General features: G+C 46.2%; 12 protein-coding genes and 1 non-coding gene across 18 annotated transcripts in view; 6 read left to right on the forward strand and 7 right to left on the reverse strand.

Annotated features, from left to right (window-relative positions):
• LOC8030634 (lys-63-specific deubiquitinase BRCC36) overlaps positions 1 to 1651 on the reverse strand; it is a 12270-nt gene extending 10619 nt beyond the window's left edge. The window contains exon 1 of the mRNA XM_029971444.2: positions 1264 to 1651. Within this exon, the coding sequence (XP_029827304.2) occupies positions 1264 to 1368 (105 nt within the window). The 5' untranslated portion in view covers positions 1369 to 1651. The remainder of the gene's footprint in view (positions 1 to 1263) is intronic.
• Positions 1652 to 8362: 6711 nt separating this feature from the next.
• On the forward strand, positions 8363 to 9797 carry LOC8030633 (small integral membrane protein 12). Its single transcript, XM_040214404.2, has one exon. The coding sequence runs from the start codon at positions 8373 to 8375 to the stop codon at positions 8664 to 8666; it is 294 nt and encodes a 97-aa protein (XP_040070338.1). The 5' UTR covers positions 8363 to 8372; the 3' UTR covers positions 8667 to 9797.
• Positions 9798 to 11539: 1742 nt separating this feature from the next.
• On the reverse strand, positions 11540 to 22160 carry LOC8030632 (intraflagellar transport protein 43 homolog A). 2 transcript variants are annotated; one of them, XM_042287714.1, is made up of 8 exons: positions 22000 to 22160; positions 20728 to 20807; positions 17365 to 17406; positions 16202 to 16260; positions 16063 to 16135; positions 15068 to 15143; positions 11804 to 11863; positions 11540 to 11732 (listed from the first exon to the last, which is right to left on the reverse strand). In XM_042287714.1, exons 1-8 carry the CDS (start codon positions 22120 to 22122, stop codon positions 11643 to 11645), a joined length of 603 nt encoding a protein of 200 aa, XP_042143648.1. In that variant the 5' UTR covers positions 22123 to 22160; the 3' UTR covers positions 11540 to 11642. The 2 variants fall into 2 exon arrangements, with proteins under 2 accessions (XP_042143648.1, XP_040070337.1); XM_040214403.3 differs by lacking the exon at positions 20728 to 20807 and having other exon boundaries at positions 22000 to 22091.
• Positions 22161 to 22480: 320 nt separating this feature from the next.
• Positions 22481 to 62098, forward strand: LOC8030631 (conserved oligomeric Golgi complex subunit 2). The gene is made up of 17 exons (XM_029971441.3): positions 22481 to 22669; positions 25295 to 25456; positions 25993 to 26058; positions 26151 to 26231; positions 29057 to 29139; positions 30108 to 30210; positions 33390 to 33569; positions 36732 to 36847; positions 39596 to 39859; positions 42613 to 42674; positions 43985 to 44143; positions 45627 to 45778; positions 47463 to 47538; positions 51012 to 51157; positions 56515 to 56651; positions 60226 to 60394; positions 61838 to 62098. Exons 1-17 carry the CDS (start codon positions 22592 to 22594, stop codon positions 61928 to 61930), a joined length of 2127 nt encoding a protein of 708 aa, XP_029827301.2. The 5' UTR covers positions 22481 to 22591; the 3' UTR covers positions 61931 to 62098.
• On the reverse strand, positions 61795 to 63436 carry LOC8030636 (SAYSvFN domain-containing protein 1). Its single transcript, XM_002402086.5, has one exon. The coding sequence runs from the start codon at positions 63292 to 63294 to the stop codon at positions 62791 to 62793; it is 504 nt and encodes a 167-aa protein (XP_002402130.1). The 5' UTR covers positions 63295 to 63436; the 3' UTR covers positions 61795 to 62790.
• Positions 63437 to 63790: 354 nt separating this feature from the next.
• On the forward strand, positions 63791 to 83063 carry LOC8030629 (protein-L-isoaspartate(D-aspartate) O-methyltransferase). Of its 3 annotated transcripts, XM_029971433.4 has the most exons (9): positions 63801 to 63926; positions 64099 to 64230; positions 70112 to 70248; positions 71303 to 71407; positions 72270 to 72390; positions 73470 to 73555; positions 76037 to 76209; positions 80550 to 80596; positions 82499 to 82631. In XM_029971433.4, exons 2-8 carry the CDS (start codon positions 64116 to 64118, stop codon positions 80569 to 80571), a joined length of 759 nt encoding a protein of 252 aa, XP_029827293.2. In that variant the 5' UTR covers positions 63801 to 63926; positions 64099 to 64115; the 3' UTR covers positions 80572 to 80596; positions 82499 to 82631. The 3 variants fall into 3 exon arrangements, with proteins under 3 accessions (XP_002402129.3, XP_029827291.2, XP_029827293.2); XM_002402085.5 differs by lacking the exon at positions 80550 to 80596 and having other exon boundaries at positions 63791 to 63926; positions 76037 to 76214; positions 82499 to 83063; XM_029971431.4 differs by lacking the exon at positions 80550 to 80596 and having other exon boundaries at positions 63791 to 63926; positions 82499 to 83063.
• Positions 83064 to 89901: 6838 nt separating this feature from the next.
• LOC8030628 (basic salivary proline-rich protein 1) lies at positions 89902 to 106997 on the reverse strand. The gene is made up of 8 exons (XM_029971482.4): positions 106668 to 106997; positions 103864 to 104149; positions 101226 to 101354; positions 99306 to 99476; positions 96889 to 97101; positions 95314 to 95509; positions 91219 to 91448; positions 89902 to 90011 (listed from the first exon to the last, which is right to left on the reverse strand). The coding sequence occupies exons 1-8, from the start codon at positions 106995 to 106997 to the stop codon at positions 89902 to 89904; spliced, it is 1665 nt and encodes a 554-aa protein (XP_029827342.2).
• Positions 106903 to 153020, forward strand: LOC8030627 (protein phosphatase 1 regulatory subunit 14B). Of its 2 annotated transcripts, none has more exons than XM_040502408.2 (5): positions 106903 to 107025; positions 125536 to 125771; positions 145101 to 145181; positions 147832 to 147873; positions 148176 to 153020. In XM_040502408.2, exons 2-5 carry the CDS (start codon positions 125544 to 125546, stop codon positions 148215 to 148217), a joined length of 393 nt encoding a protein of 130 aa, XP_040358342.1. In that variant the 5' UTR covers positions 106903 to 107025; positions 125536 to 125543; the 3' UTR covers positions 148218 to 153020. The 2 variants fall into 2 exon arrangements, with proteins under 2 accessions (XP_040358342.1, XP_029827344.2); XM_029971484.4 differs by lacking the exon at positions 106903 to 107025 and adding an exon at positions 107738 to 108038.
• On the reverse strand, positions 152891 to 168505 carry LOC8030626 (39S ribosomal protein S18a, mitochondrial). Its single transcript, XM_002402082.5, has 4 exons — positions 168345 to 168505; positions 168129 to 168271; positions 155073 to 155196; positions 152891 to 153187 (listed from the first exon to the last, which is right to left on the reverse strand). The coding sequence occupies exons 1-4, from the start codon at positions 168448 to 168450 to the stop codon at positions 153045 to 153047; spliced, it is 516 nt and encodes a 171-aa protein (XP_002402126.3). The 5' UTR covers positions 168451 to 168505; the 3' UTR covers positions 152891 to 153044.
• Positions 168506 to 168832: 327 nt separating this feature from the next.
• LOC8030625 (TATA-box-binding protein) lies at positions 168833 to 182333 on the forward strand. Of its 2 annotated transcripts, XM_029971483.4 has the most exons (7): positions 168833 to 169386; positions 170135 to 170262; positions 172793 to 172972; positions 175653 to 175716; positions 177912 to 178015; positions 180062 to 180156; positions 182157 to 182333. In XM_029971483.4, the coding sequence occupies exons 1-7, from the start codon at positions 169123 to 169125 to the stop codon at positions 182231 to 182233; spliced, it is 912 nt and encodes a 303-aa protein (XP_029827343.1). In that variant the 5' UTR covers positions 168833 to 169122; the 3' UTR covers positions 182234 to 182333. The 2 variants fall into 2 exon arrangements, with proteins under 2 accessions (XP_029827343.1, XP_042143686.1); XM_042287752.1 differs by lacking the exon at positions 177912 to 178015 and having other exon boundaries at positions 168884 to 169386.
• Positions 182334 to 184038: 1705 nt separating this feature from the next.
• LOC8030624 (nicotinamide riboside kinase 1) lies at positions 184039 to 191010 on the reverse strand. The gene has a single exon (XM_040502407.1). It carries the CDS (start codon positions 190857 to 190859, stop codon positions 190251 to 190253), a length of 609 nt encoding a protein of 202 aa, XP_040358341.1. The 5' UTR covers positions 190860 to 191010; the 3' UTR covers positions 184039 to 190250.
• Positions 191011 to 195628: 4618 nt separating this feature from the next.
• LOC8030623 (U4/U6.U5 tri-snRNP-associated protein 1) lies at positions 195629 to 234727 on the reverse strand. The gene is made up of 21 exons (XM_029971562.3): positions 234126 to 234727; positions 229896 to 229947; positions 229750 to 229808; positions 227560 to 227722; positions 227090 to 227189; positions 224831 to 224905; positions 223656 to 223752; positions 221608 to 221747; positions 218231 to 218303; positions 218023 to 218096; positions 217851 to 217910; positions 217650 to 217774; positions 216195 to 216295; positions 215029 to 215156; positions 209891 to 210049; positions 207564 to 207659; positions 203152 to 203236; positions 201043 to 201133; positions 197604 to 197826; positions 195810 to 195931; positions 195629 to 195741 (listed from the first exon to the last, which is right to left on the reverse strand). The coding sequence occupies exons 1-21, from the start codon at positions 234367 to 234369 to the stop codon at positions 195717 to 195719; spliced, it is 2292 nt and encodes a 763-aa protein (XP_029827422.2). The 5' UTR covers positions 234370 to 234727; the 3' UTR covers positions 195629 to 195716.
• LOC115312666 lies at positions 199520 to 199642 on the forward strand. Its single transcript, XR_003917246.1, has one exon. It is a non-coding gene; the product is annotated as a U6atac minor spliceosomal RNA (small nuclear RNA).
• Positions 234728 to 241535: the final 6808 nt, after the last annotated feature.

Genomic DNA, 241535 nt, shown 5'->3' on the forward strand with positions numbered 1-241535 from the left:
CTCAAGAATATCAAGCATTTCGCATGAAATTGATGTGAAGTACGCACAGTGTGAAGAGACCGTCTGTTTAATTAATACCACTCAATGAACTTCGTCAGATTCGGCTCACTGGGTTTGCCAGTCCTGCCAAACCCGGGAAAGACCGCGAATGTCAAAGAACAGGTGGATGATCTCAAAGCATCTCGGACATTTTTGCACCGCTAATAAAGAAAGTTATCCCCAGCCATCGTGTTTATATGCGGTGCTTGCAGTTGTCGCGACTGTTGATGAATCCGCACCGCGCCACCAACCCGTACTGCACGCCGCTCACACACCTGCAACCGAGTAAGACCAAGACTCATCGCCCGTACACACCGCTTCTCCGCTTGTCGCTCGCCATGTTTGTTTTTTTTTTTTTTGGGCTGTGGCTCGGATACAGGATCGGCGAAAAATCAGGTCCCTCCAAAAGCTCGTTCCTCCTCGAAGGTCAGACATCATAGCGAAGTTGAGCGGCCATTGGCAGCGTCCGCGTTTCTTCTTCGGGTGATTGACAGGCCTCGGTAAGCTTTCAGCGAAAAATTGCTCCAAAAGCGAGGAACACGCGCCACTTTTTCGGTTGCTATCAGATGGGAAATCTGTTTCACGAAACCTAGTTTCGCGACACAAGATTCGCCAACAAGATGCATCGTGTGAATAGACCATTAGGGGCAAGGTAAAAAGTGGAGAGGATATAAGGGGGAAGGAGGCAAAAGTGGTAAGTCGGCCTCTAAGAACACAGCGACTCGTAGCCTCCACCGCGTGTTTTTACACATATTATCGAAATTGTTGTTCGCATCCGATATAATACTGGTCCTGACGTCACGGCTAAAGTCCATAAAAGGGCAGCACCTAAGCATCCGACGTCTATGCAACTCAAAACGACAACTGAAGCCTCTGAACGGCACCCAAGTAAAACGTTGACTGTCGTTCAAAGGCAGGTTTCCTTTTCAAGCTCTTGCTACCGTATACTGCATGCTGTCTACGTACATTGTATGAATATTCATTGGAGGCACACATGCAATAAAAGGCTCGTCTCTATTTAGGATTTGTGTACGTGGGTCCAGTGATGTTGACATCAGTGCAACCGTCATACCCATTTCCCCTTCACCTTTGCGCGGTCGCAAAACGCTTAGGTGGGCCTGCTTTTTCGTCACCATGTTAGCAAAAGGCTGACATACCGCACAAGAAGAGCGGAATCCAGAGAAGTGATTGCCAAAACAACCGGGGGTCACCCGCGCTGCCTACCTCTCCGATCAGCAAGCCCATGACTTCCTCCTTTTCCGTGGACAGTGCGTGGCTCAGGCAGACCATGTACACGTCCGCGGACAGGTTCACTCGGATGGTGCCCATGATGACTCCAGAACCTCAGGATACACTGTACTCCACGGCTTCAGAGTAGCGGCTGGCTGCGGTAGCTCGGCGGGACACCTCCCCAAAAAGCAATCACTCTCCCAGCGACAGTTTTCGTTGGAAGCGTCGGCTGAGTGTCCAGGCTAAAAGGTCCGCGCTAGCGCAGCAGTACGGGTCGGCGTCTAGCAGTTGTATTCAATATGGGACCGTGCTTACTGTGATGTTGACTGTGGCGCAGGCGAAACTCTACAAGAATCTTTCGGCTCCGTTTTTCGGCTGCCGCCATTAGCCATTAGTTTACGAAATGTCAAGTAGAACACTTCCTTAGCTCCAGAGCTGCTTAGCTCCCGTCGTTGGCTCCCGTAGAAGCAAATTGAAGCTGGTGTATAACTTGCGCCATCTTTAGATTACTGTAGAAACCAAATTATGCTCATTTAGGTGCAAATGTGTGACAATTTGTTGGTTATCATTCATCCTACAGTTTATTTTTATTATTATTGTACGTTTTAATGCACTGCATACTTAGAAATGCATGAATGAACGGGGAAAAAGCAGTGGGAAAAAGCGTGGCTATGGAGTGTAGGGACAGTATGGATGTGGGAGGAACCGAAACCGACAGAGCTCTGGAACCGACTCCGGAAACGACCAGAGCCGCAACCGACGAACCGACGAACGACGAATCAACCAAATCAACCTCCAAGGACATTGAATGTGGAATCAAAGGAGTGCTCATTAGATTGTCCGGGTGATTGCCACCACGCAGAGCTCTGCCACCACGCATGCACACTTTATAAAGTTTATAAAGAACTTGAGTTTTTTTCTGCTCGCCGTTAACCGAGGTAAGCACGTGTGATTTTGACGCGCCGACATCCCCGCCGGCAGGCCCCCGTTTGTTTACTGTCTTGCTTTCTGATTTCATTTATGGGGAGCTAAAGTTCTTGTGCCACGAGTAGGAAGTAGCGTACAGTAGTACCGGTCATGTGATGCAGTGAATGTTATACGTTTATTGCTTGTTTTGAAGCAACAGACACAAAGAAGCGACGCCCTTGTGATTAACCCGGATCGTGTTTCAGCTGTTCAAATGGATGTCTAGAAATACTGAAGCACCAAAAAAAACTACATATTCCGTAATGCGCTAAAGGAGTCGAGGGCACCGGTGTGGCAGGCTTACGTGAGGTACGGGAGACGTGTGGCGTAGAGCTTTAAGAGCCAACTCGTCGAACGAGAGTTCGTTGAAGACCAGTTCGTCGGAGACCAATTCGTTGCAGGTCAACGTTTTTGATAGGCCAGCTCGTCACAGGCCAATTTGTAAAAAAGGTAACTCGTCGAGGGGGCAACCTGTCGACGAGCAGTTTGTCAAATTAGGTATTATTATTATTGTTCCTCACTTTACATCTTTTGACCTCAAACTTCTTTTGCTTCCTGTTCACAAAGTGTCTGTCCACACAGGACACAGCTCGCTTTGACTTGTGTAGCGCACAAATTTTTGCTGGGCGGAAGTGTAAGATCCCCTCTACTTCCAGTCCGCTTTGCAAGAGCTTTTTTCTGAGGGGATGCGTCCGCTTGTGTCCTTGGAAGCTCATGATGTAGGCTTTAAGGCGCTGGCCATCACCACCTCTTGTGGGTATCAAGGCCTCTGTGGCTATTGTCCTCTTCGACAACTTCCCGGAAACATGAAAGGAGAAGACCATGGGGATGACACGCCTTCCCTGACAGTGAGCTGACGGCAAGCTGAAGTTCCTAGGAAATTGCGGTGTTCCGCACGTGGAAGCATGTTTGATGTTCTCACTGAAATCATAAGCGCCCCAAAGCAGATACTGTTTTTGAAAATTGGTCACCATCTTTTTGCCATGCATAACTCAAATCATGTTTAGTGAGGACTACCCAGTCTAGTACACAAAAATCAATGCAAAGAGCTTTGACCTGACATTGTCAGAGTCCAACAGGTTGCTTCTCCACAAGTCAAATAATCTAAGGTCGATCTGGTTCTTGTTCAGTCGCCCTGCTATGGAGTCTCTAAAGATGAAGGGTGAAGCGAATATGTTGCTCCACCCTTCGTCACGAAATTACGAAATTGCAGAGGGTAAGCAAATTGGCGAAGGAAAGAAGTCTTACGATGGTTCTTAATTGCTAGGCTAGGTGGCACAAGCTACCGCCCGATTTATAGGGTACAGGCGTAAGCGGCCATCCATCCGGCTCGAAGAGTTCCAAAGCTACACCTGAAGTTAGAAGATAGGATCCTGTGTCTGCAGGGTTTGCAAAAGGTCTGAGGTATGTAAAGCCACTAAGCCAGGCATTGAGATGGGAGGAACTTGGAATAACCTTGAGATAAGAGAAACACTGCTTGGACCAGGAGAGCACACCAATTCTGGAGACCCCGTAGAACAGCAAGCCTAAGGGTGACCACCCGTCCCGCGACTGGCAGGACTGTCCCGTATTTAATGCTCGTGTCTCGCTTCCCGCAAGAAATTCCCGAATCTTCAAAATGTCCCGCATTTCACACTGTAGTAAAATTCACTCTGCAACTCGTGGTGCTGCCGAACAGCGGGGCACGGGGAAGCGCGGAGGTCGCTGGCAATTGTGTGAATTGCAATGGTACGGCATTTTTTATACAAGAATTGCGGCAAGCGACCGTCGTTTTTGCAGGAGAACCGACGCACATGCGCCTTTGTGCCTCTTCCCTTGGTGGCAAAGTATTGTAAGAGAAAATTGTTGGCCAAAAGTTTAAATATAAATTATTGTAATTATTTTCAAATCGCTGTGTCAATGCGAAAGGGTTGCTGTGGCAATTTTTTTAGTGAAGAGAGCCACACAAAGTAACAAGCCTGCAACTTACAAAGGTCGAAAAGAACATAAGAACACAATTTGTATAGGATCAAATTGATAAAAGTAAGCGTTGACAGGAGACAATAACCTGAAAAAGATTTAATGTTTCTTATTTCCACTTTATGCATTGAGTTCTGCTGCTGTTGATTTTTATGTTTTCAATTTTGACACATTTGATAACATATTTAGCATTAAAAATACATCAGTGGGAGTGAGAATTAGAACTTAATTGCTGCGATACAATTTGCAGGTGTATAAACAGTACAGGAAAATAAATGTGTTAACAGAGCCTTGGTGCGTGGTGTGCGTGTTAATAAATCCCCCTTCGCTCTGCTCTGCGTGTCCCGCATTTCGCTAGCAGGAAGGTGGTCACCCTAGCAAGCATGCAGTAAGGAACAGCAAAAAAAACTGTTTTAACTCGGTGGTGGAAGTTCTGCGCCATTTGTGCCAAGTTGCACCATAAATGGAGATTTCCTACCTCTTGCCCCGGAATGCCATTTTCGCTAAGAATTGCGCCACACCTGTGCTGAGATGGGCTTAAAGCAAAAATATTTAAAAAAAAAACTGAAAAGGAAAAAAACAAATTTTAAACAGTCTGATTGGGACATTCGTGTCAAAAAATAAATATTATGCAGAAAAAAAAAAATTCTTTAGAGCAATATTGACAGCGAGAGATTTATTTTAAATTCTGCGCGCAAAGTCCATGACGTCACGGAATGGTCATTCGCTCCTTTGACCTCAATGAGATGGTCTCTCGCTCTCTCCACCTCAACGTGATGGCCAAGCCAGTCCACCTCTTTTCCACGTGCCCGAAATGCCAAGAGGGAAAACAAGTGGAAAGGATGTGACTACCAACTAAATCGCGTCTCGCGCCGTAAATATTCTTCTAAAGAAATTTTTTTTTTTTTTTCGCGTAAAATTAATTTTTTGACACGCACCTCCCAAAAACTCTTCAAAAAAAAGCTTTGTTTGTTTGTTTTCTTTTAAGGGGCCTTTTATTATTTCATTATTGGTCGACCCTAAAGCGCCATTCACACTCTTGCGACCGAGTAAGACTGAGAGAGACCAGACCGGTTTTTAAGCCTTTTGTGACTTCTTGGGACCGGATGCGCTGCAGCGGAGGAGGTCCTAAGAAATCGCAAGAGGCTTAAAAACCGGTCTGGTCTCTCTCGGTCTTACTTGGTCACAAGAGTGTGAATGGGCCTTAATATTCAAAGAAGTAGAAAAAAAGAAAAATTGTACAAATATAATTTTGTAGCATCTCTACTCAACATATTGTTTGTTTTGTTTTAAAGCACAGCCAAAGGCTCGAACACATACAATCAAACATGCATACTAAAAGCGCAAGTCATGGGACATTTGCTGCATTCTATTGGTGAAATTAATCCCCGGAGAAGGGGAGCAAAGGACAACACAAATCTCCAAACACAGCTAGGTGTTTATTTGTGTGTGTTTGGAGATTTGTGTTTGTCCTTTGTCCCTCTTGTTACCCCTCTCCAGGGATTATTTTCATCATTGTTGTCCAGCTCGCTTGCACCTTGGCATCTAATTGCATTACTCTATTGGTTCAGCCAATTGGTTGATTGGTTTAGAATACATACAAGGAGATTACGGATGTCGTGCTTTGATGCTGCAAGTCGACCGGCCAGAGCCATTGATGTTGGGCATCAGCCGCCCTGGCCGGCAGATGCACTGGTCGAGTGCTGTCATCGTCTAAATTTCCAGACGATGTCGTCGATGTCAGGAACTGCGGGTCCCGAGAAAACTTCACAAAATAGTAGGGTTGCCAATATAACCGTGATAAGACGGAACCAGAGTCTTGTACTCCTGATAAGATCACTCTATTATTATGTGTCACATGCCTTCATTGCTTGACTGCAGAGTACCGTGGCACTTGCGCCGCTCGCGTCAGACTTTACCGCCTTTCACCAGCGTGCACACGTCGAGCTTCGCCGCTTTGCATTGGAGTGCTAGGAGCAGTGGCTGACATGGGGGGAGTGCCTGGCTTGGCGTGATAGACATGCAAATTATGCTCAGGATTATTACGGGTCGACCTTCTTTTTCGTTACACTAAAATAATATCTACCTCTAAGAAAAAAATTCTGGGCAGACAAAAAGAGAGAAAACACGGGTTTTTATATATTTGAATAAATACAGCAGTCACAGTAGTTCCCGTGCAGCTGTCGATCGAAAGAGCGGCAAACTTTGACGTGACTTTGGTTCCTATACCGCTAAGAAGTATCACCTTTAAAGCACGAGTGTATAGCTTTTATAATATTTGTGGGGGGTTGTTTTTGCAGTTTATGATATTTGAGTCTCGAGTTTGGTAGGTTCCCTGAACTTGTGGGACACATTTTTATTGGTAGATGTGTTAGTGGATATGCTGGTTCTTGCTAGCGTTTTACAGAAATTATATTTACGGGCTAAACAAACTACCAAGTGTAAAATGGGGAGGGGAGAGAGGATTTGTCCCGATGAAGTGTTGTTGCGCTACGATTCACTTTTCAACCATTTTTAATACCCATTGTAAATGAAAGCTACGGTACTCTGACAAGAGCCTTATTTAGGACTGTTCCTTTTATGTCTTATCTATTCTTATCACAAACGGAAATAAGTGATATGCTCGGGTATCAAAGAGGGACCCTTGATCACTACCACAAATGAACTCATTTAGAGATGCGATTCCTTCTTCATTCTCGTGGTGTGCTAACGTATGTTGGCATCTGTTGCAAGAGAGTCAGTGGCTGCTCAGAACCAATATTTTACCTGCTACAGAACCTGTTACAAGAGGTCAAATTCCACTTCCATCACTGTTAACAGCAGGGAACCAGAAACTCTAATCTTTTTCCCCTGCATCTTGAAAACTAGTAGTCATTAATAATGCTTTCAAGTTTCATATTCTCTATAACCTGATTTATTTGGGGTCTTTTAGAAAAAAATAATACTGTATCAAAGAATAATGTTACATGTAGATGATATAAAGATTTAGCTTTGTGTTACTGTCACCGTTATGTTGCCAGCGGGTGCTGGCAGGAGCTCGTACCATCACTTTGAAGCACGAATTCAGCTGAGAGTGCACTCTCAGCATGATGGAGCATCCACAACATGCTACCTTTTGGGTGACTGCAGAAAAGTTGGGTAGATACTGAAGTAGAGCACTGCCAATTGCGAGCACTGACGTCAGTGGTTCCCGCAGAAAGAAGGCAGACGCAGGGGCGGACTTACCAATAGGCAGAGTAGGCAGCTGCCTAGGGCAAGAATATTTTGGGGGCACCCCAAAATTAATTGGATCTTTTATTTTTTTAATCTAGCTTCAAATTTAGTTATTCGTGAAAATTCCAGCTCCAAATCTTGCTGCTTTTGAAAATCGTAACTCCAAACATAGCTACTTCTCCCCTCCCCCCAAATTTGGGTTGCAAAATGCTAAGTCTGCCTCTGGGCAGACGTGCACAGTTTGTTGGAACATTACACAAAAGTGTAACATTATAAATTCAGTGGACTTACGTCCCCACGTTAAATTGAGCAGGGCGCCCGAGTTGTCCTGCTAAACTTTGTAGGATTAAGCAAAGTCAGTGTGGCTCCCAAGCTCAAAAAAGCCATAACACCCAGTGCAGCTTAAAATGCACTGCACATTCTGCGCAGTGTGCATCTTCTTGCACATAAGGGGAGTCGCTTAAGTGGAGGTGTGGTGAGAGTGTGGGATCACATGTGCAACAGAGCTTCAAACTTGCACCTATTTGTCCTTGATGGTGGGGTTGCAGACGACATCTCGGCTGTGCGTTCCTCATTCTTTGCAGTGCGTCTGGTCATTGCTTCCTCTGCACAAAAAGCAGACGACGATGTAGCTCGCTTCGATTGGTGGGGTAAAGCTAGCCTTTGTGTCTACCTACTATTCTTTCAGTTGGAGCTCAGTACTGTGACGTCATTGTACCCGCTGCGCAAAAAGCGGACGAACCTGCTCGCCGTACTCCATGCCTGCCATCAATGCCTTCTTGCATAAGAGGTCAATGACCCTGCAAGTAGTTTGTTTTGCTCGTATAAATCTTCTAGACCCACCAAGACTACCGGTGGCACACTCTGTGGCCCGTCGTTCTGAGGCGGTCAAAATGCACGGGAAGACGGCGGATGGTCTTTTTCTCCAGATTTATTATGTGCACTCTGTTCGCAGGACAGCCGGGATGGTGCTACCGGCATTGCTGGCGGCCCTGCGGGTATATGCCCCTTACGTCACGTTCCCGGTGGCCCTTGTGGTGGGCATCATCGGCTACAACCTGGAGAGCATCGTCTCCGACCGGCACACACCCCACAAGAAGCAGAGCGTCGGCGAGGAGCGCAGCGAGAGGCTACTCCGGGAGCTGGACGGACGGGACGACGTGACACGGGTGGAGAGGCTTGGCGACAAGAAATGGGTGCCCAACACCGTGCTCGAACGCAACGTGTCGCCTTCGCTCAAGACGCTCGACACTCGCTGAACCTTAGGGTGGTTAAGCGACGTGGCACGGTCGGTCCACTGTTGAAACGTGACGGGAAGATGGTAGTGCTACGGTCGTCCCGGGCTTAAAAGTCCAAAGTGAATAGCGTTATCGAGGGTTCCTTCTTTGATTGATGTGCGGGGTGTGGCGCTATGAGCCAACCCTCAGGTGGTTGGAGGCGATGCGGAGTGATGCGACACTTTTGGTCCAATCCTGAAATGCGACGGGAAGAAAGTAGTACTACCGTCGTAGTGTCAATATTGTTATTGCTGGTCCATTTTTTTTTTATTGATGTGCAGGGTGCGGCACTGTAAGCTAGCTCAATGAAATGCCAGAAAGAGTTAAAAATCCGCCAGGCAGGATAAGTTGCTGGGAGCGAGGTTAGCCCTGACCACCAGCATTCTGTAGAGCTAGTTCGTAGCGCCGCACCTTATATGCTGTGCGACATTATTGGCATGAACACAACATGCACATTATTTTGAGCTTTACTGTCGTGGGGTATTGCCGAGCATTAAATTTTACTGCCTGGCTTGGTGCCCCAAATGGCCACTTTCTATCTCAGAAGTAGCTTTGATGACAGCATTTCAAGACTAATTTCTATTCTTAGAGAAAAACTGGAAAAAAAAAAAACTGATTCCCTGTGTCCGCAAACTGTCGCGCGCTTTGTGCATTCGCCATCCTGTGCTAGTGTAGAACAGATGGGAACTGTAGCGTTTGCTTGTTGGAGGCGCAGGCACATTGTACTTATACACCAGTCCCACATTTCCTGCATTGGTGTGGGCTGGTGTAGCTAAGTCAAACAGGCTGCTTGGCACCTAAGTGTGGTTGAAGATAGATTGAGTAGGCAGGCAAGCTGGTTGATGCAATAGTTTGGAAAAACCGGAGACGACAGACGAAAAAGGGTGTTGTCCCCCTTTTCGTCCGTCATCTTCGATTTTTCGAAAATAAGTGTGGCTATTTGTTGTCACAACTAACACATTCGAGCACATAGATAAGATTGAGTCGTGCACTTTATCAGTGCGGCTTGAAGTCATTCCCTTACTTGTGTTCGTAAAAGCTACCTGGCAGAAGTTTACCTTAGCTCACATGCAGGTTGACACGGCCAGGCAATAAGAGTGTGTTCTGGACTAATGGTTGTGCCAGGGTTCTCCCTACAATAGGCAGCAATTGTTTTGCCACCCACCAGTGTGGCTTATCGCCCATCTCTAATGCATCCAGCCCGGCTCTATATTTTGCCTCCTCTGGACAAGAGGATGCTAATTTTGAAAATGCACGATACCCTGGGTTGTTGTGTTTGGTAAACTTGTGTGTCAATATGCAATGCGACCAATTCTTTTGAACAGAAGCACTGCTGTGCGGTAGAAGGCGGCAGAAAAAGTGCCAAGAACACCAAAAGTTGCAGCAATGGCCCCCTCCTCCTCCCTCCCAAAACACCCTGGAAATTGTCAGATATCCACATCCCAAAAATTTCTGGGCAGAAACCTGTTATGTTGTGTGCCCCGCAAGAAATGAATAGTCTTGCGGAACAAGCATTTCTGTAGAGCGTGCTGTCGGGTCAACTGGTTTGTCTCGAATTACAGTTGAATCTCATTCATTCGAACTCGAAGGAGACCGAACATTTGTTTGAATAAAGCAGAGTTTGAATTACCGGGAGTTTCCTCCCATAGAGACGCATAGGAGGGGACCTGCATATTAGTTTGAATTATCTCCGCAAGTTTGAATTAAGAGAGCTTGAATTAAGGGGGGACATGGGCCTGAGCCTCAAAATTTTTTGAAAAAATTCATTTTTCAATTTTGAGGTTTTCAGTTTTAGAAGCTAATTATACACCCTTACACTAAATTTCATAACCATGCGCCAAATAGTTCCGTTGATATAAAGTATTTTCAGCATATTGTGAGGCAGTAACAAAGTAAAGGAGTTCACTGTTTGAATGCATTTTTCTCAGTTCCACTTTTTGCTGCAAATTTCATACGAAGGAATCTTTTGTTTGAAGGTAAAATTATTCTGATACCACAATCAAGATGTTTCTGAACTGAAATTTACTGGGGAATTGGGCTATCTACTTTATTTTGTTTTACATTAAAGTCCTCATTGAGAAAAAACTATGTTTTCAAAAATTGACAAAGGACAGATATGCATCTTATATTTTGAGGTAATCACTCTTCCTGAAATATTTACATTTAAGTTATAAAAAACAGATAGCCCGAAGTCCCATATCCCCCACTTTATACTCAAGCACTTAAAATGGTGCATAATAGCTTCCTTTGCATATCATAGATTTCTTAACGAAGAGTGACACATCATCTTATGCAGGTATGTAAAGTTGCCCTAGAGAGCTGAAAGTTTGCACAGCACACCTACATCTGAAGTTAAATCTCCCCTGCTAGTTTCATTCCGATCACTTGAATAGTTCAAAAGTTCAACCTCTAGCCAGTGTCCCCCCTTAACGAGATTCAACTGGAGTATGCTGGAAAAGTTTAGGAAAAATGGGCAGTTTAGAAAAGCGAGGCAAATGTAAAGAAAGAAAGGAACTGACGTCCGGATGGCTGAGCGGGATCTTGCCATTGACGCCTTTTTTCTGTCTTGTAGCTTAGTAAAGGACTATACTCCGTCTCACCTTATGGCAGACCGACGCGGACCTTGCATGCCGTACCTGCCAAGCCAGCTCTGCGACCATATCCCATGACTGTGCGTCCTGCGCATCGCCGCTGTCCTCCCAAAGGTCGCACGAAATTGGCTTCAACGGCTCGAGACGTTCCCCGTGGTCTATCGCGAAGTGAACTGGACTATAGGTTACAGCCGAGGCTGCACCTCTCGTCCTAGTTGTGTTTCACCACAACCAGTGTGCACCAGCTCGCATGTGTAGTCAATGTTACATCCATTTGCTTCTTTATTATTGGTCCGTGCCGCAGCACAGTCCATCCTTCTGGTCTCGAGACGCGAGCAGGTATTCTGGGAATAAAGTGGGAGCGAGCTCAGTGGTCTTCGCTCTCCGACTCGTTGCCCTTGTTGATTTCGGCGGCGACCTCCGTGAACAGGACGTCCCAGGTCCAAGCCACGTCCGGCTGCAGAACAAAACGCCCAAAGTTGCACGGCCAAATGAGGACCGTTTGATCGCACGGTTTCCACTCCATACCTCTCGGAGGTCTTCTTCGGGAGACAAATGCTTGGCGAGGAGCCGCAGATCGCAGCCGTCCTGCATGGAGACGGACGGTTAAAATCGCTCGCGCGGCTCTCGCAATGTCCACTTCAGACGTCCTTTTAAGGCGGGTTCATGCACTTGCGTCCGAGTGCGTGGCAACCGCTTGGGAACGCCGAACCCACTAGCGCGGTCTATCGGGTAACCCTGGAACACTTATGATTTGCATACATATTTTATGCATCATTCTTTCATTGTAGGCTCGATTCCGACAATGTTAAGAAGCAAGCATTTGTTGCGGATAGTGCTTGGATTTGATTTCGTAAATACTGAAAAACTTTCCATCTAATTATATGCAGATCCTTTTAGGGCTATTGGACACTAGACGGCATTGGCGTGTTCTCTCGTTGGAAGCAGTTACAACCGTTGCAATACAGTCGGTCACACTGAAACGCAAGTGTGGGAACCAGCCTTTACAATTTTTACAGCGGAGCTGTTAAGAGCTAGTTTCCCCAGGATCGTGTCCATTAGCAAACAAATGATGACACAGAACTCTGGACAGCTACCGCCATCTATAAGCGACGGCGGCAACCATACAATCGGCTTGCCGGTTGTCTGGTTGCCTGTAGATGGCGGCAACCTTTCGAGGCCTTTCCACCCTGGCTTGCCGACTTGCAGCCAACCATTACTTCATTCCCACCATAGTACAGCTACGCTGGTCTTTCTTCTTCACCAGAGGGGGAAGGCTGAAAGTTTTTTCTCATAACAACCCCTTCCATATGTCCTGAAAACGTGGATTCATTACCACGCTCCAACTGCCCAGAGTATGAGTTCGTAAGTTCCCCATCTCACATCAGTTTTAGGAATGGCACTACCAATTCGCCCAAATGCCTTCGTCCGATTTGGTCCTTATATTGCCGTGAGTACAAGGTCCCTTGTTTGAGAGCATCTTTTGTTGACGGTTCGAATAACGACGACCGGCGCGCTGCCAACTTCACCTACTTGGCCGTGGAAGGTGTTTCGAACGTGAGCAATAGCTGTCTCCTGCGGAATGTTAGACATCGCGCACATGTCCAGAGCCCGATGGCTCTGCATCTATGTTTTGTGGGGGCTTTGCGGATGTTTTAAAAACATTGTGAAGGCTACACTAATGCAGTCTGTGCTGGTGAGTTTTTCAGTCGGGGGGACATAATACAGGGGTCTAATCGTCGCATTAAGGGGGGACACTACCCGGAGAAAAAAAGATTCTTCAAAAAACATTGATTTTGAAATATTACATATTTACATCCATCTACATCCAGAGAGTATTCCCAGAAATTTTCACTAGTTTACACTGCATAGTTAATTTTTTATAAATTATTTTCTGTCCACCAAAGCTAAAGGAAAGGTAGGGTATGGAGCACTTTGAACACATTTTTCTCCGTTCCACTTTTTTGTATAAATTCCATTTTAGTCAATCTATCGTTTGAGAATGGAAATACGGGCAAGGCTCGTTCTTCACTTTTCCTGACTGAAATTTAATAAGGAATGCGCCTATGGAGTTTGTTTGTCACTTTACGGATGTCTTTTATAAAAAATGTTGACATTTTGTCGGAGACACAGAAGACCAAAAAGTTGACCAATTTCGCAGAAGAGAAAATTGATAGAAATCAATTACTTTTTACAAAAGCCTTTCCATAGGCGCACCTCCTAGGCATTCTGCTACATATCTAGCGAATAAAAATCTTTAATATTGTGATAGTTTTCTAACGATAGATTAACTAAACAGTGTAGGGGTGTTGCTGATAGAAGCTGTTCTAATTTCCTTCCCACATAACCAACAGACCTAAAATTTTGTTATGCACCCTCTAGTGTGACCACCAGCCTACCCTGTAAATTTCATTAATTTTAAGCCAAGGGTTCAAAAGTTGACCCTCCCAGGGGGTGTCTCCCCTTAAGTCAGCTAATGAACCAGGATACGTTACTTACCCTTTTCTTAGTAAAAATAAACGTGGCCACAATTAGGATCTTGCAAAGCGTCGTCAGGAACCACCAAGTTGGTCGATTTTGGAAAGACTCTGAGCATCTGGGAGAGGTGCAGTAGATAGCTGAAATTGCCACCCGTGCGGCAGGCACAGGGCTACCGGTGCAATAATGCACTCGAGCAGTTTCTCCATTTTTTTTCGTCTGCGTTCTCACATTGCCAGTTTTGTGCCTGTCACACGAGTGATACCTTTAGCGCACCACTGCGCTTCCCACGCGCTCGGTCTTTCTAAAAATTATTGATTCACTGGTTTTCAATGAGGCTCAATAAGCTTCCATTTGGAACCATATGTTTATTTTCAGTAATGAGAACGTTAGTTAAAACTGTTTGACTTGTTTTGACGATTAGCCCCTTATGGTATGACCCCTTGCCTGTACCGCTCCCCTGCAAAGAATGCGTAGCGTAGCTTTTGCAGCTTTTTTTAAGAAGTGTAAAGCTTAAAATAAACACCCTATATAGACTGTCTGGGACTCTGCAATGAGCAATTAAAATCTCGGGACAGCACTTGCACCATAATCTATATGAACACGCGACAATTAGCATTTTTTTTTCTCCAAATTTTTGTTTGTACATCTTGCGCAACAGTGCAACTCGTACACTTTTTATTTTTTTCTCTACAAGCAGAACCTTAACAGCGCGAATTTGCCACGGGGAGCATATTTCTCATTCGAATCATTGGCAACAATATCGGGACTGGCTCCTGCTCTCGCATTAATTGCAATTGCAGTACACACGTGCGGGTTCGTCGGCACCGCTTCTATGCACCGACCGTGCTAACATATAAGTGCGACTTATACGAAGCTGCAACTCATGTACCGACTTTATTGCGGAAACGGGCAACTCGTATATTGGAAAACACGGTCATATTTTTTAGCTGAAGCCACTAGACAAGCTATGCCTCAGAGTATCGTCACTTCACTCTCCGACTGTCTCGTAGGTGCCACCATTTTGTTGCCTAGCGCAGAGCGAGCAAAATCGGCAACAGTTACGTCTAGGGAGCACGACTTCCTGAGCTCGGGATACGGCGTCGGGAAACTCGGACGAGATCGTTGTGCTCCGTCGCAGACTTTTAACGTCTCATGGAGGACAGAAAGACGTTCACCATGATTTGGATAAAGCTCGAGGCAACCGGCAACGGTGATTTTAAGCAACAAGGTGGCTCGAGTGTCATCATTCTGAGGGGTAGCTTATTTAACGGCCGAAGAGACCATACTAATGGGTGTGTGACAAGGGCTCACGAGCGTCGCGAAGGCTGCCTGCTTGAGGAGCTCGCTGTCAAGGTGCCGGAAGGCATCCATCTGGCCTATGGGTGCACTGCATGAACCAAGAGCCTCCTTTAGTCGCTCGCAGAGTAGGTACGGCAGGAAGGAGCTTGAGTTGTCCCGCCTCCAGTGCAAGCTTCCAACCTTCAACAATGCTCGAGTGTCTTGTGCACCAGAGCCGTACATGTGGAGAGTTTGGTGATTAGATGGTAAGAATAGGGAGAAAATAAGAATGTGTCATTGGCCGAACTTGTTTCAATGAGCTTGGGCGCATTGATTGACAGCTCTTGTGGTTGACCACTAGTCACGAATATTCCCCTAGCGGAGGCAATGAGCTTAACTTGCATCCTCCAATCACAATTTGTAGGTAAGGACGTATTAAAATATTTCATTTCAGCACGCTAGACTCTGAGTCTGCGGCTCGGAATGCGCCTCAATTTTTCTTTCAATTGCGGCGAGCAGATGACGAAAACCGTGTACGCGGCTTCGTGGGAATTTTGATTTGAACCGCGGACGCGCACTCCACGTTCGCAGTTTCGCGTCGCGTTTCGGGGAACTTTTCTCGTCAGTGTCACCTTTTCTGGCTCACTAAACGCACTCGGCACCTTGGAACTCCCCATTTCCATCAATCTCTTACAATTATCCATTCATGTACTTTCAGCCTCATCGGGAAACAAAAAATACCTGCGCCACGGTAGGCGTCTTCTTCAAGGTCATTTCGGGTTCTGTTTGCCTCACAGGACCATCACGGGGGAACATGTGGCGCTGGCGGCAGCGCCGCTTTTGCATCTCCGCCCCGACTCCCACCGGCTCCTCCCATTGACCAAACTCTCTTTGTTTACGGCTCTGTCGTGGACCTCAAGTGCGTGCGCTGGAGGCCGGGCGTTTAGTAGACGTGACCCATTGTTCTTATTCTGTCGGCGACTATACTAGACACATTGCGGTCGAGTGCCTTGGGTCGAAGTGCTCACCTGGGTGCCTGAGCAATCTGATCGGTGAGATCCTCATGATCCACCTCGCCTAGGTCGGGGATGGTCGGCATGTCTGTCGGGCAAAAAGCGCAAGTCACTGCCTCACCTTGCTCCGCCTAGGCTCCGTGCTTCGGCTTACCTGAGTCGGAATCGTCTCGTTCTAGGACTGTCTCGTTGCTGGCCACTTTGGGAGTTTCTCTGAAAAGTGCCGAAGGACGAGGAGATAGTGGGAACGGTAATTATGTCAGTTACAAGTGCTAGCTTGGCACAGATGAATATTTGACTGTTTTAAAGGCATCGAGGATTGGAATGTAATTTCAGTTTGGTCTTGGACAGTTTCGAAAGTATGGTAACTCTCGTTTGTCTTGCTGCTTGTGCCATCACATTCTCTGTTTGTGACCCCTATGATTTAACAATGAGATTTGTGATAGATGAGATTAAGCCAGTAACAAGGTCACACATAAAAGTAAAACAAATGAAAGAAATGGGCTTTCAGCTTGTGTTGCAAAGTGGTTGCCATAACTTGGTCTCACTTGCAATACTATTCAAACATACTGGTTTTTGTGGAAGTTTTCACAAAGATTGTGTCTGTGCTCGAAAATGGTTCAATAATAGAGCAGCATGCTGAAGTGAGCTCTTTGTGAGAACAACCATCTGCAAAGAGAACTTGCAAGCACATTACTTCTGTCTACTGTGAGTGGTGGTTGTTGCATAGGGTGATTCTGAGCTGGGTTTAGAAATTCTCATGAGGTCACTACACTCAAAGGTGCAGTGGGGTGCAGTGGTGAAAGACGGCAAACGAAGTGAGGGTACATTTAAAATAGTGTTGCGGGGGATCGCCTCGAAATGCAAACGGTGTTTCGATGTTGACTTCTTGCTGCTTCACAGACACTTCAGATTTAGTGGAAGTGCAAATTAATTGAAGCAGAACTTTCACCATCTTACTGAGCTTTCTAATCATTTACAGTATCGTGAACTTTCTTCAGGGTGTGTTGTAGGAGTCGTGCCGTGACTGACTGGTATGACAACTAACAACACCTGGATAAGGCCATAGTGCCGAGTTTTCTGCTTCGCCTACCGGAGGCCAGCACGGACGCAGATTGGTCATGAGTGCTGCATCGGTGTTAGCTGGGGTGCTTCTCACTGACTGACCACCAATCCCTGCTGAACACTGACACAGCACTCAATTTGCCCCATGCTGGCCTCCGATAGGTGAAGCGAAAAACCCGGCACTATGGCCTTGATATGTAGGAGGTGTGGCAACCAGAGTCATGCTTTGGGTGAGGAGGTGGGAGGACTCACGTCTTGAGAGTGCTCTGGGGTTGTGCGGAGGGCCGTCGAGAGCTGAGTGGGAGAGAAGGATGGCCGACCAGTTAGCCCCCTCTCTCCCTGCCGTGCGACAAGTGCGCCCAGTGTGGTGCTTGCCCCTGGGACTGCTCCTGGAGGCACTGGCAAGGGTGACCTTGTACATTTGAAGGGGGGATTGTTCTGTTTTCGGTAGTGCTTGTTGTGCAGAAACCCTAGAGGTACATTCCCCTCATGGGGTATGTAAATCGACGGTAACTCGTAAAAAGAAGGAGGTGGGGGGCCAAGTGAGCACTTTACTGCTTACTATTATAGTTTGCCTAAACTATCAATGAAAGATTGTTTCAGTCAGTTTTTCTACAAAATAAGTGTCTACCAAAATCTGTTGCACACTAAGCAACTCTTGGCGAAGCTTGGTTCACAACACATGATCTGGCCCACAAAATCGTGTGCACTTGTGATTCACCCAAAGCGCATGCAGGCCCTACTAATGGTAAACTCTGGTCTCTACATATGCACACGTTTTTTGCCACTCATGCCAACTGCTGCTCCTTTTCAGGTTATGACGCGTTTAAGACGTGCCTCACGCGTTCGTACAGAAAGAAGTGTGAGACATGAATATTATGAAGAGGAGCGAGTGTCATCGTCATATACACCAGATTCGGCCATATCCTTTCACTCATCTAAGGCAAAGGCACATGTTAGTTTCTTTTGCCCGCAACTTTATATTTGCTATTTGTTTGGAAGGTTTCTTCCAACTCTGAAGGTGGCAGCTCTCATATTCATGTGAGTTTGTAGGAGTACGAGTTTGTGTGACTTTGTTTGAGCTCATGGGAATGTGAGTTTGGGCAACTTCATGTCAGTTCATGGAAGTGCGAGTTTGGGTGACTTCATATGGGAATGAAAGTTTGTGACTTCATATGTGTTCATAGGAGTATGAGTTTGCGTGAATTTATGGGAATGCGAGTTTACTTCATAGGAGTGTGAGTTTACTTTATGTGAGTTTTTGGGAGTGTGAGTTAGTGTGACTTGATGTGAGTCCATGGAAGTGTGAGTTTGACTTAGGGCACAGGGTAAGGTAAAATTAGAAAAAAATTCGATTTTAGTTTTTTTCGATATTTGAAAAGTTTAGTTCTTTCTGCACATTTTCCATTGTCCCAGTGTTTTTAGAAAGCTATATTTCGGGCTGAAAATCACTTCTTCCGAAAGCAAGTAGCAGGTGACCACGCCTCCTTTTGGGATACACTCCCTGTTTATCGATGAATTCTCCAACAAAACAAAATCAACACAAGACCTAAAAGCTTGTCCAGTAACAGATAATCTCAAAAAAATATTTCGCAACTATTGCATAGCTTTTTTTCAACCAAGACAATGACGAGACGCTGTGCACGTTTTTCCCAGGTGTGTACCGTGTGTACATTCAAGCGTTTGTGTTTTCGTAACGACAAAATGGCGCCATTGAATGCTGTTCCTTTATTCAATGGTGGCAGCATTGCACAAGCCAATGTTTTGAAGTTTTGTGGATGGAACCCTGTTTGGAAAGCCATCAAGTGGCTGAGGGAAGTTGACGTCACTCTAATATACTTTACGGACCAAGCGACATGGCAGGTCACAAAAGAGGCCCGGCAAGCAAGGCGATAAGCCTAAAGGCGAAGACATGACATTAGCAATGCCTTTCAAGCTGACGGCTATTGAAAAAATGACTCTGAGGCTGTTGGTGCCAATAGAAATTCGTTATTCACCAGTTTTTTTACTTTAAACTCAATTATCTCAAAACAGTGTTTTTTAGTACATAGGTACCATTTTTTCCTTAACCTGACATTATAGAGGGTTGATTTTTTATTCCTACCACATACATGGGTGTTCAAAAATACTGAACTAAAATTAAAAACGTGCACCTAGCAGTTTTTGAGTTACGAAGTTTTGAATAGATGAAAACGACTAAAATTTCAGTACTAGAATAAAAATATATAAAAAAAAACTTATTTTAGATTGGTTCAAATAATTCTAGTTCAGTGGATAAAACACAATATTTCGAACAAAATGATATTTACATGACAGGAATACTCCTAATAGTCACCGAGAAAAATGTTCCTCAACATGGCCTCAAATGCATGGGGAGTATAGGACTTACCCTGTGCCCTTAAAGGGGCCCTGCAAGGACTTTTTTACTGGTTTTTAATTTGCACCAAACCTGAGCGCACTGAACATAGTACTTTAATGAAACTTTTCCTTTCTCGAATTCCGCTTTATTTTAAAAGTTATAGGCAAATTAAAATTACAAAAAATAAGCAAAAAATAACCTCCTTCATGATGTCCTTGGTTGCTTGAGTGGCCGTGAACTAGAGGAGGGATAGTGAGCTCAGCGAGCGGTCATGGTTGCCACGCTCCGTGCCAATGGCTCGAAAGAGCGCCACTGAAGCATGTTCCGGTTAGGCTGTATGAAGCAGGCAGCCAGGGTGGCTCGCATTGCATTTGCTGCGTGATTAAACACTAATTCGGCATGACACTTCATTTGGCCACAAACGACGGAAAACAAGGGGTAAAGATCACTTTAGAACGGAAGCCACTCGCGCTGCCATACTGCCAAAAGGCCAAACTGCAAGCCAAAGCTGCTCGCCGAAGGCCTTGGGAAAGCTCGGAACTGGTCGGATCCTCCACTCCACACGGCCGCAGCGCCACCGCGTACATCCAGGACTTCTCTACGCTCGCCGCTCGTTGGTGCCTGATCCCACTACACCTTTCTAGTATGCGCCGCCTTTTCCACCGCTTGGTGGTGGGTATGTCGACGGGTCAGTTCTTGTTTCCATACTTTTTAAACTGCAATTGTTTCTTTTCTGATCTAAAATACTGAACAAACTTCTTTTATAAATAATTGAAATGGCTCGCGCCACTTACATTTTGTATTTCGACTAAAAAGAAGCTTTTAGCGGCTCTGACCAGTAGTAAGGCCAGGACCAATGACGTCACATATCGCACGCTTTTGGCCACCGCGGGTCGCCCCCGTAAGTAGAGGAGGTTTTCGTGTTGTCCGGTTAAAATATGACGCACTGATATTTAGTAACTCTCTCCGTACCCGCTGGCTTGCCCGAACCCCAAGAGACATAGAAACCGCAAAAAAGGTAGACGCTTAAATATGATTGCTGGGCCCCTTTAATGTTAGTTTATATGAGTAGGAGGTTGTGTGAGTTCACAAAAGTGCGAGTTTGTGTGACTTCATGGGAGTGCGAGTTTGTGTGACTTCATGGGAGTGCAAGTTTGTGTTTGGCTTCATGGTAGTGCGAGTTAGTGTGAGTGCATGGCTGAGTGATCAACTTCATGTGTGGGTATGCTGATCAAAGCACAGGGAAAGAAACAAACCGGAAGAATCCAGAGGAGCTCTCATCGGCCCAGCCACTCATTCTCCTGGGCCTCAGTGGTGGCTTAGAAAGGTCTCCATCCTGCCATAATTCACAGGAATGTGATTTGCATCGTGGTCTTTCAGCAAATAAAAAAATGTGGTGGTAATTGTACCTTTATTCATTAATTATCTGAGGCATAATAATTGATGGGCTTGCATGCAAAAAAACAGTCAAGTGAATGGAAAGTTATGAGTGTAAAATGTTTAAGTAAACCAGAAAAATCGTGGATTTCGAGGATAGACACTACTTGTACAGCAGTTTGGTATCCCTTAATTATTTCAACAATTTCATCCTTGTGAAGTAGTTTGGGAGCTAAATCCCACACAGAAGCTTACCATGGTGTTAAAACATCGGAACATATTCATAGTTAACATCTTGGAATTAAGGCGTGTTGGGATCCAGAAGTCCAACCAGAAATATATCAGATATTGCACCTACAGTTTAATTCAGCACAGCACAATGGTGGCTGCTGAATGTTGTTGAGTCAGCTTCATTCATATTTTTCTCTTTGTAACATGTTTACTAGCTTAAACTAAGGGAGGGGGGAACAAGGAGTTTTACATTTTATTGTGATCAATTTATATTTGCACAAATAATTCTTCCAAAAGTCATCAATGTTGAATTAATCAGTAAAACATCAAAGTTGTTATCACTGCATTCCCTTTGGAAGGGCTGAACTCCCCCTAGATAAATTCTGTGCCATCTCATTTTGCAACCCAAGATACCTCGAACCATGTATTCCAATGATGTCAAGGCGAGGCCAGCTCCTTTTCTTCGTTAAGGGTCTTTCTGATGAATGACAAGCAGAATAATAATAATGACTGAGGACATATATATTTTTATATTATGTTAGCCCTCTGCAGTTATTCATCCAGTGAATTTTTGTCTGGGACTGTAAGAAAACCTCTCTTTGGTCAGGTAAGGAACATTACATTTGGTAATGCTTTTGCCTTCCCTTGAGAGCTATTCGAAGCAGGGTATAAGTGCTTTTCAATTAGCCAATCAATATGTAACAGATGAACCAACTTGCCTGTATTACATCACAGAATTTGTATGAACTACTCATTTGACTGAACTGCTGACTTAATGACCGATTATAAGACTTGTATGTTTTTGAACAGAAAAAATGGTGGGCGATCTCTCGGGAGTTTAAAAATTAAGCAGCAGCTACTTGTAATAAAAAAAAATTATAGGACAACATTTTGAATATGATATTTGGTTTTCCACATACCCTGGTAGTTGCGTTGCTTGGCGCATCGCTGGAACTACTGCTGAACAAATTCGACCTCCGCGACCGTGTGGGAATGATGGGCTGCGAGGAACGGCATATGTGTATCATAAATTTCCTAGCCATAACACGAGTAGCTTTGGTACCTTCTTCACGGGGGAATCTAGCCTGAGGTCCTCAGCGTCCATTCTACCGGTGGCGCGTGAGATTTTATGTGGAGCGTAAAAGAAAATTACTTGGTGCGACAACGAAACTCGAGTGAAACCGATTTGAGCGATTGTTTACGTTTTCGTTGCTAGGCGATGCTCAGGTTGCCAGAGCTTACAAGAATCGGAAGTGTATGGTTCAAACATTTTAACAATACGTACACACTACAAATAAAATGTCTTTTATTAAAGTCTTAAATATTTAGAAATATATCATTTTATTTTTAAAATTATATAATAGCGTGCTATGCAGTTCATCCATTCGGCTCGGCCATATCACTTCTGAGCTGGCAAGATGGCGGCGCCCATATCGAAGATGTCGAACGCAGTGGTGCTCGGCCCAGTGTCGAGCCAATTTTAGTCTTTCTCGCCTTGTTTTAAGGAGAAAAATGGGTGACGCTCTCCCCGACAAGATCCTCAAGGACCCAGGCCCCAATCTTTGCTTCCGCAAGGATGAGTTCATGCGGGTAGGCTTCCGTTTACACTTCAACCAGCTACGTGTGGCACCGTAACCGATCAAACGGTTCGACGCTAAAACCCACGATTTCAGGTATTTTAGGTGGTCGATCATGATCTAACGCGCCACAGGAAAGTGCTGGCTAAAGGCACAATTTCGCAATCTTGTCTTTTAGTTGAGAAAAGCAATGCACAAATTAAGGGATGGACGGGAGCTCGCTGTCGTTGCGTTGAACCGTAACCTGTCCTTGACCGGTAAATCTGGTGCTCTACAGTCACCACCTACAGACATCTTTGTAGCAAATGACAGAGTCACTCCTTGACCTAAATTACTGTTGTCTGTAGGAGTATTCACTTAACGTCATATTTGAGTGCGCCGTCCAGAGCGCATGCTCAGAACAAGCTTACATTAATAACTTGCTAAGACCGGCAATCTTGACATCAGGTAAGGTTGAAGCTTGGGCTAGTTGGTGTGGCATTTTTAAAAGGTTAAAACAGCGCAAACGAAGCGGGACAAGAAGCAGGACACATACACAGCGCTGTGTATGTGTCCTTCTGCGCAATTTAACCTTTTAAGATTGACATCAGGGTCAGTTCAATGTAGTCGTATATTCAAAAAAAGTTAAAGATGGCAAAACGGTGAGCTCACAAAAAGCAGAAAGCACAAGGCTTCCCTAGAAGATCACTAGGGTGTCGCTGGGAGTCGGCCACTTTGCAACGCAACACACCACTGCTGCTTTTTTTTTTTTTTTTTTTTTTCCCCTCAAAATAACAAAATATTGTTTTTTTTTGGGACCCCGCTCCACCCCCCGGCCCCCAGTTTGCTCTTGACCTTTCGGGGGTGGGCTAACTGGCCGTTACACTCGAATGAGTTTGAGACCGCTGCCCTTTAGGGAGTATTCACCGGTGGCCATGCATTTCGTTTCGGTGCATTAATAAGACAGGAAACACCAGAAAGACAAGGCAGAGTTGAGTAGTGGTTAGCATACCCGACTGGATAATCGGAGACCCGGAGTTCAAACCTGGGCTCCGCCAAAGATTTGTTTCAATCCATCAAGCACAGTTCATCTATTCTGCATATTTTCGATTATTTCCTCTTTGGGGACCACATACAATGATTGAAAGTGCCCATGTTATATTAAAGCGTTGCCCTTGATTCTCTCAGATGATAATACCTTGTCTCTAAAGCTCATAAACAAGGAATAATGCATGTACACTCGACGAGACAAACAGTGAGAGGAATTCTGGAGCACAAAGAACACGTATTACGCTGCGGCGTGTTTTATTGGAATATCTTTGATTGGATACATTTCGTTTCATTGCATTAATAAGATGGATAGGAAACGCCAGGACCACAAGGCGGTGTGTTGTAATGGTTAGCATACCCGACCAAATTTGGGAGACCTGGAATTTAAATCCCGGCTCCGCAAAAACTTTTGTCTTTCGTCAGCTCCATAGATTGTGTTTCATTTGATCGAGTATGGTTCATTTCTTTGCATATTCTCGACTACTCCCTACGGAGTATTCACTAGCTGCCATAGCTGAGTGCACGCCTGCTTGGCGCGTGCTGATGGCGAGCTTTCACGGTTCTTTTGCAACTTGCGTTCAAGACCATCAACATTTCAGGTCTCTGCAGCCTATCAATGTGAGCTCGTTCAGGGCATCCACCTAAAATTGGTGCACTCAAATATGGCATCCAGTGATTACCCCCTATAGTCTGTTGCAAGTTAAGAAAAGCAAGGCAAGTTTCTCCCACAAGAGCCTTAGATGAGGCAGGTGGACTCTCCTCTCTTACCTTCTCTTCAGCGTTCCAAAACTGAAATGGAAAAAGGGGAGGGCTTTGCAGGTGCAGCTTGTCCTGCTTTCCTTAACCCGCAACAGACTAGTGCCTGATAAGAAAGAGTAACTCGCTCAGAATCTTTTGTAGGCATTACAATACTTTCACCATACAGAGAGTGAGTGTTTCAGTAAGAGTCTCTGGCATGTCAAAGCACAGCAAGGGGCACGCTAATCAAAGGGAAACATAAAAAACGGTCGTTGGTCGAGGTTGGGGGGAAACGAAAGTGCGTGCACGAACCTGGGGTAAACAGAGGCACGAGGTGTGCAAAGAGCAGACGAACTTGCGAGTCGTATGCTGCCTTTCGCCTTTGGATGTGCTGCAGCGGACGCTACAAGCCGTTGTTGCCATTCCAATGCCGCGTGAGTGTTGAGTGACCTGCAGGAGGGGCACAGCGATGCTCAGGGCACACGATCACTCGATAGGCTCATGTACCTCATTCACCAATAAGCTTGCAATGTGGTGGGAGCTACACGCTCGCCAGACGAACCGACTACCTCCCTTTAACCACGCGACCTCTCTCTCTGTGCATGGGGATCGGTGGAAAATGCGTGATCGTGCGGCAACGAAATATTTGTACGACCAGTTTGACAAGCACATAGCTTCCACCGTACTGTCAGCTTAGGGACGAATAGGGTACAATGCCCACTGCAGTCCATCATAAGGTGATATCGAGCATGGGGACTAGGAAGAGTCGCGTCCATTCCGGCACGTCAAAGCTTGCGCGATATTGTTTGTGTCATTGGTGAGTGTACTTCTGGTTGTTTTGCTCATCGATTTGATTGTAAAATTTCTTCAGAGCAACTTCTGCGTGGATACATTCGTCAGCGAACACCGTAAGCATGCCGGTTTGGAGAAACTGCGTGACGATCTTGGCGTGCACCTCAAGTTCCTCAAGTCGTCGATGATAGAACTCATCAACAAGGACTATGCAGACTTCGTGAACTTGTCGGCGAATCTGGTGAGTCTAGCTCGCTCTTCCATAAAAGTCAGGAACGCTCTGACATTTTAATGCGGGATGCATTTTATTAAAAGCAAAGTTGGGGTTTGTGTCGCATCATTGTAGCCATAGCCATGCTGTGCCCTTGTCACCTAAATTTAGTGGGCTAACATCCTGTTCAGTGATAGCATCTGACATCAAACTGTCACGTGTTGTCAAGGCATCACGTGACGTCATGATGTCACGTGACATCACAGCATCATGTGACTCCCGGTGTCACGTGACATAACACTGCCATCTGACATGCTGTCACATGATGTCATGCTATCAAGTGACTACTCTAGTAGCCCCATGATATCATTATTCTAGAGAGTTTTAAAGTTGTAGATGAGTGTGTCACTCTTTGAGCAGACATTGGTGATGGTTCCTCCACGTAATGAGGATGCAAGAAGTGCACGACACATAAGGATGCGTTATGGCTCGGCAAGATTTCCCGGCTATCGCTCCGACTGCACTGTGGATTCATGCGGGAGTGCTAATTTTCTTATAACTTCTAGGTTGGCCTGGACAAGTTCATCAGGAACATCTCCAAACCTCTGGAAGAACTCAGGGACCAAGTCACTGTGAGTGCTTTTCCCTCCTGTTTGTCTTGCTCATTTGGCTCTTGGAAAAGTGCATCTGCTTATCATTCCTGCATCTTGAATTACCTGTGAAGGATGTGAAAGCAGAAGTCGAGACGTCGCTGAACAGAGCACGGACGGAGCTGGAGGCAAGGAGGGGCATTCAGGAGAAGAAGGTATATTTAAAGCCCATTCCTCTATATGCCTCAGACTGCATTGATGAGGCACCTTTACTGCATTAAGAGGATGTTCCATTGTGCTTTGTATTGGCAAACACTAAGCTTTACTGCCCATTACTAGTAGTTCCGATGACAGCTACTCATTTGCAGGAGAAGAGGGGAAGAAGCCAGCAATCACTTGTACTGTGTCCTCTCTGCACAGTGGGGTTAATCTTGTTGCTCTGTCGGCAGAGAAGTCAGCAGAAATCACTTCCTTGACCGAGCCAACTCTCATCCTCTTCTACGAGTCCTTATTTAGGTGGTACACACATGTATGTTTTCTAAACTCTCCACACATGGGATTATTAATAAGTACCAATAGTAACATTATTGTTTTACGTTTACATGCCCCCAAGCCTGTTTTCTGCAAGACAAACAAATGCCTCTGTGTAAACACCTAACAGTGCACCTTTTTCTTCTGCCATCATTTCATCTAGATACCTAGATGCCAAACAAGCTTTAATTGCTGTTTGCTTTATTTTGAAAAGAAAGAATTGTCTGTAGGAGAGTAGCAAACTCCTCACTCACGATCACAGACCTTCTAATTTCAAAAACACGTGCCCACCCTCTAGTTGCATGTCTACCGTAAAATACCGGGCAAGCGCCCACTCAAACTTTGGAGATAATCGCAAAAAAATGGGGGATGGGCGCTTGTCCGGTCATCAATTTTACATATAAATATATTTGCTCAGATCTTACAAATTCGGTAATGGGCGCGTAATGTGAAATGGGCGGATGCTCGGTATTCTACGGTAGTTGCATCTTTGGAAAATTACTGCACATGTGGCGAAGGAACTGATTTATGCTGTCTATAAATTGACGAATTAACGAAATTAAATTTCCCTTTATTTTACTTTAACCTTGGCAACTCTTTCTGGTGCGGTGTCCTGCAGAAAGCCAGTTAAAAGGTCTTTAATAATTACCATAAAATCCCCTCGAGAGATCGCCCATCCTCTTTTTCTGGCTAAATATCCATAACCTAAACACTACGAAACATTGCCCACCCCCCCATTTCTTTCTGACATCACGCGATGTCCGATAGGAATCGCACGTACCGCGGGATCTGTGGTACCGGTACGTGTGACAAGCGAGTTTGTACCGGGTTCACACACTTTTGTCCGCGATCTGCGTGTGCAATATCGGTTCCCGTGACACTCAGCTTTGTACTAGGTTACCATGTGTTCATTACACCATGAAGCGCAGATCTGCAGCATCCGCAATATGCGGTGTCCTTTCCCGTGACGCAGGAATTCTTAGTGAATTCTCGTGTGTATCGTGTCGTGAAACGTGAGAATTCATAGTGAATTCTCGTGTGTATCGTGTCGTGAAACGTGAGAATTCATAGCGAATTCTCGTGTTTATCACGTCGCTAAACGCAAATATTTTTTGCATTACTTTTGATAATTATTTAATTATTAATTTTTCATAAAGCTTTGCTGTCTCATTTCCAAAGATAGCCCCCCTGATGTTTTTCACCGTTTATCCCTTCATTTTGGATGGGCGTCTTTACAGGATTTTACGATAGTTGTCTCCAGCCATTGTTAAAAAAACAAAAGATTGATTTCTGAAAGGGAAGCTGAAACACTTCTTTTAAAAAAATGAGGTGGAGGTTGATCCTAGCATAGTTTTATCCTGTCAATCTGAATATCACGTTTGTTTTCCCTGAAGATGTAATTAAATGCTAGAAAATGCGAAAAACCTCCAACCAGTTGTTACATCGTAAAAGGATTTTTCGGCCGCCAAGCGCGCGTCGCTCGAGGGCTGCGCGTGCAATCTCAAGCTTGGCAGGCATATTCCGCCACACTGGCACCAGTCGTGACGTCTTTTTCAGCCCTTTTTAAAATTAGCAAGAGCGAGCGTGCCGAGCTTTGATTGGCGCCGAAGATGGGCGAAAGCGGATATTCCGAAAACTCCTTTTGTGACGTCACACTCTGCGAAAGAGGTCCTTCAGCGGTACTGTGAAAATTATTTTCTGCATCCTCCCTACACCAAATTAAAAAATAATTTCGATGTTCAAGATCCTGGAGGTCAGATAAAGATGATTTATGTGCATGTCTGCAAATAAAAAAACGCTTCAGCCTCCCTTTAAACAAAGGCTATCATGTTACCAGACTTCTGCCAGAACTCCTTGTTTACAATGTGAAAGTAGGAAATTTCTATGCGTAAAATAGACAGCATAAAATGCCAAAGAAATGCCCACAGGAATTTCGTTGTGAGTTGGGTGAAACAATGGGATGAGTCCTTGTTCGGTCTGAACAGCAAAAAGCATGGTGGTGGACGGTAGAATAGATTACAAACAGAAAGGATATGTGATCATCGTAACAACAAAAAAGTGGAGAGGCAAGAATTGCTGCGTATTTGCAGTGTTCCCTGGTTCACTTATAGTAGTTGAATCTCCCAAAATCATGGTCAACTTGAAAGTCTATTGCATCATTGATGGAATCGCTCCAGGATACATGGATTTATCGTAGCAGACCGTTGAGCATCACCAAATTTGCTTTAAAACTTAAAAAAAAAAAAAAAAAAAAAAAATAGGCTGAGCATAAAACACTAGGGTATAGGAGAGCTTTCAGCAGATTGAAATGGCAAAATGATTCGACCGAAGAAAATGAGATTCATCAGGCATTTCCCCTTGACCGAAGGGATTGCAAATAGGCCTGATTGTAGTTAATTGTTGATAGCAGCGATTTTCTCTCAGTCGATGGGTTGCAGCTTAGTTAGTGACGTTGTCTCGGGTGCCGCCTGAGAAAACTCTCCTTGACTCATGGCTTTGTTTTGTTCAGGCCCTTCTGCAACAAGCTGTGGCTGTCTGCAAGAGTGTGGAGAAGATTGAGCGACTCATGCCTTCGGCACAGCAGGGAAACAGGTCAGTGATGTTACCTAGTCCGAGGATTAAGTTGCATCCTACCGTCTGCTATCGGGTACAAATGAAATGCCAACAGCGGAGCTTTTGATACATGCTGTGCAATTTAGAGGCAACTCAGAATTGATAAATCTGCAGAGTGGAAAGAGGGGCTACGAGGGTATGCACATCAGAGTAGGTGCGTACGCTTGAAGTCCCCTTTCCTCCCCGTAGTTTTGTCAGTTCCTAGTTGCCTGTAAATTGCGCAGCACGTGTCAAAAGCCACGCGCTCCGCTATTCACATTTCGTTTCTACTCATCATCACTAAATAGGGTTCCATGTTTTCGGTACAACATACCGCTCAAACCCGAAAATGTGTCGCCGAGCCCGTTTTATTATAATCTGGGAAAATGAAAAAACCCTAAAACCATCCTTGAATTAAAAAAAAAAACAAAAAAAACGCCTCACGGAGAAGAGGTCTTTATCTGCTGCCTTATTTTGTGTTGACGGGAACCACACCCCTTATCTCGCTTCCTTTTCATATCGGGACGTTTTCCCAGTGTTTGAGTCACGGGCATGTTTCCTGGAGGCTGGAAAACCTCACGGCCGTGTCCCGATTGCTGCAACAGATGCCCCAATGTGCCAATTTTTCGTCTGACGCCGAAAACAGACACCTAACATGTGGGGAAAAGATACCGTAAAATACCGGGGGAGTGCCTGCCCCATTTTCACTGAGAACTGGGTTAATCTAGACATAGGTGCTTGTCTCGACAAATCAGGTGGTTATCGTATAATTTGAAAAATTCCCAAGTTTGGGAAATGTTAATAGTAGTGGGCACTTGAGCGAAGTGGGCGCTTCTGTGGTTTTTACGGTAAGCACTGAAACCACGCACTATGAACACGAGAGGTTATGTTGAGGCTGTGTTGAAATGCATTGAGAAAAGAGTTTTTTTTATGGTGCCGTTGAAGAGACGGAATTTCTCTTTTCACAGGTGGACCAATGAGCAAGTGGAGCAGGTGGCCATGGAGGTGAACCAGGTGCTTTTCTACCTGAGCAAGTGCAAGCACCTCAAGTTGGCCGGAGCGGTAACACAGGTGGGATCACCGTCCCACACCGTTGAAATGCCCTTCGTCACCGTATTTTACCATGCCTATACTTGGCATTAACTTCTTCGTAAAACATTGCCAAAAGGTAGCGTAGCTTCCACAGTGCTGTGGGACCTCTCTGCAGGTGGTTTTGTACGCGCTCTTGTGCGAAGAAGGTGCCAAACAAAGACGCAAGCTTGTGCAAGCACCTCTAACATCATTGAAGCGCCGCGAAAACTGGGAATGCTTGCCTTGACGACGTAGCACAAATATGTTGATGCCGAGTGGAGAGGTCGACTTGCTCGGGTGCAGAGTGCGATCTGCTTGCCATGCCACGTTAATTGGCCAGTGCTGCACTTTCATTGCACTGACTGGATATCGCTGCACAATACCCAATTAGTACAATGAAAATTCGGTGCCTCGCTTATCTTGAAACTCCGCTAATCTCGAGTTTCTTTTCTAGTTTTTATGACTTGGAGTTACGGAGTGTTTTTAAGTTATTCTCCGGTAGTTTCCATTTCTCGCTAAAAATAATAACAAAAAATACTTTTTGTATCGCGAAAGAGTGTCACTAGACATAATGGGGGTTATTCACTGGTGGCCATAGTTGAGTGCGCAACTGATGAGCGCATGCTGACATCGAGCTTCCACAGTTCTTTTGCAATGTTTATTCCGCACGATCAAAGTTGCCAGTCTTAGCAGCCTATTAATGTGAGCTCGTTCTGAGCATCTGCTCTTAACATCACCCTCAAATATTGTGTCCAGTGAATACCCTCTATAGTATTATTCAAGTGTATTTGTTTGTGCAAGTTTTAAGGCAACCTTACAGTTTTTAGCCCAACAATCTTTGTGCTTAATATTGTTCGATCACGCCAAAATTTGGCATATATATGCTTTAGGATACAGTCGAGCCCGGTTATGTCACACCCGGGTATTTCGACTTATTGTTTTAAATCAAACAGTTCAAACATCCCCTTGAAAATCACATGTAATTGTATACACTCCGTGCGACGCGACTGGCGCGCCGCCGCGCGGCCGGTGCCGAAGGTAGGCAGTGAGAACCCGAGAGAAAACGAAACCGAAACCACACCGCGTACGTTGGTACGCATTAAAGTCGGAGTGGTGCGGTTGCGCTGGGTTCACAGCATGAAGTGCTGCCTGTGCTGCGTCATTAAGTGCTTCAATAGTTATGCGTCGTATCTCGTGGAGACAAAGTTTCACAGTTTTTCATCTCGCCGATGTTTTGTGGGACGGCGACAACGATGGAGCCGTGCCGTACACGCGAGATATTTGGTCTCCCGATCATGTCTGCCACTGTGTCGGCACGGCTGACATATTCTACACTGCCGCTTTGCGCTCTGCGTTTGTTTTCGTACCAGTAACGCCTACATCTGTCAGCGCCGATGGAACGAACTGAAATGCCATCCCACACTCGCGGGTATGCAGTGCCAATTTCGTTGGAGGAATGCCCTCCAAAGAAGTTTCGTCCCCATCGTACGTGTCGATGATATTTCCGGACAAGTATGGCACGGAATCTGTACTTCATGAAGAAAGATTCGAACGGTAAAAAAAGTGACAAATATAAATCTAAAGAAAACAACAATGAAACTCGGAATCACTGGAGACTCGGCGTTTGAGTATGGAAGTTTATGTGGTGTGCTTTCTTTCTTGATCAGCCTCCTTTTGGATGTGGAAACGCTGACACCCCGAGTTCTGTAGACAACCATTTTTTTTTCTCGGCTTTAGAGCCACCTATCGCAAAGTGGTTCGAACTGGAAGTACCGTCCACTGGTCCCTTCCTACCTCTAAACTGTGCACCTCCCACGATGAGTGGTATTATCCGACAGCCTTTGACGGTCAAAGCCAGTTCCCATTTAGTTACGCCGCCCAAACAAAATTCCACCTGGTTTCGCTTTGCCAACTCTTTTTGCTATAATAAGTGTTGTGCCAAGTGACGGTCATGTCAAAGTACCTGTGCGCCGAAAATCAGCACCTCGCACAACAGGTTATTACACAACAGCTGACCGCAAAAGCCCTTGGCGGCCAAACCGTGTGTTGGCCGACAACTTTGTTTTCTCGGCTTTGGAACCACCTTTCGTAAAGTTGTTTCAATTGGAAGTACAGTCCACTAGTCCCTTTCTACCTCTAAAGTCTCCACCTCCCCCAACCAGTGGTATTCTCTTGACAGCATTTTCTTGGTCAAAACCGGTTTCCATTGAGTTACGCCGCCCAAACCAAATTTTCTCGTGGTTTCCCTATGCCATTTTTTTTTGTATAATAAGTGCTGTGTCATGTTACTGTCAAGTCCAAGCACCTGTGTGCCCAAATCTGCACTTTGCACAGCCCGCTATATTCTTTAGAAACATAACTTTCACATCTGCTGTCTTAAAGAAACTTGGCACTCTTCGTGCACAAACTTAGTGAACATCTCACTCGCTTCCAAATATTATCGTTCCAGCAGTCCTAGGTTTACAGCGACGAGCGAAATAAATTTCCCACTCAGAGCAATTATGGTGGCGGCTGTCTTGTTTTTCGGAAAATTGCTCCAACTCCTTTTTCGGCCGCAACTAGAGAAATTACCCCTAATAACGACTCAAACTCAATATATAAGAAGTGGAGAAAAGCTAAATGCCCTTCTGCCCCAACACTCATGCAACGTCACCCTCAACTTATCGGCTCAAAAAGCAAAAGTTTCGTCCGTTTGCGCTTCCGCCGCCACAGCTTGGCATGCGAAAAGGCGCCGCAGGCTGCTGAACGCGCCTCACAGTCAAACGCCAGCTCCTCCGCTAGCGGCGCTGCGCGCGTCTTTCAAAGCGCCCCCTATAGTTCCCGCACGGAGTGTATAGGAGCGTTGTTTTTCTGTATCAAACTCCCATGGCGGGGACACTCGATATAGCGAACAAAGCACGGCGGCACAGCGCTTGTCCCACGGTGCCCTCTGCTTATTATCTCACATGGTCTCACCTAGACTCACAGCGCCGCCCGGTGAGTGGCAGAGGCACTCAACACGCATGAATGAAATGCCTTTCGCTGCCCACCCCCCCCCGCACACCGAGCGACGCTGTGTACTACAAAGTGCAATAAAATACTATCACTATCGTAACAGCTATTGCTCTAAAATAACCCCGGAAAGCCACCCCCACATTCCAAAAAAAATAGACCCCAAAGTCACGGTCCTTTCGCCGCAGAGAGTGGATGCAGTGACATGGCAGCTCCAGCGCCACCTGGAGGAGACGTTCCTGAGCAGCCTGCGGAGGGACAGCCGAGGGGAGCTGGGGGCGGTGCTGCGCATCTGCGCCACCCTCGACCGCGTCGGGCCCATGGAGGAGCTCTTCCGGAAGAAGGTGGTCGCACCGGCACTGGACGAGGTGACCAAACATTTCTCTGTGTCGGAACTTGCGGTACCAGAGCACTAGAGGGTTAGAGGTAGTTTTGGTGACGGTTGTGACGCAACACAAAACACCCAGAATTCAGGATTGTGAGACGCCGGCCACCACTGTTGTTGAGTTGTTTTACTACTTCTCTTTCGTTGGAACTATTTTTTGCCAAAGCCTTTGGCATCTGACAAAATGGGGAGAAGCTGGTTTTGAGGAACGCCAGACAGGTGACTGTATTTATGAAAAGCCGGTTTGAAAGCCAAGAACAGGAGCATTCACGTCTTCAGCTCGACGCTCGCCCTCCCGCGGCATGAACGGGAAGCGCTCTAGTGAGTGTCTTCAGATCCTCCTGCTCAGCGGCCACAGCGGAACTGCTCACGATCATGGCTCGTGATATGTACTTTCCGAATGCAAACAACACTCTTCACTGTCCCAGTGTAGTGCTGCAGCCGATATGGCATTGTACCTTACTGGAGATTTTGAGTATTGCGCGTAGAAGCAAACGCAAGCGGCGTGCGTTTGTGTTAGAGTTGCGTGTCCCACGTTGTGCGTGTGCCTCATCGCCATGCACCATCCAATACCGCAATTTTAAGCTCCACGCACACACAGTGTGGATTGAAGCATAGCTAACGCAAACACACAGCGCTTGCGTTCGCTCGTATACACAATACTAAAACACACTACTGTTTCACCGGCTTCCAACGCCAACGAAACACGTGTTGCAGTGAAGAGAGGTGCAAGCAGGTAGGCGTTCCTTCGAACTGGAAAGGCTGAAATTGGCGAAACGACGGAGCGTAAAAATAAAAGTAAATAAATGTTATAAAAAAAATTAAAAAAAAAAAAAAAAGTTTTTTTTTTGTTTTTTTACTTTTGGGCATTTGGTCTGGAAGGATATTGGCGGCACTTTTGGACGTTTTGCCGATTGTCAAAAGTCGCGACTTTCATAGCAAAATATACTTCACGTACAATAAATGTAATTTTATATGGATTTCTCACAGTAGCTATAATGTTTTCATTGATTTTAGACTATATTTTGATTTTATTACTTGGTAATTAAAAATACTGCAATTGGCACCAGTGATGATAATTAGCACACTTTTAATTGTCAAATGTGTTTGCACGTTTGAAATTAGATCATAAGCAACAAATTATATTAGAGCTTGAAAAATTATGTATTAAAATATCTGAATTTAAATATTATTATTATTAATACAAATCGCGGCAGTGTATGCCCCCAAGTAACGCCATGATGAAATAAATACGCCATTTAACCATAATAGTCTTTCAGAAAGATATTACTTAGTTTTCTTTTTAGCATATGAAACACTCTGACATTGTTATCAAGATAGACAAACAGTCAAACACTGGATGTAATATAAAGTCCTATGCGTCGCGTGTTACTCTAAAAACACACACACACTTCAGCTGTCTGACTCGGATTCTGTCTTGGGGTTTTATTTTATTAATTATACATTTTGTGGAAAATTGGAATTATTCTCTTATTTTTGTGCGGGGAATAATGTTAAACCAATTAATCATCTAAATACCTAAAAACCCATTAAAAGGCCCGCAGTTCATTATTTCACATGACGATTACCTGAGCGAGAAAAGGCAGCGAGAATGCACAAATATCAGCCTGGATCGAACATTTATGTCACAAAATAAAGTTTCCGCGAACAACTTCTCTAACTAAGTAATTACGATGTGAGACACATCTTGAGTTATCAAAGAATACAAAATTAAGACCTATATAGAAAAATTAAATCCGAAATTCAGTTTAGTTCCGGTTTTGCTCCAGAATTAAAACGCGCATTCTTGCATAAATATGACGCTAAACACCGTTTTTGTTTCAGGGTAAAGGGGTGACCTGCGCCCCTAACACTTTAGCTTCCTCGTATTACCAGAAATTATTTGTGTCGCTCAGTGAAGCCAGCTCACTAGACAGGCTCAACAGCGGCACGCATCTCCGACCCTCACTATAACCGCCATTTTGGAAAATGAGTGGCGCCACCTATAGTTAGTTGGAGTCGCGAATAGAAAGAAGGATAAAGGTATTGACAGCAAGTGCTGCCTTAAAGGAAAAAAGGAAAAAATTCTGGATTTGCGCGTGAAAGTTTTTGTACCAAAGAAGTGACAAAATGTTTTTAAAGAGTAAGCTAACTTTTGTTTCGAAGATTTTGCTACAAAATATGTAACAACGTATCAAACACTTTCTAGCGCGCATCGACCATAAAGAGAAAGTCGGCATTTCGTCTTGTAGCACGAAAATGTTTCGTAATTCTAATGCGAAAGCATTAACTGTCTCATGGAGCGAGCTGACGTCATCAGTCTGAAGCGCGAAAACGGCTCCTAGTTTCTGCGATCCCAATAGGAGCAATTCGCCTTCGGTTCCATTGGCTGGCGCGCGTCGACGGGGCTCCCATTGACCGCTGCGTTATGTCCTCCGAGATCCCGAAACGTGCGCGCGCTAGTAGGCAGCAGACAAAAAAGGGAGCGGACGAGCGGCTTGCATGCTTTCGCATTCACAACTCATAAGAAATGCTTAGGTGTACCTAGAGCTTTTTTACTTTCCACCACCTCGTTGAATTGAAATCACCTTCCCACTTCAGTGTCTGAAATTGTTGGTATGGACAGTCTTAGAAAGGCTGAGATTAACCTTTACATATTGTTGTAAAGAGTCCTAATAACAGTTAAAGAGTTTGTTCATGCTCTGTGTTCATTGCTCCGTATAGTTTTTGTAGCCCACTCCCATTTGTGATGCATCTGGCACGGAGGGTAGTGAGATAGATATATGTCAGACGCGCAACGTTTGTTGAAAATTCAGTCGAGACTTCAGCTCAAGAAACTAACACGTTTTCTGGCGCATATGTTGCGCTTTTTGTCACAAATTTCCATTGGTATGTTTTATAGAACGGTGCAACTTAATGAGCTTTTTTTAAAGTATTGACGTCTATGACAAGGGAGGAACGGCAGAGCATCTGCCAATGGCCTGCTTTTCTGGTGGTTTGTGCACAGGTCTGTGGTTGCAGTGGTTCACTGACAATACAGGGAGGTTATACAATGGTGCGACTCACAGACTTTAAAATATGGCAGACTCGAGCTAGGCTGTCGGTATGCTTGCCAGGCGTGAACCCGAGGTGGCTGCTGTTGCAGATGGTGCAGGAGCGAGTGCTTCAGGAGGTGGGACTGGAGGGCATCTACGACCAGGTGGTGATGTTTGCAAGCACCCGCTGCCAGACTCTGCTGGACCTCACCTCTGGTGGTGGCAGGTGAGCCCTTCACCGTCTCCCTCGGGCTAGAGTCGTTACGTAAGCTACGCCTTAAAGTAACGACTCTTTGGACATCTTGTCGCTTAAAATGACAGTTCGTCTCAAATCGCAGAAAATGGTTTTGTGCCCCCCGTCGAAGCGGTCTGCGACAAAGGAAAGTAATTTTGCCCAAGTTTTCCCCGACACGGTACCGGGTACCTCGGGAAGCCACACTAGGCATCAAAATGGCTGCGCCGAAGGGACGGTCGGCGAGTGTCGACACTCTAAACGCAAATCCCACTGGTCATTTTAGAGCGCGCCGGGAGTAGACCAGATCTGAGATGGAGCACGCAATCTGAACAGAGTCGCTTTGCCTCCAGATCCCCGTAAAACATGACCGCTCCTCCGGGATCAGCGGATGCCTTCCCGCCATTCACCTTACCCTTCCCGAAGTTACAGATCTCGAAGCGAGATGCCCGGTAAGCAGGGAAGTCACATGTGCGCGCCGAGGGCTGGCCAGGCTGGCTCCCGGTCAAATCTGCCGAAATCGGCGGAGTGACTTTTCACGGATCCGGATCGGGGAGATCCGAAGTGGGAGCTGACCCAAAACGACGAGTGGAACATGACCGTCTCAAATCCGATCGCCCAGTGAAATAGGCGCGCTCCCGAAAATTCGATCCCGGCGCACTCCAAAATGACCAGTCGAATTCGCAATTAGAGGCACAAACTTGCAACTGCTGACGACCGAGTGCCTTAAAACATCTTTGGATCTCTCGCGATGAGAGCAGGACGAGAGGACTCGCGGGCGCCATCTTGTCACGACCAGACAGTCGTGACAAAGGCAGAAGTTGTTGTTCGCCTTGTACAGATTGTTGGCTTCAGGATGAAGGAGCAGGCAGTGTGCCTACTCCTTGTTTGCTGTGTAGATGCTCCGTCGCTCGGTGAACCCCCAAGACCTGATGCGTAGCCAGTTCGAATACACTTCGTCTAAATCGACCCTGCATTAATGCATTGGTTACGGCGCTATTTTGGGCTTCACTTTTGCCGGTTAGACCCGGTGAGGCGACTCCTGTCACCTTTTTGTCCTGGCCTCGAGACTAATTTTTTCTTAATAAAAGTTGGTTGGCTGATGGATTGATTCTTGAAACATCTTGCTTAAATAAAAGTTAATTGATTGATTGGCAGATGGGTTAGATCAATCAAGAAAGTCATCTTTGAGTAAATCAATTGCTAAAAAAGTTAATTGTTAAATTATTGATAGAATTATCGGAGTTGTAAATCAATTTTTTTTAAAGTTGTTCGATTGATAGGTCAATTGATTAATGGGATTATCTATGAGTGACTCAATTCCTCAAAGAGTTGATTGTCATTTAATCGATTGACAGGTAGGTCAATCGTTCAATATAATTATATAAGTCAATTTCTTAAAATGTTGCTTAATTGATGATTGATTGTCAGACGGGTATTGTGATCACAAGAAGATAAAAAGAAGAAACACATCACATGCACAGCATCAAATGTACAAATTAATCAGGCTACAAATAGTGGGCACACTTCACAGAAAATTTATGTACAGAGTTTCAACATTCAACTAGACTCTCCAAGTCCCGGCGAAAGCTGAGGGATCCATAAAAATGTCCAAGCGGGAGGATGAGATTTTTTTAAATGAAATTTGCATACAGGACAGCAGTTAGAGCTTAAACATGAATTGAATGTAAAAAAGACAGTAAAATTTCTGGTAACGCAACAAGGAACATGGAAGCTGACAGGACTCAAAAACAGGTTAGCATCAATCCAACCATTACCACCCTGTGTAAAAAAAATCAAATCACGCTTGTATCTTCTTTTTGACAATGGCCTAAGTAAAACACTATTAAGAAATTCATAATCATAATAAAATTGACACTGAAAGTGTCTGTCACATACAATGCATATTATTCTTTTGCACCGATCTGATGCTTAGGGACTGCGTACGTGTTAAAGAATTCCAAACCATTGAGGGAAATTCAGGCCATGGACGAACTAAAGCACAAAATAAACAAATCATACAAGCAGGGTGTCTGAACTTTTGAGTTATACGAGATACTATAATACCAGGAGCTTTTATCTCACGGCCAACAGTAAAAGACACGTGAGCATTGAATGATGGCGCACTATCAAGACGCACATCGAGATCTTTCGTTACAGTCACGCGTTCGATAGGAGCTCCTCCCAAAGAGTAAGTGAAGTGCTCAACAGCAAGTTGTCTGCTCAAAGAGAGGACCCTAGTTATTCCCCAAAGACCTTTGCAGTATGTTATTCATATTGTGCTGAAGAGCATTGCAATCAAGAGGAGTATCAACAGCGCAAAAACCTTAATATCATCCGCAGACAGTAAGAGCTCAGCCTTTTTGACACACGACGCTATATCATTAAAGAATATCGGAAACAGAAGAGCCCCAAGAGTAGACCGCTGGGGACACGTGAAGTTGTAGAAAATAGTTTAGAACGGACACTAGAAATTCAAACATGATTCATACAACACGGCGATTCGTACATGTAAAACTGGGCACTCCTTAGGTCAACAATATGTAAAGATACGTCGTATGTGTATTTTCCGAATGTTACAAAATTAAGGGGCAGGCACTTATCGTGGCATGGGCGGATGCTCGGTATTTTACGGTAGGTCAACTCCTCAAAACGTTGCTCGGTTGACAACCGGTTGGCAGACGGTTCTTTTGATCAACAGAACTGTCTCTACATGAATGGATGGCTCCCATTCTCTCGCAGCATGTCGGCGGAATGCCCCGGCTACGCCTTTGTGGGGCGTGGCCTGTGGCCCGAGCTGTGCGAGCAGCTGGAGCGCCGCCTGCCCTTGGTGTTTGCAGCGGGCAACCCGGGCGTGTTTCAGTCTCGCTTCTCGGCCACCCTGGCCTTCTTGGCCCGGCTGGAGCGCCTATGCGGCTCCATCGAGGCGGTCGGCCAGTTTCGCCAGCAGGAGTCCTACAGGCGCTTCCTTGCCAAGTGGAATCTCGCCATCTATTTCCAGCTCAGGTCTGTGACTCTGATATTTCTGCCCGAAGGGAACTCGTGGTGTTGTACGACACAATTCTGTTAAGGAAGGGTCGGCTTTCGAACCCCTAGCTTAATATGAATGGAACTGACAGTTTAAATGAAACTGATAGCCATGATAAAGGGAGCAGAAAAATGCAGCAGAACCGAGTATGCGGTTGTCTAATTAAGCGATTAGCTTCAGAGATAATGAAAGAGCCTTGGCCGGCTAGTGTAAATTTTCCCGCTAAATTTAGCGGGGAACTTAATCGGTATTGAGGTCACGTGACATCAAGTCATGTGACATTATTTTTCCCGCTAAATTTAGTGGGGAAACTGAATTGGTGTTGAATTCACGTGACGTATAATTTCCTACTAAATCTAGCAAGGAAACTGAATTTGTGTATAGGTCACGTGGCATCCAGTCATGCGACATCCTTTTCCCCGCTAAATTTAGCGGGAAAAATAAACAGCCAGAAACATACCTCAAATGGGCCTGAAGATCCTAAGAAAGCTAACTGCTTTAAAAGGTTTCAGCTCTGTACATTAATTGGGAAGCAAACTAAGATAGTTACCATCAGGGATAGACCAGCATTGTTCAGTTATTGTTTGAAAACTAGTGCTATACCCTGCTGTTTTGTTTGCTAGGTGCAAAACAGAATGCTTAAGAGTGCATCCATAGAAAAAATTTTGCCAAAATTAATTTATTTCTCTACAAATATTGTTTTATAAAATCGAGCAACTTTTTGACCCGTATCTCCAACAAAAAGCTAAAATTTTATCAAAAAACATTTAGAAGGTAAAAACCGTTGTCAATTGCATTTCTCATTAAATTTCACTCAGTAAAAACAAAGAATGAGTCTGTTTCAGTTCCATTACAGGGGTGGAACGGCTGCGCCATTTGCGCCATTTTGCGCCAGACGCATTTGTCTGCGCCATCCTGCGCCATTTTGCGGAAACTGCGCCACAGCCAATACATCGCGCCATTGTGCTCCAAATTGCTGAACGTGCGCCCAATTTTTTTTTTTTCATTTTGTCTTGGTTTCGGTTTTTATCGACTCGATTGGCAACAATGAGCGCGTTTAGCTTGGTCGGCCTTGCAATCCTTTGTTCTGTTTATTCTTCCTTTGTATCCCAATTCCCGAGTCGGAAGCGCGCGAAAAAACTCGGGGTTCCAATTCCAAGTGCTACACCACCTGCGACTGGATTGTTGTTCTTCAACCATAAGCGGCTAAGCAAGTCGGCCGAGAAGAGGTAGAGCCGTTAAGCGTCAGATTACCTGAGGCTCTGCGGCCCGGGTTCCGGAAGTCAGCCAGTTGAAAACACATTAGCAAACGATTCCTTTTAGTACTTCTTCGTTAGAAGTTGGAACCGCATTCCTGCAAGATAAATCGTGATTTAATAGAACTGAAACGCAGTCCGATCCGAAACCTTGCCGGCCAGCAGCTCTCACGCGAGCGATAGATCTTGCTTGATAAACCTTGCTCCTGCTTATCGCTAAGAACACGATAACTCCATTAATCGTAGTCTGCTGCTTCAATATTGAGTTATACAATAGTATAAACTCGGAATTTGTTGCCCTGTTCCTCCGCGCAACTGCAAGTCCGTTTCTCACGCACGTCACGTGGTTCGCACATATAATTACCATCTCGAACAGGTGTGAGTTGTGCCATAAGCAGTGCTGGTTTGCATTTTGAGCAGTTGAAAGCCACTCAGAAAATATCAAGGACACTATCTGCAGAAACATATGGTACTTGCTTTTTGGTTCTCATTAAGGCTCACAAAGTTTCAAGTTTTCGCATCTGTTACACTGTTATCCCACCTACATAGGTCCCTAACCACTATCTGTGTTGTTCTTTTGTGCTGCTAAGCACAACTGAAATTGCTCCCGTGCTTGTCTAAAACACAAGCTGAAGTGCAATGAAAACTGATCTGAGCTGCTCCTAGCCTGCTCCAGAACATCGTTTTAGCTGCTCCCAACCTGCTCCAAAACAGCTGTTTCAGCTGCTCCCGTGGCTGCTCCCAAGTACATTTCATGAGTTCCACCCCTGCATTATCGAGCGATAGATTAACTGAAGTAAAATTTATATATATAAAAATGGAATGGATTAAAATGCTTTCGAAGTGTCTGGGTTCCCATCTTTCGTACAGCACCGAGGCACTGAGTATAATTTATAGCAAGTTAACTATGTGGCAAAAATGAACGCAATGGAAGCCCCGTCGACGCGCGCCAGCCAATGTAATTGAAGGCGAATCATTCCTACTGGGATCGCGGCGGGAACTAGGAGCTGTTTCTGTGCTTCAAACTGATGACATCAGCTCGCTCCATGAGACAGTTAATGCTTTTGCATTAAAATGTAATCAAGCACGCGCCGCTCAATCATATGCTCAAGGACTTTGGCGTCGTCCATCCTAGAGGTCGTCCTAGGCGTCGTCCGAGAGGTTTTCCTAGAAGTCGTGTTTAAGGTTGTCCTTGAGGTCATCCTAGACATGGTTCTCTAGGCATCGTCCTAGACGTCATAAAAATAACAGCCTCCCTGGTCCTCTATCATAAAATAACAGCTCCCTGGTCTTCCATCTTTACATGAAGTGGAAGTGCTCTACAATTTTTTTTATCACGGAACTTTTTTTCATTGAAATGTTGTCAGCATAGAAGAGAAGGTTCATCTTAGAGCCCCCCTTAGTCTCAAGGCCGAAGGAACGGCCTTTGAACATTTGGTGCCGTGTTCCAAGCAAGATGTGTTTTACTTATGCAGGTTCCAGGAGATTGCGTCTCAGCTTGAAGTGGCCCTCAGCGAGCCTGGGAAGCTGAGCTCAGGTGCACTTTTTTCTGCTTCTCGGTCCACTGTCAGGTTACAAGGTACACTGCTGCCAGCAGCAACATCACCATGATTTAGCTTCTTTCCCTGTGACAGGGAATCATGTCACTTCGCCTCCGCGTAAAGGCTTTGAAAATGTTGTTCAAGTAAGAATCGGCGGGAAAACTTAAGTTGCAAAATATCCTCCGACCGATTTAAGGAGAAGTTGTGTACCGTACCACATACCGCTTCACCTAACCTCTGGCCGCAGCAGAATGCCCAGAGCCATCTTAGCTAGTCCAGCCCTGTGAATGTAGCACGTGTCTACGCTTTCTGCGCATCTCAGCGCTTCCTTTCGAATGTCATGAAAAACTTTTGCGGACATGTATTGGCTCCGACGGCTCGTAGCGTCTGCCGTGGTCTCACGTAAGATGAGATGGAGTATAGACTCACTGCCTCACAAAGAAAATCTAGCTTTGTGCGTAGTGAATGCACATCACAAAGGTAGTCCTTGCGAGATTTGGTTCTTGGAAAAAGAAACTATATGCTTTTCTCCTTCAAAAAATGCATGCTTCGATAAAAATTCTTGTAAACTCGCCTCTATCCTTTGCATAAAGCCAAGCAACACAGGACCTGCTGTGTGTTGGTGTCTATCTATTTCAACCTGTTTAGCCTGTTTCGTTTGTTTCGTTTTTGGGGTAACTTGTTAGGGATGCCTACCCACGTGAAAATCGGTTCGCTCGCAGCTGGATCGTAAAACTGGTGCCAGCGGAATCTATCTGGGGCCAGTTCCACGATCTGGCTCCGAGCAGATCGATTTGCACCCAGGCGCACAAACGTTTGACGCATTTCGTATCAGTTCGACATGAAGCGCGAAGGTAAGTTAAAATTGGGGGAGAATCGCATTTTAGTAACATTACGGTACCTTCAACGCGTCTTTGACTGGCGCGTTTGCGTCCTGTCCCGCCCGTGCATCAAAAGTGAAGGGGCAACAAGTGACGTTACAGAAGCCGGAGTGTCGTGATGTCGGATGTCGCTGCAGTCAGTGCTAGAAGTCCCGGTAAAAAGTAAAAACAAAGGCAAGTGGCGTTCCTACTACTGATATCCGAGGCTTCCGACGACCGTCAAACTGTAGAGCGACTTGTAGCAGAACATGCATCTGCCACATCCACCCGGTGACATGACACTTTTTTGATGTCGTCAGGCTGAAATTGAGGGACCGCCTTTTAGGACGCGACAAGCGCACACACCGGTCGAAGACGCGTTCCGGGTGCCGTCGTAACGTGCCATGACCGGGCAAGACCCGTGCGGCCACCTCCGTTGTTCGCAGAGGGTCCGTTCCGGCTCTCCTGCCACCAGTGCCTGTGGGCCCAGCTGGAGCGGTGCTGGCACCCCGAGGTGTTTGTGGCCCCCCTGGCACACCGCTTCTGGAAGCTCACCCTGCAACTCCTCGCCAGGCACCGCCACTGGCTGCACCAGCAGGCCCAAGGCGAGGACCGCACCTGGCGGCGCAGTATGCGTGTCGCGTGAATCCCTAGTTTCTCGTATCTATGCGATTGCTTCGGTGCACGATTCACTGGCAACGTGTAGACTGGCGCTTCCCAAAGTTTGCGTCGCTGCAGACCCCCCGAATGTCGCAGGGGCCATTCTGTTTATGTGACGCGTTGCATACGTCGAGTAACTGATGTTTCCCGATGTACGTGAGATGAGAAACCACGTTTATTACCTCTGGCATCCTGAAAACAGGTCTAGGGAGAGCGGTCCTGTGGTTGAAATGCGAAAACGGCAATACATGCCTGGACGCTTGCTCCTAGAACACCAGTAGTAAAGATGCACTCGTAAGTAGAAGCCAGCAAGAGCACACTGTAACTCACAAGAACTCCACCGTAGCTGCAAATGCGTTTGTTGCGATGATTGTAACTGTCTTCAGTGCCTTTTCTGTCCCCGGTCTTCCGCACTGTGGTGTTAACTTCGATAGCAAGACCAGAGGGGGTGGCTGTCAGTGAGGAGAGGTTGGCATTCTTTGAGATCAAGACCTTTCAGAACCCCTGCTCTAAGCAGTGACTATTGAGTGGCTTCATCTGTTGATAGAGCTGCTAAATAAGCTACGCTTCAGAGTATCGACACTCCAGCCATCTTGGTGCTTGAAATTATAGTTGCCCGTCACCCAAAACTATTTCTGAAATCCTAAGAAATGCTTTGCAGTCCTCCAGAAACATTAAAATGGTCCACGACGGAGAGGAACAACATCACCTCTTCTTGATGCCATATACATAGAACTCGGGAGGTCGTGTTTTCGAATCGTAACGATCTCCAATTTTCCCTGCTCTGCTCTAAGGACCAAAATGGCGGCTTTCACGAGATAATCGACTGAATGCCGTACCGACACGAAGTATAGCCTATATAGCTACACTTAATAAGCTACCAGAGTCCTTAATGTGCCTAAGCTCCTTAAAAAATGCTCAAAAAAAACAACAACAAAAGAAATGCTGCCAACCATACATTCTTTAAAATTGTTTGATAGGAATTTATTGCAAATTTTGCGGTTTTTGTATTTTAGTTTTTGATTGACTATTTTTCTGCCTTGCGTGCTATATGCCCAAGCATCTGCTTAATTCATATTTGCCTCAATTTTTGTTTTTTTCTGGTTGTAGAATTTTTTTTTTTTTTTACGTTTTAGTTTTTTGGTGTGTGTTATACCTATTTGTTGTATTATTTTTTTGCTTAAATCAAGCATACATTCATTCTGTTTTGTTTGTTTACATCGAGCACATTTGTATGTGTATTTTTGCCAATTGCCCAACGCTACACGCAAGCAGGACGCTGCCTTTGTGGGCCAGCACTATTATCTTCGTAATTCGTTATTTTAATAAAGTATTGTTATTAGGGTTTGGCCCTAGCTGTAGATATTGACTTGCCTCTGCGTTCAATGCCACGAGCTAACGCGCCGTGCAAACCCGTCCTCTTCACAGGGACCCAGGAGTTGGTGCCTGTGCCCCCACCTGGGCTCCAGGGGGACAGGCAGGGGGCAGCCGTCCCGGCGGGGTCCTCTGGGGATGCCCCACCCTGCTCCGACTTGGTGCTGGTGCTGCTGCACTGGGACACACAGCAGCTGGCTGCCAAGGCAAGTCTTGGGGTGGGGGAAGGGGGCATGGAAACACTTTGTTGGTGCCATCCCTTGGCTGGGGTGTGCCTGGCTTCCCCTGGTGCTTGACGAACCCGGACCTCTTAGCACTTAAAAATGCTTTGAAATTCCCAGGAAAAATATTTTTTAGGCGCCCGTATACCTAGTATATGTATGTCCCAAAATAAGCTTTCTGGGAATAAAAATAGATTCTAGCGCAATATGGTACGTTGCGAGGACACATTTAGAGCTATCAAAGTAATTCCAAAACATGCTTCTATTTCGGGGTTGATGTCTCAAAGTAGCAGCATTCCAATCCAAATTAATCTTGCAACGTAAATATGTTAAATTTTTTTTTTTTTTTTTTCAAAGAAAAAAAAAAAAAAAGGTGGGAGTTTGGCGTTTATTTTTTACGCCCCTGTCAGACAATGCCGTAGAGGGCGTTGCCCGAGGATGATCTGAGGCAGGGTTAGTTTGGATAAGGGTGGGTTAAATCGCGTTGGACAACATTAAAGTGTAGGCTTTGTTATCCTTGTTTCTAATTAAGAATTGCCTTTTTTTCTTCTAGAACAAATTGAATTGCATGTTAGACTAATCTCTTTCTAGAAAGCAAGAAAAAATGGCCAAACAGCGAGGGCCATAAGATAGCAAGCAGTGGTGGGAGATTGAGCATTCCCACGCTAAGTGGTAGTAGTATGGGAATGGTTGAGTACAGTATTTTCCGGTCAACGAGTCACACTTTTGTATAAGTCACTTTCCCCATAAACTGCTGTTTTCAGAAAAAAAAAATTATATAAGTCGCACTTATATAAATTGTATGGTTGGCACAGCAAAACTGCATTGAAAAGTTTGCACATCTGTATTTTAATAGACGTGCTGCGCTGCATAGTTCTACAGAACAAACGCGTGACTAAAATTGAAAGGAAAAGGATGAGTTTACATTGAGATGAGGTGTCTGCGCCCATTCGTGTTCGTTGTGTTTCTCCTCATCTCAATGTAAACTCATCCTTTTCCTTTCAATTTTAGTCACGCGTTTGTTCTGTAGAACTTCGCAGCGCAGCACGTCTATCAATGTTCAACCAACTAGCCCAAACCCAAGTCCAAGCTTTATTAAGCACATCTGTATTTCAATTGCAGCATATACCGTAATATTCCGCGGAAGCACCCACTTCGTTCAAGTGCCCACTATTAACATTTCCCAAGCTTTGGAATTCTGCAAATTATATGTTAAGCGCCGGACGTGACTGGACAAGTGCCCCTTGTCTCGATTAACCAAGTTTTCAGTGGGCGCTCCCCCGGTATTTTACGGCACTCAAGCGAGAGCAAGTTTCAATATTCTTGTCAGGGATTCAAACGAAAAATATAACCCTTGCAACAAATTTCCACACTTAGAGTTCATACTTATAGAAAAAAAAAAAAATTCATATAAGTCGCACCTATGAATAAAACACGACAATAGAAATTTTGGAAAAAGAAATGTGACATAGACCGGAACATAGTGTAAACCCTTTCACTTGTGTTTTGCACGCACAAGAAAAAACAATGTAAAGATGCTACACAATTTGAGATATTCCTTTCCATGTTTGAGTCGTGCGACAGTAGTATGTGAGCCAGTAGATCGGTCGGTGATTGCTGGAAAAACTGTAGCCAGCGTTAACACCAGCAGGGATGTGCCCCTTTGCAGCTGGACAGATTGCTGGAAGACACGGTGAGACCTCAGCTGGAGCAGGCCGGTTTCACCGACATAGCTCTGCTGAAAGGTAAGCTTACTTAGCAGCAAACGTGGACCTTTCAGTGCTGAGCCGCTTTGGCAACAACTTTGAGCCACATGGCCGGAAACATTCTTATGCGGAGAGCAAGTCGTCCTACTTTTTGCGCAGGAGTTGCTGTGACGTCAGAACGACGCCAAGCTCTGAGTGGCTTTGATTGAAAGGATAGTGGGTAGACCTCGATGCTAGATGCCTTGAGGTCTACCCACTATTTTTTTCCAGTCAACCAAAGAGGGCTCGGCGTTCTGACATTATTGCAACCCCTGTGCAAGAAGCAGACGAACTTGCACTCCGCATTCAGTTAGAGTGGTGTCGTGGGCTAGTTCACGATGATAGAAGGGGATACGTCGCACAAAAAGGAGGAACAATGTAAAAGAACTACACCTGTGTGCGCTGCTTTTACTTTATCCCTCTTTTATTGCACGCTGTTTGCCCTTATGTCATTCTTATTCAGCTTTGTCTCGGCATCGTGCTGTCACATCTAGGGCTCGCAGAAAGCGCAAACACTGTGTGAATATAGCGCTAGCAGTGGTGATACAATGCGAAAGTTTGACAACACGACATTGACTCGATCGAAAGACGAAGGAGAAAAACTAAATTTCCTTACGATCCGACGTCCACCTAGGCCTAATATTCGTCGAACCAAAGAACGATGTTGTGGACGCCAATGGCATTTGTTTCAGTGAATAAAACTTGTCAGCAAGAAAAAAAAGACCCGATTCACTTTCTTGCCGGCAGGCTTTTTCAACGAATTAATACCTCACGGTTATCTGCAATGCCACTCTTTAGTCCTTGGTTGGACATTGGGTCACAGAGAAATTTCTTTCTTCATTTCATCTTTTGGCATATGTATGGGGCCTGAAGTGCATCTTTCATGGGTGCGTTTGTCATCCTCTCCTGGAAGTCGGTTTTAGACGTCCTGGCAGATGATACAAGGGAGTGCGAGCATTGCTCCCGTCGCGGAGTCTGAACTCCTGGCTGCCCTAGCTTCTGTGGACTGCCAAGTTGGCGAGTGACCTGCAGCAAAACTGGGGTCCTGTTCTACATGGCGGGATCAAGGGACTGGGACCACGTCGTCTGCTACGATTGATCAGCGCTGTGCCGCTGACAAATTGCAGCAGACGGCGTTGTCCCGGTCCCTTGATTCCGCTTAATCCCGTCGTGTAGCATAGGCTTGAGGTGTCTGTTATGTCCACCAGCGCCGCCGTATCGCTGCCTGGATCACGACTGGCTACAGCATGACGCTTTCATGACATCATTAGTGGGAAATCGAGGGATCTGTTTCTAAGACATGGTAAATACACCAGTCGGAGATGCGTTCCAGGCATTGTAGAGAAGGTAATGTCATGTTGTCAAACTTTCGCGTTGTATTACTATCGCTAGCGTTGCATTCACACGGAGTTTCGGTTTGCTGCCACACATACATCATAAACTCGTTACAACAGACATTTGGATATGACATACTGCTTTCTGAAGCTCGGTTAGTTTTCCTATGTGTACCGTTGGTTTGACTTTTTATCTGCATACAGCATACTCCCTTTACAACAGACTAAAATCTTAGTCATTATCAAGGTCTGCTGTAACCAATTTAGACTGTGGTTGGTTTATACGGGCCGAAACACAGCTCCATTTTCCCTCTCGGACCCTGTAGGACCGACCGATATACTGTGCATAAGATTAGCATCGCTGAGGACACGGAAGGATGGATTGATAGACAGCTTGCACAACTTAGCCCACAATTCTAGGAGTGTTTTAAATAGTGAGTTGTTCAAATTTACTATTGCCGCGTTATTCATAGCTTTCACGGTGCAAGGGAAAAGCTCGACGTGTCAGTTCTTTTCACGGTGTTCAAGCTGGCAATGACATTGCAACATTTGATTCAAACCACTATTCGCACAGCCTTATACAGTTCTTGCAATCCCCTCCCAACCACATTAGCAGCTTCTTTCTCTTCCTTGCAATCATAACCTGTACACTTGTCGTCCGCCTCCACTGACTACTTTGGAAGATGCTGGAGGCACTTTTGATCCTGCCTCCTGTTCAGATGAGCCAGGACGGAACCAAGCATCAGATCTCAATACAGTCGTGTTTCAGGGTTCTGTCTGCCACCAACAGTGCTTACAAGTAGAGTTCCAGGTTTTTTTTTTTTGTTTTTTTTTTAATCTGAGTCACAGATTTAGTTTTTTGGTGTCGGACAAACAATTGCTGTTTATCGAAGGAAGCAGGGCACGGAAATTGGACGCCCCGACCTCCAGGAAGCATGGGCGTGACCCAAATACTTTACAAACATCCCGGCAGTAATAAGAGAACATGTGGTAAGGGATCTGGGTTACAAGAAAAGAAGTGGCCTCGTGGGCAGTTTAACGGGGGCTGTGCGCTGGGTCTACGCAAAATAAAGTTGTAGATGAACATTTTCTTCCGCGAAGCTTGACCTTTTCTTTTTCCGAAACAGCTCCGATTTGGGGTCTTTCTTTTCTTTTATCCGATTTCAATGAAACTGGCTCGGGGATTACTTGTCGGAGTATATCGGTGTTTACCGAAAACACGGAACCCCAATTACGAATAATTTTCGATATTGACCAAAAAAAAAAAACATGAAAATTAGCTTCCGGGTTGGTTTTATCGGAATCAGGGAAAACCGAAAAGCCCCGAATCGGAGGCATCCTTGAGCGAGAGAAACCCAGTCTTCGCGGAAGGAAATCTTTAGCTATACCTTTTTGTTGACCCTGAACAAGACCCACGCTGAGTCGTCCTCCTCGAAGCCGTTTCTTTCCTCAGACACCCCTCATCCCGTTTCCTTCCCTTGTCGGTACCGAGAAGATTTGCAAGTGCTCGGGTCATGCCCTGTCCATTCTAGTAAGCTTTATTTCCTCTACAACGGGCTATTTCCTACGTCAGAGTGCCTTGTCGTGTGTGTATTTCTCCCCTCTGTGTCCTTGTGTTTCGCGCCGTTTTTCATCATGGGCACATGTTCCCTGAAGGTTGGACAGTCCTACGCCCATGTCTAAATTAGGTTGACATGGGCCTCGATAAACATAGATTCTTCTTGCTAATTGACTGTAAAATACCTCAAGTTCCTGAGAAAAAAAAAAAAAAAAAAGAACCCCGAAAACACAGAACCTAATTTATGTGTGTGCAATGTTGTGCAGCATGCAAATACGCAAGTGCACAAATGTGCAAATGTGCAGTGTCGTGCAGCGTACAAATGAAAACACAGAACCTCATTTATGAGCCAGCAAATGTCGTGCAACAAATTTATGAGTCAGAAATTGTTGTGCAACGCGAACAAAGTAATGTGATTGCCGGGCCCACACCCTGAGTGTAGTCGCATAGTTCTCCAGCGGGTGCCTGGTCACGCTGCCTCAATTGCGAGCATTCGCTCGAGTGAACATTCACTCAAACGAGCATTTCCTCGGTCCTCGAGCGAGCGTACGAGGGATGCGCCGACAAATGGGCGGTTGCAGGGGCCCTCGAGGAGTGCCGGCATTCCCTGGAGGCCACCTGCCCCACGCTGTCCGGGCGCCTCGTGGAGAATGTGGCAGCCGCCTGCTGCCTGCACCTCAAGGCAGTGGCCGACATACCCCGCCTCTACCGCAGGACCAATAGAGAGGTCAGTCCTTCTCCCTCTTAGTCAAAGGGACTGTGAAGCAATTTTTGAACTTTTCCGGAGGCAGCGTTTACCGGCAACCATAGTCGAGCTTGTTGTTGCCAAGCTCAAGCTTCCGCGACAGGCATTCCATGCCACCAAGTCTGTTGCTCTTCTCGGAAGATCAGTGGGGCCTCATTCCGTGAACGCCGCACTCAAATATGGTGCCCACTTAATACCGCAAAACTCCCCAAACAACTTTTGTTGTGTTTTTTTCCAGTGCTTAGGTAGGACTCGTATTTCACACGAAACTTTTTCTCCAAAAAAGAAAATATTTTAGTGCTAAATTTATGCCGTGAGACTTATTTTAAGCTATTCCAATACACGCTTCTCGTTTGGGATCGACGTCTGAATGCCTCCAACCAAACGAGCACTTTGTATTCGTCTTCCTGCATTCTACAGCTGTCAGTTTCCACATGGAGCAAAACACTGATTAAGATTTTCCTGAAAAAAACTTTGAATACTGACCTTTCGTTTTTACACACTGGGGCATTGATGGAATGCCTGCCAGAGACACGCAAGACCAGCTGCCGTTTTCAAAAGTGCTGTCCTCTAAGCAGCCAATTGGTCCTTAGAAAGAGTCCCTTTCTCGAGATCACTTGGGGACAGAGAGCATAAGCACCATTTCTCCTCAAGTTGGAGAGTCTTTTCTGTCAATTGCTGGAAAGCTTTCAGGACGCTTGCTACTGACCCCAACGCTTGCAGTATAACCTTGTTGTAACAGCTCTAGTTACAGCAGACGTTCGATTATACCACACCGATTTGTAAAGTTTGTTGATCCTTCTTATCTGTGCCATCGAGCCAACTTCACTTAATTACAGATTCCGTCATAACATATACATTCAGGGTAAGGGACCATATTAGGCGGTTTGTAAGTTTTTACCATTCCATTATAGCAGAGCATTCATTATTTCGGACATTACACAGCCCTGGTCTAGTAGCAAGGGCATCCATTTAATGAACGGCTGTCGTCGTGCTTGCTGCCTTGTGAGTCTCATACGACTCAAAGCACACACTGATGACAATCGTCGGTACAGCTCAATGAAAAATCACTTTCTTTAAAAGTTGAGAAGTTTCAGTTCACCAGTTATCTTTCAATATCCGTTCGCATTTCATCAGCTTCACTGGTTAGAACGGACTCCAGTCGTAATCCAAGGCCAAATTCCCTGGTGAGAGTATCTGCGTTCTGCCTACTCCTTTTGCAACAGACCAAAATCTTAATCGCTGTCAAGGTCTGTCACAATGAGTTTATACTGTATTAGGCACCGGATTGGCGCCATGCTGTACTCTATGAAAAATGAACCTTGACCTTCATCCCACAAGCTGGGTTGAGAGAGAAAGTGGTTCTTAGTTAGTACCTTGAATTTTTGCACGGAGTGGGACACAAAAGGCTTACATCCATCCCGTATTTAGTAAATGTACGGACTCAAATTTTTCCCCAGACCCTTAGCCGAAGTCCCAACCTTACCTCATCAACCTACCGGGTGTATTGGAGGAAAAATACCGCAAAATACCGAAGCCTGAAAAAAAATTCATCATCCGATTTGGAGGAAAGCAGCCATATTGATCCCAACCAGCTCGACCAAGCATGAGCAGTGGTGCAGGTCAGCAAATAAAGCAACTAAAATTAGATACAGTCACCTGGAAAGCATATTGACTTCAGAACATGATCCCTCTGAACACTAAAACTTGTCTTATTTCATTTTAGTAGTACAAAAGACACAGCATATGAGTTTTGCATTGAATGTTTCGGGCGCGGCTGCAGTGCACTGCACCACATCTTGAAGTGTCAGTGTCCCTGCAAAAACTTTTGAATTTGGCCATCAACCTTTTCATAGGAAAATGAACCTCGTTGTTGGCTAGAACCGCTTCATTTCGTCTATTCCTTTGCAGGAAAGATTTTTTGTCCATGAGAAATTTATGCGGCAGCATATTTCTTTATTATTGTACACCCGTCGAGCGAGGATGCCTTATCTGTTATCAGATGATGTAATAGCTTCGTTTACATTTGTTTACATACCACTTATGCTAGTAGGAGCGTAACAAGCAGATGGCACAGCGCATAAATGAGACAATTAAATTAGAGGTAGTCTTTTAGTTTGCCTCACCTCAGCTAGGGGTTCATCAAGACGCTCAACCGGGGGTTTTGCAGTATATTTACTGCGTGCATGATACACTCCTGGCATGAAATCTCATGACTATCCATGCTTGCAAACCATCGCATTCTCTATGCATAGAGTCAGTGTTTTCCAACACAGTCAAGTTAATTCACGATGTGATCGGCCTTGCCAGTTTGCAATAGAAGTAGGTATGGTTGGTACTCAATTTTTATAACTACCAACCATCATTCGAAACCAAGATGAACCAGCAGTCGACTAAGGCTTGTCAGTTGCAGTAATTTCCCTGAGGAAGCAAAGTAAGCTAGTGTTACAGTTCACAAGACGATAACAGACGATCGAACGAAACAACCTTTGTTTCGTCTGTGTCGTTTTCCACGTTATTATCTTTCGAATTGTAGCATATAACTATACGCTCATAAAGTACCAAGCTAGGTTTTGCGCAACCTAAATATGTTCCTTATCGGGGTTCTTGCACTTCCTAGAGTCACTGAATGTTCTGGGGTGCCGAATTCCATTCAATCCACTCACCGGAGGTCAGTCCCGCAGAATCCAGTTTTGATTGGCTGGCTTTGCCCGTGGTGGAAGTTATCAGTCGGTCATATTGTGGATATTAACAAAACAACAAAAAATGTATGTAGTGTAGACCGCATATAACGTATGTCGCGGGAGTCGCGAAAATCCGCACTATAAGCGGTACCGCGCTATAACCAAAACATCAATTTTTCAGGCCAAAATACATGCCATCAGACAACTTACCTTTGTAAACGAATTTATTTCTATGTTAGATGAAAAATAAAGCTTAGTTTGAGGAAAGTCTTTATTTCACCAGACTAGTAAATTTCTCTCTCAAGTGTGCCATACATTTTGAAAGAAATCAGGGACTTTTGCCTAGCGCAGCCTTTTAACGGCGTTGCGGGCTGCGGACGGACGTTGCGAGCGTTCGGGAATGCTAACCCTAATCACTTTTCTCCGGCGATGAAAACGCGTGAAAATTCGCATCCTTTATATGGTACGCGCCAGTAATACCTTCAACTTGAGCACAAGCTCGAAATGCTCCAAATAAGAAATCCGGGCGATGGTCGAAAACACAAATGTTTAGAAAGCACCACTGTAGTCGAAAAACAAACACGACGACACGGGCGTTTCTGCCGTCTTGAGAGTGCCGCCACAACATCGCCGCACGAGTAGGTGGATCTTTTCTTTCTAGTACGTGCTGGGTTATCATAGCGACACACAACGAAAATTCACAGTCAAGGATAGCGCTTTTACACGGAACGATGAACTTCCACCATGCCGTCTACGATGACGATCACAACCGACGCCATGTTCGCGGATAGAAGACTGCCCGCGGCCGGAGGAGGAGAAGCGTTGTAATAGAGGTTGGGGGGAAAGGAGAGAGCCAATAGTGTGTACGCACTGGGCGCTTGGTCGGCATGCAACGCGCGCGAACACTTCTCCTCGACCTGCGATTGGTCTGTCATTGCGGTTGTTTCCAACACAGCGGAGGGACGCACGCACGCACGCACATGAACGACACGTGCATGCGTCCCTCCGTCACCACCGTCGCTATGGCAACTGAAGCCTCCCTCTTCGCTTTTCACCGCTTCTTCGGGCAACCTCCTTGCCCCGCGAGTGCCGCTCGCGGTTAGCCAGGTTAGCGCGGTTATCTAGTGTCGGCGCAGTCGGCGGGCTGTTCGAAAAACCGCACTATAACCGGTATTTCCCTTCGCGCGCCTGCATTTTAAGTGGTATGTAATTACATGGAGTTCTATGGGAGGCAAACCGGTGGTTTAAAAAAGCCGCGTTATACCCGGTCCTGCACTATAAGCGGTTACGTTGTAAGTGGTCTATACTGTATCAAAGGCTTCCGCGTTACCACAGCTACGCGCGGGCGGGAGCTCTGGGCATCAATGAGTTAGGACCGAATAGAAGTTGCGTTGATTTTCTCTACATTTTTTAATATCAAGTAGCCGCTACTCTGGTTCGCCAAAGAAGATTGCCAGCTCGTCTGTTCGCTTCGGTTGAGCTTGTGCTGCGTTTCAAACTCTATGCCTCTGACACTAAGCTTAACACTCGACTTCGATGTGTTTCGAAGCGAGATATAGAGAGAAAGAGACAAGACAGCAGGGAAGCAAATCACGCACGGCTCAGAACGAAGGGAAAAACTTTAATAAAATTGTAGAGCCCTTCCACATCATGTGAAAATGGAGGACCAGCGAAGCTGTTATCTTTACGAAGTCTAGAACGACCTCAAGAACGACCTCTTGGACGACCTCAAAGACAATGTCTAGGACGACCTTAAGGACGACTTCCAGGACGGCTTCAAGAACAACGTCTAGCACGACCTCAAGGACGACCTTGAGGACTACGTCTAGGACAACCTCAAGGACAACTTCTAGGATGACATCGAGGACGACTTCTAGGACGATGCCTGGAGAAATTCAGCCTTTCCACTCTGGTAAAAACCAGAGTGGAAAGGCTGGGAAGGTTGCCGCTGTCGTTCATAGATGGCGATAGCTGTCCAGAGTTTTGTGTCAACATTTGTTTGCCCGCGGACGTGATACTGGGGAAACTATACCTTTAACAACTCCGCCTTAAAAACAAACTAGTGTTGCCGCAGGCCAGGAACATGGATTGAAGAGCTCACACGAGGGTGTGTTTCGCTTGGACTGCACAAGGCAGCGCCATGTTGGGGATCGTGACTGCTGTGCCACAACTCGGTTCTGAAGCGGAGCTTCGGAGTTTCGGTACTCTGGGAAGATTTAGTGACTGTAGCGCTTCCTACTTCCAAGACTTACCAAAAGCAAAAACGGTGCTAGGGAACAATATTCCGCGTGGAAACCAATGCTGAGCACAAGTTTGTCTGCTTCTTTTGCAGAGGGTTGTGGTGATGTCAGAAAGATGCCGAGGTCTGATTGGCTCTGATTGAAGAATAGTAGGTAGACCTCGAAGCAAGCTGCCTTGAGGTCTACCCACTATCCTTCAGTCAGAGCCAATGAGAGCTCACCACAGTCCATGCAAAAGAAGCAAACGAATTTGCACTCCACATAGAAAGGATGGTAGACATTTACCAGCACTGTGGTAGACGGCTTTCTACATTTACAGTGTGGGTTTGCAGAATTGTCACTTCATCCTCTGAACAGAACCAAGAGTGCTGTCATTGCTAACGGTAGGCTGTCTGGCTGGGTGTGGGGTGCGCAGGTTCCTTCCAAGCCATCCAATTACGTAGCCCAAGTGCTTGTCCCCCTGGCGACGCTCAAGAGCAAAACCACCCAGGATTTTGGCGTGGCATGGCAGCCGGAGTGGACCGGCGCAGCTCTCGAACAAGTCACCAAGCAGTAAGCTGCCTCTTGTCTTGACCAAAAGGAAAAAAGGGGGCTTTGTTACTACGATGCTCTGCTGCAGACTATTTTGAAATTGGGTCGCATCGCTTGTCCTCTATGAAGGCTATATTTCGGCGATTAAGATTTGACAAACCCTGTAGTGAGTAATCGAGTATGATCTTTTGTCGGCTCCTCCTTTTTCACGTGACCTTCCACCGTAGCAGAACGAAACTGCTTAGCTTCTCTAACCTTTGCTGGACGTCGCTCTCTCCTGTCCAGCATCTGATTGGCACGTCGAGCACGGTCATTCTCAGCATGTTAACCCTTCTGTCCAGCTACCTCCTCTTTGGTCCACTTTTAACACAAAATGTGTTTTATCAGCCAATTTTTACGGAGTTCTGTAACGTTTGGCTGTAACAGCTAATTGTAGTGGTCGGTCGTAACGATAAACCGACACCAAAAAAAAAATCCGAGGACACCTAAGCTCTTCTTATGAGTTGTGAATGCAAAAGCAGGAATGTCGTTCTTTTTTTCCCTTAGTTTGTCTGCAACGTAGTGACGTGGATAGCCACGTTTCGCCGGTGGACAGCCGAGCACGCGCTTTTGTGAAGTGGCCGTGCCACGCCGAGCTCAGCCGTGCACCCTCCCCAGAGTTTGCCCGGATGGGCTCTGTTTGCTCTGCTGCCACCGCTTCATCTTCTTACCGGCGGGCGTGCTGCTGCATTCTCTGGTGTTTTTTTTTTATTAAATGATGCCGCATGGGAGCCTCATTCCTTGATGACGCGCGCCAGCCAATGAGAACATAATCCATCAAAAATCATCCTCATCTGAGAAAAGGGACTTTAGATACCGTTTGACCAATGTTTGGCGTGGTTTCAAAGCTGATGACGTCGGTTCGCTCCATGGGACAGTTAATGCTTTTGCATTAAAAGCATTATGCCCATAGGGAACCAAATAAAGACTTCAGTCCCCCCAGGATTTGAACTCACCACCTTGAGGTTGTGCACCAAGTGCTTTTCCAACTGAGCTATCCAGGGGCGGTGGTTGGATCATGCCAAAACAGTCTTTGGCCTTTTTGCCGAAAGGCTGCAAAGCAACCGTGCGGTTCGCGGCCTTTTCCCGTCGTGCTGCGCCATCTCACGGCGTGTGTCAGAAATAAGAGAGAATCTTGGGTGGGCGGTGCCGTTGAGACGCCCTTCTCTTTCCCGGAAGGCCTATTACACATTCCATGCTTGCCAGTTTTTTGTCAGCACGATCGAGCTTGTTTTTCTTCTTGCAAGACATTGCGAAGACTGTGGCATGTCCAGTGAGCTCCTCATCTCACAACCCGCTCACGTGTACGAAAACGAGAACAGGACGGCACATTTGCATTGCCTTTATGCAAAAGGATAGTGCTTGAGCCTGTCTAGTAAAGGAATGTGTCTGTTTCTGAAAACGAGTCATTTAATGTATTTCCAGGAAAGGTGTGTTTCGAAAGACTAGTTTCGGCTCCTCGCAGCGAACAATGAACGAGCTTTACCTTACGAGTAGCATTACCTCGCACGCTTGGTGGAAGGGTCGCAAGTGAATTGTTTAGCAGAAATGAGTACACCCAGCTAGAAAGAGCCGTGCCAAGCTGATCCCCACTTTTTTCCTTTCAACCAATGCTTTCAGTGTATACCGACAAATCCCTAAAATTGATCCCTGACCTGGTCTTTCGTCAAAATCAAGGAAAACCGCAAGACCCAGAGTTGGAGTTGTCCTTGAGCAAGAAAGTGGCAGGCTTTACGGAATAAAGAAATCTTTATGTGCAGTAGTATTTTGCGTTGACCCGAACTACACCCCTTGTACTTCTTCCTTCCCGTGTCGGTACCTGTATATTTGCCAAACATTTGGTTCACGCGCACACTCTCTGGAGGGTGGGGAATTCCATGGCCGTGTCTCGTTTTCTTCGACGTAGGCCACGATAGACGTGAATTTTTTGTCCGACACCACAAATAGGCACCGAGAAACACTGAATCTGCGGGAAATAAAGAGACCCACATACAAATACCCCAAGAGTCCTAAAATGGGGCTGTTAACGAAATTGTCACTTGGACTGCTCAGAAATTAACTTTTTCTTCCAACAGTTCGCTCTTTTTTTTTTAAATGCTCTTATCAGCTTCTAAAATTTTGGAAATATTGTGTGAAAAAAATTTATTCCCGTAAAAAAAGTATTTACTCCGAAAAAAATTTTTTTTTCAAAGTGCCGGCACTTGCACGCACTTGCCAGAAATGTGTACTGTTGTGGAAACTTGCCATTTTTAGAGAGCCTAGTGCCAATAGGCTCCCCTCACTGGAAAGAGTGTTTCGTCTTCTTTCATTTTGCGCGAAGCTCCTTATGGAACCCCAATACGTCGTTCGATGCCTCGATGCAGAAGAGATTCTCTGAAGCGTCTTACATGGCCATGGAGCACAGTCTGACTATCGCAGTCCCTAGGGTTCAAACTGGAGACTCCAGGCTTCGACTAAATTCATTTGGAGATGGGGATCTTACCAGGAAGCCACCAGACATTCGTACGCCGTGAATGTCGGAAATTTTCACTCGGGTGAAGCACCGAGACATTTTGTAAGAAGAGAACCGTGGAAGCTGTGGCAGGAGACACGGGGAGATGGTGTAGCAGAAGGGATGACATAAGCTCCTAAGGCATTTTAGACGAAGTGACAAGTGCCACGCAAATCAAAATACCGGAGCTTCAAATGCATTTTTTTCGGCTTTGTGTTTTGGGCGTTTTTCTTTTTTTTTCGTTTGCTCTAAAACTATTGCCGAACGAGTCGAGTGCTCCCACGCCTGGTGCACGATTTTTTTGCTTTGAAATTGACTGGAGAACTTAGCTATGGGCTTATTTTCTAAAGATTCTTATCTGCTCAGCAAGAATATGTGGGGTTTTGTAAATCCAGAAAGTAGAAAAAAGTTGGGCCATTTTTAAAAGCTTGTTTTTATGCAAAGTATGCCATTAAAATTATTGGAAGCCTACTACCGATTAGTGTAAACGTTCAACATTATATCCGAGCGTAAATAACAGCCGTGGAAATTCTAGGAATATCCTTCATTGACGTCCATTAAGTCTTCCATCGCATTTAAAGCCAATTCACATTAGTTTCTGATCCGTGGGTGTGCCTTCTGTGACCAGCTAACGACTTGTGTTGTGGTATTACTGCAATTCAAATGCTTTTTCTCACTACTGAGGTACAAATACATTTTTCAAATGTATTGAAAGTATCTCCGAAGTACTGTCATCACGACACATTTGTATCGCAATGTTGCTTAACATTGGCATACTATAACAAATGTGTGCCGCCTGCTTCGTTGGTTACAGACCGAGCCACGGACACTAAGGTGCATCGGGGTCGCTCAATTTAATAAACCCACTTGTCTCATGTACACCCGTCTATTCTTCGTCTTCATTTTTTGTATGCCGTGTGGACTCTACGAAGTATGAACCGACTAGCCTGTATTGCCATTCTAAACCCGGAACCCTACTCACAACTCCACTCTAGTCGCCGTGACCGACCTGTGGGGAGAGCGGGCAAGTGGTGCCGTGGTGACTGCCGCCTCTCTTCCCGTCAGGTACACGCTGCTGACCCAGGAGGTGCTGGTGTCGGTGCGCAAGATGGAGGACAGCCTGAAGCGTCTCAAGCGGGCCCGCGACCGGACGCCCGTGCCCGAGGGGGCGGCCTCGGACGACGACAAGATACGCCTGCAGCTCTGCCTGGACGTCCAACACTTCGGGGCACAGGTGAGGCCACCCCCGTTTGCAGACGGGCCGAGTTTGTTTCGTCCACGGATTCACTTCTCAGAGGGTCAAACGGCAAGGTGTTCACCAGATACTAAATTAGCTATCTGGTTGTGTGTCGAAAGTATGGATACCCTACTATGTAAATCCTTTTTTTTTTTTTTTTTTTTTTATAAAAAAAACACCAAAAAAAGGCGCTGTTGCATTTTTCTTTGTCCCTGCAAACGTTCGGTCAGACGAGAGGACAAACATTCTCCCCCATAGCATCGCTTCTTGCAAGGTTTGTGAAATAAATATGACAGGGGTGGCCGAGGTGCGGCTCTTCGCATGTAAAAGTGTGGCTCACGGCTCCCTCCCCTACCCCCCCCCACTTGCACTTCTCCAAAAAAAGAAATGGGACGCGTTTTAAATCGAAAGACTGGTTGCGGTTTGGTAGTCTTGTGCTACTGCCACCTTACGTGCAGTTGGACTGTTTTTAGCTCGGATAGATTTAAACTAGTTCGAGTTTCGTTTATTGCTCTAAACAAAAGTTTGCCCCCCCCCCCCCCCCCCCCCCCACGGCTCTTGGAAGTCTTTTGGTTTTGTTTGCGGCTCTTAGGCCGAGTCAGCCTGGCCACCCCTGATATATGACCACTTTCTCCAAGTGTTTAGCTAAAGGGCCGCTTAGTGAGAGATTTGTCAAAGGTTTTCTTAATAGTAGGACGACCGATCCACTCATAGATGTTGATTAGCACAACGCAAGGACCTTGTTACATCCCCAACTTTGTGATTTCTGTAAAACTTCATCGCCCTAGGAATTATGACATCAACAGGCTCGGAAGGCCTGCCAAAATGGAGCAACCGGAAGTCTTTTGGAAGTTAAGAGAAAGCTTGTGTTCGTAAACAGAAAAAGTGTCGATACGGAGAGCAAGTCGTCTGCTTCTTGTGCAGGGTTGCGGTGACGTCAGAACGACGCCAAGTTCTGATTGGCTTTGATTGTAGGATAGTGGGTAGACCTCAAAGCAAGCTGTCTCAAGGTGTAACCACTATACTTCAACCAGAGCCAATTGGAGCTCGGCGCTCCGACGTCACCGCAATCCCTGCAAACAGAAGCAGACGAACTTGCAGTCCACATAGAGAAACTTTTCAGAAACAGACTAGGTAAATACACCGTTAGAAGGGTGAAGACGACAATAGCGCAGTGGTGCGCGCAATCGTTTCGTGTCAGGCCCCACGTGCTGGCCCGGCCTCCAAAAATCCTTTTGGCAGGCAGTTTTGTCTCGTTAAGGATATGGGCGATTTTTGGGGTAGAGGGAGGTGTCCACATTAACGAGACATGTACCCTCCGAGCACACCTCTCAAGTGGCTTTACTCACGAGTTGCGACAGGCTCGATTCCGGCCAGTAATTCAAGGAGCACGCAGGAACGGTGGCATTGCACTGTTTGACAGCTGCATTTATTGCGCAGATGGAGGAGCTGGACACGGCACGGTCGAGCGTGCCCAGTTACGGAGCTTTGCTGGAGATCGTGGAAGCCGCCAGGACCTCTCCGTCCTCGTGAAACCACCGGAAGACTCGTTGGGCCTCCACAAACCACTGTGTTACTTGAGCTCGGACGAAAAAGGGGGTACCCTGCACTTCTACAAAAGCAGGCTGGAGCCATCTCACGCTCTTGGACTAGGACACTGGGTGTCTTACCGTGTGTTAACAATAAAAATAGGAAAAAATACTTGTCTAGGTGTCTGCGGTTGTGTACACTGCAGGAAGCTTTTAGCACCAACACAACATTGGCACTTTCCCGCTTGGATAGTATCCCAAATGAGCACTTTCCATCACACTATCAGTTTTGATGATAGCCTGTCGATTCTAAAAGAAAAAAAAACAGCGATCGCTTGTTTGGCCCCTTGACGGCAAGGGGCCACCTATTGACAATGATTCTATTATTTCCCTGGCCAGTTTTGTCATCTGCCATTCTGTGTCGTGCATTAGTAATAATAAGTGGAAGAGCAATCGTGGGCTTTGCATGTCATGCACGTGACTTCGTTCACTCCCAGATCATGTAGCACGGGCATAGTATTGCACACACTACGGCCAGGGCCATGCTGTCAAATATGCAGGAAACATTTGTGTGCTTTGCTCGTCATGCACTTGATGTCACTCGCTCCCATTTCATGGAATGCGGACACAGTACTGTACACACTCATTGGCAACTTGTGTAGTCGCAACCATGTACTCCATACGACACCTGGGTGTAATCTGTTGATCTAGAATATCAGCACAAGCTCTCTGTTCGCCGTAATTAGTTTCCTCCTTTCGCATTCGCTCTGCTAAACTGAAAAGAGCAGAGGGATCGTGGGAGGATATTGTCCTGCTGTTCTTAACCTGCCTTATCCTATCAGTGTAGCCAAGCGCCTTATGCTATCAGTGTAGCGCGCCGTACTGAAGCTGTTTCTCAAAGTCCTCGGCCGACACCGTGCCGGCAATGGACTCCACGTTCGGATTGAAGACCGAGTAGGCGCTGAGTTCTCCCCGCTTCCTCGGTCTGTCACGGAGGTTGGTGAAAATGACGTAGAAGACGCTGACTACGAAGAACACGGCGCCGAACTGGACGACCACGGCGAGCGCCATCAGAAGCGCCCAGAGGACCAGCTTGGACGCAAACACTGCCACGTCGACGCGAGTCCACCGCGACGGGGTTTCGTCGACGATCGGTTCGTCCGTCACTACGATTCGCGACGATGACGGCATCGGTTCTGGGACGGTCACCGAAGGGGCGATTCGTCGCCTTGGGAGCGGAGATGGTGGTTCCGGTAACTGAGTATCGTCTTCGAGGGACTTGCTTGCCGGCTGTGGCGATTTTTCCGTGTCTTCCTCGGCGGATTTCTTCTTCAACTGCGCTCGGAACTTTGCGAGTTCAGCCTCCATGACCGCGGCCACATCACACGAAGGTTGTCGCGCTGAATCCGTCACCTGTTCGCTTGTTCAGCGTCGTTCAGCATGGCAAACACGGCAAACACAAGGCAAACAGCTGAGGAGGCATGGCGCAACGTTTGGAGCGGTGTTCGTTAGCCCGACTCCGTATTCCCTGACCGTGTTTATGAGATCACGAGGGTGACAAAGTATAACGCTTGCATTGAAACCTAGGGAACGCTTTTGGCATTTTTGACCGCTAAGAGTCACTCTTTGTTTTAAACTTGCGGCAAACACATTGTGGCCAACGTAGTTTTAGTATCGACGCTAAAATAAGCGAAACATTGTTTACCAAGCGAGAAAACTGTCATTCGATTTTATGTAAGTATAATGAATTTAACTTTATTTTCAGGTTGACTTTACCTCCATTGACAATAATGTGAGTTTATTTTTAAGTGTGTTTCTGCTTATTTGCGGCTGCGTCAGAGGGCGACCCGGACATTTTGTTGTCGTTTCTTCGAGGGCTTCCGCCGCGCAAGCTACACATCTCTACAAGTGCGCATTGCGCGGTCGCCGAGTGTTTGAAAAATTCGAAGCAATCACTCGATCCTCGGCAATGACGTCCGCGGCGACAAGCGCGCTCGAAGGCAAGTGTCTCTCTTGATCGTCCGAAAAGGCAATACGCAAAGTGCGTGCTCGCTGGCTCGGCCACGGCTTGCGGCTGCGAGTAGGTGATACGTCGTCGCTTGCGCGTACGAAACGCCGTCACGCCGTGGGCTTGCTCGCGTTTCACACCTGCACCCCTCCTCCGCGTTGCAGAGGAAGCTCGGCAGTAGATGCACCCCGGCAGAGCATTCGTCGCCCTGGGAACGTTTCTGGCCGCCACTTTTTGGACCATGGCTTGGAGGTCGCACGGCAAGACCAACCTCGAGCTGGTGAGGAATCTCAAACGTGAGTACGGTTTGCGGACAAATTCGACGGGGGCGGGGAGGTCAGTGCGGCAGTCACTTTTTTTTATTTTTTTATTTTTTCCCGGTCTGAGCTGTGCATGCTTTGACAGTTGGGGAGATTTCTAAGAATATGTTTCGCGGGGCGTAAAACCACCGTAGAAAGCGCATGGGTCTCGTCTGGAGTCGCTAAATAAAGCGCTCGCCTACTACCGCTTTTTCCGTGTGTGTGTGTGTGTGTATATTTTAATTTTATTCGTACAAGCGTTTCATTTTGCCGTGTCACAGCGCTAGCAGTTGTGCGCGGTATATTTCGTCGTCAAGACCCATCACATGCCGTCTTGTTCCCGCAAACAAGCGGTTATGAAAGCTGGAGAAAAAGTTTGTGCAATTGAGATTTAATCCAAGCAGGTCCACGAGACGTGCCGAGCAGTGGAGAGTGCCGGTTAGCTGGATAAATGCCAAGCTGCTTAATCTTTGGAAGGCTGAGGAGCTAGCAATGCTCGGAGATCCAATTTATTCTCCAATTTATTCCCTGCAGTTGTGCGGGCCCCGGAATTGCCCGGGAGCATAGGGGGATGGCCTAAGGGAAGGGGATGAGGAGGAGGAGAGAGTACAAGCTGCAGTTTACCTAAATTTATGCATTGCAAAATGCAAAATATGAGTGGAGGCGGAAGCGGAACTGGGTAAAGTATGCACCCCGTATCAAAGACACTGTCTGTAAATTTCCGAAGAAACCAAAGTTGTTTGTTAAGACAAGCTTTTAAAAGTTGCTTTAAAGGGACACTGACAGGGTATTTATGCTCGCCGAGGTTTTTAGTTGTGCGTGACATAGGAGAGTCCAACTACCCAGAAGAGAAGTTGCGGCTCGAAATTCGGTTTCTTTCTGCTTGAAAACTGCTGATCGAGAACTGGCCGGTTTGAGTCGTGCTCACTCTCTTTTTTGTGGTCACGGGCCGTTTTCTAAGGTTTAAACACAACCGCCAAATTTAATCAAAGTTGTTGGTTGTTGAAGGCACACATTCATTATTACGCATTATTATGAAACCCATTTTTTGTGGCTTCTAAAAAGCTGCAAATAGGTTGATTGAAGAAAAAGTTGCACAGAGAACCGGAAGCATTCTGTGCGTTGTCGTATCGCGGGGACGGCGATGGCAGCGAACAACGGGCGTGGGACCTCTACTTCAGAACTGTCGTTCGCGATACCAGTGAATTCTGTCTTCCTTTGAAAGAGAAATTTTGGACCGATCAAAAGAATTAGTATTCATACTGTACGACACGCCCGACCACCAAGCCGATTTGCACGAAGACGTCGCCAAGCCGTCGCCCCCTTCTAGTGGCTGAAGACATTGCTTGCGCAAACGTCAAGTATGAAGTGTGCACTTCGAATTGAATATGCACACGTACGATTTCTTTGCTAGGTGGGAATGTGGCCAATGGATGGTGCTGCCCAATTTCGACCCGGTTGTGCATTTACCGGAGGAAAATCGGCAGCGAACTTTCCAACCTATAGTTGACGACTGCATTATTACTACTGTCGAGACCGGTTATAACGAAGTCGGTTATAATGAAATAGTGGCTACAGCGAAACGATCACGATTTCCCATTCCCTTTTGCACTTCATTATAACCGAAGTCGGTTATAACTAAAGAGCGGATATAGCGAAGGGATTTATGATTCCCGTTGACTTCGTTATAACTGGGCTCGACAGTATCGGAAGTGTTTCCCCAGTAGCTTGGTGGAAAGACGTCCGCTTCACACGTGGCGGAATCAGGTTTGATCCCGTATAAGGCTACGTGTGTTGTTGTTTATTTTCAAACATTTTGCAATATTTACATTTCTTTTTTTACAATTATCACCGAAAAAAAACAAATCGTGCGGACGAAACGTTGCTGAACTAAATGGTATGGGATTTCCTTTTTGACACCTGCGAAATCAATCTAATCACTTTCTACAAAATGCAAGGAGCATAAAAATCAGGTAGCATCCGCTTTCCGAAGTACCCGTAAATGTTCTACTGGAATTGCAGCTAGCCATTGGCCCCAATCCCGTCGATCTTTCAGAAACTTGTGCAGACTCTGTTGCACAATGCCACTTTTTTCCGGATGCAGGACATGTGAGGCAGCTTTTCACGCAACATCTTGGGGGTATTCTTTTCGAAGCCGATCACAAAAATTCACCACTGGCACTCACTACCCATCTCCAACTCTTGAATGTACGAAACATCTCATCTCGAAGCGCAGAACAACGAGCGGAACAAACATAACTGCAAAGAAATTGCACGACAAACGGTTCCCACAACGCATTTTGGCTGTTGCGCGTAAAAAAAAAAAAACGCGCACAGTTGGGTGTAGCCACGTGACTTCCGCCACTCACTCTCTCTTCTCCACTTCTCCGACCTCCGTGCGTGGTTTTCAGTTTCGGTTTTGAGCAGTTGCACTTTTTGTCTTTATTAAAAATATATTGGACTCTGTTGCAAAATATTATTTGGGTAATCTTTTGACACTATAATGAAATGCCTGGCAAAAAATGAGAAAGAAAAATTGGGGGTGTCGGTGTCCCTTTAAAGTAGATGTGCAGAAATTGTGACATATATTTTCTTTCCATGTAGCATGCTTTCTTTTCCTTTCATCCCTGTGCTGTGTGTTGTTCTGTGGCAGTGGAAAGGGACATGTTTGAACCCCAGTTGAGGTGCCCACACTCTAACAAAGACTTAAGAAGGCACCGTGGAACTGAGATTTTGGATCCTCTTGAGGTTGAAATTAATCCTCAGTCCTTTGCCGAGCGTGCCAGATGCCCTTCATTGGTTTGACTCTTAAACCCTTGATTTGTATTTTCTATCACTGAAGAGGAGAAATAAGTGCAGAATGGGGGGGTGGAGAGCCAAACATAAAGAGTAATTTTCTTGCCGTGGCATTGTCAATCAACAAAATAAAATTGTGGCCACCAAGGCTTTTTCAGTGGCTAATTTTCTAATGTAATGGTTAGAAACGACAATGTAGCACAAAAATTGTCGACACTGAGTATAAATTGTATAATGTCAAATGGTGTATACCTTGTCCATGGTATGGACCACTGATCTCTGCTGGATGCTGCGTATCCTAGATGTAGCCACCACCCTGAAGTCGCTATTTTATGCTACTTGGTGGCCTCTGGGCGACATGGTTAGCATATTCCCCAAATTTCATATCGGGACTAGGGTTAACGTAGAAGTTTGGGCTGGTTGGTATGCAGACATAATGAAAAACAAAACAGTGCAAGAAGGTAACCGACAGGACACAGTGCTGGCTCTCAACTGAAGATTTATTTATGTTGGCATCCAGTATAAATAGCAAACATGCCACATTACATAAATCTCTCAACTGAAGATTTATTTATGTTGGCATCCAGTATAGATTTATGTGGTGTGGCATGTTTGCTATTTATACTGGATGCCAACATGAACAAATCTTCAGTTGAGAATCAGCGCTGTGTCTTTTCGCTTACTTTCTACTTTGTCCTCGTCTTTTCGCTGTTTTGTTTTTAATTATATACAGGACTAGGAGTTGCAGCGACCTTGCAGCACGTCACTTTTCGGCATGTTTTTAGTTATGAGAATGCTCTAGTGTGTGAAAATTAGGTACTTTCTTTTTCTGTCTCTTCTCCTTTTTCACCTTTAAAGGGTACACTATCACGCCCCAAAAATTACTTTTTATTTTTTGCCAGGCGATTTATTATGGTGTCGGAAAACTACCCTTCAATATTTTTATCTAATATTTGGGATACTATTTCAGTGACATTCTTTGGTATGTTTAGCGAATTCTCAGGCGAATCAGGAATTATGAGGAAGTTGCCAGTGTACCCCTTTAAAGGGCAACTGCAAAGAAAAAAAAGTGTTTTTTTAAACAGCATATTTAGGACAAGCATGTTTCAAAACAAATCTTCCGCGAAAAAACAAATTTTTTCTAGCAATATTTACGCCGCAGGACGTAACTTAGTCGGGGGGGTCACAACTTTTCCACTTTTGAAACTCCCGCTCTTTCAACGCGCACAAAGTGGCTGGAATACGTCACTCCATGACGTATAGCAGCCACTACGTGACATATAATACCAACTTTGTGGCGCGCGATTTAAAACGGACGAAATAGCCGCAAACTAAAGTGAGTCTTCCGCAATAAATATTTCTGTAAAAAATTTTGTTTTTGGCAGAAAATTTGTTTTGTGACATGATTGTCCCAATTAGGCTGTTTAAAAATACACTTTTTTTCTTTGCAGTTACCCTTTAAGAAGCTTGTGTTGCAGAAAAGCTGGCATCGGCTTTTTCCGTCCCTTCAGCTTCGGTTTGACAGGAAAATCATGATTGGTAGATAAGTAATTCATTTGCCTTAAAGAAACAATTCAAAGAATTTTATGCGGAGGCTGGATTCGAACCCACAATTCTCTGGTTGCGAGCCAGACACTCTACCAACTTGGCCATGTAGACATGCCTGCACGGTTTGGGAACGAGCGAGGGTTTATATTTAGCTTTCACCTTCCACTCTTAAAGGTGCACTAAAATGTTTCTGAGATTGTCTGTTCTTGGTGATATCTGATTCTCCAGGATCTTAGCATCCCAGAAATCGAAAAATTATATTCGTGCGACGTCAATGTCCAAACTAAAAATTTGATCAAAGTTTGTGCCATGCCCCTTTCTGAGCAGAAAAATCTGGAGCACAAAATTCAGCGTAAGCGCCGGCGGCGTGACGATGGGCGCACGTCAGCCAATCGCAAGCGGAGGCGCCGCCGGCGCCTTTGTTGGATTCTGTGCTCCAGATTTTTCCGCTCGGAAGGGGCGTGGCACAACCTTCTGTCACATTTTTGTAGGGAAATAGGCGTCGCACGGGCATAATTTTTCAATTTCTGGGATGCTAAGATCCCGTAGAATGAGTTATCACCAAGAACAGACAATCTTAGAAACATCTTTATTGCACCTTTAAAGGCGAAGCTTAAGTGTACTCCTGTAATTCTTTTTCACAGTTCATTCATACCCTGAACCACACTTTCATGGAACCACCTTCCAGCATCTCTGGTAACCTTGTCTGATGGTACCGTCTTTAAAACTGCCTTAACAATGTCGCTATTTTAGTATTTTATTAGCAGCTAATGATATGCATTCTTAAAATTTTCTTTTTTTGCTTTTTGTTTGATATACAGGTAGAAACTGAAAGATAGGATGAGATGAGAGTGCGGAGGGTCGCCAGAGCACCAAGCTCTGATTGGAACGACTCATGGGCGGACGCAAAGCCTTTGTTTCTACTCGCTGTTCGAATGTGTTAAAACATTGAGTAGAGACAAGGGCGCCAGCTTTGCATCTACTCGCTAATCATTCTAACCAGAGCTCGATGTTCTGACACCCCCCACAAGCTTTCGTTTCCTCCTCTCCCTCAGTTTGTGTCCGTATACATGTAACCCACTCACCTCTGCAAATAGAATGCTGGTGCCAAATAATAACATTCAGTCGACTTGGAAATGTCAGCTACGCCACACTTCTAGGACAAGCATACCCAAACTCTGTTTAACTTCCAGTGCCTTCAGAAGTTCACACATTGTTGAAACAGGAAAATGCAGGTTGAGTTCCATATGCAAGTCTCCCAAAGCTAAACAAATGCGGGGCGTAGCGAGTTCCGAGCATGTCATTATCACTTCACGGTTACTGAGAGTGTGGCAATAGCCGATTGGAACCAATCACGAAGCAAGAGGCATCAACATAAGCCACGCCCTGCACTGCCTAGCCTGTCACTGACTCTGGGGACCAGTGTTTCGAACTGCCAAGTTTAGCTTGAACACAATCTGGTTGTGTTACTGTCCTACTTGACGACACGAGCTCCCATTCTGAGCAGACGTGCTCTGCCTCATTTACCTTTCAGACAATGGCATCATAAGGTCGGCCAAAGTGGAGCAGGTGATGAGCCAGGTGGACAGGGGTCACTACGTCAAGCACAACCCGTATATGGACTCCCCGCAGGGCATCGGCTATGCAGTCACCATCAGTGCACCCCATATGGTACAGACTCTTCCCTCTTTTACGGAGTTTGGGCCATAACCACTCGCTCCTAGATGAAAAGGCCATAGTGCTAGGATTTCTTCACAACCTACCTGGGACCACCTCAAGGCACAGAAGATTGGACACGAGTGCTGTGTTTGGCTGGGACTTGCGTTCAATGAGCGAAGACACAAGTTGCAGCTGAACGTGGATGCAGCTACACGTCTCCAATGCCCACACTAGCGTTTGCCAAGTCACAGAAAATCCAAGGCTACTGTCTTGTCATCCAGGAGATGTTTCTTTAATGGTCAGCTTCTCTGAAAAAACATATTTAAAGACCTGCAAGTTCACATCCTTGAACATTTCCTTTTTCTAGTTTACTTGAAAAAACTCCGTGCTGTTTTCTGTTTCTTCTTGTTTGCTGAGCCGGTTACCTTGTATCGCTGCATCTTGTTCCTCTTGTCTTAGTACTGTACCTGTTGCAGAAGCGCCATGGGGGAGCATTGTGTTGCATTGTAGCCACTGCAGCAGCATTGCTGCAGCCCAACATCTTTGAGCGGGATTTTCGTGCCACATCGCTTACTTGTCATTCTAGTGCGAAGCACCTGTGCAACAGAAACATTGCCGAGCGTATTTGTGTTGTATTGTCATCACTTTAGCAGCAGCACTTCTGTGCAACAGTGCGGCATTGCTGAACAGCATTGCGATGCAAACGTTGTTGCTGCATGCACAGCATTGTGGCGGAGGAGTATAGCACATGTCACAGCCTCTGCAGCAGCACTGCTGTTGCATCCCAGCATTGTTGAGCAGGATTTTAGTGTGATGTCACTTACTCCTTGTTGTAATGCGAAGCATCTCTGCTGCAGAAACATTTTCAAGGAGCTTTGTGGTGTTTTATCAGCTTTTTAGTAGCAGAACTGCAGCACGACAGGTGCAGCATTGCTGAACAGAGCAAAACATTGTTGCTACAGTATTGCATCTTATCATAGCTGCTGCAGCAGCAGTAGCATCTTGCAGGAACATTGTCTTTACAGCCAAAGCTTACAATTGTTCTACATGCCCACCCATATTGCAGCATGCTCAGGCCTTGGAGAGCCTCAAGGACCACCTGTACGAAGGGGCGAAAGCTCTAGACGTCGGGTCAGGCAGCGGCTACCTGACGGTCTGCATGGCACTCATGGTAAGCTCATGGTCGCGGAAAATTGTGATCCGAGTTATTAAAAGCTCTCTTAACGTTCCACATCTTCCACGGCTCACTGCGTCTTTTCCTTTTGCTTGGCTCACGAGAGAATTACCTCTTTAGAGAGAGCACAATGGCGTGGCGTGCATGCATGAGGCGTTAAAATTGTATGCTCTGGGCGAGGTCGATATTCAGGTGCATAGGACATGATGCGGCGTTTCGACGCGCCGAGCGTATCCGAGAGCTTTTTTATTTTTATTTGGCGATTTCCACACCTGGGTGTCGTCTCGTTGCCGTCACCTTGGCACGGCTGGGCTTTGCTACAGTTGTGATTTCTCTGTCAAGTCTATTATATCACTTATCACCTTTACATAGAGTAGCGGCTATTTTAGAGTACAGTAAACCAATGCAGAAATAGTCTGCCAACTTGTCCAGCTTGCCATTTTACCTCGACACGCCAACTACGATACTCAGTTTCGCATTAAGTACGACCACAGCAAAGGCTGCGATTCAACATGGCCGATCACACCGCGCCAAAAGCACGTCGTCGGGGCGCCCGTCGTCTTTTCACGTTTGCTGTCGCCAGCCAAACCAGTCGATGCGGCGTGATCCGGCGCTTTCTTTCCACGCGCAATCAGTTGAGCCCGCGATAGCAGACACACACAGACAACGAGCGCCACAACGATACACACCGTCGTGGGATCATGGCACCGGCTGAGGTCAGACTTAAAGTGAAACAAAGTCGCGTCCAGTTTGCTTCGCTGTTGCGAAGATTTTCTGGAACAGCTGGGGAGAACGTCGGAACACTGCGATCTGCCAACGAGCCACACTTCATGCCTCGGCGGTGTGCCGTGAATTGCAGGTGGGCGAAACGGGGCGGACGATAGGCATCGACCACATCCCCGAGCTGGTCGACCAGTCTATCGCCAACATCCACAAGGGCCATCCTGCGCTCCTAGACTCCAAGAGGCTTCGCATGATCGGTGCGTCGGAAGCCCCCTCTAGGGACACCTCCCTTTGACTGTTGTGGTGACGGCATCGTGCCTTCCAACATGTGCCTACCGGCAATCCTAGGATTAGGAAAGTGGTCTGTACACTGCAGTGTGCATACTCTCGCAGCCCTCTTCTCCACTCTAATTTTGTCGGCCTCCAAGTAGTGGAGCGTGTGCCGGCAGCCACACGCTCTGCCGTTTGCATTTTGTTTTTTCCCGACGGTGCAGTGCCCTGTTTTTCTGAATTGTTTGACTAAACTTAATATAGAAATCATATATAGACCTTGAGAAATCTGCGTTCAATGTTTCTTTAGGGCCTTTTTTGGGTGTTGGAATGCCCGAAAATCTGGACTAATTGTCTGTTTTGTTTTGCCCCTAACGCCTCTATGCTACTTTTTTTTCTGCGTTATTAGAATTAATTTTGTTACGGAAGAGAGGAATGCAGGCTGTCGCAGGTGCCGTGGTGGCAACAGCACTAACGGGCCTGCGCTGTCCGATAGGGATTAAAGCCTATCTATGAGTAGACGTTTCGTCTTTTACCTTCGAATTATCGTAACAATATTGCCAATATTGCTTATATTCACATTTTGCACTAAAAACGTGAGTCTGCACAACAGAAATGTGCATATGAAGAAAAAGATGAACACTTTGCGAAACAAAACAATCAGCAGAACTCAGAACCCAGCTTCCCATATAGCAAAAAAAAGATCCAGTTCACAAAGAGCGATTATGATGGAAAAAGTGGTTAGAGGTCCAGATACGACGACGAGGGTTTCAGGAAGACCGTTCCAGTGCTTGATGGCACAAGGAAGAGCTCGGTTGTTAAAGGAAAATCTCGAACCAAAATTGTGCTCGAAGCTTTTGCCGTGATTTTTTGGCGAGATATTTCGTTAGGTTGTTCTAAAAACAATGGGTCAATATTGACCGAAGCTGCAGCTTGACCAACGGGGTGGTCGAGGCAGCGAGATTTTATGCAGGTTATTTCTTTGTTGGAGCTAAGGTAACGCGAAATGTCGCACGTGACGCTGGGAGGTTGGCCGACGGAGCATCTCTTCTTTCCGGCGGTACAGTTGGGGACGGCCGGGTTGGCTACCCGGAAGAGGCCCCGTACGACGCCATCCACGTGGGAGCTGCCGCCCCCGAGCTACCCAAGCAGGTGGGTTTCCCATTCCGAGTGGCATTCTGGCAATTGAAAGTGGCCACGGTACTTGTCCTCGACGTTCCTGTGCGAGGTTGTCGAAACTGCCATAGTTTCCACATTGCAGCTGCCCCACACTGCCACACGAGCACGTCTTGCCTCTCGTCCGCACACGCTCTCGTGCGAAGGAGATGCTAAACGACGCCACACGCTTGCGCAATTTGCAACGACAGTGTTGTACAAAGCAATGTAGGAACTATGTCAGCCCGTTCAACTTGGTCCAGAGAAGTTGATGGCGAGTGTAGACGAATCTCAAGTCAAGGGTTTCTCCGCTGAGCCACTAGATGAGTGACCAAACCACGGCTCGCGAACCGAGCCCAACCGTGGCCTCGCGGCTCCCTTGTAACCCCCCCCTTTCCCCCGACACCACCCTCTCATTGAGGAAAGATGGGGAAAAAAGGCAGCTTGCATTTTGTCAGCTTTTTGTTGTTTTATGTATATCAGACAATGTCCTCGTTTTATGGATGGGGGCTTGCAATAAAGAAACATACTGAGTAACCGCATTGGGAGCGGAATTTGCCGTGGTAATTAACTGGGAAGAAAGAAATTTAAGGACGGCACCGCACCTCCTTTCTTTTTCCCTGCCCTTCACTTAAATCGGGTTTTTTTCGTGGCCTTTTGAATACGTTCGTATGGCCACCCCTGCGTTAGATGGATCCGGCGTTGGGAGTGACTGGGTGGAGTCGACGAATTGTCGTCAGACTCGAAACTGGGAGTTGCTGGGTAGAATGAATAGCTAAGGTATAGTGTATCCGAAGTCTCCAACTTCCAAGTGTATTCGAGGTCTTTGAACTTGAGTTGGAGTATAAAGGCTATGGAGAGACTCAAATACAAGGGTGAGAGTTGCTGGAGGGAGACAATGTATCCCATTGCGGGTTAAGAAAAGCGGCAGAGCGAACCCCGGAGACGAGGCGAGAGGGGATCGAGTTGCCTCCCCTCGGGCACTCACTTTGCTAAGTGGTAGGGGGCTTCGCGGGAGCAGCTTGTACCGCTTTTCTTAACCAGCAGCAGAGTCCGGTGCGTACATCTGAAGTCTAGAGGTAATACGTGGAGAAGTCCAAAGTTGGGAGCTGCTAGGTGAAGTCGCTGTGTGATCTAAAGTTGGTAGTTTTCGATAGAGCCCTTGGACAGATCCAACATAATAAGTCTGCTACAGTGGAACTCCATTACAGTAACTCCGTGTGTAGTAAAGCTCCGATTATAGTAAAAGGAAGCACCAGTCCCGACTGAATTCCCATTTCCTCTACGGCTCAAAATTCTGATACAGTAAACCGACATGAATCGAATACCTGTTATAGTAAAACACGGCAGCACCGATAAAGCATTATTTTCCCACAACAGCATACTTTCTCAATGAACACGGTGCAGATCGGCTTTTAAAAACCCTAAAAGTGTGCATTAACTGCCAAGGTGCTACAGGCTACTGAGAAAGCGTCAGTGGTGCCGCAGTCGCTCGCGGTTGTTTCCATACTCGGCCCCATGATCATCTGCCATGTAGAAACAATGGGCCTAACAAAACCGAGGTCATTTTTTTTTTGTGTGTGTTCGTGACTGAACTGCGCATTACAAATCATCCGCATCTTAAGTGAAATACACTCATTCAAAGAGCAGGTAACGACCTGTAAAGAACGCAGCTCTCCACCAGTAGCAGGCAGGCAGGGAACTATGTGTGTCTTCATCGGAGGTCAGCAACAAAGGTGTCATTTCTGATGCGACCGTCGAATAATGGACCAAACAAAGGAAGCTGCCCAGAGGAAGAACCTGAATCCACCCCTGCAAGATGCAAGCTTTTGTTGGCTTTGGACAGTCACGGGGGCTCTAAATGCAGCAGATGCTAATGAGCAACACTATGCCCACACAACAGGCCTCAAGAGCTTCCTCGTAAAGTACAAAGCCCCTACATAACAAACTGATATAACTTTCTATTCATCGAGTTCTTTACTGCAACGTAAGTGGTATTTTTATAGTTGTGGTGTTTGTTTTTGGACTAATAAACATTTTATTCATTTCCGCTCCCTTTTTAAAGCTTCAATAACAGATTTTTTAAGGTGCTCCCGATATAGTAAAACTCCCAATGTAGTAAAATTACTACCCGGTCCTGACAGGTTTACTATAAAGGGGTTTTATGTATTAGGCTCGCGCACAACATTTGTGAAACGTATAGTGTGGGCACTTAAATCGAAGAAAACATTAATGTCATACCTTCCGAGCTCTCACATATTCACCGATAAGATGAGAATGGCAGGGAGGAGCTTCAGCCTCAAGCACCAGCTTTCTACCTTTGACGTCGCTTCAACGTCTCATGCACCTCCAGCATGCAGCAAAACGCATGGCGGAAGTCACGGAGTGCTTACCGGAGGCCGGGCATTCGAAAGACGCGCCTTTCTCGTTTTGTCGGTGAGAATGGCGTGCTCTGCAAAGAGAGCCCCATCCGTGCAGCTGATAGAGCAGCTGAAGCCCGGCGGCCGGTTGATCTGTCCCGTGGGGCCCGCGGGCCAGAGCCAGACCCTGGAGCAGGTGGACAAGCTGCAGGACGGGACGGTCAAGCGCACCTCCCTCATGGGCGTGGTCTACGTCCCGCTCACCGACAAGGAGGCCCAGTGGCCCGGCAGGTGGCGTCCGTGCACCCTCCCTCTCTCTTGCATGCCCGTCCTGACTGGCTGTGCGAGTGTCTGAACTTTCGAATACGAATTGAATGTTGGAACATTGTGTCTGGTGTTTGAAATTTAGAATATTTGTAGTTAAAATATTCTATTCATACTTGAGATTTTGAGTGTTAGTAAATAAAATATTCCATTCATGCTAAGAAAACATTTAATCTTTGCAATTAAAATTTGCAATTTGTACCAAAATTCTTTATATTTGCAATTAAAATGTTTTATTTGTACTAGAAGTTTTGAGAATCTCCAATTAAAACATTTGATTTATATCTAAAATTTTGTATATTCGGAAATAACATATTCTGTTCATATCTGAAATCTTGATATTCGGAACTAGAATATTTGATTAATATTTTAAATATCAAACGTTCAGAATTGAAATACTCTAGTCATATTTGAAATTTTAAATATTCATATCATAAATTTTGATAATTAATTAAAATATTCAATTCATATTTGAAGTTTCAGTTTCAAATATTCACACGCCCCCCATCCCAACCTGTTGACTACCGAAGAAAGGCCTGGCTTGTGTGGTGACATTTACTTTGGTAGCAATCCTGAGCAAGCTTCTTATTATACTTTGTTTCACTTTTTATTGGCACGGGTAGTCTGTAATCTTGGGAAAAAGCAAACACCATATTAGAATCGGAAAACCAACAGCTTCTGCAACATACCCTTGGTTTAGATGGCTCCAAAATCTGGTGGGCTTGTTTAATCTTGACTGAGCAGGTTGATGTGAGGCGTACGGGCCATGGGCTGATGTGCAGGGTTTCAGGTGCACTGCTTTTTAACTACCGTATGCTATAAACATGTTATCTACCTTTGTCATGATAGGGGATCATCCAAATAGAAATCACTGAAAATGTGTTTGTGAAAAGGCAGCACATTACAAACGGTCATTGCAAAGCATCCTCGAATTAAACATTTCACCGTAATCTGTACCACTCGTGTAAAGATTTCTTTTTTAACCACCCCCCTTCAGACATTAATGACCATGACTGTCACCTTAATACATTATGTTAATACACCGAAAATAGGTTATGTTAATGCACCGAATAGATGATGCTAATGTACCTGCTTTGCATTGAGGTGCATAAGTGGATGCATTACATGCCTCATGCAGATGGGGCCTAAAGGGAACCTGACAAGGGAAGGGAGTGCTTCGCTTAACATAAATTCCAACAAGTGCGTTGCATGTGCCACATTTTTTTCATCAGTCGTATCAGTCAAGGGCCACAATGGGCCTGTAGAAATGCAGTTGCGGGTCAGATTCAGCCTGTAACCCCTTAGCGAAGGCACAAGCTTCCGAATTCAAAGAATATTTGGAAGTAGAGTTTGTCATGCACTTTTTGTTGTAAATAGATGGGACTTCTTGTTTCAATGGACCTTTCCCAAGTTGCCCAAGCACCAAGGAAAATGCTGAAATGTAGTAACTTGGGCTGCATGTGCACACCTTGCCAGTATATACCTGCACAGATAACAGTTTGATTATCCGCATCCGCAGACTTCGTATTCGCATCCGAACCGCATTCGCAGTGTTTTTAAATAATTTTATCTGCGTCGAATCAGCATCCGCATCCGACCCTCAGTCTGGTGATTCATTTTATAGGAAATCAAGCATGAATAAAAATTTTAGAAAGGATCTGGATGGTGTCTCATAAGCAGCTTACCTTTGTACACAAAACTCTTCGTGTCTGAATATGGTGAAAATCATTTTATTGTACTCTATTTTATCGTATTTATAGAATAAGCAATCATCCATCCAGAAACATTTCGCATAGCTGGAAAGATGATCGCAGTTATAAGATTTTTTTAAGAGTTTGTGACACTAAAACTCTGTCCACGTCATGCGCCAAAAAAAAAAAATGGAAATTTTCCTTTTTTTACTTTTTTTGCTTTGTAAAATATACCTTAAGCAGAGACTTATTTTATAAACATGAAATTAACAAAGGACCCACTGATAACATTGCGTCATTTTATTGAGGCCAAACAACAAAAAGGTGGGGGAGGAAAGGCACTCCCTCACCGCAGCAAAGTACTCGTGTATATGTGGTAAGGTATATTGCTGAGAAAATATCAATATTCAATAATGGCAACACCTCCTATCGATTCGAATTTAAACATGAACCCTCAGTGGCATGTTCTAAACTAGTGGTTTTCAAATGTGAGTTTACGGACCCTTTTGAAGCCTGCGAAGCCCCATCTCATCAGTCAAGCCCGGCAATAAAAGTCGTCTATTTTAGATTGAGAAGAAACGTTCCAATTTCCGAGTGAGGTTCCTTGTGTTTGTCAGTGAGAGAAGTCTACTTCACACAAGCCCTTAGTTATATTCATTTGTTAAATCATTGTTATAATTAAAATCATTATTCTCTTTCCCTCACCACAAACGACATCCTCCATCATCTCCGCCAATTCACAAGGGGTCCGCAAAACATGACTGGTTGAGAACCACGGTTTTAAACCATGGACTTAAAACAACTCAGTGTCAACTGTCAAGAAAAAGAAAATGCACTCACATGCAACGTTTCACTTGTCGAGGTTGCAGTGTAAAAGAAACAGATCAAATATAGTCAACATGGTTGAATTTGGACTGGTTCGCGTTTTGAAAATTAAAGTGTCTCTCCGTTGGTGCACTTGATGCTGGGATGGCATGCACAAACTTCTCTACAGGAGTGAGATGCAGAAACTCGTGCTGGCTCAAGTTCCACCACTCCAAAGAATCAAATTCAGTCTTCTCTGTCTACTTGTAGGCAAACAAGCCATTTGCAGGTTTCTTCTACTTTCTTGTGGCTTGTACGTTTTGGGTTTTCTTTGCTCAAAGAATGATTTCCGCTCTTCCCTGCCAAACAAGAACACACTTTCTCGACACGACTGATGCTCCTGCATTCTTTACTTTTTCTAAGGACAGCATTTTTCTCGAGATAGAATATTCTAAAGTGAACTTCGGTGAGAAACAAATCTTTCTTGACGTAAAGAACAATTTTCTCCCCGAGTGGCACCTTTTATCTAAGAGAGTATTTCTCTTCCGCAATACATTCGATCATGCACTTCATAGTATCACTCGCTCATTCACCCTGCACTGTGCGATCACACACCTGTATGGGCTGCCTCGGCAAAAGTGTAGATCCGGACTCGCGCATATCCGATCCGCATCCGCAGCCCCTGGTATCCGCATCCGATCTGCTATCCACCAAATCTGCATCCGCCAGTTTACTACGGATATCCGCGGATATGCAGGGCTCTACTTATCTCGGTGTAAAAGATTTGACAAAAAGTAATCGGACAAGGCATTGATGAATGCTCGAGCAAAGTGACATTTTTTTTTGGTTTAGAACAGTGACTGCTGCAGAGGCTGGCACATGCACGAGAGTAACTATAGCTGCAGCGTGCAGCTTGGCGCTTGGGTAATTTAGCAAAAGGCCTGTTGAACTCGTAGCACATAACTCGTTGACTCTGGTGGTACATTTGTCAAAGCAGCTAGCTCTGACCTTCGGGTCCAAAAAGAACAAACAATTCGTTGCACGTGCAAGTGCTCAGGTAGGTTTCACTCTGTGCTCCCACTGACCTGCACACCTATGCATGCTTGATACTGTTGCCTCACACTGTCCGTCTGTTCCTGTGCTATCTGTATGTGGGTGGGGACTACCGTATTTTCCAATGTAGAACTCACTTTTTTTTTCCCAAATTTTTCGTCTGTGTTTTTTAAAGAATGGCACGACTTATATGCCTTTTCGGTTTTATGAGTAGGGGCCCTAACCTGTGCAGAATGTTGGCCGTATTGGTATTTATGAAAAGGAGGAACGGCAGAGCACCTGCCGATAGCCCGCTCTTTTGGCCGTTCGAAAACAGTCCGAAGAACGACCGCATAGGTCAGCAGCGACTCGACCGATCATACTAAAAGTCTGGCTTATTCAAAGGTGCGACTTACGTACCAAATTGCTCGTAAAAATGCTTGTTTAAAGGGGTTTAGTCTGAAAAATGCAAGAACCAAGCTTCTGCTTTGCCGTCCTTCTCCCTAAAGGTAATCATGTCGTGTAACACCCGAGACTGTGGTGTAGAAAAGGAAAAACTTCTACTTGAAGGAACAGACGCAGAAGGGAATGTCTGTGTCCGTCCCTTCGACTACGTAAAAGTTTTTCTTCTCTACACCGCAGTCTCAGGCATTAAACATGATTAGCTGCCATCAGCTCGCCTGTGCACTAACAAACTTTTTACTAAAGGTGTCACTGTGAAAAACATATGCTCTAAAAAAATGTGTGTGCCTTTGACTAAGCGCATGCCCTGGTGCACAGGGTTTCCTGCAACACACTCTAGCGGGGAACCAGCCTGTTTCGAGCAGGTAAATGACAGGCGTGCGATTCACTGCCGGAAAAACTATATGGCATGCCCCAGTCGCGTACTATTTAGCATTTCCCGCGGTCACTGTACTTTGCTTTGCCGTCTTCTTGAAGGCCGAATCGATGTGGATAAATTTGATGGGCATTCAAGAGGAAAGAGAACTGTGTTTTCCTCGCCACAAATGTGGACTATGTATCGCCAAACACTCAGTCTCTGCCCAATGTAGCAGTTGGAGCCAGATGCTGAAGTTTAAGCACTTAATATTGTCCAATTCGAAAGTTTTAAGTAGGGTTGTAAATATTAAAATTTTTGAATATTAATTTAAAATTAAACGCTATTCGATATTCATACTTTTCGAAGTGTTGATTGTGGCTGGTTAGCCCTGTTAGTGTGTTTCTGACCAAGCAGTGGTGCAAGGAGAGAACACCCGCGGAGCTGACACCGCAATCTTGTGAACATCGCTTCGCTGCAGCGCAGCCGCCCGCTTAGGAAAAAAAGCTTCAAAGCAGGATGGTGCATGGATGCACTTGGGCCGTTTAAGAATGAACAGAAACTTTGTGAATGGTGATATCTACATTGCAGCGAAAGTCTCAAAATTAAACTGTGGCTATTATGTAAGAGTATACATTAGGCAGCGATGTCCTCACAACCTGCATTCATAACTAGTTTTTTTTTTTGTTTTTTTTTTTCTTTGGTTTTAGGATTGAAGAAAGCATATTTGCGTATAGCATGGTGAACAAATCTTCTCAATTGGGTATAGCAGGGCATCTTTGGAGGTTTAATTTATTGCCACTTTCATTGTTTGCTTGCTAACCCAATCTAGTCATTGGACTTTCTGAGGCCACAGTACATAGATGTAGTTGGATTGGAATTAGCTTACAAATGGACAAGTGGAAGCATTAAAACAACCCTCACGAGTTCAGCTGGATTTTGTTTGAGCATGGTGCAATAGTAGTGAAGGGCTTGGAGAAAGGCACAACAACTAATCTTTATTCGATTTTAAAATATTTGGCCAAAACCACCATTTGCCTCAAACTCAAAATCCACCTTTAACACATGCCTAATTATAAGCAATTTTTTTTAGATTTCCACTGAGAAAAAGGCGATTAACGAAGCCTGCGAATATGTGGAGATGATTGGGGTTTGCTATCACGAATCTGCACAATTTTCTTATCGAAAACTTGGACGTCTGGTCCTAACCGTTAGCACTATGTTTGGGCGGAGACCGAGGTTCGGCAATGCAAAGTTTATTTTTGCAGTAAGGACCAGTGTGGTTCTCTATTTTTCCAGACACCTGGTGTTCGATAGACGTCGCAAAACTCGGCCCGACACTGCTCGCTGTTAAAACACAAGAAACATTTTCTTTCTTTCACTATCACCTCATGCATTCGTTTTTAACGATTTTTCTCAAAATATTTTTACTGCATTTTGCTATTTTTTTTGTTAGATCTGCTTGTAACTTGTTAATATGTGGTTGGCTCGAATTGTATTGAAAGTATGCATACAGGAGCATGAAACGCGGTTAATTTGTTTCCTTCGGCATTTTGCTATTCTGGAGTTTCTCGTTCGGGGGTTTGACTGCAGTAGAGGTCCCTTTAAGTTAACAGGATTGGACAGTAATTAATATACCGGTGTACCTTCAGTTTGCACAAACTTGGAAGAAATATAGATAGAGAGTAAGGTGATGGCAGCTTAAGAAGCGGAGGGTGTGGCCCATTATGGTTGATTCCTTTTTCGGCGTTCTTATCAGTTGATGCTGCAATCTGGTTGGCTGTGGAGGAGGAAGAAAATGCCAGGGACTTGCCACACCCCGCGTTTCTTAAGCTATCATTATCTGTGAAACATTTTATGTTCCACTTCTCCCGGACACTAGAGCGCAAAGGAGCATACGTTTCTTTTGCAGTCACCGAAGTGGCGAACTATAGGAAGAGGCTCGGCACCAAAGAGGGAACTCTGTCGTCTGCTGCCGACCGATCGCCGCCGCCCACAGAATGAAGAGCGGCCGTGGGCCATGCCGGTGTCGCGGCCACACTTCTAACGGGTCCTGCTCCAAACCCTCGCACGTCTGGATCTCGTAGAGCCCCGACGGCCAGGCATTTCGAGTTCGCGCACCCTCGCCGAGCTTTTCTCGTTACTAGAGGATAACATAAATGGCCCCGTCATGCCGAAAAAACTTTTGACAGGCTTTGAAAAGCAGCTCGACAGGTATGACCCTTTTTTTTTTCTCTTGCGTTGCTCGCAAGTTTATTTATTGCCCCGCTGCGCACGAAGGACGGCGAAGACGTCGGGAGGTGAAGGCTGCGGGCGTTTTCTCGTCGGCACGGTGTTTGTTTGCACGCGCTTTCGCCCAGTGTTGTTGGACCCTTCCCCGGTTGGGAAGTGTGCGGGAAGAGAGCGAGAGACGGAGCGCACTTCCCCGCGTCAAAAGTTTTGACCTGTGTTAGAATAAAGCGTGGGCGTTTGTCCAACACAATGTGTGGTGCGTGGACTTTGAAAGCAATGTGTTTACATAGGAGTCCTTCGTGGACCTTCCTTGTTCGCGTTGGTCTGGTTGTAGCAAGCGAGGTTATGGAAGAGAGTATCAGCAATTAGCCAGCTCATTTGCTGGCACTCTCCCGTGACTTTGGCATGTGACTCTCTTGTGGTTTGACGTCGTGGCACACGCGACTACCATAGAATTTCTTAAGGGCGCCCTCCCCCGAGGTATTGTCCATCCCGTTTTTCTGGCTAAATATCCGTAACAAAAATTCCGAAACATCACCCACCCCCCAATTCTTGTAGGACGTCGCATGTTGTCCGATGGAAATTGCATCAACCGCACCATTTGCGGTACAGGTGCATGTTACGAGTGACTCTGCGGCAGGTTCCCGCGTTCTTGTACGCCATCTGCACGCGCAATATCAATTCACATGACGCACGAGTTCGTAGCGAGTTCCCACGTTTCTTTTGTCTGCACCCTGCGTGCGCGATATTGGTTCCGTGGCACGAAAGTTTAGCCAGTTTCCGCTCATTAATCGCACCGCGAAGCGCAAATCTGCCACAGCAGTCTGCGGTGCCCTCCCCCCATGACACGGGAGTTCATAGCGCATTCCCGCGGGTTTCTTGCGTCGTGAAACACTAATTTGTCACGTCCGCCGTCTGCAGTATCCGTTCCCGCGTCGCGTGGCTTGTAGTGGGTGCCCCTCGTTTTTCACTGTTTATCTCCATTTTGGGTGGGCACCCTTACAGGATTTTACTGTAGTTGCCGCCTCTCGGATAGGAGAGCTTAGTCATCGACGGGAGGAGTCCAAGTCATCCCGTCCCCAGCACGGGTTTCCTATTTTCGATAACGCTTAAATGTCTCGCGATCCTCGAATGGGCTTGCGCTTTCCAAGCACGGCAGAAGGCAACAAGCGCGTGCTGGAAGCCGGGCGTCCGGAAAAGATGACCCCGTCGTTCTTACCTTGTCAATGACTATTAGGAGCATTCGAAACCTGTAGGGGGTGCCTCGCACTGCCTTGGAAGCCGGTTGGCAGCACTACCAACCGCGTCGCATAGTGAAGCCGTGCCCACTCGGACCTCTCCCACGTGTACCTGCGGCGTCTGAACCGCGTCTGCGCCTTCCCACGGCCGTTTTACTCAATCTCGTTCGGGGGTAAAGGCTTCGCTCACTGGCAGACCGAGAAGAGGTGCCAGGGTCGAGACATTTGTGGAGGCCTTCGCCGGCGCGCGGAGGGGATCTGCTTTCTTGATTTCAGAGTTTCAAGCAAAAAAAAGTCGGCGCCCAGCGTGATCCTGGACGTATTGTATTGCGCCGAGCGCGGGTAAACCGATGTTCCTTAGAAACTAAGGTTGGCTACCACGGGGGATGTCTACGTTAGTCTGGTCGCATTTGATGCGAAATGCTCCTGCCAGGAGCCACACTGTGGCACCACCGTCCCAACGCACGCTTCCAATTAGTGCCAAATTTTTCTTCGTCGCTATGAAACGACGACGCAAGGCACGGATCGAACGTAAGCGTCGCTTCGACGATCTGCAAGAATGCGAGTCTCTGCCAAGTGCCGATGCAGCAGTCGTTTCCTATCTGCCCCACGGTGGCGTTTTCATTGACCGATGAAAATTCAGCGCTCAAGCTTTCTTACCTAGGAGCTGTCGGACTGGCGGTGTACTTTTCCCTACCTTCTCCCCTCCTCCGTAGAAATAGGAACTGCATGCTAGTCATCCACACAGCGGGAACGGCAATGAGACGCCGAGGAGTCGTCAAAAATGAGAAGCTCACGCCAGAGGCTGGACGATCGTCAGGGACTGTATTGGAATAATCTAGTCCATCCAGAGACATTTCGAGGAAAGTGATGCACTGCCCCAAAGAAAAGCTGCGTGGCTGAAGAAAAAAAGGATCTTTATACATTCACAATGCAGATCGTTTCGACGGCGAATGCTAGGGTACTTATTAAAAGCTTTGTTGAGTGCCGTCACACCTTCGTTGCTCTTGACGGGACATACAACCAGGGCAGTTCTTTTTGCAATAGATCACAGGCATGAGCACTTTGATCGGTCGAAAGGTCTTTATTATTGGCTATTTACACAGACTGATGGCTGTTATAAACTGTCTCATGGGCATTCCACGTGCAAAACAACCGTCTCACCTTTTACGAGCGGGTCTTGGGGTCGGGGTGCCTAGAAAAACAGTGCACGCTGGGGATCACGACTAGAGCTAGCTACGGCTCGGATTGTTTCTTTGTCAGCGCAGTTTGCGGTTGCGGCAGCAGACGCTGTGAACGTGCGGCAGACTGGCTCCATGTTCTGGTACTAAAGAGCCATATGCTTCACATTAACCAACAACATTACTCTCTCATTCCAAAAGGCTTTCAGTCTCTATGACAAAATGGAAGGCGGACAGGCTGCTCAAGTGCCTGAGTTAGTATGGAAACATTGTGATGCTCGAAAGCCTGCCCCCTTTTTTCTCGCAAATGTCTCTCGAAATCTAGGTACTTTGCTGCATTGAGAATGAGCGGCGAGGAAATGATTTACTGAGGGATGATGTCATGCACCAATACCATTACTGTAACTGAAGACGACATAGACAGTTGCTACACACCCCTGCCCACTTTTCGTGCGATCTGACTTTAAAACGTGATGCCTATATTTTAGAACGGTCTTGTTTGTTGCCACTGTCTAGTTACTTTCAGACGACCGTAGCCAAAGGGTGCTCGTGTATGTCCTTGGGTGCGTGACCTATACATATTCGAAAGATGGTGCAGTTTTCTTTCGTGCCACTAGAAGACGCATGCACTTTCGTTCTGACATGCACTAATACAAAGCGGCAAGCGTAAGCGACGTGCGAGTGCCTGACTGGAGAGACCATGCCTCGAAGCTAGGGCACTGGAAGCCCAGAGTTTTAAATGAAGTCTCGGGTGGACTGACTCTCTCTTTCTTTGTGAAGGTGGCTCATTGATCCGAGGATCAGTCTGCGGCACTTCTTGAGACGCTGCGTCGTTTATATCATCTATTCAAGTAATCCAGAACCTGTTTCGTTCGCAAAAATGATAATCTTCTATGAAAAGATTGTTTTCTTTGGTCAGTTGGTGCCAATTTTTGAGGGAATGTTACAGGCATACCTCGACGTAACGTTAACATGTTGAAACCAACATCGGTCCATCACTAGCTCATTACTCATTTTCGTAACCAACGCAGGTACTGGCCAATATTTTAACATCATTAACCTTAGTGTACATAAGCGACGGTGCACTGGAACGTAAATGGCTCTATTACTCTCAGCTCGACAAACATCAACTTTAAAGACTCAAAGTATCTGACGACACCCCCGCTCTGCCCTCTAACCACAACACAAATTCAGCAGCTCGCTACCTACGTTACAAGCTGGCAGCAGGCGTCTCCACAACCGCGTAAGGAACAAAGAAAATGCGCAAGGACTCCCAGCAGATCCACGAAACACTTTCCACATCTGTTTTCGTCCTCGCTCATGTCCTTGTTCCCTCCGACAACGCTTGTAGCCACCGGTTGCGTGCCATCCCAGTGCTGCGTTGCGATGGACTGTCAGCTCTCCAAGTTCAGACGTAGAGATGGGCGTCCTCCCTCCGTCGAAGGTACTGCCACTGTAGCGCCAGGATCGCAACTGCCGAGGTCACCGGCCGCAATCCCGACAGCGGCGGTGGGTGTGACACGCGCCCGTTCCGTCGCAGGTCGCTCTCCAGCTTGACGGTGCACGGAAACCTTGGCGGCCGGGACGCTCACATTTGCGAGTGCTTTACGCTGGAACTTTTACAACCGTCCTCCAGAGTTGCGACATCTGACAGCGTAACACTCCGGCACATAGTTTTTTTCATCACTTCGGGACCACTTTCGACGCGTTGGCAGAACAACACGCATCCCAGATACCGTACCACCACTGCGTGCGGTGGTGATACGGTACTTGGTACGCAGTGGTGGTACCGTGCCGCCACTGTGTGCACTGCGTCCTGGGTACCGTACCACCACTCGAGAGTTTGCTGCACGGGCGACGGACGTCTCCGGGTCGTCGTCGGCTCTTGCGCGGTGTGGGTGCCAGCTCAGAGGTACATGCCGTTGACGAGGTAATCCGCGTCGTGGGCGAGGGAGGAACGGCCTCCCCGGCGGGCGAGGCGGTGCCTGGCGAGGCGCAGCCTGCAGCCGACAAGCACGAGCAGCAGGCCCGTGATGCACAGGCCCAGGGTGAGGGCAAGCACCGCGCTGCCGGACTCCTGCTGGGCGTGGGCGCCGCCCCCCTGCTCGACCTGCGTGAAGCTCACCTGCACGATGCCCGTTGTCACTCAGTCGCCACCGGTGGCACGCGCGTGGTGTGTCACAGAGTGACAGTGGAAAGGGTAGGATTTCTCTTTCCACTTACGGTAGTTTTTCCAATTTGCTGTCTGCTAGTGGCCAACGTACTTGTATGTATCATCTCATGATCACCATCACTTTCATCTTGCATTATATCGTCACATAATCACGACTACTAGACGCGGCACTGCGGGCCTCCGTGGCACGTGCTATTGTCTTTCTGCGGTGCTGCGGCTCTCCTGAGCCAATAAAGAATATCGATGTCAATGGGTCACATTTAAGGGCAACAGGTGCAAATGTGGGAAGGGCAACTCCCTCCACTTCTACTATGGTATCTGGTCCTAACCACTAGCGCTACATATGGGCGGAGGCTGAGTGTTCGGCGATGTACTGTAGTTTAACAAAGAGAAAAACATTGTTCTTTTTTTTTTTCACAAGCACCGATTAGTATGGGTGACGGTAAACAAAAAGAGACTGTGGCACGTGTATTGGTGTTCTTAATGAAGTTCCCTGCTCACGTCCATCGGTGTGCGCAGCACAAGCAGTCACTGAGATTGTATCCTTCAAACTACCCCAGTACGTGCGTACAGTCAATAGACCCCTTGCAAAATTGAAGCGATCCTAGTGGCACAGGTGCGACGCGAAGCATCGTGGGAACCCAATGGCCACAGTTTTGGTTGCAATTTTCCAACCTTTCTTCACGAGTTCCCAGCGCAGCCAAAATATATTGCTTGCATTTTCGAATATACGGTAAAGTACCGATCAAGCGCCCTTTCAAAATGTGGAGATAACAGCAAGAAAGTGGGGGATGGGCACTTGCTAGGTCACAAATTTGATCTATATTTGTACTGCGTCGAATGGTCGGATGCTCGGTATTTTGCGGTATGACTAAGGAAATTTATAATAACGTAGGTGTTGTCTACCAGTACAGATAAAATGCTGGAGCACATTCTTTGGGCTCCCGACGTGGCAGAGTTTGAGCTCAAATAAACGCGGGACTACGGTAGCACTGGGGAGAAGAAGTATGCTGGGCCGGTCATCCCGTTTCGTCGTCTCCTCAGCGTCCTAGGCTTCTTAAGTGGTCCGGGAGGATCATGCTGCACTCTGGAGTGGTAACCAGGCCGCCAGAAAGGTATGGGATGCTGCTAGCCGTACTGTTACTCCCCCCAAGTCAAGGCAGGTCCTTACAACCGCTGGAATTTCGTGTTCCGATGGGGACTCTCGCGAAGATCAATGGGTGCAATGCAAGTGATTGCCGACTTCATCTTTGCGCATGCCAATAAGCGCTGCTTCATCAACGGGGAAGTTGAAACCGGAACCATGCCATTCCTCTCCATAGCCAAATAAGTCGCATAGTGCAATGCACACAGTCTTGTGTGCGGGGATTTTTGAAAGTAGTCTATTCACCTGCATGTTGGCCACTTCATGAAGCCGGCTGTACTGCACGGGTCCACGACGGTGGGCAGCCTCGGCCGTGCCGGTGGCTGCCTTGCCAGCTTTGGCTTCCGTTGGCTCTGGACGGGTGTTGTGCAAATTGGCTATATCTCCTTCAAAACGTGTCGAGCATACACCACTGGCAACAACTTGGATTGGGAAACCTTGTACACAAACGTCTTGCCTCAAGGTAGTGAGACCTTCTGTGTTGTCTTCCATTTAATTTTGCCTTTTTGCAAAAGGGCGGGCACGCATAGCAGTGTCTCACAGCATGAGCTTGTTGCTTTTGTAGTGCCTTGCTGCCAATTTGTTGAGTAAGTTTTCTCTGGGTATTTGTCACGGTGATATCAACACCGTCCCTTATTTGAAGATTTACAAGCAGGTAACAGCTCAGATTACAGAATGAAAGAACAGGTCAACCTCCAAATGGATGGATGAAATCAGACTTAAATTACTTAAGATATTTGAGTAATGGCAGCTGGAGTATTTAACAGTCGCCGGTACTGCGGGGGGGGGGGGGGGGCACGAGATACAGTATTTATACTATATATAACTGGAATATTTAATAACAGTACAGAGGGCATATAAGCAGAAAAATGCAAAGATTGTCGTGGCTTCATATGTCAATCTATACACATTTGCAAGTCCGGACTCGGGGCGCCGCCATCTTGCTGAGTTGGGGTGCACTTGGGCGCGGCCATAATCTGATTTCGACGGCTTAGCAAGGCTTCGTAATCGAATTACGACGCATCCAAGTGCACCCCAACTGAGCAAGATGGCAGCACTCTGCCAGACTTGCAAACGTGTATAGTTCTCAAAAACGGGAGGAATACATATACGTGGAAAGACGCAAGTAAACGAAGAAAAGGGAAAAAGACAAAAATGACAGCCTGATGTTCGGCATATCAGATCCACTTCTTGAACCATCTGACAGAACTGGAAGTAAAGCAGCGTACAAGATTTCCAAGTCGGTGTATAGGCTCTCGGATTAGACTGCGTAAGGATGGAATGCCGAAATAAGAGTGCCCGGCCCCCGACGGGCGTTGCACATAACTCGACTGCATGTTGCACGAGCTACCACTCACTCGAGGGTTGCTGCTTTGAGGCCTGCTTGGTGGAATCCTGGTGCTGTGCCGGAATCACCGGAGGGGGCGCCACCTCTACTATGGGCTGGTACAGGTTGTCTGCACAGGGAACAAATAGGTGGCAGTGAAGCACACTTTAAAGAGCTTTGGAATATTCTTCGAGCTTGGACCCACACATTTGCATTTGAGTCTGATCAACTGTATTGCAACCGCTTACCAATGAAAGGATGCTCTGGCGCCATCTTTTCAGTAGCCCTGGAACATCCCCGATCTGCATATATTTACTAATTTTTTTTACGCTCCAATCTTTCGCCGGGGGGCTTCAAATGATTATGGGTGACCATTTCTCGTAGATTGCACAGAGTGTTGGTCTTGAAAAGATTATGAAACTTTCAGTCTAGTTATGCGTAGATCAGAAGTGATGCCAGGGTCACCTAATAGATGGTGTAAGCGTGCGAATGTTTTCTCTGTTCGCTCGTCGTAAGCGGTCGCACTCGCTTTCAAAAGAATTGGCCTTTACCAATTGCCGTGGAAGCACATCCACTGGAAGTGCCAGTATGCCAGTATTTAGGAAGCGTGTGCCACTTTAGGAAGCATGCACACGCTTCCTCAAGCATGTGCATGCTTGTAGTCGAGACAAGTACATCTAGCAAACTCGTACACAGAACCGCGGTAATATTGTGATGGTACTTTCCAAACTATTCGTTGCGATCTGATGAGATGTCGCCACCCCGAACACTCTACCAACACAGGGTAAACAAAGGGCAGCCAGCACCCTGGTGGTGCACACCACTTTATCACCGCCTCTTCTAATCTAATCAATTATTTGTGCTACCGTTTGCATCATCCAGACTTTACGCGTGCGCCCAGTTTCCCTACATTAACACTTGGCATTCTGCATTACCACTGTCTTTGCCACGGTAGCATGGCAGAGGGGCTACTCTTTTTCGTAGCAGTAGTGTAGCTAAAGCATCATGTGCACATCACCTGTTCAAAAAACATTATCAGCTCTCTGCTTTAAAATAGGGTGAAAAGGCATAGAAATTTTTTTGTCTGCGATCTGGTGAATTTAGACAAAGCTACCAAAATGCATTGCACATGCATAGACTATTTTTTTTTTCAACTTTAGTAGTCAACATTTTTTAACATGTTTCGATGCCTAAAAGCACTAACAAGGGTAGCTGGCACTAATGACAGTCTTCTAATGCAGAATGTGCATGCCCTAGCAGGCGGCACGCAAGGGGGACACCCTCCGGAACTGACTTTCACGACCGAGTTAGTTAAACAAAGCTGCCCTCTTTCGTACCGTCTTCCGGTGTCTGGGGCTTGGCAGGCATCACGATGTGCCCCTGGGCCTGCTTGGGTTCCTCAGGCAGCCGGCCGGGCCGACCTCCAACGGGGCCCTCGGCGTCCAGCACCTGCGGCTGCGACCCCATCTGGGCGGTCTGGGGCTGGCGCTCGTACAGCAGGGGCGGGGACCCATAGGGCGCCTGCCCCGCCTGGCCCTCCTGCTGATCCACGGCCATCGGCGGGGGCCTGCACGTTCGGACAAAAAGATTATCGGCGTGCCTCGCGCGAGACCCTGGACGTGTCGCTAAAGACACGGACTGGCATCTTTTATTTGCAGACGTGTACAGTGCGCAAGCTCTTCCGCTGGAGCTAATTGTGTCGAAGATATGTTTAGACCGTAGGCTCTCAAAATTGGGTTCCTAGAAGGTACCTTGGGGTGGGGTACCCCAGGGTACCTCCATCGGTTCACCAAATCCTCAAATTGTTAAAGTGTTATTCCAGTTCAAGCACTATATTCTAGCGGATCAAAGCCTCCCATTTGTGCGCAACTATGAGCATACACTCCTTAGCACAAGCATTATTGGTTATTAGGTCCGTAGGTTTCTGCTCTGCATTACGGCAGCAATGCCGAGGATGGAGGGGCTCCCCAGCCATAAATTAAGAGAGTAGGGGTTTCTCGAGACTGCAAAGTTTGAAAATCCCCGGTTTAGACAGTGAGATATCAGTCTGCCTCACGTCTGGCGTTTCCACTCGTGTCGCCACCATGCGAAATTTAGCCAGTGCGGTATCACTGCTCGTTTATGGTATTCAACGTCCATCATGCCGTAGCGATACACGACCACACATCGAGATGACATTCATCCAGACTGAAATGGCCAGAGGTGGGGATTGAACTATGGATCCCCGAGTTGGATCCCCACTTTTGCCCGTTTCACGTAAATCGAAAGCTCAGACCTCGAACCGTTACTACACTCGGTGATTGATCCTCCAAGTTCGCCTGCTACTTGCAGAGGGGGTACAGTGATGTCGCGGCGCCAAATTCTGACTGGAGGACATGGAGGGTACTCAAACACGGCATTGTTTGTGTGTCGTAGCAACGGCTGCCTTTCATTTTTAGTTAGAAATCCCCCAGTTCTTTATGAACGAGAAGTCGGCCTTTGAGAAAGTGGAGAGGAATTACCTCAAAGGGCATACTGCTTTTGTTGGTTAACTGGAAAATGCACTAGAGCAAACACGGAAGTCACGGCCGAGATGTTTGCTACCCGCTAAAGAGAATGCCAGCTTAAGGGGTGGAGCCTCATCACACTTATGATCACTCTTTCTCACCTATTTGTGCCTCCCCTCTCGTGAGCAGAGAGACACGTTTTGGTTGAGCAACGCTCATAAAAATTGGCGTTCGAACCTGTAAGCTTAAATGTTTTTGAAAGGTTTATGCCATATAAATTTAAGTGACACCAGTAATCTGGTGAATGTGGTCACCACATGTGTACCGAGCCTATGGAACTACAGCGGGGGTAATGTGGCATTCTTTTTGGTTTTCAGCTTTTTAATTCAAAGCAAAAATGCAAATATTCAAATACTTAGAATACTCATTTGCAAATAGTGTTTGATATTTGATTCAATTCAGAGCATACTTTCACAATTCGAAGTATTCCACTTTTTCTAATAAATAGGGTATATTAAAAAAATTATGAATAATGTCTTCAGAATTTTTTGATTTCCCGCATCAAGCTTCACTGCTTTGCTCCAGCGCTCTTGCATCAAGCTCCACCGCTTCGCACCGGTGTACGCTCACAGCTAGCTTCATTGCTTTTCACTGGCGTGTTAGGAGAAACAACTAACGTGTCAAAGCATCTCGGTTGGCTTGAAGGTACCAGAAATTCGGCTTCTTGATTTTAAAGGACACTGCTTGACAAGAAAGCCTAAAGTCATTGCTTTGCTTGCCATGTTACATTATATTCTACCTACGTCATCTTATCGGGGCTCTCTCATGGTTCGCTTCTCATATGTAATAAAACTTCCTTTTCAGCAGAGTCCTTTCAAGAAAAAAAATTTTCATCCGTGATTCTTTGTTATTTATGCTGTATATTCACATTAAATTTAAGATTCTTGTATGTGACAAAAAAAAATCTGATTCATTGTAAAATTTTATAATCATGTCCAATTCACAATAAAACGTTTTATATTTGCACATGCTTAATTAAAAACTGGAAGTTGTACAACTTTTTGCACATTTAAGCCATAGTAACAAGTAAAAAACCTAGTTGGACATTTACAAATTAGCAATGTGGTGCAGCAGTCCTCATTGAAGTGCTTATTGCTGTATTATCTCTGCCAAAGAGCTCAGCCCGCTGCATGTCCTGCTAGATTTCACCGAGGAAATTTCTCGGACAATTTTGCCAAAACTTTGTGCAAATTTTCAAAATTTTTGGTTAATTTCTTTCAGTGACATGCTATTTAATTTGATTTTTTTTTATTGAATACTCAAGTTACTGAAAATTTCTGCAATATTTCTTATTGTTTGTGGTGTGTTTGGATGGGTTAGTTAGGTTTGTTGAGAATGCTTTTCATTGCACACCGGTACACTGCAAAGTTAGGCAACACCCATGGACCGAACATTACGATCCTGCGTATCACACCTCACCGCAGCACAATTGCATGCTTATTAGACTCGGGTCATACATTGAATATTTTACCGAACGTGGCCCAGACTTTTTCAGCAAAAACTGTGAGTTGCACAAAAAACATTATTGGTGCCATGTCAGTGATGGCCAGGGAGACAGTGTACTGAGGTACATAGCATTTGAGATAAGGAAGTTCTGAATTATTTCTGGATAATTAGCTTTTTGGATAGTAAAAATAAACATGGGATTCATATCAAAAACCTACTGAGTATCTTCGAAAACCACTAGATCAATAAATTTTGGGAAGACTCGTAGCGTGTGGAAAGAGAAGTCATGTGCAAAACTTATCACATGTGGTACAGGTGCAACGCTGGCAAGGCAAGAAGGCAAAAAATTTGTTATCCTAAACACTACCTACATACCGAAATAAATAGGTCCCAATGCAATGATAAATATGGTACCAATCTTCTTTCAGTAAAGTGCCTAATTTTCACACCAACATTTTAGATGATGTTTAGTGAAATACCGTGTAGGCATACCACAAAATACCAAAGCAGGCACCCACTCAAGATTAGGAGATAATCTTAAAAAATTTTAGAGCCCTTCCACTTTACGTGAAGATGAAGGACCAGCGAAGCTGTTATTTTTACAACGTATAGGACGATGCCTAGAAGACAATGTCTAGGACGACCTCAAGGACGACTTCTAGGACGACGCCTAGAGGACGACGTTTAGCACGACCTCAAGGACGACGTCCAGGATGACCTTAAGAACGACCTCTAAGATGACTTAGAGGACGATGCCTAGGACGATCTCAAAGTCGACTTCTAGGACAACCTCGAGGAAGACTTTTAAGACGACCTCAAGGACGACATCTAGGACAACCTCGAGGATGACGCTTAGAGGACGACCTCGAGAACGACGTCTGGGACGACCTCGAGAACGACGTCTGGGACGACCTCAAGGACGACCTCTGACAACCTCAAGGACGACTTCTAGGACGACCTTGAAGATGATGCCTAGAGATAACAAGGGGTCAGGACCTCACTATCTAATAATGCCAAGAAAGGCTGACTCACGCTGGTTACCCCTCTTGTGCTTTTATTTATTCATCCTTGACCCCTCTCTTTGTTTTTATTTATTCATACTTGCCACGACCAATAGGGAGTTTTCTGTCAACATGTGAGCATGCATTTTTTCCCAGACCCTAGCGTATAACAGCTTCACTGTAAAAGAACTCGGGGACATGGGCTTGTTGGATCCAAGAGCAAAAAGAATAGGGCAGGCTTCTCCACTTTGCACCAGGGTGCTGGGAGAAGCAGCTGACTAACGAAAAGGAGCGCCTCAGTTAGCTCGGTGGGCTTGGAAGTTAGTCGTGGGTATTTGATATGTTTTTAGCTTTGTTTCCAAACATTCCAAAAGTAACAGGTAGGAGCTTGTGAGGTGGGCGCACGCTTGGTGTTTTATGGTAGGTTTATGGTACTTGCCTGTGCATCATCTTCCACTGGTTTGTTGGGTAGCCCTGCATGTGGTTTGGGGGTGCCTGCTGCTTCTGAAGCTGAAGTTCCTGCTGAAGCTGTTTGAGCTGCCGCTGTCTGTGCTGCCGCTGCATCTCCTGCTGCTGTTGCAGGCTCATGCGGGGCCCTGTCTTGTGGGGTCTGAAACTCTGCGGTTGCAACATTCCTGCAAAGACGCCAGCCGTGCTTGTGGTTTTGGAAAAGGTGCGATGCAGAGCCCATTTGCATGCATGAAAGCTGGCAGAGCACTCCCATAGTTTGTTGCAGGATAAGAATAGTGAAGGAAGCTCTTCTTTCAAAGCCCTCCACTCTTTCAACTTCAGCAGAACAAACGTCAGAGAGGAGGCAAATGGCTAGGAGGAAACCACCAATCACGGCAAGCAGAGAGCTTTGTGGGAGGACCTTGTCCCGCTATTCTTAATTTGCAGCGGGCTATTGTCTACAGCAGTCGAGGTTTACCTGTCGCAAAAAATAATTACCGAGTTGCATCAAACGTAGGGGGACAAGCAGACAAGATGAAAAGCGATGGGAGTTTCAACACATATTGTGGGCTCATTTCGCGTGTCACTCGCCTCATTAGATATTGAAGGCAATAATCAACATAATAAGCGGACATCTGCTCAGGCTGGTTTTAGGCAGCATTGCGAGGGCCAAGTGAACGACAATGTAGGCCTACTCTCCGCTTTCGGTGAGAATTGGTCCACCTGCAGCTGGATAACGGAACTGACGCCTTAGCTGGATCCAACGTGGATTGTCTCGCTTCCAGCCGGATCAAGCTGGGTTCCGTAACCCTGCTCCATATGGAATCATTTTCCCCCTGGGTGTTCCATGCGCAGAAGCCACAACATGCTCGCAATATCGGCTGTTTTTTAGAGCGCAGCTCTTAGGTGCCCATTTCCGGCTTCAGTGGCAGTTGGCGTAACCGTGTGTTGAATTATGGGACGTTTCACATAATGATGTCACATGTAACGTCACTAGTGACGTCACGAAGGTCACGACCTTCACAGGGAAGGTTAGAACCTTCACGTGACTTTCACTCATGAAGGTCAAGGCCTTCGCGAGTTACGTCACGAGGGTCACGAGCAACGTCACGAGAGAGGAGGAGGGGGAGGAGGAGGAGAGGGTACAGAGGAGAAGGAGGGCCGTACCCTTCTCTTCGTACCCTCCCCTCCTCCTCAAGAGCTGCGCTCTAATTCAGCATTACAGGGAATTGTAAATGTCTTCTTTTTTATGTGTGTCTTCGTCACTTCCTTTTTAAAGCAGTCAAGCGCCCTCTTTCCGAATGTAGAAACTACATCTCGGTCTGCAGAAACAACATACATAGAGAGATAGATTTTCTGCCTCCCAGCAGAGGCCAGCACGGGGCACAAATTGAATGCAAGCGCTGCATTAGCATTCAGCTGGGACTTGTGTCCCCGCCGACTGAACACGGGTCTCAGCCGAAAGCTGTCGCAACATTTGCACCCGGTTCCCTAGGACATGTCGGCAGAGCATGCTTGCAGTAACTTTACCCCTTCCGTTAGGATTGTTGCTCGTCCTGCTTACCCTCGGTGAGCAGTGGGTATGCCTGCGCGTCGGGGTCGCCGACCCAGTAGCGGGAACCCTCCGGGTACCCGCCGTAGTCGTAGTACTTGGCCTGGTCCCCCGCCGCGGGGAAGGGGTCCTCGTAGTGGCTGTACTCGGGACGCCCCAGCCGGGCACCCTCCTCGCTCCAGCGCAGGCGGGACGGCGGGGCCATCGGGGCCCTCCCCTGGGGGCCTGCGCCGGAGCTCGTTTTTGCTAATGTGGCTACGAGACTGTTTAGTGGCCGCATTTTCTCGACATCTTATTAATGTTTCGTTTTTGATTTTGTTGACTAAGGCTGGCAGGTTGGTAGAGGAATAGGGCATTTCTGTCCGACCGGTCCTCTCCGCTCAATGTAGTTCGGCAATCGTACGTAAAAAACAAAATAATGACCACACAGTAATCGAAAAAGATAAATGTGAGACGTGCAAAAACAAAACATAGTTGAGCAATAGTTCAAAACACATTTTCTGCTATTGTTCGAAACAGAATGAGTAAATGGTAAATAACGCATTTTCCCGCTAAATTTAGCGGAAAAATTGATGTCGCGATGCCTAATCTCCAGTTCAGTTTTTCCTCTTAACTTAATTAGCGAGGAAATTGATACAAAAAATTGTCTTTTCATTCCTCGTATTGACTGTTGAATGTCCCCTAAACAAATATAAACAATAGCTTCTCAAATACCGCATTCTGACCATAGAACTTTTGAGATAAAGGCCGATGCCAATTTTAATCTCGTTGACTGCAGGACTTCATTAGCTGAACCATTTCTGCCAGTAAGGCCATTCGGTCGAACTGCACTGACCGAATTGCCTCGTTATGCAGAGTCTCATCAACATTAATATGTTAATGAGGCTAATTAGTGGCTATGTAGTCCGAATTTTCTCGGAGACTGCGGGGCTTCGTCGCCCGATATGTCTCTGCCAACGGGGCTCTTCGGTCGTGCAGGACTAACCAAATTTACTCGCTATGCAGTCTAAATAACGATAATATGTTAACAAGATTCTAATTAGTCGCTGCATAGTCCCAGTGTTCTAATAATCTTGTTCGCTGCTGGGCTTCGTTGGCCGTACTAGAGCGACTAATTAATAAGCTACACCCAACGCATCGGCGTCCCATTCCCCAATTAGCTCGCGAGTGCTGCCATTTTTGTGCGTAGTGCAGATCGAGTGCAATAGGTGTTTTAAAAAATTTAAGCTGTCCTCGCGGCGTAATGCAGCGCAAAGCGTCTTGAGAACCCGTTGGCCACCAATTTCCCATTCTGGCTGGCTGTACCTCGCTCCACGGCATCACGTCAAACCAAATACAGTGCTTGCATTTTCAGATACGTGATTTTCCTTAAATTTCTTATACTATAGGCATTGCCTACAGACATGGATGGAGTGGTGAGGCACGTTTATTCGGGCTCTCGATGCGCCGGAGTTTGTTGCGGAGGTAAACACGAGACAAAGACAACACACAAAAGAAGTAGCGTACTGGGCCGGTCAGCCCGTTTCGTCGGTTCCTCAATGCCCTAGGCTTCTTAAGTTATCCGCGAGCCGGGAGGGATTGTGCCATGCTCTGAAGCGATAGCCTAGCCGGCAGGGGGGTATGGGACGTGGCACATTGCACTCCTACTCTCGCTAAACCTGGGCAGGCCCTTATGGCCCCTGGAGGTCCGTGTTTCGACCGGGGCTCTCGAGAAGATGGATGGGTGCGACGCGAGCGAGCGCCGACTTTACTTTTATGCAATGCTAGAATACACTACTTCGTCGATGGGGGTATCGAATCCGTGCTCCTTGGCCCAGGCAAAAATGAGTCCACTTCCAGCTGGATTATGGAACTGGAAACGAGGCAGTCCAGCTGGATTCCAGCTGAGTCCAGCTGGATTCCAGCTGAGTCCAGCTGGATACCAGCTGGGTCCAGCCGGGTCCAGCTGGAATCTAGCTGGACTGCTTCATTTCCAGCTCCATAATCCAGCTGGAAGTGGACTGATTTTCGTCTGGGGGCCAACTAGGTCCCATAATGCAATGCGCACAGTGTTGCCTGCGGGGATTTTCGGAAGTAGTCTATTGGCAATAGCTCCCGAGCTTTAGATTGGGTGTCGGGAAGCGCAGACAATGTCTTCTTGCTGTCTCACAGACACTTTTAAAGATTTTGGACGACCGAAAAGCGTGCTTTCTGATTTCCGGGAAAGCCTCTCACAACTGGCAAAAATGATTTTAAGCAACATCTTGGCCAAAGTGTCAAATTCCGAAGCCTCAGCGGTTCCATCTCTGGCGAATGGGATGTGTGTGGAATTGCCCGTCGTATGCCGTCGTTTCTGTTCTCGAGCGCTCTGGAATTCCTGCCATGCGCGACTACCGGCACTGACGTTCGCAGAAAATGTGCATGCTGGAGGGCGGGGAAGGGGTCCACACCGATGTCCGCGGGGGGTCCCCCGGGGACCTGGTCGTCCACTAGGTCCTGCTGCGGAGGGGCTCCGTGCCTTGTGGGGACGGCCGGGGTGGTGCCCCGCTGATCCGGCGGCGTCCTAGGCGCCACGGTGGTCGGGGCGCTCGGCACATTGCTCGCCTCGGCCGTCCCTGCGTCTGAGACGTGCGGTCTGTCTAAATGCTTTATGTCCAAACTCCTATAATATGCGAAACGCATTATTTAATTATGTTGATTGCTGCTACATTTTGCAATGCGATGTGATGTTATGTGGCGTAACGTAACTTGATTTCAGTGAAGTAACACTATGTTGCGTTGCATTATGTAATCTCAAAATGTTGCATGACACCTTAACAGGACACCGGTATCACGTAACGTCACATAATGGTTGCGCTGATATGAACTGCCGTGGTGCATGCACGGACACGAGGATATACAAATTTCTGCAAGTAGGGTCGGACTTTCATTATAAAACATTCCATGCTTCAAAAACGCTCTAGACAAGGCTCAAAACGCTCTCTGACAGAGACCTACGGAGGAGACTCCTTCCTTTAAAGCCGAGAGTGAGGTCGATCATAAAAGGTTATCACTCGATCGGTTGATCAACGAATATTCCTTTTTCTTGCACTTACAAACAGCTTGGAAGCCTTCGTGGTAAAGCACACAAACATATACAGATCCCTTGACAGTGTGCGTAAACTCCGGTTCCTAAAGCTGCAGCCTTGCACAAAAAATAGGGATCTTAGCAAAGTGCATGTTAAAAACACGTTGGGTTCATGAAACCAGCGATGAGTTGTTATAAAGGTCCGGTTGAAATGGTCTTATGCACATACCGAAATCAATAGAATGGATTATGAACTGCTTTTCCAGTATGTTATTTGAGAATGGAGATCCACTAAACCTTCGGCTTCGCTGCGCGATTTTCAGACGGTCGCATAAGGTACACTTGAGTGGCGTTCTACCGTAGGTTTTATTTTTTCCCACATATAGTTTTTTTTTTTATTTCGGTGTCATTTCCAGGGTAAGACAAAAACTTTGCATGTGTCGGAGCTTAGTTGCAGAAAACGGGGGATGGGGTTACCCAGCCTCCAGGGAGCATGACCCGACCCGAAAACTTGAAAAATTCCCCGGTGTCGATAAAAAGGAGTTCCCGAAGAAAGGAGTAGCCTTGCAGACAGTTCTAGGTAAGCTGTGTTCCGGCTCAGCTCGAAAGAAAACTAGACAAAGATTTTCTTCCTGCAAAGCCTGACAAGGACGGCGGCAATTTGAGGTTTTTCAGTTTTCCCAATTTCTATTAAACCAGTCCGCAGGTTACTTCTTGGAGTTTATCGGTGCATATCAAAAACACTGAATCCAAATTATAGTTAAGATTCCGTGTTTTCGGATAAATCCAACAAAATCCAAAAAACACTTGCCCGTGAAATTTTCGTTCATTTGGAACTCTGAATTTCGATGTCACAATGGTGAGAAGACAAACAATAGAAACGCGGTATTCTTCAAATAAGCTTGGTCAGAGTATGGGGTTAGTTGTGCTGAGGAGAGATATCTCCAGTTTCCTTTCAAATCATGAACTATAGACGAAAGGGGGTTTACTGTTGATCTCGTTGCATTTTGTGCGTGACAACGGATCGCTGTAATTTTGGATCATGACAAAAGCCACCCTTCTACTAGTTTTTGCAGTTCTTAGAGGAAGACTGGGAATTGCGTATTTATAATGAGGAAAGCTATGTTTACAGGAAGCGGGGAGGGGGGGCCAGCCTAGGAATCTATCTCGCCACTTTATCCCGCCCAGCTGTAGGGTGGAGCGGTGGAATGGGATGGGAAGAATACAAACTTTCCAGAGATTCCACCAGGAATTTTAGTAATTGTTAATAATCGTTAGTAATTGTTAGTAATTGTCAACTCACGGGGACACTTGAGGTCTGCTGCCTCGTCGCTTCCGTCAGGACACTGCGGGATTCCGTCGCAGACGTTGTACACGGCGATGCATTCGCTCGAGTTCTGGCACTGGAACTGGTAGTGGCGGCAGCGGGGCTCTGCAAGAGAGTGTTCCAAGCCAGTGTCCGCGTAAGAACAAAGATAAGCTTTCTTTTGTTCGGAACCTTGAAACTGGGAAGAGATAAGAGGGGCAACATCATTGGCAGAGCAGCCTGCTACACTTACGCTTGTGTGATGCAGTTGTCGAGCAATCTGAATGCTTGAAATGTTATCCAACAAATGCCAGTTGAGTGATTCCAAAAGTTGGAGTCGATGCCGCACTATTTGAGGCAAGATTTTGGCTGTGTGGCATTCAACATACTTATGCAACATTGGTATCATGCTACACTAGTGCAATATCTTTCTTGTACTGCACCAGCATGTGGCACCATGTACAAAAAATATTAACGAAGAATTACTACTCCATTTTGTAATTTTTTGTACCAAGAGACTCCGAGGTTTTTTCTATCCTCAGAAACCATAAAATACAGTAAAAAAGGCATACTGGATGTGACTACCTAACCCTGAAGAAAGGGTTTGAGTATTTTTTTTTTGTCTTGTAGTCACTGGTTTACCCCAAAACTGGTACAACAGATTAATCAGCAGATCTAGACTTGAAACCCAAAATAAAAGTCACAATGTTGTTGTTTATGTGTTTTTTTTGCGATGTTATTGAAGTTTTAAGCTTTGCCTGACAGGCTCTACTGACAACACTGAAAGTGTGACGTCAGATGATGTAATATGAGGCAAGATGGGGGCATTACATCTTGACAGATTACAAGTAGTTTGATAGTGTGAAATGAATGCTGATTAAACTCGCGCCAGAAAAACAAAAAAAAAGGAGAATACTGTGTTTCTGAGCATGACTCTGCTAGACTTGCAAGTTACAAAACATGCGACATCACCCCATCGGAGAGTGCATGATGATTTGCATGTTGGTTGTGGCAAAACATCCATTCTCGATTTTCTTAACAGCTATTTTGTAAGATTGTGCGAATATTTGAATTTTAGAATAGTGGTTTCGAATAATACATTGTTTCATATTTCTTCGAGATTAATTTTTATATTCGTATTTTTCAAGTATTAGTTGCAGTGGGTTAGCCCCGTTGAGCGCGCTTCTTACCAAGCACCAATGCAGTGTGGAGAAGCAGCACCAGCGGAGCTCGCTTCCGCGGGTGTTGCTTCTCCGCAGTGCACTGGTGCTCGGTAAGAAGCCTGCTCAAAGGGGCTAACCTGCTGTGATCAATGGTTCAGAATGTATGTACAAATATTACAGTCGTGCGCTTAGGAGGAAAGCAGTCAGTTTCAAAACGGGATGCTGCACACGTGCACCTGGTGTATTTAAAGATAAATGAAAACCTTGTGAATCTTAATCTACATTGCAGTAAAAATTGGCTATTGCGCAAGGGTATGGGTTAGGCAGAGATGCACTGACAACCCCTCTTCATCATTAGGGATTGTTTCTTATTTTTTTCAAATTCTGGATTGCAGAAAGGGTATTGGCACACAGCAAGACGATTTATAAATCTCGATTAGGTACAGCTGGGCATCTCTGTATGTTTAGTTTTATGTCAAATGCGTCTTTCACTTGCCATCCCAGTGTGGGCATTAGACTTTTTGAAGCCACCGCTTATAAAGATGGTTGAATTAAAATTAGCTTAGAAGTAGACAAGTGCAAGCTTGCGAGCAACCTTCACGGTTCAGCTGGGTCTTTGTTCAAGCATGGTGCAGTAGTGAAAGGCTTAGAGAAACTATTCAGTATTCAATCTGAAAATATTTGGCCAAAACCACTGTTTGCTTCGAACTCAAAATCCACTGTTTGCACACGCCTATTTGAATGCAGGAGTAATAAAATTTAAATAAGTTATAGCAAAATTTAAAATAAAATTATATTAAAACAGAAAGAGAGATAATAAAATTAATTTAGGTAGCTCGAAAAACTGTCAAAGGTCTCTCTTTTAAGGGAACCCGCTAAAGGGTTTAGAAATCAAGACAAGGCTCTTCCCTTTAAGCTGTGCCGGATAAAATAACAAAATCATTTGAGTGTAAAGAAATGCCTTCTATGAGACAACACCATCGAGGAACCTCTCAAGTAGCTGGGCAAGTTACCTCAGCACAGTTCTAGTGCATCCCATATCAAGAGTGATGTGACATATCAGTATAAGCATAACACGAAAGCTGCCAACTGGACTAACTGACCTGTTGGCAGTCTCCGTCGCATCAACGGCATCACCTGCAGTCGCCACTATCCAGCCACAATGTGCACCGGCAAAAGGATGTGATGTAAAGAAAGCATTTGGCCTTGCGTATGCTTGCGGATGTTAAAATGAACGCAAACCTCGAGGCAAGTTGCAGACAAAAGTCGCCACAGACACACCCACTGCGACTACCTTGCACACGAAGGGAGTGTGCCAACTCTAGTCATGAGCAGCATTAAGTCTGAGAGGAAGAGTCTTGAGTTTTGATAAAATTAAAGGCTAGCTTCTAGTAGATGAGGTAGCTGCTCTCAGGGGTGGATTCATGGGTCAGGCTTATCAGGGCTATTGGGTGCTCATCAGGCCCACACACCTGGCTGCGCATCTGGGAGGGTGCTGGCTGGGACAGCGAATGCAGCAGGACTAGTGGCTGGTGGTGCCTGGGTCGTCTCTGGGGTCTGGGGTGCCACCGTCGGTGCCCTCAACTGTTGGCGCAGCTGCGTGAGCTCGTCCTCGTGGTGAGAGCCCCAGGAGCCGGGGTCAAGGTCGCGGCCACCCACCGCCGCCAGCACAGACACCGTGTAGAAGCGGTGTGCGGTGAACAAGCAGACGAAACGTGACGGCGGCCCACAGTCGAACAGGTAGCAGCTGCCCTTGCCCTGTGCAGGGAAGGTGTGCTCCGACACGTGCAAGGGTGGCTTAGCGAATTCCTACATGTATGTATAAAAGAGAGTTCTGAGATGCAAAAGCAATGGTTTAAGGGCATCCATGAACATCTGTTCATTGATACTCTCAAGAACTTTGCAAAGAAGCTGTAATCTAGGAAAAAAGGCAGAATTATGATTGAGGTCAAACCAACTTTAATGATTTTATGTAAGTACCAGTGCAGATCATAGCACCTAAAGTCACTAGGCAGCAGGGTGGAGAATAAAAATTAAGTTGATTTAAATCATGATTTATATCATCTCGATTTAAATCGTACCAGTTTTATATATATGATTTAAATCGATCCTTTCCTGCAAAAATATTCCTCGAAATATGATTTTATTGAATGTTGGTCTTTCATTTGATGCTTTTTAAGTGCATTTGTTTTGTGTTTAAATGGTTTAATCATGAAGCAAGAAAGGTTTATAGAAGTCTGATCATGAACGGAAAGTGGTGCGAGCAAATCGGAGCATTGAGCTTGCTTTCTGCCTTCCACTTTGTTTGCCAGTTACGTAATGACCTCTGCAAGCAAATGAAAATGCGAAAAAAACGAAAACAAAAAAGTAATGCCTTAATGCTAGCAAAGCAGAACACAAAAGAAAAATTAAATAAAACTTTTTAATCTAAAAAAGTGAAGCTGCTTTTGTGTTCATGTGTTGGGAAGGGGGGGGGGGGGGGTTGCATTGATAAAGTTTTTTATGGGAACTCTTTATTCTGAATTGTTTCTTTTGATTGGACGGATAGATCAATCAATCTATACCATGTTTAAGAATACATGTAGTGATAAAGAGGAAAAAGCTAGGGCACAAACGAGCTGTTTAACATAATTTAAGACAAAACCCTGAGACTGGGGAAAAGTCGAAGGACAACACAATACACAAAGAATGTCTTTGAAACTTTGTGCGTTGTGTTGTCCTTCATCTTTTCCCCAGTCTTGGGGATTGGTCTTAAATTATGAAGTAAAAAAAAAAGAGAAGTGATAAGGAATTAGTACTTGTTTCAAGCTATGGTGATTTAAATCAAATTAATCGTATTTAAGTCAAGTGAATCTGATTTAAATAAAATAAATATGGTTTACTTGTTGTATTTTTTGTTTTTTTAATAATGATTTTTTTCTTTCTTTTTTTCACTTTGCTAGACAGTCGATTGGGATGTCCATGGCTTCGGGAGTGGGGGATCAAAATGCACATAAATATGAAAAAAATGATTTTTTTTTTTTTTTTTTTACGGAGAGGGGGGGGGGGGGGAATGTTAGAACCTACTATGCCCACCCCCTTTCCCTTGGCTATGCCCATGACAGTGACTGCCTACACTCACGACTGAACTTTCGCCCATCGATGCAACAGGAATTCACTGCAGAGGAGCTGCAATACAGGAGAAAGCCTTGAGGCAGACTTATAGTTGATACGAAGCCAATTTTGGGAATTTAACCTTATGAGCACCAACGCATATGATATAGCACAAAGCTACGACAGTGGCCACACACAGCTCAATATTCGCTCATTGGTACCATGTAGGAAGCATTGCAGAGAAGCTGAAACACCAGGAAAGCGGTATAGTTGATGATGCAGGTGCAGTGACCTGAAATAATCTCAGACTTTGAAAACAGTGCTTTGGAAGTATGCAGATTGAGTGGATCCTCTCTGGATCCTTAATTGGTGTAGGAGATAAGTTAGATGTATATCATATATGAAGTTTCTGAGGAATTTGACGTAGACTGTTGGACAAAAGGACAAGTTTATAAAACTTTTCGTGTTTGGCAGGTGAGTGGCCAACAAAAATATAAAGGACAATGGGCCTCCTCTGAATTAAATGCATATATCCATATCCCAGCAAAAAATTCCCACTAGATCCAATTGAAATTCAACCTGGTTTTAATTGGAACCAGTTGATTTAAGTATATGTTCTAGCTGGAAGCACACTACCATGGGTCTAACCAATTGGATTTATTTTTCCACTCGGGTTCTAAATGGTTCTCGTTGGTTCCCATTGGAGCGACCAATTGGTTGTCCAAAAGCCTAATTGGTACCAATGGGAAAATTCCGATTGGAACCTTAAGGGAATTTTTGACTATCGAGCAAAAAAGCTTGCACTGGAAAAGATGGTTTGTGCTTAGAGGGTAACATGCTGCCATTCTGTCCAGGATATTGCAGTGCGTGCTGCTCAACAGTTTCTCATTCATGCGCAGGTTCGATTGGGCCTCAGATACGTCGTTCTTGTCTCACTTCAGGCAGTGGGTTTCTGGTGATGTTTCACATTCAGGTTTTAGTAAATGACCAATACATGCACATTAGTTTATGATTATTAAAATAAATACAATACTAGCTCCTTTTTTTTCCTTTAGCGGTGCAGGTTGTATTATAGGTAACGTTGCAGCCACCATTTGGGAAAGCTTACGCATTTCCCGAATCGCATTATAGCACTGCGTGTTCAGCGGCGGAATGTAAAGCACCCGTGCTGTGTGGCCCCTACCTTTTCCTCGAACACGGCGACGTTACAGCTGCTGGTCTGCCAACACCAGAACAGGCAGTCGCGGTTCGAACCCATCTGAGTCTCGTTCAGGTAGCGGGCACCCATGCGTCGCGAGTCCTCGGTGCGGATGATCCGGTTCTCGTTGATCTGGAAGCTCTCAATCACGCTGCGCATGTCCGGAATGCCCGAGGGCTCCAGCGACGGCCGCTTGTTGAGGGTGCGACGGACGGGGAGCTTGTCCGCAGCGCCCGGGAGTGCCGCCGTGAAGCCCGCTTCTCCGGAGACGAGCCCCACTGCGCAGGCGGCTAGGACCACGGCGAACTGCCACATCTCGACCAAAGGACCTACTTACGATCAGGTGCGCTTCGACAAACGGAATTATTTCGTGTTCATCTCTTCTTTTATTATCTAGACTGCGGCTCGTCGGGTGCTTTAGTTTACATTAGTGATGGCCGTAAGCGGGTCGAGTACCGAGCGCCCTACTACGCATGCGTGCGCCAGCATAGCGCAAGAAAGGATTAAAGCGATTTGTCAGAAAATAATTGACATAATATATAAATCGACGGTTTGACCGATTATTATAACAGAAAAATTAGCGCACGTAAGTTGTTTCAGTTTCGTTTTATCGCTTTTGTGCGTGTACTCTCTTCGCTCTCTTCCGTTGAATTCGAATAGCGCCTGCGTATATTTTTGTTCTTTTTTAATTATTTTGTTTGGGTTCACACGAATCGCGATTGTCGTGCGTCGATTTGCGTATTTTAACGCTTAATTTTCAGAAGCACGCGGAATTCCGGTCTTCGCCGTACCGGATTTTGATCGGGGGTCCCTCAAAGAGAAAGGAGAAAGCAACGAGAACGAGGAGAAGAGCGCGTGAAGAAGGGAAGGAGGAAAAGCAAGGATGAAGGCAAGGCCGCGCCAATTACAGACTTGCGAGATTTTTGCTCTGACGTCATTTCTTGTCGTTCACGCAGCGCCGCCTAGTTTGCGTTGGCGTCGTCGCAAACGCATTTTGAAACTCTCGCAACAAACGCAAGGCTAGCAGACGGTGACGCGAAAACCTAAAACAACGTAACGTTGCCTAAAACGCATGAGTCGGTTGCTTTGCCGCGTACTCTCGTAGAGGTTAGGTATATTCGCCGCTTGGATCGCGTCGGTGACGAACTACCGATGACGTATTACACAGGCCTTCTTTTTTATGTGCTTGTGGATGGGGGGACGCTGGGAAGGCCAAAGAAGACAGCCGAAGGAGCGGAGTGCACGCGTTGGCCGTGAGCGGTCGTTCACTCTTCACGCCTTCTCCGAAGCTCTCGTGAATACCGACCTCCTCCAGCGCTTTTTGGATACCGACTCCGCGAGTGTCCCCTGCGCCAGGTGAGCAGACCATCGCGCCTACTACTACTGCGGGCACATCCGTGTCCTAACGTTGCTGCCTCTGGCAAAAACGGTGTCCTCATTCATGAAACTAACTCGCACGACATCCAATGGAAAAACGACAAAAGCACAAAGAAAGCGACGTTTTCGAGTCGCTTTTTTGTCCGCGCCGCTCGCTGCATCGCTTGCTCCCAAACTGGTGAATCTTCGGTCCTAAGGAAACAGCCGAAGCAAGCACCGAGGGCCAGCCAGCTCCTTGACGCGGCCCGAGCTGCTGCAGTTCGTGCGAGCTTTTTGCAGTTTTGCGTGCGGAGCGAATTCCGATTTGGCCGATCGAGGTATTACAACAACAAAGGCCTGCAGGTGTTTCGGAAAAGATCGTGAGTTTGCCTGCCGCACGCATTTGTATGTTTCTTTGGTTTCACAGCGGCGCGTTCTACCTGCGCGCGCCCACCACCGAAGCACTTTGAAGTCTCCTGGGCCGTTTCGATTTGGACTGGTCGGTTTGTTTGTAGTGCCGAGGAGACCGACGGTCGTGCTTTGGGGCGATCGTGACTGCACGATATTGCGCGCCGCATCCCAGTCCCACGGACAAACTCGTTCTGGGTTTCTTGCGTCGCGTTTTGCTGTGCGTCGGAACCGAGCACCTTGGGTGCACACCAAAGCCGATCGTCGCGGGATTTCCGCCGCCGCCTTGCGAGGACCGCATCGCCGGCTTCGTTCCTTTTTTCTTTTTTCTGCTTCCGACCTTGGCGTGGGTACGATACCGGAAAAGCGGTCTCGGTGTCTACTCCGCGCCGTGCAACATCCCTTATCTTGCCATCGTTTCCGAACGCTTTCGCGCTTTCCTGTCTGCTCAGAATCGGCAAGGACGTCGGTTTCCCTTTAAACACGCGTGGTGGAGGTTGCCCGGGGAACCCGTATTCGACCTTTGATCGTGGGTCAGCGAGCTCGAAAGCGCGGTACTGTTTTAGAGGCCATATTTGCTGGATGTATGTGCGGGTGTGTAGTGGATGTAACTTCAGGCTTTGTGGCGCGTTTTTAGTATGTTTTATTAGGCTGGAGGATGGCTTCGCCTAGTCCATCCAATAGCCATTTTAGAAAGCGTGCATCCTCCGCTTCGCCGAAAGGAATTCTGGGAACTGACTGTATAAACCCGGTTGTAGCGGACAACGTAGACGAGGACAGGCGAGGCTTTGCTAACATAGGTGTTGAGTATAGATGCTGCGGGAACAGAGGAGCACACAGCATATTCCCATCTAAGACATTTACATAAATGGTCCATTTGAGACCGACGGTGGTATGTGCATGTTTGCAAACGGTATGCCCTGGCGTGCCAGTTCCATTTCCTTTTAGTCGGCGGCGGCCCCTTGTTTGCGTTGAGTGGGTCGTGAAAAAGCGTTGACGAGGAGAACTCGTTTACGCGGTCGTCTGCCGCATCTCGAGCAGACGACAGACATGAAGCTGCGCGCAATGCAATTAGTCCCGCTTTTTCGGTTCGCGCGAACAATGGACAAAGGAGCCGTTTAGCAAGGAGATTACTCGGGGAGCTTTGTGGGGCGTGGGAGTCCTCGCCGTGGCACTTATCGTTTTCGATGTCGTGCGCGTGAGCTCCGTGGAACTAGAGTCACTAAATAAGTGACTCTACGTGGAACCTTCGTGGACTCGACGACGCGCTCATTAAAGTGACGATTGGTGCCAGGGAAATGTGACATTCTACCGTGTGCCCGCAGCTTGCAAAAGTACGGAAGTTGACGGAATCGATCGACTGATTGCCGAGGATTGACACGCGCGCTTTTTGCTTGCTGGAACAAAGCCAAAATGCCCACACCTCGGGTGACCTGGCCCACACATAGCTTGACAGACAGACAGATCTCGTCAAAATCTAGGGGAGCTTTTGGCACTCTTGTAAATTGTGTTATTCATGTGGCAGGCACCTGCTCTCAGCTTTGTGTACTGAATCATGCATGATGCTTTCACCCTTTTGTTTTTGTTTTCTACTTTTTGTTGCCTGTTTTATTTTTATTTATTTTTTCTGATTGGTATTAATAAATATATCTCTGGGGTAAGCTTGCTATTCAATGCCAGTAAGATAGGTAACATTTCCAAAGAGCTATTTATTGGCCGAAATACTTAGCATAAGTTCGACGAGAATGTGGCATGATTGCTAGCTGCGGGGCACGTTTCGGATGCGAAGAGTAATAAATCACATTATTAAACTTGTTGCTGTCAGTCAAGGTGACCAGAAGAATGTGCCTCCATCCCTAGGATGTGGTACCGAGTGGTGCAAAAAAAATGTATAACAGATAATGTAAAAAAAAAAAAAGTTAAAAATCTGTAAGTTATCCAAATTTTCACACTTTTGGTATTTTTATTGGAAAATAAGAGCAGAACAATGGGCAAGTATTTGGCACAACCATACTATTTTACTGTGTGTAGCCACCAAAACTGGCACAACTTTCCTCCGTACTGCAGCTGTTTTACTGTAGCCGAATTCCTGTTTGTCTTTTCTCACGCTCGCAATTTCATATCAGTCTTGCAAGAAAACAAAAATATGTCACATTTTATTTTTTGTGTCTTAACCGCTTCATCATTAACACCATTCAAATCTGTTCAAGTTCACGGTAAGAAACATTTTACTTCAATCGGCCGAGTTGCCTAAATTTAACCTGCTGGCTAAATCTCTGCAAAGGTTTTGTGTCTTTTTTTTTTTTTATTACGAAGCAAGTCAGCTGTTTGAAAAACATCCGACACTTTTCCCCGTCAAACGAAGTTTTGTCAAATGTTCGCACATTCTAAACAAAACGGTGTAATACAGCACTGAAGAGATTATTTAACGAAAAGAATATGCTTTTAAGCTGCCAAATCCGCTTCAATGAGTGCTCGTTGTGTTGGTTACCAACTTGTGGCTTACACAGGGAGAAGGGGGGGGGGGGGGGGGGGGAAGCCATATTTGTAAATTACTTCTTGAATTGTACACTTATAATCTCAATTTCAGTTGATAACCCTAAGCAAATTTGGAGTACTGTTAACAACAGTGATGAGACTTAGCTGATCGGCAAACTGTAGCCTCCATCGAGTGCATCTGTGTTGAATTATGTTTTTCTCAAGCTATTTTCAGTCCATAGAGATACATGCATACACATCATTTTTCAAATCAATTTTCTTTTTACCAATGATGTGGCATTAAGAAAACCTTCCTCTTCAGTATTCAATAAAACTTGAGCATAATATGTTGCAAAGTCAGAAATCAAACACATATCATTTTGTTTACAAACAAGCTCCCTAGCAAAAATAAATGCAAGGAACGAAATGTACCTGCATAGGATTCAGTATAAGCAATTTACTTACATTTTAAATTAATGTTGTGTCTGCACATTTTTGTTGCATTCGGACAAAAAACAGAAAAATCACTTGTAACCAAAAATGAAAAAAAAAAAAAAAAGAGACACGGAAGCAAATTGAGAAGGAAAGAAAGTTAAACTGGTGAAGATTCGCTTTAGATGTATGCATATCCTGTGTATTTCTAGGGTTTCGAGAAATAAGTCTCCATATACTATGCAGCGTGCCTGTTAGCATAAAAATACAAAAATGTACTTGCTTCTTCCAGTTAGTGCCATAATTTCGAAACCAAATTGAAGGGATTCACCATTTCGACAGAGCAAAATTAATCGTCGACAGTCATAACCTGTCAAACACATTGTTCTTCATGCACAAACAGCCTCGGAATAAATTGAACAGAAATGTGTTTTACCCCCTTAACTTGCAGCCAGAATTAGCGGCCATGTGGCCTGGTGCTGACAATATGACTAATGTCCTTTTTTCATACACGCGCCTCCAATGACTGAAGCTGCCTTCTTTCCCAAATTGCCGCCATTAAAATTTTCAATTAATGTTAATGTGCTGATATCTGATTTGATATAAAAGTGATTGTATAATATAAGCCATCTCTTCCCTTTTTGCACTCTTGTTTTTTACTTTCTATGTTTAGCATTGATATTTCAGTGGACCGTGTATTTTAGTGAATCGTTTTATTGGTGAATCTATTTCCCTTTCCTAAATATTAATTACGTGGGTTAGTTTACATTTCATAAATGCAAACTTGTAAAGGCGCCAAAGAACAACGGGCAACTGAAAGGGACGAACAGACCAAACTTTGTTTGTACTTGCGCATTGTCTTTTTAGCACTTGCATTGTTTCCTTTTATGCTTAAATCTATCGAGTGCGTGTAAAAATAAATAAATAAGTAAATGCTAATCATAGCCACCCGTTGGCATTACATGGGATATGTGCTGTGGTGCAGACCTTGTTGGAGATTAGCTATTCCTATCCGACCTGAATGTCTGCCATTATAATTAAGTCCAAACCTGGTTTTCATTACATGGTCAATTCTTACTTTGTTTGATCACTCTTATCATTGTGTTAAAGCCATCCGTAACTGAACTTTTTTTTTTTTTATTTTGTCAAAATATTGTGGCTTGTCCAATGTTACTACTGACATGAAAGCATCTTTATGTTGTCCAACCTCACTTGTCTTTTTGTTGTAAAATCTCTCGCTTATGAATGGTCCACAAGATTTACCATCACAATCGATTCCTCGGCTGAAAAATAATGAATCAACCATGCATCTCGTCACCCAGCATGCCAAACAGATGCATCTTCGTTATGCCATAAACATCAGATGATTGGAACCATCTTCTCTCATAAATTTCTTTCATTTTTTTAAGTAATTTTTGCCAATAGCTTTTGTAGTTAATTGAACATGTGTGCTTTTCTCAGTGTTGGGTAAAGTACATCTAAAACGTATACTTGAAGTAAAGTACAAAGTAAATGAGACGTGGTGTACTTGAAGTAAAGTATCAAGTACACTGGGTGCAATGTACTTTAAGTAAAGTACTATAAATACAATGTACTTTAAAAGCAGGCACGTAGCCAGGATTTTTTTCGGGGGGGGGGGGGGGGGGGGGGGGGGGGCGGCCCGCGCCCATGACAAAATGTTGTATGAGGGGGGGGGGGGGGGGGACAGGAGGCCCCAGCAAAATGGAAGATTTCGGGGGGGGGGGGGGGGGGGGGGCATGGGTCTCCTCTCCTGGCTTTGTGCCTGTTTCAAAGTAAAGTACAATTATTTTAACACAACCTTTCATGGTGCCCTTTCATTCCCTTATACAGTGATTTTTTAACTGGTATGCACTGCCCAGGGGTAATCAGGGGTGTATGACCTATTTTCAAAAACAGCAGCGAATACTTGATAAGGTCAAGTGACCACAGAGTAGTTATTTTCTGGAATGGAGCCGAATTCAGAAGTCCGTCTTCTGAATTTGGCGCCCCTTGCACTGGATTATTCCACTGACGTCAGCCCCGTAGCTTCCGCAAGCAATCCTCTCATAGAGGAGTGTCCTCTCCTTAATGAAAAAAAAAACAGTGAGTGTGCAAGCGAGCTGGTGATAATTAATCATAATGTGACACCTGAGATTGGTGGGGTGTGAAAAAATTAAGGAATTTTCAAATAGAAGGAAAAGACAAAAGAGAATGTCTCAAAGCAGTGTGACGTTCTCCTCTATTGTCTTTTACTTCGACTTGAAAATTTAATTTTTCCGTGCTACAGTCTCAGGTGCTACATTATGATTAATTTTGCTCGCTTAATAGTTTAAACCTCCTTGCTTGCGCTGACCGACCGAAAAGTAGCGAGAGTCCAAAAATCTACGGGAAAGCCGCCCTTAGAACAAACGGAGCGATGCGTCGTCTGCTCACGTTTCTGGTAAGAGTAGAATATCCCTCTGAATATTTCTTCGGAGTCCACAAAGCATCATTTCGTGATACAAATTTAACAAAGCCACATTTGGGAAATGTACTTTGAAGTCGGGAATTGTACTTTCCTCGGGAGTACCAGAAAAAAATACTTTAAGTAAAGTACAAGTACATACTCGAAGAATGTATTTCAAGTGAAGTACACCCGTGAGTAATATGAAGGTGAACAGCCCTCTTCTTGTTTTTGACGCTCCTGCAAGTTTTGGAACAAGCTCTGTTCCAGAAGAGGGCTAGAACGCGAAGTTTAGATTCTTGGCCACGTACCATTTGAGACGTTGAGAGTTAATCTATAGCTTTAGGCAGCCGTAATACAGGCAAGAAACCAGGTAAGGTGTTCACCTTCATATTGCCGGCGGGTGTACAAGCTTCCTAAACCTACTTGAAGTAGTACTTTAAGTACACTGTACTTAAAGTACTTCCCAGCACTGGCTTTTCTGTATGTGCACTTTGCTCTGTAATTTTCTGAAATCCTCGAATTTAACAGAAAAAAAAAAAAAAAAAACTGTAGAGTTTTTTTTATGAGGCTTCTCGGAAGTTTTTGTCGTATCGATTCCTACGAGCTTTGACTATCTTCGTGTAGCATGCAACGTCGTACTACACGGCATCGGGAATCGAATTCTAATTACGCGCTCGCCGGACGAAAAGTCCATAAAAAAAGGGCACTCCTTTTTCCAGTCAGGCAAGCACACGCTGCTACACTTTGTAATACGTTTTTGTGTATTTGGGGTAGATAGGTAAATGATTGACTGAATACATAAAGAAATGCGAGGTAAATGATTGACTGAATACATAAAGAAATGCGAGGTAAATGATTGACTGAATACATAAAGAAATGCACAGAAAAGGAAAAGTATATCGCTCTCTCGTGCTCTAGTTGCTTCTGGAAACAAACCCGTCTATTGTTATCTCTAGAGCCCTGCATAGGGTACCTACATGTTTCCGTTACTCGGGAAACATGTATATCCGCGAATATCCGTAGTAAAAATGGCGGATGAAAATGAAACAGATTTGGTGGATTGCGGACCGAATGCGGATCTCAACGGCTGCAGATGCGGAAACCCGCGAGTCCGCGGATCTACATTTTTACCAAGGCAACCTACAAACGTGTGCGACCGGACAGTGTAGGGTAAATGAGTGATACTATGAAGTGCATCATCGAATGTATAGTGGGAGAAAACTATACTCTCTTAGATAACGGTGCAAATCGGGGAGAAAATTGTTCTTTGCGTCAAGAAAGATTTGATTCTCACCAAATATCGCTTTAAAACGTTCTATCTCACCAGTAAAGAACGCAGGAGGAGCCTCAGTCGTACCGGGAAAGTGTGTTCATGTATGGAACTGAAAGAGCGGAAAACGTTCTTTGGGGCACAGAAACCCCAAAAGGTATATGGGCGCCAAATGTAATTGTAAGAAGTCTGCAAGTGGCATCTTCGCCTACAGGTAGATCGAGGAGATTGGAAGAGAGTCTTCTCATTAGCGGGTGTTAATTGAGACAGGCGAACTGTAGTTGGAATCCATCCATGTTCACGATATTCTGTTTCTTCTACACATCAACCTCGACAAGTGAAGCGTCGCGTGTGTGTGCGTTTTCTTTTTCTCGACAGTTGGCACTGAGTTTTTTTTAAAATCATATATAGTTCCGAGCATGCAGTTGTGGGTCTGAAGCTGAAACCGATAGGAGGTGTTGCCGTTATCGAATACTGTGGTATTTTCTCAGGGTGTACTCGCGCCTTACCACATATACACGAGTACTTTGCTGCTGTGAGTGAGCGCCTTTCCCTCTCCCTCTTTTTTTATCGTTTCGCCTAAACAAAAGGGCACAACGTTATCACTCTGTCCTAATTCTGAATGTTCATGTTTATAAAATATGCGTCTACTTGAAGTGGGTTTTACAAATAAAAAAAGGAAAATATTAAAATGTTCTTCTTTTGAGCAAGGACAGAATGCCAGTGTCACGGACTTCCAAGACGATCCTCATAACTGCGATTATCTTTCCAGCGATACGAATTATCTCTGGAAGGATGATGGCTTGGAAGGATGATGGCTTATTTTATCTTATTTTATAAATAGGATAAAACAGATAACAATAAGATGACTTAGCTCCAGGATTTTTTAAAAATTTATGTTTGTTTTCATGACGTAAAATAAATGCGCGAATTGAGGGTCGGACGCGGTTCCGAATTTTTTGGATGCGGATACAAAATCTGAGGATCGGATTCAGATACTAAGTCTGGGTCGGATGCGGATGATCAAATTGTTATCCGCGCAGGGTTCTAGTTATTATCTAATAGCCCGGGCGAATTAATCCAGGGATGGAGTGCTGCGCCATTTGCGTCATTTGCTTTGTTCGTGCTTGGCGCAAGATGTGACGCTACCTCTTGCGCCAAAGTGCCATTTTTGCTCAGAATTGCGCCATACCTGCGCCCAGATAAGCATATAAGCGAAGCAAAAAAAAAAAATGTTTTATTATTGGTCGACTTTAATATTTAGAGGAGTCTGGAGGAAGGGAAATTGGTACAAGTATGTATTTCACAGCGTCTCTGCTCACTGTATACAGTTTGCGCAGTCGAGGGCTCGAAACACGTACAACCAGAAACACATATTAAAAGCGCAAGTCACGGGACATTACAGCTGCAGGAAGATGGACGGATGTCACGATGTTGCGCTTCGACGCTGGTTGGTCCCAATGGCTCGTAGCGGCGACTGCGCTTTAAATGGAGGTGAACCGAAGTATGGAGATTGCTCGTCAACCGTGCTGGTCGGTTGATGCGCCGGCGGATTGATCGCCAACACCGTCTACATATTAAGACGATGTTGGCGATGTCAGGAGCTAAAATTCGCGAGAAGACGTTGCCAAATTGTAGGAACTGTGGTAAGACAGAACCAGGGTCTTGTACTCTTAATGATGTCGCTTAATTATCATGTCTGCCGCGCGCCCGTGCCGCCTCAGACTGATCTTTAATTTTAAAAATCTGCTCCGAGAAAAAGAAAAAAAAAAAACGTGGGTCTGTATTTGAACAAATGGTAGCCAAGGGTTGCTCCCGTCTAGCTGTCGATTGAAGGAACGGCAAACTTTTTACTTCACTGCGGTTCCGATGCCGCTAAGGAGCAGTGTCACTTGGACAAGTGTAGGTTTTCATAATATTTTGGCGTGGTTGGTTTGGACGTTTTCAATATTAAAGTCTCGAGTTTGGTAGGTTCGTAAAACATGCATGGGACACATTTTTGTTAATGGACAGCGGATATATGCTGTCTTTTTGCGGGCATTTTACGAAAATTATATTTACAGGCTAAATAAACTAGCGGCTGTAAAAGTGCGAAGGGAGGGAAGCTTTATCCTAACTGATAGCGAGTTCGTTTCACGGCACTCGTGCCCACGCGTGCCCACTCGCAGCGTGGAACGGGTTCGTTTCGGCCGGCACTCCACGAGTGGTTGCACTCTCCGAGTTCGTTTCAGCGCTGACACCCCACGCGTGCATGCACTTGCTGCACCGAGAAAATCGGGAGTGCGCCAAAATGCAATCCCGTCATGCCTCGCTCCGGCGGGGCCGGCGAGGAGCGGGAGCAGACGACGAGGGTTCGTTTGCTACGATGTGTCGCGGAACCGAACGGGAAAAAAAAGTAGATTTTCTGATAGAAATCGCGTCCCGCGGGCAACGAAATCAAACGCGAGCTTGAATTGTGAGCGTCTGCTATTTCACGAAGAAAGCAATTGACAACCCGTGATTTATTTGCAGGTTTTAAATCGCTCTGTTGCCGTACAAACGCTGAAATATACCAGTGTGTAAAGAAATGCTCAGAACAAACGCAACAGCGGCCCCCGAGATGTCTGTCACCATCCGTGTGCGGGTGAAAAATTTAACATTTTTCGATAAAACTCCCCCGGCAGAAACCTCTGACTGCCCAATAAGCAGCAGAGAAAGCTAAAGATGGTGACTTTACCCGAGGATTGGGCAACATCATCATGTTTAACATTTACCTACGCAGCTAACTTGCCCCGTCGTATTTTGTTCGAGAGAGCTCTCGTTCTCGACGCCTTCACCAAGGCTAATATCTAATCCACAATGACGATCCAAATCGAAAGTCCCAGTTTTGCTGGATATTCCAACAGGCTAGCTTTAAGCCGTACCCTTTCAGTGGTTCACGCATAATACCATGCTCAAACGGATCACGCTTCTGCTCGGACAGCATCATCAGTTTTCTTCAGTGTAAACGGTTATAAGGATTGAAAGATCGCAACCAGCTGCTTTGTGGACAGCTAGTTGCGGAAATTTACGCCGTCTGTAACTATCTCTACGGAAGTCGAGCTGCTTGAAGACATCGCAACTATAAACTACAGGTTGCAGTTGCCAACGTTTGTAGATAAACGTTGGTAGCGACTGCATTCTCGCATTCCCACGCATCGCTCGGAACAGAAAGGCGCTAGTTTCGGTTTGAAGTCGGTACCTTTTCTTCCACATAGATGGCGGCAGCATCAGCCTTCTGCACTCGGTGCATTTGGCGAGTTCGTTTGAGTCCAGTTTTCCGTGCAGCACTCTGTGAGTGCGATGCATTCTGGGAGAGAACTCGAACGGTGCCAGTGCGTGTGAAACGAACTCGCTATGAAGTGTTGCTGTATGATAAATTTTTCATCCATTTTTAGTGCCCATTGTAAATAGGCACTAAAAAGCCTTTAGTGTCCATTGTGAATGGGCACTGAGCCTTATTTCTAAAAAGAAGGCTCTGTGTTCCTTTGGAGCCTTATTTGTTTCAAAGCGCAGCGCTCGTTTCCGGCTTGAGCGGCGTTGGCGTAACCGCGCGGTGCATTACGGGAAACGTCCCATAATGCACCGCGACGTTTCGGCACCGCGCCAAAACGTCGCGTGACGACGCGCGTTTTGTGCGTGAAAGAAGGAGGGGAGGAGGAAAGGGGTACGGATGAGGACGAGGGGAATACAACCCCCCTCCCCCTCCAGAGCTGCGCTCTAAATCGCCGTTACAGGAAGTTGTAAACGTAAACAGGAAGCAGCGTCGGCGTAGCTACGCGGTGCATTATGGTAAATGTCCCATAATGCAACGCGCGGGTCTCCTCCTCCTCCCGTCCGTACCCTCCTCTCCCCTCCTCCTCCTCAAGAGCTGCACTCTAATTCGGCATTACAGGGAGTTGTAAAAGTCTTTCTTTTTTGTTATTACAAACTGTAATAAGTAATACGCTTCAGTATCAAAGGGGAACCTTCATTAATTATCGAAGATAAACTCATTTATCACAGCATCACTTTTTTTTCATTTTCAAGTGATGTGTTAACTGACATCTGTTCCAGAAGCGTCAGTGACTGCTCCAAACCAATACGCCTCGCAAGTGGGCTCATTTTCGTCTTCTGCGCATGAGAAAGGAAGTAGCGGTGGCGTCAGAACGCCGAGCCCTGATTGGCTGATCGCGACCCCCTATCTGAGCGTCGTCTGCTCCTTTGCAACGTCGTCTGCTCGCAACGTCGTCTGCTCGCAACGTCGTCTGCGTCTGTCTTACCTTTCCTGCGACTTTCGGAAGTCGAGCGAGCTCGACTTCGCCTTTCAGAAAGGGCAGACGAAATAACTTGAGTGGTACGTTGTTTTTGTCTAACAACTAGCAGACGCGCATCAAGGAGGGAAGTCAAAGGACTCACTGGTGAAATGTCCCGAGGCGCCGAGGTTTGTTTGCTAAGAACCGAGAGTGAGCGTGTTAGTGTCCGCCAGTTCCCTCCCAAGTACTTTTTCCCTCCTTTCGTGTGCGGCGAGACCCCTCATTCTTTAACGGCGTCGGCGGGTTGGCGCAGCTAACGTCGTCTGCTTCACGTCTGCTAGTCAAAGCGATGGCTGCTTTACCTTTCCTGCGTCTGTCGGAGATTCGCCGCTTTTTCACCGGCGAGAGTCACCGTTGCCTCGGGAAACGAGGATATAACAAGAGGAAGAAATTGACCTCTTAATCTAAAACTGAGGTCAGCGATCAAAGTATAACACGGGAAGGGTTCACAAGGGTCGCGCGGGTATATTCCATTCAGCACACCAGCCGGTCGTGGGCAGACGGTCGCCGAGTCGCGGAGTGCCTGCTAGGCCTAACTGCCGTGCTCGCTTGGTCGCGTTCGGTGGAATTGTGGCCGTTGGAGCTTTTCCCGGATGTTTGTGGATCCAGCGTTCTTGTTCGTCGTGGTCTATTTCAAGCAATTTTTACTTTTTTCTTGCTGCTTGAAGTCGGGACGCGTGAGAAGCGCACGTAAAAAAATAAACGCCCGTGGGTCGTCGCGACCGCGACGCTGTCGGCCATGCTGATTTGATCGTAAGAAGTGCTAAGCCAGCTTCGGAGCGGTGGTAGGATTTCGTCGTAACCTGCGCAAAACTCACGAAAATTTCGTTTCGTGAGTACGAATTTGTTCTTAAAGGGGCGGTGTAACGATTTTATGATTAAAACAATTTGCATCTCGTCATTTTTACGTTGTTTATTGTATCCCAGAGGATAGAGAAAACACTTCCTTTATTAAAAATGTCGCGATTCCGCTGCATAATCGCAAAGCAAAAGTCAAGCTTTTTCCCCCACCTGCAGCCCCAAGTGGCAGCCGAAGGAACTACAGCGGAAAGATTACGTGACCTCGCTCGGCTCTCAGCTGCAGCATAGCGCCCGCTAATGTACGCAGAGAGAGGGAGGGGGAGCGTCCTCCGAGGCAGCACACGGGAAGCTACACGGCACTCCGAATGACGTCACTGGGAGTGCGACCAGGTGTGACCCTGAAGACTGGGAATGAGTTGAGGGGTGCCCGAAATGCCAATCTTTATCTTTTTTTTTACGCAACAACTAGGACACGCAGACGAAATCGGTTTTCTGTTCTTTATTTCAGAAGTGTCAGGGGGCAACTTCCAGAAATCTTTGACCGAAGTCCGAAAATTGTTGCACCGCCCCTTTAAGTTTTGTCTTACGCACATTTTTGGCGTAAGGTCGTTTCGTGAATCTGGCCTCTGCACTTCCGAAAGTCGCAGGAAAGGTAAGACAGACGCAGACAACGTTGCGAGCAGACGACGTTGCAAAGGAGCAGACGACGCTCAGATAGGGGGTCGCGATCCGCCAATAATGGCTCGGCGTTCTGACGTCACCGCTACCCCCTGCGCGACAAGCAGACGAACTTGCCCTCCGCATAGTTCGCCTGCTTCAGAACCTGCTACAAAAGGTCGGACGGCGCTTCCATCACTTCTAATCATTCAGTTGCCTATTCATTGAAACTTTGTTTTATATCTCCATGGTACTCTTGGTTAGTCTTTTTTTTTAATATCAAGATATCATAATAGGGTAAAAATACGAAGAATTTGTCCCATATGTTAGAAAATGCATCCTTGACTGGTGAACTTCGTCGTAGTCCATTATTCGGTTGGCTCGAAAAATATTTAGTCTCAGAATCTCGGTGGTAGGTATATACATAAATACAAATATCGCTTTCTACAAGAAAAGTAACTTGACGGGATGCCTCAAGGGGGACGTAAAATGTTTTCCTCCGTCTATGCACACTGTTCACACTGAGGATGCAGTTCACACACTGCATGCTCGGTCGTTTCCTTTGTAGAGCTCATAGGTAGACAGCTAAAACATTTGAGCTGTGATCCACACACTATGTACTCGCACATGGTTGAGGTCCATAAGCCGTTTTGATTAAAGTATCGTAAAATGCATTCATTCATTCGCTCATTTATTTCACTTTAAAGAGATACTGAACCCAAATTGGGACTACGCAAAATAAGACCGCAGAAGCTTTGAACCCCAAAACGCTACGAAGCCCGAAACATTACTGATACATCGATATCTCGAACGAATGGCCGTGCTTTTGGAAAAAGAAGGCCGCGATCAAGCGAGGGCTATGACGCCTGCGATCCTCCTGGAACAGTTGAGAATGAGGAGAAGCGTCCTCGCTTCTCTCCTCCTCGCTTCGGTTCACCAGCCCGACGGGGCGAAGAGAGGAGGAGAGGGAATGAGAATCGTGACGTGACTTGTCTCGTCGGCCTTGTCGGCCGGGTTCAAGCGCGCACTTCTTTACCGAAAATACGGCGATCCGTTACAGATGCCGCTGTATGTGTGGTGTTTTTGGGTTTTGCAGCATCCCGCCTATCCTTCCAACCTTGTTTTGTGAGCTCGAAATTTCGATCAGGTATCACTTTAAGAGCCCGTTAAGGGCATTACATAAAAGGGGTGTAATCAGGAATTATACAAAAAATGCCAAATACAGACATGATACATTCAGGGCATATTCAAAGAATTTATACAAAATTTAAATGTTGGAAGAAGGAAAAAAAAAGAGTAAAGAAACGAAGCTAATAAGAAGAAAGGTGTGGATTTATAGAATAAAAAAAAAAAAAAAAGTCATCAGGGTCTACGATGGTGACAATTGAGGATGGGAGACTTCCAGTCGCTGGTGGCTTGAGGAATAAATGATCGATTAAAAGCGTTAGTAAGAACCAGAAATCCGTTTGATGGTTCAGGTGTTGTTCAGGCGAGACTATGTTCGGTTGGGGGCTGATAACAAAGTGTTTTTAAGGTTGTGAATCTGGTAGTAGGTTTCAGGAATAAGGCAGAGCTGCGAGATTTGCCTGCGAAGCTGCAAAGAGGTTAGTTGACTGTAGTGAGACATTGAAAGAATGGTCATTACTGGATAAGATGAAACGAGTAGCTCTGCTCTGAACTGCTTCCAGGTTAATAGTATTAGTAATAGTTCATTTTCACTTCATTTTACAAACATTTGATTCCGTCTCACGAAAGCACTTTTGTGCTTGTGCACGTGTGAGTACGAGCAGTATGCCGGAGTACACTTGACAAAAAAACTACAACAGTAAAATAAAATACACAAAATGGGACAGCTGCGCCGTTGAAATTATACGATCAAAAGTCTTTGACACTGAACGGGGTAAACTATTTCGGAACAAAACAATACATAAATTTTTTTAACATTGTGAAATCAAAAAGAACTCGATGAAAGCACTACGAATTCATGTTACGGCAAATCGTAAATAAATCAGCAACACGTACTTGGTATTTATATGCGCGTACATTGACACCATTTCATCATTTCTCTTTTTGCTATTTTAAACGACGGGAGGTTCTGCAGATTATCCCGTAGTTCATTGAAAAGACGTGGTATATAATATTTCCTTAGCCACTTTCCATAATTTGTGTATATTCTCGGAACAACGAAATTTTCAGTTTTCCTGATTTGCTATTGTCTCGTGGCCTCTGGCTTAAAACCCGGTGCGAAGTAATATTTCGTCAGAATAACAATCCTCAAAAGATTGTCTATTGGCAGTAAATTCAGGTCGGAGAGCTGTTTTTTCAAATGCAATATGCTCAAGCCGCGTTCCATACACAATATTCTTTACCATCTTGTTTAGCTTTTTTTTTTTTTTTTTTTTTTTTTTTTTTTAAATCGGAACAGGAAGCATATATGGTTATTCCGTATGTCAATTTCGACTCACCTAGCATTTGGTAGACTGTCCGCCTCAGATTCGGATCCGCCTAATTTGCGGCCTATATAGGTATGGTGCGATTACCCTCAATTGACTCTTTAAGTGATCTATGTGCACATTCCAGTTTAAATATTCGTCGAGATGTATGCCCAGGTATTTTGTGTCTGTAGAGTACAGTAATGCCGAGCAGTGACAATTCCTACACTCTGTTGTATGTAAGAAATTCGGTTCCCTAGGTTAATACGTTTCTGATGGGCCCTAAAGCACATTAGAGTCGTTTTCTTTTCTTTTTTTTTCTTGAGTTTACGAAAATACAACTTTTTGAAAACCAGTTCATAACTTGGTTTATATCCTGTTGTAGGGAGGACATAACAATATTGTAGTTTTTGCTTGTCAATGCTAGAGCCGTATCATTAGCATACTGATAAACGTTCGAGTTTAAATGCAGCAAAGCGAGGTCATTCACATATAAAAGAGCATCGGGTCTAATACTGATCCCTGTGGAACACCGTAGTTTTCTAATTTTGACTCTTGGAGTGCGGTTGTTAAAGTAGTTTTTAAGGAATCTAAAATACGGTCCTCTGAATCTCAAATTTTCGAGTTTATCAAATAATATGGTATGATCAATCGTATGGAATGCTTTCGTGAGGTATAAGAATATTGCCAGTACTATTTGATTGTTATCTAGTTTCTCATTCATAAATTCCGTCACGTCTTCCAGCATGGAGCGTCGTAATTTTCTGCTGTCGGAATCCATATTGACAGCTGTTTATCAATGAGAACTTGTTGCAAAACGAGGTCATGGTTTTTAAAACAAACTTTTCCATTATTTCCCTGTTTATAAATTGGTCTAACTATTGAAACTTCCATCTTGTCCGGTATTTTTCCCGTATGAAATATTGCATTTAGAATTGCAAGGATGGCGTGCTTAAAGCTGTTGAAATTGACCCTTAGGTCTCTGATACTGTTGATGAGGTACAGTTGATGGGGGTTCCAGATGGTTGCAGCATATTCTAATTTTGGTCTGACGTACGTGTTATATGCCAGTTTTATGTTCAACGTTATATTGTCAGTGAACATACATAAATTGAGGCAATATTATATTTGCCAGAAGTACATGGAGGAAGGACGCGCCATGCGCTTGTCTCTCCAAGCACCGGCCGAGGATCACGTTCTCGGTGCCGGAAGCAAGCGGATGAAGCGGATGCTATTCTTGCATCATAGGGCGAAAACAACCGTTGAACGTAACCCGAGCCTCACCAGCTGTGTGCGCGCTCGTCCGCGTTTCCGAAATGCGCGTTGGTGTCAAACACAGACAGATCACTCATAGACACAACAGCCAGCTTACGGACAAAAGCTGGAGTTAAGTTGCGTCTGATTAGTCCAAGAGTTCTAGATGAGTCACCAGTGATGGCTTCGATGTGGTCATTCCAGGAAAGGCCTGATGTTAGTCTTGCTCCAAGAGTAACTGTCTCAAGACTCTCGACCAGTTCGATCAGACTCTAGAAAGTATTGAAAGGACAAGGTGGATTTTTTCCTGGTGAAGTGGGTTAGTTTGCATTTAGTTTTGTGTAATGACATCCTCCATTCTTTGCACCGTTTGTTAACTTTCTCTATGTCTTCCTGAAGACACAGAATTCTGGGATGCGCACATGATGTTTCCTTCGTTATTCGAATGTTCAAAAGTACCTGGTGGGAACTTATTGTACTGCGGGGGCATGCTCGGTGTTTTACGGTCGTAATGTATTTCTTGCTAAATGCAAGGTGTGTAGCCGACACTGCTCACATTAGGGATCATTAAGGCTGGTTCACACGGTTGCATTTGAGTTTTATCGAGTGCGCTCTGCTCACATTGCAACCGCACTCACGACGGGAGCACACGTTTGCACACTGGAGCCATCTATCAGGTAGAGCCCTAGAACACTTCCGACTTTGTACGCATCATTCTCTCGAATTAACCCTGACGTTATAACCACCCATTTCTCATAAATTGGGCGTAGATTCGGTCCCGTAAGGGTACTGCATAACCTTCAGCCTAGTTACATGCGGGATCGGAATTGTTCCCTCGATAGATCGCGCCGGTGTACAAGTGGTTACGAGCGAGTGCACCAGCACACTTGTGCACATTCAAACTCAAAACTGTTGTGCAGACGCTTTAAATGCAGCCCGCGTCGTTCGCGGCTCTAGGATATTGCCCCAGGCGGTTCACATTGGGGGGGGCATTGTCTTCCTGCAGCCGGGGGAATGGAGTGTGGCCTGGCGGGGAGCGCCGCAGCGGCAGCGGGGCTCAAGGGGTCTCCCCCGAAGGCCCTGCACGTGAACTTCGAGCCGGGGGACAAGGACGAGCTGCAGGACCGCAAGAAGAAGTACCTGACGGCCAAGTACGGCCCCCACCAGATGAGCCTCATCAAGAAGCGTCTCCGCGTCGAGATGTGGATGTACGAGCAGCTGCAGCACCTTTTCGCCTCCACCGTGAGTTGCCTCGGCTTCTCTTTCCCAGGAAGTCGTTGTCTGCGGGTGCACCTGACGGCTTACACCCCGTTGTTGGCAGCCATGGCTGAGCAGGGAGCTCAGCTATTGCCGCCAATAAATAGCAATAATGCAGCACTGTCGGAGCATGAAGTGACGTGAGCAATCTGCATTTTCCTTTTATTAGATTTTTTTTGGCGAGCAAGCGCCCTCTTTTCTTGGGCAGTTCCAAAAATACACGTAGTGGGCTTATTGTTTGGGCCTACCAACACTTTTTAAGTGTTGCCATTTTTATGATGTGGGTTCTACCGAGAGAATGTCTGAGCTCGTAACAGGCTGGGTTAATAAAGAGATCAAAAGAGCCCCTGCCCCCAAGAGCGTCTCTCGAGAGGAGGGTGAAAATATGAATTTGATTCCTTGGCGTCATTTGCTTGTGGCAGACGCAAAGTGGAAGAGGTTGCTTTTGAATGGCACCATTTGGTAACCCCATGGGCAAACAAGCACGAAGTGTATACAGTTCGCTTCGAGGTAGGGGCTGCTTGCAAGACGGTTGATTGACAACTCATTGTTCCAATCGTGCAGACAACGAAATATGTACGTCGTGCTTGAGCAGGTGGTTTATCTTACTTTTGGCAAATATTCCTGTTGCACTGACGAGTGAACCCTAGGACGTCCCGCACTGCTTAACTTCCTCTGCTGTGCAAACTTGCGCATTCATATTTGTGTGCGTGCGTGCGTGCGTGCGTGCGTGCATGCATGCATGCATGCATGCGTGCTGGCCTCTATTTTTGCTTTTACTCATTCCCCCCTCCCCCCTTTTTTTGTTATTGTCAATCAAAATATGCTACGCCCCAATGTACGGAGGCAGACGTTTTGTTTCAATTTAACTTCATTTTTTTTTCTTTTTTTATAGGTCACTAGACCCCCTCCTTTGCACAAAAGAGGCATTTGCAGGCAATGCACGAACCATAGAATTATTGGCTCGTTTTTTCTAAACACTGTTTTTACCTTAATCCCTGAAGTTCGTGTTATAAACTGACCTTCATTGGTTTTTTTGCTTTTCAACAGGCTAAATGTGATATAATTAAAATGAGGGTGAGGTGAGACTGAAAACTTCCTTCACAGCTTCGAGCCAATACAAAACAAATGAACAGTGCGACAATTACTAAAGAAAGATTGATTTTGATTGAGTAGCACGTCTTTAATAAGATACGGAGTCATACTCAAGACTCGCTGTAATGGAGGGACTACCGGGAAGGGTAGATACAAGGGTCAAGAAAGGGGGGAGGGTGGATTGGGAAATTTTGAGAGTTAGGCCCATAGGTATAAAATTAATCTATCGGAAGCCACTGCCGATGGAATGATGTGTCAGATGGCATTTAATGAAACACTTCAATTTCGTTTATGTGCGGTATGATAAAGATTAAAAAATATAAATGATCAGAATGGTTGGTAATGAATTTGTGTATAAAACAAAAACCGTGAAAGCTACACTAATGCGGTTTGTAGGGGCGAGTTACACGACTAGGGAGATATAATATAGGGGGCTAATCGTAACAGTAAGTCAAGCAATTCAGTTAAAAAAACAACTTTAAATGAGTGAAGATAAACATCTGGTTTCGACTATAAATTTCCTGATCGCCATCGAAAACCACTACATATTCTGAAGTTATCAATCGTGCAACGGGCTCAAGGCTGACGGCGCGAAAACACGGATGCTAAGCGTGCAGTGGTGTGGTGTTTTGCACCGCTGGTCGTGCGCCTGTTGCACGAATCTAGAGCTCCACCGCGCTTCTCATGCCTTCAAGGTCCTGCTAAAATTGACCAATTTAGTGGTCTTCGATGACGCACGGGACGTTTCTAATTGAAACCAGATGTTCATTTTCTCTAATTAAAAAGTTAATTAGCATATTTTAGTTAAGCATCCCACTTATCGCGACGATTAGCCTTTTATGTTAAGTACCCCTGGTAGTATAAGTCACTTGCACAGACCAGATATAAGTGGAGCTTTCACAGCTTTTTTTTAACAAATTTTTCTTAAGTCTAGAAAAACAAACCCTCTATATATCATACTAAAAATAATGGTTCTTGACAATGAACGGTCATAGTGATAAAAAAAATAATGGAAACATTTCTTGCAGTCTTGGATTTTTGCTTGTACCTGCTCCCAATAGACCGACCACACCGGACGCAGAGCCGTGTATAGATATAGTGTGGTCAATGGGAGGAGCGGGCAGAGCCAGGGCGTGCACCAGACGCAGATAGAGGGCTTGGCATATGCTCTCTTGGACAACTAGAAGCCGAAAAGAATCCCCTAGCGGTGGTAGCGAGAAACAGTTTTAATAAGAGCGTAATGGTTAAATGTATAGTAACCCTTCATGGTTGAAAATGTGGTTCACGTGATGTTTCGATCATGATCATGCAGAAAGATGTAAGAAACGAATGTGCCACTCGAACTCTGTTTTGCTGGGACAGAGTGTGACCGCTCGGACGGCAGATTCCCGACCTTCGGCGCCTGGCGTACGGATTATGTCGATCGTTCCGCTAGTCGCGCTGTTCCGCCATGATTTTAGGTGACCGCGATTGAAACACCACCTGCACCATATTTTCCGTCAGCCAGAGTTACTCTGATACACTTATTCATTTCGTTTCTCGCTACCGCCGCCAGAGTATTATTTCCGGCTTCTGGTTGGCCACATTCAAATTTTTGAAGACACCCTGGAACACGCCCAGCCCGCTTTCGGCCAATGGCGCCTCCTCATTTGTCTCCTATACTTCCCAATGAATGGTCAAACTCTCTACATATATGGCTCTGACCGGACGGTTTCGTTGTGACACCGCTGCCGGCATGCATCGTGGGAACTGTGGTCTTCCTGCACGCACGACAACCTCACTGCGAGTGGGTGCGAGTCGAGCACGAGACGACCACGAGTTGTCTCGTGCACTGGCATCTGCCTCCTGTCAATTGCAGTCATGGCTGCGTTGCGCATGCGTGGAACGCTTATTGGGCAGGAGATCGAACTATAGGGGGCGGTCTGACCCGTTTGTTTTCCCCACGCTCGGTGTTTAGTCAACACAAGGCCTGTGCACATGCCGACAGGCCTTATGGGCATGTCCCTGTCATCTTCTACAATAGAGCGCGGGGCAGAGTTTAATGAAAAAAATACTAACAATCGACGAAGCGGCGTTAAGTGCGGGATCTATCCTCAGAGAATGCGAACTTGACCCACTTCGGTTTTTGTGCTGAGCTGGGACCTTGCAGGCTGCATTGTTCATGCAGGCCGTAGTGGAAACAAAAGAGCCCCTCCTCTCCCTCACCGGAGAACACGAACTCCAGCCGAACGCTGACGCCGCGTTCGGTTATGTCGGCCGAGCGCTGATCGAGTCATTGTATTTGTTGTCCTCATCCGTGTAGTTGTAAAGTTAACCGCTTGAGGCGTCACGGTCTGTCCTCCTCCCCAATAGTGATAGCGGCCTACTGGCACGTGAGAATGTATATTCTTGAATAGCCTGCACCACACGAACCTACACCGACAGCAGGAAAAGTGACGACAGAAGGCTTACTGAGAGTCAGCCAGCTAGTGGATATGCATAAAAAGTATGTTACTAAGTGTAATAACAGCTATCGCTGTTATTTCGCTGTCATCTCTTTGCACACTGTAAAAAGAAAAGAAGTTGTTATATGCTTTTTTAGTGGAGCACTACCACTCTCTCGTTGGAGGTATACACTTCAAATAATAACTGGGTATTTACGATTACAAGAATTAATTTCTTTTGGGGAGTCTCGTCCGCTGCGTATACTTGCACGTTTGAACACCCCGTGGAATTGGCTTGTATCCATATTGCACTTTGTTGGATAAGGCTAATTTAGGTGGCCGAGAGAGCGAGCGCACCAGATGACGGAAGCGGTGCCGGGGGTGAGCTCTAAAAACGGGGCACCTTGCTGTGCAGACGTTTAGAAAATGTCGCGCGTCTGCATCTACCAAGTTGGCAGAACATCAAGGTGACGAGCCTATGTATGAGACCTCTGGCACCTTTCTTTTTTTCTTTTCTCTGAAACTTCCGGAGGGGGTGATGCCAGTAGGTGACGACAGAAATGTCAAGTTAGAAAACGGAATGCTTGTCTGTATTGAAAGGTGCAAGAAAAGCAGCCTGCACCTGGCGGCGAAAGCGCGGCACCGAAAAACGGGGGGGGGGGGGGGGGGGGAGAGAGAGAGAGAGAGAGAGAGAGAGAGAGAGAGAGAGAGAGAGAGAGGAGGAGGAGGAGGAGGAGGAGGAGGAGGAGGAGGAGGGAGGGATTATATCTGTCAAACGCGCTTTTGAGAACTTGGCACAGAAAATTTGACATTGAAGAAGGGCAGTGTTTTAAAGCCTGGGACGCTTTTTAAGGCGGCGTCGTTGTCGCGAGAAGGTCACATTGGCCTCCGTTTTGCGGGCGTATAGTAGTGATACAAAACTATCGATAAATTGACTATCGATAGTTGTTCCAAGACTATCGATAGTATTTCAGAACTATCAATAGTACTATCGATAGTCGACTATCGATTGTACTATCGATAGTTTTCGAATAGTTGACTATCGCTAGTACTATCGATAGTTGTTCGACAGTCGACTATTGATTGTACTATCGATAGCTTTTTTTTTACTATCGATAGTCAGATTTCTGGCGACTATCGATAGTTTTTTAGCACTAGCGCGTAGTCACGCAGCAGCACTGGCTCTCGCGATCGCGCGCGTGACTCCCGTCGGATATTTTGCTCTTTCGTCATCTGCTCTTCGTTAGATTCTTCCGTTTCGGCTCTCATCTTTTGCATATATCAGCATCGAAACCGCACTTGCTGCCTACATGGTGTGTCCATTATGGCTATAGTGATCAGCGTGGATGTGAACATCCTAGCCCGTTCGTTGATCTTGCGACGTTGCCGCTCTCTGAAGAAAAGGAGACGCAGGTTTTGGGTCCGGCCGAGTTGGTGCTACCGAAACACCGAGGGACAGGTCAGTGCTTCGATGCGCCTTCTGCGCCCCAGAGATGAAGGCTACTTTCGAGAGTCACCAAATCAATGCGACACCTGTGACAACACAGGCGACATGCAAGAAGTGCCACGGAGGAACTTGTAATTCCGAATTCCTCTCCTATAATTTCCCAGCGGTTGTTCTTAGCGTCGTTATCTAGGTAGTCTGGCTGCGTCTTCTCTTATAAAAAGGGAAACAGTCGCACGGTTTCGAGAAACCACTCCGTTGGGAAAAGCATTGGGGGAAATAGGGATAGCAGACGAAACGAAACAACACTACGTTCCTTTGGAACGTGAAAGCTGCGCGGAAAACCGGCTTGCGCGTTGCCATGGCATCGCAGCGTCGCTATGTGCGCCACCTCCCATTGGCTGCTCTCTTCTGAGGCGAGGAGCGGCGAGCTATGAACCGCGCAAGGACCGGTTGGCTCTGCGGCGTTGTACGTCTCGCCGCTGAAGGCGAAAACTGGTTTTGGTCGGCAGCCTGCGGCGACCAGCGTCGCGCGGCAAGCCTCATCCACGCCAATGTGGTAGTGTCTCCAATAAGCGGCGCTCTATCCTTCCATGATTCTGCAGCTGCCGGTGTGCACACGCAACGAAATTGACGTCATCATATCCCCCATTCGAGTTTAGTCAGCATGAATGGGGGATATAATGACGTCAATTTTGTTGCGTGTGCTCGTGCACACCAGGGGCTGCTGACTCATGAAAAGATTGTGCGCCGCTTATTATAGACACTGAAATGTTCGGTTCACTATCCCTTTAAGGAGCTGCGCTCTAAAAAAAAAAACAAAAAAACGCGGGGTATATATTTGAAGAAATACGCTGGGTTCAAGATATAGTTGCATACAGCTGTCGACCGAAAGAGCAGTGAACTTTGACTCAACTCTGATTACCGCTAAGGAAGGAGCAATGACAGATTCAAACCACACTTGTAGACTCAACGTATGTGTGGGTGGTTGTTGTTGCAATTTATGATATTAAAGTCTTGAGTCTGGTGAGTTCATAAGACTTGGGGGTATGCATTTTTATTGATAGACGTTTTAGCGGACATCTTGGTTTTTGCGAGCATTTTACAGAAATTATACTACCGGGTTAAATAAACTACCCAGTGTAAAAGGGGGAGGGGAGTGAGGCTTTATCCCAACTGAAGTGCTAAGCTATAATTCATTTTTCAACATCTTTTTTTTTTAGTGACAAGGAATTCCTTTTACAAGGAATTCGCGCTCTTCCTATTCACCAAAGTTAATAAGTAATATGCTTCAGTATCGAAGAGGAACCCTCAATCATTTCAAGTTCAACGATGAACTCATTTAGCGATGCAGTCGCTTTCTTTTCTTTTTTTTAAGTGATGTGTTAAGATATATGTTAGTATCTGCACCAAAAGCGTCAGTGGCTGTTCCAAATCAATATTTTGCCTGCTACAAAACCTGCTCTAGAAGCTCAAATCCTACTTCCATGCTTCTGTATTATAGGACTTTGGAACTAAAGGCAAAGACTTTGGAAGCAAAAAGAAAGGGGGGGGGGGGGGGGAGGGGTGGTGGGAGGGGGGGGGGGGGTTGTTTCGTGCGAGTCTTTGTAGCTAAATCTCTTGGTGGAAAAATTGGCTGTCGCTCCGGAGTTTTTAGGGACGTTCTTTTTCAGGTGCTCCCTACCAGTTGCATATCCCCTTGGGCATAGTCGTGTTGCAATCCTAGTCGCCTCTCATCTCAACCACACCCCTGCCGAGATTGGTCGCAGGTGCACATGCGCTGCGTTGTCGCATGGAGAGGAGGAAAGCAGGCGGAAAGGCGGAGGCGCTCGCAGACGACCAACGCTCGTATTGCACACGCGATCCATAAACCACTTGACTCCGATCAAGCGTTCGGAAACTCTGCCATATGGGCTCTCTCTACAGGGTGAGTCAAAGGGATAGATGGCTGTTCGAAGGAAGGGATGACATAAATCGGTTTCTGAACGTATTCCCGCTATCTAAACGTACACACAACGCAATTACTTTAGCTTGTTATCTAAGGCGTCAAGGCAGACCTCTGGAGGGCGTCGTGGTCGGGGACAATGCCGTCGGTGGCCGGATGGAGGGTCCCGCTTGAGCGGGCGTCTCGTCGGGGGGCGCCGATGGACGTATTCCTCCACGCTCAGCGGAGCGAGGCAGAGGCGCGCCGAGGAGTCGTCGACCCCCGCGTCGTCCACTAAAATGACACCTTCTACTGGGTGTCCCCGAGAGACGAGGACCGTGTTTTTCGACCCGGGTAAATAAACTATGCGTCGCAGAAAGCGTAAATTCCGTGAAAATGTGACGCTAGCGGTTGGGATAGAACGTCGAAAGTTGGGAAACATGACGTTACCCGGATCAAAAGATTATTGAGAAAGACGAAATTTCTCTATGAGCCGACGTCCGCCTAAGCCTAATGTCGTCAAAACAAGAAATGACATTATGGGCGCCTGTAACATCTATTTCAATCGGGAACAAACGAAAAATTGGCAGCAAGAGAGAAAACAATATCATCTTTCTTGCTGACAACTGTTTTTGCCTGATATTAATCCCACAAGCGCCCACAATGTTCTTGTTTTTAGCTTCGGTGGACGTCGGCTCATAGAAAAGTATCGTTCTTCTCAATTATCTTTTGATCCAAGTAACGTCATGTTCTCAAACTTTCGAGTTCTATCCTAAACGCTAGCGTCTCACTCTCGCTGCGTTCGAGCTTTCTGCGATCCACAGTTTTTTTACCTGTACCGAAAAACACGGTGCTCTTTTCTCGGGAACTCTCTACGTCCTTGTTATGCTCCACGATCCAAAATTGACCAAGATCACGACCTCCTCCTTCCCAAACTGCCAAATGATATGCGACTTTTGCGTCGCATGGACGCAATTTTCGACCGGGAAGGCAAGGAGTGCGGTTCCTGGCAGGCATAAGGCTTGTTTACAAAAACGAGGAGGCCAATCTGTTCGACTGCTGATTTGCTCATTGAAGTTTGAACCTCCGTTCATGGCGCTGTGGTCTGGCCTGCAGGCTGTATGTAGCCCTTGTCTTCGTGATATAAAAGAGCACTGCATTCTCCAAAACTCTTTCTGTTAGTACCTAAATAGTACATGTATGACGCAAAATACCCCCTCCCCCCCCCCCCCCCCCCCCCAAAAAAAAAAAAAAAAAAAGGAAAGCCCGATATTTACGGAAATATTGCGCTTTTTCTTTTTTTACTTTTGTTTTCCGGGGAGGTGGGTGGTTGACACGGGAATGGGCAACGGGGAATGGACCTTTCCATCTCGGTAGTTACCTGACCGGTGGACAGAGGGCGCCGACACACGCGGCGCCACAAGGTGGCTTCATAGCGAGTTCGTTTCAGACGCACTGGCACCATTCGAGTTCTCTCCCAGAATGCGTCGCACTCACTGAGTGTTGCACGGAAAACTGGACTCAAACGAACTCGCCAAATGCACCGAGTGCAGAATAGTGCAGAAGACTGATGCTGCCGCCATCTATGTTGTAGAAAAGGTACCGACTTCAAACCGAAACTAGCGCCTTTCTGTTCGGAATGATGCGTGGGAACGCGAGAATGCGGTCGCTACCAACGTTTATCTACAAACGTTGGTCGCTGCAACCTGTAGTTTATAGTTGCGATGACTTCAAGCAGCTAGGCTGCCGTAGAGATAATTACAGAGGGCGTAAATTTCCGCAACCAGCTGTCTACAAAGCAGCTGGTTGCGATCTTTCAATTCTTATAACCGTTTACACTGAAGAAAACTGATGATGCTGTCCGAGCAGAAGCTTGATCCGTTTGAGCATGGTATTATGCGTGAACCACTGAAAGGGTACGGCTTAAAACTAGCCTGTTGGAATATCCAGCAAAACTGGGACTTTCGATTTGGATAGTCATTATAGGTGGATTAGATATTAGCCTTGGTGAGGGCGTCGAGAACTAGAGCTTTCTCGAACAAAATACGACGGGACAAGTTAGCTGACGTAGGTAAATGTTAAACATGATGATGTTGCCCAATCCTCGGGTAAAGTCTCCATCTTTAGCTTTCTCTGATCAGGGGTGGAACGGCTGCGCCATTTTGCGCCATTTTGCGCCAGACGCATTTGTCTGCGCCATCCTGCGCCATTTTGCGGAAACTGCGCCACAGCCAATACCTTGCGCCATTATGCATCAAATCGCACAACGTGCGCCAAACAAATTGTATTTTGTCTTGGTTTCGGTTTCTATGGACTCGATTGGCAACAATGAGCGCGTTTAGCTTGGTCGGCCTTGCAATCCTTTGTTCTGTTTATTCTCCGAGTCGGAAGCGCGCGGAAAAACTCGGGGTTCGGATTCCAAGCGCTACACCACCTGCGATTGGATTGCTATTCTTCAACCATCAGCGGTTAAGCAAGTAGGCCAAGGTGAGGTCGAGTCGTTAAGCGGCAGATTGCCTGAGGCTCTGCGGCCCAGGATCCGTACGTGAGCGCAGTTGAAAACAAATGAGCAAAGGATTCCTTTTAGTACTTCATCGTTGGAAGTTGGAACCGCATTCCGGCAAGATAAATTGTGATTTGATAGAACTGAAACGCGGTCCGATCCGAAACCTTGCCGGCCAGCAGCTCTCAGGCGAGGGGTAGATCTGCTCGGCGTCCGAGAGAGAGAGAGAGAGAGAGAGAAGTCTTGCAAAAGAGGAAAAACCATCGTTGGAGTTACAGCCATGGGCCGAACGGTCATCGTTGGATTGGGGGGAGGGGAAGGGGATAAAAGCTGATAGAAGAAAAAATTGTGAAAAAAAGAGAGAGGGAGGTTGTTTCGCCAAAGCCGACAAGCGGGGCGCGAGGAGCCACAGAAAGTGGCTGGCAGAAAAGGGGGCGGAGCCGAGGAAGGAAGGAGATCCTTTAAATGTCCAAGTGTCTTGTCCAGAAGCCTGTAGCACATCTTCACAGGGTCCAGGGTGAACGAATCGGGTTCGGCACGCGGTGTCCGAATTTCCAAGCACTGTCACCAGTCACACCAACACCAAGTTTCCCAGTATTCCGAGCCAAAGTGCAATGGGTCGGCGAGCATCTCTCTGCTGCATGTATTCACAACACAGCGTTGCGAAAGGATTGGGAGGAACATTAATAGATTCCGTTCCCTCAACAGGGGCGGTCGAGCCTATTGTATGCATAAGGGACATTCCGCAGAGTGCTACGGAATGACATTCTTTGCCTGTGTTTGGCTGAGTGACCCACGCGATTTAACGCGTGGTTCACCAAACGCAAAGGTAGAAATTACTTGTATGGCATTTTCTGAAAACGCCTGACCCTTGGCATGCCTAGGGTTTACTAGCTTCCGAATCTATCATTCGAAAACTTTTCACGGCTGGGCGAGGTTAGTTCCTGCCCATTAAAAAGAAAAAAAAAAAAAAAAGAATTCCGAATTTATTATTTGAAACCCTGACTCAGTAAGGTTATTCCTTGCCCGCGAGAGAAGAATCAACATAAATAAGAAAAATGGCACGGCGCCAGAGCGGGACAGCGCTTGGGGAGACTGTTTTGCCAAAGCAAAAGGGGCCCCGCGCGAGGGGCCCCTTTTGCTCCTTATAATCGCTCTGAATACGATAAGTCTGTTAATCGTAGTCTGCTGCTTCGATATTGAGTTGCTCAATAGGATAAACTTGAAATTTGTTTCCCTATTCCTCCACGCAACAGCACGTCCATTGCTTACGCACGTCACGTGGTTCGCACATATAATTACTATGTCGAGCACGTGTGGGTTGTGCTATAAGCAGTGCTGGTTTGCATTTTGAGCAGCTGAAAGCCACTCAGAAAATATCAAGGATACCATCTTCAGAAATATATGGTACTTGCTTTTTGGTTCTCATTAAGGCTCACGAAGTTTCAAGTTTTCGCATCTGCTACACTGTTATCCCATCTACCTAGGTTCCTAACCACTCATGTTCATCTGTGCAGCTAAGCACTATTGAAATTGCTCCCGAGCTCGTCTAAGACACAAGCAGAAGTGCAATGAAAACTGATCTGAGCTGCTCCTAGCCTGCTCCAGAATGTAGTTTTAGCTGCTCCCAACCTGCTCCAAAACAGCGGTTAGAACTGCTCCCGTGGCTGCTCCCAAATACATTTCATGAGTTCCACCCCTGCTGATGCTTATTGGGCAGTCAGAGGTTTCTGCTGGAGGAGTTTTTTCGACAAATGTTAAATTTTTCACCCGCACACGGATGGTGACAGACATCTCGGGGGCCGCTGTTGCGTTTGTTCTGAGCATTTCTTTACACACTGGTATATTTCAGCGTTTGTACGGCAACAGAGCGATTTAAAACCTGCAAACAAGTCACGGGTTGTCAATTGCGTCCTTCTTGAAATAGCAGACGCTCACAATTCAAGCTCGCGTTTCATTTCGTTGCCCGCGGTACGCGATTTCTATCAGAAAATCTACTTTTTTTTTTTTTTTTTTTTTCCGTTCGGTTCCGCGACACATCGTAGCAGACGAACCCTCGTCGTATGCTCCCGCTCCTTGCCGGCCCCACTGGAGCGAGGCATGACGGGATTGCATTTTGGCGCACTCCCGATTTTCTCGGTGCAGCGAGTGCATGCACGCGTGGGGTGTCAGCGCTGAAACGAACTCGGAGAGTGCAACCACTCGTGGAGTGCCGGCCGAAACGAACCCCTTCCACACTGCGAGTGGGCACGCGTGGGCACGAGTGCCGTGAAACGAACTCACTATCAGTTTGGTTGGTTTCGGTTTCAGCGTGCTCGCGGTTGTGTTACGTCGTTTTGGCTTAGTTCTTTGGTACAGAACCAATGGTACAGTGGTAATCGGCCACCTTGAGATAGAGTTACGAGCCTAAATTGTGGACTTTTTCTTACAAACACCTTCATCAAATCTCGTTCGTTCGGCCAGGTTCGGCGTCGAAACAAGTGATATATGAGGCCGGCGAATGATTACGGATATCTACGGTCGTACTGAATGTACCCCCTGATACTAGTTTATATGAAACTAAACGAATGCAGAGACGTATGTGTGGAGGCACAGTGAAAGAGCATGTCGACGTCCTGACTAATAATGTGCTCAATCGCAGAGAACAGATGAACTCGCAAGTTCATCTGTTCATCTCTATTCCACGAAGTGGTGCCAGGCACCACTTAATGCAAAAGAGAAGCGATATTGTCTCTATCGGTTTCTTAAAAAAAAAAGGAAGTACTCGAGAAATGTTTTGATGGCCCGTCCTAGGCCGGGTAGGAATTGTTTTCAACTATCAGCCCTGCTAGAGTATCCCTTAGCAACATTTCACAATGTTGACCTTGGGGAAACTATTTGTTATACGGACATTTCCTTATAACGTGTTGAGAATATCATATAAGGGACAATTAAACCCGCCGATTGAAATCTGTCGTCGTTCTTCTGTATAATTTGCGCAATAAAATTGAAGGGCGCAAGAGAATTGACCTCCAGCAAGCTTGGCTGGCTCACTTCAAATGCAAGACACCACTTCATGGATTTGGGTAGTCAGATATTTATTTGTTTAAACAGATACGCCTTTTGCTTTCAGCGGCGTGGAGAGCGATTTTCATGCAGACGGCTTTTTTTTCGGCAACACAAGTTGTCTTTGACACGTTTTTCACCCGGGGAGCCCTTTATGTCTAAATAAATTAATTGAATATGATTTTTTAAGAACATTGAATGACTGCAGACACGAGACCGATCACAGTGCATAGTTTCCTTAAATTCATAAATTAAGAGATCACAAGAAGGTTTTTACGGCAAGAACATATTCCCCATATAATCAAAAGCAACTGTGTTGGATTTGTTATGAAGGCAGTGCACGATGCTTTCAAGAAACACACATAGTGAGTCCTTGCGTTGACTTTATTTGCCCCCTTCTTTAAAATTATAAATACGTTATCATCAATTTTCCTTGCGCTTCTTATTGCGCCACTATCACTCAAGCAAATTTGCTGTGTCATAAAGAATTGGCCTCTCAACCCTTGCGGAGTTATCTACATGCTCAATGTGCGCCAGTGCTAACGCTGATTCCTTTCCTCACACGTTGCTGGTACGCCGACGGTGCAAAGAGTGAAGACGTGTTATAAAATCAAGTGTAGAGATCGTGCACGTAATGATGGCGTGCAGTTAGGTATAGCGAAAATAAGTATCAGACGACACTTCATAAAGCAAGGCAAAAAACCGCGGCCAAACGCGACGAAAAACACGAATACAGCCTTTGCCAGGGCGCGGAGGGGACAGAGGAGCGACGAGTTGAAGCCACCTTATAGGGAAATGTTTCTTTTTACTTTTTTTTTTTTTTTTTTGTATTGTAAGTTTAGCAAAAAGGTGTTTTTTTTTTTTTTTTCTTTTTTTACGTTTGACAGGTTTTGACTAAGTGGATAAACCATTTTTCGCTTGTTTCGTTAATGGGGCGCTAAAGAGAGTTTCGAGGTCGTTTTTTTATGGCGTTACTCAATCTACGCGCCCAGATTGTCTAAGCGTTCTAAAAAAAAAAAAAAAAAGTTCAGCCTTTTCACTTTGGTGAAGAAGGAAGAGCAGCTATACTATGTGCCGCCGTCGCATAGTTAAGTAGTTTTATGATGACATCAGAGGCTTTTATACTGGGTAACACAAGTTATCATAACCTCCAAACACAATTAACACAGCTAAAAAAAAAGGGGGGGGGGGGGGGGGGGACTTCCTTTTATTTATTTATTTTTTTAACTAAGGATGAAGTGGAAACGGGGTACAAAAGCGTTCGAGCACTTTTAGTTTCGTTTCATGGTATCAGCGATGCCCATAGAGGCCGTCACGCTCCCCAGCCTCTGCCAGCTTCCTTTGCACGCACAGGAAACGCCTCTGCCATTGTGGCTCGCTGGTCGGCCCTGACTCACAATGACCCTCGTGCAGAAACGGACAAAAGATCGCTCTGGATGCGCGGACTCTTACTGGAGACGCTTTCGGCGGCGACGGCAGGAAGTGACGCAGTCAGTGCTCCGTTATTAGTTTCTTCGTAAACCTAAAGTGTACCTCGAACCCCCCCTCCCCCTCCGAACGCGGGCTTCGTCTAAAACCTCTAGTTAAACATCTACCTGCCCGTTTGGCCCTCGACCAAGGCAGGGTTTGTCCCATCTTTGTGTCCCGAACGTTTATTAATACGTGTTCCGTATCCAAATGTAAAGATTTTGCTTCTACACTGCACCGTAAGTTGATTTCCCTTTCTCAAAACCGAAACTATAATAACGGAAGGTCCGCACACTAGCGGGTAGTCGCGCAGTAAGGACCGTGCGGATTTCCCCGACATTTTATAGATTCGGATGATGGCTCAACCTTCGTATCCAACGGTGATAGTAGTCGAAAGTTCCGTTTCTTTCTGCTTACATCGTTTTTGGGTGTAACCTGTCTTGACTGCATTTGTTACGTTCTCCACTATCACATTTCAAGCAGCCCATATCCCTCGCGTAATTCCATATATTAGTCAAGGTATTAATAAATAAAGAAAATGGCTGCATGTTTGGTCATTCTGCCAAGCGCGTTCAGATGCGATAGTTTTATAGGATGGGTGGTGCCCTAAGTTTGGGTGGTGCCTAGGCAGGGTGACCCTCAGTCTTTCAGTGCCTGTGGCGGGTGGTGCTCTCAGGTCAGGTGGTGCGTGGGGCGGGGTTTTATGTGGAAACAGATTGCGTCACACTCAGACCATTGCCTCTCTGCGACGCTGCGCGCGTTAGAGTTCCTGTATAGCTACCTACGGTAGCAGAGTTGCGCATTCAGCCTCGGCGGGTGGCCGTAGCGCCGGCTTTCCCGCACGCCCTGGATGCTTTGCTCCTCACGTGACTAAACTTGGCGAATAGCGGCGCTGCGCTGGCTGCGCGCGCCGCCGCGCATGGAAAACAGGGGAGGAGGAGAAGGAGGGCGAAAGCAGGGGAAGATACGCCGGGGCGCGAGCAACGTCGGCGGAGCGACCGTAAAGGTGGCTTTCTTGCACGCCACCGGATGCTTTGCTCCTCACGTGATGGATCTCGGCGAATAGCGGCGTGGCGGCGCGGGGAAAACAAATGCGCAACTCTGGCTCCCCCTTTCCTTCAGCGCCACCGAGAGGCGAAAGCGCGTTTTCCAGCCCTTTCCACTTCTCGTTCCACGCTCTTTTTTGTACACCACCTGTTTCTGCTCCTCTCTTTCTTGTCCCTTTCCACCCTTCTCTGCTCCGCGCGCTTTCTCACACCACCTGCTTCTGCCAGGGACGGATTTACGGGTGAGGCTGGGGGATCTGCAAGGAGATGACATTACGGACGAAACGTTGCTCAGATTTGTTTTGTTGACTTAAGATTTGTTATGTCACGAAGAACTAATCAGTTCTTCCTCCCGTTCCTGCGTGCTCTGTCCGTAGCTCAGACACGCGCCCTGTGCGACTGTATTTTATAGAATTTATCAGCGCACTGCAACCTGAGTACGCCACGCTGGAATGCCCGCCCGATTGGCTGCATGTGCTGGACGATCTTGCTGACGTGAAGGAATTTTAAACTTCATGCACGCGCATAGTTTGTCGTGCATGCGATTATATCGTCGTAATCTATTTGTAAAATCTGTCGAAACAGGCAAGAATAAAAACATAGAAATAAAGTCCGTAGCCTAGTTAGCAGCGCACTTGGCTTCCACGCCGGTGACCGAGGTTCATTCCCTTGCACCAATTGCTGTATTATTATTTTCTTTTTTTTTAAGATTGCTTAGCGGTTACGGATTGACAGACCAACACACTTCGTGCTAACGCGGCTCCTGCGTATTCCGCTTTAATAATAAACAAATACATATTTCTCCGTTTGTTTGGGCGGGCTGGTGAGCTCCGTTGAGTGCGCTTCTCCTCGGTCACAGGTGCACTGCAGAGAAGCGATACCCGCGGAGCGGACACCGCGGTACCGCGTATCTCGCTTGCCTTTACAACTACTTCCCGAATTTGCGTTCGACTGCGTTACGATCGCTTGTGACGGCTTACGACGAGAGAACACACTGGCGCCATCTATCGGGTCACCCTAGAACACTTTATAGCCTTTTCGCCAAGCGTTGCTTCCCGCACAGCATTAGTGTACTGCGGGGAAGTGACAGACGGAGCTGTCTCGCGAGCGTCTCGTGATCTACGAAGCGTAGCGCACTTGGCGTTCACCGCGTCGCGCGTGGCCGCTCGCGCATCTCTCGTCGCGTCGGCTCGTTGTCGGCTCTCTTCGCGTAATTGGAGTGAAACCTACGCCAAAAACCACATAAACAGCTTTATTTTCGCAGGCTCCATACTTAGCGAATTTCAAGAATTTAGCCTTTTTGAAATATTCCGCGGGCACGGAATTTTCCGATTGGCAGTGGTACACAGTTATGTGTTGGATACCATGATAATGTGTATTCGCACGATCAATTTTTAGCGATATATTTTTTATCGCGACTTTCGCGAAAATATGTCATTTGTACTCCTGAAACCTCGAGCCCCCAGCAATGAAAAACGAAAGAAGCTTCTAAATAATGTGATTTGTACATAACTCAAACCACTCGTACGGTAATGATAATCTTAATTAATCCTGCGTCTATCTGCTGCTGACAAATCCTCGTTGTTTTTTTTTGTTTTTTTTTTTTTGGCGGGGGTAGGTTGTTTTTTCTTTTTTGCTGCAGTGCAGTTTTGCATATGTAAATAATGGCATATATAGATTTAGCAAATATAACTGCATAAGTAGAATTCCGATAAAAATGCAAATTTAAAATCTACGCTAATATTAAGCTATACTGGTAAATTCTAGAAAGATTTGGAGCATCTGGGAAGTGTGGTGGTGTGCAAAAAGCACAGGGATGTGATTGCTGTGCAAAAGTGCTTACCCTGCTACATCTTGCTACATTTCGCCAAAATATGATGAACTTGCCCCTGTATTGTGCCAAAGCGTAATTTCACCTTATTAGTAAAAAACTTGGATGATACTTAAGCTTTGCCTTCAAGAGTGGAACGCGGGCCCCGTTCGCATCGCCTTCTTATTCGCTTCTCATGCCCTTCCTGCCAGCGAGCAGGAAGTGCGGCGGACATGGCCTAGTCAGCAGCGTGTCTGGCTTGCAACCGTGGGTTTGAATCCGGCCTAAAAATCCTAAAATTATTGCTTAAGGCAAATGAATTACTTTATAAAGTGATATCATTTGAGACCTTTAGTTCGCATTATGTGTCATGTTTTTTCAATCGCTTCCATTCCACGTGTGACGTCACGTTTCACGTGAGCATTGTGGGTTGTTTGAAATTCCTGCGCAAGGTCACGTGGCTGTGATGTCGTGACCCCATCGACCGATCAGGATTTTCCCGTCGCAACGCCAGCAACGCCGGCTTTTCTGTGACCCGAGCTCCTTAACGCTACACGTTAATAGCTGAGGACCCACCGCACGGTTGAATCGTTAGGTAGACTTGTGCAAATTTTCAGAACCTTCGATGATCACCTCAAATAACGTTTCACATACCGCTTAATTTTAACTCCGCGTCAAACACTGACAGTACTCGGAAGTCTTGCAATATTTCTCGTGTTCGTGGTCTGTTGTGGTAGGTCTCGCTGTGGTACTCGCTGTGAAGCGAGTACCGCACGGTAGGCATCGCAATTTTGTGTATCTTGCTTTGCCGCAGCACCTAACGGAACTGCACTCCTCCCGAATGGGATGTTGCACATGCAAGCCTCGCGTATGTTAAAAAAAAGAAGAAAGTATTTAGTGAGTGGAGGTGTAACAACCCTTCCGTTTCAATAAAATGTTTGATTACAAAGCCTGGTTCACACGGTGAGATTTTACGTGCAATTTTGCAGGTGCGACATCACTCGTGCGGCAAAAAAAGCGTGGCAGAAGCTGTGGTGCTGAACGGCACAGCTGTGGAATTGCAAACAAAATCACACTATTTGTACCGAATTGCATTATGGGGGAAAGTCTGCTACATCTTGAGCCAAAATGACGTTTTCGCTATCAATTGCGCCACACCTGCGCCGAGGTGCGCTTTAACGAAGAAAACTCTTAAAATATTTTATTGGTGGCCAATTCTAATATTCAGTGAAGTAAGAGGAAAGGAAGATGGTACAAATATGCATTTCTCTACTCACTCTGTTTCATCTTAGGTCGGAGCACAGTGGAAAGCTCGAACTCATAAACTGTGAACACACATACTAAAGGCACAAGTCACTGGGCATTCGCTGCGCTTAATTGATATGGCCGATGAAAGAACAGGTACAGAAAGATTACGAATGCCATGATGTCACACTTTAGTGCTGTTTGGTTGGTCCCACTGGCTCGTAGCGTCAGCTGCACTTTGATTTAAGATGAAGCGAAGGATAGAGACTGATCGTCAAATCGCGCTGGCCAAGTCATCATCTGAATTTTCAGACGAGGTCGGCAATGTCGGGACCTAAAAGTCCCGAGAGAATTTAGCATAATAGTGGGATGGCAGCTACTATGATAATGCAGAACCAGGTCTTTTTTACTTTCGACGAGATCACTTGAGCATCATATCTACCACACGGCTCTGTGCCGCGGCTACAAAAGGCTGTGCCGAGGAAGGGAAAAAGATTTTTGTTCAATAGTTAAAGAAATAGGCTAGTTAAAGTAGTTTCCGTGCAGGAGTCCTAAGACTATGAATAAATAGCACCCTTGGCAATGACCAATATGGTACTCATTTTATTTCTCTGCCACACATAGTTATTTATGGCCGACGTTTAATGAAACGCTCGGTGTAGTGCAGTGCGGGCATTTTGTCCACTGTAAAACGAAAATGGATGAGTGGTCGTGTGTGCAGCCTCCGATGCTCGTCCTGCGTATTTTTAGTCGTGCCACGTAGTGAAGTTTGCAAGTCGAACTATGCATTGGGCGACGTTTCTGTGCACTCGCCTTTTTCTGTAGTCTGTGTAAACATAAGAAACGTAAGACGAACGCTGGGGAGGAGAAAACCACTAATCGTGGTTAGCACGAGAGCTTTGTCAGAGGGACTCGTCCTGCTGTTCTTGACCTGCAACATACCGAAGTTATTTATTTATTTAAGTTCCTCAAGAAACCTGGCGGTCAGGGTATTACATGAGGAAATGGTCTAGTCAAATGGCCGAGTTAACAATTCACGGAATGAATGGATGTCTTGTGTTGAAAGGATGACTTCAGTCAGGCTGTTCCAGTCCACAGATGTCGCCGGGAAAAGAGGGACGAAAGAAATTCTGCTTTTCGAGGGAAAGGAAGGCCAGCCTTTGCATGACATTAAATGCGTGGGAGTATGCGGACGCGGTGAGAAGATGAACGACGGATGCTCTTGGAAAAGAGAATGTTTGGCGATGCCCCCGCAAGCACGCGGAGGGGTCAGCGATACCTTTTGACTCGCAGTGTTCTCGTTGCCTGACAGGAGGACAACCACGACCTCGAGATTGACCTGGACGAACTCCTGGACATGGAGAGCGACCACCGCCGGAGAGACTTCCTCAGGGTGAGGGCTGTGTGTCTTGTTCCTATATTACTACCGCTCGATGGTTTGCCGCCCTGCACGTTCTCCGTACCTTCGTCTATTAGGGCTAGGTTCTTTACTATGTTTAGGCAGAAAAATATTCCAGGTTCTTGATCTCTACAATGATGCTCAGGTGCACGGAGGGCGAGGTGGAATTTATTTCGTGTTTTTTTATGTTTGCTTTTATTAATAATTTGGTTCGAGTTGGCCCCATTTTATTGTATGGACCCAAAATATAGCGGCAGGTGTTTTCCTGCTATAGTTTACCGGGGAAATGGAATTGGTGCGTAACAGACCCTCTTCAAAGTCCGTCGAGCAACACTGGCAGCCGCCATCATTTGGGCACTGCCTCCTGCGCTAAGCGTTTGATTTGATCCGAGCGTGCGCTGAAAACCGACGCAGCATTGGTGTCCAATCCAGTCTGTGCTCAAAATGTGTGCCCAAAATATAGCGGCCTCAGCACAGCCACTGGAGGGCACACACTTTCCTAAAGGGTCTATAATATGCCAATTAAGGTATTCTCATTAAATTTAGCAGGGAGATTGAATTGCTGCATAATTCTGCACCAATTAAGGATTTCCTGCTCGTGTTGGCACGAAAATTGAATTGGGGTATAATTATCAGGGCTGGGTAAAGTATACATCTAAGAAGTACTTGAAGTAAAGCACAAAGTAAAGGAGAGGTCATGTACTTCAACTAAAGTAGTAAGTAGACCGGGCACAATGTATTTGAAGTAAAGTACTATAAATACAATGTACTTTCAGAGTAAAGTATGAGCACTTTTTAACACAATCTTTCATGATGCTCTTTCATTCCACTATGTGCCGAGATATTGCTTGGCGCAATATGGCCAAAGTCACTCTTGCGCCATTAAGCCCCAATCATCATCATCAGCACCCTCTGTGCCGAGAAACTAAGGAAGAGGAGGAGACGAGAGCATGCGAGGACGTCAGAATGCCTCGTCAAACGCGTTAGAACACGGAATGCTGCATCTGGCATTTGGCTTTCGCATTCGAATGTGTTCGACGAGTGCAGTGGAGGCAGATGCAGCCTTTGTCTCAGCTGCACTCGTCGAACGCATTAGAGCTCGGGCCAAACGCCGGCGTTTGCCTCTTGCATTTGAATACGTTCATGAGTGCTGTGGACACTGTGGACACAAAAGCTAGCTTTAGGTAGACCCACCGATCGTTCCAATCAGAACTCGGCATTCGGACGTCCCGGCAGCGCTCTCATTTCCTTCTCTCCTTCAGCTTCCCAACACATAAGGTGTTTGTTTTTTTTGTGTGTGTTTTTTTTAACTGGTATGCATTGCCTTAAAGGCAATCGGGGGTGCATCAGTTATTTTCAGAAATGGCGGCGAATATGGGATAAATTCGAATCTCCACAGAGTGATGTTTTACTCTCACTGACAAAATATTCAGCACAACCACCTTATAAGGCACTTATTTGTTGACAAATCATGAATTTGTGATACAAGTTTAACAAGAAAAAAATTTGGCAGATATACTTTCAAGTTGGGAGTTGTACTTTTTTTGGAAATTACTAGAAAATATACTTCAAGTAAAGTACAAATACATACTCAGGGAATGTACTTCAAGTAAAGACAAGTTTTCTAAACCTTCTTGAAGTAGTACTTTATGTACAATGTACTTGAAGTACTTGCAACACTGATAATTAAATACCAATCCAGGTTTTTGCAGTAAATGTAGCAGGGAAATTATATGTTACACTTTTGCATAATACTTTTTTGGGGGAAGCTTTTTTTATCGGTCCCTAGTCCTAAATACATTCTGTGCGCAAATGTTGGCAAACGCATGCCAAATAATTGGCCGACACGTCGCCAGAATAAAGTAAACACGGAAGCTTTTGTCAATTGTTTGACACAAGCAATCCCTTTATTCCCGATATCTCAGATACTACGCTAGTGGATAGGAATGTGGGCAGTAGTAGTGACAACGCTGCATTTTCAGGGTACATTGTCAGAAAGACTCAAGCTGCCTAAGAAAGTTTGCTTAGGCATATGCTGAAACCTGAGATGGAGACAAGAAAGGAAACACATACCACGCTCTTGCTTTAGAAGCATTAGATGGTCATACCGCCACATCTTTTGTTTGCTTGCCTGCACAGCCACTTGCTTATTTACACCACATTTTCCACCGATTTCACTTCCACTTAAGCAGAACAAACTGACAAGTGTCGGCTTCGTGCGAGATGTAGACTAAGTGTGCCGAGTGGTGTCACAAATAAACTCTGAAAAAACCAGAAACTCTAAATCCGGTGCTATACTCTGTTTCACCTTGCAGAGTGTACTGCAGTGAACCTTATGAATCACGTTTTCCAATCCAGCGCTCCACAAGTGCCACGCAACTTCACGCTCTGCACATTGGCCCACCGAACCGAAAGGTCACGTGACATGCTCCGAGCTATGGATTGGCTCCAGTGGCTCATAACGTCTGGTGCGGTTTATTGCTGAAAGAACAATCTTATTCCAGTCCCTGAGATAATTGCTTTGCACGTCATTAGTATTATTGTTCACGATAGCTCCAGATGCCTGATTAGGCTGTCACCTACTTGCGAACCACAATTGTGGCAGGCCCAGTCGACACATTAGGAACGTGGCTGTCTATTGCAGGCCAAGCTGGTGGGTGCCAAGCAGTCCAGGGATCGAGTCGAGGTGAGGCCTTCCTTCCCATTGGCACCCTTGTCCTGCTCGGGATTCGTTGGGAAAGGGGAGGTCTTCGGAAGCGGATGTTTGAGTCAGAATTCTAAACTGCCTACCTACAAGTAGCTACTTCATTTTGGACCATTACCTATTTTCATTGATTGGTTAAGTGCCCCGACATAGAACTTTTAACCATAATAGTAGTCCTTAAATTGTAAAACCGGCAGTCACTTGTCTGTGCTCTGTATTCATCCAAAGAAACTTCAAACAGTGCTGATCTGAACCAAGCACTTCTTTTTTGTTTTTGTCTCCAGATGTTCATTGAAGAGCTGATGCAGCGAGCAAAGACCCTCTGAAGCAAAGGCCAGGTCTCGACGTTGCGCGCGATGCACTGCCCACTGCCGTCTGCCTACTCGCTTCGAGAGGACATCTTGTCAAACCACTCGTCCCTCCCGGCTACCGCTTAGCCCCAAGCGAGCATTCCGTTGAGCATTTGCACTTCTCGCCGCTTCCTGTCGGAATCTCGGCGGGTGACGAGCTTGCGGCCTAGTACTTGGAAGGCAACCTCCAAGCAACCATTAGGACACCTTCAGGCAACCATCGGGTCACAAGTCACACCTCTGGAAAGGAGCCTTCAGGTCACCTTCAGGCAATCTTCAGGTCATACCAGGAAGGCAACCTTGCCCGTCCTAGTTGTGCCTTGCCCATGGCCTCGAGGCCAAAGTTTGGAGACGTCCCGACGCCGGACTGCACTCAGAATCATAAGGGCGTGTTGCATGCACTCGCCTTCGCGTTGACAAAAAACTTGTTTTTGTTCGCTCTAGAGAGATCTCATCTATGTCGTTTCTACGCATCAATGCTATCCTCGGTTGTGCAAGCGCCGTGCAAGTGCCAGGCGGCATGTGAATTCATTGCACGACACATGCTTCTCCGTGCGAGGGTACAACTAGGGCCACCAAATAAGCTACGCTTAACGCGTCGGCACTTGCTTCCCCGACTGTCTTGCGGGTGTTGCCATTTTGTTAACTAGGGCAGAGCGGGTGCGATCGGTGATATTTACGGCTCTAAAATTCGACTTTCTAAGATTTACATGCAGTATCGGGAAGCTCGGGCGGTAGCATTTCGCTCTGTCATGAACTGTTACAACATTTTTAGAGGACAGAAAAGTGTTTTCCTCGATTTCAGATGGAGCTTCAGACAACTGGCAACGATTGTTTTAACTAGCAAGATGGCCGATCTGTCGTCACACTGAAGCGTGGCTTATTTAGCGGCTGTATGTACAACTTTCTTCCTGCCATGGAGGGAGAGGTGCTACACCGCAAGTCCACTGGGCATTCCTAGCCTCCATGTTGGTGCACTCATTGCACATCCCACTAACACCGCCTAAGTAAGAGAAGACCCGGTCTCTCTTTCTTGGCTTCCATAAAACGTTGTTTGTCCAACCTGTGTGCCGAATTATATCGCAGTAAGACGACGCCGCGACTCAAAAGTGCAGGATTTCTCTCGTAAAAGTGTTGTCGGTACCTATCCTCAACTATAGTGTTTCGAAGGATGGCCATGTGCCGGGTGAACTGCAACGGAAGCTGTCGCCATTTTGGTGTGGCTGCGCTTCGCTCGACGTCCGTTTTACTCATTCGCGACTAACGCCGCTGCGGCACTATGTGCCTGAATTGTGTCTCTGACCAGTGCGTTTACTGCAACCTCAAAAGTGGTTTCTCAGATTCTGCCCAACGACGTCGCAGAAGTGGCACGGAGCCGAAGGTGAAAGCAGAGCCCTTTATACTGGGAGAATTTGGCATTCCTTTGAAGATGCTGACAATCCAGCAACCACAGCTGGAAGTAAGGCAACCAGGAGATGGCGTCTTGCCTCCGCCATTTTGTGTTATCGAATTTCGAACCCACTCTGGATTAGGTACGCGAGGTATGCTGTGACCCACCATTGTATTAAGAGTGTTTATCGCTAATGTAAGTGTTTTTGGTGCTGCTCACATTTTCAGAAGCTCAAACTTACTTATCTGCTACGATCTCTTAAAATTATATGAGCTTAAACTTATTCCTTTTTTGTGAAAAGAGAATTTTAAATACTTTGATTTTGGGTCTCAAAAATGATCACCGCTAAAATTCAGTGCCATGACGGGCGCCATCTAGGAGAGGCACTGCGAACCCTTGCGCTCATTCGCCTGATTAACTTTTTGTTTGAGAAAACCTAATTATGTTTCAAACTAAAAAAAAATGAAGCTTATTTTTGAAGATCAATAAAGGATGGTTAAACATATAAAATAGAGCAAAAAAGACAAGGACAAGAAATATACAGGACAAGCGCTTGTCCTTGTCTTTTTTGTGTTATTTTATATGTTTAACTAAGATGAACCAACTAGCCCAACAACGTACCTTACTAAATAAAGGATGGCCAGTGCTTAAATACAGTGACCAATTGCAGGTATGAAAATATGTCGGAGTACAAAAAATTGTGTTAAACAACTACTAACCGCACATTTGGACTAGCGCACGTAAGTAGAGTGGCCAAAAGCAAAATCCTCCATTTTGTGTTATCATAAAGTCGGCTTGTTTTAGTGGGCGATAGGCTCCGCCCGTCGGTTAAACTCTACCAGTATATAGGGCTCTGAGTGGAGGTAACGGACACCCGTTCTATTGCGGGTCACCGTCCAGCTTGGCAGTTCACGGAAGCTTGATAAATAGCCAAAAGTGATGATGACAACAACACTCACTTTCACTCGCGTGTTTTGCCAAAACTTCCATGACCAATCGCCGGGATTACGACATCAGACGGCTTAGCACGCCAGCGACGCAGTTTGTGGCCATTTCGATACCACTTTCAATGCATGGATGGTGCAGGACACAAGTTTCTGCATAGATTGATGAATGCTAATGGCTGTACCCCTTATAACGGGCGGTAGCTTGCGCCACCTAGCCTAGAAACCGGCGGCCGAAGAAGCGTTCAAGGCACTGCGGCGGCACTGTCGCTCGTCCACTTTGATGGCAGACGTCGAAAAAGGGGACTCCCTCCACTCCCTTGTGGAGCACCGTCGGTTGGCACGCCGAGCACTCTTTTGAGGCACTGCTACATAACTCGACCGCGTGATCTCATAGAATGCGATTCTAGGTCCATCGTCGGAGAGATGGTTGTGTAGTTGCACCATTCTTGTCGTTCTTTTTCAGATGGTGCGATTGTTTGTTGGCGGCCACTTGGCCACGTGGCTCGCTCGTTCGTTAAGAGTCGGTATTGATGGTGCACAAAATATATGCTCCCCCTCGTGGAAGCTGAGTTGAAGTTGAATACGGGGGTATTGCGATGTTGGTACTATGCCACAGGCTGGAACTTTCTGACGAGCGGTGAATGGAAGGCCGACCGTGATGTTTTTACTAATAGTTAGTGTACCAGTTTTTTTTCTTGTAGTCGCCGGCTCGAGTAGAATTTCCGGGACTGATGCCTTAGTGCTTTACGTACAAGTTATAGGCTCTCGTCGCAAACAACTTTTACATTCTAGTACAGCTCGGTAGACCTTTTCGGAAATGCGTAGTGCCCCCAACCCCCCCCCCCCCCCCCCAACGCGTGGCAACGTTCTGATGTACGGCACATAGGACTATTCAGAATTGAAGGTGAAGTTGACGTTGGTTTTACATTTTGCGATTTCAGAATGCGGAGAAGGTAGAAAAAAAGCAAAACAACATGTGCGATGACTTTCTCCTGTGTTTGCTTTATTTTTGTGCGTTCCGAGCTCGTAACATAAAAGGGACATAATTATGCCTCTTCGAGGATATAGGGCGTTTTTACCGACTTAATTTTGTCCATTTTGTTGTTACGAGCTGTCCAGCACATGCTGAAGGCGGGTCTTCCAGAGATTCACAAAACGCCCCCAAATCAAGAGTGCACAAAAGCTTGCAAGTTTCATCACGCCTTTCTTTTTTTGACAAATAAAACATTTTCTCATTCACTCACTCCAACAACAAAATGGCGGATTGATGTCATGTGAAAACGCCCTATACGAAGTGGTGAGGTCGGCACAAGCCCTAGTTTCCCTTGCCGCGAGGTCTTCTGAGATTTTTCGGAAAGGTCCATTACCTTGACTGTAAATCTTTGCATCAGCTCGAAATGTGGAGTGATCGAAGGTGGTTCATTGAACGTCGATACCAAGGTGGTCATTTTGGGTAGCCGATTTCATTTGTTTCTTTTCAGTGTATGTGAAAGCAAAGGATGATGCACACAACATAGCGGGGTTGGCATCGTCAAGCAATTGGCATTTTTTACTGTCTTACTCTTTCAAGTGAGTGTCTGTAATCTAAACAAAGATAATGAAGAAAGTATTTATTATCCGAGATGCCCAACAAATATTGGTATTGGTCAGTATTCTGTCGGAGAAAAACGTGAAAATGTACCGACATGTTCAGACTAAGTGCATCGTGCAGTGAACATTGCCCGCTTTCTACTTTTTCTTGCTTTCATCTCTCACATTCCCTTCTTCCCGCTCTCCCAAGAACTTTGTGGAAAATCAGTTTTTAAGCCACTTTTACTTGCAGCTATGCGAGGACAAATTATGATGTTAGCAAGGCCACCTGGGCTGGAGAATTGGAGATTATATGTTTACTGGGTGCTTCATTCGGTCACTCCACTACTTTCTAAATCTATGGGTTATTTATGCGGTTAGCAAAAGGCAAGTGTGTACAGCACTGTTTATGAAGATCTAGTATGCAACTTTTAGTACTTGCTTTAGCTTTGTTCTCAAATACCCCCCAAACTGTGCGACAAACAAATGATGAAAATCGCACGTCAAGTCGCTTTCACATTCGCTTTAAAAGTAAAAATGACGAGCCACTCGCTGGGAACTGTTATTGAGAGAAGTAGCATATCTGCACGACCTTCGACGCTTCCTTTTTTTCAAAATGATGGCGACCAAGGAATGGGGTACTTGTATTAAGGCATACTGCTTACATCAGGGTACTTAAAATTGTTTTAAGATATTACATCGCTGTTTCACCCTCGAAGTCGACCCACCCGCAGAAGCTCCGGTTGTTTTCATCTCCGTTTATTTATTTGCAAGGTCACCTACTTCACGCGCGACAATGTACAAAGGATGCCGGTTCATTATCCCACAGCAAAGACTGCGCTGCGGGAAATAAAAGTCTCTCTGCACCAAAGGCCTCGGCGTCGTCTCACTCGCCGACTAAAGTTTGGGGGGCTTCTTGAGGTACTCCGCGATGTCGATGAGGGGCTTGCCGAAGTCGATCTTGAGCCGCGTGCGTCCAAAGTAGTTGTTGAGCTCCTGCCAACGCTCCTTTGGCACGTGCTCGTCTTTGTGCATCAGTCCTGCGGCGACGTGGGATCGGCGAAACGTTGGTCACAGGGTGATGGAATGGCCCTGGCTAGAGCCACTTGGTAAGCTATGCTCAGAGTTGGAATTCTCTAAAAGTATGAGGAAACCATTTTTGGTAGACAAAATGCACATACTAAAGAATGTTTTGGCTCGTAGGTATGCGTCGACGGATGGCTCAAGCTCGCTAAGATAGACCTGGAAAAATGCTTTGCTTGAATGAGGGACGGTTGAGAAAATTTGGGAGTATGGGGAGGGAACCCGTGAGGGCACTGGGAAACGCCTGGGTTGCCCAGTTTGAGAGCCTGTGGCCGAGAATATTGACGATTCGTTCCCTACCGATTGTCTCGGGGCGCCGCCATTTTGTTGCCTGTGGCAGAGAGGGTGTGAAAAGCGTTTCCTGCAATATCAGATGAAGCTTTGGGCAACTGGCAACAAACAAGGTAGTGTCGCCACCCTGAAGCATAGCCTACTTAGTGGCTTAAGCTCGTCCCATTAACACTACAGGGTGCCCATATCTGTCGCAATAAGTTGGGTGTATTTTGTGTGCCCGTAAGCACGGAGTACACCCAACTTTGACCTTTCGAAAAGCCTCCGACACTCCTTCTTTTAGAGCGCAGCTCTTAGGTGCCCGTTTCTGGGTTTCGCGGCATTGCCATCGGCGTCAACGTGACCCGTTAAATTTAGCGGGAAAATTGATGTCACGTGACCTCAACACCAATTTAATTTCCTGCTAAATTTAGTGGGGAAAATGATGTCACATGTCTTAGTGTTACGTCACCTATGAAAAAATTCAGTTTCTCCGCTACATTAGGCGGCAAAATTCACGTCACGCGACCTCAACAGCAATTCAATTCCCCGCTAAATTTAGTGGGGAAAGGGGAGCTTGAAGAGGAGCAGGGGAGGAGGATGGGCATACCCTCCCCCCCTCCTCAAGAGCTGCACTCTAATTTCAGGTTACAGAGATTTGTAAACAGCTTTCATTTTTTTTTTTTCTTGGCAAAGCCGTACAACAGGGATCTTCAATCTTTTTGATCCCGGTGAATAGGTACTATAGTTGGCGACAAGTTGAGAGTTTCGTGGAAGCTCTCTTTACCCCTTTCCACTTCAGCAAAGCGTACACTGGAGAGGAGGTTGCCTCCTCTCCAGCATTCGTTCTGCTAAATTGGAAAGAGGTGCGAGTTTCCCCTGATTGCTTAACCTGTCCCCGACTAGAATCTGCTTTTAATTACTGCTGAGAACCGCACTCAGTCACAAATCGAATAAGGTTGCATACGCTAGTCCAGAGAGCGCAAGTGAATCAAATGTGTCGCTATGCCTCTTGTAAACAATACGTACACTCCATTTTTTTACTAACCCTCAAAGCACGATAGCCATCTGATCCTAAGTGTGCAGCTTCCATTGTCGGTTACGCCAACTGCACCACAGTCTAGAAAGACTGGTGCAGTTGTGGACTTTAGTTGTGGACTCCACGAATGGACGTGTACTAGGACTCAAAGAGTTGGGGGGATACCTAAAGGCTGATGTGCACATTTGCATTTCAGTGCGACTAGGCGCGTTGTGACCACCTCCGAATGCTTACAACGAGATGGCACAATGGCACCATCTATTGAATAGCCTTGGAACACTTCTGATCTGCGTATATTTCCAAATTTTTTACACATCGTTCTTTCACGGTGGGCTCAAACTCTAACAATGTTATTGTCTAGTTATTCGCAGACCACATGAGAGGGCTACCGACAGATGGCGCCAGCGTGTCGTCGTAAGCAGCTGCAAGCAGCAGGAAAGGTGATCGATCGCGCTCAAAGGCAAGTGCGCAAACCAGCCTTCGGTGGCCAGTACGGTGCGTAGGCTCGGCGGGGCCGCGTCAGCTGCACTCACCCGTCCTCTGCGCCTCATACACCAGCCTTCCGACGAGCCTGTGCTGCTTCAGGCACAGTCCTGTGACCGAGGTTGGCAGCAGGTTGCCCTTGGAGTCCACAAACTGGCTCAGGATGAGCACGTCCTGGAGAGAGACGGTTCCACGGGATACTTGAGCCTTCCAGCATCCCCAAATGGTCCTCAAAGCAATTCCGCCAAATCCTTCCCAAAATCTAAAATTCGGCGCTTCGACGTATTTTGTTGATTTTTTCTCTGAATGCGCATGCCATCTGCCTTATTTAATGGACGAAATTCCACGACAGACCTCTTTTCTTTAGTAAGCGGAAATCGACGGAGATGTTGGCGCTGTCTTTGCACTACCCGCTATTTCAAACTTCCTACGATTTCCAAACCTCCAAACTTGCCACGTTTTCAAATGGCAACCGGCCGTCTAAAATTCCAGGGGTTTCTTTCTACTTCCTTATAGAGCCAAAGGTATGCTTCTAAATTTTAATGGCACGTATAATACAACTGCCTCGATCCCTGGGTCTATCTTGCCGCATTGCTAAATGTTCAGGATACAGGAAGTGCATCTATCTGTCGCTCATCAAGGGAGAGCTCATGGGACAAGCCACTGTGCGAGAGATACGTAGTATGCCATAAAAGTCACCGACAGGATAAGCACGGCAAAGACGTCTTTCGCTTGCCCCGCCTCCAGCCCGAGATTCCTTTCGTGACGCTTGGGTGTTTCGTGAGCTCCTGGAAGCATGTCAAAAATCAACGAGCACGCGCTGCAGGCCAGGCATCCCAAAGACACGCCCTGCCGGCCTCCGTCGTGACCCAAGAGGGATAAGGGGCTTTAACTCTGTGTGCAGGCTTCACTTTAGCCCAAAAGCAAAATTTAGAAGTTTTCAGTGCCAAGCCGACGAAGGCATCTGGCTGCTTTGGCGGAGGACCGAGGATTAATTAGGACTGCTCGGGGATATCTGGAAGTGCGACCGAAATCCCCGCAACGGGCCTCCGTCGGATTGGGGGGCACCTCGGTCAGGATTCGAACCTGCCACCCACCGAGGGGGCCGCTTGACTTTACCGCAGAGAGTACCTCTTTGGCATGAAATCTAACTTCCGTGCGTTTTGGCCGATCGAAAGAATATTTGAAATCTGAAGTCGTCTGTCATTTTTTTCTTCTATTGTCCTGGGTCTTGAGTACGCCAGGTTGCTCGCATTTTCACCCTTTCTTCAAATGACAATGTTCCAATTTCTGTGTATACAAGAGCGGCAGAGCGTCGCCCCCTCTTGGTAAACATCTTTTTTTACGGATCTAGAATCTTTTTTAGAGAGAAAATATGTACCCAAAAGCTCAAATTGTATTCTCGAGAAGTTAACCCGTTTCAATCGAAGTGACGAGCACGCTGAAGATTAAATTGATTTCCCGTAAAAGTAATCTCGAAAGAATACCACTTGCAGATATGTCGACTGTAGTCTCCTGCCGAATATAGCCTACATGTGCGAGTGCTCGCCAGCCTCCTAAAGCAAGAGTCGAGGTGGACTGTTTCACATTCTTGAACTCTGGTGCACAGCAATTGCTGGCATAGTACCCGGGAAATAACAATACTAGTCTAGCTGTCGCAAAGGGTGTTCTGGCCACTTGGGAGCAAAGTGACGACTACAATCTGATCACTACACTTGTTTTCACCTAAAAAAAAAATCATTTTGGCGTTCGAAGCGTGGAAGTCTTGATAAGATGATGCGTATCTAATGTAAAATGCACCTACATGTATCTTGATTCTCTACTTAAAAGAGGGAATTAGTAATGATCCGCGATGGAGCCGGACTGTTTTTGCTACGGTTCTCGAGGTGAAAACGAGTATGGTTGGTTTTGAAATTACACGCTCTCGTGCGGAATGGCTCGCATCTGCGGAGGCTTTACATTGTGTGAAGTCAAATGGGCGGTGCTTACGTTGCAGTCAGAATCCTTCATTTTCGGAATAATTAATGCTGCGCGGTGGAAAATTGGGTTATAGGATTCCCAGTATAAAACAATGTGTGCCATTACAAACGAGAGGGAAGAAGCTTCTTTGAATTAACCTGGAAACTAGAGACAAACCACATTAAAAAGATACCTCAATGAAATTCGAAATATACCCATCGGTTCAGAAATAGGCTGAAAATGACCCACAATATCCATAAAGGACAATCACACGTTTGTATTTTGAGCCCGATGGCTGTATTTTTCGTTATAAACGGCCCACTCTGGCAAGTGCTTAGAGAGCACGTCACATCCGAAGCAATCGTGACATAGTTTGTCTCGGGATGAGCGCTGCAGCAAGGCTGACGTCATTGGGATGCCCTAGCCGTTCTAGCTACCGAAGCGGTAGAAGCACACCGATGATCGGGGCACCGCAACTAACCGCAAATCTGCTTTTGTGTGAATTTTGAGTGACGGGTTAATCTTCTATAATTTTGTAGAGGGAGAATAGCGATGTCTGGGCCCCACAAAAGAGAGTCCAGTTAAGTGGGGAGTTCCTCCCTCCCCTCTTCTCATGTGATGGCCATAGAGCTGTCGGGATGACATCAGGTTCAGGCGAGACAGGTTGGATGGATGGATGGGATGGATAGTAAAGGCTGTACCCTTTCTAACGGGCGGCAGCTTGAGCCACCTAACCTAACATTCATCATCCCTTCTTTTTTTTTAAATTTGTACAAATTTTGTTCTAACACAACCCTCCTCCCTTTAAAGTGTTCCCATTGCTTATATTTTTATCTCTATTTTCACCCCTCCCTAGATCTTTTCCACCAATCTTCCAAACACCTCTTAGTTACCGCAATCTTTCGCTGTGCATTCGTCCATCCATGTCTGCAAATCCCAGTGCCCCCTTCAAACCCATAGATTGCATATGTCGCATTGAGTGTCTACTTCCTGGAATTTATCCCTATATGTTTTCATTTTAGCAGCCCCATTCTAGTTTCAAACAGCAATGAGCTCCTTAAAGGGGTTATGACACGCCAAAAATAAAATATTACATTACTATTCAGCTAGGACCCATTGTATGTTCCTATAATCCTGCTAAATTTGTTTTAAAAAAGGCGCGATAATTTCGTGGATAAATCGATTTATATGCGGACCCCTCGGAGGGGCAGATCCAGGCGGACCTGGAGGCTGATGACGTAGCCAGCCTCCAGCATGGTGTCTACTTGCACGCACTCACAGACTCGGCTCTTCTTGGCATATCAACTCTCAGCTTCCTCGTTTACCTTCCACGTTTCCAGCATCCGGTCTGTGACGATTACGTCTACGGCATCGATCGCCTTGTCGAAGTGTTCGACATTGATCGCAGCAGCGATGAGAGTGATTGCTATCCAGAGATGTTGGAAGCTGTTCATTTTGACTGCGACCCGCTGGCGACGAGCTCCAGCGACGACGAGTTCGCCGTGGTCACTGTCGTCCGGGAATATCTCGCAGGCGCATGCAGGGTAGAAGGTCAACCGGCCAGGGGGCGAGAGCGAGAATAGCTTACAGTTTACCGAGCTGTTTGAGCGGTTTTGTTCGTACCGCGACGAAAAGAGCTTGGGCGATTATGGGGCGCCTAGAATGAGAGAGTGTTCATGGTCACGTGGTTTATGGACACCATGGTGTGACTAACTTGAGCAGTGTTGCCTGGTCGCCAGATGAAAATAATAAAAATTTGTAAATTGAATATTGCAATTATCAGAGCTCTAAAAATTGCATAACTTGGTGTATATACTAAGTAGCCTATGAGCATTCCATTTCAAGAATAATCTATCCGTTTAATTTTCGTGTCATAACCCCTTTAATGAATTATCATACAACTGTTCCTTCTTTATTTCTTGTTTTTGTGCCCTGTATATCGTTAAAACTGATTTCCCTTGCATTCTCTCTTCCCACAACTTCCTCTCAGTTTCCTTTATTCCCTTTTCTACTGATATACTCTGATCGGCCCCATCTCGTTGATTGTATTTAGACCTCAGCTTTCGGATTCGGTTTGTCCACTTAGTGTTTAGACTTTTCATATGTACACTTTCCCTGCCCACCTTGACCGGTATCGTCACTATCTGTCAAGGTTCCTAGACGGGCATTACAAACGAGGCTTCAGCAACATTGACCAGGTGCTCTTTGCTAATAGTTTAATTCGTTTTAGAATTCTTTTTCGTGTCTTTTTCAGCAAGAGAGTGGTGTGTCTGATGTGATACTGCTACCTTGAACTCGAATAGACCAAGAAATAAGCGCCGAAATTTCGTTGTAGTATCTGTTTAAAAAGAACAAGTTTTGGATTTATTTTGCACGTCTTCTTTTAGGCAGATATGGATAGAGAAGAATAACCTTTATCGGCTCAGGACGAGATGTAGGACAAACTCGAAAGAGTAAAGCTATACGCACTCCGGAGTGCGCTTCGGACGGAAATGGCTATACGCACTCCGCTTTTCTCGTATAAAAAGAGTGGACACAACGAGTTTCCTAAGCGGTGCCATGGCGTAGTGGTTAGGGTGTCCGCTTCATACGCAAGTGGACGCGGGTTCGATCCGCGGTGGGCCTACGTTTTTTTTTCTTTTTTTTTCTAAACATTTTGTTTTGTTGAGGCATTTGGCGATATTTACGACATTTCCTTTTTTTGCAATGAACAGTAAAAAAAAAAAAAAAAAAAAAAATCGAATGTTGTCGAGAAACTTTGCAGAACTAAATGGTATCGGACTCCCTTTCCGGAGGTGCGATCGGGGACAGCGGGGCTTGGATTGCCGGCTGGACGCCGCGAAGCGGCGTGTACTGGTTACGCTTATAGCATCCTCGATCATCCGCACCGGTGCGCACCGGGGCACTGAGGTGCGCCCCTTCATCTTCGATCAAGTTCACCGGTGCGCACCGTACGTCCTCGATCAACGAAGCGCACCCTCCCGGTGCGGCTTTTCGTTGCCCCAACGTGCACCAAGAAAATCGGCGGTGCGCCGGGGTGCAGTCCCATCAGGCATTGCGGCCGGGAGCGGGAATCGAGAAGATGGCGGGAGTAGCAGACGCGCAGACTATCGAGATGGCGATCTTGCAAAAACGAACACGCCTTGCAGCTGCACTAGATGATTTCCTCGGGTCTTCTGACGGCGAGACGACGAGCTTCTCACCATCGCCGCGATTACTGGCGATTGCTGCGGTGGCAAGGAGCGCCCGAAAAGCACGAACTTCGTGGAAAGCGGCGCGAGGCGTTTCGATGACAGCGAGGTACGGTATTATCTGTATTATCTGGCGTTTCGTTTTCTTGAACCAATAATGATGGCCAACATATACATGTGGAATTGTCACCCGCTTCGTGAACCCATCGACAATCACGTCCACGATGTTTATTTCTGTGGGACCGTCAAATCCGCGAGTAAAGAAATAAAAGAAATTGACAGCAGACGGGCATCGTGCGCTGACCTACGCAAGAAAAAACGAACAAAACGCGAAGTGACGCAAGGTGGAGCTCGCCGCGGTGCACCGGCGCGGCGCAGTTTGTCCTCGATGTTGCACCGACATCGCGCTGCACGACCGAGGAGCGCTGTGCACTGTGCTGGTTTCAGGGCGATTCCGGTGCGAGTTGATCGAAGATGCTATTAGTAATTAGCAGCCGATACTGTCGCCGCGAAGCGGCGTGAACGCAGGCGGGGGGCTGTGTTAACGAGCGCCCCAGTGATTCACGCGCCGTTCGAAAAGGGTGGCCCGAGCCACAGTGAAATCATAACCAGTGGTCCCACTCAAGGCCACTTCCGGTAATCGCGCATACACAGCGCTCCTCAAGCCGGATGGCGACAACTGAAGTTGTAAAACAAAAACAAACAAAAAAAGAGGGTCAAAAAGAATCGCAATTGACTAAGTTGAGTGCATTAATGTTAATATTTTTAGAAAACATAGTAAACTAGGTAATAATGATAAACCAACATGGAAAGAAAAAATCGAGTAGTTACCGTTAGCTTCAAAAAGTTCATTGCCCTAACCGAAGCCATGTTTTTAAGCGTCGCCGGTCACGTTGTCGGCGTTGTCGGTGTTGCTGTTCTGCGGATTTCTCTTTCCTAGTACATTTCCCTTTCGGTTGGATCCTCGCTTGGCGTTTTAATGTCACGTGAGTTACCGAATCATGTGTTCTAAATGGGTCTGCCTACTAATGAATGTGTTCTAAATGGGCCTGCTCAGGCAAGAAGCCAAAAAGCCGGGGACTCACTTCGCCGTTCGAGATTCTGGGATTCCGCTTCAAGTTCGTTGCCGGTGAGTGCAAACATTTTAAAGTGCTCGTGCTGTCCTTCGCGTCAGGCCATGGCACGATCGTCTTTTGTCCCACGCAGTGTATGTGACTCGGTTAATTTCTTAGTCGTTGTACGTCGGACGTGACTTGTAAAACGGTCAAACGCAATGAATTGCTTGTTCACGCGCAACCTCCACGTATCGAAGCTTGCACACCACTTTATTGGAAAAATATAAATATCGTGGCAAATGACGCGGATCAGGACCGAACCTGGGGTTTGCTAATCTGTAAAATTATAAAAGAGAAGTTGGCACCATTGCACAAGATTTAAAAAACAAAAAAAAAAAACACGCAACATTATAAAAAGTGAATTTACGAGTTGTTATATATTTGCAAACAGGCTAAGCAAGTTGACTGGGCACATTGAACATAATTCAGAATTAAATAGTCAGATGGATGTCCCTTGAAGGGAATTAGCAGAAGGCACCTCTAAAAAAGTGTTGCTCAAACATGCCAATTTCCTGGACTCAGACCTGTCTTCTCTCTCTCCTCAGGATACCTTGTGGGTATGGCAGCATCTGGCACCTGTCGTCCAGCATGCGTCGAGACCCCTCCTCCGCCCGTCAAGCTCCAGACATTATTTATCTCCGCTTGGCACGTCATGCAGTAAGACCCACAGTACTTATCTAATTTATAAGTATAAGCAGGGACAGATCCAAGGGGGGGCGACGGGGGCAGCCGCCCCCCCCCCCCCCCCCCCCCCTTAAACAAAGTCGACCCCCCCCCTCCCCCCTTCTCGGAGGGCAATTTGACATGGCTGGACCCCCCGGTGCACACGAAAGAAGGGGAGAATAGCATCCTTACAAATTTTCACCCCCCCCCCCCCCCAAACGGAGTTCTGGATCTGCCCCTAAGTATAAGGTGTGTCTCACTTCGTCCATTCACTGTATGCTGTTACTTTCTTGTTCCAGTACGATGGTTCCTCGGAGAATCACAGAGAATACCACGAGGGCGACAAACGTGTGGAGGCAAGCTGCAAGGGCCGGACACCAGAGACAAGGACCATCAGTAACCAGGGGGATGAAGTGAGAAGACTCAAGAGGCAGCTCATCATCTGGGCCGCAAGAAGAAAATCTGAGACCGTACGCTGGGAAATTTGTCGACCTCATCCTTGGGTGGCATGAACATTTTCTGGTCATATTCGTACGTGAGGTGAACTGTTACTGGAACTAGGTTGACTCATCCTTCTGCAGCTTACAGGGCATTACCAAAGCTACGGCACCAACGAGACAACCGGAACATTTGGCTGAGGGACGGGACAACATATTGTGGGAGTATACTCCTCCTACGGAGAGCTCTCACAATACTTGCTTCGTTGCTCTGATTAGCTCCAAAGGGCGGCAGTGCTTTTTTTTTGTAAAATTAGGCTGAAACAGATTATAGCTGTAATAGGGCCACCGAAATTGACATTGCGGCATAACATTCCTCATGAGGGTTCTGGCATCTATTCTATGATCTCTTATGCAATTATGAATGTCGCAGCCACAATTGGTCACTTGACAATAATCTGCAACTCGTCATATGACAAACTGCGTAAATGGTTGGGTAAGTGCAGTAAAGGTAGTTCTGCATATCTGGGAAAAAACAGTGGCTGGGAGGGCTCTAGCTCTTCATCACAATCTGTCTTAGGGAGGGCTGTCTCGAAAACCTCTTTCAAGTCATTAGTCTGAAAGCGAGTTTCTGGGATACCACTGACGCATAGTAGTTTACGGCATCTATGAGACACTTGAGAAGAAAAACCTTGTGGAGTTGCAAGCTGCGAACCAGGTTGCAAACTGTGAGGATGACTTAGATCAAGTCCTGTTTTGTACGAGTGGTCTCAGCATTTGGCATGCAAGCTGTGGAGCAGTTCTGGTAATTGTAACTTCAAGCTCCTGAATATTGGAGCTATTCCCATCAGCACGACAACCACAGCTGGTTTTCGTGCCAGTAGACCTCGTTCTGAAGTCACCGGAAGAAAACAACGGTAATTAGTTGCTGCCATCATGTTGTGTTAGCTAGTGGTCAAGAACAAGATTTTTTCTCTTGAGCTTGGGCGAAGTGTTCTTCAATTAGTTTTCTCAAAGCCCCTTTGACACACAATGGCACACATAACCTAGCTCAGAGGACACCCTACCTGTTAGTAGTGTTTCCAGTTTGTGCTAAATCACGAAAAGAGCCCTTGAAGAATAAGGTAGTGTGAAAAAGGAAATTTTTTAATTCCTCATGCCGGAGATTCCCATTGCTGGAGTTTGAATAGGAACAAGCTGTGGTCTGCGCTGTTAAAAGCCTTTCTGAAGTCTAACTGGACGATCTTGCACGGAATTCGGTTGTCGAGGCTGGTGCTGAGTGCATGAGTTTCGGAAGCTGCAAGGGCCGATTCGCAGCTCCTGCCGGGCGGAAACCATGTTGGCGGGGGCTCCATTGTTTGGTTTAGCCATCGCAAGCCTTCGGACGGAGAACGTCGTAGCAGTTGTCTGTGTCGCGAACTCAAGCGGAGTTTAGATAAAGTTATATGTGCCAGAACTAGTCCTGGGTACTGTCTCTCCTCAACGTCGGGGCCCGACGTTGAGGAGAGACAGTACCCAGGACTAGTTCTGGCACATATAACTTTATCTAAACTCCGCTTGAGTTCGCGACACAGACAACTGCTACGACGTTCTCCGTCCGAAGGCTTGCGATGGCTAAACCGCCCTTTTTTGCTGTCCCTCTTCTTTGTCCTCTTTTCCTCCCCTGGCCGCGAGGCGAGGATTCTTTGTAATCTGGCCACGGTGGGACACACACCCACACACACGGGTGCCCGCACGCACAGCACCGAATGAGTTGGTAATACACTCCGTCACAGGTGGATGTTAGACTTGAGGGACCGTGTCCCTTTTTGAGAGGCGTTACTGACTCAACTTTCCAGGATTTAGGAACAGAGCTGTGGGAGAGAAAATCGTTGAAGAGGCGAGTGAGGACGGGGGACATACGGCCAGCACAGGATTTATGCAATGCAGGGTGGAAGCTGTGTGGTCCAGGGCGTTGAGAGGAGTTGACACAGGCGAGGGCTTCGTAGGTTTCACTTTGAAGAATGACTATGGAAGAGAGCGTGATTGCTGGTGTGGCCTTGATTGGCTGAGTTGTGGGTTGGGTGGGACAAAGGTTAGGTGCGGTAGGGTCAAGTAATGCTACAGCCTGAGAAAAGTGGTAAGAGAAGAGCTCTGCTATGTTGTCAAGATTACAATAGGGCCTGCCGTGATGTGTGAAGACCGGCGCATGGAACATTTTTTTTTTATAGTGAAAACATGCCCAAGAGTTTGGGCTGGCAGGTTGCTTTTGCTCTTAGTTGGTAGGTAATCGTTATGGGAAATATGGATGAGATGCTTGACTTCGGTACGTGCCTGGTGAGCTTGGTTAAGATTAGTGGGATTTAGAGGCACTTTTTTGAATAGTCGGTGTTTACGTCTGATTAAGACTGCAATCTCCTTTGTCATCCATGGAAGGCTGCCGAGCCTCCTGTTGATCCTTAAGGCCTGTTCACACTCTTGCGACCGAGTACGACTGAGAGAGACAAGATCTCTTAAAACTTCTTAAATGTTTTTAGAATGAGGGAACACACTGGCATTGTGGCGCCATCTATGCGGTGACCCTGGAACTGCATTTCACAAGAGCGAAGGTTTTGCGGGATTTCCGAAGTCAAATGTGCGTAATACCCATAGAAAGGCTCGTTTATAACATTGACAAAAGTTTTCCGAGCCAAAAAAAAAAAGATAATGCGCGAGAAATAAAAAAAAAAATATACCGGACCGCCGAGTTTACATTACTTCCCAATAGATGGCGCCAGTGTGTTTTCTGGTTTAAGAAGTTTTAAGGAACCCAGGTTTAAGAGGTCGCAAGACTGTGAACGGGCCTTTAGGGTGAACACTTTTGTGCTGAATTGCTGATATGTTGAGTGAGAGGTTGTCGGCCTCGTCAGCCGATGGGTGATCAAACACGATGAACCAGGGAGCGAGGTGGATGACCTAATTGAGATGAGGGAAATCGGTGTTTTAGAACTGCTGGAATTTCTTGGCTTGATGACCTCGCTTAGGGCAATGAATATTGGTGAGGAGAGCACTGCGATCACTGCCTGGTAGGCTGGATTTCGCTGTGCAGCGGTAGGATAAGGTGGGATTATTGGTGCGGATGAGGTCGAGGAATGTAGCGTTGCTGTTTTGAGAAATGAAGAATGAGGTGTCATGAAGTTAGGTGACGCCAGCAGTTTCCAATACGTCTTACAGCATGTCATCAAGTGGATCAGATGAACAGTGCAGAGAACTTGCTGGGGTCGACGCGCTGTAGGCTCTTTTCGAGGAGGGCGTACGATTGTTCACGGAGGGAGGGTGGGCGGGCAGTAGGCAGACACCAGAAGCTTTCCATGTTTACAAAATACCTCGACAAAGATGGCTTCTAGACCCGGAGGGGTGAGGTGGTCAAAACGTTGGCAGGGCAGGTGTTATGGCATAGCGAGGACGGACTCCTTCGCCCCAAGGAGGGACAGTCTTGCTGGAATAAAGAGAATTGTGCGAGATTGATTGATTCCCCATTAATTACCCACCGAAGACAGGCGTCCAGCCATGTCTCGCACACAGCGAATATTGTATTCGGGAAAGATTACTTCAGCGCTTTAAAGTCAGGAAGGTTGTTTTTTAGGAAGCAAACGTTGGAAAACCAAACGGGATTGGAGTCTGTAGACTCCGATCGCGCACTTTTCACACGACAACTATGCCAAACGCGGAGTTGTCATGCGAACGGTGAACGCTGCCGATGTCGCGCGCCGGAGGCGGGTCGGAGAACTACTTGGTAGAGTTGGCGATGATGGTGGGGTACACAGGGGCTCCGTGCTGCTTAGGGGATGGAAAGAGGTCATCAGCCAGGGGTGCGAGCTGGCACGCCGCACAGAGCCACGCGGTTGATAATGAGGAGAGGCGTCTAACAAAGCGAGAGATACATCTTCACATTTCTGGTGGAACCACAAATCATAAACGTCGCATTGGAGAGTGGCGGCCTTGTCGACAGACAGGAAACAGCAGGGGCAGGTGGGACGTGAGCCGGAGTTTGAAGGTACACCCGTGAGCGATATGAAGGTGAACAGCCCGCTTCTTGTTCTTGACGCTCCTGCAAGTTTTGGAACAAGCTCTGTTCCAGAAGAGGGCTAGAACGCAAAGTTTAGACCCCAAGCCACATACTATTTGAGACGTTGAGAGTTAATATAGCTTTAGAGAGCCGTGAAATGGGCAAGAATCCAGGTAAGGTGTTCACTTTCATATTGCCGGCGGGTGTGCTTCACCAGTGATCAGCAATAACGAGATTAGGTGAGGTTGTTGGCGAGGGCGATGAGTGAAGAATGCTCAGCCAGGAGGTTGCTTCATGGACGACAATGTTCAATGGTGACGCTGCAGTCAGAAAGTGGCATTCTAGGTGCTTACGGTTTGTCGATGATAGGTGATATTTTTGTTGAAGGGCCAGTAGCCCCGTTAGGCAGATCAGGTGACTGAGAGTTGTAAAGGTGCGCTGTCATTGAACCTAACAGCTAAACATTGTGCTGAAGAAATTGACTGGCTAAATCCAACATATCTCATAGAAAACTGACCAGGGCGGCAATGTTCGACATATGTCTTGTTTCTCCTAAGAAGTAATTAGGGAAGTGATGGAAGTGACGATATCGCGTCTGATTGGTCAGAGGCTCAAATGACGAAAGAGGGAACTTTCATAATTTGAGCCTCTAACCAATCAGACGCAATATCTTCACTTCCATCACTTCTGTTTCTTTTTAGGAGAAATGAAACATTTGTCGTCGAACATATATCCCCCAGGTGTGTTGAACATTCATCTTGGGGGGAAAGGACGGGCAGGTCAAATGCACTTCCAAGCACAGCTTTATTTACCACATTAGCCTGCAGTTACTGTTAAAGCAACTGGTTTGTAATCGCACTCGTTATGTAGAACTGTCGCGTCTGTGCAGTTTTTTCTTTTGCATGGTTTATGAATAGCTGTTTTGAAATACCTTTACCGCGACTTTACCTCTACCTTTTTAGACTATGTTTGTTGGTCCTAGGTTTATCGTTTTTTATGCACATAGCTTGAAGGCTAACATTCAACTTGTTTGTACTACCGTGTATGTTCGATAATACCCGTCAGCAACCGCATCATTGCATGTGCTGTTTGTAACATTTTCTTATAAATTGTACTACGTAGGGCGAAAATAAACATTTGCCTGCTTGAAATAACTCTTGTGTGAATAAATTACCTGTGATTGTCGTCCAGTGGTGCGCACGTCACAATAAAGCGAAAGCGCAACGCAAGCGGACGCGAGAACCGTAAACCGGGTACACAAAATGCCATGGGGGCCGCCATCTTGAAAACCAAAAGAACAAAAACGAAGCATAAAATGTGGTTAGTTACCCCATCCGTGGTGAGAGGGCGCTTTTACGAGTTAAAATAATTGTTTGAGGAACTTTCGCTCTTTTTTAATTATTAGATTATCAATATAATTTATATTGTGTGAGTAATATGTAATGAGTTTACTTCTAAATTGTACTTTTATTCACACAAGGCCCTCGATCACGTGGTTTGCGATTACCACAGGCTTATTCTACAGTGGGCAAACTGTGTATGATAAACTGTGGCCCGAGCGGCATGATCTCTCGGAGGAGTGCGTATAGCCATTTCCGCGCGAAGCGCACTCCGGAGTGCGTATAGCTTTACTCAATACGAAATGTGTTTGTCCTCTATCCCACATGGGGTGCTCGGCGGTGTCGTGTTTTCCCTCGTTGCGTGCCCGACTCACCGTGTACTTGAGGTTGGTGAGTCCCACCCTGCAAAGGGGGCAGGCCGACGTGTTGTGGCGTGGCTTGACGACGAGTCCCTTGCGCGGAGAGTCGACGTTGATGCCCTCGTAGATGGTCACGCCGTCCTCCTGCCGCTCCCGGACTGCAGCGGAGAGGGAGAAAGAACGGTAAGCGACGATCGAAGCCCCATCAAGAAACAAAGAGGAAGAACCTACTTTCTTTGACTCCCACTGCCGCCGTTGTCCGTAGCGATCTGGAAAACACCGTCGATCGCCAGGCGTACAGCAGCGAAACGGCATTGCAGCCTCTGGGTAGCGCCATTTTACAAGCAGTAAGTGCGTTCGATGTGTCAACCGGTGTCGACCCGACACCGCGGTCGTGTTCCAGAGTTCGCGCGAGCTCACTCAGAGTAAGGTTTTGTACCTTGTTGTTCGAAAAAGGCAACAAAGCCACCCACGTCCGGTTTCGCTTTAGCGTTTAGCCACTTTAGCTGTGCTGGCTGTGCTCTCACGTGGTATGACTGGTTTGACTCGGCAGAAAAACGGAGTAACTCTAGTGTACCCAGTGGGTTTACCCGGTTACCAGAAAGATTTGGAACAAATCCAGCTCCTTAATCAGTGAGGCATAACATGTTAACTTATTGCATAGGATATATAATTAAAAATATGAATTGACCTTGTTAGTAACGTTGTAGTCTTTTAGAAAAAGGAACGCTCTTGTTTTATGAGCAGCAGCGGAATCGGCAATGTCAGCAGCTTTTACTTGCTCTTTTTTTACATTATTTTGTATTGTGGTCTAGGAGTTGCAGCGAGTTACGACGTCTTCGCGTTTTGCTCATCTTTTCGCCCAGAAGACCGACAAAACGTTGATACCGCGAAGCAACGCCGGCTGCACTCGGTGCAGCGATCCACGGCACAGCCTCGACGTTTCTGTGTCGTGACAGAGGGCCGGCCGCCTAGCTGAGCGCCGCCGACGACCGCGAACGGCCCAGCCATGGACATGTCAAGCCCCGTCTTCAGCCTGAACTTGGGCACGCCGCTGTCCGCCCAGGCGGACAACGTCGAAGAGCAGCACTTGGAGCAGCTCGCCCGGCAGATCCAACCGTCGCCGCTGCAGCCCCAGCAGCACGACTCGCCGCTGCACCAGTCGCCCCAGACAGCCCTCCGCAATGCGAGCGTCATCCAGCCGTACACCGCCAGCACGGGGCTCACGCCGCAGAGCCTCATGCAGCCGCAGACTCCCGCCGGCCACGTGCACGTGAGAATCACGCGCGCCACATTTGAGTCCGGCCGGAGCTTAAGCTCGCGCGAGATTTGAGACCCATCGGCGTCTCACGCGGTCGTCCGACGCTCGCCCCGTCAGGGTCGGACGCAGTCAACGGGTAACGCTCCAAAAGCGATCTTACGAATAATGAGGATTTCGAATGCCTACTAACATTCGAGTACACGCGCATAACCGCGATAGTTCGTTTCACTCGGTGTGCGAGCGAAGCTACGAACGTCTTGCCCTGAACGGCGTTGGCACCGCACGACCGTGCGTGCCTTGCAGGGACGCTAAAAGCTTCGAGCCCGCTCTCGTGGGTTCTGCTTCGCTATCACAACAGCGAATGTGAGAAGCTACAAAGGCGAGCCCCAGACTTTCTACGTCCCTGTCGAGCACGCGCGCTCGTGGGGTGCTTCGGCCTTCCCTCACTATACAGTGCGTTGGAAAGCTGGGAGCATGAACTTCTCGGTTTCGAACGCGCCAGTGTCGCGCGACAGATCGTGCGCTAGCTTCTTCCGGAGATACAAGTCTGCGCTCGCGCTCGCAGTTTTCTCCGCGTCCTGCAGTTTTGTGGGGAGAAAAGAACGCAGTCCACCCGTTCTCTTTTTGGGGGGTAGTTCATGGAGGGGCCCTACCCTCAGCCAGTTCGCCCATTCGTGGTAAGCGGAGACGTAAACCGTTCTTAGTTGAATCTTGGGAGCGGTTGGTGCTGTAGCCCGCGGCGATGCCTCTTCCTTTGCAGGCGTCCTCGGGTGCCACTCCGACGGGCGGCTCGACCCCGCACTCGAGCGTGTTTCCGTCGACGCCGGGCCCGCCGATGACACCCATCACGCCGGCGTCGGCGGACCCGGGAATCGTGCCACAGCTACAGTGAGTGCTCCAGACTTCCCCCGTTCAGAGTGCTGTAAGATGACACGGTGATTCTCTGTTTCTGTGTGTTCTGCCTCGGAGCCTATACATGACTTGGCTGTTCGCTCTGTACCAATTGTCATTCCTACTTGTTCCCACTAAAAACAACAACAACAAAAACTAATTCGATGCTACGAAATGTGCTTCAAAAAGTAAGCGCGCAGAAGCAGAGTTCTTCACAACGACCGCTGAGGTGATGTCAGTGTAAGCTATCTGTACAGTCAGCACAGAATAAAACCCGAACGCCGGAACGCATGGCCATCGACACAGGCTGCTCCTCCTGGAGGGCCCGTGAGAACTAATGAAAATGCGCCGGGGTTTGAGGGTGCGGGTCCTACTATGATGTGCTCGACACTCGCACAGCGAGTCTGGGACTTCGGCATTTCGCCGGTGGCGTGCTGTAAGTGCCTCACTCGGGGTGCTTTTGTGCCATTGAACTGTCGCCCGGTCGACACCGGGTGGCCGCTTAACCTGGCTGTAGCTCTTTGCAATAGTCACTGCTCAGACAGGGTGATGAGTTTATTCCACTCCGGAATTGATACGCCTGGCATATCGATCTGTGGTTATCAAAGAGAGCGTTAGCGAACAATTGCTCACTTTTTATAAGAATCGACTGATAACCTTCCACAAAAACATGCGCATTACTTATAAAGACCGGGGCATCCGTGTCGGTCTGTTACATCATTTTTTATTTTCTTTCATAAAGAGTATGGTTGTGCAAATGAACAAATTTTATTTCGCGTCTATGACGTTTCACTACTTCTCAGAAACGGCGCGTGGCACATTGTTCACCGGAGCCTCCACGTGGTTCAGGTGACACGTCATCAAGCACTGCGGGTCTTCTGTGCACGTAATGTTTCAACTTTCATTTTGACCTTGCGATACACCAAGCGATAATGACAGCGCTGACGAGATATTGCTGGGCATCCGGTACACAAGGCGATACTTAATGGGTGCGCTGGACAGATCGGACCAGAATCTGCACAGAGTGACGTATTGTTCAAAGCTCAAGTAATGACAATTCAGGAAAATGTTTGCCGAGTGTGCGAGTTAGTAGACCTGCATTATGGCATTCGCAGTGAGGCATACAAGCCTGAAGAACAAGAGAGGTTAATAGACGAGCCCTGGGTGTGGACATATGGATGTGCTCATATATTATATACATATTTGTAGTAGCAACCTTCAGTTGGGTGTCAGCACTCGTCATGTGTCCCAACTTGTTCTTCTGTCTTGCATGTTGTGTTGTGTTGCTATAAGTACTGCTAATTATAAAATTACAATACGTATAACAAACAATAAAAACTGTACATGCCAGGAGGAGAAGACACCATAGGCGGGCTCTGCTGGTGCGCGTGCAAGCAGGTTGCTGCTGCTTCTAGCATTGACCTTCTTGCGTTGTGCGCAAGTCGCAGGTGTCGACCGGGCGACAGTGCTGTGGCACAAAAGCACCCCGAGTGCCGGCGCTTACAGCGCGCCACCGGCAAAACGCAGAAGTCCCAGACGCGCCGCGGGATGGTCGAGTACATCTTAGTAGGACCCCCACTCTCGCACCCCGGTGCATTTTCATTAGTTCTCAGGGGCACTCCAGGTGGAGCAGCCTGTGTCGATGGCCATGCGTTCCGGCGTTCGGGTTTCATTCCATGCTGACTGTACATGAAAGTGCTTGTCCCGTCTTCATGTCCTTGTCTGTCCTCTTACTATGCATGGCTTGCATGTAATGTCTTCACACCGTGCTAGTGCTCAATGTTACTCGTTCTTACTGAGAGGAAGAAATTTTACGGTGTGAAATGCGAGCTGCAGCAGGCACGTACTTGACAGCCCTACAGTGAGACATGCTGATCCAAAAACAACTTCCATGCCTCATCCTGTGCAACGATGGACTGGGAGTGCACATACCCGGACAATTACAGGAACGGAGCACTGGGATCTGGCTCGCCTAGATCATGAGAAATGTTGCGTTTGTAACGCAGAAAGGATAGGCACCTGCGCGACAGCTCTGTGCCCCTGCAAGCTCCCACCGAAGCGATACTCAAGATGCAGAGAGATCACCCCGTGCGATTTTAATTTCAATGTTAGTTTGTGGGAAAATTTGTGAAAGAGGGGCTGGCACCCATGTTATAGCGAGCAGGGAAATGTACATAGTAAAATCGTATACAAGGTTTGTTTTTTTTAGACAAGGACGAGGACAAGGTTTCACGAGAAAAGGAACACATTATGCTCGAGCATCAGGTGTCACCGGTGCGTGGGCCAAGGTCATGCAAGCAATATAGCCCTATGGGGCTACATTGTTTATATGACCTTAGCGTCGTGCACACACCGTGTGCTCAAGTCATTTGCAGCAGATTCCAGGCATCTCAGAGTGTATCGGATATGATTGAGGAATGCTTAATTTTTTTTATTCTTAAGGTTGTATTGGCGCTTTTAGAAAAACGCTTGCGTCCCAGCATGCCAGGAATGAGCTGCAAAGTGAGGCCGTTCTCCCCCTCGGCAGGAACATAGTGTCGACGGTGAACCTGGGCTGCAAGTTGGACCTGAAGAAGATTGCGCTACACGCCCGCAACGCAGAGTACAACCCCAAGCGGTTTGCGGCGGTCATCATGCGCATCCGGGAGCCCCGCACCACAGCCCTCATCTTCAGCTCGGGCAAGATGGTCTGCACGGGGGCCAAGAGGTGCGCCCCGCCTTGTCCGGTCCTCCTTGCTTCTGTCGGTTGGCGATCGGAGCAACGAGGGTTATGTTTTGGTGACAGAAAATTCATTCAGTTGTGCTTGCCGGACGGACGTTGAACCAAGAGGGGCAGTTTTTCAGGAGCAGCGAGGCAGTGACAAAGAAATAAATTTGCAGCCAATAGCCTACTAACTAGCACGGCTAGTGAGACAGGGGGACAGATTCTGTATCCCTCCTGTCTCACTAGTTGTGCTAGTGAGGAGGCTATTGGCAGTAACATAAAAGGGAGCAACATGAAGGGGAACTCCCTTTCATGTTACTCCGCCCAAAGTCGCAAGCCTGTCTTGCAGTGGGTCCGATGTTAGATGAAAAGGCAAGAAATGCATTTTTTTAAAAATAATTTTTAAAGGTTGTTATGGTGATATTCCACACTACCTGGTGATAGTTACGAAAATGCAGAGCGGAAGGAAATTGGCTTAGTAGGCGGAAGGAGGAATTGTTTATTTTGGTTTTCAGCCTAGGTAATACAAGCAACTGCCCATTATAAAGGGCAGGGCCATTAACATCCATCCATTCATCCAGCTGCTTGTCCCATCGGGTACCCAGTGTTTCATGATTGCACACAGGAGGGAAAAGTTTTGAGTTCTCTCCTGCCAGCTTCTACTTCACGGTCTCTTTAGAATGTGGGGTTAAGTGCCTTGTAATTGTAGCGAGCCTGGACCATCCAAAGCCGTCCCGGCTGTGAAACACCAGTTTTCACCCGTTTTTTGTTATATAGGTGATTCTTGAAGCTAGTTAACAACCCTAAAATTTCCAAATGCTGACACTTACGGTGATCTTCATTTTGAAAAGTGAAGCCCAATGCTTATGTCCTGATTCCCGGGTCCCTATCAAAACGCCGAAAAGCATTAGGCCGAATTACGAAAAGGCCGAACATCAGTACACCGAAAAATTGAAATGCCGAAAAGACATAACGCCGAAAACCATGTGAAAAAGATATGACGCGCTTTGTGACTACCACTTGCTCGTTTTCTGCCAGATCACTTTTGCTGACACGAGGCTATTTTACTCGTTCTGCAAATGCAACGCAGCAAAGCCATTAAGGCATGGCGCCGACGATGGGAGATATTGGTTGGCGGACACCAGATAAGCGTCTTCCGGCTCGTCACCACCATAAAAAGGGAGCAAGCTAGAGTCGAAGACGACATAGAGGGAGTGATCAGAGGCCAACCCCGCCGCTGACAAAGCAAAAAGCAAAAGTTGCATGAAAATCGTTTGGCAGCTGCTCTGGACAACCGGGACAATGTCGATGTTCTAAGCTTTTTTCAAGGAATCTTGTCTGAAATGTAATAAACAAGGAATCGCTCTGCTATGCGACGAGGTATGCTGAAATATATTTTTCCTTTTTTAAAGGCTTGAGCCATGCAAAGGGAAGCTATACTTGGGGACAACCTTTCATGGCTATTAAAAAAGAGAATGAAAGCGCGTGCACATCGGCCGGCGGAACGTCTCCCCTAACTTTGATCACAATGCCGATAAAATTTATCTTGCCAAGAAACTTTATCTTTCACTATAACTTGATGATGCCAGCATTTTGATGTTTCGATGTTTTGAATTTTCGGCTTTTTGTACTTTCGGCTTTTAGAATTTTCGGTATTTTAAATTTCGGCATTCTGATAATTCGGTATTTTGATTTTCGGCGTTTTTAATGCCAACCCTAATTCTCAAGTAGAATATCAGTCCTTACAACATATGAAGCGTGCATTACAAAACTGAGCTGAGGCAGAAAGTGAGTCTTATATCATATGTGAGCAGTAATTAAGGTACTTTTTGAGCTGATTTATAATTTAACTTATTAGTTTACGCTGTTATTTGCAGCCCTAAAGTTGACACATTTCATTCTTTTTTTTTCTCTTTGTATACCAGGCATTGCTATCAAAGGCACAGGCAAGAGAGTGTAATTCTGCAGAACGCAGTGTCTGCCTCTGCACTTTCATGGACAGAGCTCCTTTTTCTAAAGCCATACACCCACTCCAATTCTTTCCACAGCGCCCAAACAAAATCTCGTGCTAATTCAGCAGTTTTGGATGTCACCGGTTCAGGGGTGCCGAGACAAAATGCGTGAGCGCATGCTCGACCGAGCACGAGTACTTGCTCGACCGAGCACGAGTACTTGCTCGACCAGGGAAGCTAGCTTCGTCCGGCTCCATCGAGCTGCTGCAGCCTAGTAGATTTAGTTCCCATGGCATCCTTTTTCTGCCCATCGTGTCTTATTGTTTGCCTCCCCCAACTAATCTGCTTTCCGTTTAAGGGGTGGGGGGGGAAGGGAGGGATAAACAGTAACCAATAATAGTCCAAATATCCACGTGCGTGACGTGCCCTTCAGCATCCAAGTGGGAAGACGGTGAAAAACCATGGTGACTTCAAGGTCTTTTTCGTGCCGACTGCTGTTGAGTGTGCCTTGTGTGCTGCGAATACTGGCAACAACATGAAATATTATTGCAGCAATGATTTTTGTTTGTTTATTTCGTTCAGCATCCAAAATCTGTTCTTACTGGATTGCTTTTTGTTTCTCGTACTGCTACTACAGTGTTCCATGCACGAGCCTTCTTGGCTTATGTGAGAATCGAGCCGTAAAACGCCAGAAAAACGTAACAAATTGTGTCGTATTACTCTTCCTGCAGTGAAGAGCAGTCGAGGCTGGCAGCCAGGAAGTATGCTCGTATCATCCAGAAGCTGGGCTTTGACGTGAGTCCGCTCTCCCTCTGCTGGCGCCTTCGGGCATGGCAAAGTCCTCAAACAGGGTTGTGCATCAAGGCAATGCATCCTAGATAATAAGGCGGTAGTGCTGGAGATTTCACCTTATCTATTGGAGGGCAGTGTAGGGCACAAATTGGGCAATGTGCTCCTCTGCTAGGTGAACTAAACTTTTTCTTTTTTTCTCCGGTTACAGCATTTTGTGTATGCAATGAAAGTTGTTGCTGTATCTCAGAGCCATTGCAGGTGCGAGATGCTTTAGCTTTGAGTTGCGGCCACAGTGTAAGATACATATATTGTAAAATCCGGAGCAAGTGCCCACTCAAAATTTTGAGATAATCATGTAAAACTGGGGGTTGTGTGCTTCTTAGGTGAACTTTATGTAAAGATGTGTCCTTTGTGTATTTTACAAATGCTACAAAGTTGAGGGATGGGCGCTTATTGTAGAATGGGCGGATGCTCGGTATTCTACGGTAGGTGTAGACATCGTGCGCGTCGCACCTACCAGATAAAGTCCTCTCCTTACTCAGTTGCAAGCAGTGCCACCAGGTGGCGCTCCGATAAGCTGCTAGTGGCGTAAGCTACCGCCCGATCCAAAGGGCTCAGCCGTATTCATCCATCCATTCATCCATCCATCCAGTGGTGGCCTGTTGAGGGTCTGTTTTTAAACTCGTTTTCTGAATGCACCGCGTCGTGTAGAATTAGGCACTGGCTCTACGCGTGTTGCTTGGACACCACTTCCTCAATGAGCCAAGTTTCGTGCCTCGACGGTAACAATAATAGCTTTTAGAATGCGTCGAAGCAGATGGATATATGGCGCAGTGTTGTAGCCGGCGTTCGTCGAGGTCATGGCAGACATACCGAGCGAAAAGCTCGTGCGCTCAGGTGCCATGGCAATGACACACTTCTTTGGGTGTTTTTTTTTCGCCGCCTGGCTGGCAACAACGCCGTTGGCATGGGCTACTCGAGCGCGGGCCAATAGGCCTTTGTCTAGTCAATCGCATTGCAGCATTTGCTGTGCTCGGTGTCCAGCCGTGGTTGCAGCAGAAACATGTTATTCTAAAACACTCTTGTATGATATGCGTTGGTAAATTTAGCTTTCACACTAAAGTTTGTTGTATCTTTTGGCATGTTTGCAATATCACCAAAATACAGTAACAACAACGTTCATTGCACACACAAAATTCTGAAACTTCACAGAAAAGAAAGAAGTTTTTGTTCCGGAGTGGCATTTTAGATTTGATTAAAGGGCCGCTGAAAAGAAAAAAAAAATGTTTTTTTTTTTTTTTAACAGTCTGATTGGAACACGTGTGTCAAAAAATAAATTTTAAGCAAAAAAAAAATTTTTTTAGAGCACTTTTGACGGTGCGAAACGCAATTTAGTCGGCAGTCGCCTCCTTTCCACTTGTTTTCTCTCTCTGCCTTTCGGGCACATGGAGAAGAGGGGGAACGGCTTCGCCTTCTCGACAGAGATGGTCATTCCGGAATGACCAGTGACGTCATGGACTTCGCGCGCAGAATTTCAAATAAATCTCCCGCCATCAATATTGCCTAACAGTATGCGTGTCCCAACCGTACTGTTAAAAAAAATGTTTTCTTCTTCTCAGGGGTTCTTTAAGGAGGGACGCTACTTCAATATTGCAATGTTTCTTAAAAAGTCACATTTTCAACAAATGGTCTTGCGGAACTCCCGATGGATGCTGTCAGAAAGTTTTGTTCCTGTAACTGAAGTAAATTTTTCCAGCACAAATTATTTTCAACATGTCACCATCTAAAGCGGAACGTTCTAGACTTTCCGTTGCATTCATCTCGGCTTCAATTTCTGGCACCCAATCTCAGCTCAGGAAAAGTATCGTTTGATAACAAAATGATATGCAGAGCCACTTCTTTTAGTTCCATATCGTGGGTGTGAAAAAATGAAAAAACAACTTCACACCCACAAAAATGTGGGTGTGAAGTTGTTTCTTTAATTTTCATGCTATTTTGTCGCGAAGAGTTGCCGTTTTTTTTATATATTTTCGGAAATTGCTAATCGAAGCCGCAAATGCATGGAGACGAAGGGTGTCTGCTATCAAGAGTGGGCCTCTTTCCTAATTGAGAATTTCTAAAAATATGAAAACTAAGCTACCTCGAAGCGAGGCTTGTTCGGAGGCCCTAGTGCGGACTCCCTCCCCCTGGGCGTGCAGGCCAAGTTCTTGGACTTCAAGATCCAGAACATGGTGGGCAGCTGCGACGTCCGCTTCCCCATCCGCCTCGAGGGTCTTGTCCTGACCCACAGTCAGTTCTCCAGGTAGGTGACTGCGTCCGCGGGAAGTCCGCAGCGGTCGCGGCACCTGAAACTCTTCTCCGACCGGTCCGTTCGGCACCTCCTTCTGCCCACATGTCGACAGTCAGTCCGAAGTGGCAACAAACGACGCCGCAAAAAGCCGGAGCGTGGCGCCGTTGGACATCCTGATTTCGGCGATGGGGTGTAGAAGTTCCAGAAAAAATTGAGAGAATGCGAGTAAAATGCACCTCCAACTGGCGTGGAGACCGCATCATCAAAAGTGGTTTATCGATTTAAGCCCAACGACGACACTAGAGGTGGCCGGTGGTGGACATGGCAGAAGTCTGTTCCGCTCTCAGTCGATCTGCAGTCGGATGGTTGACAAACCTTTGGCGGCCGGGAACGGAGATGCCACGACGACTGTGACCCTCGTGTCCGCCAGCATTTCTTACTGGCGTCTTTACGGCCAACCGCCAGGATGACAATGGTTGTCACCTCGGGATGATACGTGTGTGGGATGGCACAGTAAATGCTTTAGCCGGAGACGCGTTCCAGGCATTCGTGCTGGAGGGGGCACTTTGTCGGGCCTGCTCTCCACGGTGCTCGGTGTTTACCCAACACAAAGCCACCGGATTCGCGTCAGAAATGTGAAAAAAGGTTATACTGGCTGGATCTAGCAGACGACAACCAGGGAGCACAGAATATGTTGCGAACGATCTGGGCACACGCCGTGCGTGCACAACGTCACGAGGTCGCACGACGTGGCATCGCACGACAAAATGGAGTAACGTGACGTCGAAGTGTCGCACGGTCATGTGACATCATGATGACGTCCAGATGGCACCATGTTGATGTTACCCATCAAGACGTCACGGTGACGTCTCGACGACAGGTGATAAGATGATGTCGCATGACGGGTCTTCACGACACTCTTTTCATGTAATTTGGCTGATAAAGCACACACATTCTGCGTTAATAGTTAGTGTTGTCACTACGGGCACAGTCCTAACTCTCAACTTGGCCACTAGGGACACAGCTGTCTGATCTCCTTCCTAATGGCCTGTGACAGGCCAAGAATGCGGGAGAAAGTGAGCTCCCCATCTTCGATAGCATTTGAGCGTCTTGTGAGCAGGTGCGGCCAAAGCACGATGGAAGGCAACAAGCTCGTGCTGGAGATGGAGTTTCTGTTGCATTCTTAACCCGTTGCCAGCTATAGCACTCCCGTGCATGACTTCTAATGACATTGGGATCACAGTATGGTCAGATGCCTTTATAACGGTTTTGTAGGGCCATCAGAAAATCTTGTTAGGGCATGTCCTCCGTGCAGTATGGCAGAAAAAGTAACATGCAAAAACGAATGCATAGTGTAGCACCGACGCGACATAGACGCTGGTTTGATAAATGAAGCGGTACAAGAGCTAGTGAAGTAATTTCTTGTTAGCTTGAAGTTGGATTTTCGTTCTCACACATTTTTCTACACTCCAACGTGGATTGTTTGTGTGTAATAATTTTCGACAAGGATGGTGAGAACACTTAGATGTTTTACATGGTACTTATGTTTTGAATGAAAAATATACTGAATCATACTTTACAGGTGCATTCTTACCTGCATCAAAGTGGTTTATACTATTGACAAAATTTACAGATACCAGCAGTAACTTGGCAAAACAGCCGGCTTTGAAATCAGTTCATTGATTTTTTTCAGCATTTGATAAAATCTAACGACGTGGTCCTGTATCCTAAACTGCACTGAACGAGTTATAATATCACTTTTGGTTGTTGCTTGGTACACTGCAATTTGGGTAGGGAACAAACCATCGAACAAACTACCCAAAAAGATGCATCTTCTACGGCCATGTGGTATCGCATAGCTAGTAAAAAAGCACCGTTTTAGCCCTGTGTGAGCCTATGGCATGTACGTGCTTGTGATTCTTGTTCAAATGCTCGAGGCACACGAATCGGTTAGGGTGGCCACAACCTTGTAAATGGATGGTAGCTTGCTCCACCTAGCCACCAGAGAGATACCGTTGGAGAGCATTCACAGAGTGGTCTCATTTTTGTCTCGTGCAGCTACGAGCCCGAGCTCTTCCCCGGACTCATCTACCGGATGGTGAAGCCGCGCATCGTGCTTCTTATCTTTGTCTCGGGGAAGGTAGTACTCACAGGTGAGCTCTGGTCTCGGTGTCGGAATTGGATAGATGGGGCTGAGCATTTCGAATTGGACAGTGGCAGGTGCCAACAGGATTTTATAGTGCCAATGTCATTGTGATCATCAGCATGTCATCGGGACTACACATCAGGAAAGTGCGTGCATGTGTGCTCACTCTCCCCTCCTCAACTCGAGTCCCTTCCTTTTATTTATTTTCACCTGCAAGCGTCATCCCAATCATAGCGTTTATGTGTCTGTCAAAGCCGTGCATCATCACCCTAGTTTGACTGGCACCGCGGGCCTACGTGAAAATGTCATATTTGCTAAGAATCGTGCCACACCTGCGCCGTGATAAGCTTAACGCAAAAAACTTGATGTTTTATTATTGGTCGACCTTAATATTCAGTAAACTAGAAGGAAAGAAGAAGTGTAGAAATATGAATTTCGCAGTGTCTCTACTCACCGTATAGTTAGTTTCGTTTTAGGTCAGGGCACAGTCGAAGGCTCAAACACATACAACCACAAACACACATACTAAACGCGCAAGTGCCGGGACACTCGCTGCACTTTATTGGTTTAGCGGATGAAAGAAAACATGCAAGGAGATAATGAATGCCACAATGTCGCGCTTTGATGCTGCGAATTGACCGGCCAGAGCCGTTGATGGTGGGCATCAACCGCTCTGGCCGGTTGATCTGCTGGCTGGTTGATAACCGAAATCATCTAAATTTCCAGACAAAGTCATGGACTAAGGGTCCCGAGAAAACTTTGCGAAATACCTAGTAGGATTGCCGATTGCGGCTACTGTGATGAAACGGCGCCAGGGTCATTTATTCCTTATAAGATCACTTCATTATGTCTGCCACCTGCCTTTGTTCCGTGGCTGCAGAGTACAGTGGCACTTGCATTGCTGTCGTCAGCCTTCACAGCCTCTCACCAGAGCCGTATATGTAGAGAGTTTGGCCATTCGTTGGGAAGTATAGGAGACAAATGTGGAGGTGCCATTGGCTGAAAGCGGGCTGGGCGTGTTCCAGGACGTCTTCACAAATTCGAACGTGGCCAACCAAGAGCCAGAAATAATACCCTGGAGGTGGTAGTGAGAAACGAAATTAATAAGTGCATCAGAATAACTCTTGGTGATTGAAAATATGGTTTTCAATCACGGTCATCCAAGATCATGGTGGAAAAGCACAACTAGCGGAACGATCGACATAATCCGCATGCCAGGCGCCGAGAATTCGCCGTCCGAACTAGTCTGCTCAGCCCCATCACTAGTGTGCAGGTATTTATAAAGCTCCGGTGTGAGCTCTCCATCTTCGATAGCACTTGGGCGTCTTGTGACTTTTCAGAACGTGATAAGTAGAAGTTCTATCACGTTCTGAAAAGTCAGCCCAGACGTTAAAGAGAAAAATTAAGTAGTTGAATACACAAGAGTTGTAAGTTCAGCGCATGTGCTTGTCTTCCTGAGTGTCTGGTGTGAGATTTATTTTCCTGCGCTGTCACCGTCATTCGTGCTACTACTTCTACTTATCACATTCTGAAAAGTCAGCCCAGACGTTGAAGAGAAAAATTAAGTAGTTGAATACACAAGAGTTGTAAGTTCAGCGCGTGTGCTTGTCTTCCTGAGTGTCTGGTGTGAGATTGATTTTCCTTCGCTGTCACCGTCAAGCAAGAATAACAAAAGCAAACTAGTGAGCACTTTACTATCTAAAATTTCTCGGGCCTTTTTTGAGCTTGTATTTTGTTCTTAAATTTAGAATCTTTGTCCTATTTCAAGAACAGTAGCAGCGAATGTTTTTATTAGCAGACGACATACCATTCCAGTATACTCGCAAAGAATGTTCCCTTACTTTCTCCGAAACTCCGTAACTGATGCACTTTTCTCATAGAGTCGTGATTTTTCACTTTATCTCGTTTGCTTTTGAATGGAAGTAACACACTTGACTGCTTTGGAAGAGCAGCCTTGACCACGTTCAGAGGATTGAACGGTGTTTCCACTTGTTCTCTGCGGTGCAGGTGCCAAAGTGAGGGCGGAAATCTACGAGGCGTTCGACAACATCTACCCCATCCTCAAAGGTTTCCGCAAGCAGTGACACCTTCATCCGTTTCCACCCTCGTGCATTGTAAATAGCCCCCCACTCATTTTCATCTGTTTAGGCACATTGCAGGCAAATAAAAGGTTTGCCAATCACACTTCATCCTGCATTATTGAAGTCTCAATCATCCGAGTTATAAAAGGTCTGCCAATCACACTTTCTTCTGAGCTATAACCAGTCTGCCAATCACACTTCCTTCCGAGTTATTAAACGGTCTGCCAGCCACACTTCATTTTGCATTATTAGTATCCCAATCACCCGAGTTATAAAAGGTCTGCTGGTTACACTTTCTTCCAAGCTATAAAAGGTATGCCAATCACACTTCCTTCCGAGTTGCCTTTGGAAGATTCTCTGGGTAACAAGGATGAAGTGGTGCTTTTGGAGCCATCTGCGCTGTACAGGGTGCGCCATTTTCTTGCGCCGTAGGCTGTAGTTTCTCAGCATGGCCTACTAGAAATGCCCGACCGGTTTGTGGGTACCCGGTAATGCCCATCTGCTACCAGACCACGGGCAATGCAGTTTGTGGTCGCTGAGAAGGTGAGAGGGTAGGAGCTTTGGTTTTTCCGCCCCCAGCGCAAGCTTCTTACTTTTGACAACACTTCAATGTCTTGCACCTCGAGCGTGTGCACAAAGCCAAAGCGCAGCAAAAGGCACCGAGCACATGCTGGAGGTGGGGCGCGCAAAAGACGTGCCCTGCAGTTTTCACTCTGCCGGGGATTATAGTCCCCACTGCAGCGATGCGATGGCTGCGCCATTTGCGCCAAGGTGCTTACCTCACCACATCCTGCTACGTTTTGCCAAAATTTGAGGAATTTGCGCCAAAAGTCAACGTCAACCATAAATGCATGATGAACAGCTCGGGCCTTGCTACGCGACCAGATTGCTGCGGTAGGTCTGTGCAAATTTTCGTAACTTTTTTTAATGGTGTCAAATATTGTACCATTCAATTTCGTTTCTATCAAACACGGAGTAGTACTCTGAAGTTTTGCAATATTTGTCCTATGCGGGGTTTATACTGGTAGTTTAGCTAGCCTCGTTGAATGCGCTGCTCGCCACGTACTGGTGTACCGCAGTGAAGCGAGAACCGCTATGTCGACATCTCGATTTTGTATCTTATTTTGCCACAGCGCACTCGCGTTCTAAAGAGAAGGCACCCTTTTAGGGCAGGATGTACAACGATTTTTGAATAAAGCTGTGGCTATTATACATAGTATAATAGACTCAGAATATTATACATAGTATAATATTCTAATGAATCAAAGTGGCAATGCAGGCGAGTTGGTTCATCGTTTTTTTCAATAAACGTTCAGTTGAAGTCCAGCGCTTGTCCTGTCAATTTCTCTTCCTTGTGTCTTCGTAGTTTGCGCGCTGATTCCATTTTGTATAATATTCTGACGATATCATTTTTAAATTCAGATTTAGTGAGGATAATTGAGCATTGCTAAGATTTTATTGACTGCTTTATAGGTTTATTTTTTATGACAATGCTCGTTTAGTTATTACCTTTATATGGTTTCATATTTTTTCGATAAAACTGTGAAGAAAGTACACTAAAACTGAGTTATTTAGAGCAGTGGATGGAAGCTTGGAAGCAACCTGATTGAATTCGGTGGGATTGTTTTTAAGAAGGCATATATTTATCATTCACATGCCAATTTTTCTTATATAAGTTCTACATAAAAAGTTGTTATTGTTGTCTACAATAAAATATGAAAGCTTTGTCTTTTATCTGATCTAAGAATTGCAGTTTTATTAGAACCTTTACAACTTGAGCAAAACATCAATATGGGTGCCTTAAATTATTCTAGTTTAACACTTTTCGGCATAACATACTATGTGCTTTATTCTTGATTCTGTCCAGAAAATAACTGCACTCCAAGTCATACTGTCATTCATTCATTGGCACCTAGTTGCCGTGTTTTTGCTTCTACGCACTACTGAGCAGCATGTTCTGTGTTCGAGGGAATCAAACCTGCTGTGCAACTGACGTTAACTAAAGGTTTCACAAAAGTGGGAAGGCAAGGTAGACATTGTCTTTCAGTTCGACAGGCCAATGCTTAGACCTTAGCATAATATTTGCGGTGGTATGAAGGAAAATGAAGTGTGTGCTTATGCTCCAAAAGATTTCTTCTGCTCGAAAATGACTCCGACCTATCACATCACTGCAATTTACACCGCTGAGCTGCAGTTAACCTGCATTAACCTCCTCAGATGCCACTTGTGTGCCCATCCTGAAGTTTTTGGGGGGTCACAAATTCATAAAAAGAAGCCTTCTTCACTCTCCCCTCGGTTATTGCAGAGCGGAAGGGATATGGAACCAAGTATACTCTCAAACTTTTGTATAGACGGACGGCAGCAGTTATTTCCGGAATCGTAGCTTGTAGTAAGACTTCTATAATTACCAATATTAAAAACTAATGAATGAATTACAATTTCGAGAAAAAGTAAACAACACACACTAATTCAATTTCCAAATTGTATGACTACTTGGGTCTTGGGCTCTATCACTACCTGATAATCAATTTAATTGTTGAATGCCTGAATAGCAAAATTTCAATAGCAACTTGTACACCAGCTCTAGAGCTATGAAGTATCAGCTTTTATCCGATATATGTGCAACTGTAGCTTGCAAGCAAAAGTTAGAGATCACTCTAATGCCAGTGCAAGCTGCATGATCTCCAGACAAATTCTGCAATTTTTATTTAAAGTTTCATTTTATTGGAAAAAGACCTTTCTTTCTCAAAGAAAAACCTCACCCTCATTAAAAGGAAAAAGGTATTTAGAAATTCGATTAGCTTGTCTAAAAGCTGTGCAATGAGGAAAGTTTAAGGAATAAACAAAGCGACAGACTTAACATGATTGAGTTATCAGTTTGTTTTTTTTCTCTTACTTTCACAACCAATGGGATGTCATCAAAATTACTTGACTCCATTTTCTATATAGCATAACACACTGTCAAAGCCATTGACACAAGTGCGTTATGTCCTCCAGCATCTCGTTTCCATGCGCCGTCATGCAAACAAGACATACACGGCCACATACTTGTACCAGTAGCCTTCACGGCATTGTGTAATGTAATGTAGTGTAGTCGTTCTGGGCACCGCAGTAAATTTAAATCCATCACTAACCTCTTCAAGGAAACTGTGAGAAAGCACCTATGTCATTAGGTGCTGACTCTGTCGTAATATAAGTTTTATTATCTGTCTGTACTTGGCATCATCTTTTTACAGCAGAGCTGTTAAGGGCTAGTTTCCTCAGGATCGTGTCCATCCTCAAATGACCTGATGACACAGAACTCTGGACAGCTACCGCCATCTATGAGCGTCGTCGCTAATAGATGGCGGCAACCTTTCCACTCTGGCTTGCGACTTGCGGCCGGCCATTACTTCATTCCCGCCATAGTACAGCTTCGCTGGTCATCCTTCTTCACTAGAGTGGAAAGGCTAAAAGTTTTGTGCTACCTTTTTAAGGCTAGCATAGTATGCAGCCCCACACTGCTGAGAGAGCATGTGGCTCGTAATGTCTCATTTGTACGCGCTGCTGTGCAAAGATGCCAAACGAAGCCACGAGGCCGTGCAAGCGGCTTTCACGTCGATGGAGCACTGTGGGCGAAGCTATGCTAGGCTTGACAATGTGGCGCAAAAAGTTGATTCCAGGTGCAGACCTCTTCATAGTAATTATAAGATGGCCATCTGTAAAGCGTATTCCACCTGTAGACAATTCTCTCTTTAACCGTGTTGGCGCTGTACAGATATGCTTGCTCGGCGGGTAAGACAATGTGTAAAAGAGAAACGTGCGTCATGCACAAGAGAAATGCAGCGTTGACATGCATTTTGTAGATTATACACAACCCTGATCAATGGGGAAATAAACATACTTGCAGGAATGCATTACGAGTTACCAAAAAGCACCCACCCGACTTACTACGAACTTCCTTTAGCAGTGGGTTATGCTACTACGCAGGAATGGGCAAAATACATGCAAATATGTATCGAAATACAAATACAAAATACTTCGTCAAAATGTATTTAATTACAAATCTAATTACATTTCCAAAAAAGCATTTAAGTACAAGATACAAATACAAGCAAATGTATTTGGTCTCCTCCAAATATTTTTCCAAATACATTCCTCAAAATTTGCGTCAGCGACTTCAGGGCACCTGCAACGGGTTTCTGGGTATTTCATTTTAATTGCGCATCGCACACTCGGAAGTTAGTGTGCGAGGCTCTAGTAACGTAATAGAAATATAATCACAAAAAAAATTTAATCAGCTTGGACGTAATAGGTGAAAAAAGTACAGAGCTTCAAGCAGATTTTTTAGTCGATTACATTTTGGTATAGACCAACAAAGAACCGAGACGACCAAGACGCGCAGCACTAGCTAGAAAGTTTTATATTGTTGCAACTCGCACCAGTTACGAAAATCTGGACGACCCGCACATTTAGAATGTTCCAGGCAAAAATATGGATAGAAATCAGGCTGGAAAGCATCGCAAGTTGTCGCAGGCTCTTATTTAGCCTGTCTGCCTATGAACGTCGATTTCGTCCCTATTCTTGCCCTGGGCTAGCACCGTAATCACAAAGTCACTAAACGCTTGTGCTTGACTGAGAGACACTGCGTTCGGTGCAGAACATAGTTTTCTTCCTGCTCTGGATAGTGCCTTTAAAATAAAGCCGGAGGAGGATAAGAAAAAAATCCCCATGGCCGAATAAAGGATGGAGTCTATATCTTACAACCACATGCATAAAAACAAGAATTGTCGTGACAATAAATTTGAGGGATGTATTTTCGCCCACAAAATCATATTTAACTACAATTGTATTTGAAATACCCACGTTTTAGTATTTAAACACACGTCAAATACATTACCCAATTCGTAATTAAATACAAATGCAAAATACACAAAGTATTTGAAATACGTATTTCAAATACTTCTATTTGAAATACTGCCCATCCCTGCTACTACACAACCAGAAAACATAAGACGGTGCTTCCGAAATGGCAAGCAGGGGTTCTTGAACATGGCAAACTTCAAGAGATACCTTGGCTGCTCAAACCTCATGAGCAATATCCATCTCGAGTATCGACCCTCGAGGCACAAAAAAGTCTTTAAAAAACCAGACGTTCCCACACTGTGACAGATACACATCTTTGTTAAAAGCATATAGTAAATGGCTTGCAAGAAACCCCCTCAGAGCACCATGGTCCTCATTATAATCTGTGTTAGGGTTTGCTTACCAGTTATGTCGCATTGACTACAGGGTCGTCAAGATAAATCCAGACTTTTTCCGCATTCCATCTCTCCAAAATACAGTGGAGCTAATTGGCCGTATTACACTTCGCTGATTCAACAGCAAACCATCGCATAATAAATAATACGTGACTTGCTCAGAAAATGAGCGGGGAATGCGACCGGAGGGCAGCAATGCTTAAGGGCAGTAAGGGTATATTTCCATCTGTGTGGAAAGAGTCTATTGTTGTTCCTATTCATAAGACGGGGGATACTATGCAAGTTGGGAACTATCGCCCTGTATCATTGCTACTTTCTTTTTCAAAGGTATTTGAGATAGTGATGCACACCCGTCTATCTTTTTATTTCAAGCGACGTATCAGTTCTTTTCAGCACGGTTTTATCAAGGGGCGCTCAGTCGAGACAAACCTCTGTACCTTCCATGATTATTCAGTACCTTTTGTTTGTAATCGCGGTCAAGTCAACATTGTTTATTTTGACCTTTCGAAAGCCTTTGATAAGGTGAACCACGCTTTGCTGCTGCACAATTTGTCGCGTACGGGCGTTTCTCCTGTGCTTTTATTATGGCTTGAAAGCTACCTGACTGACCGTCATTGTGTCGTACGCATTTTAAATAACTTCTCTGACCCTTTTTATTCGTCATTGGGAGTTCCACAGGGCTCCAATTTGGGTCCACTTTTGTTTTTCATCTTTATCAATGAGATATCTACTTGCGTAGTATACTCAAACGTGCTGTTATTCGCAGACGATATTAAGCCCTTTTTGAGTATTAGTTTGATCGACGACTGTGACCTTCTTCAGAGTGATGCATCACATATTTTAAACTGGTGTCGGGAAAATTGCTTAATCATAAATCCAGAAAAAACTAAGGTCATGTCTCAGTAAAAAACGTGAAATTATACAGTATTCATACTCAACTGATGATAAGTGCATTTTGAGAGTATCATCGCTTCGTGATCTCGGAGTGTACTTTGACACTACTCTATCGTTTGGCTGCCATGTCGCCCATACTGCCTGTTCTGCATTTAGACTACTAGGAATGATTACTCGATTAATTAAAAAGTTTGCGAACTATGCTTGTTTCCTTTATTTATTTTATTCTATTATTAGATCGAGACTAGACTTTGGCTCTGTGGTGTGGAATTCACTGACACTATGTGATGCAGCTAAAATAGAGTCAGTTCAGAGACGCCTTGTGCGCAAATTTTATGACAAATACCTTGGCCGAAGGCATTTTTACAACCTTGAACTCCTGCTCGACAAATCTGGCCTACAGTGTCTATCCCTCAGAAGATTATCGCGCGATATAGCTTTCTTGTATAAAATATAATTCACGGGGACATTGACTCAACACTTTTGTTCACAGTAAATTTGAACGTATTGACTCGCTCAAATAGGAGAGCTCTCACTTTTTAACCCCACTATCAACACATGATATCACCAACAACAAGAATGCAGACAAGCGTAAACAATCTTGGGCATGAAAATTTTGATATTTTTGATAGTTGCGTAAATCTCAGTAGACAATTGGATGAGATTATTTTTCGTCGATAAAAATGTACTGTCGTGTTTTGTTGCATGCTAGCTTTATCAGTTGAGCATGTGTTACAGCTGTGCAATTTTTTCACTGTGCCACATTGTAGACCTTTGTTGGTTGTTGATTGGCACAAATAGAGGCATTATGATGATGATGATGCTTCAATTGCTTCGTGCCAGAAAGTTGCCTATGCAAATCATTGCATGGTATGGCTACAAGAAGACGCAAGTTTACAGCATTGCTAAGACATTCAGATAATCTGTCAGCCAGGAAGACATTACGGCAGACCTAGCAAAGCACAGAAAACTGTCTATGTTTATTATATCTTTGCCTCTGCGCGTTTTCCTGAATTTAGTGAATTTTCCAGATTTATCTCGACGACTCTGTACACAGAAAGCAGAGGACTACCAACTAACATATCAATCTACCGTAGAATACCATACATCTGCCCATTCCACACTAAGAGCCAACCCCCAAAATTTGAAACATCTAAAAAAAAATATGCACAGTACATATATATGTAAAATTGATGGCCTCACATGTGCCAATCTCCCATTTTTTCGCGATTATCTTCAAATTCTGAGTGGGTGCTTGCCCAATATTTTACGGTACACTTATTGCCCGCTGAAGACAATGCTGACATTGTATTGTGACAGATCACGGTCAATGCAAGGTCACACTATGCGGAGAGCAAGCTGCCTGCTTTTTGCGCAGGAGTTGAGATGACGTCGGAAAGATGCCAAGCTCGATTAGCTCTGATTGAAGGATAGTGGGTAGACCTCAAAGCAAGCTGCCTTGAAGTCTACCCACTATCCTTCATTCAGAACCAATCAGAGCTCGGCATCCTGACGTCCCCAAAACCCCTGGAAAAAAAGCAGACAAACTTGCGCTCCGCTTAATGTGACCTTTCACCGACTGTACGATACTTGGTGCGTCAGAGTGCCGTCATTCTGAACAAGCTTTTGGTACGCCGGTATTTGTATAGGATGCATGCACGGCTTGCAGGTGATCTGCGCTGCTGTTACGCGTTGCCCTCACGGAGGCTATGGTTCCAAGTAACTGAGACAGCACTATCAAAGCTAAATGCTCAATCCCGAGTAATGTTGCAAACCCTTTACAGATCTACAAGTGGTTCCTAGTTTATGTTAAGCCATATCAAATGGTCGATGAAATTTCATCCACAAATACACACTATATAATCACCCTGCCCGAGCACCGGCGATCAGGATTCTGACTTCAGCAATGCTTCTAGATCATCTCGCACGAGGCGATGAATCTCGGCCATGTCCGCAGCCCCGTCCAGATAGCGGACATCGGCGACCGTCGCCTCGACGTCTCGCTTGTTGCTCAGGTACATGGGCCACACGACGAGGTCGAAGTAGCCCGGCGGGTCAGGGGGCACGTAGTGTCGCTGCTGCCGCCTCCGGAAGCACTCTTCCTTGGTGAGCGTGAAGAAGTACTTGCGCTCGAAGAGACCCGCCAGCCGCGGCACGTTCAGCACGATGTGGCCGTCCACGATGAAAAGACGACTCTTCTCGGGCGGTGGCAGCGCGGTTCGCTGCTTCAGGTCATCGAGGAGCCTGTCCCAGTCGACGCTGGCAAGGGTCTCCCAGTTGGCATGGTTCAGCTGAGGCACCATCTCGTGATTTGGGTCTTCCTCTAGCCTGAAGAAGAGGTCCTGGTGGATGGCCTCGCTGCCCGGAAATTGCTCGACGAGGTGCTTGATGAGACTGGTCTTGCCGCCGTTCGTGACGCCGGTAACCGCGACAAAGATCCAGCGTGGCTTATGTGTCGTCGCCACGCGCTGGTCGCCGTCGTGCTCGGACCGCATGCCGAAATAGCGGTGCCCTTCAAGTGAGGGGTGAGACTGAACGTGACTGGCACAGACAGGTGATAGCAAGCGGAAGGTTTAAAGGTCGCTCGCTAGCACGCCAGCAGTTGCCTGCAGCGGTCTTGTTTTGGTTTCGCTGGAGTATCAGGAGTACTTCGGCTTCGACTTGGATTCGATACTTTTTAAACAAAGCATGGATGGATGAATAGATGAATACGGCTGAGCCCTTTGGATCGGGCGGTAGCTTACGCCACCTAGCCATTTTGTTTTACCATTTAAGTTTAGAATATTTAAATGTGAAAGTGAAAATGCAAAGAAGGTGAGGCTATGAAACCCCCTTGCCATCAGTGAATAAGAAAATACCTAGTTTTTTCTCGATTTCTGTCACCATTCACTTAATCTTTGCTTGGTAATCTCTACAGTCTTGAAATCCACTCTCCCTTCGCTGTCTCTAAAACCCAATGATTTTATTAAATATATGTTGTCTTCGGTAGGCATAGGGTGAAGCCCTTTACAGTAGAGTATCAAGTGCTCAGCCGTCTCGTCCTCCTTTCCACAAGCAGTGCACACTGTATCCATTTCCTGGTACTTCACTCTGTATGTTCTGGTTCGCAGAACACCCGTCCTCGCCTCAAACAACAATGAGCTTCCCCTAGAATTGTCATAAACGCCTTCTTTGGCAATAATTGCTTTGTTTAATCTATAGCTTTCCAGAGCCGTCTTTGTCTGCATTCCCTCTAGCCACCGATCTCTTCTTAACCACACAACGGACACAACGGTGAGGTTAATGCTTCAATCCCACTAAATTCACATGACAACATGAACGGGACATTTGTACATGGCTTGCATGAGACGTCGTATATTGCACCACGCCAATGGTCCTTTCTACGTGTTCTTGCCGAGAAAAGCAAAATCAGTGGTGCAAAACATGCTGCACAAGGCACACGCGCAGCAGCGTTTTTCACATTGGCCATCGATGTGACGTCATTGATCAAGCTGTCGTTCAAGAGGCTCCATTTAAGAAAGGTTAACAAGTCTGAATCTCCAAACGCTTCCAGGAAGTCATCCAGCACAACCTTTCTTTCGTGAATGGTGCGCCGTTCGATTTGTCCCGAGTCCCACAACAAGCAGGTCATCTGCCACTGCCTTCAAAAACTTTCAGCAAAGTGTGGAGATGTTCAGAAGGCTCAAAAAAAAGATGCGCCTATCCGACGTCGAAACAACACAACGCATGAAGCTGAGGTGCAACGGTCTGCAAGAGTGCAGCGGGGCTGGATGACTTAAACAGCAATTGTCTTTGGAAAATACCGAGCACCTTAGACTAACATTATACCGATGAGTCATGCATTCTCGGAGAGATGAGGCTCGCAAGTCCAAGAGTAACTGGACAAGGCCTCTAAAAGTTCAGAAGCTCTCATATCTAACATGGGAGCTCCCGTTCTCCCCTTTCGTAGTTATATGCAGTGGTCCGACTGCCTTTGTCATGTTTCAGACTTTCATTTATTGTTGTCTAGCATTAGCATTGTTTGTATATAATTCTACGCGAGATTTGTCAAGCTTTTTTTTGTTTTGTCGGACGGTATCACTCTAGTCGCCGTCATGCAGCCAACGCCAGGGTGTGTGCCTGGTGTGTGCAACTCCCGAACGCGAAAGGACACTGCCACAAGCGGCCGAGGCCACCCATGAACACATACCAAGCAGCAACTTTCCCAGTTTTTACTAGGCTCGTTCGATTTACCTGCCTCCTCTGCACCAGTGCAGAAAAGTGTAGGGCGGCATACTTCTGGTCGTATCTCAATGTCCACTGAAGTACACTGCCCTACTCTTTTCTGCATCGGGCAGGAGGTACAGGTAAATCGAACGAGCTTAGGTTGAATGTTTTCCATCCTCTGTGGTCTCCTACAACACAAAATCTGTAAAACAAAAAACTCACTGCAGCAACCTTTTTTTTTGTTAGAAGAATAAAATTTAGTAGCGTGAGCTACACTGGCCGAGGTTAAGCAGTTTCGCGTGGCTCACATAATGAGCCGTGCTCTGTGCTGCGCATGCGCGAGGAGCAGTGACGTCACACGGCGCACAGCTGGCGTGCCAGAGCCGCCGCCGCCGCGCGATTCGCCGCTGCGCGATTTGCCACTGCCGCGCCCGCCTCACCAGTCTGCGCATTTCAGAGGAGCGACCTCATAGCCGAGGCAGACGCACTGGCACCGCCGCGTGCCCAGTTGTGCGCCTCCGTTGCGCAGTAGACAAGTCTGATGCTGCACCAGAGTCACCTGATAGCGCCTCTCATTTTGTGCGCATAAGCTCAAGCTACGTATATCCTGGCATAGCGAGCTAAGCCACCGCAATTTTTTTTATTCTAATTTCCAAGTTGAGCGAAATGTTTCCCATTCGTGCAACGTTCACCGTTTGCTTACTGTGAAGCTGGATGGCGCGTGGCCACCTCTCCGAGCTCAAGAGCCTAGGTACACGAGGGAGCAGCTCAAAATAGAAATAATTTTAGGTGTTCATAATTGCAACAGGCTCACTTTGAGCAGCAACTCAAACCATGGAGAGCATCGGAAATTGAATGGCGTCCGCCTCCCGCTCAGATTGCTCTCAGATGCGCGTGCATTGCATTGTCACAAGGTGAGGAGAACAGCGGGCGGAGTGGTGAAGATGCTTGCAGACGACGGAGGTTTTCATCTCCTCCTCGCAGCTTGTATTGCAAATGCGGCCTGTAAACCACGTGACCGCGATCCAGGATTTGGAAACACTCCGAAGTCTAGGCGCACCAATCCAAGCCGAGTGCAGGTGACACCACCGGCAGTTCGTCGCAGCATCCTTAGACCTATCGATCAACAAGCTCCACAGAAGAGCGGCGTTCAAAAATGGTTCGTCTCTGTTGCCTAAATGTAAACATTTTCGACGGACATCCGTCTGGTTAGGAATGATTAATAAATCTTCAACTTTGAAACTCTAACCAAGCTTTATTAAAAAGCAAAAAATCCCGACGTTTCGGAACCAACTCGGTCCCTTGATCACGGGTGACTGTTTTTGTGCCGCGGAACGGCCTGCCCACGAACCCGAACACCCCCGAGTGTTTTCCGGATTATCCCTCTTAACCCCGAAACGTAGCTGCTGGGAAGGGTCCCCGTCGACCGGTTTATGTTGCCACGTGTGCATTGAATCTTGCAAGTCTTGTTGAACGTGAGGTGGGTTTTGACGGTAGAGATGGAGTTGTAGAGGTGAACATATCGCTTGGCAAGCCGCACCACCACAGGACCGTAGTCATTGCAAAGCGACTTAAATGTAAACATTTTCGACGGACATCCGTCTGGTTAGGAATGATTAATAAATCTTCAACTTTGAAACTCTAACCAAGCTTTATTAAAAAGCAAAAATCCCGACGTTTCGGAACCAACTCGGTCCCTTGATCACGGGTGACTGTTTTTGTCCTGCGGAACGGTACACGAGCAGGTACGGGTGGATAGCATTGCTAGCGCCGCTAGCAGGAACGCCTCCACGTGCGACGGAGAAAGACCGTTTTCGAACGAACACTCTTTTTGCGCTAACTTTGTTCACCGTAAAAGCACGATAGAATAACTTTACACTGCGGGCGGTATGCTTCCACCGGTTCCGCCCCTCATGTCCGTAGGACGGGCCGATAGCGTAGCATGCGCCACCAAGTGGGTGCACCTCGAAAAAGGTGCAAAGCGTTGAAGGAAGCATGTCGACCAGGCTTTGATCTGGTAACGTCGGTTCGATGCATGTCCCGGAAGTCGGGCGTCCGCTGCGCTTGCTGCATTCAGCAGACGTTTGGATTTGCGCTATCTTGCACTCTTAAGTGGTTTTTAACGATGGCCTTTAGCATTTGGTCACGAGAATACGGCAGTTGAATGCGGGATGTGTAAACTTAATTAACTAGGATTTCGAAACACTAGCACGCAAAACGACTTCTCGAAATACTTCTGCGGTTTGCTTGTGGCGTTCACTGCGCAACGAGCAGGCTTTCTCAGGATAGAATTTTAAAAAAGGCGGCATTTTGGGCACCGTTCGGACCCAAGCTCGGTACGTTCGGAGAAGCCTGCTAGGTGCTGTATTCCGATGGGTGGCTTCGTGCCCGTGTGCTTGATTTGTGCCACTTTTGCCATTCGTCCATAGTACAGATCAGTGGGCGGAACTGCTTCCTCGCACCGTCTGGTTTTAGTATTTACAGTTCAAATTGGCTATAACAGACCTTGATAGTGACTACGATTTGTATGTTCTAGAAAGAGTATGCTGTATGCAGGTACGAAGTTGAACCAATGGTGCAGATGGGAAAACTAACGGAACTTCAGAAAGCGGTATGTTATATCCAAATGTCTGTTGTAACCGGGTCTCTTACAACGAGTTCGTGCTGTACTTCAGGAAACGAGACATAAAAATATCGAGCGGGTTAAGACTGTCGACCAGTCATCCTTGGTTCAATTGTATTTCAAATTGGCTTACATCAATGATGGGTGAGAGAGTTGTGGTCCAGTTAACTTTAATGCCACATGGTCATTACATAATAACAAGAGGAACATAGACAATAGGACAGCATTTGGACCCTTTCTCAACTGCTCGAGTACATTTTGGACCAACGTGCGAACTATTATGGACACTTCCTCAAGCTATACTATAGTCTGGTATATACTTACCAGACTATAGTATACTGGCATGTCTCCAAAATACTTTAAGCAAAAAACAAATAGTATCTTTATTTGGAAGGTAAGTAAGTAATGCCGGAATCAGTTTCAATGCAACACCGGTTCGAGGTACTGCTGATGTGATCGGCAGTGTTTATTGATGAAAGTGCAGCTGTAACGTACAAGGCGGTTCTGGAAGAGGTGTGGTCGATCACTTTGGCTTCATCAGGGAGCTCCTGCACAAACGACAAAAGCATATCAGAAGGGAGGTTCGTGACAATGGGAGGTTCGCGACAAACTCAACTGGTTGAGGGCTTTGGATCCCCCGCTGAGGAGGATGTAGGGACTCTGCAGCTCCTTCTGTTTCTCCTGGAGTAACCGTAACGTGCTGAGGGGCGTGTCCGTCGAGCTCATCTGCTTCAGCTTCTGCTCGGCGAATTGGGGACAAAAACGTGTTAGTGATCGGGCAGACGGTTGAGCAGCATTTATATACGCACCGCCATGCAGAACTATGGAGTGTTTTTGGCTGCTGTTCGGGCATAATAGAATTTGTATAAATGAACCAGTGAACGGAGTACACCAAAACATTTCACGAGGCTGTCTTTAAGTGGCGCATTTATCGTAATCAAAGTTCACGAAGGCAAGTTTTAGGAAGAAAGTGTAAGCCTAAAGGTTTTGTTTTTTTCCTATGCACAAGGAGAAAAACAGTAAAAACCGTCTGGTCGGCGCCGCCACTCGCACACTGCGCAACATAAAAACAAGAACATGAAAGCTTTTTTTAAGATGAACACCCGAACATCAAACCAGACGGTTTTTACTGTTTTCCTCCCTGTAAATAAATAATAATAAAAAAAACTTAAGCTCACTTTTTTTTTTTTTTTTTAGAATCCTGCAGTTATTAAGTTTGAGTATAAGTGCACCACCTTAAGACACCTTTGTGAAAAGTTTCAATGCACCCTGTTCATTGGTTTATTTATATGAGATTTTTACGCCTGAATAGCAGTAAAAAAACACCCTGTAGAGTACTCGGAGCTTTTACGCTGGCTCAAAATAATGATCCCTAATGCTATGACAACAGCCAAGTTGGTTAAACATTTCCCTTTGTCGGGAGAATCTGATTTTGATTCCTGATGGCAGAAGTGTTTTTTTTATACATATAACCGGATGTATTCTGGAAAGTTGCAGCCTAATCGAGCGTGAAAAGGTATGGACAGTTATTGCTGCCGATCAAAGTAGTACTCTCCAGCAGTCATTACGGCCTGTCGAGGTAGTACCATACTTTCGGGACTATAAACTGTGGAGCAAAGTTCGACAAAAAGACGAAAGTTTTTCTTTAGTGTGCACCCAATGCATAGTTCATACCTAGACCATATTCGGCGCAAAGAATTATTGTACGCAGCACACCTCGAAAAATGCCTGCTTTGTTAGTGCGCAAAGAAGTTTGTATGATACATAAATAATTAGTAACACATCCTTATTCAAAATTGCACGATCTTGAAAAAACAAATCCTTATTAGTTCACACCAGTAGATACCAAAAGATCAAACTGAAATTTCTAAACATGTACAGTCTAGAAACAGTGGTTCTCAAATGGGGGTCTGTGAAGCCCTGCCTCGTCAGTTAAGCCAGGCAATAAAAGTTTTCTTCTTTCACCATTAAGAAGAAACATTCCTATTTTCGGGTGAGTTTTCTCGTGTGTACGTCAATGAGAGAGGTCTCCTTTACACCAGCTCTTAGTTACATCATTGTTTTAAATCATTATCATAATTAACCTATACATTTCCCTTCCCTTTACCACAAACAAGGTCCTCCATCATCTCCACCAATCGACAAGGGGTCTGCGACACATCGAGGGTCGAGAACCACTGGTCTAGCTAATATAGTGCTCTCCAGGGGCTCCGAATTGGGCACTTGGTGAGAAAGTCGGGAAAAATCTGATTAATGAGCGCCAAAGTCGAGCGCGGCACCGGCCAAGCATGGTGGCGGTGGCGACATCGCTGACTTTTTTGCCAGCCGTCCAGCTCGGAGCCCCGATGGTCGCCGTGGATGACCGGAGCGGTCTGTCAAGAGGAGGGGTCGGACGCAAGGGCCCACTCACGGCATGCTGGTCGAGCTTCTTGTGTCGCTTGTCCACCTTGTTCTTGCCGGAGCCCTTGCCGTGGAACTTGTGCGAGAGGTAGCGGAAGGCCTCCTTGGCGTTGAGCAGGCGGCCCCCGTCGTCAATGTACTCCAGCTTCACATCCGGCTTGTACGCCTCTTTCTCGCGGAACTCTGACAGCGGGCCGGAGTAGCGCTCCCGGCGACTCGCCTTGTCGTCGTCGCTGCAACCGTGCGAGAAACAGTTTTGACGCGCTGCCACGACAAAGAAGTTCACAGACGAACGATGTCGCCGTATACTCCATCCGCGGTGCAGACGAAGGAACGAGCACGGGGTTAGCAAATCGTAACAGCATATTTTAGGGGATTTTTGGGGGCTTTCACAGACACATCCTGTATATATATATATGTATATTTCAGGAGGGGCATGCGGCCAAAAAAGGAGTGAATATTCTTGTCCCTAACACTCGTTCATTCAAAATACTCAAACTTTTGTGTAAACAGTGTATATTTTGCTTTTGTATTGTTTCATAATATCTCGTTTCATTTATCTCCCTCCTGCTCTATCTAGACCCAACCCTACTCCTCTCCTCCTTCTCTTTGTGAAGTAGGAAACCAGCTATAAATGCAGGTTGACCTCTTTGTGTATGTAAGAACTGATTTTCTGAACATTTCGATGAAAAAATGAGGCCTGTTCTTGGTAGCCGACACCATTCAGCTCCGTGTATTTGTGGGTTCTGTCGGCTGCCACTTTCCCACTAGTTTTCAAAAATCACTTATAACTTTTGAACCGAATAACAGCAAGCTCTGAAACATTGGTATCCGGTTCGAACCGTTAGTGCTAAATTGGATGGGGACTGAGTGTTTGGCAATGCATATTTTATTACTGCAGAAAAAAAAAAGTTATTAGGGGGAAGGGTACAACCAGTACTAGCAGACAACTAAGACAATCTAAGAGGCAACGTCGAGCGGGTGAGGGCAAGAAGGATTCGCGCGCAACCTTTAGGGATTTTTGCAAAACGTCTATTATTGGAGATCAATCCAAAATGCTTGTAAATTATTTAGAGTCATTCCTCTAACTGTCCTTGAAAAAGGGACACACTCCTAAGAATCTCTTCAATAATTGTGGCATGCAGAGATGACACTAATGATATCACTGTACAAATAATTCTTATTTGTTCTCTTAGAGTCGTGGGCAGAATTTGCAAGTTTTGATCGTAGGCTAGTAGTTGGACGTATCTTGGATTTATTATTGACAAGTAATTGAATTTTGTTGCGTATTTAAAATTTTTGCACAAATGTAAAAAAAAAAAAAGCAAAAACATGCAAATGGTTAAGTTAACATGTTAGGTTAAGCTTTTGCAACTTTACACCAGAGGACCGGAAGAAAAAATGAGTAAAAAGACACTCACATCACGATAAAATACTTAAACTAAACGTCCAATAATAATAAATAAAAAAAATCTTTGAAGTGGATGGTCACTCGCGCCACCTAGTAGGCGTGGTATGCATTGAACCCGGAACGGTTTTAATACTTCATGTTAAATTTAAAAACTAAACATATACTATCAAATTCATCCCTTTATACCGCAACCGTTACGACCTTAAATAGTACATAAAAATTTTTAAAAAAAATCGCCAAACAGCTTTCTAAAAATTGCAAGATCAAAGTGTCTACCTCACGCGGACGGGCCTCCCAGAGCCCCAAAACTAGAGTTTAGGGTGGTCTAACTGCGTAGATATTTTATTATTAACGTAAGAGATCCTTCCGCGATGGATAAATAAACGTAACAAGACCCTTGCCAGGTAGATATGCAGTTCAGAAGGCAACGAGTTTGGGTGCGTTCGTCGGCCATCCCGCACCTTGAGCACCCCGTTTCAATGGCTATAAAAGGGTTCCGAGCAGCCAATGTTTATGTGTTGTATAGAAGGAGAGACGGTTAGCACTCCCCTTGATAAGGACGGAATGGCCTCTGGGCCTCAACACACATATGGTTAAGGCACAGCCGCCTACTTCGCGGCACTTAACCACATTTTTTTTAATACATAATTGTATTCCCTTTACGGAAAAATCTTAATTTTAATGCCACAATAACAAAAAAAAAAAACAAAAAAAAAAAAAACAGTATTTTACGAATAAGCTTGGTCTGAATCATAAAAAGAAAGTTTTTAATTTCCCAGGGGGAAAAGGGGGCGACAATTTCCTCCTCCTCCTCCTCCCAAAATAAATAAATCAAGTTGCAAAAAAAAAAAAAAAAGTTTTTTTTTTTTAATTGTTTTATTTTTTTATGGGTTGAGTTAATAGATCTGGAAATTGTGAAATTGCAGACCTCGTGAACAAGCCAACGGACCTTCTCAGATTTTATTTTGCTCGGGTGAGAGCGTGAAAAATTGGTGCCGGATCAGGAAATGGCTCTGGACAATTTAATTAAAATGTTTATGCAATTAAATCCCCGCACTAGTTCAATAATCTGGACTTAGGAAACTGACAAAACATTTTTTGCCCCTACAAGAACCAAACAGACTTCTTTGAACTATAAATTAAAAATTCAGAAAAGCCGTCGCGTTCACGCACTGTAAACGTTAGAGGTACATAGCTCAAACGTTTGTTACATACACTGCATTCAGCTCGGTGGGAAATAAATGCCCATTTTTGCTTCGTAGAGCGGACCGCTCTACAAAGCAAAACGAGACGACAAACCTTTATCCAGTTAAAAAATTTGCCCATTCGCACACCCTCTCCCCAGGCCCCGCTTCCCGCCGTTGCCATTTTCAAAAGGCACCGTCCCGCAAGGCCAACATTGTCAGCATCTATCTTTGTGCATATTTTATCTTTTTTGACGATGCTTTTTCTGATCCTCAGTAGCAGAAGAACTGTATTTCCTCTTTGGCACACGAACAGCGGAAGCGAGGGGCAAAAATGCCGTATAACAGCTTGACGGAGCTGCTTGCTCCCTCGTAGTTTCACATCACTTATCACACGTGAAAACTGATGCAACAGCACGATGCTAATGCGTCCTGATGGGCGGAGGCATGTATGGCTGCCCTTGATTTGTAGTTCACAGACAACTCCCCAGACAGCGCTTGTTACTCGAGAAGGGTAAAGCCCCTCGATAAAATTCATGTTTTGCGTCTCTTACAAGCACCGAGAACCATTGTTATGCGAACGTGCTAAAAAAACGTTCCACCCAGCGAGTGCTGCCATTTGCTTACAAGCACAACACGGGTTACAAGCCTTGTGCATCGGCACATCTGATGCCACTTGTCAAGCAAGCACATCAGAGGGCAGGTCCATTCTAAAATTCACCACAAAGACTGCATTCGGCTCGTCGAGACATGAATCCCCGTTGTTGCCCCGTAGAGCGATTCTGAGACAATAATGCCAATGTTCCCTCGTAAGCCGTATGTACCCCACCCCGAGGCCCGAAATGGTTACTCACTAGAACTTCTCCTCGATGGTGTAGGACTGTGCGTGGAGCTCACTGTTCTTGGTCGGTGGGGCACTGTTCTTCTCTTCGGTCTCGATGTAGCCTGGAAGACGCCGCCGCTCTCAAAAGGGGCCCTCCTCCTATGCTAAGGGCTTTGCCTCGGCGCAAACGGTCTAACTCTGGGCTCCTTGAAACTTTTCATCAAGAGAAACTGGCTCGGAAGGCCTAGCAGTGCGGAGCGCAAGTATGTCCACTTCTTGCGCGGTGGTTGCGGCGATGACAGAACACAGAGTTCCGATGGGCTCCGACTGGGAGGATGGTGGGTAGACCTCGAGGCAGCTAGCATCGTAGTCTACCCACTATCCTTCCAATTGGAGCCAGTCGTAGCTCGGCATTCTGACGTCGCCGCAAGCCCCGAGCAAGAGGCGGACGAACTTGCGCCTCGCATAGGTAGTCACTGACGTGGTGAGATGCGTCACTTTCAAATGCCCGGCCTTCGGCGCGAGTTGGTTGCTTTCCGCCATGCTTTGGCTGCGCGTGCGAGCTCGGGGCGCACAAGACGGGACAACCGAGACCCCTCTCTGCCCGTCTCGTCCCGCCGATGAACGTAGCTCACAGCTCACGATCTGCAAATGCAAGTTCAGCCGGAGACGTTCTACACCGCCCCAGTTTGAATCCCACCGGGTGGGGGAGGGGCGTTCTCGTGATGCTAAACGACTCTCCCGTGCCGCAGAAGCAAAAACTGTCCCCGAACCGATCGACTCAAGCTCTTGCCTTCAATAGTCAGAGACAGTTCAGGGGAAGCTCCTCGCATTCCTTTCCACCTTAGCAGAGAAAATGTGGGAGAGGAGGTGGCCTCCTCTCCAGCATTCGCTCTGTTAAAGTGGAAAGGGGTGGTCCTCTAAATTCTTAGCCTCTCACCGATTATAGTTTTAGTTATGGATTAGCGCCAGAAAGGTCAAAAATGCACCTCGAACTAGCCGTCTATCCTAACTGTCCAGTAGAGCTTGCTGCGTCAGGTCCCCAATGCCCAGAATGCCCACTACACTATGTTTATCTACCGAGATATACAGTAAACCTCATAAAAACTAGAAAATAATTTAAGATGGGCGGAGTTTCAAGATAAGCGAGATACCAAACTTTCCTCACACTAATCGTGCATTGTGCCATTGGAACCTTCACAACAACCGCGTCAAAATGATAAACAAGCAACCCTCAGAAGATGAGACAGCAAAACTAGAAAGAAAGAACACATAAAAAAGAAGGAAACAAAAAGACAAAGAGCAGTAGATGTTCAGCACGTGGGCCACCATTTCATAGCTTGTTGTGGCCTCCCTGATTTTCATTTCTTTCTTTTTCTTAATTTTTGTTGACAAGATTTTGAGATATCCGAGGTCCGTCCTGAAAACCTTTTGAGACGAGTGACGGGTAATTGCATCGTGCCTATGGAAGTATGTACCGCAACGAAGAAATCTTTCTACCTGACCGATATTTTGAGATAGCCGAGCTTGAGTTAAAGAGGGATTACCGTAGCTACATGGCAACGTGTGCATTCAAGTGGTACAAAGAGGTGCCTGGAGCGCGCATCCGACCGGCGCATTTAACGTCTTTGCTACCCACGTGCCGAAAACGGTCCCCAAGTGGCAACAAATTACGTCGCACGAGCCCGCACGTTTCACCATCGGATGGCGCAAACCCGGCGGTCGGTCGTGGAAGTCCCGGCATAAAAGACGGGACAATGCAAGTGTCGCCGTGGTCGCGCCGTCCCAACTCCCGGCTAGCGAAGCTTTCAAGGACCGTCAAGCCAGAGAGCAACCTACGGTAAAACGGGTGTCTTCCGCATCTATCTCCACCGCCGTGCCACTGCCGGGACCGCGGCACACGACAACACGACACGACTGCAATGTCGTCGGGCAGAAATCTAAGGACCACAAAGGGGGACACGGTAAACACACCAATCGAAGACGCGTTCCAGGACGCCGCGCTCCTCGAAAACCACCGCTTACGCAATCGATAAAACGGAGATCGATTTGCGCCGAAATCGACACAGACAGCGGGTGCATCGCGCCGACGCTCTCTCGCGAGAAACTGTGCAAAATCCTCGCCCGAGCGCGAGCTCACCTTTCTTGACGGCGAGACGTAGCGCCCCCGAAACGCCCACCGAGAGGTCGGGTTCCTCTTCGAGGATGGGCTCTTTCTCCCGATCCTGCGAGAATGCGGTCCTCTGAGCACGGATCGTTCGATGGGTGGCCCCCCCGTTGTACGACCGGGCTCTTGGCCGTTCCCACTCGTTTACCCCCAATGCGAGCTTCAGGGTGTCTAGCAAATTATTATTTTCATATTCTCTGACTTTTCCAGGTTTTCCCTGACAATTTCAGGTGAAATTCCCTGACCACTCTAGAGCCAGTGAAATATATAAGACCATTACGACAGAAGGCATTGAGCATTGAACACTGTGAGGATAATATTGCACGGGCTTAATCCACCTTTGATATTCCGAAGTATTTGGGTTCGTCCAGTCTGGATTAAATTAGCACTTTCTTGCCGCCGACATCGTCAGTGAAGAGGCCGCTCCCAGAAACATGATGAAAACATGACGCTCAACAACACACGTCAATAACCAAATGGTAGCATGGCAGCCAGATGCATACTTTCGAATACTTTCTGCTTAAAACTTCGATTGGCTCGCGGTCTGCGGCCTTTCCCATTTGTTACTAAACCTAGTACAGTAAAACCTCGTTATAACAAAGTTGAAGGAGCGGTTGTAATTATTTCGTTATAACCATTAGTTTGTTATAGCCAATGTCCATTTCTTCCCACTATTAGCAAGCAAGGGGAATTATAATTGCTTTGTTATATCCATTAGTTTGTTATATCCCATTTTGTTATAACGAGGTTTTACTGTAGCTCTAACTGGATCTAGCCTAGTGTCGCGCGGTCAATCCAATCCAAGTCTTGGACTGGATTTGTCGGCTGTTCCCTTTGCATCGAGTAGCATACTCTGCCTCGAATGAGCAGAGCCCGCGCTCCACTCTAAGCAGGATTGATTGCCTATTTTTCAGTTCCCAAGTCCTCAAGTCTTTGCTAAGGGCACTCGATGGCATTTTTGGCTCATTTCCCCTGACTGGGCTCGTTTTTTGACAACATCCCTGACAATTCCCCGATTTTTCCCGGTAATTAAAATTTCCCCGATAATTCCCGGTTTTCTCGGTTTTCCTGGCCACTAGACACCCCTGGAGTTTCCTTCTAAAACGCCGCGTCAGGGGTTTTTGACGCAATTTCGACTGCCACGAAACAATGGGTGCCTCTCGATCGAATCCAACAAACTCGAAGATGCATGAGATGTGGTGCGAATGAGCGGGCACGACCCTTGTGTGTGTGATGTTGCGCAATGTCACAAAGTCATGTGACATTGTGCGACATTACGATCGTCACATTACGCTCGAGCAATAGATTCCGCACTCAAATTGCTCGTGGGTTCCGCGAGCACTCAAATTGCAGTGCGGGCGCACTGCAATTTGGGTGCTTGCGGAACCCATGAGGCCAGCTTGCGGAACTCCTGTGTTCCTGGGAACCCAGTTTGAGAACCCCTGATTTAGACGAAGCAATGCTTCGTCCAAAAGATAAGCAGAATAGTACAAAATGCGTGAACACATTATGTGAGCAGAGTTCCTTTTTGAACGGAAATAAATTGACGACATAGAACTAGTACTGTTCATGGCGCACGTAATGCTCGGGGAATGGGAACGGGGGCTCGCAGCCGCGGGATGCTTGCGGGCCCGCTTCCCAGTGTGTCGCTTATGGGCCGCGTGTTTCAGACACCTGGTTTACAGTGAGGTGACCTAGCCGCTTTAAAGGGACACTGACACCCCCCAAAATTTTTTTTTAATTTTTTGCCAGGCGCTTCATTATGGTGTCGGAGGACTACCCAATTAATATTTTGCAACAGAGTAGTGTATTTTTTTATTAAAGCCAAAAGACGCAACTGCTCGAAACCGAAACCCGACGGAGGTCGGAGAAGTGGAGAGAAGAGAGCGAGTGGCGGAAGTCACGTAACTACACCCGACGTGTGTTTTTTTTTTTTTTCTCCTTCCCGGTAGCAGACGACATGCGGCGTAGGATTCTTTTGCAGTTATGTATGTTCCGCTCGTTGTTCTGTACTCCAAGATGAGTTGTTTTGTATATTGTGGAGTTGGAGATGAGTAGTGAGTGCCCGTGGTGAATTTTGATCGGCTCCGAAAAGGATACACCCAAGATGTTGCGTGAAGAGCTGGCTCACATGTCCTGCGTCCGAAACAGAAGTGGCATTGTGCGATAGAGTTTCCGAAAGATCAACGGGATCGGGACCAATGGCTGGCTGCAATTCCTGTAGACCATTTACGGGCACCTCGGAAAGCGGACGCTATCTGATTTATATGCTCCTTGCATCTTGTGGAAAGTGATTACATTGAGTTCGCAGGTGTCAAAAAGGAAATCCCATACCATTTAATTCAGCGAAGTGTCGTCCACAACATTTGTTTCTTTTTCTTTTTTTTTTTTCTTCAGTGATAATTTTAACAAAAGAAAAGAAATGCAGACATCAAAATACATATGGAAAAAAAAAATAAAAAAAGCTCCACGGGGGATCGAACCCGATCCTACGCGTGTTAAGCGGACGTCTTTCCCACTAAGCTACTGGGGCATATCGAAAGTAGGGGATCTCTTTCCTTAGTAATAATTCAGCCGATAAGCTGTAAGTTGGAAAGTTTGCTACCGATTCTCCTTTAGCAAAAGCACTCCCGGGTCGAAGTCGGGATTCACCCCGCATTGGCGACATTCTCACCTTGTAAAGAAATCGTACGCGTGCATATTCAACTCGAAGTAGACACGTCGTGCTTGACGTTTGCGCGAGCGATGTCTTCAGCCACGAGAAGGGAGCGACGGCTCGGCGACGTCTTCGTGCAAATCGGCTTGGTGGTCGGGCGTGTCGTACGGGATGAAGACCAATTCTTTTGATCAGTCTCAAATTTCTCTTTTAAAGGCAGACAAAATTCTCCGGTACCGCGAACGACAGTTCTGAAATAGAGGTCTCACGCCCGTCGTCCGCTGCCATCGCGTCCCTGCGAGTCCCACGATACGCGAAACGACGCACGCACAGAATGCTTCCGGTTGTCTGTGAAACTTTTTTTTCAATCAACGTATTTGCAGCTTTTTAGAAGCCACAAAAAATGGGTTTCATATTTTTTTCTATTTTTAATATTGAGTGTGTGCCTTCAGTGACCCACGACTTTGATTAAATTTGGTGGTCGCATCGATACCTTAGAAAACGGCCCGTGACCGCGGAAAAGAGAGTGAGCGAGACTCGAACCGGCCAGTTCTTGATCGGCGGTTTTCGGGCGGAAAGAAACCGAATTTCGAGCCGCAAATTCTGTTCTGGGTAGTTGAGCTCTCAAATGTCACGTACAACTAAAAACCTCGGCGAGCATAAATACCCTGTCAGTGTCCCTTTAAGGTTCATTCTTCTTAGCTTCCGGTTGTAGGTCACACACACTCTCAAGCAACAATAGACTGCTAGCAGTAATTATCTATTCTACGTAAAAGACGAAACCAAAACATCTCTGGCACGAAACTCTTATCACAAGACCCACAACGAACGTCCGGGTGCATGCACCATGTGACTGATATCTTGAAAGAGTTTTTGGACCTTTTATTTTTAAACTGGTGGACTGGCATCCATAAAAGTAAGACAAAAAATGCCCGTGTTTACCCGCTTCGTCCCCAAAATAGCTGTCCATAGTCTGGACTGATGGTTTCCCTATTAAATGGGGAAAAATTGCACAGCGAAAAATCTGCCGCCAAACATTTTGTCCACAACGCGGGGTGTCTATATTAACGAGGTCCATGTTGACGAGATGCGACTGTAGCTTTATATGAGAACCACACACGAACCTCAACTGCTTGTGTTGATCGCACCGTAGCAAGGCCAAGGGAGAGAGTGTCAGCAATGGGGCACAGGTGTTAGTGTGATGTCATAACGCGTGCAGTCAATGGCGTTGCAGTGCGTGGAGTGTGTAAGTGGGGGAGGGGTGTTAGTGGTGCGCGATGCTCGGGGACATCTTCTGGCATCTCAGAAGAAGTAAAGATCGTGCATGCACAGCCTTGATCGGCACTCAAGGCACGCGAGAGCATGAGAACCCACAGCCTTGGCTTTGCCGCCAGAAAGAAGTTGTCCCCAAGTACAATACTCCCCTCCCGAAGCAGCGTGATATTGCTACTTTTATACACTCGTTACGTCCAGAATGGGCCAGAACTTTCCAGAAGAGTACAGAACTATTAAGTGAAAGACCCAGACCGGGCTGTATTCGAACCCCATTCCCCTGTGTGGCAGCCACGTGTGTTACCAACTCCACCACACACGCAGCAGTATCAAAGCAAGTTCTACTTTTTTTACGACCGAATAGCGCCCGCGAACACCTGGTAGAAGGTGCAACGAAGGTAGGCAAAGGAATGGTGTCTTAGCGTGGGCAAGGGGTGCCGAGCAGCAAATGCCCCACCTTGATCTCGACGGGCTTCTCCTCAAGGTCCACCTCGTTCCAGGTACCCCGGTTGGTCGGGTCGTTGGCCTCGGCGTCTTCCTCGGGCTCCAGGTCCTGGTGAGAGGAGACAGCGTTGCATCAGCAAGTTTCGCATGCCCCAAACTCGCGTGTACACTAGAGACAGGTCGAACCAGCCTACAGCCTAAGTTCGGGTTCGGCAAAATTCGGCACCTGCCGAACCTTTGGAGGAAAATCCGACGAAGGTTCGGCAAAGATTCGGCAGACGTCTCTGCGTGCGCACCAACCGCAAGGCCGGCTACCTTGGCTGGCGGCGGTTATTGCGCAAAAGTGATGAAAGGCAACCAGAGATGACTGCAGGGACGATGGACAACTATTTTTCAGCACGGTTATTATGCACCCCAAAGCGACGGTAGGCCAAGCACAATTTTACTGCTACTTTATGCTGGTGGGGTCGCCATCTGTTTTTTGGTCAAGAGCTGAAGATCAAGCAGGCTGTGCACAGTGCAAGGGACGAAGGGCAGGGACGTTAACTGAAAACAACACGGTTGAAAACATGATTGCCACATGTAGAACTGGATATGCAGTTTGACACAAGGAGAGGTTAACGCAAAACAAAAGTACTCGTTGTTTCTTTTGCTTAGCGTGCATTCTGCATTTCTGGTTTTGATCTCAGTCTAAGCGCTTTCGTACAAAACTGAACGCAAACAAAGACACTCATTCCTTCACATCTGAAACTTCTAAGTGCCACGTTCCACAACAGCTTACAAGCTATCAACGCATGGAAAAGCTGGCGCAATATTTAAGAGCTTGCATACTTCCGGTGGTGGCTCAGCCAGGGAATTTATTGCAACACGCAGAAAATGAAGGTATCCACAGTGCCCACCAGGACCACCACCCAAATGCTCACATTTACAGACTTGCATCGATGAAGTTCCGAAACATAAACTAAACCAGCTATACGTCGTACTAGAGATCATTGCGCACCAGCGCGTACCATGACGAAAATTACTCATTTTGCAAATAAATGCTAAACAATGACACTAATAAACTTTTACATTAAAATATTGCCTTATTTAGCAATCGATATGTCAAGGTTTATTTATTTTGTTCTACTAGGCACCGAAAAATGTTTTTTGCAAAATTAAAAAAAAAAAATCAGTTAGTCAGTTTGACAACCTTGAGTTTTTGCTGAATTTTCCGAACAGGCTTGGTGGTGCAAGCTACTGCCCGTTACAAAGGGTATAGCCATTAACATACATACATCCAACATCCACTGCCGAATTTTGAATTCAACAAAAGTTCGGCCCATCACTGGTGTACACGGCACCTCAGTCGAAAGATGTAATGAAAAAGCAGCACACAGGGACGAAAACACAGGAAAGGCTGGTTCGCACGCTTCCCTTTGACCGAGTGCGTTGCTTTCTCTTGCAACCACTTAAGACTGGCGCCATCTATAGGCTAGCCCTGGAACATACTGCAAAAGCTACGCTCGATAATGTAGCACAAAATAGTTGATGCCAGGCGTAGGTGAGGCACAGGCGCAATAGGCTAGCACATAAAACAATAAAACAAGGAATTTCGGAAGCTCCACCATAGCAGTTTCCGTCTGGCGCATGCATCTATTCCTCTGTGGAAGACGCTCATACTGGTACCTGTCTACTGTAAAGGCGTGGCTAGACTGAAGAAAACTTTAAGTGTGTCTCAATCGTATCAAACTCCAAGACACACCGAATGTGCCGCAAATAAGCTGGCCACACGCTGTGTGTGTGTGCGTGCGTGACACCACATGACACAGTGATATACTACTGTGAATGTTTTCTACCTTCACAATGGCACATTGGAGTCCGTCGTGCTTTACAAACAAAAAGAAGAGCCTTCCCAGAGGAAGCGGCCTGCCTCTCCTAGACACTGTGATCCTTCCACCCAAAGCTGATGGTTTCACTACGGGTGCGCTGCGTGGCGCTGTTGGAGCAAACAAGCAATTTCCGTTTTCTTTCACCTTTTTTAGAATTCAAAGGCTGTCATTGAAACTATTGGTGGTGTTCAAAAGTGCTTGTTTCAAGTACTCACCCAAGAGGTAAACTTTGGTGCCTTCCTACGTCCCCTCCAAGCAGAACGGCAAAATGTGCCGACGTCGTGTTTGCACCAACAGTGTTGCGCAGTGCTAGGACCTTAGTTCATTACAAGCAAGGTTTCATAACTGGGTTGCCCTACAGTGTTTGCCTCCCTACTCTTTACCCCTGTATGCACTAATGTGCAAACTACTGTTGCTTTGGGACACCCAAAAACAATGCGCGCAACAGTTCAACGGTCGCGGCACTTGCCATGAGCTCCTCGGCCTCCTCGTCCCGGTTGCCCGACATGCCGTAGGTGGGGATGTCTCCCAGGGTGCGGCAGAACTCGGCTGTCGAATTGAGCACGATCGACTTCTGGGAGGGGTCGTCACTCTCTGCCAGCCCCATCTTGAGCACCGACTCGGCCACCTGGGAAGACAAGGGTGCCATGGTGTACTAGTGTTGGCAACGGCTCTGCTAACAAGAAGCACATATCGTAAAATCTAGCGGGTGTTGCACCGTCGCTTTACCGGTCAAGCGTGGGCGTGCACATTTCAAAGAGTGGGAAAATTCTTTTCTCCCGCGTCTCTGGCAGAGGTATCTTTTGGAACGAGGAAAAGAGAGCACCTTTTCATACATTTGTTCGTTCCACTTCATTTCCTGGTTTGTCACAATGTAATACGATCGGTGCTTGGACCCCTAGGCGGTCCATTAACAAAATAGAATTTCGAATGCGACGGGCAACGTGCGCAGCATAAAATTAAAATAACATCAGAAAATACTAACGTAACAGATAATTCTACATTTTACTAATCTGAAGCATAGTATGACAATACTGTGATCCTAACTTTGATCTTGCAATGCGAGAAAAAACATTTTTAACCATACCAAAAAGTTACCTATCGCTTTTACATTGCTAAGCACATTATTCCAAATTAAGGCACCGTTAAACTCGATTAATCTTTGTCCATAGGTATTGCGATATGACAGTAAATTAAAAAAAAAATTACTCGTTGCAGCCCTAGTATGTCGTGTCGGAGACTTAAACAAACTTAAGGGAAGTGGGTCATTAGATTTTATTATTGTACCAACTGCTTAGGCAATTTCTTTTTTTTCGAATAGAAAGGCAAGGGTCAACACACAAACTAAATAAAAAAAAAGGTCCGCTTGGATCTGTAGCTCTTGAGTATGTAATAATTTATAGGGCTCGTTTCTGTACTTCACGTGTCTATAGCTCATTCGGCAGCAAAGCACGCAATGCCGAAACACACTCCGAGGGAATGCAGAGCACCATGACATTGCGGCCAGCTCATGACGAGCAGCGGTCTGGCAACATTCTAACTGTATACCGCCTGTCAGCTAGAACACAAGAATTTGGAACAGCAGCGATAGCATCGCGAATGCTTGGCACACTCAAACTTGGTGGGCTGCTGCAAACTTGTGTTCTCGACATGCATGGCCTCACAAGCTCTCGTTGCCGAGCTGTGGCAGTCCCAACACCACCCCGTATCCGAGTACCTTGACTGTGGCAAGAGCGTCGCACTACGAAATGAAACTTGTTCGGGGGTGTACTTACAACTCCTTGTAAACAGGCACTAAGACTAAACTTTCGTAATCTTCGTTTACCTCAATCCAATGGATAAGGTCGGTGGAGCGGAACAAGTCAGTTTTGCACGGTCCGCTTAGAACCCGTGGCTCTCACACTGGCGACATTCGTGCATATGTTTGGCACCGTTCTTTCTCGTAGATGCTAGGACGTCGTGCCGAGTTTTGAATCCTTCCGTTACCCGACAGGAAGGATTCCTGATGTGGTCGTACAATATAACTAGGGTTCTGCGTTTTCGGATAAATCCAATAAAATCCAAAAAACACTCGCCGATAAAAATATTTCGAATTCAGATTTTTCCGAAAAACTCAGAATACAGAAACTCAGTTGCAAAAAATAAGGAAACTTTTTCCGGGACCCAAAGACACCTTCTTGGTCCACTTTTTATCGTTTCCAAGTTCACTCGTTCCACTTTGCCTTTTCCAAAGTCTTAAAAAAGTATGTCCTCTGAACCCTTATGAGAAAAAGCAGGCGTCCTCCTCACGGCAAAGGCCAAAGTAAGGTTGAATACGTAGCCAGTTCAAGAGGGAACCTTCTTCCCGGATACCCTTTTTTCTAAGACCTTCACTCACCCTTCTGTGACTTCCTTTTGTAGCAGACCGAACCTTCGCACACATTCCCCCGTCATCCTCGTTGACGACAGAAATTCGAGATTAAATCAGTTGCATTAATGTGGCAATTTCGGCCAGTTGGTTCATGACCCTAGACAAGCACCGAAAGAATAGACAGGGACAAGAAGTTGATGTAAACACTGGCACACTTGATACTAACAAGCATTCATTTTTGCCACAAATGTTCTAAATAATGACTGAATAACATTGTATCTGCAGTTTGCTTCTCTCAAACGTAACCCTATTTGAAGCTGAACACCCCTAAAAACTTTGTATTTCAAGAATCATAAACGAATGCTTTGAGAAACTCATAATTTTGGGAAAAAAAAATAAACTCCAAAAACGCAGAATAGTAAATACTGTTGAGACCGGTTATAACGAAGTCAGTTATAACTAGGGTTCGGAGTTTTCGGTTTAAACCGATAAAAACCGATAAAAGTACGCCGAATCTATTTTCAGAAATTCGGTTTTAACCGAAAAAGGTCAGTTTGTAGGTTCGCCATTTTCGACTTAAACCAATAAAAACCGATAAAAGTACGTCGAATTCATTTTCTAAAATTCAGTTTTAACCGGAAAAGGTGCCGTGGCGAAAAAGTGGAACGACAGTGCCGACCGAAACGTGTCCGAACGTATGGAATACACGAATGCCATCATGACGTTATGGTTTAATGTGCACATCATCGATCGGAACTTGAAGTTCGAAATGCCCCATGACTTTCCCATGTACGGGCCTGTTTTCAAACTTGTTGTAAGGAAGACTGGATGCAAGCTCTGCATGTTGTGTTGTGCTTCAAAACGTCGCACCGTGTCTCTTTTGGCGGTCACAACTGGTTGATTGGCCGATTTTTGCTCAGGCAGCGCTTCATCCCCTCAGCCCGCCAGTGCCCAGTGTTAGCGTTGAGAGGGAATTCTCGAAGCTCAGGGTCATATTAACAAAAAAAAAAAAAAGTGCGGATCAACGAAGCAAACTTGGGAAAGTACATGTGTGTGTACTATAATAAGAGCACGTAATCCCGATGTACAGAAGGTAAAGTTCCATGTGTATTGAGCATAGGGTTCATATCTGGCTTGTTTGTACGTCCGTCTTTTTTTTGTTGTTTCTTTTACAGTTGCACACATTTGCCAAATAAAGTGTGGATATCTTTTTCAATATATCTGTGCAGTTATTCTTTGAGTGATCACAAATATCAAAGCTACAAGGATCGTCTGATCCGGTGTCCGTTAGTGTTTGTTTTAATTCACCGAAAGAAGCCGATAAACTTTTTTGGGCATAAATATACACCGAAAAAAACCGAAAATTGAATTTTAAAATAAACACCGAAAAAAGTACGCCGAATTTTGAAATAATAAAAACCGAAAACGCGGAACCCTAGTTATAACGAAATAGGGGCTATAGCAAAGTGATCACAATTTGTCATTCCAGTTTGCACTTTTTCAATATGTTTGTGTCTGTCTTTAGCAAAGGAAATTCAGCAGCTTCCATAAACAAACCGAAAAAAAATTTCCGATAATTTATGAAAAATAATTAAATTCCGAAAGTTTCTCGGGTCGCAGACTGCCGCATTTCGCTGCTGCGGTCGAGCAGCCACCCAGAGCGAGCCGCAGACGTGCTGCAAAGGCCGACGGTGGCAGCCTCCGCATCATCGTCTGCTCCCTGCTCCTTATTTAGGAAGCGGCTTTTCCGCATCGCATGTCGAGAAGCCGCCGCAGCATGCCAACGAGGCGTTCGGAGCGTCGGCGACAACATACTTACGACATACTGACGGAGACAACGGAAAGAACCTAGATTTGAGAAAGGAGCAACTCCATTTTCATGGCGGACGCCTCTCGGGCAGACGAGCTCAAGTGCACCTGCATTTAGTCGTCTCGTGGCCAGCATGGCAAGAAAACCAGGCGAAGATGCAGACACGTTGGCAGACGGTGAACGCTTTTGACTCCTTGCAGGCTGCAGCTCATTTTGCAAACGCGGCCCACAAACCAAGTGACCCCGACTAAGCAGTTGCTCCCTTTCTTAAATCTAGGCTCTCTATAGCAACGAAACACGAACTTGAGTGCGAACTCGGTACCGTGCGCGCTTTGTTTGCTTCATCTTCCGTGTCCCAGTCGTGGATGTCGTGGGGGATCTGGACGCGGTCCGTACGTAGCTCGCGAGGTTTTCTTTTGATCGGAGCTTCTCGGCAGTTAGAGAGAAGCGACTTCGACCTAGCAGAGGAAGCATGCAGTGAAGCCTTGATCACTTTCTGCAGGCACAATAAGCATGCGCCCGTAATGGCCCAGTTTTTTCTTCTTTTTTTTCTTCTGCGCATTATTTTTATGGAGTTTAGATATAACAAAGAAGCGAATTAGTGAAGTGATTTCAGATTCCCGTCGACTTCGTTATAACTGGTCTCGACGGTATAACCGCGCGATTGTCTACACGCTTCTCCATTCTTTTACGGCTCTTTCGAATCGTTTCCGTGACATCAGGTAATGTGATATGGTCGCCAGAAAATCATGCCAACGTGAGCGACTTAGGAGTAGAAAAGCCTCGATGCAAGGCGGCATCGACGTGACAATCGCACGACGTGATGCTTTTAGAATGCGACAGCTGCGCTGCTTATTCGACGATATGACGATGACGATCGATTGACATTGCACCGATTGTGCGTCATATGGTAATCTGATATTGAAATGGCGCGTTGATTTAGCGTCAATACATTGTTGATGAATAAATTCTTTTCGCGTCATGATGTGTTTTCCCGCCAAATTCAGCATGGCAAACTGAATTGGCGCATAGGTCACGTGACGCCAATTTTTCCACTAAATTTAGCGGGGAACCTGAATTTGTCTGTAAGTCCTGTGACGTCAGGTCATGTAACATCAATTTTCCCACCAAACCTAGAGGGGAAACTGAATTGGTCCACAGGTCACGGGACATCTATTTTTCCACTAAATTTAGCGGGGAAACTGACAGCGTTTACGCTCACGCCGTCAAAAAACCAGGGAGCGGGCCACTAACAGCTGTTACTGTAATAATACTCTGCCATGCAGGTTTGTCTCGCATGTGGTCCGTGCAAAGAATTGAGGGACCACCTCCCAAGACGCGGTAAACGCACCAGTTGAAGATGCCGCGTTCTAAGCGCCGTAGCGTAGCGGGTCCCTTTCCGCCCGAACAGCGAAGGCCACCGTCGAGACGCACGTCGAGCTCTCACCTTCTCGAAAGGGCGGTTCTGGTTGAGCCTCAGCCGGCGTGCCTTGCTCAGGGCAGCTTCCAAGGTCTGCTCCAGCTCGTCTTCTTCCACCGCCACGCCGGCCAGGTCTTCGTCCGGACCCACCACCTCTGACAACAGACAAACCCCGAGACGTCAAGTTCCTCGCGGGACTGTCTTTGAAATATGAAAGCTTAGCGAGATATCTTTTTTTGTAACCACGAACACCTCTTGTTAGTTTTGGTGCCGAAATATATACGATGCAAGGGGTTTCGGGTGGCCAATCCATGTCTCCTGAGCAGACGAGCCTCGAATTACCGCCAAAGTTAGGACGCGCCCAGGTCGGGGCCCGCTAGCTGAAATCGCCGGTGAGACATGGTTGTATAAAAACAACATTAATTGTGCCGCAAAAGATTGTAAACTAAATTTTTATGAAAACATCACGCTCCTGTCATTTTGTACTAATCTCCAATAAACGTTGTGGTGGTCAGTTCGAAAGAAGGACTCGGGAGTTTGGAACGGCGGTTATGAGTGAAACAAAAATCATATTTATAGAACTGGGTAATTAATTTGTGTTAAAAAGATTGCACATTGTATACATTCAGTAGTCAAGTTCGGTCGTAAAGATCCCGCTCACGAGTTCTCGCACTACCGGCGACCACAGTGAAGAAAAATAATTGAGCTGCCGTCTTGGCACCTCGAGACTGGGAGTACTGGGCACTCTGGGAACATGCAGTGACTCTAAGTAACACCATTTCTGCCAAGGCCCTGCAATTACTAGAAATAAAACATCTTTTAATGTTAAAAAAAAAAAAAAAAAAAAAAAAAAAAAAAAAAAAAAAAAGCAAATTGTACCAGAAATAGGGAGCGGGTTATCTTTAGGGGGTTGGGCACCTCTCAGGATATCATCGTATGAACAAATTGAACATAAATAAAGTTTTTTTTTTTTTTTTTTAACATCAGGAGGCACTATCTACAGATTATCACAATCAAAAACCTTTTCTTAAATCAGTTGTCATTTCCTTTTCAGCCGAATTTCGGGCGCTGTCACTCTTAATAGTCTGTTTCTGTCTCCCACCTTTTCGAGGCCTGAGTGCCTTTTACCCTGCTCACAAACGAGATATTTTTTTGCCGATTTTCAGCAAAGAGCTTCCGAAGGTCCGACTTACCGTCGTCATCGGCGTTGCCGGAAGCCTTGTTGGCATCCACAAAGAACTGCTGGCTCTGCGGGTTGACGTAGACAGGCTCTGCAAACTTCTCCGCTCGACGCCTGCGCGAGACACGTTCGCAACCCTATAGGCTCCGCGCCATCGCCGCACGCCCGCCGAGAAAGCGGTTTCGGTCTCGTTCTGCTCGCAACAGCAAAAGAAACACTTGCCGAAATCTCTGCCAAGAAACTCTGCCGAAATCTTGGAAGTCCTTGATTTACCTCAGAATGGATTAAATGCCTTAACAGGCACATCTAGTAACCCAAATTGTGAGTCGCATTGATTTCTTTTCGCAAAGTTATTGAAGTTTCGAGTTTGGTCCGAAAGGCTCCAGTGGCAAAACTGAAGACGTGACGTCAGATGCGTAATACAGGGCGATATTGGGGCGGTACAGCTTGTTCCCGACAAGTCATGAGAAGTTTGATGGTGTGAAATGAATGCCGGTTAAAGCTCACACTAGCAAAATGAGAAAGAAGCGCGTGAAATGTCACATTTTTTAGACTGCCTGCTCGACTCGCAAGCCATACAACGCACCGGAGAGTGATTGAGAATTAGAACATTGGTATCGGCGTCGCCCTCATTCGCTGTTTTCTCAACGGCTACTATTATGAATTTAGAGATGATGAACACCGTGCCGGGAAGAGAAAGGTCTAGGTATTCCGAAAATGTGTTTCATCCGGGTGCCTCGTAAAACCGCCGGAACTCACTTTTAAAATCATTGTTGCCAGTTATCTGGAAGTGCAGGAAATGCTTTTCCACCCACCAGAAATGTCAAAAGAGTGTGACGAAGAAAAGACCACGTCGTCCATGCTTCATGACACCGTGTCTAAAGCTCGAGAAGTTGCACTTTCAAATCGTAACCGTCGCCAACTGCATCCGCTCGGCATCGAGAACTAAGATGACAGCACTCGCAAGACGATCGGGGGATGGAGTGTCGAGAGTGCCACTCATTTTGTGGACCTAATGTAATAATCTAGAGAGAAAGGTTCCCTGCATTAGCGTGCATTTTGGCCGTTTCGGAACGGCACAGCTTAGACGTGGACACGAGAGCTCCTGGCAAAGAGTCCCGACAAACCCGTATCGCTGGCAATGCCTTCCTGTGCGCAAAAAGGCAGCGAAACATCCGATTGTAAGCTATGTACCTGGCCCTTTTCGAGCTTTCTTCGCGAGGAAACGCTGCCGTAACACACTCTACAAAAATAAATAAGGTTGACTGGCACTCCGAACGACTTCAACTCTTCAAGGCGAAACGAGCACGCCTAACCTTTCGTCCACTTTCGTCTTCCGCTCTTCCGTCGCCAAGAGAAAGAACGAGAAAGAGTGAAACATTCCCAAAAGCCATACATTGCCGCATTCTACTACCATTTTTAACCCCCCCCCCCCCCCCTCCTCTTCATTCGGTCGCTTTAGTCCCACCTGGAGCCGTGGTCCTTGGCCGAGGAGGCGTCGTCCTTCCCAGGAAGCGGCTCGAGGTCGTCTGGCTTTAGGTGCTCCCGCTTACGTGTCTTGCGCACCTTCTTCTTTGTCTTGCGGAACGTCGACTGGGGCACGAGAAGAACACGAGTTAACGTACCGCGCAAAGGAAGCTCTCGGGGGGGCTCGCGGAGGAGGGCTCACCATTTCGTCGGGAGTGTAGTACTCGGTGGCAATCTGGGGCGCTGGCATCACCAGGGAATCCTGCAACGAGACGCACCAAGCTTCGTAGGAAAAACCTTTCCTTAAATACGGGGCTCGGAGTGAGGCCTCGGCAAGGAACTTCACCGCTCGCCCGAAGGGTTGCCGGACACACCTGCTGTTTTTGCCGGAGCTTCATGCGGACAATCTCCAGCTCGCGCTCCCTGTCTGCCTCGGTGTTTCCGGTACCTGCGACGGTGAGTGCGCCCGCATCCAATTGTGAAGAGAAAATGGCGTCCTCGGCAGAGCACGTTCGCAACGTGCATTAGGCCGCCGCGTGCCTTTGCCGACTGAACGCAGGTCGACTCGACTTGGGTACTCACCGATCTTGAACTTGTCCTGCTTGATGCCTTCGATCTCCTCATCGTATTTGTACAGTAGGCTCCTCTTTTTCACCTGTGCAGAAAAGAGATGTATCTTAATCCTAATCCAGGTACGGAATATGTGCTTGGAGCTCTTCGGAGCTTTTCTGAGCTTGGGAGCAGAAGTCGACGTGTCAAGTTTCCCGTCAAGCAGGGCATAGGTCAGATAAATACTAAACACTGTAACCGACTTTATTGTTGCGGGATCAATATTTCCCAAATTTGGCAAAGTGGAGCCTTTGGGAATGTTTCACAAACATGAAATTTGACAAATTAGGGTGATATGCCATGTATTTGCAAACCGTAGGAAAACATATTCGCGAGAAGTATTTTCTGCAACGTCATTTGAATCGCAAAAATCGCGAGCGTTGGATCTTTGTGAAAATTAAGTCATTTACACTATAGTGTGTTGCACTTCTGCACACAAAATTGTTGCATTGCACCTCCTCTGACATTTTCTTATGAAACCCCGGCCCTATAAACCTTTGGTGCAAAAACACTACTGATGAGATTAGAGATGAAGACGGCCTCTTCCGTAGCAAGCGCACTGCACTCTTCTGTCCCAGACAAACCGGAACAGACTATATAGCTTGTACCTGCCAAAAACAAGCCACACATGCACAGTTCTGCGTCAAGCCCATATTTACAGTTTTTCGCACAAAAAACTTTAACGAACATGGGTGAGCCAGTATTGCTTGAGCGTGATGATGTAGATTATCTGTGAAAGAGGAGAAGCTCGGCGAAAGGAACATCTCAACACTTGTGGTACCGGCAGCCGAGTAGTAGTGCCCTGAACAGATGTCTGAAAGAATGTGGCAGCTTCGACCAAGCTTGCCACGGACACTCCACCTACACTATGCCCTTTCTTCAAGGACCACGTGCCCGTCATACAGAAGATTTCGGATACATCACTGGTAGTGCGAGAACTCGTGAGCAAGATCTTTACGACCGAACTTGACTACTGAATGTATATAATGTGCGATCTTTTTCTATAAAGTTCTATAAATATGATTTTTGTTTCATTCATAACCACCGTTCCAAACTCCCGAGTCCTTCTTTCGAACTGACCACCACACTGAGTCGAGACTTTGAATTGAAAGCTAGTATTTGCTCAGAAAACAGTGAGGACACTGCTGGCATCTGCACAAAATTTTCACCTTTCCCGCACTGTCATGGCAAAGGCAGTGGCGACGCAGAATGTGTTTAAAGGGGAACTAGACCAGTTTCTGCGATAGTCTATTTATGGTCATAACTCAATGTATGGGCTCTAAGCATCATAAAAAAAAACTTTCAGCCTTTCCACTCTGGTGAAGAAGGAAGACCAGTGAAGCTGTACTATCGTCGACGACCTCAAGACTGACTTCTTGGACTACCTCAAGGACGACGTCTTTTATGACCTCAGGGATGACGCTTAGAGGACGACGTCTAGGATGACTTCAAGGACGACTTTTAGGTCGACCTCAGGGAGGACGTTTAAGACGACCTCAAGGACAATGTCTAGAACGACCTCAGGGACGACGTCTAGAACAACCTCAAGGACGACTTCTAGGATGACCTCGAGTACAACGTCAAGGACGACCTCAAGGACGACTTCTAGGACGACTTCTCAGACAACATCAAGGACGGCCTCAAGGACGACTTCTAGGATGACATCTAGGACGACGCCTAGAGAAATTTAGCCTTTCCACTCTGGTGAAAACCAGAGTGGAAAGGCTGGAAAGATTGCCGCCATATATGTGCGAGGCCAGTAAACCGGTTGTCTGGTTGCCACCGTCGCTCATAGATGGCGGTAGCTGTCCAGAGTTTTGTGTCGACAGTACTTTGCGGGGCACACAATCCTGGGGAAACTAGCCCTTAACAGCTCCGCTGTAAAAAAACAATCAGTACATTCACGCCCCGCCAATTTCTCGACTGAAGTCGGTGTCAAAGATTGATTACCTCGGAACTGTCGCAGACGCTGGAGAACGTTGTTGGACGAGGAGAAGAGCTTCTCCTCATCCAACGACGCCCTCCAGCGTCTGCCTCCTCTTTCACAGATAATCCACGCCTCATCCAATGCATTTCCTTATACTGGCCAGTTTTCGTGCGACACCTCCGCATTATGAACATGTACACCGCAGGAATCTGCACAACATAAATGCTCCTTAAAGAAAATCAGTGTTACAGAAACATGTGCTACAGAAATGTGTGTTGCTTGAATATGTCGCAACAATGTACCCACAGGAACACGCATTACAGGAATGTGCACTGCAGAAATCTGCACAAAAGTAATGTGCACTGCTGAAATCTCCACAACACGAAAGTGCTTAACAGAAATGTTTGTTATAGAAATCTGCGCTCCTGTGTTACCTGAGTATGTGTTACAGGAACGTGCATATGGGAATTTGCAGTGTTGGGTAAAGTATGCATAAAAAGTACTTAAGTAAAGTACAAAGTAAATGAGAGGTTATGTACTTCAAGTAAAGTAGTGAGTACACCAAGCACCACATACCTGAAGTAAAGTACTATAAATACAATGTACTTTCAAAGTAAAGCACAAGTACAAGTACTTTTTAACACAATCTTTTATGATGCCATTTCATTCCCTTATACAGCGTTTCTGTTTTTTTTTTTTTGTTGTTTTTTTTTCAAACTGATGCACTCTTAGGGGTGTTGGGGGTGTATCAGTTATTTTCGGTAATCATGGCAAATGCTGGATAAAGTCAAGTTGTGTGGTTGTTTTACTCCTGCTGTCAAACTATTTAACACAATCAACTCATAAGGCACTTACTTGTAGCAGTCTTTACTTCATTCAGAGAAATGATGAGATGACGTCTCGAAAGACGACAGCGCATTTTCGCATAAACATTTGCCATCTTTATGTTTTTATATTTCGGTAATGCACTTTAAAGTCAGGAATTGTAGTTTCTTCGGAACGTACCAGAAAATATACTTTAAGTGAAGTACAAGTACATACTCAGAAAATCTACTTCAAGTACAGCAGAAGTTTTCTATACCCACTTGAAGTAGATAGTACTTCCCAAGACTGGTTGCATTGCAGAAATCTGCACAACAGAAATACGCATGAGAGGGAATGTGTGCTACAGCAATGTGCACTGCAGGAAGGCAGATTAGAGGAAGTTGCATTACAGGTTGCGATACCTTAGGAATCTGCACTACAGCACACTGTCAAAATCTAGACCTATACCACCATACGTGCCAAAAAGGAGGCAAAGAACCCCCGTTCCCCATCCACAGTCACGGAGTACAAATGGCTTGGAGAAACCGGCTTTCTACGAAGACGCACGACGGCCGAACACGACGCGGGCACGAGCGGGAACCGGCCCGACGGTACTCACGATGCCGAACTCGTCCACCTCGGTGTCGTCATAGGGCTGGTACCCCGGCTTGCCCTTCTTGTTCTCCCGGTTGCGCTCCGCTCGCTCCTCGTCCACCAGGTTCACGTTCTCCAACACGTCGTCGCCCTCGTCCAGCACCCCTGGGCACGCAGAGGTGGCCACAACGTCACTACCCTAAAATCCCGTAAGGGCGCCGTCTCCCGGGAGATCTCCCAGCCCGTTGGCTAAATATATATAAGATAAAAAATTTCAAAACACTGCGCAAGCGGTGTTGGATGCCGCTTTGCGCAACATCTGTAAGAAATTGCATTGACCGAACAGTCTGCGGTACTGGTGCCTGCGACAGGGAAGTTTGTGGCGGGTTCACATGTTTTTGTCCGCCATCTGGGCACGCAACATCGGTTCCCGTGATACGAGTTGTCCCTGCATGTTTATTGCGCCGTAAAACGCAAATTTGCTGTGTCCACGATTTCCGGTGTCGGTCCCCTTGACATGCGAGTTCGTGGCAGGTTCCCGCATGTTCTTCCCACCGTGTAAAGCGAATCTGCTGCGTCCGCAATATCTTTTACCGAGACACGAAAGTTAGTAGCGAATTCCTGCGCATTTATTGCATCGTCAAACACAACTTTGCCATGTCCGAGATCGGTGGTGTCACTTCCCGTTTCACCAAAGTTTGTATTGGATGGCAGGCACGTAGCCAGGATTTTTTTTCGGGGGGGAGGGGGGTCCGCCCATGACAAAATGCTGTATGAGGGTGAGGGGGGAGAGGAGGTCCCAGCAAAATGAAAGATTTCGGGGAGGCCCGCGCCCCATGGGCCCCCCCCCCTGGCTATGTGCCTAGCGGACGGCCAGGTGTTTTATCGCTTTTCTTTTGTGAATTTTTGATGTTGCAAGCTCAAGGATAGCCCACACCATGTTTTTCATCATTTATCTCTTCATTTTGGGTGGGCGTCTTTATGCGACTTTACGGCAGATTGATCAATCAATCGATCGACCCATTCTATTTCGCTACGAGGGGGCTGCAAAATATTGCCTGGCTTAGACATTCCATCCAATAGAATGGAGCTGCGACGAAAGCAGTTGATGGGATTTTTAAATCACACAACCTTCCATCAGAATTGAGCAGATGTGCTTTCCCACTAAATTTAGCGGGGAAACTGATGTAATGCGTCGTCGCACGACACAACGATGTCACGTGACACTTCCCTTCTCGTGGCTACGACATCAAACCAACAACTTCGCTCTGTTCCTGGCTTCTTTCCCATGGCCTTGTATACGGCGCTACCAACATGAGCAAGCAAGGTCCGTGCGGGGCTCCCGCATAAAGCTTTGGCTTTAAAAAAGCTGCATGTTGCAGCTCGACACATTTCAAAGCCCCTTCGACACGGTCACGGTTGCACATCAACAACAAAAGTATTACGGGTCATTTTCATTGATATTCCGTGCTCTCTAAAATAAAGTGGTTGAAATATGCAGATAAATGAAAATAAAGATTAGGAAGAAAAAAAAAAGAATTGGTGAAGCTGGGAATTCCAACTCTAGGCCTCCTCATTACTGGCAAGCTGTGCTGACCATCGCACCGCCTTGCTTCGTCCGTCGGCGTTTTCTATTCATTTTACGAATGCACCAAAATGGCGGTGTATCCGACCGGAAATACAGAACCCGACCAACGGTCCCTCCGTTTCTGTCCGACAACGCGATAAAAGTGTCGCGTCGTTGTCTGCGGCGATCCCAGCAATGGCGTGGCGGCAAACACAACAAATGCCCGTCCTGCCGTAGGTCCCTCTCCACCTCGACGGTTCGAGGAGCCACGGGCAGCTGGAAGCCGGGACGCTGTGACAACGACGACGCTCCCGGTCGCTTACGCTTTTTGCCAGAGCCCCTACAACCGACCGCAGAAATTTTGACGTCTGACGACCCAATTTGTTGCCATTCGAGACCGCTTTCGACGCACAGGAGGTGCGGGGCACCGGGCGGTGCAGGGCACCAGATGCGCCGGTCGAAGACGCCTTCCGGGCACCATACCATACTTGTTTTTGAACACTCACCCTGATCCTTGAGGGTGAGGACGACCGTCTGTCCTTCCTTGATTCTGTCCGTGCTGTGCAACACCTCCAGCCCCTTGAGGTGCTTGGCGCTGTAGTGCTGCAAGCGGGACGCACTCAGAACACAGCCTCCCGTCTTGGCAGCGCAAAAGCCACGCTTTTGCCGCTTGGGGTAGCGACCCAGAGGGTCGTTCAGAGTGCTATTCAACACCCACAGCGGGGTTGTACGGTCAACAACATTCGGAATATTATTCAGGATGCACATAGGAACTCTTTATTCTATATTTCTACCTTCTATCCATAGTTCTATATTTCCGCCTTCCATAACACATTGGTGCCTCGTGAGCTTCGAGCACCGACCACAGGGTCTCTTATGATCCGTATCTCCTGGGCTATAATCCGACCTGCTGCATAGCCTCTGGAGCAAATTTTGACTCAAAAGGGGACGCTGTTCCCGAAAGACCCTGCACATTGACACCTTTGAACAAGATGGCCGAAGGTTCCTCACTCTAAAGTATAGCTTGTTTAGCGACCCCAGCTGCACCCAGACGAAATGCATTGCCACAGGGTAAGCCAGAGTGAAAGATGATCACTCCCTTCTCTGAGCTGCCTCACTAACCTACTGCTGCATTCCATCTCCCATCCTCAATTTTTTTGCCGCACGAGACAACCCTCGGAGAGAGCCTCTTTAGGGAACCGTCTGCCATTTCGAGCCACCTAGTGGAGAGTCACTCGATAGCACGAGAGGCACGATGATGGCATGACGGACTCGTCGCGCCATCTACCAAGCACGAAAATTCTCAAGGCTTTTATGGGTCCGCAAAAGCTTTCCTCAATTCCCGGATGTTCCCAAATTTGAAACTGCGAAAATTACCCAACTCATAAAGGGCTCCCGAGACTCGCCAATATTTTGCCGACTTACTGCACGTCTCCAAAACTCGTCGCCGACTTTAGTCTTTCGAGGCTCTGCAAATAGCCCCGCAAAATTCCCGACGTTTTGGGGCAAATTGGAAATGCGTCGAAATCCTCCTGACCCTTCGTGGGTTGCTCGAGCTTCCCGGAGGTCCCTCCTCCTTCTGTGGATCCCCAAAACTCCGCGCCATTCGAGAACCCCACAACGTCCCCACAGGGTCTTCCCCGTAAGTAGATGCCCACAGGGCCAGGCTGGCCCTTCTCACCTTTGTAGTCCTGAGCTCTTCTTCCACCAACTTGCCCACTCCAAATGCCTCGTCCATTTCTTCTAGTAGCTTGGCCTGCAGACAAACAATGAGAGACTGAGGTGCAAGCGGAAGCAATTGAGAACGACAAGTGACATCGTGGCGACTAAGGCCATCTGGCAAACGCCGCAGATTCTCAAAGCTGTGGCGTAGCTCTGACGTGACACGCCCACTTCGTACGCGGCGGACCCGGGATCGAATCCCAACGACACTGTGACAGTAGGCGGTAATTTTCGAGCACCCAGCAACGTCGACAACGGACGTCCCGCTACGACGACGGACGTCATTTCTGGCGACGGGAAGAGCCCACAACACCTATCGCCGTAAAAAAAGGTTGGAATGGACCGCCGCAATTTCTACCGTCGCACTGCGGCAGTCGGTTTCATAGCTAAGCATGCCAGAGTCACCCCATGTGGCATTTTATCCCTTACAGTTGGCACTAAACTGGTTCAGCTCGTATTGCCGCTGACCGTACGTTGCGATACTAATTAGCGTGAACGAGCGATTAACTTTTTTTCATGTTTTCTCACGGAGTATGTCTGGCAATATTCTTTCGAAGTAAAATGCAAAAAAGGGGCAATGTTGCATTCACGTTAACAGTGGCATACAGTGCACGCGCTGTGTCACAGTTGGCCCAAATGAGGGGTTGAAGCCCATTCAGTACTGCATTATCCGCTTCATATGAATCTGAAGATAAAAATTACAAGCAATACCAACGTTGGGTTATGCACGCCGCATTTTTTTACTTATGAGCTTGGAAAAAACAAAATATCATGTGACTAATTAATTACAAAAGGTCCGCAAAATCCAAGAATGGCAATTTCACATTCTCGAAAAAGGGGAAAAAAAAAAAGCTGATTCTTGTATAGTTGAATCTTAGCCACCAAAACCGACTTCCAAGCCTCTTTCTTTAGAAATAATCCACAGCATGGCTGCTTCTTCCCTTCAACAATCAAACAGTTTACCTAGACACAGTGTTTTTGTTGATACTTCTCTTTATGCCCCTGTACCTGTTTCGATTTTACTACTACTTCTACTACTATACTACTACTAATAATAAAAAGCTTTATTTTTGGATACCCAAAACCAACCATTTTTTTGTTTGGCGCATTAATATAAGAAAACAATAAGAAACACAAAACACACACATACTGTAAACAACTTAATATTACCAAAAACCCCATAATTCTAAGTTACACATCAAAATATTTTTTTAAAGAATTAATCACGCAATTCTATAACCTTCTAGCGCCAATTACTATAAGTGACTTAATTTTCACGAAGACACAATTTTCGAGAGTTTTGCGACTCGAGAACATACTGCCAAAAATTGCCCACATTAATATATCACACCAGAGTTACGAATACATAACGTACTGCTTCTAATTGCGAAATTTCGTGTGCGCGAAATATTCCCAAAACCCCCACTTTGCAAAAGTTACAAAATATTGAGCAAGCGAAAATAAAGTTGTTTACAGGAAGCACCATATCCCTCCAAATAGCGAAATTTTGTGTCCGCAAAATAATCTCGAAACCTGAACTTCACAAGATACTATTGAGCAGACAAAAATAAAGTTAGTTACAGTATTGGTTTGTTTCTGAATTTTGTTTGTCACCTGATGTTTCCTTATATTTGTGCACGGAACAGAAGACTCTTGTGGCAGTTAAGGGGCACCCACAAAAAAAGATTATTTTTACTATCATTATAACATTAAAAATACTTCTTCGCATCTACTTTACGTCAAACTGCACAGATGGCACCACCACCTACACATGTGGCTGCGGCGCTAAGACCTGGCTGCAAAATCGGAAATAAACGCCGTTTCTAATTCGGGCATGGTGGCGCCACCTACTATGCCACGTGACATAAAGCGGACGCGTTCCATCTGATTCTTTCATTTCATTTATTTCACCTCAATGCATCCCATGAGATCTTTGAGGATCTCGTGCAATGCGTCTACAAGGAGGCACCGCTCTCAAAGAGATTGGCGCCTTCTCGCAGAGAAATTTCATTTTTTTCTTTTGAGCTTCCCTCTTAGCTTCAAGTAGTGTCTTGTCCTCAACTTTTGCATCCTAACGCCACCACCAGCCTCATGGTCGGGCAGACCCTCAGCTCTCTGTGATGCACAGTCTATCCACATGGGTTGGAAATAACTGGGCTTTGTTTTGTCTGCCGCACCCCGCGCGTCCGGGCGAGAGTGCTGCCAACGACGTCCTCACCCTCTTCTCGGCCTTCTGCCTCTCCTCCTGCAGCTTGCGGCTCTTGCGGACCCAAAGCAGGGCGTCGTCGTCGTCCCCATCCCCCAGGCTCTTGACGTCCCTGCATTCAAACGTGGCATTAATTTGTAGTTAATTCATTAAGATAATTATATCCCTGCATGAAACAGGACCACAAAGATTACAGTATTTTCCAATCTATAAGTTGCATTTTTTTTCTAAACTTTTTGTTGGTTTATTATTCAAGTGCAACTCATATGCATTTCTTTTTCAGTAAGTATGGATGTTAACTGTGGAAATTTTTCACGGGGGTTATATTCTGCCATTGCCAACCGTCAGGGTCACGGCTAACAACAGCGTGAAACTTCTACAACCTCACCGGGTGGAAACCGAGGGGTTAGTTTTGGGGATGTGGTCAGCACAATGGACGGAGGCTGGTTCCAGGCACCGTGCCTCCGTGAGCATGTCCTCACCTGTATTTGTCCTGGACCCTCCGCTTGTCACGGTTGGCGGCGATTTTCTCCCGGAGCTTCTGCACCTCCAGCTTGTCGTGGATGTTCTCCGTCTTGACAAAGACCTCCTGACGCTTTTCCGTCTGGTCCTCGTCCACGTCTCCGGGTGGCGCATCCCCGAGACCTGGCAATGAGAAGTCAAACAGTTTACCCGCGACTCTTCTTCGGCGAAACCTGGTGCTTGCGACTTGCCGTGAAGTTCCAAAAGAATGCCCCCCCCCCCCCCCCCCCCCTCCCCCCCCGAGAGATCGCCCACCCCATTTTTCTGGCTAAATATCCGTAACATAACATTTATGAAACATTGCCAACCCCCCGACTCCCGTCGAACGTCTGGCGATGTCCGACAGCTATTGCATCAACTGCGCAATTTGCTGCACCGGCATGTCCGACAAGCGAGATCATAGCAGGTTCCTATGTTTTTGTCCGCGATCTGCGTGTGCGATGTCGGCTCCCTTAACACGGGAGTTGTTCCCGTGTGTATGTTGCACTGTGAAATGCAAATCTGTTGCATCCGCAATCTGCGGTATCCGCTCCTGTGACATTAAGGTTTGTAGCGGGTTCGAGCATTTTTGTATGCGATCTGCGCGCGTTGTCTCTATTTCACGCGAGCTGGTCCCGAGTATGTATTGCATCATGAAATACGATTCTGCTGTGTTCGCGATCTGCGGCACTTGTTCCCATAACACACAAGTTTGTAGCAGATTCCCGCGTTTTTGTGTGCGATCTGCATGCGTGATATCGGTTCCTGTGACAGGCAAGTTTGTAGCGGGTTACCGCGTGTTTATTGCACCATGAAACTTGAATCTGCTGCGTATGCGATTTGCAGCACTCATTCACGTGAGATGGATGTTCTCGGCGGGTTTCCGCAGGTCCTTAGCACCGTGAAAGAAGAATCTGCTGCGTCCGCAACCTGCAGTATCCTTTCCCTTGACACGAGTTTGTAGCAATTTCCTGCTATTTATCGCATCATGAAACGCGAATCTGCAGTGTCCACGGTCTGCAGTACCAGTTTCCACATCACGTGGTTTGTAGCCGGTGCCAGGGAGTTCATCATTAATTCTTGATAAAGTTTTGCTGTGGCAACCCCAAAGAGAGCCCACCCTACGTTTTTCACCATTTATCTCTTCATTTTGAGTGGGCATCCTTTCGGAACTTTACAATATTCGACAGATGTTTAGAAACGAGGGGCTTTCGCTTGCACTCCCACTGTCCCAGAAACCTTACTAATATCTTTCGTGATGACAAATAATGGGAGATGGTCATATGATTGAGTCGTGCGGTTACCCACGTGCCCCCACACCTTGCTGTATAACTAGAAATCAAGATTTTTTTTTTTTTTTTTGTCCTTATATGTTTTTGGAGCATGAGTAGATTATAATTTTTTTTATTGTAAGTGCAAGCAAAGCAGAGGTTACATAAACTATAAGAGCGCTACACATCGATTGCGCACACTGCGTCGCAGATGCACTCGTGCAGTGAAGGCGTCATTCGTACAAACATGCTTATGCATAGAGTTTCAACTCTGCTTGCTCTTACAATTAAATGCAGCATAGACTTCACATTTTTACTCTTGACGGCAGCCATTTTTTTTGTGCCTGCCATATAAAATTTTGCTCGTGGTCCCCCAAAGAACCCCCTCTTTAGTTTGAGTGAATTACCTAAAAAAAATTTGAGGGCACATGCTCGCTATTTTACGGCACTGGATGTCTCCAAGCGCAGTCAAGGTTACTGTCCGTCTTGAATGCTGTCCACACAGGACAAGATTTGTGCCGTGCACATAAAAAATTGTGCACGATTTTCAAAGATTGTATTTCGTTCGTATATGTGTACGATTTCAGCGAGGACATGAACCACGCTGGCGGGCCCGATTCAGCGTTTTCCTCCTCGCTTTTCCCACTGTCTCCTCCCTTTTCTTGTTTTTAGGAGTTTCAGGACTGACAACAGCAGGAGAGGCCTTGACTGACAGAGGCTGCATCCTAGGACCTACGTCATGAGCTCCTTCCAATCCGGAAATCAGTTCAAAGCAGACCATAGGCAAAGGAGAGCCCACCCATACAGCAAAGGCTGTGCACGACACAATCATATCTTCTGTGGTCAGCCCTTGACAGACACTGCCCTCCCATAACCATCTCCCCGCAAAACACACTTTACCTGGGATACCACCGCCATCGACGTTCAGTGGTTTGAGCCCAAGCTTGGCCCGGAGCTTGCTGAAAAAAAGCAGGTGAAGAAATATCAGTTTCTCCTAAGCAATGACTAAAACTCAACAAAGGTCTGTGAAAGCAGGTGATACTTACTTGGTTTCCTCGATGCTCAGGGAAGACTTGTCCCGAAAGCTCGACGACTCGCCTGCAAAAAATGACATATGTTGATTACATCCGCAGTGTCCCAAATGTTGAACTCTATAGAGATGACCTTGGCCTAGTTCACTGTTGCTTGTGCCATTGCTCATGCTATTGCTTCAGACTATTTGATGTTGCTCATGTTATTGCTTCCGTCTTGTCTTGGCCTAGTTTGTCATTGCCATTTATACTACTTCTGTCTAGTTCTTAGTCTAGTTCGATGTAGCTTATATGGTTGCTTACGTCACTGTTCATGTTACTGCTTTGGTCTAGTTCTTGGTCTAGTTTGTCGTTGCTCATGCTAGTGCTTCAGTCTAGTTCTTGCTTGTTTGAGGGTATCAAACTCATTCGAGTGTTGGGGTCAGATAGCCCACCGCCGAAAGGTAGAGGGCCAACATGGGGGGGAGGGGAGAGAGGAGCTATGTTTTGGAATATTTTAGGAAAAAAGTACAAGAATGGTGTTTCACACTGAAACAGCTGACTCTCCCAGTGGCACCTCGGAGGATTTCTAGACATGGGACCTCCTGCTCTCTGCTTTCTGTAAACTCGCTGTCTTGCCAGCGACATCTTTAGCTTTGATTTTCTTATACGATTACTTTGGGCCCATACCTGATGTGATGACAAGACTTAAAATGCCAATGTGCTGGCATTTTTCCATAGAACGAGAGCAAGCACACCGTTGTTGCCCTGCCGTACAATTCACAAGGTTCAACAGGAACGGGGAAAAAAAAAATCTCTTTATACAACAGTTTTTGCATCCCTGCCAATTTTTATAGGAGCATTATAAGAAAATACTTCAATATTAATGGTGTTTTTTGATGGCTAGGGTTTATAGAATCAAGCTGCGTCCCAGAGTAAAGACCTCCCGCTTGTAGCCTTGTTCCCGTTCTTGCCGTTCTGGCTGATTTGTGTTAAAGGGCTGATTGAGAAGCAAATATTTACGGAAAGCAATACTCAGTCCAGAAATAACAAAAAAAGTGTGAAATATGTGAACACACTGTATGAGCAGAGCGTCTTTCCGAGCGGAAAGAAATCAACGATATGAAACTATTATCTACGGCAAATGCAGCACGTGAGGCATGGGAACGGGGCTCGCAGCCGCGGGGTGCTTGCGTTCTCGCGTCCCAAAGAGTTGCGGGTTGCGAGTTTAGTAAAGACATAGGCATCCAGCTTTACGTATACCCACCAATCATTCCAATCAGAGTTTGGCATTCTGGTGTCCTTGCGCACTCTCGTCTCCTCCTCTCCCTCAGCTTCTCGGCGCATTGCTTCACTCTAGCTCTTGGTCTAGTTTGTCACTGTGCATGCGAATGCTTCAGTTTAGTTCTCAATCTAGCTTTAGAGTGCTCACATGCCAGTGTTCATGCAACTGCTTCACTCTAGTTCTTGGTCTAGTTTGCACTGCTCATGTTAATACTTCAGTTTAATTCTTGGTCTGGTTTGTCATTGCTATGGCTTCTGTCTAGTTTAACAGTGCTCATGTTATTACTCATGATATTGCTTCAGTCTAGTTTGTCACATTGATCATACTAGTGCTCCAGACTAGTTCTTGGCCTGGTTTGTCATTGCTACTGCTTCAGTATAATATGACATTGCTTATTACTTTATTGCTTTTGTTCATGTTATTGCTGTTCTTAATCTAGTTTGTCATTGCTTATACTAATGCTTCAGTGTAGTTCTTCATCTAGTTTGTCGCTGCTCATGCTAGTGCTGCAATCGAAATCTTGAGCTAGTTTGCCATCGCTATTGCCTCAGTTTAGTTCTTAGTCCAGTTTGCTATTGCTATGCTTCTGTCTAGTTACCAGTCTAGTTTGATGCTGCTCATCTGATAGCTTTAGACTAGTTCTTGGTCTTGCTTGTTATTGCTCACCCTAATGCTTGAGTCTAGTTCTTGGTTTAGTTTGTTATTGTTTATGCTATTGCCACCTGAACAAAAAGTAATGTGAGGTAAGGGCCAGAAAATGCATTTACAGATATAAATAGAACAGCCTCATACTACTGGTAAAGTTATATTTAATATTTGAATGGCATGAAGCAAGTGTTGAATACCTCCCTGAAGTGCTGCCACTTTCCACCAGAGCAGTGGAAAAAGACTGGTATCGCATCCATGGTCTTTGTGAATCGTCCACGACACAAGCTAGTGCCGGGAAGCATATGGTTGAGCTGTCAGCTTACAAGCAATGCGGTGAAGTCTGCAGCCACAATTTGTAAAAGAGATGTCATCAGTGTCGCGATTGTCTTAGTTGCAATGGGAAGATGAGTTTCTAAGACATTCTATGCGTTCTATGCAAGAACTCATTCTCATCACAATCCTTTCAGAGACCAATAAACTGAGCAAAAGACACGGCAGAGAAGAGCAGATGTGTCGTCGTCTGCTCTTTTCACAGATACATTTTCTGGTATTTGATGGATGACATTTGGAGTTTGGCATGCCACATATAACTGCAGTTTTCAACCCTAGTGGCCTCAGGGGCCGATTTAGAGGGGGGGTCTGGATGTTCTGACCCCCCTCTTGATTTTTGCTTGTGTAAATTTTAGGGGGTAAAACGAAGGAGAGGGGGAGGGGGTTCCTAAACATATGGCACACTGACCAACACCTGACCCCCCCCCCCCCCCCCCCCTCAGGAAATTCCTGCATCCGCTCCGAATGGCTTACATAGTGTTCGCATATACCTCGGTGTGAAAAAAATCCTGCAGATATACGAGAGTGGCAACATGAAGTCGTGGGTGTTGGCGTGAAACATGCCAGAACAACACTCTCTTTACAAACAACTCTGTTTGGCCACAGCAGGTGTAGGCACTCTGCATGCATAAAAACGAGATTGGCGTGAACTGAAGCGCCTGCTCACGCGCCATGCTGAATAAGGATGTCAGAGCCACCCTTATTTCATAAAGGGACGCTGAACCAAAATTTGGAGTTCACAAAACAAGGCTGGAGCGATAAGCAGGAAGGTGCAAAACACTAAAACATAACTCATACAGCAATATCTCTAACGGACGGCCATATTTTTTAAAGTGAAGTGCGCGATTGAACACGGCCAACAAGGCCAATGAGACATACAATGTCACGATTCTCATTCCCTCTCCTCTTCACTTCGTCCCCTCGAGCAGGTGAACCAAAGCGAGGAGGAGAGAAGCGAGGCCGCTTCCCTTCATTCTCAACTGTTAAAGAGAATTGTGACATGACATTCCTCGCTTGATCGCGCCCTTTTTTTCCAGAAATACGGCCATCCGCTTGAGATATCGATGTATGAGTGATGTTTCGGAGTTCGTAGCATCCCCTTCAACGCTTCTGGGCCTTATTTTGTGAAATCCAAATTTCGGTTCAGCACCCTTTAAATGTTGTACTATCGTGCCTGGAACGCGTGCCCGGCTGGTGCCTTTCACATATTCTTAAAAGTGGTGCCTTGCCACGCGGCAACGCAGCACACGTACACTTTCGACCAATCTGCACGAAAGGCGTCCGTCATTTCACTGAAAACGCCCCCCATGGTTCGAGATGTACCCTCTCTTCAATCTAGGCTTTCTATACATGACCTGCATTGATGTCGCCATTGCTCCGTATCATGCTCCTGTGCCCATACCTTCTGCAGCTTACATTCCGCACCATTGAATTTGTCCTTCTCAACAAGGCTTGTCGAGCATAACAAACTCGATCGTGCGAAATGTATGCTGCAGAAGGTACAGGCACAAGTGCATGATACGAAGCAATGGGGGCTGGTACGATGCCATATGACGTCACGTGCAAGGCATATACTGGAACGCTGCGACGACAGCGACACTCCCGTTCGATCACACTTTTTGCAAGGACTTCTGACACCAACCGCCAGGATCGCGCCATCCGACATGACAGGCCGGCTTCTGTAAAGTCATTTGTTGCCACTTTGTTACCATTTTCGATGCATGGGTGGGATAGGACGCCAAACAGATCAGTCGAAAACTTGTTCCAGCCACCATAGTTGTACTGCCTGCGACGGCGTGCACTGCTTCTGAAGGCACATGCTCAGGTTGCGCATCCTGTTTTAAGACGTTCAAGAGCTTAATGATCAAGTCTGGCACTGAACAGCACACAGCCGTCGAGCAAGAGTGAAATCACACGATTTCATCGAACCGCATGTGCTGTCACGCAGCCGGCTTAACGCAACGCAGACGCATCGGAGAAAAGCGAAGCTCGGCTCGGCTCACCTTCCGACTCCGCGTGTTCCTGCTTGACCCTCGAGGGCGAGACGTGGTCCTCTTTGAGTCGGACTTTTTCCGCAGGCTGAGTTTCTTCGTCGGCAGTGCGAGTCCGCTTACGATGTCGGTGCTTGTCCTTGTCTTTGCCGTCCCGGTCCCGGGACCTCGAACGAGAGGACCGCCTAGACTTTTTCTTCTCCTTGCTTTTGTCCTTATCACGGTCTCGCTCCTTGTGCTTCTTTGACGAGCCCATTGTGAAGTTCGAGAATGAACAACGTCCACACAACGATCGGCGCAAGAACTGCTTCAAAACAAGGCGGCCATGTTGTTTCTGCTAGAGCGGCGCTTGTGACGCCACTAGTGTCACAGATTGTTACCCGTGGTTACAAATTACGTTGGTTATAACTTATAAACAATTTTAAAACATTTAAAATATATTGCGCGACAAAAAATATGCACAAAAATATATTTATGTTATCGAATGTCTCATTTTACTTTTTGATGCAAAAAAAAGGAAACCGAAACCGAAAGTGAACCACCGCTGCCGCATCGTCTGCTTGAGACTGGGCTATCGAATTCGTGCATTTCACACGAAACCCAAATAGTAACACATGTATGTACGTACACTCTTTATCAGCACCAGGCACTTCGTTCTTTTTTTATTCAAATAAAGCCGTGAGAGATATTTTTATGCGCTTTTTTGATTAGGTATGCTGAATGGTGCTCCCATTACTTACTTCTCCTGTTTAACAAATCTTTTTTTTTTTTTTTTTCTAATTTTAGCTCAATTTTGACACGTGCTGTACCGGCAACCTACGTGGTACAAATATTAAAAAAACCTGTAAGTACAGCATTTTAAACTTCCTCCGGCAGGAGGTAATTCCAGTGGAGACCACGGAAGTAACTCACAATCGGCGCGTTCTATGAATTTGAACATGTTCAAGAAGCGCTACTTCCACACAAGCAACAGATCGAATAATAATTATCATGATTATGATCACTGGACCTAGACGTACCGTGCCAGATGTTGCTTTTGTCCGGGGTCGCAAAAAAAGAAGAAAAAAAAAAAAAAGAAAAAGAAAAGTGGGGCTTCGTTTTGTTAGCCCGTTCCACCGCTTGAGAGAAATTTAAATAAATCGCAAAATCAGTTTCGCAAACTGGAGCACTGTAACCGGTGAGAGCGCTTGATTTGTGGAAATATCGAGATGAAAAAAAAAATGAACTGGCCTTCATAATTCATAAATTACAAATAAAAATAATGTCTCTTCTATGAACCAACATAAATTGTCAGGCATTTTTCGTGTCGGAGATGGAAACTGAAAAAAAAAATAAAAAAAAAAATAAACACGCTATTTAGGTTATTGGTACATTTAATAACAAAAATAGGAAAGGGAAGGAAATCCTCACATTTCTCTCGTTCTCTGCGTTATCTAAAACTTTTTGTTTTCACTTTGTAGTCGGTCAGCCATTCGTATAAAAATATTTTTATTCTTATCTTAAACAACCTAGCTGAGACTAGGTGGAGAATACGAATTCTATCTACACCAGCACACCTGCGCCATCCCTGTTTCATCGAGAAATATTTGTTCTTATTTTGAACTTTCTTACTGAAGTAAGCTTTTTTTTTTCTTCCGTTGGCTTGTTCCCAAATGAAAGGTTGCAGATTAGTGTCATAGCACGTGAAGCCACATTTCTCGACTTATTTAGGTGTGTTCGATCCATTTGACTCGGCCGGTAGCTTTGATGGGGCGAACGCTATCGACTGCCCTAGCCCGCTCGTTGCCACTAAAAGTCGCCTTCGTCGTCTGCTACAGCCGGTTCTATACAGTCAGTTCGCAGCATTACTTTCGGTATCGCAGAGGGCGCTACATGCTTTACAAAAATTAAGCTATCGCTACTGCAAAAAAAAAAAAAAAAAAAAAAAACACGTAAAATTATTACGATTTCATTTTCGGGGACTGTGCTCTGCGCTAGCGGTCCTTGTACAGAGCGCAAGCCGTCCAAACAAAGCCCGAATGTGGCCAGAAAGGGCCCTGCATGAAGCAGCCTCGTCGGTTACCTCTCAGATACGGCAGCTATACGGCTCTGGTAACCTAATTCTTCAGTGAAGTTTGCAGCAGGCTTCCACAGATGCCCTCGGAGTTTTGCAATATTGAACTTGGACGCCATATTTGAGTGAGCTGCTCACTGTGCAAGCTCAAAAACGAGCTCAAATCTCAGTAGTTCGAGCTCAGAACAGGCTCACTGCTAAAACCGGCAACCTAGATGGTACAATGCACATTTCAAAATAATTGTAGAAGCTTGCCGTCAGCACAGGTCATCTCCTATGCCGACAGTGCAGTGGCAGCTACGCAGTCGCCGGACCAATCACCTGCTTCCTTTCACTACCTGACCACGCTCTCTGCGCGTGAGTACGGGCGGGAGCGTGTATTTACTGCAAGAACCGCGCAGGCGAGCAGGTGAAAAGTGCCATAGCTTTTGTGGTGATCCCTTCCTTTTCAATTCCTTGTACCTGTCGAACGAGCACCAGCAGTGATGTCCCTACCAACCCCCTAAGGGGGGGGTGTCAACCTTACCTAGTTTGTCTGAAAGCATCCCCCCCCCCCCCCCCCCCAAAAAAAAAAAAAGTCTTCCGTTAAAAAAGAAACAAGAAATAATGAAACAAAAAAAAATGACAGATGTCCTGTTCCCGTCCTCTCTGTTTTATACTTTCAAGTTTTGTAAAAAAATAATGAAAGACGTTTACAACACCCTGTAACGCCGAATAAGAGCGCAGCTCTTGAAGAGGAGGAGGGAAGGGTACTCAGTGGAGGGAGTATACCTTTCCTCCCTTCTCCTCAGCTCCTCATTCTCCCTGCTACTCGTCCTCCCCTTCTCTCTCCTCCTCGTCCCCTCATTCTAGGAGGTGTTGCCTCATCCTTCAAGCACCTCCCCTCCTCCCCGCGCGGTGCATTATGGGACATTTCCCATGCACCGCGCAATTACGCCGACGGAGACGGCGACGCCGCTCAAGCCGGAAACGGCGCCTAAGAGCTGCGCTCTAAAAACCGTTATGTTTATTTTGTGCGAAACCTTTGTTTTCTTGAACGCACTGGCTGATCGCGCGGAAACTTCAAATTAAGTTTTATATATATATATATATATATATATATATATATATATATATATGTATAAACTCAATAGTTTTCAACCAATTGAGTTTTTAAGTTCCAAATTTTGAGGGTAATGTCCAGGCATTGTTTTCAATCGTCTCGAATAAAAAACAACAACAACAAAAAAAGTGACTTGTCTGCGTTTCAGAACGTCTGTCGGGCACCACGCTTGCATTTCTGTCCACTCGCACAAAAAAAGAGAGAGAAAAAGAAAACAGGAAAAAAAATCCCCCCTCCCCTTCTCTCATTTTTGTTCCTGGGGAAACCCCTGACTGCCACCTTAGAGGCCCGAACAGAAATGTCCGGCTAAATGATAATAATAACATATTCATGCGCACGCGAGAGAATAATAGAAATCTTGATTTCATTTTATAATTCATTCGACTTTTTTGTTCTGTCCACTTTTTAAGCACCAGTTCGCCAGCACTTATTTCATTATATTTTCTAGCGTGGTTACAGTGTTCTCGCCAGTATACTGTACTGTAACCGGACGATCCAGACGAGACCCCTAGGTGAAGGTTACACGCTAGCCGGACCAACCAAGCGTCTATCTCTCATCACCTGACCGCGCTCTCTGCGCTTGACTGCGGGTGACAGTGGGGAGACTTATGAAGTTTCAGTCTCCCCCCCCCCCTCAAAAAAAAAAAAAAAAATCATTGCTGTGTTACTGATGGGCGGGAATGGGCTCACATAAGAGTGCCTACATATGTTTCCGCGGCGGAAACATGTAGGCACGCTAGGCTCACATAACGAAAGATAGAGGTATGACTGGTCCAAAGAGCACATAGCTTCTACTGCACTGTCAGTCTGCAGAACGAAATGTAACGACAACGTAAAATCCCCCCCCCCCCCCCCCCAAAAAAAAAAAAGGTAAAAATAAACCGGGGTTCCCAGAGACACATTGCACTTGTGTGCAGAAATACGTTATCTGCACACACACAAAGGGGAAAAAGAAAACGCATAAAAGTAAAGAAACAAAATCAGGGATGTGTCTGGGGTTTTTCCCGCTCTCACTCCTCCACCCTTTGTCCCGTCTCCCCTGGGCGCATGAGCTGTCCTGCATCCGGCATGTGGAAGCTGAAGGCCGCCGTCGTGACCTACTTTGGTCCATGACTCCCAAATCCCCGTCCACAGTCTCAAAATAACGGCGCAACTCGCCCCAGCCGCCGTTTTGTCCCGTTCACCACCTGCGTGTACCGATACTACCGAACAGTCTTGGAACAGCCATCGATCCGCAACCATCCGAACCACGACGACCTTCTTGACTCGGTGTAACGTAAGTTTACCCTTCCGTTATCGAGAGCCACTTCCTAAATTACAAAATCAAAGAATTAAAAAAAAAAAAAAAAAAAAAAAGGTTTAGCAAGTTGTAAACGGTTCATGTCGAGATCAAACACTTACTCAAATTTCGATATTTTCTTTATCTTTGTCCTCGTTATCTGATTGTTTTCAAAACTTTCATAGAAGCGTCCTGTAAAAGCGCGAAAGCACGAAAAGGGTAGAAGCCAAAGAACCACGTGCCATCTAATGCCCAGTGAGAGTCCACGAGGCCTGAGCACGGTTCGGACATTTCAGCAATGCCATTTCATAGAAGAGAGGTTACCTCCAAAAATATACTTATTTATTTATTATTTCTTTTTTTTTTTTTAATGTGGAAATACGTTTGAATCAGCGCGGTCTCGATGTATCGAAGTTTTGTCTTCATCTCTTTGTACATGTTTCTAAGTAATTTAGCATATCACCAATAATTTTTCACCGTCTGAAGCCTATGAAGTTTTCGAAGGGGTTTCGGTTTCGTAGCGGGCGATTCGGTGGACATGCTGTTATCATCCTGCAACAGTTTCTTTTTCCCTCTGCTCCGAAGAGAGTGCTTTAGCAAGTTTTAGCGAGAGAAAGGTGCCGCGAACACGTATGGATGAAAGTTCGAAAACTATTTGGGGGCGTGTGTATCTAAACAGGAAATGAACCGTGGAGCGAAAACACACAGCATTGGCATATGTATCTTGAGAAACGTCACACAAATTGACCATCAGAAAATAATCCTTACAAGAGACTTGAAGATCTTGACGGGTTCACGGATGCAACAGGAAAGGTGCTAGAAGAGTTCTGCGATGCCTTGGATCTAGTCTAGTGTTGGTTAAAGCGATACTAACAGGGTATTTATGCTCGCAAAGGTTTTTATTTTACCATGACATATATGAGAGCCCAACCGCCCAGAACACAATTCGCGGCTCGAAATTCGTTTTCTTTCCGCCCGAAACATGATCGAGAACTGGCCGGTTTGAGTCGAGCTCACTCTCTTTCCCGTGATCACGGGCCGTTCTCTAGTTTAGGCTAAATCAGGTCAACAACAGCTCAATATTAAAAAAAAAAAAAAAAAGGGATGCCTCTTTTTGTGGTTTTTAAACATCTGCATTGAAGAAAAAAAAAAAAGTTGCACAAAGAACCGGCAGCGTTCGGCGCTTGCGAGCCATAACTTTAGTTCACAGGAGGCAGACGGCCGTGCACGAGAGGGCTCGTGCTTTACACGCGCAGAGCTCTACCGAAATTGTCTAGCTTCGAAAAACAATCATTTTTTACGGTTCACAATTTATTCCGGATGGCGCGCCCGACCACTAAGCTGATTCGCGCGAAGACGTCGCCCCTCTCGTGGCTGAAGACCACGGTGTAGGAATGCTGAAGACATCGCGACCGCCGCTCTCGTGGCAGCAGTTGCCAGAGAGAGAGAGAGAGAGGGGGGGACGAGGGCGCGCGCTCTGCCGCCGCTTTCAATTAAAAAGGTAATGAACTAAATTTAGTTAATTAGCCTGATAATAGTGGTGGTTATATTCCCGTCTAATGTCCGCCGAGCCATAGAAACACGCAGTGAAAAACATGTTCATGCAACTTTATCCCCCTTTAAAGAAAAAAAAAAACATTGCTGCAGCTAAAAGCATTCGGTGTATTTGGCGTGCTTAGGTTTTGCAGGATGGTTTGGAAAGGTGCATGTGCACTTAGCTACTCAGCAAAAAGCCCCAGAAAAGTGTGCGTTTCCACAATGAACTAAATAGTAGCAGTACTTTTTTTTTTGTCTTGCTTGGCCGTTTCCTTCCTTCCCCCCCCCCCCCCCCCCCCCCCCCCCCCCCCCTTTTCCCCTTTTGATGTCCAGTTATGAATTCTGAGGCGTTTGGTCACCCTATATTCTGGGTGAGCTTCAAAATTGATTTCGAAGAGACAGAAGGCTAGAAGATAACCTCTTTGTCACCACTCAATGTAAATAGATAGCATTGGCTTAATTTGGACATCAAGGGAGCATACAATAGCGTGAACCAGGAAAAACACTGAGCCCAGCTGAAGGTGTATAACGCAGATGAAAATTTGATCAGGTTTCTTCAGCAGGCGAATACAGGCAATAAGTAGTTATAACTATAACATAGGAAGCAGAAACTACACAACTAGCAGCAAAAAAAAGAAAAAAAGCTTAGAGTGGGCTGTCCACAGTCGCCCCTGCTCTTCATGATATACCCAAGTGATATGAAAAAGAAATTAGTTATATGAAATGAGGACGAAATTTAATACAAGTGATCCAGGACTAATGTATGCAGACGACACACTACTCGTGGCAGATTACAACGATAACGACATACTACTCATGGCAGATAACAAAACATTAGGGGAACTAACTGGAATATGTGGAGAGGAAGGGGACAGCTTGGGCCTGAGTTTTAGTAAGGACAAGTCTGGAGTAGTGGTTTCCAACAACAAAGGGGGAATTCCTGACAGTACAAGACAGTGAATTAGACCATGTAGAAAAATACAAATGTCCGGGAGTCTGACTCAATGGGGGAACAAAATGTCTAGAGGAACACGAGGAGAATGTAACTAGAAAAGGGAAAAGAAATTCAGCTACTATGAAACTCTAGGCACTATGGAATTATACTAGATATGAAGTGGACAGGGGTATATTGAAAAGAGTAATAATGCCAGGACTGGTCTTTTGGCAATGGGGTACTCTGCATGAGATACCAGAGGTTCCTTGTCAAAATTTCCAATTAGGATTCAAAATTCAACAAAGGAGTGTGGGCAGGCTAGTACTGGGAATGCATGGGAGCACAGCAAATAAGGGAGTGCAGGGGAACATGGGCTGGTAAATTAAAAAAAAAGGCAATTAGTAAATTGAAATTTGGAGTAAGGTTAATTGAAATGGACAATCCCCAGTGGGCACAGAAAGTGTTCAAGTATTTATACACAAGAAACTGAAACAGAAAACGAACAAATCAGGCCCAAA

The sequence above is a fragment of the Ixodes scapularis genome, unplaced genomic scaffold (genome assembly GCF_016920785.2).
Source record: "Ixodes scapularis isolate PalLabHiFi unplaced genomic scaffold, ASM1692078v2 PGA_scaffold10__122_contigs__length_95168666, whole genome shotgun sequence".
Lineage (NCBI taxonomy): Eukaryota > Metazoa > Arthropoda > Arachnida > Ixodida > Ixodidae > Ixodes > Ixodes scapularis.

Excerpts from the sequence above, each read along its gene's own strand:
- LOC8030636 (XM_002402086.5), bottom strand. The coding sequence starts at position 63,294 with ATGGAGGCTGAACTCGCAAAGTTCCGAGCGCAGTTGAAGAAGAAATCC.
- LOC8030632 (XM_042287714.1), bottom strand. The coding sequence starts at position 22,122 with ATGGCTAGGAAATTTATGATACACATATGCCGTTCCTCGCAGCCCATC. Across the intron at positions 16,261-17,364 it reads CCCCAGAGCACTCTCAAGAC|AGAAACTCCCAAAGTGGCCA; the intron begins GTGAGTCCTCCC and ends GGCACTTTTCAG. Across the intron at positions 11,864-15,067 it reads AGGCAGCCTTCGCGACGCTC|GACGGCTGCGATCTGCGGCT; the intron begins GTGAGCCCTTGT and ends GTCTCCATGCAG.
- LOC8030631 (XM_029971441.3), top strand. The coding sequence starts at position 22,592 with ATGGGTGACGCTCTCCCCGACAAGATCCTCAAGGACCCAGGCCCCAAT. Across the intron at positions 29,140-30,107 it reads TCGGCACAGCAGGGAAACAG|GTGGACCAATGAGCAAGTGG; the intron begins GTCAGTGATGTT and ends CTCTTTTCACAG. Across the intron at positions 36,848-39,595 it reads CTCACCTCTGGTGGTGGCAG|CATGTCGGCGGAATGCCCCG; the intron begins GTGAGCCCTTCA and ends ATTCTCTCGCAG.
- LOC8030627 (XM_040502408.2), top strand. The coding sequence starts at position 125,544 with ATGGAGTGTGGCCTGGCGGGGAGCGCCGCAGCGGCAGCGGGGCTCAAG. Across the intron at positions 125,772-145,100 it reads AGCACCTTTTCGCCTCCACC|GAGGACAACCACGACCTCGA; the intron begins GTGAGTTGCCTC and ends GTTGCCTGACAG. Across the intron at positions 147,874-148,175 it reads AGTCCAGGGATCGAGTCGAG|ATGTTCATTGAAGAGCTGAT; the intron begins GTGAGGCCTTCC and ends TTTTGTCTCCAG.
- LOC8030629 (XM_002402085.5), top strand. The coding sequence starts at position 64,116 with ATGCACCCCGGCAGAGCATTCGTCGCCCTGGGAACGTTTCTGGCCGCC. Across the intron at positions 64,231-70,111 it reads GCTGGTGAGGAATCTCAAAC|ACAATGGCATCATAAGGTCG; the intron begins GTGAGTACGGTT and ends TTTACCTTTCAG. Across the intron at positions 72,391-73,469 it reads CAAGAGGCTTCGCATGATCG|TTGGGGACGGCCGGGTTGGC; the intron begins GTGCGTCGGAAG and ends CCGGCGGTACAG.
- LOC8030628 (XM_029971482.4), bottom strand. The coding sequence starts at position 106,997 with ATGTGGCAGTTCGCCGTGGTCCTAGCCGCCTGCGCAGTGGGGCTCGTC. Across the intron at positions 97,102-99,305 it reads GGGACCCCCCGCGGACATCG|GCCCCCAGGGGAGGGCCCCG; the intron begins GTGTGGACCCCT and ends GCTCCGGCGCAG. Across the intron at positions 91,449-95,313 it reads CAGTGGAAGATGATGCACAG|GCCCCCGCCGATGGCCGTGG; the intron begins GCAAGTACCATA and ends CCGAACGTGCAG.
- LOC8030626 (XM_002402082.5), bottom strand. The coding sequence starts at position 168,450 with ATGGCGCTACCCAGAGGCTGCAATGCCGTTTCGCTGCTGTACGCCTGG. Across the intron at positions 168,272-168,344 it reads GGCAGTGGGAGTCAAAGAAA|TCCGGGAGCGGCAGGAGGAC; the intron begins GTAGGTTCTTCC and ends TCTCCGCTGCAG. Across the intron at positions 155,197-168,128 it reads TCACCAACCTCAAGTACACG|GACGTGCTCATCCTGAGCCA; the intron begins GTGAGTCGGGCA and ends GTCTCTCTCCAG.
- LOC8030624 (XM_040502407.1), bottom strand. The coding sequence starts at position 190,859 with ATGCGGTCCGAGCACGACGGCGACCAGCGCGTGGCGACGACACATAAG.
- LOC8030625 (XM_029971483.4), top strand. The coding sequence starts at position 169,123 with ATGGACATGTCAAGCCCCGTCTTCAGCCTGAACTTGGGCACGCCGCTG. Across the intron at positions 169,387-170,134 it reads CTCCCGCCGGCCACGTGCAC|GCGTCCTCGGGTGCCACTCC; the intron begins GTGAGAATCACG and ends CTTCCTTTGCAG. Across the intron at positions 178,016-180,061 it reads ACCCACAGTCAGTTCTCCAG|CTACGAGCCCGAGCTCTTCC; the intron begins GTAGGTGACTGC and ends TGTCTCGTGCAG.
- LOC8030633 (XM_040214404.2), top strand. The coding sequence starts at position 8,373 with ATGGTGCTACCGGCATTGCTGGCGGCCCTGCGGGTATATGCCCCTTAC.
- LOC8030623 (XM_029971562.3), bottom strand. The coding sequence starts at position 234,369 with ATGGGCTCGTCAAAGAAGCACAAGGAGCGAGACCGTGATAAGGACAAA. Across the intron at positions 217,911-218,022 it reads AGCTCCGGCAAAAACAGCAG|GATTCCCTGGTGATGCCAGC; the intron begins GTGTGTCCGGCA and ends GTCTCGTTGCAG. Across the intron at positions 216,296-217,649 it reads GCCAAGGACCACGGCTCCAG|GCGTCGAGCGGAGAAGTTTG; the intron begins GTGGGACTAAAG and ends TGTCTCGCGCAG.